Source organism: Equus caballus, chromosome 7 (assembly GCF_041296265.1).
Source record: "Equus caballus isolate H_3958 breed thoroughbred chromosome 7, TB-T2T, whole genome shotgun sequence".
Taxonomy (NCBI): Eukaryota; Metazoa; Chordata; class Mammalia; order Perissodactyla; family Equidae; genus Equus; species Equus caballus.
Window position 1 is genome coordinate 31,413,147 of NC_091690.1, and position 288,358 is coordinate 31,701,504.

Here is a 288,358-nt window from a genome sequence, read left to right on the forward strand (position 1 = left end):
GCACCACCAGGCCAGCCGCTTCTTCAGGAAGAAACTTTGATCTTCCCCCTAATTGCCTAAAAGAATTTATGTTAGAAGACTTGTTCCAGGAAGGAGCTATCACCATAGATAACTATAGTGTGATATGAACCAGGTGGGGTAGACAGGGAGGAACCTATCAAGGCCCATTTGATCAAGGTCTTCTGCATGTCCCATTTCCTTTGCAAGGCATGGCAAACGTTTGTTATCAGACATTGGCTTTTCCATCTCCATGTGAATTGCTTTCCTCCTCTTTGAAGTCCCAAACCACCCTCCTCAACATTCTCTTTTGTCTTTAGCTGAAGGTGATATTTAAGGTGGTGACTTTGGCCATTTTGGGGAGTTACTCAGTTTTCCTGGGTTTCTCCCACGTATACATGTTATTAAACTTCGTTTGATTTTCTCCTATTACTCTGTCTCATGTCAACTTAATTCTTAGAGCAGCCAGAAGAACCTAAAAGGGTAAAGGAAAATTTCTTCCTTCCCTACACCTGAAAGGGGGAATCATGGCAGGGGGAGGTAGCCATTCAGCACCCCACTTTCTCTATGAGAGCAGGATTTCTGATTTCAAAGTTGCATAAACTGAGACCTGTAAAAAGAATGGGTGTAATATGATGCAAAAGAGGTAATTTGTATGCTGACTTTTACTTTCCAGGTAATAAAATTTTCTTGGACTTAATTTTAATTTTTTTCTCTTATATTGTAATCAGGTCATATATTTAAGGGGTGCATATTAATTAATATCTTCTTCATTTAAAGGATTTAAGAAAATTCAAGATGATTCATGGAATTTATCCCTTTATATGTGTTATGTTGAGAGGGCTGGAAAGGAGACATTCACATGTAAATGGAATATGTAAACCTCTATTCACTGTATTCTTTCTCTGTTTGTTCTCTCCAATCTTTTGAATGTCTTGCCTTTATTTACCTGTGATTAGCCCAAATAACTCACAAGTTCTTATGGTATTCCCAAATTGTCCTTAGATGATGGATAATCCTTTTTCTATTAACTTGCCTTCCTTATTTGTGTTTAGAACATTCCTTATCTGACAAAGTGGGGTCATAGTATGTGGGGGTAGCCATTTAGCATCCACTTACTCTACCAGAGAAATAGTTTTTTGTCTAGAATATTTTTATGTTGTTCATTTGGGATTATAGTTAGATAGTTAGAGCTGGAGTTCTTTTCTTTCTCTGCGTTTGTGATGTAGGATGTATGAAATTTGGTATGATATGTATATGCTGGATATTAGGGAAGACATATTTAAAAGCAGCATCCTTACCATCTAGATGTTATAAGCTCCCAGAGTCCTGTGGGCACTTTTTAGTGCTAATTGTCAGGTCTATTAGTCTGCTCAGGCTGCCATAACAGAACACCAGAGAATGGGTGGCTTAAATAACAGAAATTTCTCTCTCATAATTCTCGAAGCTAGAAGTCCAAGGTATTAGCAGGGTTGGTTTTGGTGAGGTCTTTTGCTGTGGCTTGTAGAGGGCCACCTTCTTCCTGTGCCTTTCCCGCATCACCTTTCCGCTGTGCACACACTCCTGGTGTCTCTTCCTCTTCTAAGGACACTTGTCATATTGGATTAGGCCCCTTATTGATGACTTCATTTAATCTTAATTAACTCTTTAAATGCCCCATCATCAAATATAGTCACATTGAAGGTTAGGGCCACAACCCATGAATTTTGAGGGGATGCAATTCAGTCCATAACAGCAGGTGGTATATATCATAAGCTGTCTGGAGCCCATGAGAGGGAAGGATCATCAGATGGGATTCTTGAAGAAAACCACTGAAAATTTACTCTTCCTTATCTCTTGGCTCCACTCCCTTTTCTAGGGTATGGGTTTTTGTATGTTGAGAGGGATTAGGAATAAGTGGAGAAGTGCTTCGAAAAGATGTTGCCATGGAGATTGGCTTAATCTATATAAACATCAGAAACTTCTGGTTTCTATCAACAGAGTGAAGCAACATGTGTTGCTGGCTCTCTCACAGAAAAACAATCTGGGAGAAACTAAAGAAGCAAGAGGGAAGTGTAATTTCAGGAATCTAACGACAATTACCATGAAACAATAACAACAAAGCATGAGAAACTCAAGGGAGACACAAGGTTGTCTTGTTTTCCTGGGATAAGGTGGATAGTTGCAACTTGCTCCTTAGAGCAGAAAGAAGAGGCACTGTGAATCTAGACTTGAAGAATGGTTTGTAAATTCTCTTTTGCTTTTCACCTGCAATGCTTTTAGACAATCATTGCCTGCTCTATCATGATAGAAATAAATAGTAATAGTCCAGCCATGAAATATCAGGGCAGTGCCAAAACCTGGACTGAATGAATTGTTGGAAACAGGTGTGAACTGACCAGCCACACGCGTGCCTTCATCACTTCCATGCAAACTATCAAGTCTTGTGTATCACAGCCTAGAGGAGCCACCTCAAAGGTGAAATCCATATCAGAGGTGCTGCCTGATGGAGCAGCAGTGATTAGAACTGATGACAAGTGTTCATGTGGTTGTCCTTCTCTACTCTCGGTTTTAATCCTCTCCACTTCTTAAATCAAAGGTTTGTTACCAAGGCCCAAGGGACTGGTGACCAGCAAGTGGGTCCTTTTGCCTGGAGCCACCCATGCCAATAGAATGAGACTGGGTTTGGAACAGTGAGCAGAAACATTATTCATTGATCAACGAATGGAGGAAGCAGAGATCATGCTCAAAAACACCTTCTCTCTGCAGGAAACGTGAGCAGCGTTCTTATGGGATGTGAAGGGGGTGGGAGTCTCCATGTCATTGCTCTGGGCAGGGCAGTTGGGGCATGTGCAGATCTTCCCTTCCTGTACACGGCACTTTTTGCATAGGTTTCCTTTCGTGCATGGCACCCCAACACCATCTTGAACCTTTCTGGTTTGGACTGGTTCATGCCATTTGGCCACCTAGCATTATTATGCCTTGGTCCCTATAAGCAAGCACAACTTAAACACAAAGCATTAGACATGGAAAATATTTTAGGGACTTCCCTGGGTTACAAGTTGACTAACTTTTTCTGTAAACTGCCAGATAGTAAATATTTTAGGCTTTATGAGCCATATGGTCAAATCTGCAACTACTTGACTCTGCCCTTGTTGTGCTAACACAGCCATAGCCAGTGTGTAAACAAATGAAGGTTTCTGTGATCCAATAAACTTTATTTACAAAAACAGGCAATGGGGGGCTGGCCCAATGGCCAAATGGTTAGGTTTACGGGCAATCCACTTTGGTGACCCAGGGTTCGCTGGTTTGGATCCTGGGCGTGGACCTATGCACCACTCATCAAGCCATGCTGTGGCAGCATCTCACATAGAACTAGAAGGACTTACAACTAGGACCTACAACTCCATACTGGGGCTTTGGGGAGGAAAAAAAAAGAGGAAGTTTGGCCACAGATGTTAGCTCACGGCCAATCTTTCTCACCAAAACAAACAAATAAACAGACAGACAAACAAAAACAGGCAATGAGTCTTATTTGGCCCATTGACCATAGTCTGCAGACTGCTGCCTTACATTAATCAGATTGATATAGACTAGTACATGGCCTTTGGCTTTTCACCAACATGCTGTACCAGAAAGAGCAGTTGGTGTTTCTAGGGGTACATGAGTCCACAGGCAAACAATAGATAAGGAGGAGTAAAGTTTATATTAAATAAAAAAACTAACTGAACACTATATACCAGGTGAAGTAGAATTACTGATATGAAAAAAAAATTTTAAATATGCAAAATAAGAATACTCAAGAAGAAAAGGGAAGCTACTAGAGAAATAAAAAAGAACAGGAAATCATAAACAAGCATCAAATAGGAAATATTAGTATGTAAAATATAATAATTAAAATAAAAAACACCATAAATTGTAGATGGATATATTGAGGACTCTCCAGAAGGCAACAGGAAAGGATGACAAGATAGAACATATTTAAAAGAAAGCTAAGAGATACAGGGGAGTCCCAGAGGGAGAGAAAAAAAATGAAGAGAGGTCATATTTAAGGCAATAATGGAGACACATTTCCTAGAATTAGAATAAAATAAAAGATCTCAAATTGAAAGGGCTTATCAAGCGTCAAACAGAAAAGAAACTTGAAACTATATTCGTATTAATTGTAACGAAAGACTCCAGATAAAGTCTCAATGTGAAAAAAAATAAAATAAACAAACTGTAAAGCTAATAGAAGAAAATGTAGGAGAATGACTTTGTAATCTGGGGTGGTGCTTTTGTTTTGATGTTAAAGTTCAAAATCATAAATCATAAGGCAAAGGATTGATAAATTTGGATTCCTTCAAAGTTAAGGATTTCTTTTCAATAATGTACACTGTGGAAAAGTTTAATAAACAACTAACCAATTGGGAGCAGATATTTGCAATTTTTACAAAAAACAAAGGATTAAAATCCAGAGTATTTATGAAACTTCTATAAATCAACAAGAATATGACAGGGATCCCAATAGAAAAATGAGCACAAAAATAGGAATAGGTAATTTACAAGAAACCTAGAGAACAACATGCATATAAAGATAATTGTCAAACTGATCAGTAATCAGAGAAATGCAAATGAGAATAGATAGGAAAATGGTGGTAAAGCAAACTGTAGATTATTAAGCCACAGTTTGAAGAAATAGATTAGATATACATTTAAAAACATGCTTATATCCATGACACAGAGTTCTCAGTTTACAAAAAGGCAAGAAGCACAATATGATATATAAAATAATGCCATTTATGTAAATTAAAAATATGCACACTGGGGGCCGGCCCAGTGGCACAGTGGTTAAGTTCGCATGTTCCACTTCTCTGCAGCTTGGGGTTCCCCGGTTTGGATCCCGGGTGCGGACATGGCGCCGCTTGGCAAAAGCCATGCTGTGGTAGGCGTCCCACGTATAAAGTAGAGGAAGATGGGCATGGATGTCGGCTCAGGGCCAGTCTTCCTCAGCAAAAAGAGGAGGATTGGCAGTAGTTAGCTCAGGGCTAATCTCCCTCCAAAAAAAAAAAGAGCACACTACAAAAGTAAAAATTCTACTGAACAAAGTTGAACAGGCAGGGAAGACTTTATTTAAGGCTATCGTAATAGGAGAGAGAGGCCAGTACCCAGTCTGAACTCAACTCTGCCGAAGTAAAGTGTGGAAGGGTTTTTAGCACTAGAGTGAGCCAGTGGAAAAGTACTAGGGAATGTTGGGGGAGGCTGATCAATGGTTACGCCAAGCCAAGCACGTTGAGTTACTGATGAGTCTGCAAATGTTTTCTCTGTGATTAAGCCATCTTTGTTTGCTGATTGGCCCCCATTGAGGTTGGGTTTCTACTCCTCCACTGAGACTGGGAGATAGGGAAGCTACGTTCCTGGATAACTTCAAAGGGATGGCTCCCAGGTCGTTGAAAAAGACATTCTTGGGTTGTAAAACTGGCAAGAGACTTCGTATAAAGATTTACATCTTAAAGGGAGCAGAGAAAGAATTTACAATGACAAGTTTTCTAAAGTAAACTTTAAGAAAGAGTTTCCTCTAAGAAAAGAGAAGTAAGGAACCTAGAGTTAGGAGGAAGTCCATGTAAAATTTAGTCAAGCTGAGGGGAATGTTAGGGACATCTTGATCAAGACCAAACAACAATAAATGTTGTAGAAGAACCCATACAAACGATTGTTGCTTGGGAGAGAGGTAAGGAGTGGTGGCGGGGAGCAGCAATAGAAGGGAATAAGACAGGTGAGGGCCTTACCTAGATCAATGCTCATAGTGTGTCTTGGTCTGAGGCATACGATTAACTGAATTTCTCCATCTGAGGGCCTAAAAAAAAAGAAGGAAGGAAGAAAAGAAGGAAGGAAGGAAGAGGGGAAAAAAAAGAAAAAAAAAAACAACCCAGAACTTCCTGATGACCCTGGATAGTTTCACTGATGCTCTGTTATGAGGTTATCTAGGAGGCTTAGGGCCATAATGATAAACTGGTTTTCCAATTTCTTAATCATTAGCAGCATAACCCATTTTACAAATAAGATTTTCCTAGGGCTGCTGCTCCTTACTGACTCAAATGTTCTCAGCAATGCTCATGTCTTTTGGTATTTGACATAACTTTGAATTTCTACTTGCACGGTAAAACACGGTTTTAAATCTTTTTAGTTTTAGGTTCTGTTTTAGTCCTTGTCAAATTTCCTGGCCTAATCTCTGTTCAAGTCACTCATCTCCTTCACCCCATCATTTAAAAGGGCCAATCAGACACCTCGCTGATCTCTTATTGATTGATCCTGCCTAGGAATGTTGAACCAGCAAATTCTAGTGCCTCACTACACAAGGTGTGATATGCAAATAAATAGCGTTACATCTCACAGAAACTTATTGGAAATGCAAAACATTGAGCTTCACTCAAGACCTAGTAAATTAGAATCTGCGTTTTTACCAGATTCTTTAGGTAATTTGTATTCATATTAAACTTTGAGAAGCACTGTTATTGGTTTGGATGAAGCCCCAACATCACAGAAAATGCAACGCTTTATTTTATAATTGAGGCAACTGAGAAACAAAAATTTAATGACTTGCATGAAGCTGCGAATCTAGTTTGTGGCTGGACCATGACTGGAACCAGGATTTCTTTTTCTTGTTTTTCTTACTTTTTCTTTTTTGAGGAAGATTAGCCCTGAGCTAACATCTGCCAATCCTCCTCTTTTTGCTGAGAAAGACTGGCCCTGAGCTAACATCCGTGCCCATCTTCCTCTAATTTATATGTGGGACACCTGCCACAGCAGGGCTTGATGAGCGGTGCGTAGGTCTGCATCCAGGATCTGAACAGGTGAACCCCGGCCCGCAAAAGTGGAACATGCGAACTTAACCACTGTGCAACTAGGCCTGCCTTGGAACCCAGAATTTCTGATTCTCATTCAGGGGTTATTTCTAAACCACAGTGTAGTCTGTCATTTCCAGGTTTCCCAGAGTTAATCTCTGGTCAGGTTTTTACTGCTCCAGTCTGTATCAGTTTGTCATCAGCCTCAGCTGTTCCTGTCAGCTGCCCTTGTTTCTGTCAATCACAGCTTTGGTCCACATGTAGGAGACAGCTGTGTGTTCTCCTGCCAGTGCCCTTTCTGGCATTGTGTAGTTGCAGTATGTTCTCACGTGTAGAACAGAGAGCACAATTAGACTTTCTATTAATATGCCATGTGACCCAGGCCTGAATTGAGAGTTTGCACCATCTCTGCCTTAGCAATATTCATGCAATGAGAATACTTTTATAAGTTTACAGAATTGGTTCATACATGACCTGTTTGTCACACTTGTTATAGGAGACTTCTGTTTCTCCCTTTCTCAAAAATCATTCTTTGTTAAATGAAATTTTAGTCACCCATTCTATGAATCTGATCCTGCTTCAAAACTGGGACCTTTCTAGTTTGGAAATTGGAAATAAATTGCTATCTGAATTATTGAATTTTTCAAATGCCAACTATTTTAAACTTTATCTCTAAAGTCGTCATCACTAAATTCTTATTATCCTGGAGACAATCTGTAGATAATAAAAACTTTAATTGCTCATCAACACACTTCTCTCAAAATTTTAAGATTTGTGTCTAAGGTGGAAATCAATAGAAAGACAGATGGCTGGGACCCATAATACCAAATTCTCAATTTGTGACCAGCTGTCTACAGCAGCTGCAGCCTCTCCCATGAGTTCCTAGATGATGAGGCCGAGAAAAGGAATGCTCTTTGTTACTGACCATGGAGCCCAATCTCAGTGTATTTCTTTGATGGGCTGGGTTGGATGATGTGAGACTCATGAAGACTCCTCTTGCCTGTAGAGGAGGTAGATCCATGACTAAAAGTCACTTACGTTCACACCTTGGGTTCACACTCTAATATTGGTCCTTGATATCTTACCACTCTGAAGACATAAAGAAGCATAGAAGGGAGTCAACATACAAAAATCAGTTGCATTTCTATTTATTAACAATGAACTAACCAAAAAGAAATGAAGTAAACAATTCCATTTATAATAACATGAAAAAAGAATACTTAGGAATAAACTTAACCAAGGAGGTGAAAGTCTTGTACACTGAAAACTATAAATCACTGATGAAAGAAATTAGACACAAATAAATGGAAATACATCCATGTTAATGGATTGGAAGGCTTAATATTGTTAAAAAGTCCATCCTACCCAAGGTGATCTACAGATTCAATGCAATCCTTGTCAAAATCCTCATAACATTTTTTACAGAAATAGAAAAAAAATCCTAAAATTCATATGGAACCACAGAAAGACTGCCAAATGGCCAAAGCAATCTTGAAAAAGAAGTAAAAGCTGGAGGAATCACATTTCTTGATTTCAAAATATATTACAAAACCACAGTAATCAAAACAGTGAACTGGCATAAAGACAGACATACAGATCAATGAAACAGAATAGAAAGCCCAGAAATAGACCCACGCCTATAGACTCAACTGATCTTTGATACGGGAGCCAAGGATACACAACAGGGAAAGGACAGTCTCTTCAGCAAATGGATATCCACATGCAAGAGAATGAAATTGGACGCTTACTTTAAACCATACACAAAAGTCAACTCAAAATGAATCCAAGATTTAAACATAAGACCTGAAGCTGTAAAACTTCTAGTGGAAAATATAGGGGAAAAGCTTCATGACCTGGACTCGGAAATGATTTCTTGCTCCTTCTTTTTCTGGAGGAGGAAGTAAATAGGGTGTTGGGGGCTGGAGGGAGGTGGGGGAAAGTGGGGAACAGCGACGTGTGTGTGTGTGTGTGTGTGTGTGTGTGTGTGTGTGTGTGTGTGTGTGTGTCTTGTACTCCCCCTTGTGGTTGCAGTGTGTTACTAATGAAACAATTTTCAAATTTAACCCCAAGAGGAACAATAACTTCCTTATGGTACTTAACCATGAAAACAAACAAAAAAGTGATTATGTATTTAAAAACCAGAGCATATAATCTCTAGCAGTAAGGTCTCAGCCTAGTAAATTACTATATTAGAGAATGGAATTTCAGTTTTCCACTAAGATGTATGTATTACTGAATCCTTTTTTTCCTATGTTTAATTGATTATATTGAAAAAGGGGCAGTTAAATTTCTAAATATAACAGTATTTAGAGAATTTTTCTAATAAATGTTAACTACTTCCAAACTTGTGAGGCATGCTTGAACATTCCATTTAGAAGAACTTTAAGGTCTTACTGTTCTTTCTCTCTGTGTTCTGTAGGGCAGGACCAAGCATGTACAACACTGTGCTAAAGGTTTCTTTAATTTACTCACAGAACAGCTGCATGAGCTGGAAGGGATGTGAGGGTTCTTCAGAGCACAAAGTCATCTCAGATATTCAAATGTGTTCAACTGAATCAATTGATGCTGCCTGAATTCTGTTAGGCTTGAATCCATCAGAGCACCCAAATGAAGTCTAAGAATACGTGACACACTAGTGGGCAAAGAAATTCGTCAATGTACGCGGGAGTTTTGGCTGGAGATGGTGGGTACCTGTGGGAAGCAGCAGGGTGACGAAGATACCATGGTGTCTGTTTCAGATATTGCTTGTCTACCCAAGCCATGCGATTCATTTTTAAATCCTATAAACAGAAGGGCCCTTTGAAGAAAGTGAAGGGCTCTCTGAGGCATGGGGTATGAGCCGCCTTATATCTGTGCCCAGCTGGTGAATTAAGAATAATGGAGATTCTCCTAATTTATGCTTGGGACACAGCTTAGCGTTCCAGAGAACAGAGTAGCATATCTACCATTTCCATACTTTACTGTTTTGGGATGATTGAAATATGGCTCCTTTGTCGTGGCCATCTGCTTTCTTACACAGTGAATAGACTGCAGTGACAATGAGAAAGCTATGCCTTCAAATGGCTTCAAAGGTGGTGTAAATCAGCAAAGGACAGCCAGAGTCAGAGAATCTTAAGTGACAGTTCGTAACCACACATGGAACATCCCTTGGGGGTGCCAAGAAACACGTGGGAGTAATTGCATAGGAGAGTGAGAGCCTGTGGTATGCATCTGGGTGAGAAGGGCAAGAGCCCATTACTGTGACCTCCACTGTGTCCACAGATTGGTGAGGTCAATAGGAATTTGGGTCCCGCCTCCTGTATATATTCCTGTGTGCAAGAGAAAGGATAGAAGGACTAATGAAAACTGTTTTTATGGGCGTTTTGTCTACAGATCATGCATATTGCATTTCAGGCAAAAAAATTTCCTACCAAGCTCTTTATCTAACACCTTGAGGATATGGTATCATCATGGCCAAGTATAATGTTTCATCTAAGTATAATGGTTGTCAGCAAAAAATAAAATAATACAAATAAACAAAGACTTTTAAAAGTCATGAAAGTTTAGAACAAAGAGAATGGATACGATGATGGTAATGATTATGATGGTGACTACCATGTGAGAGTTTTTATATAATAAATGCTTTTAATCACTTTAACAATTTAATCATTAAATCGCTTTACATTCTACATTCTCAGGCAAATGGAACATATCTATAATAGCTATTTAAATATTTGTTGCCTGATAATTCCCATCACTTCTGGGTTTATTCCTTTTGATGACTTTCCACCTGTCTATGTATCACAATATCCTGCTTCTTTGTATGCCTAAAAATTTTTATTTGGATGATGAATGTTGTGTATTTTACGTTGTTAAGTCATGGATTTGGTTGTGCTCTTTTAAGGAGTGTTAGACTTTGTTCTCCGAGGCACTTAAGTTACTTGTGGATCGGGTTGATCCTTTCAAGTCTTGTTTTAAAACTCTTTCAAGAAAAAGCGAGGTTTGCATTTGTTCCAGGATAATTTATCCCCATTACCGTGTCTAATGCCCCACATATTAAAAGGTCTCTCCACTCAGGCCGTTAGAAATAAAAACTGTTTCCATCCCTGTGTGGTCACTGGGAATTATTTGGCCTACTGATTTCTTGTGGATCCTTCCCACCTTCAGGTAATTCTTTAAATGTATGCCTAGATCTATATTCAGTCTGGAGTCTGCATACCTCCAGAGTTCTCTTTCTATGCAACTCTCTCATCTCTGGTCCTCTTTCCTGCAAATGCAAGTCACCTGGCCTCCCCAAACTCTGACCACTGTCTGCTCAATTGAGAGACACCGCCAGCCTCTGAATGCTCGGTGCCTGTGCTGTAGCCTAGAAACTGTGTTCAGCCTGCAAGCTGGGGCAGGTGTAGGGTTCACTTTGTTTCTCTTCTTTCAATGATCGCAATCCTGTGCTGCTTGTTGTCCAATGTCTGAAAACTGTTGCTTAATGTATTTTTGCCATTTTCCAGTTGCTGAAGTCAAAAGGTTAAATAAAATCTCTGTTATTCCACCATGTCCAAAATCAGAAGTACTAATTCCTTTATTTTTAGAATGTATCATTCATAATATTTCTTATGTATCATTTTCTCTCAAATTAAAATATGAATTACTTAGGAGTAGAGATCATGTCCTGCTTATCTTTGTGTCTTTGGCACCTCCCACAGCATTTTACACAGGGTCCTAAAAAGGACAGCTAATATTTATTCAGTGATACACTGAGAAAAGTGTTTTCAAGTTTATCTTCCAATAAGCCTATAGCATAGAAATTGTTATAAAATTCATTTTATAAATAAGGAAGCTGAGGTACAGAGAGATTAAGTAACTTGCCCAGGATCCTATTAGTAGTAAACGCCAGAATGAAGATATCAATTCAGCGACTGCCATACTGATTCAATAAGTGTACTCAACACATCGTGTGTGAATGACTACATGACCGAAGAATGAGTCTGAGGGAAAATCATCATGTACACAGTGGTAATTAAACCACATAACTGAACAAAAGCTTTTCTCTTTTTTTTTTCCAGATCCAGAAAAAACCAGAGAGAAGATTTAGATCACAAGTGAATTAGGTGACTGAGAAAAGGACCAACAAATCTGGCTTTTAATACAACTGTTGGGAACTCTGTTTTGAAAGTCCTCCTTATTTCATTGCCGGGTGCTCAAGGCTCATAAAAAGCAAAGCATGTAAACAGCTATCGCTAGTACTCCAGCAAAGTACTTCCCCATAGACAGGAACAAACTCAGTTTTGTAGCTAATTCAATCATTTGACACCAATAAATTAACAGATGTAATTAAGTACCTATGATAAGAATAATGATAACTATAATAATAGTGATCATATTAATAATATTGAGTTATATAACTTAAAAAAATCAGATATCAAGTACATTTTAAGGCAAGTTTCCTGGCAACATTTAATCACAGTTCTTTTTGAGCGATAGCAATGGTACGCGTGTCTGGGTAACTGGTGACCTGCCTGACTCTCCCTAAGCCCTTGGTTCTCAAATGTTTGCTCACTTCGGTGTTGTCTGGAAAGCTTGTTAAAACACAGATTTCTGGGCTTCACCTCTGGTGTTTCAGATACAAAGGGTCTGGGGAGATGCCCAGGAATTTTCGTTTCTAACGTGTTCTCAGGTGATGCTAATGCTGGCTGGGAACCAGATTTTGCGAACTAGTGTACTAAGCAACAAAATCATTTGGTCTGTCCCTGTTTCAGATGTTTCTTTTAAAATATGTGTATATATAAATTAGTCTTTAACTTCAAACTTATGAAAGGAATTCATCGAAAGAAATCAAAATAACACTATGGGTAAATCACGTATGGTTTTACTTAAGAATAAATTTTCTCTCTTGTAGTCAATATTTATTGCTTTAATGTGGCTGTGTTTAATTACCAAGTCCTTAGCAATACAGGATTAGTATAGTCTTCTACCCGTTTTGGTTTTCAGTTCTAGTGCATGTGCTGATGGACTCGGCTCCCATCTTGGTGCTCACGTTGGTCCTCGGAATCTGGAGCAGAGGTTCTCCAGTGGTCTCTGCTCTCAGTGACTGACTCCTACAGCACAACCTCTCACTCTTGCCGCAGCCTGGGGGTCTTTGTTCTCCTTTCCCAGACACCCACATGGCTCACACTCTCATATCCTTCACATCTTTATTCAGACATCACCTTCTCAGAAAAGAATTTCTTAGCCACCTTATTTAAAATTGACACCCCATCCCCAAAACTCCATATTCTCTTTCTTTGCTTTATTTTTCTCCATAACTTTTGTCACCTTGTAACTTTTCATAAAATTTCTCTCTATATTTTACTTATTGCATGTCTCCCCTTAGTATAATTTAAACTCATTAGGGGCAGAGATTTTGTCTGTTCTGTACATTGGTACATAGTGGGTGCTCAAGCAATATTTGGTAAATGGATGAATGAATGATTTCCTTTTACCTGTGTACATTAATACATTACATTACTCAATGATGGACTTAATTCTTTTGCTCTACTCTGAACACATCATTAAAGTTACAGTTTCTTTAGTAATTTCCTATCTGAAGTCAGGTGCTAGGCCTCCATGTTTTCTTAAGTTTTGTTTTGGGCCATTTATCGAAAAAGACTGTGACAATTTGCACCTTGTTGTTACTTGGCATGGTTCCACTTCTGGATTCATCCATTCCTAATTATCAGTAGGTAATACAAACTTCTGCCAACAACTATCCTCCCACTAATGCTCCTGATGTCATCACCTTGGACCAACTCAGGTTACCCATCATCTTGGTCATTCCTTGCTCTCCTGTAGCCTCAGTCTATCTCCACTACCGTGCTCCTTCGATCAATATTTTTAAAAAGCAAACACATCTCCTAGTAGAGAATAATATTTTCCAACCCATGTTTCTTTCATATCACAATACTCTTGTATTCTCAGCCAGTCTTCTTCAAAGTGTTGTCTGTATTTATATTCTCCATTTCTTTATATCTACATACTATTCTACCTGCTCTACTTTGGCTTTTATCCCACAAATTCTATTAAACATTTTGCGAAGTCATTCATGAGCTGCTGTTACCAAACGCAATAGATACTTTTACTTCTTCACCATGCTACTTGAAACATTTCCCCCTTGTTTTTTGTCCTATTTCATAGTATCATACTCTCCTGGTTTTTCTTCTCTTTGGTCACCCATCCTTAATCTAATTAGTGGGTTATCTCCTTTTGTTATCATCTTGGTGATCTCAGCCACTTCTATGGCTAGAATTATCATTAATATATTTGATGATTGCCTGAACTATATTTCTAGCTCATATATCTTTTCTAAACCTTAACTTATAATTAGATGTTCCACAGCAGTTTCCAATTCAATCGATCTACCACTAACCCACCCTTTTGATGTTCCTTTTCTCATCAAATATCTCCACCTTTCACTCAGGTTTATAGCCAGAGGCTTAATATCCTGAGTCATACCTCTTTTGCCCTCACTTCTCACATGATATTTATTTGATCTGGCTAATAGAGGTGAAAACTGAGTCTCTCGAAATATTTGAATGCCTACCAAGAAGTTAAAATTCTCTAACTTTATAGGTCTCACTACAAATAGTGATACTTTATTATCTATTATTTCATTTAGAGTTGGAGACATTGAGGCTCAGATAAGTTTGACGTGGTGACAGTTATCTGCAAAATAAACTGATTTAGCCAAGGCTAGATTTGGAGACCTCTGAATCCCAGTTAGGTAACTTTTCACTGCTTTAAGCTATGCATATACAAGATAGTTCATGGATTAGATTTTTTTTTCCAGGTTGGTGTGGCATTGCTCATCCTGTTGACACAGTCTCAGGCTTCTGATATGCTGACATGGCACAATATTCGTGCAGAATGAATGTGTTGAAGATAAGAAATGATGTGTGATATACTAAACGCTAACGTCTAGTTTTCCTTAGTATCAAGGACATGATTCTGTCCATTGCCTCTCTCAACACTTCTTTCACCTTTTCATTCCTCAAGCTATAAATAAAAGGGTTCAGAAGAGGGGTCACTACTGTAATGAGGATAGCAGCTATCTTGTCAAAATTCAGTGAATAGTTCTGATTGGGTCTCACATATACAAAGATGTTGCTCCCGTAAGCAATGGAGACGACAGTGATGTGAGAAGCGCAGGTAGAAAAAGCTTTTTCACGGCCTTGGGCAGACGGGATATGCAGAATGGTAGAAATGATGTAGGTGTAGGACCCAGTAGTGAACGCTAGGGAACTCAAGATGACAAGGGCAGATAGGAGAAAGTTCATCTTCTCAATGAGGTGAGTATCTACACAGGCCGCTTGTAGAAGAGGAGCAATGTCACAGAAAAAGTGATTGATTTCTTTGCTACAATAAGGTAGCCTTGTCACTACAATGATTGGTACCAACACAGACAGAAAGGCTCCCAGCCAGCAGCCCAGAACCAGCAGGAGGCAGGTCCTGCTGTTCATGATGATGGTGTAGCGCAGGGGGTTACAGATGGCCACGTAGCGGTCAAAGGACATCACTGCCAGGAGGATAAATTCCACTGTCCCCAGAAAGAAGTAGAAATAAACTTGGATGATGCAGCCAGCAAAAGGTATGGTTTTCTTCTCTTCTAACAGGCAAGCTAGTAACTTTGGGACAATAGTAGTTGTGAATAAAATGTCCAAAAATGACAAATTACTGAGAAAAAAATACATTGGAGTTTGAAGGCGGTTATCAGTCCATATTAGGGAGAGGATGATAATGTTTCCTGTTGCCGTTAAGGTGTAAGTCAACAGGAGAACCACAAAGAGGAGTATCCGAAGCTCCAGGAAAGCTGGGAAGGCAGTCAGGGTGAATTCGGTCACTGTGCTCCAATTTCCCATGGCTGTTACTATGTGGTGGGCATGATCTCTCTGAAGAAACAAGAAAAGGAAAATCAGCCTAGAAAGTAATTTTATAAATATCTGTTGAAAATTTATTGTGGGAACTGCCTTATTTTGGGAGATGACTCATGGGATATAGTCCTTCATCTGAAAGTCACTGTTGTGCAAGCTTGGGAAAGTCAAATGTCATTTAGACACAATTTTTTCTGTAAAATGAAGGGATAAGACTGGATTAAAAAAAACCTGTCAGCTTCCTTCTCATTAAATAAAATTTCTCTTCTTTTCAACTTGTTAAGCTTCATTTTCCCAGCTAAAAATGTGCTAATATACACACTCATACTTTAACTAGAACTCCTTCCTATTATTCTGAAGTTTACAATCACTGAAAGTTTGGCAGTTGACCTTAGTGACCTGCCACGAGTAAGAGATACAGGTTGATTTATTTTTTTCTGATATTTGGTGATCTCCAGAGTCTCCCAATTCTTAAATTCTTTTCCTGGCATATATAGATCTCTGGAAACAGATCAGGGATTTCTGAAAGGAACAATGACATATGGTTCCCACTAATAACTTAGATGACACATCAAAAGGGAATAATGGGTTTCTTCTCATTAGATTATGCCCTGTGTCCAAAACCTACTTCCTGCAAGTTCTATGAAGTGTGTGATATTTACATCATATATCTGCCTGATTATTTAAGAGAACATTATACAATGTGATAAAGTCAGAGAGGTACAAATTACACACAGGGAGGTAAAGTAGAGGTAATTCAGCTTACTCAATTTACTTGATCAGTTGAAATCATAAAACCTTTGTCTAGATTTCACTTAGCTCTCTCTTCCTTAATAAATAAGTTACAGCTGATGCCCTCATTTTCCTTTTCCCACCTTCTCTTCTACCCCTTCCCCAAGATAAAAAAGCTTTCCTTTCTATTTCATTTTTTATTTGAAAGTTTTCCTGTTACAAAAGTGCATTTTTCAGTGCAAAGAATTAGAAAATGCAAATGCAAAAAAGAAAATTATAAAATGTAATCAAACCTGTTAGAGATACAGTGACAACATTTTGGTGTACAGTCATGTGTTGTTTAATGACATGGATATGTTCTGAGAAACGTGTTGTTAGATGATTTGTTGTTGTGCAAACATCATAGAGTGCACTTACACAAACCTAGATGGTGTAGCCTACTACACACCTAGGCTATGTGGTGCTAATCTTATGGGACCACTGTCGTATATGTGGTCTGTTGTTGACTGAAACATCATTGTGCAGTGCATGACTGTATATATATTTCCAGTCCTTTTCAAATTACATACATATGTATCTAAAATAAATCATGCTAACATATTATTGTATAACCAGCTTTTTCTTATTTTTCTTTTTTATAATAATCTTTCCATGTCAATTATTAGAAATCTACACAATCATTTTTTAAAAACAGACTTTTTGAGGTATAATTGAAATACAAAGAAATGTATATATTTAAGGTCTACAATTTGACAAGTTTGGACATATACAAACACCCATGATACCAACATCACAACCAAGGTAACAGACACATCCAGCATCACCAAGAATTTCCTTTACAAAATCATTTTTAAGGGTCAAACAGTGTTTGATTCTATGGATGGGTCCATAATGTATTTAGCCAGTTGCTTAGTGTTGGTAATTTAGATGGTAAACATTTTTTCCTTATATAGATAATGATCAAATAAATATTCTTGCACAGTAGTCATCTTTGTGCAATTACCTTATTATTCCTTAGAATATGCTTACCTTCCAATAGGATATTTGTTCTGTTTCTATCACAACATAATAATCCAAGAAAGAGTTAGTTTTTTTGATCACTGAGGTAAAATTGGTATATAACATTATACAAGTTCCAGGTGTGCAGCAATATAATTTGACATTTGTATACACTACAAAGTGATCACCACCATAAGTCCAGTTACCATCCATCACCATATAACTGACCTCCTTCACCCATTTCACCCACCCCCTAACTCCCTTCCCCTCTGGTAACCACTATTCTGTTCTCTGTATCGTGAGTTTGTTTTTGTTTGATTGTTCATTTTTTTGTTTTTCGGATTCCACATATAAGTGAAATCATATGGTATTTGTCTTTCTTCATCTGACTTTTTTCACTTAATATAATACCCTCAAGGTCCGTCCATATTATTGCAACTGGCAAGAGTTCCTTCTTTTTTTATAGTGGAGTAGTATTCCATTGTATGTATATACTACAACTTCTTTATCTATTCGTCCATCGGTAGACACTTAGGTTGTTTCCATATCTTGGCTATTGTAAATAATCTTGCAATGAACATAGGGTGCATATATCTTTTTACATTAGTGTTTTCCTATTCTTTGGATTAATACTCAGAAGTGGAATAGCTAGATCATATGGAAGTTCTATTTTTAGTTTTTTGAGGAATCTCCATACTGTTATCCATAGCAGCCACATCGATTTACATTCCCACTAACAGTGTACAAGGATTCCTTTTTCTCTATGTCCTCTCCAACACTAGTTATTTCTTGTTTTTTTTGGTAATAGCCATTCTAACAGATGTGAAGTGATACCTCATTGTGGTTTTGATTTGCATTTCTCTGATAATTAGTAATGCCAAGCATTTTTTCACATGCCTGTTGATCATCAGTATGTCTTCTTTGGAAAAATGTCTATTCAGATCCTCTGCCCATTTTTTTAATCAAGTAATTTGTTTTTTCGTTCTTGAGTTGTATGAGTTCTTTATATATTTTGGATATTAACTCCTTATCAGGTATATAATTTGCAAATATCTCCTTCCAATCAGTAGACTGCCTTTTCATTTTGTTGATGGTTTCCTTCATTGTGCAGAAACTTTTTAGTTTGATGAAGTCCCACTTGTTTATTTTTGCTTTTGTTTCCCTTGCCTTTGGAGTCAGATCTGAAAAACGTGATGCTAACCACCTATGATTTCTTCTAGGAATTTTATGGTTTCAGGTCTTATATTCAATTGTTTAATCCACTTTGAGTTAATTTTGTGTGTGGTGTAAGATAGTGGTCTAGTTTCATTCTTTTGCATATGGCTATCTAGTTTTCCCAACAACATTTATTGAAGAGATATCCTTTCCCTACTGTATATTCTTGGCTCCTCTGTAGTTAATTAAATGTCCACATATGTGTGGGTTTTTTCTGGGCTTTCTGTTCTCTTCTATTGATTGATGTGTCTGTTTTTATGCCAATATCATACTGTTTTGATGACTATAGCTTTGTAATATAGTTTGAAATCAGGGGATGTGATGCCTCGAGCTATGTTCTTTCTCAGGATTTCTTTGGCTGTTTGGGGTCTTTGTGCTTCCACACAAATTTTAGAATTATTTGTCTAGTTCTGTGAAAAATGCCATTGGAATTTTGATAGGGATTGCATTGAATCTATAGATTGCTTTGGGTAGTATGGACATTTTAACAAAATTAATTCTTTCAATCCATGAGCATGAAATGTTCTTCCGTTTAATTGTGTCTTCTTCAATTTGTTTCCTCAGTGTTTTATAGTTTTCAGTGTAGCAGATATTTTACCTCCATGGTTAAATTTATTTCTAGGTATTTTATTCTTTTTTGACGCAATTATGAATGGAATTGTTTTCTTAATTTTTCTTTTTGATAGTTTATTAGTGTATAGAAATGCCACAGATTTCTGTACATTGATTTTGTATCCTGAAACTTTACTGAATTCATTTATTGGTTCTAACAGTTTTTTGGTGGTGTCTTTAGGGTTTTCTACATATTTTATCATGTCATCTGCAAATAGTGACAGTCTTACTTCTTTCTTTCTCATTTCGATGTCTTTTATTTCTTTTTTTCCCTAATTACTGTATGTTGAATAAAATTGGTGAGTGTGGACGTCCTTGTCTTGATCCTGACCTTAGAGGAAAAGCTTTCAGCTTTTCACCATTGAGTGTGATGTTAGCTGCAGGTTTTGTCACACATGGCCTTTATTGTGTTGAGGTATCTTCCCCCTATTCCAACTTTCTTAAGAGTTTTTATCACAAATGGATGTTGAAAGACTTGGTCTTATAATATTAACTTTTACCTTACTAAAGCAGCTGATAACATAAAATCACTTATAGATCGCTTTCCCAAGTACTTTTTCCGAAGTAATAGTTCTACGTCATACCTGAGGCTGGGCAGCTGATGGTTTAACAAGATTAAACCGCCATTTTTTAAAGTCTCCTTTTATATTCTAGACTTCAATTTTCTTGTCTGTAAAATTAGAATGTTGGACTACATATTTATAGGGTCCATTCAATGTCTTAGAGTCCTGCTACCAGTTTCTTTTTCAACTCTCTTCCCCACCTCAAGGATTCTAACGTTTTTTATTTCCTAGTAAACAATTTCCCAATGATTCTGTAAATTACTGCACAGAAGTGTCTAAACATGAATACATATACCAATATAATATCATAGGAAATCTCATGTGAACTTTCTGTATGAGGCATCCTGTTGTCTGTTTTGTGTGTATTTTGTATTATTATTTTTACAAGATTGTTCAACAGGCAAGTTACACTTCACATTTTAAGATTCAAGTATTAATTAGATTAATGTAGGAAGTTAGAAAAACTGGAATCCAGTCCCAGTTTTTACCACTTTTAGTTTTGTTAGATTAAATTCTTCAACTTTGTCATAGCTTCTTCATCTGAGAAATGAAGATAAGTATAACATTCAAGACGAGCTGCTGTGAAGTTTAAATTAAATCATACATGTGACAATGCCTAACAGATTCTTGCTAAAAAATATGACTCCATTCAGAAAGGATTGAGATGGACTTAAAGGAGATCAACAATTAAAGCTAGTTGTTTCATATCTGAATAAATAACAATAAATTATGAAAAATTTAATTTGTAACTGAGCAAGATTTTCAATGCATACATTATCTGAATTGCCCCAGATTGATATCTGACTGCACTAAGAATATTGACAGGTCAGAAAGACTATATGCAGAAAAATAAATTAAACAAAAGTGATGTCTTAATAGATAATACCTACATGAAAAAGTATACTTACATTTCACCAACTGTATAGATGATGTAAAATTCTGCCAACATGTTTTTCACGTGCAGACATAGTAAGAGGCTTAAACGTTATTATGTATGCATGAATCAATTCTAAGCATTACACTTTGAATTTTTACTTTACAATTCTATTCCTATTTCTAGTTCACGGAAATATCTCTCAAAGATAAAAGAAACCTTCCTAGATCACTGAACCACCTAACCCCAATATGGCTGCTTCTGATTAGCATCCTCATCACATATGCACCTAGCTGTTGCTTGGACGACTTCAGTGATTGGGAAATCACTATCTTGCTTTAGCACTGGCTAAACAGAAAGTTCCTATCCGGAATGGAAAATTCTGTTTTTGTAACTTCCAAATACACTCTCACATACTGACCTTACAGACCAAATATTGATCTTTTTTTATTTTTGCTATGACAGCCCTCAAAACCTCTAAGATCTAGATATTCTCCATGCCCCACATCATCCCAGTCAGGTGAGCACAACACAAATTCTGTTCTGTTTTTGCAGATAGAGAACAAAGCAGTTGTGTTAAGTGGTTTGAAATAGTTGCAGGAATAAATCAGTCATAACCAGATTAGAGTAAATCTTCTCTGGCTCCACCTAAAAAATTTATCCTACAAAATTACTGATTCTCAATTCTGAGGTGTTTTTCCCCATGCAAGAAAGCTATGTTTTGTCTCTTTGGTTAATTCTCAATCATTGTAATTTCTTAATAACTGGGCTGTTTTGGATATAGAATCTCCTACCACTAACTCATCTAGACGTGGGTGATGCAGAATCCTTCTTACAGCATCCTCATTAACTGATGGCTCAGAGGAGGAAACTCAGTATAGTTTTTGGGTTACGCTTTTCTTTTTCTCTATAAAATAAAGCTTCTTTTCTTGTACACATTTTTTTTCCTAAGTGGATGAACTATGTTTTTTGCCTTAGAGTTTTAGAGAAGAACAGCTCTTGGGAATACGGGTCAAAAGAAGTTCGTTAATAATATTGTTATAAAAGAATGTTGGTTCTGAACTACCTAATCACAATTATAAAGTTTTAGAAGGTGCCAAGTAGACCTGTTAGGGGCTCCTTGGGGATTTCCTCAGGTATTTTGCTTTATCCACTTAAAAGAAAAGGAATACTTACTAAAAAAACTACAAACAAAGTAAAAACAGAAAACTTTTCATTCTTCTTAAGTTATTGATACAATAGAAAATATTCTCCAACAATGAATATTCTAGCATCTCAGATATCATGTAGTACCTCTGTCTAAATCAGTGTAGAATTTTTTTTGAAAGTTTTTTTAAGGTTCCAGATAGCTATAGTAGATTCCATGTTTGTCATCCCTGTCCTGTCCCTGTTCCAAAGGAAAAGCCCTTGTACTGGTCTCAGCCAAGTTCAGCTTCGTTCTTCCATCCTTCTGACTTAGTTCCCACAGCTGCAGGCTGGCCATAGACTTCCACTATTCTCTAGGATATATAGAAATATTTGCAATAAACATTCCTTTAAACATTCTTCTCTTGCCCAAAAACACTGTGACTTTTTATCTTAGCGTAAATCTGACTTTCACTTGAGGACACTGATTGCGCTGAGGCTCTTTCAAGTGAGTCCAGCAGACTCAGAGAAAGCTTTTACCCTCTCCCATCCTCCTTTCCATGTGCCGGAGGGTAGGGGTGCACAGCTGGAGGGGTGGCTTATTATTACTTTTGCTGTTGTTGGTGGTGTTACTTTGCTCCCAATTTTTACTTTCAAATCACTATTCTTTGGATTTTTGGTAAAACTCCTTCAAGGCTCATATTATACAATCTTGTAAGTTTTTCTTGTTTCTGCCGTCTATTGCCTGAGTTTCAAGAAAGAGGTAAACATCAGCCATAGAGTGTTCAAATAAGACAATAATGGAGCAGTTTTGTATTGAATTTGAAAATATGAAAATCATTGGTGACACATTTAGTAAACACTTTTTCAGTGGTTCATGGTCTTCCACTTCATCCTAAGAATTGCTATCATTATGGGAAACCTTAATATTTATGTGAATAGCTCATAAAACACTAAAATTTGAATTTCTTAATTTCTCAATGAGTATTACCTGCATTCCTCTTAAATCATCAGCTCCATTATTATAACCTGGATTTTGCCATTACACAGACTTAATCTCTGAAATCTCAAACTCCAAGATTCAATCTCTCAACTTTACAGTTCTTCTATAGGGGTGAAAAACTTTCCCTTCCTCCCTTCTAGGGTCTTTGGCTGGTCTAATAATTAAATTAACATATGACAGATTAACAGGAGAAAAACAAATTTTGTACATGGAGGAGCCCCCTAAAAATATGGGGTAATTGATATTATATGTCATCTTGAGCTAAGAAGAAAGGGGTTGGGGCCTGGGGCTTCAAAGGGGAGGAAGACAATTCACAGGAAGATGGGAAACTCAAATATTTGGTTAAAAAACATTTGCTGTATCATGTAGGTAAGTCTTTCTGATATAAAAAGTTATCTCTGATAGTAGCTCTCTTCCTTGTACAGACTCCCTATCTAATCTAAATTCTTGTAGGCAGTAAAGGAGGAGGTAGAAAGCTTTTCCTGAGTCTGCTGGGCCCCAGTTGTCTTCAGCTCAAAATAATCCACATGCCAAAGTGACACATTCTAGGGTGGGGCATTCTGCTCCCCCTCAGTTCCTATACACTTCCTCCATGGCCTCATCCAGATCTCCAGTCTATGATTGATCCCATTTTCTCCCTATCAGCTTTTCTTCCTCATATATATATGTCAGGAAGATTCATATATATAAATATGAAAGTGCAAACCCCACCTGGTCCTCGTGGCATGTGATATCCCCCTCCCTCAGCTGTAAACATATGTGACTAATAAACTACTGTTAATCTTATCTGTCTAATAATGAGTATCATATGTTCGGCCATCCCCAGAACCCTAGGGCAGGACTCCCTCCTTCACCAATGGGGTGAAGAGGAGGCACATGAGACTGAGGAGTGCAACACTTCAGGTGCACGCCATGTGTGTGCGCGCGTGTTGTATCTGGGGTACCTATAAGTGCTGTTAAGTTGGGGAAGAGCTTAGAGGGAATTCTGTTGAGATAATATATAAGAAGTAATAAATGAGAATAGTGGTAAATTAGATAGAATCGCATCTCATGATTGCCTTTAAATAATAACTGCCATTTAAACAATTTTTCTACTCCATGCTCACTACTTTAAGTACCATAGATACCAAAACCTAAAACAAATTCCCTATTTACAACAACAAGACAATTTGTTTTTAAGGAGCCCCATATAATGGGGATAAAATGCAGGAGGGGTGGTCTAGGGTTCAGAGCAAACCTTTTTGTTTACTGACAAACCAAAAGTGTTATTTTGTAATGAATGCATTTGACTTGAACAAAAATTTTTATTAGTGTTTTCCCTCTCTCAATTCCACAAATAATCTTGTGTCTCATTACATGGAGTTTGTTATAATCTGTTATCTTCTATATTATATTTATAGAACTCTCTCCTAACATTTAATAAGTATTTAATAAATGTTGACTGAATGGGCAGCTCAATGCCATAGAGGAAATATGAATATTAATTAATTAATATTAAAATGGGCAAACAGAATGATAGGTTCTAGTTCTGGCTCTCTTACTACCTAGGATTTCGAAAATTCTACCTCCTATGGGCCTCAGTGTCCTCATCTGTGGAATGAAATGTTTGAGCAGGATGCTCTCTAAAGTCCTCTCACCTCATGTCTTTGATGTTATATCTGTGTCAGTGGGAGATACTCACCACAAATACCTTTATCGCAGTTTTTACAACAAAGGGAAACAGTATTGTGTAGGAATTAAGAGCATGGGTTTTAAAGTCAGTTCTTGGTTTGACTCCACTTACTAGCTGAGTGCCTTTGGGAGAGTTATTCAATCTCTCAACTCCTCAGTTAACTCACCTGTAAAATGGGGATAATATTATCGCTATAGGCTTATCTAAAAGCGAAATAAAATAAAGTAAAATGGGAGCCTTTAGCAGGTACCTGGGAAGTGCTCCACATTTTAGTTAATTATGACTGTGGTTAAAGCTCATCAACTCCCTGAGGGTTAGTGCTGGAAGAGGTAGCAATGCTTGCTATGTTTCCTAACCTATGATAGCTTTGTTCCTCAAACACTTGTCTGGGATGGACTGATGACGGATTCTGTAATTGGAGTTGTGATAGGCCTTTATGTACATAGATATGTGGAGAAATACATTTCTGTCTAGAATTAAGCTACTTAACCTGGGATTTGTAGACCTCTCATACATGTTAAAGGGGTCTGTGAACTGGTAATAAATGAACAAATTTAATTTATCATTCATTGATTCATTGATTCATTGCATAGATGGCTCCTGGCTTATGACAATTCAACTTAAGATTTTTTTCAACTTTAGGATGGTGTGAAAGGATACGCAGTCAGTAGAAGCTGTACTTCAAATTTTGAATTTTGATCTTTTCCCAGGCTAGTGATATGCAGTACGATACTCTTTTGTGATGCTGGGCATCACATTCTGTACCCAGACAACCATTGTTTTTCACTTTCAGTACAGTATCCAATAAATTCTATGAAATATTCAATACTTTATTGTAAAATAGGCCTTGCGTGAGATGATTTTGCCCAACTGTAGGCTAATGTATGTGTTCTGAGCTTGTGTAAAGTAGGCTAGGCTAAACTATGACGTTTGGTAGGTTAGGTGTATTAAATGCATTTTCAATATTTTTGACATACAATGGGGTTATTGGGACATAACCAATGTTATGGTAGGTTATGCTAAGACACTTGATTTTCTATGACTCTTTAGTTTAAATACATCACTATGCTTGAGTAGAATTTTCCTTCTGGCTTTCTGAGAGAGTAGGTAGATATAGATAGACAGACAGACAGATAGATTGAACATGTTTTTGGAAGGACTCGTTCACCAACAATGTTTTGATAAAATATAACATTTTAGGAACAGTCTCACAACTCTTTCTTAAGTTGTAGACAAGAACTAAGTTAAATTTAGGATGCCTCTTGCCCTGGGCCAGATAGACAACAATTCATCCGAAACAAGAGTGACTCTTGAAAAATTTAAAAGTTTCACATAACACGTGCTCGTAAATACATGAAGATAAATCTGTAACTACAAAGGGAAAAATATAATCCATCATAATCTTCGTACCAAGATAATCAATGTTAACACACTGGTATAAACGCTCTTTCTTTCTCTCCTGTGTGCACTACTCTTTGGGAAAATTCGCACTCAACTTTAAGTGTTTTTCAGGTGGATCATTGTGGACTGGTGTTGCTCTTGTCTACATGTACATAATACAGGTATTGCTACAGGAGTCAGTTCCCAAGATGGAGAAATACACTGGTAAATACATAGCTTGTGTTTTGACAGTGGGAATTCTTGTTCTTCCTGGGGGATCACCAGGTTCTTGAAAGCTATTGCTTTGACTTTTCAGCACCAGCCTTTGCATTCACTCTTTTAGCCAAAAGTTAAATGTTTCTGCTGCTGATCTCAAGTGTGCTAGGTGTCAACTATCCCAATGCATGAATGGCTTTTCTCAGTTTCCACCCTGGGGATGAACTCTTGGCCCTCTGTTATATCCTGTGCTCCTTCACTGTGAGCTGAGAATTTCTGGAAGTGCTTGGGTAAGGGAGGAAAATTTTCCCTCTCTCTTTCCAGGTTCTTTGGCTGGTCTAATAATTAAATTGACATAAGACAGATTAGCAGGAGAAAAATAAGTTTAATTTTGTATGTATAAGAGCCTCATAAAAATATGAGATTCAAAGAAATGGCCAAAGAAGAAAGCTTTTATACCTTTTAGACAAGGAAACAATAAATTTGTGAAGAATTGACAAGACAAAGGGGCTTGGAGTAGTAAATTAGTGAAGAAGTAATAAAAATCTTGTTATACAGGCCCTACATTTCCTATCTCTGGTGATAAGAATGCCTTCTATCCTTCTAGTACAGACAGGGTGCTTTTCACATAGGAGATTTATCTCCTCCTTTCAGGGGGACAAAGGAGGTTCAGAGTGTCCTTCTTGAACCAGCTTTTTCTTAACTAGCTTTAATTCAAAATAATCAATATACCAAAGTGACATATTTTGGGGTGGCATATTCTGCTCCCCCTTCACTAGCATCTTTACTTCAATTCCCCTGTTTGGAACTTAAGCAATTCTTTCCTTTGATCTTATTTTTCTCTCAGTCTGACCCAATATGCTTTCCTTCTATTATTTTAAAGATGATTTTTAGTTTTTATTTCATTTGTTTTTTTATTTATTGAGGTAACATTGGCTTATAACATTACATAAATTTCAGGTGTGCATTATTATATTTTGATTTCTGTGTAGATTAAATAATGTTCAACACCCAAAGACTAATTACAATCCATTACCACACACATGTGCCCAATCACCCTCTTAATTCTCCTCCCTTCCCCTTAGTCTCTGGTAACCACCAATCCAATCTCTGTCTCTATGTGTTTGTTTGTTGATGTTTTTATCTTCTATTTATTAGTGAGATCATACGGCTTTGACTTTCTCCCTCTGACTTATTTCACTTAGCGTAACTCCCTCAAAGTCCATCCATGTTTTTGCAAATGGTAAGATTGCATCTTTTTTTCTGGCTGAGTTGTATTCCATTGTGTATATATACCACACCTTTTTTATATTGAGTTAGTAATAGTTTACATGATTGTGAAATTTCAGTTGCACATTATTTCTTGTCTGTCACCACATAAGTGCTCCCCTTCACCTCCTGTGCCCACCCATCTCCCTTCTCCTGGTAACTGCTAAACTGTTTTCTTTGTCCATTATATCACATCTTCTTTATCCATTCCTCTCTTGATAGACACCTAGGTTGCTTCCAAGTCTTGGTTACCTGAATAATGCTGCAATGATCATAGGAGTGTATGTATCTTTATGCATTCGTGTTTTCATGTTCTTTGGATAAATACCCAGCAGTGGAATAGCTGGATCACATGGTAGTTCTCTTCTTAATTTTTTGAGGAATCTCCATACTGTTGTCCATAGTGGCTGCACCAGTTTGCACTCCCACCAGCAGTGTATGAGAGTTCCCTTTTCTCTACATCCTCTCTAACACTTGTTATTTCCTGTCTTGTTAATTATAGCCATTCTGATAGGCATGAGTTGATATCTCATTGTAGTTTTGATTTGCATTTCCCTGATAATTAGTGATGTTGAACATCTTTTCATTTGCCTGTTGCCCATCTGTATATCTTCTTTGGAGAAATGTCTGTTCAGATCCTTTGCTCATTTTTAAATTGGGCTGTTAGTGTTTTATATTGTCAAGATGTGTATATATATAATATAAAATATTATGTATTTTGGATATTAACCCCTTATCAGATATGTGGTTTGCAAATACCTTCTCCCAGTTGTTACATTGTCTTTTCATTTTGTTGATGATTTCTTTTGCTGTGCACAAACTTTTTAGTTTTATGTAGCCCCATTTACTTAGTCTTTCTATTGTTTCCCTTGCCTGGTCAGACATGGTACTTGAAAATATGCTACTAGGACCAAGGTCAAAGAGCATACTGCTTATGTTTTCTTTTAGAATTTTTATGGTTTCAGGTCTTACCTTCAAGTCTTTAATCCATTTTGAGGTAATGTTTGTGTATGGTATAATATAAACGTCTACTGTCATTCCTTTGCAAGTAGCTGTCCAGTTTTCCCAACACTATTTATTGAAGAGACTTTCCTTTCTCCACAGATGAGTGGGTTTATTTCGGGGCTTTCAGTTCTGTCCCATTGATCTGTGGGTCTGTTTTTGTGTCGGTACCATGGTGTTTTGATTACTATAGCTTTGTAGTGTATTTTGAAATCAGGGAGTGTGATGCGTCCAGTTTTGTTCTTTTTTCTCAGGATTCCTTTGGCTGTTCAGGGTCTTTTGTTGTTCCATGTAAATTTCAGGATTCTTTGTTCTATTTCTGTTAAACATGTGGTTGGAACTTTGATAGGGATTGCACTGAGTCTGTAGATTGCTCCAGGAAGTATGGACATTTTAACTATGTTAATTCTTCCAATCCAAGAGGAGGGAGTACCTTTCCATTTCTTTGTGTCTTTTTCAATTTCTTTCAACAATGTTTGATAGTTTTCAGTGTGTAGGTCTTTCAGCTCTTTGGTTAAATTTATTCCTAGATATTTTATTCTTTTTGTTGCAATCGCAAATGGGATTGTATCCTTAATTTTCCTTTCTGCTACTTCATTGTTAGCGTATAGAAACACAACTGAGTTTTGTATGTTGATTTTGGTGGATTCTTTAGGCTTCTCTATATGTAAAATCATGTCATCTGCAAATAGTGACAGTTTCACCTCTTCCTTTCCAATTTGGATACATTTTATTTCTTTTTCTTGCCTGATTGCCCTGGCGAGGTCTTCAAATACCATGTGAAATAAGAGTGGCAAAAGTGGTCTTCCTTGTCTGGCTCCTGTTGTTAGAGCAATAGCTTTCTGTTTTTCTCCATTGAGTATGATATTAGCTCTGGGTTTGTCAAATATGGCCTTTATTATGTTGAGGTACTTTCCTTCTGCACCTATTTTATTCAGAGTTTTTTATCATAAATGGATGCTGTATCTTGTCAAATGCTTTCTCTACATCTATTGAGATGATCATGTGGTTTTTTAGTTTATTTTTTAATTTTTTTGAGGAAGATTAGCCCTGAGCTAACATCTGCTGCCAATCCTCCCCTTTTTTTTTTCTGCTGAGGAAGACTGGCCCTGAGCTAACACCTGTGCCCATCTTCCTCTACTTTATTTGTGGGAAGCCTACCACAGCATGGCTTGCCAAGTGGTGCCATGTCTGCACCTGGGATCCGAAATGGTGAACCCCAGGCCACCGAAGTGGAATATGTGCACTTAACCACTGCCCCACTGGGCTGGTCACGATCATGTGGTTTTTTATTCTTCATTTTATTAATATAGTGTATCACATTGGTTGATTTGCAGATATTGAACCATCCCTGTATCCCTGGGATAAATCCCATTTGGTCATGGCATATGATCTTTTTAATGTGTTGTATTTGATTTGTCACTATTTTGTCAAGGACTTTTGTGTTGATGTTCATCAATGATTTTGGCCTCTAATTTTCTTTTTTTATTTTTTCCTTGTCTGGTTTTGGTATCAGAGTAATGTTGGTCTCATAGAATGAATTAGGAAGCTTCCCCTCCTCTTCAATTTTTTAGAAGAGTTTGAGAAGGATAGGTTTTTAGTCTTTGAATTTTTGGTAGAATTCACTGGGGAAGCTGTCTGGTTCTGGACTTTTATTTTTTGGGAAGTTTTTGAGTACTGTTTCAATCTCTGGACTGATGATTTATCTATTCAAATTCTCTATTTCTTCTTGATTCAGTTTTGGCAGGTTATATGATTCTAAGAATTTAACTATTTCTTCTAGATTATCTAATTTGTTGTTGCATAGCTTTTTGTAGTAGTCTCTCATAATCTTTTGTATTTCTGAGGTGTCCATTGTAATTTCCCATATTTCATTTCTAATTTTACTTATTTGAGCCTTCTCTCTTTGTTTTTTGGTTAGTCTAGCTAAAGGTTTGTCAATTTTGTTTATCTTTTCAAAGAACGACTTCTTTATTTCATTGATTTTTTCTATTGATTTTTTAGTCTCCATTTCATTTATTTCCAATCTGATTTTTATTATTTCCTTCCTTATATTGATCTTGGGCTTTGTTCTTCTTTTTCTGCCTCCTTTAGGAGCACTGTTAGAGCGTTTATTTGATATTTTTCTTGTTTTTTGAGGTAGGCTTGTATTGCTATAAACTTCCCTCTTAGAACTTCTTTTGCTATATTCCATAAATTTTGGCATGTTTTATTTTCATTTGTCTCCAGATATTTTTTGATTTCTTCATTGATCCAATCATTGTTCAGTAACATATTGTTTAATCTCCATGAATTTGTGGCTTTTCCAATTTTCTTCCTGTAGTTGATTTCTAGTTTCATACTGTTGTGGTCAGAAAAGATGCTTGGTATTGTTTCAATCTTCTTAGATTTATTGAGACATGTTTTGTGGCCTAATATGTGATCTATCCTGGAGAATGTTCCATGTGCATTTGGAAAGAATGTGTAGTCTGTGGTTTTTGGATGGAGTATTCTGTATATATCTCCTAAGTCCATCTGGCTTAATATGTCATTAAGGCCAATGTTTCCATGTTGATCTTCTGTTTGGATGACCTATCTATTGATGTAAGTGGAGTGTTGAAGTCCCCTACTATTATTGTATTACTATTTATTTCATCTTTGATGTCTGCTAATAGTTTCTTTGTATATTTAGGTGCTGTTATGTTGGGTGCATAGATATTTACAAGTGTTATATCCTCTTGTTGGATTGCTCCCTTTATCATTATGTAGTACGCTTCTTTGCCTCTTGTTACAGTTTTTGTTTTAAAGTCTATTTTGTCTGATCCAAGTATTGCTACCCCAGCTTTCTTTTCATTGCCATTTGCATGGAGTATCTTTTTCCATCCCTTCACTTTCAGTTTCTGAGTGTCTTTAGATCTGAAATGTGTTTTTTGTATTCAGCATATATATGGGGCTTGCTTTTTTTAAGTTCAGTCAGCCACACTATGTCTTTTGATTGGGGTATTTAGTCTATTGACATTTAAAGTAGCTATTGATAAGAATGTACTTATTGCCATTTTGTTACTTTTAGTAGTTTTTAAGTTACTTTTAGTAGTTCTTCTCTGTTCTTTTCTTCTTTACTTGCTCTTTTCCCATGTGGTTTGATGACTTTCTTTAGTATGGTGTTTGGGTTCCTTTCTCTTAATTTTTTGTGTATTTATTATAGGTTTCTGGTTTTGGAATACCATGAGGTTCATTTATATTAACTTATGTAAATAGCAGTCTATATTAAGTTTATGTTCTCTTAAGTTTGACTTCTTGCTAAAATCTCTAATCTTTTACTCTCCTCCTCCCACATTTTATGCTTTTGGTATCATATCTAACGTCTTTTTATGCATGTGTATCTGTTGTCCTCTTATCATGGAAGTAGATAATTTTAGTACTTTTGTCTTTGACTTTCATAATAGCTTCAAAGGTGGTTGATTTGCACCTTTACTACAGATTTGCTTTTACCAGTGATTTTGTGTTTTTTAAAAAATAATTTCTTATTCCTATTTGTGGTCTTTTCTTTTCCACTTAAATAAGGTCCTTTAGCATTTCTTGTAAGGCTAATTTCTTGGTGATAAACTGTTTTAGTTTTTCTTGTCTGGAAATCTCTTTATCTCTCCTTCCATTCTGAATGATAACCTTGACTGGTAGAGTATTCTTGGGTGTAAGTTTTCTCCTTTCAGCATTTTAAATATATTATGCCACTCTCTTCTAGCCTGTAAGGTTTCTCCTTAGAAGTCAGATGATAGCCTTATGGGATTTCCTTTGTATGTAACTTGTTGCCTTTCTCTGCAGCTTTTAGGATTCTCTTTTTATCTTTAACTCTTGATGTTTTAACTGAAATGTGTCTTGGTGTGGGCCTCTTTGGGTTTATCTTGTTTGATGCTTTCTGTTCTTTCTGCAACTTGATGTCTGTTTCCTTACTTAGGTTAGGAAAGTTTTCAACTATTATTTCTTCAGATAGATTCTCTGTCCCTTTGTCTCTCTCTCTTTCTCGGACACCTATAATACAGATGTTAGTGCACTTTTTGTTTCCCAGAGGTTCCTTAGACTGTCCTCATTCTTTTTTCTCTTATCTGTTTTGTTTGGATGATTTTCTTTAGTCTTTCATCCAGCTCACTGATCCATTCTTCTGTATCATCTACTCTGCTACTGAATCCCTCTAGTGAATTTTTAATTTCCACTATTGTATTCTTCATTTCTGATTGGTTCTTTTTTATATTTTCCAATTCTTTGTTGAAGTTCTCATTGAATTCATTCATTCTTCTCTGAAGATCAGTGAGCATCCTTATGACTATTAGTTTGTACTCTTCATCAGGTAGATTATCTCTATTTCATTTAGTTCTTTTTCTGAGGATTTATCCTGTTCCCTTATTTGGAACATATTCCTTTTGCCTCTTTCTCTGGGCTTATATCTATGTGTTAGGTCGATCAGCTACATCTCTTGATCTTGGAGAGGTGGGCTTATGTAAGAGATGCATTATGAGCCCCAGCAGTGTGCTTCCCTCTCATCACCACTTCCAACTGTTCCAGGAGGGTCCCCTCTGTAGGCAATGTGTGTCCTCTTATGGCAAAGTTGCTCTTGCTGCAGGTTCACGGGGAGGCTAGGCTGTCACCCTGGCCAGCTAGTTGTAATGCTCAGCTGCTGTTGAGTGGCACCAGTCCCAAGGAGGGGCTGCCAGTCCTGGCTGAGCAGTATTAAATTGGCGTTATACTTGGTGGGGCAGACCCCCGAGCTAACAGGACAGGGGGAGAACTCCAATGGTGTACTCCAGCATCTGTGTCAGCACACCTGTACTAGGTCACAATAATGGCTGTCACCAATGTCTCAGTCCATGGGGAGGTGGTCCCAGCCTGGGGAGGTCTCACCTCTTGCCAAGATGCACCCAGAGCCTATCAAGTGAGTCTTTTTTCAGCAAAGGACTGTACGCCTTTCTCATGGTTTTTGGCTGCTTTCCAAAATGAGTGAATTTGTGCATGTGCTCTTTAAGAGTAGGCTTTTCTTTCCCCTAATGTCTGATGTCTTTTCTGTGCGTATTCCCCTTGTTGTTAGTAGTCAGCAAAGTGAGATATTATGACACTCATCTCGGTTGTGCTGAATCCAAAAGCTGCTTATTGTGGCAAAACTCTCCTGCTTAGATTCCCCACTCCTCCAGGAAAAGCTTCATGTCTTAAGATTGCTCCTGGCCAAAGTGCAGTAGGTAAAATGTGGCTTTTTCCTCTCCTGAAAGGAATTTCTGCTTTTTCCACCTCAGTCAGCACTGTCCCTTGTTGTGGGTTTTTTTTTTTTTAAATACAGTTCTTAGTTGTCTCTCAGGGCCAATTTTTCCAAGAGTAGTTGTAAATTTGTTGTGTCCATGGGAGGAGGTGAGTTCAGAGTTCTCTTATACCACCATCATTCCAGAAATCTGGATTTTTATTTTTTAAACTAAATAGACACATAGTCAAAAGTGAATGAATACTAAAAGTTTTGTATAGAAAAAGAGAAATGACCTGCTCATTCTCCTCTCCTTTTTCTCATAGGTAGTTATTTTAAATACTTTTGGCCATTTCTTCTAATATTACCTTCATGTTTTAAAATAAATGCTTATACTATTCTTTCTTAATTTGTCAAATTTACACATTATCTATTAGATTCCTATTGTGAAACATGAGTTTTAAGTTCCTTGTGTTTTTTCTTCCTCCTATATTTGCTGTACAGTGATATAATTTTTGATTGAATAAACTATGACTTTTATGATATTATGTTATGTTAATATTGTTCACTGTTGATCCACGAAAGACATTATAATTATTTCTCTTTTTTTGAAAGATACTTTTTCTTAATATTAATTCTATAATTTTTAAGGACTTAATATTTTTAAAGCAGTTTTAGGTTCACAGCAAAATCGAGAGGAAGGCACAGAGATTTCCCATGTACCCCCTGCTCTCCCCATGCATAGCCTCCTTTGTTATCAACACTTCCCATTAAGGTGGTACGTTTGTTACAACTGATGAACCTATGTTGATGTATCATTATCACATAAATCCATAGTTTACTTTAGAATTCACTCTTGGCATTGTACATTCTGTGGGTTTGTACAAATGTATAATGATGTGTATCCACAATTATAGTGTCATACAAAGAATTTTCACTGCCCTAAAAATCCTTTGTGTTCTGCCTATTCATCCCTTCCCCCCACCCTAACCACTGATCTTTTTATTGATGCCATAGTTTTGCCTTTTCCAGAATGTCATATACTTGGAATCATACAGTATGTAGCCTTTTCAGAATGGTTCTTTCATTTGATAATATGCATTTAGCTTCCTCCATGTCTTTACATGGCTTGATAGCTCATTTCTTTTTAGTGCTGAGTAATATTTGTCTGGATATACTACAGTTTATTTATCCATTCACCTACTGAAGGACATCTTGGATGCTTCCAGGTTTTGGCAATTATGAATAAAACTTCCATAAACATCCATGTACAGGTTTGTGTGTGAACATAAATTTTCAGCTCCTTTGGATAAATACCAAGAAGTACCATTGCTGGACCATATCATAAAAGTATGTTTACTTTTGTAAGACACTGCTAGACTGTCCTCCAAAATGGCTGTATCAGTTTCATGATTTTTTTCATTCAAATTGATTTCTATGTATTGTTTGCTTATTTAGCCCACAAATTCTGTAGCAGATTTTATTGATTCATCCTTTGGTTGTATTCTTCCTTCTCCCTTCTCAAGAACTGTCTTCTTGTGATATTCTGGACTGGTTGATCTTGCTCCTGTCTGAAATGATTGATCTATATAAGTCATTTCACAGCTGTTGTTCACCATTATTCTTGGACTATTTTCTCACTTTATTTCTGATTAATCAATCAATTTCTAGGATTGTGTGGCTAGAAACTGTATAGCTGGAAGATTTCTTGTATGGCTGAAAGAAAACTCTCCAGGAACTTCTTAAAGTTGTATGAGAGGTAAAATCTGAGATTCTGCATTTCTGAAAAGGTCCTTAGTCTATTTTTAGACTTGGTAATAATTTACCTAGGTATAGAATTCTAAACTGAAAATAATTTTCCTGCAGAATTTTGAAGCAAAACTTTCACTGTATTTAGCACAATGCTGCTGTTATGGTAATGCCATTTTTATTCCCAATCCTTTATATATATATGAGTTCCTTCATATTTGAGTTTTCCTCTTTAGAAGCATTTAGCGCCTTATCTTTGCCAAGTTTTTGAAATTTCAGGATGCTATGCTTCTGTGGGCTCTCTTTGATTCACAGTGCTGAATATTCAGTGAATCCTTTAGTATTTTTACTTAGGGGATATTTTATTATGCTATTTCTTTGCTAATTTTCTCTACTTCATTTTCTCATTTTTCTTTTTCTGGAAATTCTATTATTTGGGTGCCTCTGCTATATTAAGACTAATATTGTTACATCTGTCTGTCTTGGTATCTGGTAATTTTGATCTGTATCATTTCATTGATCAATTTCTTCAATCAAATGGCAGTTGAGAATGTGGGCTGAGTAGTTACCTAAGTAGGGTGCCAGAGGAGATAAAATTTTTTAAAAGGAACTACTCCTTTTTTTTAGTTTCACAACTCATCACTATCCCCCATTGTACGTGGTGTTCTCATCTCTGGAGCTTCTCTTCTTCAAATTTTCCAGTGACTAAACTTCTGGTCTCCTGTTACAGGAGATAGAGTGGCAGAGAAGAGAAGGGTAGTCTCCCAGCTATCTGGGTGGGGTGGGGACCTAGAATGCCAATTACTCCATTAATAATACTTTCATCCAATTTTCCTAATACCAGTCATTCTTTTTAATCACCTTCTCCTTAATCATTTGAATGATGTTTGTTTTATACTTTGAGGTTTTCTGAGTTAATAAGGGTGGATTGGCTTGCTTCTCACAGGGGTCTCCCTCTGTAGGCACTTACACTTTAGTTTAGTTTTGGTTAGATCTGTGACATTAGTCTTCTATTCTCTAAATATTGTTATAATCTTCTATCACTTTAAAAAAGTCATTCTATCATTCTCTGGCCTCCATTATTTTTGATGAAAAGTTAGGCATGATATTTTTTGTTGTTTATTTTTAATATTGCCTCTTTGTCTTTCAGAAATTTCTTGTGATTTTACTTTATTTTATGTTTTGGTATTTATCCTGATTGGGTTTCCTGAGCTTCCTGGACACTTGGGTTGATATGTTTCATCAAATTTGGAAAATATTTCCCATTATCTCTTCCAACAGTCTTCTGCCCTATTCTTTCTCTGTTTTCTTCTGGGAATCCAGTTTCACATGTGTTAGACCTTTTGCTATTACCTCACGGATCTTGGATACATTTTAAAATTTTTATTTTTGTGTTTTAGTTTGAATAATTTATATGAAATGCTCTTTGCGTTTACTGATCCTTTCTTCTGATAAGGTCATTGAATGGATTTTTAATTTTTGAGTGTTTTTTTTTGTTTCTAGCATTCCATTAGCTTCATTTTAATACTGCCTATCTCTCTGAGGAAATTTTGCATCTTTTCGTGAATGCTTTTTACCCTTTTTCACAAGACTCTTCAACAGATATATGATAGTTTGAAGTTCTTGTTTACAAATTCCAGCATCTGGGTTATCTGTGAATGTGGGATTTGTAATAATTTGGGATTATTTTCTTGCTTATTTGCATGTCTCATACTTTTTAATTTACATTCAACATTATAGTAAAAGATCATTAGAGACCAAAGCAGATAAGATAATGGGTATCCAAAAAAGCCATTTCTCTTTCTCTGCCAGGCCACCAGGGTAGGCTTTTGGTTTCTTGATTTTCTTTATGATTTTTCTCTATTTAATTTTATTGATTCTTCATCTTTGCTATTTCCTTCCTTTTGGATAAATTTATTCTTCCTTTCCTAGATTATTAGGGTGCAAGCTTAAATCATTGATATGAGACTTCTTCTCCAATATAAACTTTCAATGCTATACTGTTGTCTCTAAACTTTCCCTTAGCTGTGTTCTACTAATTTTGTGTATTGTGTTTTTATTTTTTGGGGGGAGATTAGTCCTGAGCTAACATCTGCCACGAATCCTTCTCTTTTTGCTGAGGAAGATTGGCCCTGAGCTAACATCTGTTCCCATCTTCCTCTGTTTTATACGTGGGATGCCTGCCACAGCATGGCTTGATGAGTGGTCCTAGGTCCACACCTAGGATTTGAACTGGCGAACCCTGGGCCACCAAACAGTGCATGTGAATTTAACTGGTACACCACTGGGCCGGCCCAATGTTTTTATTTTCATTAAAAATATTTTCTAATTTCTCATCTGTCTTGCTCTTTGACCTCTAGATTATTTTAAGAGTTTGTTTTCTAATTTCCAGATATTTTGTGATTTCATGCATACATTTTTTATTAATTAGTTTAATTCTATTTTGGTCAAAGACTATACTTTGTATAATTTCAAATCCATATCATTTTTCTTTTTTAGTATTATAATTGCTATCTTTTTCTTTTCTTTTGTTGTGGGAACATTGGTTTATAACATTATATAAATTTTAGGTGTACATCATTATATTTTGATTTCTGTGTAGATTACATTATGTTCACCACCCAAAGACTAATTATAATCCATCACCACACACGTGCCTAATCACCCCTTTCACCCTCCTCCCTTCTCCCGTCCCCTCTGGTAACCACCAATCTCATCTCTGTCTCTATGTATTTGTTGTTGCTTTTATCTTCTGAGTGAGATAATATGGTATTTGACTTTCTCCATCTGACTTATTTCGCTTAGCATAACACCCTCAAGGTCCATCCATGTTGTTGCAAATGGCCAGATTTCATTTTTTATGGCCAAATAGTATTCCATTGTGTATATATACCACATCTTCTTTATCCATTTGTCCCTTGACTGGCCACCTAGGTTGGTTCCAAGTCTTGGCTATCGTGAATAATGCTGTAATGAACATAGGGGTGCATATAACTTTACAAGTTTCTGTTTTCCTGTTCTTTGGATAAATACCCAGCAGTGGAATAGCTGGATTCTATCATAGCTCTATCCTTAATTTTTTTTGAGGAATCTCCATACTGTTTTCCATATGGCTTCATGAGTTTGTACTCACAGAAGCTGTGTGTACGCTCGCTTTTGTCCACATCCTTTCCAACACTTGTTACTTCCTGTCTTGTTTATTATAGCCATTCTGATGGGCATGAGGTGATATCTCATTGTAGTTTTGATTTGCATTTCCTTGATAATTGGTGATGCTGAATATCTTTTCACGTGCCTGTTGGCCATCTGTGCATCTATATAATTGCTATTTTAAATAGAATATATTGCTGCCTGAGTAAAAGACTATTTTCTTAACCTTCTTTTCATCTAGGTGAGACTATGTGACTAATTCTGGCCAAAGAAGTGAAAGTAGGATTTTTCAATGGGTCTTCCAGTAAGACTTCTTAAAAGGGAGGGAATTATCCTTTCTTCCTTCTTTTCTTTCCCTGTTAGAAACGTCTTTATTAAATGTGTTCTTAACAAATTTACTGCATACATTACAGAGTAGATATTACTTTCATTAACTGAAAAATCACTGAGCTGAGTGCATCTTGCAAGTAGCTTGTTAGGAATATCCTTATGAGAGGAGGGTTTTTAATTTTTGTTTATTTTATCTTTTTATTGAAGTAACATTGATTTGAAACATTATATAAATTTCAAATGTGCATTATTGTATTTCAATGTCTGCATAGACTACCTTGTGTTCACCACCCAAAGTCTAATTGCCATCCACCACCGTACACGTGTGCCCTTTTACGCCTCTCACCCTCCCCTTTCCCCTCTTTCCCTCTGGTAATCTATTCTCTGTGTCTATGTGTTTGTTTGTTCTTTCTTTTTTTTTTTTACCTTCCACATATGAGTGAAATCATATGACATCTCTCTGACTTATTTCACTTAGCATAGTACCCTCAATGCCCATCTAAGTTGTTGCAAATGGGAAGATTTCATCCTTTTCTATAGCTAAGTAGAATTCCATTGTATGTATGCATACATATATAGAATATACATAGTGGCTGAACCAATTTACATTCCCACCATCAGTGTATGAGAGTTCTCTTTTCCCTACCACCTCTCCAACATTTGTTATTTCTTATCTTTTTAATGATAGCCATTCTGATGAGTGTGAGGTGATATCTCATTGTGGTTTTGATTTTCATTTTCCTAATAATTACCGATTTTGAACACCTTTTCTTTGGAAAAATGTCTGTTCAGATCTTCTGCCCATTTTTTAACTGGGTTGTTTGTGTTTTTGTTCTTGAGTTGTATGAGCTATTTATAAATTTTTGGTATTGACTACTTATTGGATATATGATTTGTAAGTTTCTTCTCCCAGTTGGCAGGGTGTGCTTTCATTTTGTTGAGGGCTTCCTTTGCTGTGAGGAAACTTGTTAGTTTGATGTAGCCCCATTTGTTTATTTTTTTATTTTGTTTCCTTTACCTGAGGAGGCATAGTCTAAAAGATACTGCTAAGACTGATGTCAAAGAGAGTACTGCCTATGTTTTCTTATAAGACTTTTGCGGTTTTAGATCTTGCATTGAAGTCTTTAATCCACTTTGAGTTAATTTTGGTGTATGGTGTATGGTGTATGGTGTAAGATAATGGTCTACTTTCATTCTTTTGCTTGTGGCTGTCCAGTTTTCCCAACACCATTTATTGAAGAGACTTTCCCTTCTCCATTGTATGTTCTTGGCTCCTTTGTGGAAAATCAGCTGTCCGTAAATGTGTGGGTTTATTTCTGGGCTTTCAATTCTATTCCATTGATCTGTGTATCTTTTTTTGTGTCAGTATCGTGGTATTTTGATTACTGTAGCTTTGTAGTATATTTTGAAATCAGGGAGTGTGATACCTCCAGCTTTGTTCTTTTTTCTCAGGATTGCTTTGGCTATTTGGGGTCTTTTGTTGTTCCATACACATTTTAGGATTCTTTGTTCTATTTTCACAAAAATGTCATTGAGATTTTGATAGAGATTGCGTTGAATCTGTAGATTCCTTTAGGTAATACTGGCATTTCAACTATTTTAATTCTTCCAATCCATGAATATGGAATATCTTCCCATTTCTTTTGTCTCCTTAGATTTCTTTCAACGATGTCTTATAGTTTTCAGTGTATAGGTTTTTCATCTCCTTGGTTAAGTTTATTCCTAGGTATTTTATTCTTTTTATTGTGATTGTAAATGCTATTGTATTCTTGATTTCTCTTTCCACTAGTATGTTATCAGTGTATAAAAACACAACTGACTTTTGTATGTTGATTCCTTTCTTCCTTCTTAATGCTTGAGAGTTATGTGTAACAGCTGGAGTTCCAACAACCATTTTGGACTACAAGTTGACCTTAAGGGTGGTAGTGACTTGTGAAGATGATAGAGCAAAAAGATAAAGGTTTTCCACTCACTTTATCCATGAGTAGAGACAGTTTTTTTTTTTTTCATTCTCTGTGTCTTTTAATTCTTTTTCTTCTCTTACTCCATAGGCTGGGCACTAATATATAATATGTAATAGAAATGGTGACACGGGCACTATTCTTTCATCATTACTTTAAGGGGAATATGTGTCACTATTAAGAATGATGATTTTGAGTGTGTTAGATACTGTTTATCAGATTAAGAAAATTTCCTCTAGTCCTTGTTTGCTGGTAAGTTTTATAATTAATGCAGGTTAAAGTTTATCAACTGACTTCTGATTCTATTAAGATGAAAAAATAGTTTGTTTTGATGAGGTAAATTATAATTCTTGATTTTTTTAATGTCAAACTATTTTTTCATTCTTGAGATACACCCAACTCTTTTACATATTGCTGGATTCTGTTTACTAGTATTTTCTTGAGGATTTTTTCATCTATTTTCATGAGGGAAATTAGCCTATATTTTTTCTTTCTCATAATATTTGGTGTTGAAATCTAAGTTAAAGTAGCCCTTAGAATTAGTAAGAGAATATTTTACATTTAAAAAATTCTCTTGGTGAGTTATAAGATTGGAATTATCTGTTCTTTGAGTATTTGGTAGAATTCACCTGTAAATTTATTTGAGCCTGAGTTTTCCTTATGTGAGAATTTAAGAAAATTGTTTATTGAGGTATAATTTATACATAAAAAGTACCATAATTTACAATTTAGTTCAAAAAGTTTTGATGATTGTATATGACTGCAAACCACCAATCCAAACAAGATATAGAAATTATCCCAAATTATCCTAGAAATTTCCCTCATGTTCTTTCCAGTCATTAGTGTACATATCTCCCACTTCCTGCAATTGCTTTCTGGTTTCTATTAGCATAGATTAGATTTGCCTGTTCTTAGACTTCATATGAATGTAATCAAATGGTTCTCTTGCATATGGCTTATTTTGCTTGACATAATGTTTTAAAAAATTCATCCTGGTTATTGTATTTAGCAGTAGGTCCTTCCATTGTAATGTTGAATAATATTCTCCTGTAAGAACATACCACATTTCTTTGATAGACATTTCGGTTATTTTCAGTTTTTGGATATTACAAATAAAGCTCTTTTGTACATTTAAGTGCAGATTTTTTCATAGATGTATGTTTTTACTTCTCTTGGTTAAATATATTGAAGTCACATCATAGGGTAGAGATGTATGTTTAACTTTACTGGAAACTGTCAAATAACTTCCAAAAGTGATTGTACTATTTTATACTTTTGCCAGCATTTTATGAAATTTCAGTTCTTCCTTGCTAGCCCTTAATATTGTCTGCTTTTAAAAAATGATTTTTAGCTATTTTAGTAGATGTAAAATAGTTTCTCAATATGAACTTAATATACGTTTTCCTAATGAGTAATGATGTTGAGAATCTTTTCATGTTACTATTGGTCATCAATAAATCCTTTGTTCAGTGCCTATTCAACTTTTTGGGTATTTAAAAAAATTTTTTTATTGTTGATTTGTAGGAGTTCTCTGTATTAGAAACAAAATTGGTTTTTAAAAACAGTGCTTTTATTTTTGATTTGTAGGACTTTTCATATAATCAAGATACAAAATCTTTAGTAAACATGCATACTCCAAATATTTTTCTAAGTCTTTAGCTTGCCAATTCATTTACTTAATTGTGTATTTGGATGAGAAGTAAATTTTAATTTTGATGGGACTCTATTTTATAAATTGTTTTCTTTGAAGGTTAGTATTGTTGCTTTTTTTTCCTTTTACTAAGAAGTCTCTTATTCCAAAGTTGCAAAGATTTTTGTGTGTGTGTCTTTTCCTAGAAGATTTATGGTTTTAGCTTTTTCATTTAGTTTATGTATTGAGTAATATAATTGTGTTTTTTAATATAGATATTTGGTTGTTATAGCAGCATTTCTTGGACAGGCTTAAAGTTTTTAAGTAGGCTTAACATCTTTGCAAGAATATCTGTAGATTTATCTCTCAATTTTCTATTTTGTTCCATTGATCTTTGCCTATTCTTATTACAATACCATACACTCAACTGTCTATAAGTTTTGAAATCTTGAAAACAGTAGTAAATGTCCTCCAAATCTGTTCTTTCTTTTTAAGAATATTTTGTCAATTCTGGATTTTTTTACTTCTATTATCAGGCATGTATAAGACAGGAATTATCTGCTTACTCAAAATTTGTTAGAAATCATCTGCATAATATTCTACTCGTCGTTTGCTTGGAGTTTTAAATGCTTATTTTGATATATGTAATGCTTATTTGCTTATTTATATTTTCTGTTTCTTTTTTGCGCAACTTTTGAAATTTTGTATTTTTCTGAGAATTCATGCATTCAATCTCAGGTTTTAATATATTTATATAAAATTCATTTGTATTTTCTTATTTATTCCACTGTTGTTTTATCTGTAATTATTTTCTACTTATATTATATGTTTTGCGTATTTTTTGTCTTTTATTTCTTTTTTCTCTCTTCTGTTGATAAATCTTGTCAGTGGTCTGCATATCTTAGAAAACTTTTCTCAGAACTGGGCTTTGGTTTGTGTTTATTTTTTGCTGTTTATTTCTAGTCCTATTTCATTTATATCTGAGATTATCTTTATCATTTCTACTTTTCTTTTTGGTTGTTGTTTGTGTGTTCTATCCCTCTTCTCCTGTTGAGTTTAATGCTTAGATTATTTGTTTTTAAGTTTTAAAAAAATTTATTGACAAATTTAAATGTGTAAATTATTCCACAGGTACTAATTATCTGTGTTATGTTTTCACTGTTACTCAATTATAATTATTTCATAGTTTTCTTTGAAATACCATTTTTAAAAAAGTGATTATTTAACATTATGTTATTTACTGACCAGATCAATGAGATTTGGTTTAGCTGTCTTTTATTATTGATTTACAATTTTGTTCCTGCCTGATAAGATGGTGTATACTAAATTGTATCAGTCATTGAGAGTTTATTTTGACTTCGTTTGTCACCAAGTATATGACCAAGTTTTGTCATGTCTGCTTGAAAATAATGAGACATCTGTTTTCTTTTGCATGTGGAATTCTCTGTGTATTTCACAGTTTGAACTTATTAATTTTATTTCTAATATGCCTGCTTATTTTTGTCATTTTTTAAGTTTCTGAGACAAATATGTTAAAATATTATACTATGGTTTCTGATATATTTACATTTGGTATTCCAAAAATGTATGACTAACTGATTTTGGACAAAAGTGCCAAGACAATTCCATGGAGAAAGTGTAGTCTTTTCAACAAATGCAGTTGGAAGAATTGGACATCCATATGCAAAAATAAATTAAAAGTAAGACAAAATGTGTAATAGACTTAAATGTAAAATATAAAACTATCAAAGTTCTAGAAGAAAACATAGGAGAAAGTTTTTGTTATCTTGGGTCTTAGAAAGGACACTAATATTATCAATCATTAAAAAATTTCTAATTTGGACTTCATCAAAATAACAAATGTCTGTTTTTTTTGAACGCACTGTTAAGAAAATGAAAAGACAAGCCACATACTGGGAGAAATGTGTTCAGAATAAATGCATGATAAAGGACTCAACCAGAATATAAAGAACTCTTATAACTCAGTAATAAGGAAGCAAATAAAAAATGGGAAAATGGGGACTGGCCAGGTGGTTAGCAGTTAAGTTTGCACTCTCCATTTTGGTGGCCCGGGGTTGGCCAGTTTGGCTCCTGGACACAGACCTGTGCACTGCTTATCAAGCCATGCTGTCGCAGGCATCTCACACATAAAGTAGAGGAAGGTGGGCACAGATGTTAGCTCAGGGCCAATCTTATTTAAAAAAAAAAAGGAAAATGATTTGAACATATACTTTACCAAAAAAGATCTAGAAATGGCAAACAAGTAGATGAAAAAATACTCAACATCACTAGGAATTAGGAAAATTCATATAAAAATCACAGTGAAATACCACTACACCCCTATGAGAATGGCTGAAAGAAATTTTTTCTGTATAAGGACCATGCACTAAATGATTGTGCCACTGGAGCTCCAGAAATTTTTTTCCTGAATGAGATTATCAAGCACTGGTGAGGATGTTGAGGAACTAGAGACCAACCCCTAGTCTTGTTGTTGATCCTTTGTAGGTAATGTGATATTTTTGTCTATCTGCTAGTATAATTTACTCTTAACTTTGATGTTCAATAATTTTACTATGATGTGCATAGGAGTGATTTTTCTTGAATTTATTTATTTTGAAGTTCACTGAGCTTCTTGAACCTGTGGAGTGATATCTTTCAACAATTTGGGGAAAATTATTGGCCAGTATCCCTTTAAGGATTGCGTCTACCCTTTTCCCTTCTATCTTCTCTCTTTCTGGATTTTCAATTACATATGTGCCAGTTATCAATTCATTGCCTCCTAGCTCCATCTGTACCATTTATCACTTGATCTGTGGTAATGTCAGGAATCACTAAGAATTTTTCCTTTATGGAAACTTGGAGTAGAGACATTTGGTGTATCTCCATGAAACTGACAATCTTGAACCCCCTAGGTCACTCAGATCCTCCCTTATAAGAGGGAATAATGTGCAGTCTGATGTCTGAGGAGAAAAGCCTTCCTCAGTGCCCTCTTGAAACCCTATGATAACCTAACCTAGGAAGATTCTTTGAAAAGTGATATTCATTCTCTCCAAGACCCTCTAAAATGAACCCCTGTTGCTACTAGATCCATAAGTAAGATCAAATTTCAGTGTGCTCAAGGGGCCAAGTACATGCTATGACCCGGGAAGCAATAGCACACAAACAAAAATTAATACAAGCCTTTGCTAATATATTTTGTCAAAAACCTGGATAATGTGTATGGGAATGGAATATAAGCATTCCCAAGGAGGGTAGAATGTAACACTAGATTGTACTGAATTTATCTATGTGGTTGCACTTACTAGAGTTTCCAGATTTAATTAACTTATACAGTTTCTGAGGGTTCAGTGGTCTGAAGTATGTTGAGATCTTCCCTTCAGGTAGAAACAAGTTGCTGAAACTTGTGCCACTTAACTCAACGAAAAGAGGCACAGCACTTGGTGAACTATTTTGGAATTTGGAGTCAGGTTATACCACATTTGAATTTGCTGCTGAGACCTTCCTCAGAGTCACTCATAATGCTGCCAGCTTTGTATGAAGTATAGAACTATAGAAATCTTTGCAGCAAGTTCAGATTGTAGCACAAACCATTCTACCACACTTGCTACTTATGATCCAACAGATACAATGATGACTCAAAGTGTCCATGGCAAATAAGAATGCTGCATGTAATCTCTGGCATGCAAAAATAGAAAACTCTCAATGCTGGCTTCTAGGATTTAGGAAACAATCTATTCCCTCTTCTGCATGTAACTATTCTCCTTTTGAGAAATATTTTTAGCTTGTTATTGGGCCTTCATAGATACTGACTGTCTAGATATTGGACATCAGCTGACCATGCATCCTAAGCTACCTATCATGAACTGGGTGCTGTCTGACCTAACTAGCCATAACACTGGTTACGCATAGCTGCAATATGTCATAAAATGGAAATAGTACTGGATGGTATGAGCAAGCTGCATGAGCAGGTGGCTCAGCCTCCTTCAATGCACACTTCTGTCGCATTGCCTCCTTTCCAGCAATCTATGCCTATGTCTTCTGGACCATTTGACTGAGAAGAAAAATCTCAAGCCTGTTTTACAGATGAATCTGAACAATATGATGGTACTACACAAAAGTGAACAGCTGAAGCACTACACCACCGGTCAGGGTGACCCTGAAAGACAATGGTAAAGAAAATCCTTCTAGTGGGAAGAGTTTTGAGTGGTACTTTTGTTTGTCCCTTATGACTAGAGTAAGAGATGGACAGAAGTAAAAATCGACACTGATTTCTGAGCACTTGTTAATGAATTGGTGAAACGGTCAGGGACTAGAAGGGACAGGATTGCAAGATTTATGATAAGGAAGTCTGGGTAAGAAGTATGTGAATGGAATTCTGTGAATGAACACAGACTGTGAAGATATTTGTGTCCCATGTGTATGTCCACCAAAGGTGTCTTCTGAAGAGGAAGTTCCAAATAATCAGGTGGCTAAAAGAACATGCTATACGGATATCAGTTAGCCTCTTTCCTCAGTTACTCCAGTGCTTGTTTGATTGGCCCATGAGCAAAGTGACACGGTGACAGGCATGGCGTGTATGCATGCACTCAATATAGACCTCCCTTTCTAAGACTGACCTGACTATTGCTGTTGCTGAGTACTTAATTTGTGAACGAAAGAGACCAACACTGAGTCCTAATAGCAGAGACAGCCATCTCCTAGGGGCCAGCCAGTCACCTGGTGGAAGGTGGATTACACTTGACCTTTACTATTACAGAGATGAAAGAGATTTGTCTTCTCTGGAGTAGACACATATTTGGCATATGGATTTGCTTTTCCTGCCCATAATGCTTCTGCCAGTGCCACCATCATGGGCTTACAGAATATCTTATTTATCATCATCCCACAATATCATGTCTGATCAAGAAACTCATTTTACAGCATAGAAGTATAATGATAGACTCATGCTCATGTAATTAACTGGTCTTACCACATATCCCATCACCTAGAAATGGTTGGTCTAATTGGAAAGTGTGTGGTTTATTGAAAGCTTACTTACAGCACTTCTTGGTAGACAACAACCTGAAATGTTGAGATTCTGTCTTAGAAAATGAAATATAATCTTTGAACTAACCATTGTGTGATATTGTCTCCCCCAAAGCCAGGATACATGGGGCTGGTAATCAAGGGGTCGGAGTGGTACTGGTCATCTCACTTTACATCTAATAATACATGCACAAAATTCTTGTTTCTCATCTTGGAAACTCTGAGCTCTGCTTGTTAGGAGTTCTTAGACCCCAAGGAGGGAATATTTCCAACAGGAACACAATACTGGTTCCACTGAATCGGAAGATGAAAATGCCACCTGGCCATTTTGGACTCATTATGCTCTTGAGCAAATGGGTAAAATAAAGGTGGACTACTGGCTGGAGTGATTGGCCCCAATTACCAAGGGCAAGTTGGGTTGCTAGTATGCAATGGAGGCAAAGGAATATGTCTGGAACCCAGAGGATTCTCAGGATGCCTTTAGCTTCTTTCATGTCCAATAGTAAACATTACTTGAAAACTATAGTAAAAATTCCTACCTTAAATCCGTATTTTTATAGTTACATCACTATATCCCCCAATTTATTGTCCTTTACCTTTTCATTATTACATTTATGTATGAGACTACTTTGTGAAGCAGTGTCCAACAATCCCAGTAAACTTTCTTCACCAGGCTATTTCACCTAGTCCAATGCAAACTGGCTCCGGTCTTCTGCTATTATTTTGTGTGTGTGAGGAGGATTGGCCCTGAGCTAACATCTGTTGCCAGTTTTCCTCTTCTTTGCCTGAGGAAGATTGTTGCTGAGCTAACATCTGTGCCAATCTTCCTCTATTTTGTATGTGGTATGCCACCACAGCATGGCTTGACGAGTGGTGTATAGGTCCAGGCCCAGGATCTGAATCCATGAACACTGGGCCACTGAAGCAGAGCATGCAAACTCAACCACTATGCCACTGGACCCAACCCTTCTGCTGTGTTTTTGTGCCAACAGACCCTGGGCTTCCTGGCTCTTAGATTCATAATCCTCTCCTTTGCCTCACACCATTTTAATCAGCATTGGTGATGAAGCAATTCTTCCTTTTAATAATTATCAGGTTTTAGAAACTCATCAAAGCTAATATACATTGAGTGAATCCACTGTGGTCCTTTTACAGTTTGAAGAGTTGCTGGAGCATCAGGATCACCTAATCTCTTACAGGGATACATTAAAATTTTAGTAGATATTTCATCTGTCTTTGCCCTTTTCAATATTTAATTAACTAGGCTCTAGGCAGTCCTCTCTTGATGGCTGTATAATTTCATTTCTAATATTATTTGTGAAGCTAATTTCTTCCCGAAGGGGGAACTCTTCCAGGCTGTTTATTGGAAATGCAGTCCTATATTACTTTTTGAATTTTTAAATATATATCAACACTAATAACTTTGCCCATATTTTCTGCAATACAAAGGAGGGAATGTGACCATTAAAAGAATACTCCATTCGGTTTTTCTCAGAACACCTCCCTCAGGTTCCATTTTCAAATTCATACTTTTAAGAATTAAAAAATTCCTTAGGGCATTTAATTACATTAATAATTAAAAACAACTGGGTTCTTAAGATGAAGGAATTTTCAAGGATTTGTGTCTATCTTTATGGAGGGATCTCAATTCAAGAAAGTATTCTTTATGAATCTATTCTTAAAATAAACTCAGAAGTTTTTTCACTTGAATTGTAAAATAAAAGGAAAAGTTATTAAATATATCTCCTGCTTCAGGCAACACCTGAATTTTTCTATCCTTCTAATATATGTTTTATTTGTGTAAAAATTATTAATTTATTTGTTTATTGAAAATTAACACATGGTTCCAAAACTTTAAAAGCTCCAACATGTAGAAAAAAGAAAAATATCTGTATTAAGATTCTGCAGAGAAATAGAACCAATAGTATTTATTTATTGATTCATTATGAAGAATTGGCTCATATGATTATGGAGGCTGCAAAGTCCCTTGGTCTGTCATCTGCAGGCTGGAGATCCAGGAAAACGAGTGGTCTAGTCCAAGTCTGAAGCCCTGAGAATCTGGGCAGTGGATGGTCTAAATCCCAGTTCAAGGACAGAAGAAGACTGATGTTCCAGCTCAAATAAGCAGTCAGGAAGGTGACAAATTCTTCCTCACTCTGCTTTTTGCTCTATTAGACCCACAATGAATTGATGATACCCAACCACATTGGGGAGGGCAATATACTTTACTGAGTCCACCGATTCAAATGCTAATCTTATCTGGTAACCCTCTCACAGACACACCCAGAAATAATGTTGAATGGGCACCCCTGTGGCCCAGTCAACTTCACACGTAAAATTAACTATGACAATACCCACAATCTCACTCTTCAACATACAATTACTTAACTATGTTGTACAATGTATTTTCTTCCAGTGTTGTCTAGTGTATTTTCTTCTTAAAATGACTTTTTAAGTGTCCATGATCATGGTTAAGCTTTTTTTCTTGAAAGTACTGCTACTAGAGATTAAAATGTATATTTCAATATTAAAGGTCTTTTTCATCATTTTATCTCCACTACTTAATTCAATGCTATAGCTATAGCAGAATAAACATTCTTGAGTTTAATAAATGGGCAAAATAAATTTCCAGGATCATCCAGAGTATAGTCTTGCCTAATTCAGTTGTATCACTTGCTGCATAAACAAGATGAGACGTGTTTTCCCAAACAAGTAAAATGACATACTGCATTTTTTATATATTCTTCTAAAACCAGGTGATGACTCTGAATTCTATTTTACATCAGGAGGACATATAACATATATTTCTGCACATGAAGAAACTATATAATTACTAATAGAGAGAGAATAACATTTTATTTGTGGGTCATATATAGTATTCTCTTATTTAACGTATTGTTTCAAGCTCCTATCTTTTACATTGATTGTATGGTTATATGATGGCCATTTTTTATTTTTACAAGATCTGTACTTGGAATGGCTAAAGAAACCTAAAACAGGTTAAGAGTAAAAAATTATTAATTACTTAAAATTTTATAACTGGAAAAAGCTTATATGTTGTCATTTTCAACATCACCATCTTAACAAAGGGAGAGGAGGCTTATTTGCTGCCAAATGCTGAAAAAGAGAAAGCATGATAATGAATGGATCCCTAGCTAACTTTAAACAACATCCTTAGTGTTGGCCAGTAATCCTAGAAAATAAGGATTTTTTTTTAATAAAGGATTTTTAAAGTTCACAGAAAAAACATGCACCTCTGAAATGTACACCACACGTGCACACACACAAACACAGCTACTTTTTAGTACATTTCAAGAATGAAGCAAATAGTCAAATATGGTTGTACCGCCCTGTTATGAATTTGTCACGTTCACTTTATTAAGCGGAGTTCAGGGTGCCAGATGGTGAGCTGTGGTTCAACAACAGGCCACAAGAAGAACTGAAATAGAGAAATTTATTGCTCACAGATCCTGGAGGAAGTACCTGGCATGCCTTGAGGAGACACATGGGAGGTCAAGGCAGAGTACAGACAGAGAGAGGCAGGACCTGGGATACATGCCTTCATTAAGGTCCATTGGTGGAGTGTTTTGGGATTCCAGATTGGTCAATTCAAACAAAAAGACTGAGGGTTTTTTAAGTTACATGGAGGCCTTATCTAAGGGGTGCATAAGAGGAAGGCGCTGTGAAGTGGGGGAAACATGAGTACTAAGGCTGTTGGGGAAGTCATATCAGGAATTCACATTTGATTCTGCAGGTTGCTATCTAGAGCACGTGTTTGAAGGACTAGTGTCAGTTTAAGGCCCCTGCAGACTGCTTGGCCAAATAAAATGGAAGTCATGGCAGGAATACTATGGAGCAGCTTACCTAAATTCTTGACACACTCAAAATGACGGAAAAAAAGACACACAGATCAATGGAATAGAATTGAAAGCCCAGAAATAAAACCACACATGTATGGCCAGCTAATCTTTGACAAATGAGCCAAGAATATACAGTGGAGAAAGGAAAGTCTCTTTAAAAAATGGTGTTGGGAAAACTGGACAGCCATGTGTAAAAGAATGAAAGTGGACTGTTATCTTATACCATAAGCAAAAGTTAACTCAAAATGGGTTGAAGAATTGAATGTAAGACCTGAAACCATAAAACTCCTAGAAGAAAATATAGGCAGTGCCCTCTTTGACATCAATCTTTGCAGCATCTATTTGAATACCATGTCTAGTCATGGAAGGGAAACAAAGGAAAAAATAAACAAATAGGACTACATCAGACTAAAGAGCTTCTGCCAGGCAAAGGAAACCATGGACAAAACGAAAAGACAACCCACCAACTGGGAGAAAATATTGGCAAATCGAGTGTCTGACAAGCAGTTAATTTCCAAAATATATAAAGAACTCATACAATTCAACAACAAAAAAATGAACAACTTGATCAAAAAATGGGCAGAGAGTATGAACATTTTTCCAGAAAAGATACACAGATGGGCAGCAGGCACATGAAAAGAAGTTCAATATCACTAGTTATTAGAGAAATGCAAATCAAAACTACAATGAGATATCACCTCACACTCATCAGAATGGCTGTAATTAGCAAGCCAAGAAATAACAAATGTTGGAGAGGATATGGAGAAAAGGGAACCTTCATACACTACTGGTGGGGATGCAAACTGGTGCAACCACTATGGAAAGCAGTATGAAGATTTCTCAGAAAATTAAAAATATAAATACCATACAATCTAGTTATCTCACTACTGGGTATTTATCCGAACAACATGAAATCAACAATTCAAAGTCATAGCATTATTCACAATAGCCAAGATGTAGAAGCAACCCAAGTGCCCATCAGCAGAAGAACGAACAAAGAAGATGTGGTACATATACATACAGTGGAATAATAATTGGCCATAAAAAAGACAAAACTGTGCCATTTGTGACAACACGGATGGACTTTGAGGGTATTATGCTAAGAGAAATAAGTGAAATAAGCCAGACAGAGAAAGATGAACACCATATGATTTCACTTACATATGGAAGATAAACAAACACATGGACAAAGAGAACACATTAGTGGCTAGCAGAGTGGAATGGGGTGGGGAGACAGTGAAACAGATAAAGGAGCACCTTTGTGTGATAATAGGTAGAAACCAGCATATTAATGGTGAACACAATGCAGTCTATACAAAAACTGAAATATGATAACATACATCTGAAATTTACACAATGTTATAAGCCAATATGATCTCAATAAAAATAAATAAATAAATAAATAATTTGGTATATTTCGTTGCAGTCCTCGAGAGCTTGTGATGCAATTGGGATGTATGTTTATAGTTGTTTCTACTGAATAATTTATTACAACTGAAGGAGAAAGAAGGAATATGTGAGAATTAGCTGGTAAGTGGAAGGATCAATGAACTCATTACATAAAACAGTGGTTCCCTGGTTGGGATAGCCTTCATCCATAGTTGGAAGGATATAACTTATCTAGCAAGTGTATATTGTTCAAAATTTCTACACGCTATTTTGAAATGCTCCCCCTTTCCATCCCCCATATTGAAAAACAGTAGTTTAAAACATCTAGTCATAGTTGAGTACAGGAAAAGTAAAAAGTAAAGGATTTTCCAGGTGTCCCATAATTTGTGACAAGTAGTTCCCATTTTCCAAGTAACTCAATTAATTAGAATCAATGTAGAAACAAACGTTATGATCTGCTATTATGACAATGTTGAACAGAATAATAATAACAATCAATTTCAAAGTAAAACCTTATATTTACATTATTTTTCAGAGTTTATGAAGTCTTTTTATATTTTCAGTTTCAAGACTGGTTCAGCCTGGGGCCACCCCTACTTGAGTACCCAAATCATGTTTAAGTTATTTGTTTAGGAATTTTTTTTCTGTATTAATGATACCAGAATGGGGCTTTTGAGTAACATGAGAATTCATTAAAAAATTAAAACAGCAGAAAGTGACAGCTATATTCATCTTTACCTAATAAGGATTTAAATGAAAACAATAATAACTAATTAAAATATATATTTCCCAAATATTTTGCTGCTTTTCATCAGTCCTTCATATTCCAGGACTTACAAATTCTTCTAATTGCAAATGATGAAAGATAGAGTTTAGGATTTAGTATTGGCTTTAAAAAAAACCTACTGTGTCCTGTTCTTTATTTTTACTTTCTTGGATCATTAACTCCACCAATGTAGCTTTGTTAAGCACAACAATGGGACTGAAAGATGTCCACATCCTAATTCCCAGAATCTGTGAATATGTTACTTTACTTGGCAAAAGGGACTTTGCAGATGTAATTCAGGATATTGACCCAAGTTGATGATATTATCCTAGATTATTTGGACAGGCCCAATCCAACCAAATGAGTGTTCCTTAAAAGGGAAGAACTTTTTCCAGTTGAGTCAGAGAGGAGATGAAAGGAGAAGGAGGAGAGATTTGAAACACAGAGAGACTTGCCCACTGTTGTTAGCTTTGAAGGCGGAGGAAGGGTGGCCAAGAGCCAAGGACAGCAGCACCTTCTAGAAACTGGAACCGGCCTTTGGCTGATAGCCAGCAATAAAATAGGACCTTGGTCATACAACTTCAAGGAAGTGAACTCTGTCAACAACCCTAATGAGCAGGAAGTGGATTTTCCCCTAGAGTCTCTAAAAAGGAAAGCAGCCTGATGATTTTAGCCTGCTAAGACCTGTGTTGGGTTTCTGACCTAAAGATCTATAAAATAATAAGTTTATATTGTTTTAAGATGCTAAATTTGCTATGGTAGAATAGGGAACTTGTAACTTTCCACCTTAATTAGTGTCTGATGATGAGTACAGAGCGGAAAATTACATGACCGATTCATCCCTGCTGATATTCTTCTATCTTATTTTGACCTTTAAACATTTGTCCACTGCATTATCTTATGATGGACTATGCCTTTATATAATATTCTGAATCTATTCTTAAGATAGCGCTTTCTCTACCTGCTCTCCCACAATAGATTCCATGCCTGTTCTTAAGGTCTCCATCTTTGTCCATGTAACTAGAAGGTCATTGACCACATTAACAATACATTTTTTTGATCTCAGAGATGCCTATTGTCTTCTCTCTGTTCCTACGCTCTCTTTTTAGAGTGCTTTTCTTTACAGCACCTGCTCAGTAGCTGTTTACCTTTTTTTGTTTTATTTGCTTTATTGCTCAGAGGGCAATTTACCTCCTTGCCAAACTTTTCCTCTTACAAATAAGTGAATCAGAAGAGGAATCTCACTCCAGTCGGACAAATCAGAGCCTCCTTCCAGGAATTTGGATTTTGAACTCAGATAATTTTAAATATATATCTATATAAATTTCATATATATCAGTATATTTAAATATTGAATATATATCTATGATTGAATACATATATATATATATATATATAGTGACTGATTGAAGCAGCCATTATCTTCCATGTGCACTGAGAAGTGGAGAGAAATAACCTGCAGAGAAAGAAACACGAATCAGGTATCTATTAGTTTGCTGTGGCTGTTATAACAAATTACCACAAACTTGATGGTTTAAAATGACACTAATGTATTCTATTACAGTTCTGGAGGCCAGAAATCCAAAATCAGTTCCACTGGGCCTAACCCTAGGTGTCAACCAGGCTGTGCCAGAGGCTTTAGGGGAGAAAGAATCCATTTTCTTGCCTTTTCAAGCTTTTAGAGGTGCATTCCTTGGCTTATGGCCCCTTCTTCTATTTTCAAAGCTAGCAGCACAGCATCTTCAATCCTTCTCTGCTTCCATCATCACATTATCTTCCTTTGTATGGTAAAATCTCCCTCTACCTCTCTCAAATAATGACACTTGGGTTTACAATTAGGACTCACTTGGATAATCCAAGATAATCTTCCTATCCCAAGATCTTTAACTTAATCACACCTGCAAAATCCCTTTCCCATATTATGTTACTTACATTCATAGGTTTCAGGGATTAGGACCTGGATGTCTTTGGGGGTCATAATTCAGCCTAACACAAGATATATGGATAAAAAGAGTAATGCAGAGACTGTATGACCCTAGAGAGAGCTGGAGAGAGATGAGATTCAGAAGGAAGACAGTGCATGCCTTGATTCCTTAAGAATTTCTCCTTCTTGATTCTAGTTCCTCTGAAGATCTTGTTGTTTCTTATTTTCTGGCATTCCATGTAGCACTCTTGATTATTATTATAATAAGTACTCATTTTACATAAGCTAGCTTGATTAGTTTTCTGCTTTTATTTTCCTCCAACCAAATAAATCCTAGGATACTTATTCTTCTGTATGTGATGGTCACATTGGCCAGTTGCCACAGATGATCAGTCTAGACTCATGGTCAGTTATGGCCTCTGAATAATTGGTTTTCCTTTCAAACCAATTGCCTCTCACAGTCTATTCTGAGTGCATCCCAGTCTGCCCTGATCTGCAGGTCTTCCAGAATGTTAGGGCAGGCATGGAACACTTCTGGTTTCAGAAAAAGTAGATAACTTTCAGGTTAACTTCTGTTTCCCCTCTTAAGTTTTTTCCCATTCTACACTTCATGATAAAGTGAGGTGCTAAAATAGACTAGAGTTCACCTATTCTAAATTTCTGCCACTCACCAGTGGTGTAGTTTGGGGTAAGATGCTTAACTTCTGTGAATCTCCATTTTCTCATCTGTAAAATGGAGATATCATCAGCTAATCAAGCTTGTCAAGAGGATTAAGTGAGATATATATGTAAATATTTAAGTACATTGTACAAACTCTGAATATGTTACTCCTCTTCCCTGTTTTTCTTCTTCTTCTCCTCCTCTTCCTTCCTCTTCTTCTTTTTCTTCCTCTCCTCCTTTTACTTCTTCCTCTCCTCCTCCTCCTCCTTATTCTTCTTATCCACAATATTTAGCTGTCAGGAATGAAGCCAGTCATCTTGCAACAACTAAAAAGACCCAGTAAGATGTGTTCACTCTTAATTACATGTGGTTGCATTTCTTAGATTATCTTGGTTAAGCCTACAAAAACAAAAAGAAAAAAAGAAAGCACAAACTATATTCCCCATTTTACCAATGAGAAAACTAGCATTCAGATAGGCTAAGTGTAACCTGATAAGAAAGAAAGTGATAGAGCCAGGATTAAAATTCAAGTTTTCTGGCTTTAGTATTTTTCATTTATCTATGATATTTTTTTTGTGTGAGACAGTCTAGTAATAGAGTTCAGAACATGTCGTTTTTACTATGGCTGAATTGTCTCCTCTGGACCTTGACTAGAAAGGTCTGAAGTGGCATGAAGCCTTTCATATCTTCCTACATATCTTTGATTTTTGATCTTCAAGCGTGCCTTTCTCCACATTGAATCCAAGAGTGGAAAATAATCATTCTTAGAAACAAACTTTCAAGTTCTCTTGTGCAATAAGGACACAATTTTGTTGACTGCGTCTCTCAAAACTTCCTTTACCTTTTCATTCCTGAGACTATAAATGAAGGGGTTCAGAAGAGGGGTCACCATTATGGTGAGTACAGCCGTTACTTTGTCAAAATCCAGGGAATGACTCTGACTGGGCCTCACATACATGAAGATGTTGCTCCCATAGGCAATGGAGACAACAGTGATGTGAGAAGCACAGGTGGAAAAGGCCTTCTGACGTCCTTGGACTGAAGGGATGCTCAAGATGGTAGAAACGATGTAGGTGTAGGATACGGTAGTGAACACCAGTGAACTCAGGAGGATGAAGGAAGACAAGAGGAAGCTTATCATCTCAATGAAATGAGTGTCTATGCAGGCTACGTGAAGCAGAGGGGCGAGGTCACAGAAGAAGTGACTAATTTCCTTATAACAGAAAGGCAATCTGGACACCACAATAACTGGGCAGATCACTGACAGGAAGGCCCCCACCCAGCAGCCCAGAACCAGCAGGAGACAGACCCTGCTGTTCATGATGATGGTGTAGCGGAGGGGGTTACAGATGGCCACGTAGCGGTCAAAGGACATCACTGCCAAGAGGATAAACTCTACTGTCCCCAGGAAAAAAAAGAAGGATATTTGGGTGATGCAGCCAGCAAAAGATATGGTCTTCTTCTCCTCTAGGAGACAGGCTAACAGTTTTGGGGTAACTGAGGTAGTGTATAAAATGTCCAAAAATGACAAATTGCTGAGGAAGAAGTACATGGGGGTTTGGAGGCGATTATCAGCCCATATTAGGGAAATGATGACAATATTTCCTGTTAGAGTAAGCATGTAAGTAAACAAGAGGACCACAAAGAGGGAAATCTGAAGCTTCTGGAGAACTGGGAAGGCAGTCAGGGTAAATTCAGTCACTGTGGTCTGATTTTGCATATTCATTGCATGCAATGTCTAGTGGGCAGCACGTGTCTGAAAAAATAGAGATGAAAATCAGCCTATAAGTTTTCAACTGTCAATATCAGTGATAAAAACAAGTAGGAAAAGCTTTGAATGAAGAGACAAGAGTGATTTGTTTTCACCCTGTCTCTGACCCTAATAAATGTAGGACCTTGCATAAATTACATGACTTCGTCTAATCTCAGTATTCTCAGACTGTATTTAAAATTTTCGGTTGACTGAAATTATCTTCATGGTTCCATGGAACTGTAATCTTTGTGATTTTATTCTCTTTTACCCCATGCTCCTTCCTTTCTCTCTTTCACTCTTCCTGATCTACTATTTTCCCAGCTAAGTTCTGTGCCTAAGAAGAGAGACACACTTAACTGAGAATCCAATAAATCAATTTGGAAAATAGAGAAACGGAATGATAATGAAAGCTGAGTTATTTTCTCAAAATTATTTCAAATATTCAAGTATCATCTAAATCATAGAGCAAAATTATGAAAAGTGGACACTAACACGAAAGGGAAACAGTATTTGTTTCTACTCACTTTTGTTATTGGTATTATGTGTCGAGTATCAATGTAACATCTAGTTGGACACATTATTTTAAGGTAACAGTGATTGATCTTTCCATAAGTTTGCATGATTTTTTTGGGTTTATTTTCTATAATGATATAATTTTTTTGTTATCTACACTGCTATAGAGAAGTGCGTTGATGATATATGGTTCAAAATTTGCATAAACTATTTTATATATTTTGAAAAAAGCTTTTGGGAAAATGATTGTCGTGTTTCCTTTTTGTTCCTTGCAATGTTATGTCTATGGCAGAATCTGGAAGAATAGCAAACCTTTCTTCTCCCATTACTCAACTGATTCCTATAGACTCTCAAATGGATCTCTTACACCTATATTCTTTCAGCCATTTGAAGGTCAAGTCATTAATAGTAATGAAAAAGTCAGAAGCAGATAGGTGGTGTTTGAAATCCTTAGCTTAATCTTGGAATACTACTCAAGTTAGTTGAAAATCTATTGCACGTCTATAAAATTCAGTGGAAGCACTGTCCTTCGGTGTATTTTTTTTGGTGGTTAATCCTTCATTTTTAAGTTAAAATGATGAAATTATGAACCCTGAGCTAGGCTTGGAGCCCACCCAGTTCCTCCTTAAAGGAGGTCATTTTCTTCAGGCTCTCCCTCTGGATAAGTAACTTCTAGCAGCTTTTTTTTGCCTTGAAGACTTTTTTTTCCCGATGAGATTTCCATCTGAAAAGTTGGCTGTGACTTTTTACGCCCCTGCAGTTGCCTTTTCATTTTCAGTCAACACTAATTTATCCCACAAATCAATTTATCCTTATTATTTTAATAACAAAGATTGTGTCTTCATCTTCTCTGTTCTAGATAAGGAAATATTTGTTTCTTAGAATTATTGACATTTCTAGGTTGTTGGTAAGTAAACTTATTTACAAATGCACAATGGTCCCCCATCTAAGAGTAATTTTCAAATGTAATTGGAGCTGAATAACCTGACTTGCTGCTGAGTTTAGTAGAGGAGCTCTCTTTACTTTTTCTTAAATCCCTGGCCCCAGTTTTTACAACTATAAAAGAAGAGTATTGATCATCTACATATTCCTTTCCAGTCTAAATATTTCTTTTGTTTTCCATGAAGGAAGTCACCTTATATATTTAACTCACCATTCTGTGAGCACAAACAGTGCTCGTTTATTTACCGTAAGTAAATCAGAATTGAGGGAACTCCTCCCTTAAACATGAGATTCCAGTTGCCCATGACTAAGCAATGGTAGTTTGCATATTCACATGTCAAATACAGACTTTTATCACAACCTGTACCTTCCTGAGGTGTGTCATCTTTTCTCTAGTTGTTAGTTTGGGATACACGTTGTTCTGGATAACTGATTGCTGCAATATTAATGCGGGGCATGAGGAAAGAATCCAAACACCAATGTGTCTAATAAATCAGATCTTTCAGGGTTTAGAGGTGGGAAGGGTCAAAAGAAGGGGAAAGCCCGGGATTAAAAAACAGCAATTTACAATAGCAAGATGATTTATTACTTTTCTTCTAATAATCTTCCAAATTGTTACATGTCAGTTTGTTTAATCTTCTTTCAAGTTATCAAAGGTCTCCAAAGGGTCTCATCTATTGAAATAAGGTGTTGGTACCAGTAGGAATTCTTTTCACCGTAAATAATTTAATACTCACTCCCCCTACCACTCATCCTGAACCCAGATAATAAACTTCCAAAATGATTACTACTGTACGAAAAAAGCATAGCCACATCTGGGTGGACAAATATTAATGTTAACAAGGTCTAATATAAAAATAGAATAGAGCACACTCTGTAGAAAAATAGAAATGCTTTAATATTCCCTTTCATTTCTCTCTCTCCACTTTCATCACTGACAATGCTGATAGGTATCTTAAGGCAGAATAATGTGGATTCTCACGCAGCTGCCTATCATCTATTCCATTGTTCTTTCCATTTATCTTGTTAATTGTTTCACAATCTGCATAACATCCTCCATTTTCCTTCTTGCCTACACACTGTTTGATGGCCCTGATAGGAGCTTGATTCCCCTCTAGTATTGTAAAAGTTAGACAATTTGGGGTCTTCAAAAGCATTATGCCGTTTTTTAACAACAAAAACCTGAGATGGTTAAAGACAAATAGATTGCTGTTTGCCATGGTTGTCACAGGGTTATGTAACTATGGAAAAAATGGCATTGCGAGCTTTCTATTCTGCTATGCTTGGGTCAAATATGCTTCTCTGAGAAGAACTACAGAAGTAGCATTGCTTTCCTTTGGAGAGGCTCTTAACTTCATGATGATAAAAAACACCTGGATCTGTGTTAGCATCTTCCAGATGATCCCTGGGCCCTCAGGAGCCCATCATGTCTAGGAGGAAAGGTTCTGGACCATGACAATCTGTGTACAATAATTTAATTGTAATCTTTTCAAATTAAGGCTTTCGTTTTTTTGGCGGGTATTTTTCCTCATTACCATTTCTGTGGATCATTAAAAAATTGCACATTTCAAGATTCCAGATTTAGTCAGAAAAATGTAGAATAATAGAAAAAGTATAGTGAGTTTTGGAATCAGGGAACCTGTGTTGTATTTCTTGTTTGGCCACTTGTGGCTTCAAGATCTTTAATAATACTCTTAAGGATCCTGAGTCTTATCTTCTTCATCTGTAAAATGAGGATAGTCATAATGCCAGATTCAAGGTCTTACAATAGGGCCTACCACAGTGATGTATATCTACTTGGTGTTCGGTAAACGTTTGTTGAGAATGTAACCACGGGCCCATTTAGAGCCACTTTGAACAGACCCCATCTCTTATCAACAAAGTGATTAAGGATTATCTTTCAGAAAAACTGCAAAGTCACAAAGCTAGAGCATGTGTAAAAGAAGAAATCATGACCTGAAATGGACTTAGACCTAAAGATCCTTCTCTCCACAGAACCCAAGGACCAGCACACAACTAGAACTTGAAAGTTGGAACCTTATCAGAAGGGAGGGGTCCCTCATTCAGGAAGATCTGGTGTTAAAATTCCTTCCCCACCTCATCAAAAATGTTTAGAACCCCATCATAAATGTTTAGAACCCCATCATAAATGTCTAGAACCCCATCATAAATGTTTAGAACCCTGTCATAAATGTATAAACCTTACCATAGATGCTTAAAGCCCACCAATCAAAGCCTGACCCACCATTATTTTCACATGCCAATCTGTTCTTTACCTCTTAAATTTTGCCCCACATCCTGAATTGGGGAAACAGCTCTGAGGGCACATGCCCCCTGTCTCTTTGCAGATCAGTCTCACAGAATAAAAGCTAATTTCTCCCCCAAAAGGCTGATGCCATAATTAATTGGCTTGTTTATGCACATTGGGCAAGAGAACCCAAGTTTTATATGGTAACGAGAACACAGGGTTGAGGAAGCATGAACAGAAAATACCTAAGATGTGGCAGAGAGTAGGGGTTAGCAATAATTAGAGATTTTTGCTGCTATCAGTAAAATGTGTAAAAGTTAAATTGTAATTAAAGAACATTAAAAACTTTCATTTACATACTTATAGGAAAGCTATTACACAACATCTGCCATCGCTAAAACTTCTGCAGAGCAGTAATCTCATATTAATCATAAAATATACAAGAAAACAAACTTAGCAAGACATACAGTTTAACATATAAATGTGGATAATTGCATAATAGGGTATACTTACATCATACTGGTTGTGGAACAGTTGACATTTTCTTCATTCAAATATGTCGAGAATCTTGACATTGGGTATTTTTTTCCTACTGCATTCCATCTATTCTTTAAATTCTTTTGTTGCTTCAATTTTGAATGCCCCATAAATCTCTGTCAGTCTTGGTTTGAGACTCTTCCCATGTGGTAGTTAACCCCTTTGTCAAAAACACACCAAAGGTTACTCAATTTTTGCTTAAGTACTCTCTCCTTCTTCCTTTGAATGCAAAATTGTCTTTTTATAACCTATGATAACATTTTTCAGTTCTTTTTCTTATGCCCACGGAAAAAGTCTAAATCTTGACTTAAACTAAGAACAAGTTCAAGTATTACATTATTATTTAATCTTTTTACACACTAGTGTGTCTCAATCTCAGAATATTCCTCTGAGTTTTAAGTCATATGTATTCTGGATCACATATTTGCCAAGGGGGGCAGAATGGTTAGGTTTGGTGATGAATCAGGAAGTCAAACGCAGGTGAATTAAGAGCAGGTCCTTTGCCTTCCAATCTCGATCTTGGCAAAAATGACTGAAAGCTTCCCAAAACTCAGATTTTTTTTTTTCAGTTGTAGGAATGTACTTTCCTGTCTATTCAATGAATTTCTATTTCTTCTGTAGATCCACCTAGAAACCTCGAATGTCAGATTAGAAGGGAATTTAAAGGGCCTATGAGTCAGGCTGGTTCTAAAATATTCTGCAATGTCTCCACCAAATTGCTGTCCAGTAACGTTAAGCAAACAATTTTTTGAGGTATCTCATTCTTCTTTAATGGCCCTGATTATTAGAAAAATTTATATTTGCATTCACTGAAATATCTCTCTACACTTGCATCTTATTGGTAAGTCACTCCTGTTCATTTGTCAGGCATATTATGACTTGATTTGAGATATATCCAACTTATCCACTTTCTACAGAAAATAATGTTATCTTATCTGTATTAAAGTGATTACCATTGGACGAGCTGTGACATTTAATGATTTTTTTGTTCACCTTTAGAGATTTGGTTTGGAATGGCTCTTGGGACCATGGCATGAAAAAAGGTTAATTATTATTATTGCAATCACAGAATGTCAGAATTGAAATAACTAGTCACAGTTACAAAGTTAAGGTCTCCTTGGAAACTCTTTTGGGTGTTTATCTTATTTAGTTAAAGAAAAACTTAGAGAACTTTAAAGCCTCGGGGAACTAGAAAGTTGGAAAAAGTAAAAAATATTTTTTCTGAAATGTTCACAATGTATTGAAATAAGCTTTAGACTGCTTTTTCAGAGATTACGTACATAGAAATATGTCTATGTACTTTTTTTTTTTGAGGAAGATTAGCCCTGAGCTAACTGCTGACAATCCTTCTCTTTTTGCTGAGGAAGACTGGCCCTGAGTTAACATCCATGTCCATCTTCCTCTACTTTATATGTGAGATGCCTACTACAGCATGGCTTGCCAAGTGGTGCCATGTCTGCACCCAGGACAGAACCGATGAACCCTGGGCCCCAAAGCAGAATGTGTGCACTTAACAGCTGTGCCACTGGGCTGGCCCCTATGTACATATTTAAAAATCCATTTTATTGAGATACGATTTACACACAATAGACAATTTTAAGTGTATAATTTGTTGAATTTTGACAAGTATATACAGTCATGCAGCCACCAACATCATTACAACAATGGTTCAGAATACGTATGTTATCTTAAAAAGTTTCCTTGTGCCGTTTTGCAGTAAATGCTCTCTCTTCCCACCTCAGCCCCTGACAACCACTGATGTGGTTTTTTTCAGTGCAATTTTGAATTTTCTGGAATTTTATATAAATGCAATCTTATAGCATGTAGTCTTTTGTGTTTGTTTTCTTTCACTTAATCTGACACTTTGAGATTAATCCAAGTGTTTCAGGTATCAGTAGTTTCTTCCTGCGTATCACTGAGGATTATCTATCATACGGATTGCATAGATATATCACAGTATGTTTATCTGTTCACCAGATGTTGGACACCAGAGTTGTTTTCACTTTGGGGCTATTATGAATAAAGCTGTGAACACTTGAGTTCATGTTTTTATGTTAATATTTATTTTCGTTTCTCTTGGATACATTCCTAGGAGTGAAATGACTATGTATTATTATATGTTTGTATAAGAAAGTGTCAAGGTTTCTCCAAAGTCATTGTATCATTTTCATCCATTTGTACTAGCAATGTATGAGAGTCCCATAGTTCCTCTTCCTTGCTAATACTTGGCAAGGTGATGGCAGTCTTTTAAAATTTGAGCCATTCTACTGCATGGATAGTGGAATTGTCTAATTTATTTTCTTTAAATTTTTTTAGCTGTATTGGGGTATAAGTGACAAATAAAATGTATATAGTTGAAGTGCACAGTGTAGTGAATTGACACATACATTTTGTGAAAAGGTTATTAGACTAAGGTTAGTTAACACATCCTTCCCTTCGCATAGTTATTTTGTGTGTGTGTGAGAATGTTTAAGTTCTAGTTTTTTAGCAAATTTCAAGCACACAGTACAATATTATTTACTATAGTCACCAGGCTATACATTAGATACCTAGAGCTTATTCATCTCATAACTGAAGGTTTGTATCCTTTGACAAACACCTCCCCATCTTCTCCATTCCCCAGTCCATGATGAACGCCATTCTACCCTCTATTTCCATAAGTTTGACTTTTTTTTGGATTTCACATATAAGTGAGATCACACAGTATTTTTCTTTTTCTTTCAGGCTAATTTCACTTAGCTAATGTCTTCTAGATTCATCCATGTTCTTTAAATGGTAGGATTTCCTTATTTTTTAAGGCAGAATAATATTCCTTGGTATATATACTACATCTTCTTTATTCATTCATCCATCAATGGACACAGGTTGTTTCCATATCTTGGCTACTATGAATAACAATGCAATGAACATGGGAGTGCAGATATCTCTTTGAGAACCTGATTTTGTTTCTTTTGGATATATACCCAGAAGTGAAACTGATGGATCTCATGCTAGTTCTATTTTTATGTTTTTGAGGAGTCTCCATAGTGTTTTTCATAGTGCCTGAACCAGTTTACATTCTGATTAATAATGGTGAAATTTTCTCTTTTTTTTATATCCTCGCCTGCACTTGTTATCTGTTGTCTTTTTGATAATAGCCATCCTAACAGGTGTGAGGTGATATCTCACTGTGGTTTTGATTTGCATTTCCTTGATGATTAGTGATGTTAAACATCTTTCATGTACTTATTGGCCATTTGTAGTCTTCTTTGTAGAAATGTCTATTCAAGTACTTTGTCCATTTTTCAGTCTGGTTATACTTCCTTTTTTTTTTTTTGCTATTGAGTTGTATAAGTTCCTTATATATTTTGGATATAACCCCTTATCAAATATATGATTTGCAAATATTTTCTCTCATTCCGTAGGTTGCCTTTTTGTTTTGTTGTTTCCTTTGCTGTGCAGACACTTTTTAGTTTGATGTAGTCTCATTTGTTTAATTTTGCTTTTATTGCCTGTGCTTTTGGTGTCATATTCAAAAAATTAGTGCCAAAACCATAGTCAAGGAGCTTTTCCCCTGTTTTCTTCTAGGAATTTTATGGTTTCTAGTTCTACTTTTCACTCTTTAATCCATTTTCAGTTAATTTTTGTGAGTGGTGTAACATTGGAGTCCAGTTTCATTCTTTTGCATGTGGATATCCGGTTTTCCAATTATCATTCATTGAAGAGACAATCCTTTCCATATTGTGTGTTCTTGGCATCCTTGTAAAGGATTAGTTGACTTCATTTGTGTAGGTTTATACCTGGGCTTGAATTCTGTTTCACTGGTCTATGTCTGTCCTTATGCTGGTACTATACTACTTTGATTACTATAGCTTTGTAAGATAGCTTGAAATCAGGAAATGTGATGCCTTCAGCTTTGTTCTTCTTTCTCAGGATTGCTTTGGCTATTTGGGGTTTTTCATGGTTCCATATGAATGTTAGGATTGTTTTTCTATTTTTGTGAAAAATGCCGATTGAATTTTGATAAGGATTGCATCAAATCTGTAGATTGCTTTGGTTAGTATGAACATGTTAACAATACAAATTTTTCTAAGTCATGAACATGGGGTATCTATTATTTGCGTGTTCCTCAATTTTTTAAACCAATATCTTATAGTTTTCAGTGTATGAGTCTTTCACCTCCTTGGTTAAATTTATTCCTAAGTATTTTATTCTTTTTGGCTTTATTGTAAATGAGATTGTTTTGTTTTTTAAATTTCTCTTTCCAATAGTTTGTTGGTAGTGTTTAGAAATACAACTGATTTTTGTATATTGATTTTTTATTATGCAACTTTACTGAGTTAGTTTATTACTTCTCACAGTTTTTTGGTGGAGTCTGTAGGAGTTTTTATATGTAAGATCATGTCATCTGCAAACAAAGACAATTTTACTTCTTCCTTTCTGATTTTGATGCCTTTTATTTCTTCTTCTTGTCTAATTGCTCTGGCTAAGACTTCCAGTATTACATTGAATAGAAATGGCAGAATTGGACACCCTTGTCTTATTCCTGATTGTAGAGGAAAAGTCCTCAGTGTTTCGCCATTGAGCATGACGTTAGCTGTGAGCTTGTCATATATAGCCTGTATTATGCTGAGTTACATTCCTTCTATACTTAATTTATTGAGAGTTTTTATCATGAAAGGATATTGAATGCTTTTAATTGCTTTTTCTGCATCCACTGAGATGATCATATGATTTCTATTCTTCATCAGTTAATGTGGTATATCGCATTTATTGATTTGTGTGTGTTGAGCCATCCTTACATCCCGGGATAAATCCAATTTGTTCATGATGTATGATTCTTTTAATGTGCTGTTGAATTCTATTTGCTAGTATTTTGTTGAGGATTTTTGCATCATTAAGGATATTGGCCCATAATTTTCTTTTCTTGTAGTGTCTAGCATTGGTACCAGGGTAATGCTGGCCTTGTAAAATGATTTGGGAGGATTCTCTCCTCTTCAATTTTTTGGAAGAGTTTGAGAAGTATCAGTATTAATAATTCTTTATATGTTTGGTAGAATTCACCAGTAAAGCCATCAGGTCTTGGGCTTTGCTTTGTTGAGAGGTTTTTGATTACTAATTCAATATCCTCAGTTGTGTTTGGTCTGTTCAGATTTTCTATTTCTTCATGATTAAGTCTTGGCAGGTTGTATGTTTCTAGAAATTTATCCATCTTTTTTAGGTTGTTTTTTGTTTTTAGGTTAGTTTTGTTTTTTGGTGTATAATTGTTCACAGTAGTGTGTTATGATCCTTTGTATTTCTGTAGTATCTGTTGCAATGTCTCCTCTTTAATTTCTGATTTTATTTATTTGAATTTTCTCTATTTTTTTCCTAGTTAGTCTAGATAAAGTTTGTCAATTTTATCTTTTCAAAAAACCAACTCTAGCTTTGTTGATATTTTCTATTGTTTTTCTAGTCTCTATATCATATTTTTATTCTCTGAGTTTTGTTGTCTACTTCCTTTGGCTTCCTTTGGCCTTATTTTGCTCCTCTTTTTCTAGCTCCTTGAGGTGTATAGTCAGGTTATTTATTTAAGATCCTTCTTTTTTCGAAGTGGAGGTATTTATCACTTTCACTTCCCTCATAGAATTGCTTTTGCTGCCTCTTGCAAATTTTGGTATGCTGTGTTTCCAATTTCATTTGTTATGAAGATATTTTTTTATTTTCTTTTTGATTTCATCTTTCCTCCATTGTTGTTCAAGAATGTGTTGTTTAATTTCCACATATTTGAGAATTTTCAAGTTTTTCTCTTGTTACTGATTTCCAGTTTCATCACTTTGTGGTTGGCCTAATATATGCTCTACCCTGGAGACTGTTCTATGTGTGCAAGTCCCATATTCTCTTACTGATTTTCTGTCTAAATGATCTATCCGTTGTTGAAAGTGTGGTATTGAAACCCCCTACTATTATTGTATTGTTGTCTACTTCTCCCTTCAGATCTGTTGGTATTTTCTTAATATATTTAGGTGCTCTGATATTGGACGTGCATATGTTTACAATTGTTATATCCTCTTGATGAATTGGCCCCTTTATCATAATATGATGATCTTCTTTGTCACTTCTTATAGTTTAAAGTTTATTTTGCCTGATATAAGTGTAACTACCCCTGCTCTCTTTTGTTTTGCATTTGCATGGAATATCTTTTTCCCATCCCTTCACTTTGAGTTATGTGTGTCATTAAACCTGAACTGACTCTGTTACAGTCAGCATACGGTTGAGTAAGTTTTTATTTTTCTATTTATTCAGCCACTCTATACCTTTTGATTGGAGACTTTAATCCATGTACATTTAAGGCAACTATTGACCGGTAAGGATTTACTAATGCTATCTTATTAATTGTTTTGGCTGTTTTATAGTTCCCTTGTTCCTTTCTTCCTTTTTTGTTGTCTTTGTGAATCAATGATTTTGCATAGTAATGTTTTGATTCCCTTCTCTTTACTGCTTGGACATCTACTGTAGGTTATTGCTTTGTGGTTGCCACAAGGCTTGCATAAAACATCTTTCAGTTAGAACAACCTATTTTAAGCTGATAACAGTTCAACTTTGCTCACATACAAAAACTCTATTCTTTTACTCTCCCTGTCACATTTTATGTCTCTGATGTCATAGTGTATATTCATTTTTATTGTGTATCTATTAAAAAGTTATTGTAGCTATTATTAGTTGTAATATTTTTAACCTTTATACTCAAGTTAAGTGATTAACAAACCACCATATTTTAGTATTAAAATTTTCTGATTTGACTATATTCTTAACTTTACTAATACATTTTCTACTCTCATATGCTTTCGTGTAACTAATTAGCATCCTTTCATTTCAGCTTGAAGAGCTCCTTTCAATATTTCTTACAAGGCAGATCTAGTGCTGAGAACTCCCCCAGCCTTTATTTGTCTGGGAAAGTCTTTATCTCTTCTTCATTTCTGAAGGACTGTGTTGCTGATTAAAGTGATCTTGGTTGGCAGTTTTTTCATTCAGTACTTTGAATATATCCTCCCACTTTTTATTGGCCTGTAAGGTTTCTACTGGGAAACCTCCTGGTAGCCTTCTGGTATTCCTTGGACATGAGAACTTTTTTTCCTTGCTGCTTTTAAAATTCTCTCTTTGTCTTTGGTTTTAGACAGTTTTATTATAATGTGTCTTGGAGAAAATATTTTGGGGTTGAATCTTTTTGGGGAACTATGAGCGTCATGAAGTTGGATGTCCAAATCTTTTCTCTGATTTGGGCAGTTCTCAGCCATATGTCTTGAAATAAGGTCTCTTCACCTTTCTCCTACTCTCCTCTTCTGGGATTCTAATAATGTGTAGGTTATTTCTTTTAAGGGTATCCTATAATTCACATAGGACTTCTTCACTCTTTTTCATCGTTTTTTATTTGTTCTCTTCTGACTGGATAATTTCAAATGACTTGTCTTTGACTTCACACATTCTTTCTTTTGCTTGATCAATTCTTCTGTTGATGCTCTCCATTGCATTTTCCATTTCATTCATTGTGTTCTTCAGCTCCAGAATTTCTGTTTAGTTCTTTTTTATAATTTCTATTTCTCCGTTAAACTTCTCATTTTGTTTGTGGTGTTTTCCTGTTTTCCTTGAATTGTCTTTTTGTGTTTTCTTGTAGCTCACTGAGATTCCTTAAAACAACTATTTTGAATTTTTTATCTGGCAAATCACAGATCTCCCTTCTTTGTGGACAGTTACTGGAAAATTATTGTGTTCATTTGGTGGTATCAGGTTTTCCTGATTTTTCATGTTCTTTGAAGTCTTGCACTGCAGTTTCAGTATTTGAGGAAGTAGTCAACTCCTCTAGTCTTTACTAATAGCATCAAGAGAGAAATTCCAACTGCCAGCTCTGCTAAGGATTCTGAGGCTTTCTCAGACCTTTTCTATGGACATGTCTACTTCACACTTCTTGTTACCTATTGTTGGGGGTGGGGGTGATAGATTCTTAAGATTGTATGCTTTTTCTCGATCCTGAAAAGTCAGGTTTGGTGCTGGCAGTCTCCTGTTTGCTTTCCCTAAGGAGGTGCTGAATGTTCAAGATTGTGTTTTTTCCAAGTCCCAGCGAGTAGCTTTCTGAGTACGCTTACAAGCCATTTGTAAAGGCTCACACTCACTGCCCTTGGGAGTACACTTAGGGAGCCAGCCATGAGATGTGGGGGTGTATGGGTACACAGATCATTGACGGTGCTGATGGTCCAGTTGGGGAGATCCATAGGTGAAGCATCCCCAGCAGTTCCTGGCCAGGCTTCCTGATGGAGTCCACAAATCAGTTAGTAGAATCCACGTCCCTCCAAGAGCCCTGGCTGCTGTTCTCTCATCCTCTCTGTGCTCCTATCCTGCAGCATACCTCAGTGTTCTGGATGGGGCAAGAAAGAAGTGGGCCTCTTTGGCAGCATCCTGCATAGGTGAAGAAAAGCTTACTTACATAGTCTCAGTTTCTTCCATGGGAGAAATTGCCAGCCGAGAAGGTTCTTCATAACACTAAAGTGTCCTGCCTTAGGGGAAGGGTTATGGGATAAAGTGAAACTGTTCCTCTTATCGTCTTCAATGCATCTGACCTTGGATTTTTCTCTCCAACACTGTGCTGGAACTTCTCTACTGGACTCCCAGACTTCTACAAAGGCACTCTCATCCATGGACCATTATGAAAATTGGTGTTCTTTGGGGGAATATGGTGGAAAACTCCCATGTGCTATTTTATTGGCATATTGCCTGGAATCTCATAATTTTGTTTTAGTTTGCAGTTCTTTAATCATTAATAGTGCTGAGGATCTTTTCATGTATTTATTTTCTTTTTGTACATTATCATTTTTAAACTGTCTGTTCAAATCTTTTGGCCAATTCAAAAAAAATCAGATTGTTTTTATTCTTATTAAGCAGTAAAAGTTTAAAAATATATTTCAGATACAGGTAATTTATCAGATATATATTTTGAAAACATTTTCTCCCAATATGTGGCTTGTCTTATCATTTTCTGGCATTCTTTTATGTGATTCAATCAAAATGTATTATTATTTCATTATATTGATAACATAATCATGATATCTCAATCTGAAGATTAAATAAATCATAAATTCTTTTTAAATATATGACTAAGGGGTGGCTGATTAACATGACTGAAGTACAGGGCCTAGCAAAAATCATAGAAGTCTTCATAATTGCTTGGGCTGGAGCCACTAGAGATATTCTTCAAAAAACTGTTAAATAAGTAATCATTTTTGCTAGCTCCAGAATCAAAACAGGAGGCAAAAAGATTTTTGGGTTGCTTGGTTTTTGGAGAAATCATGCTTTATCCAAGAATATTTTTAGTTTATATTAACAAAATTAGCAGGAAAAAAGCTGAATTTAAGTGGGGCTGTAAATAGTAGCCATTTATATAGTAGCTTAATTTAAAGAGCTGTTTGCTGCCTTTGGCACTGTACAACTCTGGCGATTTGGAGTTACTCCCCACTTTACCATTGAGAAAACTAAAATTTAGAAGGCTAAGTGTAACCTGATAGAAAAGTGATAGAGCCAGGCTTAAAATTCAGATTTTGTGACTTCAGTTCAGTACTTTTCATTAATCTGTGATATTCCATGTGTGAGACAGTCAAATAATAGAGTTCAGCACATGTTATTTTCTCCATGACTGAATTTCCTCCTCTGGACCTTGACTACAATACTTTTCACCTGATGTGGCATGAAGTCTTGTCCTATGTTCCCACATATCTTTGATTTTTGGTCTTCAAGCATGCCTTTCTCCACATTGAGTCCAAATTTTTGAAAATAGCCATTTTTAGCAAACAAAGTTTCAATTTCTTCTGTGCAATGTTTTCAAGTTTTCCTTTGCAATAAGGACATACTTTTGCAGACTGCTTCTCTCAAAACTTCCTTTACCTTTTCATTCCTGAAACTATAAATGAAGGGGTTCAGAAGAGGGGTCACCATTGTGGTGAGGACAGCTGTGACTTTGTCAAAATCCAGGGAATGACTCTGACTGGGCCTCACATACATGAAGATGTTGCTCCCATAGGCAATGGAGACAACAGTGATGTGAGAAGCACAGGTGGAAAAGGCCTTCTGACGTCCTTGGGCTGAAGGGATGCTCAAGATGGTAGAAATGATGTAAGTGTAGGACACAGTGGTGAGCACCAGTGAGCTCAGGAGGACGAGGGAAGATAAGAGAAAGTTTATCATCTCAATAAAATAAGTGTCTATGCAGGCTACATGAAGCAGAGGGGCAATGTCACAGAAGAAGTGACTAATTTCCTTATAACAGAAAGGCAATCTGGATACTATAATAGTCGGGCAGAGAACTGACAGGAAGGCCCCCATCCAGCAGCCCAGAACCAGCAGGAGACAGACCCTGCTGTTCATGATGATGGTGTAGTGGAGGGGGTTACAGATGGCCACGTAGCGGTCAAAGGACATCACTGCCAAGAGGATAAACTCTACTGTCCCCAGGAAAAAAAAGAAGTATGTTTGGGTGATGCAGCCAGCAAAAGATATGATCTTTCTGTCCTCTAGGAGACAGGCTAACAGTTTTGGGGTAACTGAGGTAGTGTATAAAATGTCCAAAAATGACAAATTGCTGAGGAAGAAGTACATGGGGGTTTGGAGGCGATTATCAGCCCATATTAGGGAAATGATGACAATATTTCCTGTTAGAGTAAGCATGTAAGTAAACAAGAGGACCACAAAGAGGGAAATCTGAAGCTTCTGGAGAACAGGGAAGGCAGTCAGGGTAAATTCAGTCACTGTGGTCTGATTTTGCATATCTGTTGCATGCAGTGTTTGGTGGGCAGCACGTGTCTGAAAAAATAGAGACGAAAATCAGCCTATACGTTTTTGACTGTCAATATCAGTGATAAGAAGAAGTAGAAAAGCTTTGAATGAAGAGTCAAGAGTGATTTGTTTTCATCCTGTCTCTGACCCTAATAAATGTAGGACCTTGCATAAATTACATGACTTCATCTAATCTCAGTATTCTCAGACTGTATTTAAAATTTTCGGTTGACTGAAATTATCTTCATGGCTCCATGGAACTGTAATCTTTGTGATTTTATTCTCTTTTACCCCATGCTCCTTTCTTTCTCTCTTTCACTCTTCCTGATGTATTATTTTCTCAGCTAAGTTTTGTGCCTAAGAAGAGAGACACACTTAACTGAGAATCCAATCAATCAGTTTGGAAAATGGAGAAACGGAATGGTAGTGAAAGTTGAGTTATTTTCTCAAAATTATTTCAATATTCGAGTATCGTCTAAATGACGGAGCAAAAACTATGAAAACTGGACACTCACATGACTGGGAACCTGTATTTGTCTCTACTCACTTTTGTTGTTGGTATTATGTATTGAGTATCAATGAATATCTAGTTGGACCCAAGTCATTTTGAGGTAATTATAATTGATCTCTGTATAATTAGCACGATTTTTTGGGTTTATTTTCTATAATGACATAACTTTTTTGTTATCTACACTGTTATATAACAAGTAGGTAGATGATGTATGGTTGATAATTTGCATAAACTATTATATATTTTGAAAAAAGTTTTTGAGAAAATGATTGGTGTGTTTCTTTTTTGTTCCTTGCAATGTGTGCATATGGCAGCATCTAGAAGAATAACAATTTCCCCTCCCATTCTCCAACTGATTCTTATAGGTTCTCTCAACTAGATCTCTTACACTTTATATTCTTTTCAGCCATTTGAAGATCCGGTTATTAATAGTAGCGCAAAAAAGTGGATGCAGATAAATGGTTTTTGAAATATTGAGCTTAATCTTTGAAAACTGCTCAACTTTGCTGGACCTCTTATTGCATGTCTATAAAATTCAGTTGAAGCCTAGTCTTTTGGTCTATTATTTGTGGCTAATCCTTTAGTTTCAAATTTAAACAACCAATCTATGAACCTGAGCTACATTGTTTCTAGGCCAGGAGCCCATCCAATTTCTTTTTAAGAAAATCATTTTCTCCAGGCTCTCTATCTGGAATAAGTAACTTCTAGCAGCTATTTTTTGCCTTAACTACTTTTTTTTTCTGAGCGGATTTACATCTGAAAAGTTGACTGTGACTTTTTCCTGCAGTTCCCTCTTTATTTTCATTCAACACTCATTTATCCCACAAATCAACTTATCCTTATTGTTTTAATATTAAGGGTTTGTCCTCAGCTTCTCTGTTCTATTTAGGGAAATATTGGTTTCTTAGAATTATTTGATGTTTCTAGGTTGTTGTGAGTAAGCTCCTTTACAAATGCATAGTGGTTTTTGCCCATCTAAGAGTAATTTTCAAAGATAATTGGAGCTGAATAACTTGACTTGCTTTTGAATTTAGTAGATGAGTTCTTTTTACTTTCTCTTAGATTCCTGCCCCAAGTTTCTACATCTATAAAAGAATATTGATCATCTACATATTCCTCTCCAATCTAAGTATTTCTTTTGTTTCCCATGAGGGCAGGTACCATATCTATTTAATCTCTCATTCTTTGGGTACAAAAGTTGCTATTTTAATTATTAAATAAATAAATCAAAATATATGGAGCTCCTCCCTTAAGCATGGGATTCCAGCTGCCCAAGATTAAGTAATGGTAAGCTCTGTAGTTTGCATTTTAATATGATTTTTATCATTTTATGCATTTAATGCATTTTACGGATTTTTATCATAACCTGTACCTTCCTCATGTGTGTTACCTTTTTTCTAGTTGTTAGTTTGGGATATATGTTGTTCTGGATAACTGATTGCTGCAATATTAATGCTGGGCATGAGGAAAGAACCCAAACACCAATGTGTCTAATAAATCAGATCTTTCAGGGTTTAGAGGTGGGGAGGGTCACAAGAAGGGGGAAAGTCTAGGATAAAAACCCGCAGTTTACAATAGCAAGGTGCATCATTCCTTTTCTTCTAGGATTCTTTTGAACTGTTACATGTCAGTATGTTTAATCTTCTTTTAAGTTATCAAAGGACTCCAAAGGGTCTCATCTATTGAAATAGAGTCTTGATACCAGTAGGAATTCTTTCCACCATAAATATTCTAATATTCACTCCTCCTACCACTGCTTCTGCAGCCAGATAATAAACTTCCAAAATGATTACTACTGCACAAAAAGGCATAACCACATCTGGGTAGATAAATATTAATATTACTAAAGTATAATATAAAAGTAGAATAGATCACACTCTGTAGAAAAGTAGAAGTGCTTTAAAATTCCCTTTCATTTCTCCCTTTCCACCTTCATCACTGACAACACTGGAGATTGATAGGTATCTTAAGGCAGAATAATGTGGATTCTCACGCAGCTGCCTATCATCTATTCCATTGTTCCTTCCATTTATGTAGTTAATTGTTTCACAATCTGCATAACATCCTCCATTTTCTTTCTTGCCTACACAGTGTTTAATGGCCCTGATAGAAGCTTGATTCCCCTCTAGTGTTGTAAAATTAGACAATTTGGGATCTTCAAAAGCATTATGCCATTTTTAAAGAACAGAAATCCGGGAGAGGTAAAGACAAATAGATTGCTGTTTGCCATGGTTGTCATAGGGTTACACAGCTATAGAAAAAATGGCATTGAAAACTTTCTATTCTGCTGTGTTTGGGTCAAATACGCTTCTCTAGAAAGAACAAAAGATGTAGCATTTCTCCCCTCTGGGCAGTCTCTTAACTTCATGATAGTGAAAAAAACCCTGGCGTTGTGTTAGCCTTTTCTAGATGATCCCTGGGCTCTCAAGACTGGTCATGTCTAGGAGTAAATGCTCTGGACCGTGACAATCTGTATATAATAATTTAATTGTACCCTTGCCAAATTAAGGCTTTTATTTTTTGGGTGTATTTTTATTCCTTACAATTTCAGTGTATCATCAAAAAATTGTATAAAATTGCATGTTTGCACATTTCAAGATTCCAGATTTAGTCAGGAAAGTGTGGAATAATGGAAAAAGTGTAGCAGGTTTTGGAATCAGAGAACCTGTGTTCTATTTCTTGTTTGGCCACGTGTACCTTCAAGATCTTTAATAGGACTCTTAAGCATCTGAATCTTATCTTTTTCATCTCTAAAATGAGGATAGTTATAATGCCAGACTCAAGGTTCCATGATAGGCACTACGACGGTGATGTATACTTACCTGTTGTGCAAAAAATGTTTGTTAAGAACATAAAGTTGGGGAAGGATGAACAGAAAAGGACTAATATGAGTGGGAGGGTGAGGGTTAGTGATAATTTGAGATCTTTGCTGCTATCAGTAAAATGTGAAAAAGTTAAATTGTAATTGAAGAACATTAAAAACGTTCACATACATACTTATGGTAAAGCTATTACACATCTTCAGTCAATAAAACTTGTGCAGAACAGTAATTACATTCTAACTTATAAAATATACATGTAAACAAATCTAGCAAGACATACTGTTAACACATATATATGGATAATCACATAATAAAGTGTACTTACATCATACAGATTGTGGAGCAGTTGGTATTTTCTTCATTCAAAGATGAGAACCTCTAACACTGGTTTTTTTTTTTTCCCTACTGCATTTCATCCATTATTCTTTAAATTTCTTTATTGCTTCAATTTTGAATTCTGCATAAGTCTCTCTCAGTCTTAGTCGGAGACTCTTCCCATAGGATAGCTAACTCTTTTGTCAAACTCACACCGAATGATTATTCAATTTTTGCTTAAGTACTCTTTCCTCCTTTGAATGCACAACTGTCTTTTTGTAACCTCTGATTACTTTTCCCAGTTCCTTTTCTTATTCCCACAGCAAAAGTCTAAGTCTTGACTTAAACTAAACAAGTCCAAGTGTTATATTATTGTTTAATCTTTTTACACACCAGTGCATCTCAATCTCAGAATATTCCTCTGAGTTTTAAGTCATATGTATTCTGGATCACATATTTGCCAAGTAGCGCAGAATGGTTAGGTTTGGTGAAGAATCAGGAAGTCAAACACAGCTGAATTGAGAGCAGGTCCTTTGACTTCTGTTCTCCATCTTGGCAAAAGTGACTGAAAGCTTCCCAAAACTCAGATTTTTTTCAGTTGTAGGGATGAAATTTCCTATCTATTCAGTGAATTTCTATTTCTTCTTGGGATCTATCTAGAAACCTGGAATTATTCAAAACTATATAATGTCAGATTAGAAGAGAACTTGAAGGGCATATGAGCTAGGCTGGTCCTAAAATATTCTGCAATGTCTCTACCAAGTTACTGTCCACTGATGTTGAACTCACAATTTCTTGAGGCATCTCATTCTTCTTGAATAGCCCTGATTGTTAGCGAAATTTATATTTGCATTCTCTGAAATCTCTCTCGACACTTGCATCTTATTGGTAAGTCACTCCTGTTCATTCGTCAGGCATATTATGACTTGATTTGAGATATATCCAACTTATTCACTTTCTACAGGCATATTATGACTTGATTTGAGATATATCCAACTTATTCACTTTCTACAGAAAATAATGTTATCTGTATTAAAGTGATTACCATTGGACGAGCTGTGACATTTAATGATTTTTTTGTTCACCTTTAGAGATTTGGTTTGGAATGGCTCTTGGGACCATGGCATGAAAAAAGGTTAATTATTATTATTGCAATCACAGAATGTCAGAATTGAAATAACTAGTCACAGTTACAAAGTTAAGGTCTCCTGGGAGATTCTTTTGGGTATTTATCTTATTTAGTTAAAGAAAAACTTAGAGAACTTTAAAGCCTCGGGGAACTCGAAAGTTGGAAAAAGTAAAAAATATTTTTTCTGAAATGTTCACAATGTATTGAAATAAGCTTTAGACTGCTTTTTCAGAGATTATTTACATAGAAATACGTCTATGTACATATTTTAAAATCTATTTTATTGAGATATGATTTATACACAATAGGCAATTTTAAGTGCATAATTTGTTGAGTTTTGACAAGTGTATGCAGTCATGCAGCCATCACCATCATTACAACAATGGTTCAGAATACATGCGTTATCTTAAAAAGTTTCCCTGTGCCCTTTTACAGTTAATGCTCTCTCCTCCCCACCTCAGCCAGACAGCCACGGATGTGTTTTCTTTCAGTGCCATTTTGAATTTTCTGGAATTTTATATAAATGCAATCTTATAGCATGTAGTCTTTTGTGTTTGTTTTCTTTCACTTAATCTGACACCTTGAGATTAATCCAAGTGTTTCAGCTATCAGTAGTTTCTTCCTGCGTATCACTGAGGATTATCTATCATACGGATTGCATAGATATATCACAGTATGTTTATCTATTCATCAGATGTTGGACACCAGAGTTGTTTTCAATTTGGGGCTATTATGAATAAAGATTCTATGAACATTTGAGTTCTTGTGTGACTATTTGTTTTCATTTCTCTTGGTTACATTCCTAAGAGTGGAATGACTGTTTTAAGTACATGTTTAACTATATAAGAAATTGTCAAGGTGTTCTCCAAAGTCGTTGTATCACTGTCATTTGTACTAGCAAGTTACAAGAATCCTATAGTTCCACATCCTTGCCAACACTTGGTGATGGTAGCCTTTTTAAGATTTAGCCATTCTACTGCATGTATAGTGGAATCATCTAATTTATTTTATTCAATTTTTTTTGCTTTAGTGAGGTATAATTGGCAAATTCACTTGTAAATGGTTAACATATACAGTGATGATTTGACACATAAGAAGCCCCCTGTTATTATTGTACTGTTGTCTCTTTCTCCCTTCAGATCTGCAAGTATTTGCTTACATTTCTAACTTCAGATCTGCAAGTATTTGCTTAATATGTTTTGGTGTTCTGATAGTGGGTGTGTATATATTTATAATATTATGTCCTCTTGATGAATTGACCCCTTTATCATTATGAAGTGACCTTCTTTGTCGCTTGTTATAGTTTAGTTTATAAATCTATTTTTCCTGATATAAATGTAGCTACCCTTGCTCTCTTTTGGTTTCCATTAGCATGTGTATCTTTTTCCATCCTTTCCCTTTGAGCTACCTGTGTCATTAAACCTGAAGTGAGTATCTTATAGTCAACATATAGTTGAGTCTTGTGTTTTAACCCATTTAGCCACTCTATACCTTTTTATTTGAGAGTTTAATTCTTTTACTTTTAAGTTAATTATTGATTACTTTAAGTAAGGTAAGAACTTACTTATGCTATCTTATTGTTTTTGGCTGTTTTGTAGTTCCTGTGTTTCTTTCTTTCTCTCTTGCTGTCTTAATTTGTGAACTGATGATTTTACATAGTGTTATGCTTTGATTCCCTGCTCTTCACCTTTTGGATATCTGCTATAAGTTTTTGCTTTGTGGTTATCATGAAGCTTACATAAAACATCTTTTAGGCAAAACAGTCTATTTTAAGGTGATAGCTTAACTTTGATCACATACAAAAACTCTCCTCTTTTTCTCCCCTCCTCATATTTTATGTTTTTGATGTCACAATGTATACCTTTTTTGTCATATGTTAATGTATATCCATTAGCAAATTATTATAGCTGCAGCTATTTTAATGCATTTTTCCTTTAACCTTTATACTATAGTTAAGTGATTATCGAAATACCATATTTTAGTAATTGAGTATTCTGAATCTGATTGTAGTCTTACCTTTACCAATATGTTTTGTATTTTCATGTTCTTAATGGCATCCTTTTATTTCAGCTTTCAGAACTCCTTTCAGCATTTCTTGTGAGACAGGCCTAGTGGTGGAGACCCTCCCAGTTTTTGTTTGTCTAGGAAAGTCTTTATCTCTCCCTTATTTCTGAAGAACAGCTTTGCAGGATAAAGTAATTTTGGTTGGCAGTTTTTTTCTTTTAGTACTTTGAATATATCACCCCACTCTCTCCTGGCCTGCAAGATTTTTGTTGAGAAATCTGATAGCATTATGGTTTCCCTATTGCATGAGAATCTTTTTTCCCCTGCTGCTTCTAAAATTCTTTCTTTGTCTTTCATTTTAGACAGTCATATAGTCATGCTCTGCATAACGATATTTTGGTCAATAACAGAACACATATACGATGGTGGTTGCCTAAACTTAGTATCATATAGCCTAGCTGTGTGGTAGACTATACCACATAGGTTTGTAAGTACACTCTATGATGTTGGCACAATGGTGAAATTGCCTAATGACACATTTCTCAGAACACGTCTTCTTCATTTAGTGACACATGACTGTATTATAATGTGTCTTGGAGAAGATCTTTTGGAGTCGAATCTTTTTGGGAAACTATGACCTCTGTGAACTTGGATGTCCAAATCTCTCCTTTGATTTGAGGAGTTCTCAGCCATATTTCTTAAAATAATCTGTCTGTATCTTTCTCCCACTCCTCTTCTCTGGGACTTTAATAATGTGTAGATTATTTCTTTTAATGGAATTCCATAATTCACATAGGCTTTCTTTTCTCTTTTTCATTGTTTTTCCCTCTGACTGGATAATTCAGGTGACCTCTTCGACTTCACAGATTATTTTGTCTCGTTTATCAAGTTTGCTGTTGATGCTCTCCATTGCATTTTTTCATTCCATTCATTGTGTTCTTCAGCTCCAGAATTTCTGTTTAGTTCTTTTTTTGTAATTTCTATTTCTCTGTTAAACTTCTCATTTTGTTTGTGTTGTTTTCCTGAATTGTCTTCTTGTGTTTTCTTGTAGCTCACTGAGGTTCCTTAAAACAGCTATTTTGAATTCTTACCTGGCAAACCACAGATCTTGCTTTCTTTGGAGAGAGTTACTGGAAAATTATTGTGTTCATTTGGTGGTATCATGTTTTCCTGATTTCTCATGTTTCTTGAAGTCTTGCACTGCTGTTTTAGCTTTTCAGGAAGTAGTCACCTCCTCCCATCAGTACTTACCGGCTTCAGAAGAGAAGTACCTTCTGTCAGCTCTACTAAGGAATCTGAGGCTTTCTCAGACCTTTTCTCTTTTTAATATGTTTTACTAGATGTTTTAGATTGTCATTTGGTTTTGTTGATCCTATTTGTTATTTCTGCTCTACCATTAATTCCTTTACCCTACAAAATTTTTATTTTAATAATGTTTTGTTTTGGATGCTTAGCTTAATTTTATCTTTCTTTTCTTGTTAATAAATGTACCTGAATTTAATTCTACATAAAACTTTAGCTGAAATCCTCAAGTTCTCTTCTGTTGTCTTTTAGTTCTAAATATTTATAATGTCCTTTATGAATTCCTCTTTAACTCATGAGTTTTGGGAAATCCTACACACATTTTCAAACAAATGGGTTTCAAAAGCTACTTGTTTAATTGGTGGTCTCTAACTTAGTTGCTTTTTTCTAAGAAGAAGGTTTAATTATTTTTTTGAATTTATTTATTTCTTTGTGATATATCATATGCTAATTTTTGTAAATGTTCCAAACGAACTTGAATTGGATATATTTTCTAGATTTCTAGATTGTTGGATAATGAGTTCTATATAAATCTATATTATGTATATAAAGCTGCATTGTATTGCTCTTGTTAATTTTACTGTTCCAAATTTCTTGTCTGCTAGATCTATCGGCCCAGATAGAACTGTGGTAAAACCAAATATTATAGTTATCTTCTGTGGAAGTTTAGTCCAAAGTACCTAGTATACTATCTATGGAAGTGAAAATCCTTCCTTGGTTTTTCATACTAAAAGTAGAGCTCTTTTCTCTTGGCTACCAACCACTAGTTAATGTAATACGATGAGCTTATTTCCAGGCTTTTTATGTCTTTCTCAGATTGTAGTGTAGCCAACCACCACTTTGAGTCTGAGAGAGATTCAGATGTAGTCAGGTGTATATGTTATACTATTCTATCATCAAAATATATTCCAAATTCTACCATCTCCCTCCTCCTTCATTGCAACAAGTCTAGTCCAACTCATGGCCATCCCTAGTTTGGACTTCTGTTTTGCCTCTTATTAGCTCTCTCAGCTTTTCTATTCTCTTCTTCGTATGCCCTATTCTCCACATGCAGCCATTAGAATGTTCTTCTACATATATAAATGAGATTAAAATCCTCCCATGATTCCACATGACATTTAGAATGAAATCTAAACTCCTTACTCAATTTTATAAATCACTACATGCTGACCTCTCTGGTCTTATTTTGTGTCACTGTCAAGCTCTCTTATCTATTATTCTCAGTCACATTGCTTACTTTTTCCTCCTTGAACATACCAAACTCATGTCATTATAAGGACTTCAGCTATAGCTATTGCCTCATTTGGAATGTCTTGGATGGCTGTTTCTCTTGAGCTTCCCGTGGCTGACCTCTTATCATTAAATCTCAACATAAATGTTACCATCTCAGAGATGCTTTCTCTAACCATCTACTCTAAAGCAACCATCGCTCACTTTCAATCACTTGACTCTAGTTCAAGTCTCTGTGTAGCACTAATTACTACTTGATGTTTTCTAATGTGTTTATTTAAGTCATCCCTCTCATCACTAGAACATAAGCCCGTTGAGAACAGAGACTCTTTCTTGTATTCGTTGCTGAACCCCAATGCCTGGAGAGTGCCTGGAATGTTTAATTATTAAATAAACATTTATTAAGAGATAATTAAATACATATTTATTAAATGTAGTTAATTGATGCTCAGAACTAATGATACAGCAATAACTTAGCAGAAATATTTGCCTTCGTGGAGTTCATGGGTGGAAGATGAGAAAAATCAAGGCCTACTGTGGGACTGATAGACTGAGGCCAGCAATACTGTGGAAACAGCAAGGAAAGCTTTACTCTTCCTCGTGTGTATGTGTTTGGGTGGGGGGAGTGTTAGACAAGAATGCCATCACAGAGAACACAATGACTCTTAAACGATAAGGAATATGTTTTTAATGAGTTTAGTGGCAATAGTGTTGGGGGAAGCATTTATGTCAAAATAAGTAGAATTTTATAAGATAAAAGACTTTGAAGGGCATGGAGCATCCTGGGATCTTGAAGTTATTTGGTGAGGCAGGCACTTCGGAAGAAGAACAGTTGGTGAGGTTGACACAAGTGAAGGACAGATATGATGGTCTTATATGACATATTGTGAAAGGTCATTAGGAACTATTGAGAGATGCTATTTGATCATATTTGTATTTTAGAAAGTTACTCTTGCTAACATATGGATGTTTAATAAGGTGGAGATAAGGCTAGACTTAGGCCATTCCAACAATCCTATAAAGCGTAATAAAAACCCTAACTTCTGAAATGGTAAGGATGAAGAGGAGAAAACAGACTCAAAGAATAGGAAGCAGAATAAAGGATCCGACCAATCATTTTGGGCCTGAGGAAGGTGTCTGATTTACACCAGTTTCTATCTGGATGACCAGATAGCTTTTGGTGGCTTTTAAAATTATTTAGAAGTTCTTGGTTAAAGACACAGAGTATCATATAGCTACTTTGCACATAACACTAAAGTATATCAGGTTGTGCTTCATAAATAATCGCAGATAATACATTTTTTCAAAAGTTTACAGAATTGTCACTTGAGCTGGGACCTTATATATCATGATGATTATCCTTTGGTGGTGGGTTAGTTTATGGCTTTTATATTACTTTCAATTCTACCCTGAAGCTATGATTTATTTATATCGGATATGGGATCTAGAGTCCCAGATTAATTACTGTATTCTTTAGTTACTATGACCACTTAAGAACTTCACAGCTAACTTGCTACAGGTGGAGATATTCTGAAAATAATAAACGTTGCAATCAGTTCACTCTGGCTCAATACATTTCCCTCAAGATTAATTTTCAAACTTGAACTCAAGGAAAAAGGAATTCCTTAGGGCATTTAACTATAAGAATAAAGTAAAAATTAATTAAGTTTTTTTAAAAAATGTAAGTTTTAGATATCTATTCTTACTCCTAAAATGGACATCAAATTTAAGGGGTTGAACTATGAGAGTTTAAAACAGATTGAATAAAATAATTTCCTATTTATATACCAAATAAGAGATTCACTTCTTAGATAGATACCTGTGTATCAGCATAGAAATGAATTTAACCTCATAAAAAATTCCCATTCCATTTTTTAAAATTAAAATTTATGCATTTGCGCACAGAACATGTGGGAAATATAGAAAAGCAGAGTGTTAAAGAAAATGTTACATAAAGTATCATCCAAATTAACCAGTGTTTATTATTTGGAGTATTTCCTTTCAGCCTTTAAAAAGTTTTCAAGTGTAAGATAACTATGAATGAATTAAGAAGTTTTAAAAATCCTTTTTCTAAATACTTAGTTTCATGTTTATCCTTGTAGGCTTTCAAAGGTTTGTACACAAGTGAAAGCACCGTCCAGTTCTCATTTGAACATTTTTCCCTTCTTCTAGGCCTCCACTGTACAAGCTGAATAGGACGGAGGTCTTCTCAAAGCAAATAAGCCCATCCTGGACATTTAAAAATGCTTAAGTGAATCAGGTACTGCTGCTTGAGTCCAGTCTTTACCAGGATGTCAAAACCATGTGCACGAATAGAAAAAAACCTATTAACATAAACAATTTCAACTCAGCCTTTTAGTGTATAGAATAGAAATTTGTGTTTAAAGAACTGTCCCCTGAGAGATTTGGGGTGATCATCCATGGATCAGCTCTCTCTTAGGCCTATGGTGAGAGCGGTGAAAAGTGGGGGGAAATCATAGAAGGAAAAGATGTTCAAGAAGTCGGTCATTGATTTGATAACTGTCAAGGACTTAGATAACTTAACATTTTCCAACTATCACAAAATTGAATGAGAAAAATCTAGTAAATGAGAACAATTTAATAAGTTGGATTCATAAATGAATTCAAACAGATCTCTTTTGGTGTGAGGTCTGGATCTGTGAGCAAAAGACAATAGAACTTAAAAGGTGGGTAATACCAAAGGAAAAATAAAAATCAAAATAGGATTTGAGGAAGAAGTAATCAAAATAAGGCTTTTCTGATTACAAAATATTACACGGACAGATTTATCTGCAATTCCTGATCGGGGCCATTCTCTTTTCCTACCAGCTGGGTTACAAGCGTTTCCATAACTGGTGCCCTCACAGGCCTTTGGCACCAAAGTCATAAACAAATATTGGCCATGCCCACTTATGTTTAGATGTTTTGCATGAACAACACCTGAATGGAGTTCTTTAACACAGGGAATTTATAACATAGATATTATAGATAACTGAGATAAGAAAACCAATTTTATGGGTAAACAAAACACAGCTTTATATAACCTTTATTTAGGCATGCAAAGACATAATTAATATAATCTGTATTTTATGGTGTAGTCTTATTTAATCATCAATTCCTCCTCATTAGGGATCATTAGACTCATCAGGTGATGAAGAGCCCAAGAAGATTCTTGGTCCTTTTTACATCATTCTGTGTTTTTGTCTACTTTTTCTTATTTTTGGGTTTCTCAGGTATCCTGTGAACTGGATTCAGGGGCTCTAAGGCTTGTTCTGCCTTTTATCAGGGCCTTATGTCCTGCTATGGGTCATTGCCTTTATGCCAAAGGCTACTAGGATCAAATCTATAGTGGGAAAACCTGGGTTTATTATTCATTGCAGTGAGGGAGAATCCATATATAGAGAACATGGAATGTCTTAGGAAGACAGTGTAGCTATTACAGGATTTAGGCTTTGGTTGGGTATTTTTGGGGAGGATCCAAAGAAGTGGGGGCTTGCTCTGGCTTGGGTGCTCACAGAAAGATGTGGTAATTCTATGATTGAGTATCTCAGTACATCTTATTTACAGCAAGTGTAGACAGAGTGAGATAAAGCTGTAATTGGTAAAGACGTAGCAGCCATCCAATTCTGCAAGAAAGGAGGATGTGTGGTATTTTGTATTGCACAGTGACCTTGTCTGAAACGGATGTTCTGCAAAACACTCTGTGGCCAACAGGAGAAAAGTACGACTTATCTAGGAGCATCATATCAGTTTGTAATAACACTGAAACCTATCTGTGAACATCAGATCAGTTCTGGATGTCAGGAGTTGTTTTTTCTTATATGTTATTACAATTCCCCTTATGGTGGTATAGGGGAGGTGGACATTTCCTCTCCCCAAATGGGGGTTCGTCTGGCTGGAGAACGAATTAAATTCACATGAGACAGAATAGCAAGAGAAAATTAAACAAAGCTTTATGAGGAACCATGGCCCGGGGCCTTTCTTCCCGAAGGAAGAAAGGGCACCAAAGAAGTGGGGTGCACAGAGTGGTTATATAGCCCCAAACAGGGTGTTTCACATGTGATTGAAATGTCCCTCCCACAATAGTCACAAGATTGCCCTGTCGGCACAGTGCTTGATGGACACAGCAGGTAATGGTCTGCTATCTCGGTGGGCGTAGCAGGAGGCAAGTCTATGTCTGGAGCTGGGCGGTCACAGGTGAGCGCAGCAGCAATCGGTTCCTAGCCTAAGGAAAGATGCTTAATTCTTAAGGAATGCCAACGTTGGGAGGGGGAGGGAAGTCAGTTACAGGAGGTTACCAGACTAGCACAATAAAATGCAGATTTTAAGTCCTTGCTTTTGGTATTGATTAAGAGTTTTTAGAGAGTAGGTCATTGCCTTTCTTCTTCCTGGTACAGAGAGGGAGGCACCTTTTACAGATAGAGATTTACCTTACAAATGTAAACGTGTCCTAACAAGGGGCAAGTTCCATTCCTCAGAGCCTCCTTCCCTGTCCCAGTTTATCAAAAGCAATCAGCCTCAAATAATCCTGATGCCAAAGAGACATATCTTGGGGTGGCCAACCTCAGGTCCCCACAGTGGCAATGTGATGCTACCCATATTTGGGCGGAATCCCACATCAGTGCTTAAGATTATATTTAGCTGTTGAACACCTCAGGCTTTCTTATCCTCTAAGGTACTCAGCAACAGGGTCAGAACTGGTTCCATGGTTACGTTTCTCTTTTTAATCTTGCTTCCTAATAGTCTCTCCTTCCTGTCCCTTCCTCGCTACACTAGGTACACTGTCCAGTTGTCCTTTCTGACCAATAAAGACTCAGCAGAATACAAAAGTTTTGAGAAAAGAGCTATGCATATAGTTATGGGAAATGAAAATAACATTAAAAGACAATCCTGCTTTCTAGATATTCTTTAGAGGGTTGTATTATGTTGATAAATTCATCACATTTCCATTTGCATCACACTGACTCAGAGATCAGATTCAAATTAATCAAAATATAATTGTAATTAGTTTACAACAACAAAGACAGTACTAGATGGCTAGATAACCTTTGCTTTGGCCAGAATATTTTCTCCCAATCAGCAAGCTGTATAGGAAGGCGAAAGTAGGTATAAAAGTGCCTGGTGAACCTAGAGTCAGAGCAAGGAAAGTTAGTAACTCAAATGAAATATTTAATGGAACCGGGTAAAGATAAAGATAACCTAAGGCTCTGAGTGCCACAGCAGGCATGTACCTGATTTGAGTACAGATAGGTCTTTTTCCTAGGAGCAGAATTTGAGAGTCTTTTCATTTGTCAGTCTCTTAAACTTGTTTCTTTTCCATATTGCTTAGCAGAATTAAAAATATTGCCTCTTAATATAGTCAAGATCATCAAAAGGGAAGCATCTCAGGGCTGATGAAAGCTTCTTACTTTCCACTCTAACAATCACCAAATATGATGACAATGTTACTTTTGTACAAAGGATTTCATTTTATGGCAACAAGTGCCCTGTATGACAAACAGAGTGGAAATTCCTACCACCGTTTTATAGATGATCAAGTAGAAGCTTTGAGAAGTAACATAATGAATCTAAGTCCATTGAAGTTAGTGCCTGAACAAACATTAGACATTAGCTCTTATGACTCAAGGTCTGGAGTGTTTCCGTCATCCTATATTACTATATGCAAATATTTCAAGGACTGAAGGGCCATAGAATCCTTATTATTTTCTGGTTTTCCATACGAAGGTTATAACACTTGACTATTGATGAGGTGTGATGCTTATTCATCCTACCTACAGATTGTTAGACTTCAGTCACACTTCTGTGTTACTCCCCACACAGAGCAAGGTGTCATATAGAGGCAGTATAGCTTAGATGTGCTGAAATTACTTAGTATCATGTTCCTTTGGAATGTGGTGGAACTATTCTATTAAGTGAATCTCTCAAGACTTTCTTTACCTTTTCATTCCTCAAGCTGTAAATGAAGGGGTTAAGAAGAGGGGTCACTACTGTAGTGAGGACAGCTGTCACTTTGTCAAAGTCCAGTGAATAGCTCTGGTTGGGCCTCACGTACATGAAGATGGAGCTGCCGTAGGCAATGGATATGACAGTGATGTGAGAAGCACAGGTGGAAAAGGCTTTCTGACGTCCTTGGGCTGAGGGGATGCGGAGGATGGTAGAAATGATGTAGGTGTAGGACATGATGGTGAGCACCAGTGAACTCAGGACCACAAGGGAAGATAAGAGGAAATTTATCATCTCAATGAAATGAGTATCAATACAGGCCACCTGCAGTAAAGGAGCAATGTCACAGAAGAAATGACTAATTTCTTCAGTGCAGTATGGCAATCTGGACACGACAATAGTCGGGCAGAGAACTGACAGGAAGGCCCCCACCCAGCAGCCCAGAACCAGCAGGAGACAGACCCTGCTGTTCATGATGATGGTGTAGCGGAGGGGGTTACAGATGGCCACGTAGCGGTCAAAGGACATCACTGCCAAGAGGATAAACTCCACTGTCCCCAGAAAGAAGTAGAAATAAATTTGGATGATGCAGCCGGCAAAAGATATGGTTTTCTTCTCTTCTAACAGGCAAGCTAGTAACTTTGGGGCAATAGTAGTTGTGAATAAAATGTCCAAAAATGACAAATTACTGAGGAAGAAGTACATTGGTGTTTGGAGATGGTTATCGGTCCATATTAAGGAAATGATGACAATGTTTCCTGTTATGGTGAGCATATAAACTAGCAGAAGAATGACAAATAGCAGGATCTGAAGCTCCTGGACAACAGGAAAGGAGACCAAGATGAATTCAGCCACTGTGCTCTGGTTTCTTATGGCCATTTTTACTTGGGGAGCAAAGAAATAAGCAAAGGAAATTGGAACAATTTAAGATATTTTTCAAATTTCCTATGATCTTGCTAAATATAGAATAGAGAGAACGTTCAAGAGGGAGGGTTTCTAGTCCTGTCTGTGACTCTATTATGTGGCCTTAAGTGATCTCATGTGGCCTCAGTTCTCATCTATATAATTGATAGACTGGAAAAGAAATCTCCATGATCCTTTAAACTTTAACTTTTTGATTTCTATTAAATTTATATATTTCTCCTCTTTTTATTTCTTTCCTGAAATGCAAATAAATTCAAATTAACTGAAGTACATAAGTAACTGAAAATTATTCAAGTTAGTTTATCACATATTTCAAGCCTTAATAATATGGATATCCTAGCTGGTAATCTCACATCATACTTTATTGAGGGAAGAGAAGCCATCAGACAAAAGTTCTATTTTCATTCCTGTATCAAGATTGACTAGCATATCATAATCTGAAGGATCTTTTCAACCTACAACAAGAACTGGATATGACACACTCTGAGACATTGCTGGTTGCATCAAAAGTTGGGAGAGGTGCCTGGATCCACTTCCTAAATAGCAAATAAACAAATACTAGTTGAGCTCAGAGTGCTAGGGACCGAGGCCAAGGCAATCAGGTGTCAGAGCTTCAGTGACTGGTATTGAAGCATGGAGATCTGGTAGCCAAGGGCAGGATGACTGGGACTGAATCAGCTGAGACATAGAATCCGTGAGGGAATCACACAGAATTGAAGGAGAAGGGAACCAAAGCAGAAGATCTGACTTATGCTAACAGGCATCTGTGAGGAACAGGCTTGCCCTGTGGTCATATTGCTACAGAGACAATTCTATGGGACATCCACACTGGAACATCAGCAAACTAGGAAGCAAATCCTGAGGGTTTCTCTCTGAACTGAAATCTTTGGGAGGGTGAAGTGTCCCTGGGTGAGGCACGCCTCTTGGCAAGCAGCAGAAGGAGAAGCAAATCCCTTCCAGAGGAAAAGTTCCCCAAGTTAGGCCCCAAGAACCACCAGATATTAAGAAGGAGCAAAAGACTTTCAGAGAAAGATTTCCAAACACGCTAGCAAGTACACAACTATAAATGAGAGTTAACAGAAAAAAGAAAGAACAAGAGATTTAACACAAGGACAACAGACTTTGGAATTGTCAGATATAGGATATAGTGTAATCAGGTATGAAATATTTAAATAAATAAAGGATGCAATTTTAAAAGTGAGAATGCCACAAAAAAAATCTGAACTTTTTAAAACTACCAAATTGACTTTTAAAAAGACCCAATGGAACTTATAGAATGATAAAAAAAAGATTATTGTTGAAGTAACAACTCAGTTATCTTGAATGAGTTGAGATGGGATAAACAATGGATTAGATATAATTTAAAACAGAATTGGTAAATAGGAAGACAGATCAAATGAATTTATCTTTAATGAAGCAGAGAGAGATAGACATTGCAAATATGAAAGAGTGTTCAAACAAATGGAAAACAGAATGGGAATATTTATGTATATACCTTGTGTCCTGAAGGAGAGAACAGAGGGAGTGAGGGTGGCACAGTATTTAAAGACAAACAGAGTCAGAACATCAAAGGTTCTGAAAAACCGCTCGAGAGAAAGGGTAGATCACTCATACAGTCAGGGTAGTTGAAATGACTATCGCTTCTCAACAGCAGCAAAGGAAGCCAAAAATTAGTTAAGCAATATCTTTAAAGTGTGGCAGGAAAATAACTGCCAGCTCAGAATTGTAGATCCAATAAGATTATCTTCCATGATAAAACAAATATACTACAGATAAAAACTTCAGGAATTTACTACCAAGAGACAAATTGCAAAGTGATTTGTAAATAATGTAATTCAAGAATAAAGAAAATAATCTTGAGATAATTTAAAATGTAAAAGGAATAATAAAATAGTAAATATGTACATAAATCTAAATAAAAATCCTTTGTAAAAAGTAGTAACAGTGTTGAATTTGTAAAGTTAAGTTGGAATTAGCATATGGATAATAGGATGTAAGTGTGGAGACGAAAAACTAGAGCTAAAGTCTTCTTGTATCATTTGTGAGGGGATGAAATATTGTTTCACTTTAGATTTCAAGTTAAATAAGCCTGATAAAATTTTCTAGGGTACTCACTGAAGGAATAGAAATAGAGTATAATTTCCAAACTTGTGGAAAGGAGAAAGTGATATAAGAAAATCAAAACTCAACCATAACAGAAGTATAAATAAGCAACGACAATCAAAACAATCAGTTAGTTACAAAAAAAAAGAAAAAAATATGGAAAAAGAAACAGAAAATTGGGACAAATGAAAATAAAAAGTAAGATGTAGAAGCCAGTTAGAATATATCAATTTTTATAAAGAAAAATGGACTAAATTCCTAATTAGAAGACAGATGTTGTAATATATTAAAAAAATAATTCCAGGTGTATTATATTTACAAGAGATATATATAAAAGGTGAGAACATGAAAAACTTGAAAATAAAGAGAGAAAAAAGATAATTCAAACACATACTAACTCTAAAGAAAGTTAATCTGGCTATATTAATAACTGGCAAAATAGATATTAAAACAAAAAGCACCATTAGGGATTGACAGGGCCACAGTATGATAAAAACATTTTCAATTTCTCATGAACTTATTACAATTCTAAACATGTATATGGTTATGTGGCACATAGTGACGTTTCAGTCACTGATGACACAAACAGCATATACAACATGGCCCCATAAGGTTAGTACCATATAGCCTAGGTGTGTTGTAGCTATGCCACCTAAGTTTGTGTAAGTGCACTCTATGATGTCTCCCAATGACGAAATTGCCCAATGATGCATTTCTCAGAACGTATCCCCACTGTTAAGCGAGGCATGACTGTATACCTAATAAGCAGCTTCAACACATATAAAGAAAAATTTATAGAACTATAAGATGAATATCATCAAAGTGGAAGATTTCAATAAAACTCTCAAGAAGTCAGGAAACATGCAGATAATATGAAGAGCACAGTAAAGAAGCAATATAATGGGCTTTCATGAAATTCTGTATTCAAATAGTAGAGAATATACATCCTTGTCAAACACCCATGAAAGGGTTAAAAACATTAACACATATTTTGTCATAAAGCACGCCTCAAAGATTTTCAAGAACTAGGTATCAGAGAACATGTTCTCAGAACCCAACACAATTAACTAATTAATAATAAAATTATTTATTAAAATATCCATATGTTTGGAAATTAAAGAATTCCCTCCCAGATAATTCGTGGATCAAAAAGGAAATCACAGGGGGCTAGCCCGGTGGTGCAGTGGTTAAGTTCCCACATTTCACTTCAGCAGCCTGGGGTTTGCAAGTTCGCATCCTGGGTACGGACCTACACACTGCTTATCAAGCCATGCTGTCGCAGGCGTCCCACATATAAAATAGAGGAAGATGGGCACAGATATTAGCTCAGGGCCAGTCTTCCTCAGCAAAAAGAGGAGGATTGAAGGCAGGTGTTAGCTCAAGGCTAATCTTCCTCAAAAAAAACAGAGTAAATCACAATGGAAATGAAAAACAGAACTGAGCAGTACATATCAAAGCTTGTGGGTTATGACAAAGTGATTCTATGAGTGACTTTTATAGACTTATAAGTTCATTTCTAAAAGAAGAAATGTTAGAAAAGTTTAGAAAAAAATTTAAAAATATAAAGAAAAAATGTAGACCAAAGCAGACATAGATTAAATTAGAAATCAATAACAGGGGAAACAGAGATAAAACACAGACAATTAATAAAGCCAAAATTCTTTTTTTGAAAAGACTAATTTCTAGAGGGATTCATCAAGGGATGAAAAAAGAAGAGATAGAAGGCACAATTATAATATTTTAAAAATGAATAAAAGAATAAGGCGAACATTAAACAGTTAATGAGCCTATATCACCAACTGTATGCCATCTCATTTGAAAGCTGAGAAAAAATGGACAAATTACGTTTTTATCACAGCAGACTGAAGGCAATAAAAAGATGTGAACAGTCTTAAAACTATTAAAGAAGTTGAAGAAGTAGTTAAAATCTTCTCATAAAGGCAACACAAGGGCCACATGATGTCACAGGTGAGTTCTACTGAACTTTTATGGAACAAATCACACAAACTCTGAGAAAGTTGAAAAAAAGAGGAGAAACTCTCTAACTCATTCAATGAAGTCAGTAATAACATTAACACTAACATCAGATAAATATGAAAAAAAGGGAAATTACAGACCCACTTTATTCACAAAAATGTGAAATATCCTCCATGAAAAATTAGTGAACCCAAATCAACAGTGGTATGCTTTTATCCCAGGGATGCAGGGATGGTTTAAAATTAAAATTTCTATAAATACTTTGTCACATTGACAGATTCAAGGACAAACCACAATACCATCTCAGTTGACATATAAAGTACTGGTAAATTTTAACATATATTCATGATAAAAATAGGTAGAAAGAAATAGAAATTAACTTATTTAGCCTGCTATAAAGTATCTACCAAAAAATTCTTTTCTAAATGAGGAAACACTTGAAGTATTGAAAATCAGGAATAAAGTAAGGATAGTCACTATCACCACTTTAATTAACAGTGTATTGGAGAGAGGATTTATACCATGGCACATCAACAATAAAGGGATTGTAATTAAGAATGTATGTTATTTGTGCAGGGATAGGCAAATTGAACAGAGAATATAAAGCTCATAAACAGACCCATGGAAAGTAGAGGACTTTGATATATGACTGATGTGCGTAGAAAATCAGTGGAGAAAGAAGTATTGAAAAAAGTGAAGGTAAAAAATGGATATAGATAGGGGTCAGCCCCATGGCCTAGTGATTAAGTTTAGCAGCCAGGTTCAGTTCCTGGGTGCGGACCTACATTACTCAGTGGTGGCCATGCTGTGGCAGTAACCCACATACAAAATAGATGACGATTGGCACAGATGTTAGCTCAGGGCGAATCTTCCTCAGTAAAAAAAAAGGGATATATATATATGTATATATACATATACATAATAAATCTTGGGTTATTACCCATATAAATAACTCCAGTTGAACTATAAATTTAAAAATAAAGGAAAACTTAAACACTTAGAAAGGCATCTAAATAAATATATTTCTGAAATTCTGTAGGGATGGTTTCTTATTAACATGAAAGAAGTGTTAACCACGAGAACTAATATTAATAAATTCAGATATTTTAAAATTAAGAAATCTTACTATTCAAAGGCACCTGATAGAAAACAAAAAGACAAGCCTCTAATTGGGTAAGATAGTCACAATACCTTGTGTAAAACAGGGAGTAAACTCCAGACATCTAAAGCGTCTTTTAGATCAGTAACAGAAATACAAACAACCCAATGGAAAAATCAGCAAAAATTATTAATAGAAACTCACAGAAACACATATAACAGTAAACGTATGAAGAGATGTTCAATCCTATTAGTTAACAGGGAAACCCATATCAAGATCACTATGAGATGCCAATTCAAATCCACTCAATTGTGTAAAAATAGGAATTTTGAAAACACCAAGTGTCATAGAATATGTGTATCAACAGAATCTTAGATATTGCTGGTGAGTGTGTAAAATGAAACCACCACTTTGGAAAACAATTCATCATTATTTTGTAAACTTGAACACTGGCCTACTCTACAACCCACCACTACATTCAAGAGAAATTGTACATCTGCACTAGGAAACACATGCAGAATTACTCAGAACGTTAGTGATTGTGAGAGCAAAAAATTGAAAGCAATTTAAATGTCCTTTGACAGAGAAAGGATGAAGATGAATATAGTCACAATGAGATATAATCATGGTGAAAAATGAATGTGCTACAGCCACGAGTGAAAGAATGGATGACTTCCAGTAACCTAAGGTCGAATAAGAAAACCAAGTCCCTGTCCTCCACACCCTTGCCAATACTTCTTATCTTTTGACTTTTTGAAGGGAACGCTGTTGGTGGGAGTGTAAATTGGGAGAGCCATTATGGAAAATAGTGTGGAGGCTCCTCAGAAAATTAAAACTGTCCTATGATCCAGCAATCCCACTTCTGGATATTTATTCAAAGGAAATGAAATCATTATCTAGAAGAGATACCTGCACTCCCATGTTCATTATAGCATTATTCAAAGTAGCCAAGATATAGAAAGAAGCTGTGTCCATAAACGGATGAATAGATAAAAAAATGGGTACATAATTATGTATATATATATATATCACACACACATATACATACCATGAAATATTATACAGCCTTAAAAAAGAGAAGGAAATCTTGCCATTTGCAACAATATGAATGAACCTGGAGGACATTATGCCAAGTGAAATAAGCCACACAGAAGAACAAATACTGCACTATCTCCTTTAGATGTGGAATCTAAAAAAAAGTCAAACTCATAGTAATAGAAGGTAGAAAGACAATTACCAGAGGCTGGGGGTTGGAGGAAAGGAGAGATAATGATCAGTTATAAGATGAATAAGTTCTGGAGATCTAATGTACAGCGTGATGACTACAGTTAATAATAATGTATTATATTCTTGAAATTTCCTAAGAGAGTAGATCTCAAGTGTTCTCATCACACACACGTACACACATCCAAAGGTAACTATGTGAGGTGATAGATATGTTAATTAACTTGATTGTGGTAATCATTTCATAGTGTATATATATATCAAAACATCACATTGTACACCTTAAATTAAACAAATTTTTATTTATTAATCATACCTCAATAAAGCTTGGGAGAAAAAAAGCAAGTTCTGGAAGACCATACATAGCAGCATTACAACTAAACCTAAACCATATATTGTTTAGAATATGTGTATTTATGATAAAACTATATATAAACAGGATGATAAAGTTTTTTGCGGTTATGTGGAGGGGCAGAGGGATGAGATGGAGGAGGAGCACATAGGTAGCTGTAATTTATTGATACAGTTCTAATTCTTGGGTTGGGTGTAGAATAATAGATGTTTATTTCATTATTAAAAACAAACAAACAAACAGTAAAATAAAAGAGAGTCATAAATGGACCAAAGGCCAAAGTGCATTATGAATGAAAGATTATAACTGTTCCAATCCTGTGGGTAAGAGGTTATAAAAATGAAACATAGTAACAGCAGCAGCAAAGTCAATAGTGATAATTTAGTGAAGATTTAAAGATTGTATTGGAATATTGGACTAAATGGCCTTTAAGTTTCTGAAAGTTTGTGATTCTACGAAAACTGTTCAGGGCGTTCTTCAAAATTTTCGCATTATACCACATATAGAAATAGAAGAGTTCCCCTCGTTAGACTCTTTGCTTGGGGCTTTAGACCATCAGTCCATCGCCCCAAGTAAATCATTTACAGCAAAAAGCTGGCTTACTCTTTTAGGAGAAAATCTTGGAGCACAAACTATGTAAGAATGGGTAATTAGAAATGCAAAACTTATCAATTGCATTCAACATTACCTAATTAAATGCAGAAAACTGCAAACGCAGGCGATTCAGTTTATCTGTTACCCAACATTCAAAATGATTGTTCCTTTCCATATGACCAACTATTTCGTTTTAGTTCGGAACTAGCATTTTCTGCATCCTGACTTAGGTTCAAGTGTTTCCTGGAATCCACCAAACATCTTACCTATTTATTATGTAGCTTTTCTTGTGCCTATTTATTATGTAGCTTTTCTTGAGAATACCTCCACTGCTTTCTTCTTGTTTTTTTCCCCAGTGCATGCCTGTATCCTCAAATGAGATTAAATTTTCATTTTTTCTTTTTTCTGAACAGAGTTTATTTTTTTTTACTTTGTTTTAACCATCTCTAACCTCCAGCTAGAAATGATTTAAAAGCAAAAAAATAACTCATGTATAATATTTTAAATTCTAAAACATTTTGTGTGAGTATGTGTAAAGAGCTGAACAAGACATTGTTTACATGAACAATTCGTTAGATATAAATAGCTTAATTTCATGTGATTTTTCTTGGTAGTTACTAAGGTATACCTCTTTCAAAGCACTTCCATGGTTCCTGTTCATATTATCAGTATGTTTTGTAGCCAAATAAACTTGTTCCCTGCTGATTGGACTGTAGATGGAACATGTGAGTGAACTTATAGTGAGTAAAATCAGAAAATAATAAACATTTTCTTTGTTAATAATCTCTTTTACATTCCAGGTCTCAGTATCCTTACTGAATTGTAGCACATGATGTTTACATTTCCCTCCATTTCCAAGGGTCAATTCATGTAAATACAAATTACTCTGAACTCCTCTCACACGCTATTACCTTAAATATCTGAAATTGTGGATGCATCTTTAAAAAGCCAAATAATTTCTCACTTCAAGTTTTATGAATAAACTGAGCAATGCAGTAAAGTGGTAAGAGTATCTGAATTTGGAAGGCTGAGTTCTATTTCTGTGATTTCTAGACGTGACTAATTTTCTCACTTGCAAAGGGAAATGCCATAAATATCTTATGCTTAGGATGGTAGGGAGGGTTGAAATGAGATAAGATTTGTACAAGCGAGCAACTAACGCAGCACCTGGCACAAGGTAGCTGTTTAATAAATGTTTTGCTAAATAAATAAGTAAATAAGACTGGGAGCAGGGCAGATGGAAGTAAAGGATGTACCTATAAGGATAAAACATGGGAAAAAAAAACATACTGTCAACTCCATCTCTACGAGTAATAAAAATGTGAAAATATTAATACGCGGTGGAGACGTAATAACACAGATCTCTACTGAAACTGCTTGACTTCTGTCCACAATAAAACCTTTGGTAATGTAAATATCCTAAAACTATTTGACCATGTAAGCCACACCGCCTTCTGCATATGTGTACGTTTTCAGCGTATACTTCTCTATACAATAAAATGGAAGATATTCTTATATCCCGCAGACAATTCAAAACTGACCACTCAATTCTCAGCATGTATTTTGTATATTTAAACATAATAAGAACATTAATTTTTCAGAATTGTATTTGATTTCTTCTAAATGTTGTATGATGAATTATTTTCTTGTTCTGACTTGAATTTCTTGGAAAACTTCACAGTACTGGGAGTCCAGTGTCATCTGTTCAAACATGCCATATCTTCCTCACTAAAAAGTCAAACTGTCTGTGCTTAGAATCTTTCAGTTGTGGCAAACTCATTGCTTATTCATGTATTTTATTTCATATTTGATCACCTCTGACCCTTAGAAAATCCTTTTTTAATGAGATAAAACATTTTTTCCTAGTAATTTCCACCAATTGATCCCCATAATGGCCTAAAGCTTGTACAGATGAAGTCACTATTCTCATCTTCTCAATAGGCCTTGATTTCTATTTTTAGATTTCAGGTAATGGCTGTGGTACTAGCTGACGCGTGTTGAATTCTTGGTTATTATGTGCCAGACACTTTGTCACATGCTTTAGAAATTTGAATGGGTTTAGAAAAGAATGTGTATCGTCTCTTTCTTAGATGCAAAATTTTCTTGCTAATTTTCAGATTTGCAGCTTTTGTTTCCATACTGCCTTTTAGTTTTGAGCTATTGGTTTCGGACAGAGGTACATTAAATCATCCCTGTGATTGATTTTTGAATTTGTCATATTCTACTTGCAGTTTTGTCAGTAGTTTATTAACCTATTTCAAGGTTCTGCTATTTCATACATGTAAGTTCAACAAACTTTTGAAGTAGGAAGTAGGATTGTGATCTACACTTTGCACATGAAAAAACTGAAATTTGCGCATGTTAACCAACTTACCTAAAGTCACATAGCTAATGTGTGGCAAAGACAGATTCTGGCTGATTCCAAACACTTGCTTTCTTTAGGGATGGGCGAGATACGGACTCTTATCCCCACTTTTGTGGAGAGGAAAACAGGGCCAGAGAGGCTCTGGTTTTGGTCTAAATGAGTGATAAGTCATGTAAGGATGAATCAGAACTCAGCTCTCTAGTCAACTGTCACCTTCATGGCCCACATTTGGAAATGCTAGTCTTACTACTTTCAGTAACTGAGTAACAAGAACACTTTAGATTCAGAAAAATCTCAGGATTGGAAGGAGAATTTAGAATCACATAGTTCCATTGAGGACTAAATATCAATATCCTTCCCAAATATTTTTATAGCCTGAGAGACTTACTGTGGATGGCCTGTTATATCTTTTACAGCTCTGTCACAAAGTCCATCATTACATTGAATTGGAATCTGCTTACCAGTTGTTTTCATGTATTTATTCTGAAAATTCCAAATTCTTTATAAGATAAACGGAACTTTGAATTTCTGCCACTTTTTTCTGTATCTACGAGGTGATGTGTTCTTTCCTCTATGAAAATACGCCATGAATAAACAGTGATATTTGAGGCTTTTGCTTGTTCTTAAGGATTTAATTGAGAATGGCTCTTGGGAATATGACCTAAAAGAGGTTAATTATTATTGTAATCAAAGAATTTTAATCTTGAAAAACCAATCACAATTACAAAGTTTAGTTAGAGTTACCAAATAGACATGTTCAGGACTCTAAGGGAATTATCCCAGGTGTTTTGTTTTATTCAATTACTGAAAGCTTGTTGGCCTGCTTTAGACTTTTAGGTAAACTGAAACAGAAAACTTTTGATATGACCAAATAATTGACAAAAGTATGTCAGATTTTCCTTTCCCAGTGATACTGGCAAAAATGATCTTTCTAGTGCTCTGAAAATGCTACTTTTTTTCTTTTTCTGTTAAAATGGAGAAAAATTCTTCCATTCTTGCCAAAAGCTGTAAATGATGACTTTTTCTCCATTTACTGTATTAATGTATACTTAATCCTTATATTAGCCTAAAAATCCTTAGGAATTGGAGTGATGGTTAGGTGCCAATAAGTGAGCACAGACATTTTCTAGATTGATCAAATGTAGTCTCCAAAAGGTATGAGGTATAGATTTTCCAAACTAGCCAGATGTGGAATGGAGGTGTCCAATTGGCATTACTCTCTGACAGTGTACTCCTGTACGTGTGCTTTGCATTGTGGCTCTTGTCTATTCCATTTAGTTCAACATCACAACTAGTTTCTGAGACTCATCAGCTTACTCTTAGCGAAGCCTTGAAACTTTGACATTTCTATCTATTAAAAGTCAGAAATTGTTGGATTAGGTTAAAAACCTAATTATATTTGGTTACTGGAGACACATCCAAAACTGAAGCAGAAAAAATGATGGAAAAATAAAGGAATAGAAAAGGGATATATGAGACAAAAAGTAACCAACTTTGGTGGATTGCATTATTGCTCCCAATCATTATGTACTCCTTTTCTTTATAAGACGATTGTATATCTCTACTTACACATCCCATTGTCACACTGGCCATGTGACATGCTTTAGGTAATGACCTGTGAGTGGACCTGAAGAGCTCAATGTCTGAGGTAAAGTTTGAGCCATTGCTCTATTTCTTCTGTCACAGGAATGGCATGTCTCTGGTAGAGGCTGCGGCTTTAGCAGAATGAGAATTTGTGTAGATGTGGGACAGAGCAGATAGTGAGCCACCAACACGCAGTGTGGGCTCCACTCTGGGAGCATGGGCTACCATCTTCAAGTCCACCACTGAGCCAAGAAGGGAGATGGAGCAAAGGCAAGTAAAAATGTCACAAAAGTTTATTATTATTTCTAAATTGTCTCTTTCTTGATTCAGCATTCACTTGGTTGTTGCAAACCTTTGACTGTTTAGCAGAGTTCTGACAAAATTGATTCTGATGGTTTTGCTGATTTTTCAATGTTTCTGTGGAGAGATGAGTTCTTGGAGCTAACTACTATTTTCGTTGATGTCATTCCCATTTTGGGTCCTTTTATCATCCTTTATTTTTCTTTTAACATCTATTTTTTTCCTTTACATATTTTTATGAGTTGTTTTAAAGATCTTTTCTGCTAATTCTAACATCTCTGTTATTTCTGTCTGTTTCTATTAACTCCTTTTTCTCTTGCTTTCGACACACAATGTGCTGCTCCTTGTGAGTCTAGTAATTTTCTATTTTATGCAAATATTGCTAATACTACATTATTGCATATTTCGGTTATATTATCTTAATTTAATAAGTGTTTATATTTATTTTGTGAGACAATTTAGTTGTTTGTTGATCAAGTCTAGCCTTTTTAGGCTTTATTTTACATCCTTTTAAAAAAGGCAGGTCCAGGATAGCTGTTACTCCAGGGAAAATTTAGCGTTATTATTAAATCATGACACTTTTGATTCTTCTAATTGTTCAAAAAGATCCCCCTTTGGCTGGATGTGTTTGGAACATCTACCAGATCTCTGTGAGCTCAGAGATGTGTTCACCTTATAGCGTATAGCAATTATTATTTCTTGGCCTTGTCAAGTTTCTCCCTGCACCCTGGCCGTCAGTCAAACACTCAAGGTAATTCCTGTGAAGATTTACGGAGCCCTTTCAGTCTGCGTAATATCCCTCCTCTCTGGTGCTGTGTATCAAATATTCTAAGGGCCTTTATCTCCTCAAAGTCTGCTATCTCCTCAACACAGTAAGACTACTGAGCTCTGCTCAGGATTCTCCTTTGTGAATTATGGTCTGAAAAGTGCCCACAGATAGAAAGTCAAGGTGATTATAAGGCTCACCTCATTTGTTTCTCTTCTATCAGGGATTATACTCCTGGGATATCTATTGTTCAAAGTCTCAAAACAGTCTTTAAAAATATTTTCTGTTTTTCTAGTTGTTTATGGCAGGAACTTAACTCTGATCCCAGTTATTCTATCGTAGGCACTGTGAAAGCTTCTCATTTATTAGAGTTATGTATTCTTTTGACTCAGTAACTATTTAGAGGAATTTGGTATTTAAAATGTCTAAAATGTAAGGTTTGTCGTACTTGAACTGCACTTAATAATTTCAGTTTTATTGTTTTGTATTTACTAATACTTCTGCTGTTTTGGATTTACGGACTTTTTCCTCTAGAAAATTATATAATCAGTTTTTATATATCATGGATAGAAACAAAGAGGTATTCTTAGGAGAGTAGAAATTTTAAAATATATATATTAATTACATTTAAATTTATTAATTGTACTTTTGCAAAAAAGATAGAGATGATTATAATTCTGAAACTCTGATTTGCTCAGCAGATGTCTCTCAATGTCTTCCAAGTTTAAACTGAGATGTATGCAAAGAAAACATCCAAGATACAAATGTTCTTGAGCCCTAGCTGGGATGTTGTCCCCAAATCACTATGTAGGCTCTCAACCTGAGGAACTGTTCCATTCTACCTATCAGTTACAAATAAAATTAGTAAAAATTAGTAAAAACTGCAAGGAAATTGTGTTTGTTTCTATTTGCCGTTACTGCTCAAATAATAGTGGCAGCCTGAAGCACTGGGTTTAAAAGATTTTGAGGCTACATCTGAATATGTTGGAGTACCACGATACAAAAGTGATTTCTTCTATAGGTATGCATAAGAAAGGAAATGTATGAATGCCACCTATGTATCATCCCTGACTCAGCCTGTTTCTTGCCTCCTCTCTCTTAGTTTTCTGAATTGATCTTCTAAACAAGGGTAAAGAATATCTCTCTTTCTTTCTTTTTGAGGAAGATTAGCCCTGAGCTAACATCTGCTGCCAAACCTCCTCTTTTTGCTGAAGAAGACTGCCCCTGAGCCAACATCCGTGCCCATCTTCCTCTACTTTATTTGTGGGTTGCCTGCCACAACGTGGCTTTATAAGCAGTGCATAGGTCCACGTCCAGGATCCGGGCTGGCAAACCCTGGGCCACCAAAGTGGAGCATGTGAACTTAACTGCTATGCTACTGGGCTGGCCCCAAGAACATCTTTTTTTTTTTTTTAAGTAGGAAAAGATTCCAAACCTAACTTAACTCATCAGTAACATAGGAGAGGCATTCCATGAGGGAGACATCACCCAAAGAGGTATAAATATATAAAAACACAACTTTCTTCTTTCTTTCAATAGTGCTACCCTGCAGGATCTTCTAGTAACATCTATAAAAATTCTATGTAAATTGTTGTTGCTTCTTTGGTGGAGGAGAAAGGAATTAGAGGTGATTTTTTTACAACTTAAGAAAATTTTTCTTACCATGAATACTTGGAATGATTCTTTTTTTCTAATAATGAAATTATATAACTATGTCTACTACCATATTTATCTTTGTTTTGGCTACTTGGAAACACGGATGTGAAGCTCAAACATTGCAACTATTCAGGCTTTTATGGTTCATTTCTGTTTTTTCTTTTGAATGGTCACTTTTATTATTTATAATTTCCTAATCTAAACTTTTTATTTTAATCTTATCAAAATTTGTCATCTTCAGGCATCACACTTTGAATTCAGCAGCAAATCTTGTTGACTCAATGTGAGAAATGTGTCTTTACTCTATCCGCTTTTTTCCATCTCTATTGCTTTACTCTAATTAAAATTACATCTTTTCTTGCCAAGATAATTTCAATAGACTCAAAGTGTTCCCTGAGTGTCCACTCTGGCCAATCAGCCTCCCTTTCCCTATCAAACCCTCCCCCAAATACACACTCACACACACACACACCCCTGTATCTTTTCTTATCACACACACACACCTGTATCTTTTCTTATCAATAACTAGAAGACATTTTTCACATGTATAACAGATTACATCATTGCTTTTAAAGCATACCAGTGGCTTCTCTTTGTACTGAGAATAAGATTCCAAGTCCTTACATGACCTGGCATTTGCCTACTTATCTATCCTCTTTTGGTACCTCTTTCCCATCCTTCACTATTCTTCTGACATACTGCCTTCTCTGTTTTTTTAATATGGCCAAGTTTGTTTCAGCCTTGGTACTTTGTGTTTGCTTCTGCCCTTCTGCTTTTGCATAACTGTACTCTTTTCATTTAGGTTTCATTCAAATGTCTCTTCTTCAAGGAGCTCTACTGAGAGTTGCCTTTATCCCATTGACAATTGTATGCCTCACTTTTTTCAAACCATTTATCTCCATCTATAATTATCCTGTTTGTTCATTTAATTACTTCTATACTATCTGCCACTCCGCCACCCATCAAAAGTAAGTAGAGACCTTGTCTATTATATTTACCATATAGTATTCCAGCACTTAGAACATTGCCTGGAACATAGTGTCCATGATAAACATATGCTAAGTAAATGAATTAATTAACATATTGCATTCACTGCACAATGCGTTATCTTGGTGGATTGTGTAAGAATTTATTTTTGAAAATCACAAACGTTTTCATTATGTTTAATTCAAAACATTTTATAAGGAGGAAAATAAAGACACTTTAAGGCCTAGAGAGAAAACACCAACTCAAAAGAATTAAGTAGAAAGTTGTAAAATACTGCACATATACTGGTCACACAGAAAAAAACAAGATATCTAGATTAGTCTGTATAAATATCATCTCCTTATTAGATATTCTAAGTCTTACCCTTAGATCACCAAAGGCCAAATACTGGGACCATATTTGCTTAACCCTTTGCTGGATCTTCTTCATTGAATTCCACTTTGATATAACATTGGCCTTTAAATACACCCTTTAAAAGAAACAATGGAAAAATTCTTTCACATTTATTGCAAATTTGTCATGATTTCCAGATCACTGCTCAATATTTTCTATGGAAATTTTCATAAGAGAAATCTCTTTTTGATTAAGATAAATAAGAGGAAAAACTTTGTCTTACCGAATAATTTGGTGTTTTTTTTTCTGACTATAGAATGCATCATGATTTTGTTTTCTTTTTGCTCAGATTCAGGAAACTAAAGGTAAAAATCGATGTTCAATTCCAACAATGGCATTAAACTTTAAATATTTGCTACTTCTCACTTTCATAGTTGACGTTTTACATTCTATTAATCTTATTACATGTAAATATATTTGGCAATCTGAATATTTATATTTGTATATATGTTTAGAATTATATATGTATAATTTCACTTCACTTCATGTTACTTTTAAACAGTTAAGATATAAACACATATATATTAACATATGATTGCGAACATACAAATAAATCTTATAAAGAGTATATTCATTATGAAGATATTTTTCTTCTTATGAGTTTCATCAGTGCATTTTTCACTTCCTTGTTCCTCAGGCTGTATATCAGGGGATTCAACATGGGAATCACGGTGGTGTAAAATACTGAGGACACTTTCTCCTGGGTGAGGGAACTGCTGGAAGCAGGTTTTAGATACATGGACATGAGAGACCCATAAAATATAAGAACAGCTGTCAAGTGGGAGCTGCAGGTGCTGAAGGCTTTGGATCTGCCTTCCTTAGAATGGATGTGGAGGATGCCGGACAGGATAAAAGCATATGAAATGATGATTGTCAAGCTGGTGGCTACCATGTTAAATCCACCAATGACAAAAATCAAGATCTCATCAATATAAGTGTTGGAACAGGAGAGTTTAATAAGAGGGATGATGTCACAGAAGTAATGTTTAATGACGTTTGTTCCACAGAATGTCAACCTTAATATACAACCTCCGTGAATCACAGCATCAGTAACACCTACTGAGAAGACAGCAGCCACCAGCAGGGAACAGACTCTAGGGGACATGATGACATTGTAGAAGAGAGGGCTGCAGATGGCCACATAGCGATCATAGGCCATTGCTGCCAACATGTAGCACTCAGAAATGACAAAAATACAGAAAAAAAACAGCTGAGTCATGCATCCAGAATAGGAGATAGTTTTATCTCTGCATAAAAACCCTGCCAGCATTTTGGGGGTAATGACAGAAGAATAGCAGAAATCTACAAAAGACAAACTGCTGAGGAAATAGTACATTGGGGTGTGAAGTTGAGAACTCAACCCAATTATGGAGATCATGCCAAGATTTTCCACCATGGTAACTATATAAATGCCTAAGAAGAGGCAGAAAAGGGGCAACTGAAGCTCTGGTTGGTCAGTTAATCCTGAAAGAAGAAACTCAGTCAGTCTGGAGTGATTTCTTATACCCATTCTCCTCTGAGAAATCTGTGGAGATGAGAGGACAGAGTCAGACCAGACTGGCAGAATCCCAGCTTGTCTCCAATTCCCCATAGCCCAGGTATTTCTACCTGTGAAAACACTGAATCTAGGTTATCTCATCCCCTTGTCACTAAGCCTGTGCCTCCATTAATGTGCAGGGACTTTGACCCACCAAAAGTCAGCACTCAGATAAAACAGTGAGTAAACATCCATCTACCTATAGATTCCAGGAACCATAAATAATCTTTCACATTCCCTCCAGTGTGTCACATTTTTTTTAACAAAATATAAAACCTTTAACTCCAGAGTTAGAGATAAATTCACTGCTAAAGACCTTGGGTAAAATTTTTCTAAAGCAAATCAGTTGAAGAGGTGCATAAAGAAGAGGCTGTCCTGAGAAAATACTTTTGTTAATGACACATATTCCTAGGGCTGAGCCTGCATCCAGGATTTCCTACAGAGAAGTTGTCTATTGTTAAAGACAATTGTGGTTTCCATGTCAAGGTTTCCAAGGGTATTCGGCAGAATACTAATTTCAGAGATGTGTTAATAGATGTATATGAAATAAGTACCCCAGGATCGTATGATTTGAGACATGCAGAGTTACATAAAGTTAAATAGATTTCTTAACTGAAAGATATTTCAGAATCTCCTAGACAGTTATATATCACATAATATTTTCCAAAATTATTTGATGATAGATTCCCCCTCCCGTTTTTAGAAAAACATGTTGTAGCACTATGTGGCTCAGAACATTTTAGAAAACTGTTTTGATTTGTGCGTTCGTTCTAATTTAATCTAATCATAAGCTAATTTCCAGGTGGGAATCTTATTCTTCTTACACTTCAGTAAAGCTGGAGGATGGAAGAACTGCTGACCTCCCAAAACTTTCTGCCGTCTGAATCTCTGGCTGTCCTCTGGGCTAAGCCTCCCTCTCTCATCAAGGCCGTTCAGCAGGACTTAATGCACTGATGCTAGTGCTGCCTCTTTTGGCAATGCAAGCCACCGAATACCTGTTTCCCCAGGAGGATCCCATGCAGTGCTTCTGTCTTCCACCTACACTTCTCCCAGGAGGGGGCAAAGGTGGCATATGTTTTGGACTTGCCTGTTCTGGGGTCAACCAAGGTCTTATCTCTGAAAAATCCAACTATTTTCCCTTTGTGTTGGGCTGCTCATAGAGACCTCTCTAAACTTTCATATTTACCCAGAGATTATACAGAGCACCTATCAGACATCTGGTTTGGCATTTTCTCAATCTGCCCAGCTCAGGATCTACCTTTCTCCCCGGCTCATCAAGAAACTGTCCATGTATTCTTACTTCCAGTCTATCACTGCCATATTAAGACAAGGCCAACTTCCTTTGGCCACTTACATTCTCAACTGTGCAGGTGCCTCCTCCTGATTTCCCAAATCAGTTTAAAACAAAGGAGCTTTGTAACACTGAACAGCTATTCTCTCAGCAAGTTTCCAAACTCTACAGAACACATGACTTTTGTATCTGCTCTTCTCTCATCCTGGAGGATGGAGATAGGGAGATGATGTGCAAAAGAGAGATGGTCCAATTGCCCTTACCCTGTTGCTGAAATACCTTGGAGTCTTCCTTTCCCTTCATTCCTTAACAATTAGGACGCACAAGTACAGTCTGGTCACAGAGACTGCACAGAGGCAAATAGCAAAGGAATGTTCAAGAAGACTCATATTCTCAGTTTTTTGCTTTTAATCTTTTTTCATGCATGCCTTCAAACTGTCCTGAGTGTTATAAACAGAATAATCAGTCTCATCACATGTTGAATTCTCCCCCATTTCTCCTAATTCCTAGTGGTCTTTCTATCCAAATAAAATGTCTTCTATCCTGCCCAGGTTCCTTGTTCTGTTTCAGTGCCCTCCACCCTTCTGCCCTCTATTCGAGCCGATTAGGTTTCTCTCTCCTATTTTTCCCATTTCCCAAATATTTCTGTGTTTTAAGTCTTTGTCACTCAACGTGTAGTCCACAGACCCAGCACCAGCATCATTTGGGAATTTGTTAAAATGCACAATCTCAGAACCTAACCCACACCAATTAAATCAGGATCTACAATTTAGCAAGATCCCCACACGATGTGTGTGCACGTTAAAGTTTGAGAAGCACTATTTTAGATCGTTCTCTCCCAGAGCTGAAATCATCTTTCTTTGTTCTTTTTTTCTCCTCTTAACCAGTCTTTCTGCTTCTTCTCTGTGCCAGAAAGCATTACCTGATCATATAAAAGTCCATCTTTGAAAACATCTTCTCAAGAACAGCCTTTGTGAGTGAAGGATAGAACTGTACAATTTCACATTTCTGTACTTTGCCACCTATATGTAGCCTCAGAGTTTCCATGACAGTGTAATGTGCATGCCCAATAGCTTATTACAACACACTGTATTATGCTCTGCATTGTAGGGAGAAACATTATACAAATTACAATTTAATCCACATAAAATTGGTCATGCTAACCAGTAACTACTTTAATTATCTACTAAACAGTAAATTCCACTAGGTTAGGGCTAAATTTTTTTATGTTGCATGTTTGACCATTCTTGAAATAATCTACTACACTGGTTCAGACCTGATTCAGGCCTCATGTAATTTTAGCAAATCAAAAGCAATTTTGCAATTTTAAAGGTGTTTTTAAACATTTCAATGCACCACACACTACTGTTAAAACTATGACTATTGAAAGTATTTTATAAACGTGGAGTCTAGATCAGCATTGCCCAATAGAAATATAACACAGTCACATGGGTGATTTAAAATGTTCTTGAAGCTCATTTTTTAAAAGGTAAAAACAAGCAGTTGAAGTCAATTTTAATAGTATAGTTTATTTAACTAGGTATATCTAAAATATTATCATTTAAGGCGTAAAGATACAAAAATTCTAACGAAGTATTTTATGCTCTTTTTTTGTACAAATCTTTGAAATTCATAATGCATTTTATATTTACAGCACTTCTCAAATCAAACTAGCTACATGTCAAGTGCTCAGTACTCACATGTGGCAAGTGACTACGGTATTGGACAGCACAGGTCTAGAATTAAATTTTTTTTCTAAATCTGACTGAATTGTCAAATCTCAATTGCACCTTTTTAAAGAAGGAAACCATTAACACAGAAGTGGCAGAAAAAGCAATGAACTGTGAGTCATAAGATTTAGTTTCAACCCCAGCTCTAACCCTTGAAATATAACATTTAACTCATCATAGAGTCTGAGATTTATGCTTCAGTCTGTGAAAAATAATAAATACTTCAAAGGATTCTTGTGCAAATTCAATAAGACAATAAATGTGAACACATTTTGTGCATTGTAAGGTCTCTATAAATATATTTGTAGTACTATAATTCCTATTTTAGAAGCTGGTGACTTCACAGATTAATTCAGAGATTAGACTCTAAGGTACTTAGATAAGGTGAGTGGGCAATGCACAATGGAGTCTCAGATGGATGCCCGTGGCCTCTTCCCTCTACTCCTGTAGCTTAGGGACCTGCAAACATCAAAAACTCTAGACCTCGTGTGGACAATCAGGAGTTGGTTTTAGAATGTGTTTTTATACTTATATGATACGAACATCATAACTCTGAAACTTACTTTCTCCTCTGAAATGCTAGCTGAGTGTCTCTTCTCCTATCCTTGTCACTTTAGGAGTAGAGGTGGGTTAATTGTACCTTTTCATCCTTAAGCTAACGAGAGCCAGGTCTAAATGAATCTGTGACTTCTAGTCTCAGTTCAAGTATTTTACGTCTGGAAATATAAAGATGAGTAGTCCCCAAGGGTTTCTTGTCTCTGAGGTTTAGCAGCCTGTATATTTGTAAGAACTCTCCCTGAGCTGGCCTATCAAACTTTTCTTACATAAGGAAGTCTAACCATGTAATGTGGTCATATTTCCAGAGTAATGCAATTAGTATAGCCCAACATTAGGAATATATTTAGAAGACAATGATAAGGAAGTAGAGTGGATGAGAAAAAGAATATAATTTTCTCACAGAAAGTATTTTAAACTGTAGAGGTAGATTTCCAGTTGTATACTTTTAAATGACAAATGATGGACTCTTATTTATTTCCATATTAAGTACATCTGGCCATCTACCACAGATTGGGCACACTGAAAGAAGACTCACCATTAGTTCCTTCAGAACCTTGCAATCTAGTGAGAGTATTACCCAACCCACGCCTTGCTCTGACAAACTGTTGAATGAATGAAACATCATATACATTGCTCTATGTAACAAGCAGTAGGTATCGTTTGAGCTCAGAGATGGAAGAGATCACTACTGTCTATAGTGATAAAGATCGTCTTTATGGAAGGGTAGATTTTAAACTGTGCCTTCAAAAGTGGGGAGAATTTACTTAAGCTGAGGGTATACAAAAGGATATTCAATATATAGATGAACTCATCCCCACCAGGCATGTAGTTCAATCAGAATACTTTGTTCTCTCCTAGACAGAAAATCATGACCTGAAAACCAGGTGAAAATAAGCTAACTTATAGAGGAGGATGTTCATTTACTAGAAAAATCACAAAATAAGATCAGCTTTTTTCCCAGCTATAGAAGTATAATTGAAAAATATTGTACATATTTAAAGTGTACAATGTAATGATTTGATATACATATACATTGTAAAAGGATTATCACAATCAAGCTAATTAACATATCCATCACCTCATAGTTACCATGTTCTTAAACTTTCAGTTATAAGATAAACAAATTCTAGGGATCTAATGTATGGCATTGTTAATCTAGTTCGTAAAACTGTAGTGTATACTTGAAATTTGCTAAGAGGTCAACTCTTAACCAAATCAGTCATAACTGATGAACTTTATGTTATTAAAAGAGTAGATATTTATGGTGGAATATTCTTGCTATTCTTAAAGTCCACTATTATAGAGAATCATCTATTCTACTTCTATGTGTCCTAACAAGGTTGTTGCATAGAGGTCTACTGGAGTTAAGTATTTTAAAACAAAACTTCAAGTTTAGTCAAGATACTTATTACCAGCCCATGAATCATATATATTCTGAATAGTGTTTGGTAAAATAAATCTCAGTTCAGCCTGTTATGATCGCTGTGTGTGGGTGTGTTGTGTCACTGCCTCATCACCACAGCAATAGTTTGTTTTGGAACGAAACATATTTATAATTTGTTATACAAATATCATGTGTGTGGGGGGTCTGATTAGAAAATACAAATGAATTTACATAACCCAAAGGCAAAGAGAAATGTTCAGACTGTCTGGTATTCTTCTGTGTAATGTGGATGAGTCAAAGTTGAGTAAAGTAAAACAATGGCTTCCTGGCTATGACAGGAGTTCCTCCCGATCTGGAAGATGATGATCTGGGTGATTCACTCTGTTCTAACTTTATCATTGCTGAGTGGTGAGCTGAGACCCTATACACAAGCGTTAACATGTCATCTGACTTAGAATAATCCTTCCTAATATATCAAACCCTTTCTCTAGGGGCCCAGCAAGTCATTGATGCTCATTTCCACGCATATACATTATTTATTTTGCACCATTGACATGGAATAATTATCTGAAAAAATGCTATCAGGTACACGTATGCGTAGGAGGGAGTTCTCTTTAATTCTTAGGCAAAAAAGGATACAGAATTTGGGGTATTGGGGTCAAGTAAAACCACCAAAGTGAAAATAAACCCAGATACTGCTTTTGGGATAAAACTACAGAAGATTTTTCTGACTCTATGGCCATCACTCTCCCTTGCTTCCTCTGGGAAAGTTTCTACAATGAAACAAGACATAGAGACTAAGGAGTCACACAGAGATGTAAGCGTTTAGAGTAAAGACAGAGAATGATTTGAGTGCAATTTTCTCCTTCCTCTTCTCACTTTCCTACTTTCGAATGTCAAGATTCAGGATGCTGCCACAAGGTAGAGGAAATAAGAAAATTATAAATACAGCTAGGACAGTTACAGAGATGTTTTTGTGACTTTGGGATTTTTTTTTTGTTTTTTTTCTTTTTCTTTTTAATCCTTTTCAAGCTAGAGTTTTCTGAGGCTTTAGTTGGGGCATTTAGGTTTGGGAAGGAACTCAGGATCCATACACTGCCTCCTCCCAATCCTGCTCTCACTACCATAAGTAATGGAAAATAACGCACTAGGAAGAGTCACTGCTCCACCACCATCCAGCTGTGGGAGGCAACCTTCACCAGAGAGCTCTGGTATCTGTTCCTGCTCCACCAGACTCTGCTACTTTAGGCCCTAAGGGAGCCCAAGGCCAGTGGGGTGTGGAGTAAAGACACATTGCCTACATAGGGCCTTCCAGTTGTAGTTTGCTAGATGTTTATCCTAGAAATGCTAATGGTGCAGCAACATGTTACAGAGATTTCTACCGGAGTTACATTTTTGATTTTAGTTTCCTTGAATATCATGAAAATGCAGAGGGAGGGAGCACAGAGTCAAATATCAGAGAGAGCTTCATACTGTTCTCAGATTTCACAGCTCTCTGAATGTCGACATAACTTACTTTACTGGGTCAAACTCATCAAATCAAGTTCCCACTTTCTCTCCATTTGAATTCTTCAAGAATTCCTGGTCTTGATAAAAACAGAAACTTGAAGATGGCCGCATTATATCACCTGATGTGTCCAGATGTGTCTGCTCTGCCTACCTGCCCACAGACACACCCATGCAAACACACACACATGCACACACAAAAGGAAGAAAAAGTAAAATGAATTGATCTTTGTTGAGCATTTCTCCAGACATTTTATGAACATCATCCCAATTGCTAACAGTTACTACTCAATGAGGTACACATTTAGCTCCATTTTATCCTTCAGACTACCAGAGTTCAGAGTGGTTGTGAAATTTGCTCAAGGCCACAAAGCTGGTAAGTAACAGAGCCAAGAAGCAAATCCAGGATTGCCTCACACCAGAGCTGATGCTGTGCTGCCCCAAGAGGAGAGCAAGCAGGAAGACAGCTGCTTATATTTGGAGAGAGAGAAAGAGAACATTTAGTGTCCTCCTTGGTGATTTAGCACACATCGCTAACTTTGAAGAGCAAACATAGATTTGGGGCCAAGATTTACCCAGTAATAAAGCAGGTTCACATGGCTAGGAAAATATCCACTAATCTTTTGCTCGCTGACCTCTCTACAACATAATGCACCAGACTCAAAATTTGGTGTGGATATAAGGGAGATTTGTGAAAAGAAGCTCCAGAAGTAAAGAATCCCTAGATGCAGAATCCTGGGCAAGTAGGGTCCTTGTACTTCATCTTGAAGGGCCTTCACATGGTGGAAAGGGGATGAGAGAACAGGAACACGTCCAAAGACTGAGTACACAACACTCCTAGGTGTCAGTGCTGTCGCAGTAAGATATTCTCAAATGTCAGTGTGCTGAAAAATCCCTCAAGGCACCTGCTGAAAGTGGGCCACCCACCAAAGTTCTGATTCTGTAAATCTGAAGTTGGAAAAAGGAATCCTCATTGTCAATAAGCATTCCAGAGAAGTAAATAATCAAGAAGTCCTGGGCTGACTGTAGCAAAATGCCATCACCCTTCTGTACATCAGGGGAGCCTGTCCTGAAGGCCCAGGTCCACACCTCAGGAGATATGCTCATGAAGAAGGTCACAGGGAAACCAAGTGACAAGAAATAGCATCTGAAAGGAGGTGTAGACTGTAAACATACACTGGGTAGATACCATCTGCCCATAAAACCACAATCGACACCTTCACTAAGGCCCTACAGGCAGAAAGGGAACTTCCTCTTCTATGTGTGCACCAGGTTTCATGTTGACCTTCAATGCCTTCCCTTCAGGAAGGTGTCAGGAATGTCTGTTTCAGCACAGGGAATGTGATATATTATTCCTTGAATACGTGGCCCTCGGGCAGGATACAGACTACCCAGGTCTCAGGATGTTAGCACCTGGTCTCTAATCTCAAGCTGAAATATATCTGTATATCTGATGGAGTAAAGGGAGGGAGCCACCATCCTTTCACTTTAAAGCAAAGAAAAACAAGTATTCAGGTGAAAGTCCCAGAAACAATAATAATAGACTTGCCCCTGAAATTCCATGCTTGGGAGACAGAGGATCAGAAGACTTTGTTCTTGAAATTATTGTTCAGATCACAGAGGTAGATACCTAATCAAGTTGATAAATGAGGTATACACTGATTTAGATGAATAATTATTCCATGTCATTTATGGTCTCCAGAGCTCATGGTCTTTAGGAAAAATTTTAATTGCCCCAGGTGGGACTATGTTCAATTATTTACAAATGAATCTTGCAATCATGAATACTACCATCTCACAGTCTGTCCTCTCCAAGATACCTTCAGGTAGAAAAACATTTGCACTTCTGTACACAGTCTCAAGCGGATTCCAATTTTTATAATTACAACTGGAATTTTCATAGTTATCTGTCATAAGACTGACATGATTTGTGATTCTTGTTGTGCATTCTCTTGTGACCATGCTAATTTAATGGCTAGATATCTGCATGGAACAGATATTTAGAGAAAGAGATTGGGGGTGTGAGCGAGAGTGCACACGCAAGAGAGCGCATGCATGCATGGCTTTCATTTGAAGATATGTTAGGACCCATATCTGTTGCTTCTCAGCTGTTGTGTGGCCTTTGGGCAAGTTATGTCACCTCTCTAAGCCAAGGTTTCCTTATTGTTAAGAGAGATATATTTCTAAGAGTTGTTCCATCTGAATTTTAAAGGTTTTCTGACAGTCAAATAAATATACAGAAAAGCATTTTATAAAATATAAAGGGCTTCATATTAATGTGTCTATTGGATACCTTGGGAGGGGTTGGGGGGCAGGAAAGATACAGTGAGAGAATCAGCCATGTAACCACCTAACTCCTCTGATTCCATCCCACCGTTCAAGAGAGTGCCAGTGCATCAGTGAAACAACCTAAATATTACAGGAGAATGTTTTCACACAGTTTTGTGTATCAACAGAATGGACTGTTGTGCATTCATTAAAATTATCATTTTGAAGACTTTCTAATTGCTCATGCTACTATCTATGTATAGCACAAACATTTTGATTACAATCGTGTAGATCCATGTATAAGACAGGTGCATGTAATCAGAAACTGGAAGGTAACATGCAAAAGGAAATTAGTTGTTGTGGTAGGATAGTATGATTTATGGATTTTTTTCTAAATATTCTTTTATGTATTGTTTTCTTTTCTTCTTTTTTGATTTTCATTTTTTCTTTTCTTTTTAATAATAATTTTAAGCCCTTTCAGTTTCTCACAATTTAGATCTATCTGCCTTTTTCAATAGAGGTATTTTGTTATCTTTGTCAGTTTTTAACTCATTGGAGAATAATTAAATTTGCCTTTTTGAGATCTCTATCTTCAGTTCCTGCAGTTAGAGAGGTAAGAGGCAATCAATATTCATTGTAATAAAAGTCTGTGATTAGTGATGATTAATGCAAGTCTGTAGTTAGAGATGATTTTATCAGCACTTGGTCCTCATCTACATTTTGTCTGGGGCAATAGCCTGAGAAAGAAAGCCCAGAGTTTCTCAACCCTCGAGAGAACCAAATGACAGGGTAGGAAATCACTCTTTTATAATTAAAGGGGTTGGTAGCTGGTAGAGAGGACCAAGTAGATGAAATAAAGCAGGCATTTGTGTTAATAACTGAGGGGAGGAATTACCAAATTGAGTAAAACATAAATTGCTCTGGTGACTATTTAAGTACTAAATTCATTATATCTAGGGGTGGAGATGAAGAACACAAATAACTAAGCCCTCCTTGCTACTTTTCTAACACCATACATCAGATGTTTGAGGCACTGCTTCAATTAACTCACAAGTGTACCCCCTATTGCTTGGTGGGGGTTGATAAATGTGGACTAAAGGTGGACACAAAGACTTCTAGTAAGGGCAGTGGAAATTCATCTACTCAAACATATCATGTCTAATGCATGACAGGTACTATTTTAGGCACTGAGGAGAAAATTATTGGGAAAAAAATGTCTTCAAGGAGCTTATGGTCTAGGAGAAATGCACATAGAAACAAAATATTTTAACATTTGTGACAAATAATTTCAGAAAGTATGCACAGGGTAGAGCAGAAGAATACAAAAGGGACATTTATTGCCAAGTAAGATATTTACTGAGATGCCGGTCTCCTTAAAAATATGTGACCTGAATGTGAATGATTGAATGCATGAATGATTAGATTCCTTCTCCAGCAGCAAAAACACACAGACGTTGTCTTGTCTTAGCGAGAAAGAAGTTACTGACCCAGTCTTTGGCCTGATTACAGCCATGCAAACCCTAACCTCTGAATTTAAACTCAGACCATCCCATTTCTTTTTCTACAGAGATTTAATATCCTACACAATGTCAAATAATAATAGCATTGAACGTTACTACTAGAGACAATGAGAGAGATCAAATAAAACCATCTTATTTTAATTTAAGGCTCAAAAGAATGAAGTCACTTGCCCACTAATAAAAATGACTAGTTAGTGGCACATTGGAACCTAGAATCTAAGTATTTTTTTTACTACTTTATGGCATTCTTTGTATTTCTTCCTACAGGCTTTTAAAGAGGTTCCTCTTGAATTCTTCTGACAATTTGACTGTTGTAACAAACTAATTCTATAGTGTGATACAATGGGAAACTGGTAGAATTCCTAAAGGACAGTAACCAATTTTATCTGAAGAGAACAAAGGGAAGATATGCATGGAAATGGTTTACATTCTTTACAGCTGTTCATTAATATATCTTAGAGCATATTATATGTCTAACAGCCCTAAAACTGCTCTGAGAATTTAGTAGTTGCTTAAGTAATGCAGGTAGTAATAAATCAAGTATTTGTTCTATAATTTTTCATCTTGAATCTATTTCTCACTGCGTTGCCCAGCATTTTTGCGGTAACTTCAATTTCTTGATGACAAATGAGGTTGGGTACCTTTTCATATGTTTATTGACCATTTGGATACCCTCTTTATGATGTATCTGGTTAATGTGTTTTGTCCATTCTTCTACTAGGCAACCTTTCTTTCTCACACTTATATATAGAAGTTCTTTATATATTCTGGATACTGCTCCCATGTCAGAGATATGTATTTCAAATATCTCCTCCTTCTTGAGCCATAGGATTTTCTGTGACAGAAATACAACCAAGGTCTCTCTAAGGAGCAAAAGCGTACATTTTTCTGAAAATCACAAAGGGATCTTCTTACTATAAAGTCAATGTGGGACCTGAACCCTGGTGTGATCTTATCAGAAGGAAAAGACAAAATGCATGAAGGAGTAGTCTAACAAAAAGCTGAATTTATTACTAGGCTGGCAAGAAAAACTCTATCACTCAAGTTTGAGTTCTTAGATCTCTCTGAGCAGAAATTGAAAGGATTGTATAAGGGTCAAAAGGAAGAAATATACCAAATGAGGCGAAATTTCGATTTCTGATCTCTGATTGCTACATGAAGTGGATTATAAACTCATTTTGTAAATGTTTGCCTTCAATTTTTTCTCCCGCATTCTGAGAAGCCTTGTGTCAGGTCTAGAATGGGTTACATAGGTTCTGGTGAACCTGGAGTCATTCAATGGATATACTTATATATGAGTGTTTAAATTTTGGTAATTATTTTTTTAATTACTTTTTTAGATCATATTGCAACTTACTACACCAGTGGTGAAAAATATTGTTTCATGATGCTCGGTGTTCTTCCTCAGCAATCAATCCTCTTGGTGGAACACAGATGACAGCAGCTAGGGTTCCCCATCGGAAGGTAAGTAGCTACTTCTGAGTAGATGATAGTAAGAAAAGCTCTGATATCTAACAGATAACAGGGCTGGCTACTAAAAAGATGAAGGAAGTTGCTTGTAAATTTCTTGGGACTAGAGCCCCCAAACACCTTTACTGGTGAAAATGTAGGCACCTAAGAAGTTGGATGAGCCACATGGAGTCTGGGATATGAAAAGAAAGAAGAAAGCAGCTGAAGACAAATGTTCTTTTGAAACAAGATAGGATCAAAGAGGCAGAAAAAAACTAAACCTCACACAGAAAATTTACCAAAACAAACAAACAAAATTCTCATGAATTGAGATCTTGGGAAGCCACACAAACCTCTTTCACCTCCTCCAGTAGTTTGCTTCCACTGTTGTCAGAATAATAATCATCTAAGTTTCCACTTTAGGAAACTAGAAAAAGAAGAACAAATCAAACCCAAAGTTAGTAAAAGGAAAGAAAAAAAGAAGTGGGTTAGAAATCAAGGAAATTAAAAATAAGAAATCAATAGAGAAAATCAACAAAATCAAAAGTTTGTTCTTTGAAAAGAGTAATAAAATTGATAAACTTTTAGCCAGGCTAACTAAAAAAGAAAGAGAGAGAACACAAGTTACTAATATCAGAAATGAATGAAATGACATTGCCATAAATTGCATGAAATTGAAGACAATAATAGAAGGAATACTATTAATAACTCTATGCTTACAAATTTTATAACTTCAGTGAAATGAGTTGATTCCTTGAATGTACAAACTGGAAAAATTCACTCAAAAAGAAATAAACAATCTGAATAGGGCTTTATCAATAATTAATATCATTCCAAAATCAAAAGCACCAGGCTCAGTTGGGTTCACTGGTGAAGTCTACCAAACATTTAAGGAAGAAATTATACCAATTTTCTACAATCTCTTTCAAAGGGTGAAGCAGAGGGAATTCTTCCTAATTCATTCTATGAGGCCAACATTACCTTAGTACCAAAACCAGACAAAGACATTACAAGAAAAGAAAACCACAGATGGCTATCCCTCATGGACGTAGATGCAAAAATCCTCAACAAAATATTAGCAAATCATATCCAACAATGCATAAAATGAGTTACACCCTATGACCAATTGCCATTTATCCCAGGTATGCAAATCTTGGTTCCACATTCAAACATAATTAATGTAATCCATCACGTTAACACTAAAAAAGAAAAACCACACAATCATATCAATAGATGCAGAAAAAGCATTTGACAAAATCCAACCCCATTCATGATAAAAGCTCTCAGCAACCTAGGAATAGAGGGAGTCTTCCTCAACTTGAAAAAGAACATCTAGAAAAAATTTAAAGCTAACATCATACTTAATAGTGAGAAACTAGAAGCTTTCAGAAACAAGGCAAGGATGTCTCCTGTTCCACTCCCTCTCAATGCTATACTGGAAGTGCTAGATAAGGCAATAAGAGATAAAAATAAATAAATGGTATAAGAAGGAAATAAAACTCTGTTTGCAGATGACAAGATTGTCTACATAAAAAATCCAAAAGAATTGACCAAAAATTGGGACTAATAAGTGATTATAGCAAGGTTGCAGGATATAAAGTTAATATACGAAAATCAATCACTTTTATATCTACTAGCTATAAACAAGTGGAATATAAAGCTGCAAACATTATACTATTTTATATCAGCATTCCCCAAATGAAGTATTAGAAATCCATCAAAATATGAACAAGATCTATATTAGGAAAACTAAAAACCTCAGATGAAAGAAATAAAAAACTAAATAAACAGAGAGATATTCCATGTTGATGGATAAGAAGACAACAGTGTCAAAAATTTAGTTCTTGCTGGCTTGATCTACAGATTCTACACAATCTCAATTGGAATTCCAGGAAATTTTTGGGGGTATATCGTCACACTGATTGTAAAATTTGTGTGGAGATGCAAATGATGCAAAATAGCCAACAGAATATTTAGGGAGAAGAAAAACGTCAGAGGACTGACTTATTATAAAGTTTGAGTAACCAAAACAGTGTGGTATTGGCAAAAGAATAGACAGATAGATAATCGAACAGAAAAGAGAGCCTAGAAATAGACCACACAAATATAAACATCTAATCTTTGACAAAGGCGCAAAGTCAATACAATACATTCAAAGGTAATCTTAAAAAAATGCTGAAACAACTGAACATCCACATACAAAATAGATGAATCTAGGAACAGACTTTACACACTTCACAAAAATTAACTAAAAACAGAACATAGACCTACATGTAAAGTGCAAAACTATAAAACTCCTAGAAGACAACATAGGAGGAAATCTAGATGATCTTGGGTTTAGTGATGACTTTCAGGTACAACAGCAAAGGCATCGTCCATGAAATAAATAATTGATAAGCTGGACTTCATTAAAATGAAAAACTTCTGCTCTTCAAAAGACACTGCCAAGAGAATGAGAAGACAAGCCACAGATTCGGAGAAAATATTTGCAAAAACGTGCTTGATAAAGGACCGTTACCCAAAATATGCAAAGAACTCCTGAGACTCAAAAATAAGAAAATGGACAACCTGATTAGAAAGTAGTGAAAAGGTCAGAACCAAAAGACAGACGCCTCACCAAAGAATATATACAGATGGAAAATAAGGATATGCAAAGATACTCAGTATCATATGTCATTAGGAAATTGTAAATTAAAACAACAATTAAACACCACTACCTACTTATTAGAAAGGGCCAAAGTTCAAAACACTGACAATACCAAATGCTGGTGAGGATATGGATATGGAGCAGCAGAAACTCTCATTTATTGCTGGGGGGCATGCAAAATGGAACAGCCACTTTGGAAGACAGTTTGGCAGTTTCTTACAAAAATAAACATACCCTTACCATGCAATCCAGCAATTTTCCTCCTTGTTATTTATCGAAAGAAGTTGAAAACTTATGTCCACACAAAAACCTGCACAAGGATGTTTAAAGAAATTTTATTCATAATTGCCAAAGCTCAATAATAATCAAGATGCCCTTCAGTAGGTGAGTGGATAAATAAACTATAGTACATCCAGAGAATGGAATATTACTCAGCACTAAAAGGAAATGGGCCATCAAGCCATGAAAGGACATAGAGGAAACTTAGCTGTGTATTGATAAGTGATAGAAGCCAATATGAAATGGCTACATACTGTATGATTCCAAGTAAATGACATTCCAGAAAAGGCAAAACTATGGAGACAGTAAAAAGGTCAGTGGATGCCAGTGGCTAGAGGGGAGGAAGGGATGAATAGGAAGAGAACAGAGGATTTTTACGGCAGTGAAACTATTCTGCATTATACTATAGTGGTGGAGACATGTCATTATATATTTGTTCAAACTCATAGAATGTACACCACCAAGAGTGAACCCTAATGTAAACTGTGAACTTTCGGTGATAATGACATGTCAATATAGGTTCCTCAGTTGTAACAAATGTATCACCCTGGTGTTGAATGTTGATAGCTAAGTTGATAGGTGTTGAGTGTGTGGGGATATGTGGGAATTCTCTGTATTTTCTGCTCAATTTTGCTTTGACATAACACTTCTCTAAAATATCAAGTGTATTTTTTAGAAGGCAATTTTTGGTTATCATTAAAATGTTTCTGCCAATATATTTTACTATTTATATGAAATACACAATTTATACATTCTTTTAATAAAACATAGCTTATCAAGTATAACACAATAAGTAAGAAACAGTCTCACACCAATTAAATAAATTGAAGTCATTTTTAGAAGACTTCCCCCAATGACAACTCTAGGCCAGAAAATTTCCACAGTGAATTCTTTTAAACATTTACAAGAGAAATAACACTTATTTTACACGAATTCTTCCAGGCAATTTAAAAAAATAAGTCCATACTCATTTTATGAGGCTAGCATGTCTTGGATAACATAAATTTAAAAGGACTTTGTAGAAGTGGAAAATTAACAGAGTAATCCCTGTTGTGTACACAGATGCAGAACTCCTTAACATTTATTAACAAAGCACATAGAACGCATACATTCCTAAAAGAAAGTGGGGTTTGTTCTAGAAATGCACCGCTAGGTTAATCTTGAAAAATCAGTTTAACCCATTAACCAAACAAACTAGAAAAATTATATGATTTTCTTACTGGATACAGAAAAAGACATTTGAAATATTTATTGTTTATTCATGACAGGACAAAAAACAACCGCTGGAAAACAGAAAGATTTCCCTAGAAATAGAAGGGAACTTGCTTAATCTGATACAGAGAATTCACAAAAACATTATTGGCAAACAGCATATTAATGATGAACTATGAAAAGTATTTTCCTAGAGATAAGGAACAAGACTTAGATGCTCAATAGAACACTGATATTCTGCATTGTACTCATGGCCTAACCAGTGTAAGTAAATGAAGTAAAAAGCAAGTAAATGACATAAGCATTATAAAGAGACAAAAATATTATTGTTTGATATATAATTTTGTATATAGAAAATAAAATAATCTATTGGATATGTGAATTTAGAAGTTCATTGTAAACAAATAATTGTACTTCTACAAAATAGCAATAAAGAGAAAAAAACGAATTTCCAAAATGATACTATTACCAGCAGAGTAAAAAAACAAACAATACATGCATCTAACCAAAAACGTGGAAAGCCTCTACACTGAAAACGAAACCAGGACTTAGAAATATTAAACATGATCTGATCTACATAACGGAAGGGATATTCATCTTCATTGACATGGAAATTCAATATTGTAAAGATATCATTTCTCTCCAAATGGATCTATAGTTTTAGTACAATCCCAGTCCTAACAAATTTTCTTGTGTAATTTGATAAACTAACTCTAAAATGTATATGGAAATTCAAAGTTTCAAAAATAGTCAAAGGAGTTTTGAAGAAGAAAGCTGGAGGATTTACCTTACCAGAAATCAAGTACAAAGCTTTAGAAACTAAGGCAGTGAACTGTTGGCATTAGGATAGACTCCTCTCCCCTGCAAAAAAGAGATAGACCAAAAACAGATTTATGCAAATATATTCACCTGATTTTTGATCAATGTGATGCTGCAGTGCGATAGGGAAAATATTTTTTCACTAAATATTATTGGATGAATTGGTTATCCTTTTAAGAAAAATAAATCTTGACTTCCTATCTTATAGTACGCATAAAAATCGATTCTAGATAAATTGAAGATCTAAACTTGAAAGGTGGAACAACAAAGCTTTTTATAAGAGAACATAGGAGAATATCTTCACGACTTTGATGTAGGAAAAGATTTTTTAAATAGGGTGCAAAAAGTTCTATCCATAAAGGAAACAATTGATAAATTGGGTTACAGCAAAATAAGAAAATCTGTTCATCAAAGGCTTCCTTATGAGCATAGAATGGCAAGCTATTGAGTAGGAGAATATATTTGCAATCTACATATATTTATTATATCTAAAATATAATAAAAAGATAATAGATAATTGGGAAAATATTTGAATAGATACTTGTAGGAGGATATCCAAGAGCCCAATACACAAATGAAAATTATTCAAGTTTGTTAGTTATAGGGAAATACAAATTAAAACCACAACTTTTATTTTCATGTTTGCCATATGCTACCCACGAGAGTGGCTTGGTTAAAATGAAAAAGATAGACAACATGAAGTGCTGTCAAGGATGTGGGGCAATTAGAGCTCTCACACACTGCTGATGGGAGTGTGAAATTGGTACAACCACTATGAATGATCATTTGGTGGTATCCTAAGTTTGAATGTGAACATAGATAAACTATAACTCAGAAATTCTCTCCTTGGGGTTTGCCTGGTGGCATAGTGGTTAAGTTCGTGAGCTCTGCTTTGGCGACCCAGAGTTTGCAGGTTATGATCCTGGGCATGGACCTATGCACTGCTCATCAAGCCATGCTGTGGCAGGGTCCCACATACAAAATAGACAAAGAATGGCACAGATGTTAGTTCAAAGACAATCTTCCTCAAGCAAAAAGAGGAATATTGGCAATTATGGATGTTAGCTCAAGGCCAATGTTCCTCACTAAAAAAAAAAAATTCTCTCTTAGGTGAATGACCAACAAAACTGTTTATGTATGTCCATGAAAATATATAAACAAGTGTGTTCATAGTCCCAAACTGGAAACAACCTAATGTCCATAACAGTAAAATGGATAAATATATCGTAGTATAGTCATAGAAGAGCATTCTGCACAGCAATGACAATGAATGAACTGCCACCACACATCACACACTATATCACTGATCATTTCACACTCATGATATTTCATAAAGAAAGCCAGGCACAAAGAACATGCACTAAGTGACTCCATTTCTATAAAATTGAAAATCAGGTAAAGTCATTCTATAGACTTTGAAATCATATAGTTAAAGCCTCTGTGCTCAAATGGCGTGAAGGAGACTTCTAGGGTGCTGTTAATATTCTGTTTCCTTATTTGAGTGCTGGTTGCAGGGGTGTGCTCTCTTTGTGAATATTCAAAGAGCTGTGCTCATTTGTCAACTTTTTTGTATGCATGTTATATTTCAAGAAAGTTTACTCAAACTTTCTTCCAAAACAAAACAAATCCATAAAAAAATAAAATGGACAAGGAGAGTGCAAGAAGAGAAATTATAGCCAAATTTTACTTATAAAGATAGAATCAAGAATTCTAAAACAAGTAGAAACTTTGTCTCAGCAGTTTATTAAAACGACTACAACCTAACTAAATAGGATGTTCCCAGGTATGCAAAGGGTTTAGTGATAAGAAACAAGGGAGGAAAATGACATTGGGAAATTTGTACAGGAACATCAGATGAGGCTGCAAATTTAAAACAGTTTAAGAACAAATAAGGCATAACTTTAAGATTTTATAAGATTAGGAAGTGAGTACACTGATGGTTATCATATTATTTTCTCTTTTTTCTGTATATTTGAAATATTCCACAATAAAATACAGAAAAATCTCCATAAATTATATTTTATGAGATACATCCTATTATTGGAATAGGTGAAAAAATCAATTGATGTTTCAATAGATGCATACAAATATTTAATAAAAGTAAGCATTTACTTTTGGTAAATATACTCTGCAAAGCAGATGTGTAAGGGGAAGTCCTTGAATTTGATGAGGCAAAAACGCCAAATTCTACAGTGTATATAGTATTAACTATTAGGATTATAGAGGCATTCTCATTAAAATAAAGAGCAAGAAAAGGATGCTTATTATCTTTTTTCCCTTTTCAACCTTATCCAGGACGTCTGAACCAATGAATAAGAAAACACAATAAAAAAGAAGTAAGTGATATAAGTATTGGAAGGATATAAACATTTTCTTTCTTCAGGCAATGTTTTCCTCCAAGGATAACCTAAGATAATCTGTAGAAAAATTATTATAACTAAAATAAGAGTTAGGTAAAGTTTCTAGATAAAAAAATCAACACCTTTATATCAGCAACAAGCAACTAGAAAATATTATAAAATCTTCCAATTCACAAAAGCACAAAACTGCAAGTCACCTATGAATCAGCCTAACAAAAGACCTCTCTGGGAAAAAAATCACAAAACATTATTGAAGAACATGAAAGAAGATGCAAATAAATATTATATTTTTGGATTGGATAAATAAATATTATTAGCATTGTCAGTTCTCCCAAAATTAGTTAATAAATTAATACGATTCTGAATGGAATCATAGCTAGGATTTTTGTGGAAACATACAAGCTAATTGTGCTATTTATATAGATACCAAGAGGTTAAGAACACGTCAAGATAGTTTTGAACAAGAATAAGGACTTGGAGGTATTCAGTATCAACACTTTCTTTTACAACGTAGTAATTAAGATTGTGGTACAGTACAGGGATATAAAAATAGACCAATGGAATATACTAGAGAGATCAAAAACAGATTCACATGTATGTATATTTGATATATGATGGAGGTTATGTACAAATCAATCAGATAAAGAATTAAGTCATAAAATGTTCTGGATAAATAATTATCCACATGAAAAGCAGATAAAATCAGATCGATACCTTATATAATTCACAAAGATTATTCCCAGTTGGAGTAAAGAGTAGGGAAAGATTTCTTGAACAAGATACAAAAAAGCACCGACTAAAAGGAAAAGGTTGATACTGTTATTACGTTTAATATAAATATCCCTGTAAAAAAAAAAAAGACATCATAAAGTTAAAAGCCAAGCACAACCACTTAGCATTAGTTTCCAAAATTTAAGAACTACTAATCAGTAAGAAATAGGCAAATAATTCATTAGGAAAGTGGTCAAGCAGTAATTCACAGAAGTGGAAATCTAAAAGCTCAATTATGAAATGAAAAGGTGTGCAAACTCAGTGATAGTCTAAATAGAGATTAAAAACACTGATCACACTAGTGCTGGTGGGGCACAAAGAAACTAGAACTCTCATACACTGCCAGCAGAAGTGTAAATTTCTACAACCATTTTTTGAGATCATTTTGTCAATATTTAGGTAACTTCAATATGAATATACTCTTTGATTGAGCTATTCCAGTCCTAGGTAGATACCCTAGAGAAACTCTAGCTTATGGACAGAAGGAACTGTGCATAAGAATGTTCATAGCAGCATTGTAGAACAAAACTTATCAATAAATCAAAAGACTATAGAGTTGAGTGGACAAAGCAAGTTCCACAAAAGGATCTGTATAGTGTGACATTTAATAATCTTTGAACACTTGGAAAGCTAATCTATACAATATTATAGATGCATAAAGTTGCAGTAAAAATGAGAGTATGAGTGTAAAATGACCAGGATTGCATAATTAAAAGTGTTTTGTTATGAGAGACAAGGGAGGGAAATGAGATTAGGGAAAATTTTAGAGAAACAGCAGATATGTCTATAAATTTAATTTAAAAACATATAACACAAATAGGGCATAATGTTAAAATTTCATAAAGTTGAGTGATGTGTACACAAGTATTTATTATATTGATTTGTGTGCTTTCTGATTGATTGAAACATTTCACAAAAAAGAAACAAAATGTAGTATATATTGTCCTAAATCTTTGTGATATATAGAGTTAACAATACACCAAGTATTAGTTATATACCATTTATTAGATTAAATACACATGTTATTAAATGGTGAGAACAAATAGAAGAAAGCTTGTTCAGCAGGTCAGGATTAAAAAAATAAGCCGTCTTCTGGATCTTCTTACCGACTGCAATTCACTCGCAGTTATTTTCATAATGCCAAACACGGACAACACAGTTGGAGATAGACACAGCACATACAGACAAAGCTGTTTCCATTAAGATGAGCATATACTGAAATGTAGATTGTCAAATCATAGAGCCCAGGTTACACGACGTGTCTGGATTTGTGATTTGTTTGGAGAATCTTCGCCGGTATGTGTGGAGTGCACACGTACAATACTACGAGGCATTGCAGTGCGTGCTGGTAATGAAGTAACTCTGACAGAACTCTCAGATTGCTGTATATCCTGAATTTCTCTCTCAGATTCATGAAGGATGGTCAGTGAGCCACAACAATTGATGGACTGCTTGTGTTGTAGGACAGAGAGGATTCCTGGGGAAAAGAGAAGCCAGAAGAGGGTGATGAAACAATGGAGAGTCATGGAAGAATTTCTCTCCCTGTTGGAAGAACTTCTCTCCCTGTTCTTTCCCTGTGTGCCAGAAGCCCAGTGGGCCCCTTTGAACTGCACTTTGGTATGGAGATGCTTTAGGGGAAGAGACTGGAAGTGTATAAAGAATAGCTCAAATGCTGCTCAGCTCAACAAAATTGAGGATTCTTTCTGAAAGAGGACATGCTTCTGAGTTAGGAAGTACAATTCCAAATGAAATTTTAAAGACTTCTTAGGACAAGAGGGTCTCCAGTGTTGGTGGGTGGCAGTTTAGCATCAGATATTGCTTCTCTCTGACCTCACATTGCCTTGGCACTACACTGTACACCCAGGGTCACTGCCCCTCTCCACATAAGTGAACATTCTGTATCAGCCGCTCTACTTAGTCATGACTTTGATGGTTATTGCTGCCCTAAAGGGGCGCAGTGTGAAAGACAGTAGAAAAGGTGGAAATGAGGAGCTGCCCTCTGAAGCAAGCGTATTGAACATGTCACATAGCCCTAATCTCCAACTTTATCCTTGTAGGAACTGTCCTTGGAGAATGAGTCCACTTCAACTTTAGCCTTTTAAAATGCAAGGGTTGGCATTTTTTCCCCCATTCCCTTTTCTTACCTTTTCATTCTCCCCTCTGTCAGGGGTGAATTGCTTCTTATCACCCATCAAAGGCCCTGAAGACACTCACCAGAGACAATAAAGAAGAAAACATTTAAGTAGGCAGTGAAAATGATCCAGGTGATCCTGTAACTAGCATAGTACACGGATTGACCTTGCCTTAGATTTCGGCGATAACGTAGAAGTGCACAGAGCAGAAGGATACCTAATGTCCAGGCAAAAGGAGAAAAAGTCCCTTCTGAGGAAATTTGGTTCTTTTATTCAAGTCTTAATCCCAGATATGCCTGACTTCCAAGCCTCCACCCTATACAGCTGCACCTTGTTCAAAGACCAATCCCACCTCAGTGATGGATCCAATTCAGAAGCTGCATTTCTGACCCAAAGAACTGGGAAAGCCCAATTAGTCAGACCCATAGCCTGGACCCACAAACCACGTATACCTCCAAGCCTGTGTTAGGGAACCAGGAAGTTACCTGAGAGGAAACTGAGGAAGACATTGACGAAGAGGACAAGTTTACTTTGAGGAAGCAGATAGGTAAATTCCAAACCCAGGAACATGTTATGGAAGAAGGAAAGGGACAGGACCCAAATCATCAGAATCCTGACCACTTTCAGGTTATCTGTTGGAAAGCAGAAGCTGTATTGAGAGAAGGACAGATATTTCTTCTAGGCTCATTTCCACCTGGGGGCCACAGATCTCTAGGTAAAAATGGGACTAGGGTGAAAAATTTGACTAAGTAATACACAGGGAAGGGAGGAAAGTAAAAAGAGACAGGGAGCTTTAAGCTGAATGCGAGAGAGTAGGAGAAGAAACAGTTTTCTATGTTGGTGTCTCTGGAAGTTTCTTTCTCTTCTACTCTTTTTTCATAACTCATTTCTTATGAAATACTGCAGTCAGTCAAGTCCACCTCTAGGGGCACTATGACCTACTTTCCTTGCTACCAGTTACCTTTTTGTATACCTTCATGTCCTAGATGAGCTGACCCCTCTGCTGCTACTGGCAAAGCGTCTCAACTGTCCAGCAGTTAAGTCTGTGAGCCTCTAAACTTTTCTCTGAAACAGGCAAATGGTGAGATTTTGGAGTCGGCCTTGACTATGTTGATTACGAAAGTGGGCACACAGCAGGGGTAAGTTGCACCAGAGAATAATGGGTAATCTGGTGAGATGAATGGAGGGCAAGCAAAAATGAACCCTCCCTCTCTACCTATCTGTTTCCATAGTATAGTTCTGACCTTCTGGCCAAACAGAAGTGCAACATATCCATGGACTGTGGCTTATCGTATCGTTTTTTGTTTCGAATTTCAGTTCAACCCATTCTTCTATGATGATTCCTACTGCCAAGAAGACTAAGGCCCAGGAGGAGAACAACATGTTGGTGGCCTGGACATTTCTAGTTGATACATGCACCATCGCGAGTGGGGATTTCAAACTGAGACCACCACCAATGTCTCACACGTGTCTTCTCTGATCTGATGAGTCACAGGAAGAAGGGCAAAATGCAGACTTCTAGTGATTGCTGAGGCATTGACAGAGGCAGAAGCTGAAGTAGCCTATGGAACAGAGAAGATAAATCCCACTCTTCACCACTCCTATATCTGGGCTGGCCTGTAAACAGGGCTGCTAACTGCCATGGAATCATCTATTGGTTTGACCCTTGACCCTGAGGCCTAGTGCAGTGGAAGGACCAAAGGGCTCAGAGGTCCTGAGAAAGCTGTCAGATAGAGAGGGAGATATGACATCACATAGAGAGAGAGCTAGCAGATATAGGGATAACTAGAGGCCTTGAAAGAAGTTAAACAGGTATGACTAAAGAGGGCCAACTTTATTATTTTTTTCTTAAAATATAGAAAGCCTATTAATATAAATGAAGTGCTATTTGTCGACATGAAGAAGACCTGCAGCCAAGTCTGCCCTCTCGCTGGACATGAGAGCTTCTTTGATGTCAACTTCTGTAAACCAGTCCTAGCTATTCTCTGCCTCCACTTCTGAGCCCCAAGTTATCTAAGAATGCCATTTTTGCCTTGGTGGGTCCCGAGGTAGCTCTGGGACCTGCAGGAAATGATAGAGGAGGACAGAATGATAGTGGCTATTCTGCTGTGTGAGTCAGTGGTCTTTTTGCCAATTTTAGAGTTAGAATTCTATGTTCCAAGATTAGTTGATATTAGGTAGGGATCACTGGAGAGCAGAAAGAATTAAAGGTCATTGAAATGAGCAGTCAGCTACCTTGCATCGTAAAAGGGAATGACCATTCAAAATTTAGGATGTTTTGGAAAAACTTGTGTCTTCATTTCGAGAGCCTAAAGAAGTTTAGTTAGGCAAGCATCTAAGAAATAGACCAGCAGCTTGAAATCAAAAGAACTGACCTGATACACTGAACCATTGCAGTCCAATATCATTTATAAGGCATAGACAATTATTTCCTGTCAAAATTCCCTTTGTAACTGCAGAGAAAACATTTTTGGATTCCTTGAATGGGCAACCATGGTATGCACTAAGCTCAGAGTCAGAGGACTTGTACTGAATTTCAAAAAGGAACTTTACTAAACTGAGATAAAACTAATCTCAAAAGTCCTCTGTATGCCTGTTTTTTTTTAATTTTTATTTTTTTCGGATGTACATCATATTTCGAATTCTATGTACATTACATCATGTTCACCGCCCGAACACTAATTATAGTGCATCCTCTCACATGTGAGCCTAATCACCCCTTGTGCCCTGGCCCCCCCTTCCCCTATGGTAACCACCAGTCCAATCTCCAATGCTGTGGTTTTTTTTTTTTTTTTTGGCGCTTTTATCTTCTACTTATGAGTGAGATCATATGGTACTTGACTTTCTCCCTCTGACTTATTTCACTCAGCATAATACCCTCAAGGTCCATCCAAGTTGTCACAAATGGCCGGATTTTGTCATTTCTTATGGCTGAGTAGTAGTCCATCGTGTATAAATACCACATCTTCTGTATGCCTATTTCTTTGACCTTATTGCAGGCCCCGAGATTGCTGTTTTCTTTCATTGCCTCCAACATGCTATGCTGTCTCTCTTCCAGACCTCTGTACACATTCTGTTATATTTTATCTTTTTGATTTTTTAAAACAATGCTCAAGTATTTAATCTTACAAGGGAGACTTTGTGGTTAAGAAAATGGACTCTGGATCCCAGCTTTAAATCCTGGCTCTACCACTGAGCAGCTTTGTGGTCTTAGAAACAATAATGCTTCCTATGGCATAAGGATTTTGTAAAGATTAAATGAGTTTAGAGACGTAAAGCACTTAAAAGAGTTCCTAGCACATAGCACATGATATATAAGCAATTGCCTTGGTATTAATTTGGAGTCTCTGGAAGGAGACTCTGAGGCAGAGATTTGTGTGTGGCAGTTTATTGGGGAGTACACCCAGGAGCCACACCTGTTAAGTGTTTGAGGGAAGCAGGCTTTGAGCAGAAGTTGAACTGAGATGTAGTTGCAACAGAATAAGTGTTGGCCAACCCTACCAGGATCCCTGGATCTGGGGTGGTCCTTCAGAGTCATCTTGAATGGAGCAAGAGAGCTCAGTTTGTCATGGAATGTAGGCTGCCCCTGGAGTGGTATCTCCCTTCTGTGTCAAGGGAAATTCTTGTATCTCTCAGGAACTGTAAACCTCACAGTCAACATTTCTGGTAGCTATGGGAATGAACTCCCATCGTTTATCACTCGTATATCAGGGCCACCTTGCTGTTAGAGCTGCCAACTGCCATGGAATCATCTATCGGTTTGACTCTTGACCCTTGCGTTCTAGTGTAATGGAAAGACCAAGAGCGTAACAGGCAGCATGCCATGACAACTTATATTATTACATTCTTACATATTGATGCTTTTATTTCTATGCAATAGATCCTTAGGAATAGGATTCCTGGGCTGAAAGATTTATGTCTCTTTTAAATTTTAATAGATAATAGCAAAGATATAAAGATGTATCCAGATTAGATAAACTTATAGGATGTGAGGGATTTGTCTGATACAGATCAAAGAAGAAATCCTGTTTCCAGCTAAGGAGAGTAGTAGTCAATGATGCCATTAACTAAAACGTAAAATATGAGAGGAAGCATAAGCCTGGTAAGGAAGAAGTAAGTACTGGTTTGGGTTAAGCTTTGCCTACAGGACATATGATAGACAGAATTTAGCTCTGGAACTTGACAACAGATTAGAGGTTTTCAGCCTAAGGATGGCAATTGAAACAGGTGTGCATGTCACCATGTAAGGATATCGCACAGGATGTAACAAGAGGTAGAGGAGGAAATTCTGGAGAACATCTGTACTTATGAGAAAGAGGAAGAAGAATTAGGGAGAAGGTAGAGAAATAGAAATGCTGCTGAGGAATTACAAAGAGAATAGAGTTTTAAGGAGAGATTGGGCAATGGTATCTAATGCTGCAGAGAAATCAAATTAGGTGGGAGCTGAACATATGTCAATTTGACAATTAGAATGTTGATGATTTCGGTCACAGTACTTTCAGGAGAATGATGGGACAAGAAGTAGAAGAGAGAGATTTATTTTTTTTTTAGACAGGCAACTAGATTAAATAAATAACAAACAAGGGAAAAGGAAAAGTAGAATTGCAGCTTTGAGGGGTAAATGTGCAATTTTGAAAAAGTAGAGAATAGTGGAATGATTCCCATGTATCCTTCATCCAACTTCAGTGATCATCCCCTGAATTATTCTGAAACTGTCCCAGAAAATTTCATCATCTTTAAATATTTGTTTGTATTACTAAAAAATAAGACTTGATTCCCCCCCACCTCCATTGCTTTGCTTGGTCTCTTTCTCTCTTTTTCTTCTTAATCTGGTTTATTAGAGGGTTACCAGTTTTGCTAATCTTTTCGAGATCTCTTCACGTATTTAGCCATTTGAAAATATTATTTTTAATGTATTTCACTACTTTAAGCTTTTACCTCATTATTTCTCTTTTCCTACTAATTTTTTTTTGGTTTTATCCCCTGATTTTCTTAAGATAGTTTAAAATTCTTCTTTAATATGCCAGGATTTAGAGCTGTATCTTTTTCTCTGTGCACTGTTTGCTATGTCTCATACATTTTTTTTCTACACTTTAAAAAATAGATTTTTTAAGAGCACTTTTAGGTTCATAGCAAAAGTGAGCAGAAGGTCCAGAGATTTCCCATATACCCCCTGTCCCCACACATGCATAGCCTTCCCCATCACCAACATCCCCTACCACAGGGGTACATTTGTTACAATTGGTGAACCCACATTGACACAGTTCACATTAGGTTCACTCTTGGTTATGTCTCATGCATTTTCACATGACTTTTTCTCCATCTTGTTTCTTGTTAAACAATTTCTGATTTTAGTTTTTATTTCACCATTGATTCAGGGATTATATGGGAGGGATTCTCTTAATTACCAAGCAGCTATGAATTTTAAGTCGCCATTTTTCTAATTTTTTCTTTGTTAAAAAAATGAATTACAATAGGAATATAGTCTGAAAAAAATTAATCTTTGAATTTGTTAAGGTTTTCTTTGTGGCCAAGCACATGATTAATTTAGAATATTCCATAGACAAACAAAAAATAAATGTCTTATACAAAGAATTGACTTTATATATGATGTAAAGTTGTATAAACCAGTTGCTTATTGATTTGCTCAATTCTTCTTTGTCATTATTATGTTTTGATCTGCTGGAATAAGTCTGATTTTGAAAGAAGTATGTTGGCATCTCTTTCTATGGCTGTAGCTTAAATAGATTGTCTCTTCTACTTCATTTTTGTATTGGTTATAGTTTGTATATAGAAAGTCTCTTGATTATAGTATGTTAATTTTATATCTCTGTCTCCTACTGAATTCTCTTATTGTAAATTATTTTGGCTGTTTTCCTAGGTTTTCAAGTTCTGTTTCATATGTTCTTAACATAGATATAGCTTTACTTCTTTCTTTATAATTCGTGTGTCTTTGTTTCTGCTTGATTCTTTGATTTGGCAGAGACCTGCATTACAAGGTTAAGTAGTAGTGGCAATAGCAGGTTGCTTTGCCCTTTTCCTGACTTAAATTGGAGCAGTGTTTCTGTATTCTGATAATATACACTCCATTTTGTAAAGGAAGTAGCCATTGATTCTTAGGTCATTGATTTTTTAAAAATCAGATTGGATGTTGAATTTTGTCAAATGAATTTTTGGTATCTATGGAGATGAACACATAATATCTTTTCTTCTTAGATCTATTAATATGATTAATTATATAACTGGATTTCCTTATATTGTGCAATTATTCCATTCCTGTAGTAAACCTCATTTGGATATAACATTATTCTTTAATGTTCAATTACATTTTGTTTTTAGTATTTTTGCATTGGTAGGTGTAAGTGAGGGGAGATACAGTGAATATCAAGTTCTAAATCAATGTCATATTCATTTCAACACAGGAATACAGAAGTATTCTTTCCTTTTCCAAGCTCAGGAACAGTTTCTAACATTGAGATTGTCAGGTCTTAAAGTTGTCGTAGAACTCTGCAAAATCATCTGTGCCAGTTGCTTTTATGAGCGGTAGCTTATTGACAAGTTTCTCTATTTTTTTTTAAATAGAAAATAACCTGCTTAAACCGTCTATATCTATAGGGGTTAATTTTTTATAAAAAATATTTTCCTAGAAAGCTACTCATTTACTATTGATTATCAGCATTTTCTCCCCAAAGTTGTGCAAAATACTTTGTTGTGATTTTTTAAAATTTCTACTCCTTCAATGTTTATTTTCTCTTAGTTATGTATTTTCTTTTAGATCTTTTAAATTTTTTCCTTTTTTCTTGACTAAGTTAGTGGTTTGTCCATTTTGCTGATTTTTTTCCCCAAAGAATTACTTTTTAAAAACTTATTGGTCAGTTTATTTTCTAACTCCTTTATTTTGTTCTTTTAATTTAGATTACAGTTAACTCTCTGAAATAGATGTTTAATTATTATTTCTTTTTTCTTTTTTTTAAATTTTTATTTTTTTCGGGTGTACATCATATTTCAAATTCTGGATACATTACATCATGTTCACCAACCGAACACTAATTATAGTGCATCCCTTCACATGTGACCCTAATCGCCCCTTTTGCCCTCCCCCCACCTTCCCCAATGGTAACCACCAGTCCAATCTCCAATGCTATGCGTTTTTTTTTTTTTTTTTTGTCGTTTTTATCTTCTACTTATGATATGGAGAGGGTGTGGAGAGAAGGGAACCCTTGTTCACTGCTGGTGGCAGTGCAAACTGGTGCAGCCACTATGGAAAGCAGTTTGGAGTATCCTCAGAAAATTAAGGATAGATCTACTATATGATCCAGCTATTCCACTGCTGGGTATTTACCCTAAGAACTTGAAAACACAAAGGCATAAAGATACTTGCACCCCTATGTTCACTGCGGCATTATACACAATAGCCAAGTCTTGGAAGCAACCTAGGTGCCCATCAAGGGACGAATGGATAAAGAAGATGTGGTATTTATACACGATGGACTACTACTCAGCCATAAGAAATGACGAAATCCGGCTATTTGTGACAACAAGGATGGACCTTGAGGGTATTTTTTCACTTATCAATATATTTATGGCTTTTCCCTATGTCTTTAGCTATACAGATAATGGATTTTGATATATATTTTAAAATATTCCTATTTTCTAGAATTTTTGCAATTTTACTTTGTGTTTCATCTTTGATCAAGGTCATTTAAAAAATATATATATATATATTCCTTAATTTTCAGGAGGATATTTTTATAATTTCTCATTTTATTGAACTTTGTTCAAGAATGTTATTTGAATTATATCTACTTTTTAAAAATTATGAGGGTTGTTTTTTGATTAGTGAACAGTCACAGTCAAGTTTTGTGAATATATACTCTTGGAAAGAAAATGTTCTCTATTTCGTTTTATGGATATTCCATATACACTTGAAAAGAAGATGTTTTCTATTATTGGGGTTAAAGTTTGGTATATTTTGTTTAGGCCTTCTGTATCGTAATTTTTTTTATGTCCACCTGATCTTGAATTGAGAAAGTAGCATCAAAGTTACCCCTTAATTTTATTACCGTATTTATCTTTTTCTTTGTACACCCTGTAATGTGTGCTATATGAAAATTGCGGCTGTGCTAGTTGCTACCTAGGTATTTTTACATGTTTCATATTTTCATCGTGAATTAGAACCTTTATCATTATATGTCTTTCTTTGCCTCATTTAAATATTTCTTGGACAGATTCTACTTTGTTTGACATTAAGATTGTGACTATTGATTTCTTTTTACCTGCCTTTTTCTTAAATATTTGCTCATTCTTTTTTAGCTTTTCTGGATCAATATATTTTTGTACATACCTTATATATAGCACAGACTTGAGTTTTGCTTGAGAAGCCAGTCTAAAAACATTCTTTTTGTGTGTATGTGTGGAAGATTCACCCTCAGCTAACATCTGTTGCCAATCCTCCTCTTTTTTTTGCTTGAGGAAGATTAGCCCTGAGCTAACATCCGTGTCAGTCTTCCTTCACTTTGTATGTGGGATGACTCCACAGCATGGCTGATGAGTGGGGTAGGTCAGTACCCGGGATCCAAACCCGCAAAACCTGGCCGCCTAAGCAGAGCATGTGGAACTTTAACCACTGAGACACCAGGCCAGCCTCTGAGAACACTTTGTTAAATATACAACTGAAGCCCATTTACATTCAATGTTTGGATTCAATTTATGTCACTTTATATTCATTTTACTTGGTGTGTGTGTGTCTGAGTGTGTGTTTGATGAATGTATATAATAGTCATTTATTATATGATCTCCATGCCATTTATTTTTAAATATTTTTAGTGTTTAGGGAGAATTGTAGGTTTGATCTAGGCTTACTATTACTCGTTTATTTAATATTCTTGGTCTCGTTTTTCACTTCAGACAATGTGTACTGGTTTTCAACTATGAGCTACAATAAAATTAGCTTGTAATTACTTCCTCTTTTTCCTCTCTCTCTTTTTTGCCATCTAGTTTTCATTAAATGTATAATCTTTTTACGTGATTATTTTTGTACTCGTAGATATATTTAGGTTTTTACTATTTTGTTTGAAAGCTTTAAATGGTTTTCTTTGATCCCCTACTTTTGCCTATAACCTAGCCAGTGAGTTTCAGTGTTGCTTACTCTCTTCCACATCTCTTCGAATACTTGGGATTTTATTATTTCTAATTTGTGAGAGCACATATTCTACTTCTGTCTTTCCACTTATCTTTTGTTTTAGTTGTAAATCCACATTTAAATATATTCAATCCTTACAGCCTCTCTTCTTACTCAAATTTCCTCATTGCAACATATACACGCTGAGTCATGTTTCATTGAATAAAATTTATCCACTAGTAAATATAAAAAATACCCAATGGTAATTGGTTTTTTATTCATGTGATAATTTTGCTCTTTACTTCAATTTTTTATATGAGTTCTCTCATATACCTAATGCTTATCCATTTTTTTAAACGACTTAATTTTTTTAGAGTAGTTTTAGGTTCTAGGCAAAATTGAGAGGAAAGTACAAAGAATGCCCTGTCCGCCCCCCCAAGTCTCCTCCACATCAGCATAAAACACCAGAGAGACACATTTGTTTCGTTGCCCCAAAAATCTTCTATACACTCTTTATTGATCTATTCCACCTATGCCCTCACTGCAACCACTGGTCTTCTTACTGACCCCATAGTTTTGCCTTTTGCAGAATGTAATATATTTGGAATTATACAGTTTGTATCCATTTCAGTTTACCTTCATTCACTTAGCAATATGAATTCAAGATTTCTCCGTAGCATGTCATGGCTTGATAGCTCATTTCTTTTTAGTGTGGAATAATATTCCATTCTCTGGATGTGCAACAGTTTATCTGTCCATTCAGCTATTGAAGGACATATTGGTTGCTTCCAAGTTTTGGAAATTATGAATAAAGCTACTATAAACATCCTTGTGCAGATTTTTGTGTGGATGTAAGTTTTCAAATCCCTTGGCTAAATACCAAGAAGTGCGATTGCTGGGTCTTTTAATATGAATATGTTTAGTTTTTTAAAAACAATCACCATATCGGGCTGGCCTGGTGGCACAGCGATATAGTTTGCATGTTTCACTTTGGCAGCCCAGAGTTTGCAGGTTTGGATCCTGGGTGCAGGGCTACGCACCGCTTGTCCAGCCATGCTGTGGCAGGCATCCCACATATAAAGTAGAGGAAGATGGGCACAGATGTTAGCTCAGAGCCAGTCTTCCTCAGCGAAAAGAGGAGGATTGGCAGCAGATGTTAGCTCAAGGCTAATCTTCCTCAAAGAAAAACAAAAAAAGAAAAAAATCACCATATAGTCTTCAAAATTGCCTGTACCATTTTGCATTTCCACCAGCAATGAATGAGAGTTCCTGCTGCTCCACATCCTCATCAGCATTTGATATTATAAGTGTTTTGAATTGTGACTGTTTTTAATAGGTGTGTAGTGGTATCTAACTGTTGTTTTAATTTGCAATTTCCTAATGACATGATATTGAACGTCTTTTCATATGCTTAATATCTTCTTTAGTGAAGTGTCTGTTCCAGTCTTTTCACCACTTTTCAATGAGATTATTCATTTTTTAATTGTTGAGTCATAAGAGTTCTTTGTATATTTTGGGTAACAGTCCATTATCAGCTATGTCTTTTGCAAATATTTTCTCCCAGTCTGTAGCTTGTCTTCTCATTCTACTGACAGTGTCTTTTTCAGAACAAAAGTGTTTTATTTTAATGAAGTCCAGCTTATCAATTATTTCTTTCATGAATCATGTCTTTGATGTTGTACCAAAAAGTCATCACCAAATTCAAGGAAATGTAGATTTTCTCCTATGGTATCTTCTGAGAGTTTTATGGTATTATATTTTACATTTAGGTCAATGCTCCACTTTGAGTTACTTTTTATGAAGGATGTAAGATCTATGTCTAGATTCTTTTTTATGCATGTGGAGATGTGGTTGTTTTAGCATCATTTTTTGAAAAGAATATCTTTGCTTCATTGTATTGCCTTTGATCCTTTGCCAAAATCAGTTATCTGTATTTGTGTGAGTCTATTTCTGGGCTCTCTATTCTGTTCCATTGATCTATTTGTCTATTCTTTGGCCAGTACCACATTGTCTTGATTAATGTAGGTTTAAAGAAAGACCTCAGTCAGGTAGTTTCAGTCCTCTAACTTTGTTCTTCATCTTAAATATTGTGTTGGCTATTCTGCATCTTTTTGCCTCTCCATATAAACTTTAGAATCAGTGTGTCAATATCCACAAAATGGCATTCCTGGGTTTTTGATTGAGATTGTGTGGAATCTGTAGATCAAGTTGGAAGAACTAAATTTTTGACAATATTGAGTCTTCTTATTCATGTCCATGGAATGTCTCTCCATTTGTTTAGTTACTTCTTTCATCTGAGTTTTGCTCATTTAGCTCGTGTACGTATTTTGCTGGATTTCTACCTAAAGATTTCATTTTGGGGATGCTAATATAAATAATACTATGTTTTAACTTCAGATTTTATTTCTTCATTGCTTGTGTATAGGAAAACAATTGACTTCTGTATATTAACCTTTTATCCTGCAACCTTGCTGTAGTCACTTACTAATTTCACAAAGGTTTGTAGGTTTTTTCATTTTTTTCAGTTTGTCTATATAGACAATCATGTCATCTGTGAACAAAGGCAGTTTTATTTCCTTCTTTTTAATGTATACCTTTCATTTCCTTTTTGTCTCTTGCTGCCTTATCTAGCACTTCCAATACAATATTGAAAAGGAGTGTAACAGGAGACATTCTTGCCTTGTTCCTGAAAGCTTCTAGTTTCTCACTGTTAAGTATAATGTTAGCATTAGGCTTTTTCTAGATGTTCTTCTTCAAATTAGAAAGAGTCCCTCTATTCCTAGTTTCCTGAGAGTGTTTTTCATGAATGGGAGTTGGATTTAGTCAAATGACTTTTCTGTATCTATTGATATGATTATGTGGTTTTTCTTTTTTAGTGTTCATGTGATGGATTACATTAATTATTTTTGAATGTGGAACCAGGATTGCATACCTGGGATAAATGCCAGTTGGTCATGGTGTGTAATTCATTTTATATGTTGTTGGATACGATTTGCTAATATTTTCTTGTAACGTCTTTGTTTGGTTTTGGTTCTAAGGTAATGTTGGCCTCATAGAATGAATAAGGAAGAATTCCCTCTGCTTCATCCTCTGAAAAAGATTGTAGAAAATTGGTATATTGGGGCCGGCTCCGTGGCCGAGTGGTTAAGTTCGCGCACTCCGCTGCGGTGGCCCACGGTTCGGATCCTGGGCGCGGACATGGCACTGCTCATCAGGCCACGTTGAGGCGGCGTCCCACATCCCATAGCTAGAAGGACATGCAACTAAGATATACTACTGTGTACACGGGGGGTTTGGGGAGATAAAGCAGAAAAAAAAATACTAACTTTAAAAAAAAAAAAGAAAAAGAAAATTGGTGTAATTTCCTCCTTAAACATTTGGTAGAATTCACCAGTGAACCCATCTGGGCCTGGTTCTTTCAATTTTGGAATAATATTAACTGTTGTCTCAATTTCTTCCCAGATAAAAGCCTATTCAGATTATCTTTTTCTTTCTGAGTGAGTTTTGGCAGTCTGTACTTTCAAGGAATCAATGTGTTTTACCTAGGTTATCAAATTTGTGGACGTAGAGTCATTAATAGTATTCCTTTATGATTGTCTTAACTTGCGTGGAATTTGTAGTGATGTCCTCTCTTTCATTTCTCATATTAGTAATTTATGTTCTATCTCTTTTTTATTTATTAGTCTTGCTAGAGGCTTATTAATTTTATTAATCTTTTCAAAGAACCAGGTTTTGGTTTTGTTGACTTTTCCTACCAATGTTCTATTTTCATTTTCATTGATTTCTCCTCTACTTCTTGTTATATTTTTTATTTTACTAAGTTTGGGTTTGATTTATTCTTCTTTTTCTAGTTTCCTTAGGTGGAAACAGATGATTATTATTCTAACAACGATGAAGGTAAACCAAAGGAGGAAGTGGGAGAGAGTTTTGTATGGCTTCCCAAGTTCTCAGTTCAAGAGAACTTTAAAAAATTTTTTTCTCTTGGGTGCCTTTTTCTGTGTGAGATCTAGTTTAAATTCTGGTTCTTTGATACTATCTTGTTTCAATAGGACATTTATCTTCCACTTTCTTCTTTCCCTTCATATCCTATACTCCATGTGGCACATCCAACTTCCTAGGTGCCTATCTTTTCACCAGTAAAGGTGCCTTATTGGGACTCAAGTCTCACGGACTTTACAAGCAACTTCCTCTTGTTTTTCTAGTAGCCAGCACTATGACCTGTCAGATATCAGACTTTTTCTTACTATTGCCTATTCAGAAGAAGATCCTTACTTTCTTAGGGGGAACCATAGCTGTTGTCATCTGTGTTCCATAAAGAGGACTGATTGCTGAGGAAGAAGACTCAGCCTCAAGAGGCTATGTTTCACTATTGGTGTAGTAAGATGCAACATCGTCCAAACAAGTTATTTGAAAAAATTATCAGACTTTAAAAGTTCATATGTAAGCATATCCATTGACTGACTCCTGGTCTATTGGAATCTATGTAACCCACTCCAGACCTGACACAAGGCTTTTCAGAATTGGGGAGAAAAAATTGAAGGCATTGTTTACAGAATGAGTTCACAATCTACTTCATGTGACAATCAGAGATTAGGATTTAGAATTTTGCCTCATTTGATATACTTCTTCCTTTTGACCCTTATATGGCTCTTTAATTTCTGCTCAGAGGGATCTAAGAACACAAACCTGAGTGATACAGCATTTTCTTACCAGCCTAGCAATAAATTCAGCTTTCTGTTAGACTACTGTTTGGTGCATTTTGTTATTTCTTTCTGACAATATGACAGAAGATTTCAGCTCCCCCATCAGTGGACTGTATAGTAAAGAGGTCCTTCATGACCTCCAGGAAAATTCATGCTTTCTCTCCCTAGAGAGCCATTGGTTGTATTCTTGCCACAGAAAGGCCTATGGGTGAATAAGCAGGCAATATTTGAAATACACATCTCTGACAAGGGAGTAGTATATAGAATATAAAAAGAAGATCTATAAATAAGTGTGAGAAAGAAAGGTTGCCTGGTAGAAAAATGGATAAAATGCATGAACTAGGCATGTCACAAAGCAAATATCCAAATGGTCAATAAACATGTGAAAAGGCACTCAACCTCACGTGTCATGAGGAAATTGAAGATTGTGCAGAAATGCTGAAGAATGCAGTGGGAAATAAACTCAAGATAAAAAAATCATGGCACAAACACTGTATTTATTGCTATCTGTATTATTTAAGCAACTCCTAAATGCTCAGAGAAGTTTTAGGGCAATTAAAAATATAATATCCTCTAAGATACATTTCTGAATAGTTATGAAGAATGTAAAACATTTCAATGCATATCTTTCTTTTGTTCTTTTCAAATAAAATAGAACTCTGCCTTTTAGAAATTCTACTTGGTTTGCCTTTGTATCAGTAAGGAATTAGCTCTTTGCAAGGGTTAAATGATCAGAAGAATGGAAGAGGAATCCCTTTATAGTCTTTGTGGATCAAGAAAAGGTGATAATGAGGTACTAAAATAGACCTAAATTCAGTTCCCATTCTGCCGCTAACTGACCATTTTTGTTAGGGGGCAAGTAACTGCATTCTTTAGAGCCTTAAGTTAAAATAAGATGGTTTTGTTTGATCTCTCTCATTGTCTCTAGCAGTAACTTTTAATGCTATTATTATTTGACCTTGTGTAGGATGTTAAATCACTGTAGAAAAAGAAATGGGGTGGTCTGAGTGTAAATTCAAAGTTTAAGGTTTGCATGGCTGAAATCAGGCCAAAGAGTGGGTCAGTAACTTCTTCCTGCTAAGATAGGACAATGTCTGTGTATTTTTGGTACTGGAGAAGGAATCTAATCACTCATTCATTCAATCATTCACATTCAGGTCACATATTTTCAAGGAGACCAGTGTCGAAGTAAATATAGTACTTAACAATAAACGTTTCTTTTGTGTTCTTCTTCTCTACCCTGTGTATGTTTTTTAAAATTATTTGTCACAAATGTTAAAATAGTTTGTTTCTATACGTATTTTTCCTAGACCATAAGCTCCTTGAAAACATTTTTTTCTGGTAATTTTCTCCTCAGTGCCTAAAATAGTACCTGTCATGCATTAGATAAGATATGTTGACTAGATGAATTTCCACTGCCCTGACATTGACTAAATGCCCTTGTGTCCACGTTTAATCCACCTTTATTAGCTCCCATATGCAGTAGGAGGGTACACCTGTGAGTCAATTGAAGCAGTGCCTCAAACATCTGATGTATGGTGTTGGAAAAGTAGCAAGGAGGGCTTAGTTATTTGTGTTCTTCATCTCCACCCCTAGATATAATGGATTTAGTACTTAAATAGTCACCAGAGCAATTTACGTTTTACTCAGTTTGATAATCCCTCCCCTCAGTTATTAATACAAATGCTTGCTTTATTTCATCTACTTGGTCCTCTCTCCCAGCTACTAACCCCTTTAATCATAAAGGTGTGATTTTCTACCCTGTTGTTTGGTTCTCTCGAGGGTTGAGAAACTCTGGGCTTTCTTTCTCAGGCTATTGCCCCAGACAAAATGTAGATGAGGACCCATTGGTGACAAAATCATCTCCAACCACAGACTTGTATTAATCATCTCTAATCACAGACTTTTATTACAATGAAGATCGATTCCCTCTTACCTCTCTAACGGCAGGAACTGAAGATAGAAATATTTATTCTCTGTTGAGTTAAAAACTGAAAAAGATAAGAAAAAGGTAGATGGATCCAAATGGTGAGGAACTGAAAGGACTTAAAATTATTATGGAAGAGAAAAGAAAAAATAAAAATCAAAAAGGAAGGAAAGAAACAGCAACACATGAAAGAATATTTAGAAAAATGTCCATAATCATACTATCCTACCACAACAACTAATTTCCTTTTGCATGTTAGCTTCCAGTTTCTGATTACATGCACCTGTCTTATACGTGGATCTACACCACTGTAATCAAAATGTTTGTCCTATACACAGATAGTAGCATGAGCAGTTAGAAAGTCTTCAAAACGATAATTTTAATGAATGCACAACAGTCCATTGTGTTGATACACAAAACTGTGTGAAAACATTCTCTTGTAATATTTAGCTTGTTTCACTGAAGTACTGGCACCCTCTTGAACGGTGGGATGGAATCAGAGGAGTTAGGTGGTTACATGGCTGATTCTCTCACTGTATCTTTCCTGCCCCCCAACCTCTCCCAAGCTATCCAATAGACAAATTAATATGAAGCCCTTTATATTTTATAAAATATTTTTCTGTATATATATTTGACTTTCAGAAAACCTTTAAAATTCAGATAGAACAACTCTTAGAATTATATCTTTCTTAACCATAAGGAAACCTTGGCTTAGAGAGGTGAGATAACTTGCTCAAAAATCCACACAACAGCTGGGAAGTAACAGATATGGGTCCTAAGATATCTTCAAATGAAAGCCATGCATGCATGCACTCTCTTGCGTGTGCACTCTCGCTCACACTCCCAATCTCTTTCTCTGAATATCTGTTCCAGGCAGATATCTAGCCATTAAATTAGCATGGTCACAGAGAATGCACAACGAGAATAATGAACCATGTAAGTCTTATTTCAGATAACTATGAAAGGTTCAGAATAATTATAAAAATTGGAATCCACTTGGGACCGTGTACACAATTACAAATGGTTTTACACCTGAAGGTATCTGGGAGAGCAGAGACTGTGATATTGTTATATTCATGATTATAAGATTCACATGTAAATAATTGAACAAAGTCCCATGTGGGGCAATTGAAATTTTTCCTAAACATCGTAAGCTCTGGAGACCATAAATGACATGGAATAATTATTCATCTAAATCAGTGTCCACCTCACTTATCAGCTTGATTAGGTATCTACCTCTGTGATCTGAACAATAATTTCAGGAACAAGAAAGCCTTCTGATCCTCTGTCTCCCAGGCCTGGGATTTGAGGGGCAAGTCTGTTATTATTGTTTTGAGGACTCTCACCTGAATACTTGCTTTTCTTTGCTTTAAAGTGAAAGGATGGTGGCTCCCTCCCTTCACTCCACCAGATATACAGATATATTTCAGCTTGAGATTAGAGACCAGACGCTAACTTCCTGAGACCTGGGTAGTCTGTATCCTGCCCAAGAGACACGGATTCAAGGAATAATATATCACATTCCCTGTGCTGAAACAGACGTTCCTGACACCTTCCTGAAGGGAAAGGAATAGAAGGTCAATAGGAAACCTGGGGCACATATAGAAGCGGAAGTTCCCCTTCTGCCTGTAGGGCCTTAGTGAAGGTGGCGATTGTGGTTTTGTGGACAGATGGTACCTATGTAGCATATGCTTATGGTCTATACCTCCTCTCAGATGCTGTTTCCTGTCACTTGGCTTCCCTGTGCCCTTTTTCATCAGCGTATCTCCTGAAGTGTGGGCCTGGGCCTTCAGGACAGGCTTCCCTGATGTGCAGAATGGGTGATGGCATTTTGCTACACTCAGCCCAGGATTTCTAGACTATGTACTTTTCTGGAATGCTTATTGACACTAATGATTCTTTTGTCCAACTTCAGATTTACAGAATCAGAACTTCAGTGAGTGGTCAACTTCTGGCAGGTGACTTGAGGGATTTTTTTCAGCACACTGACATTTTAGAATCTCTTGCTGCGACGGCACTGACACCTAGGAATCTTTGGACGTGTGCCTGTTCTCTCATCCCCTTTCCACCATGTGAAGGTCCTTCAAGATGGAGTACAAGGACCCTATTTGCCCAGGATCCTGCATCTAGGGATTCTTTACTTCTGGAGCTTCTTTTCACAAATCTCCTTTATATCTATGCCAAATTTTGAGTCTGGTGCATTATTTTGTGGAGAGGTCAGCGAGCAAAAGATTAGTGGATATTTTACTAGCCATGTGAACCTGCTTTATTACTGGGTAGATCTTGGCCCCAAATCTATGTTTGCTCTTCAAAGTTAGTGATGTGTGCTAAATCACCTAGGAGGAAACTAAACGTTCTCTTTCTCTCTCTCCAAATATAAGCAGCTGTCTTCCTGCTTGCTCTCCTCTTAGGGCAACAAGGCATCAGCTCTGGTGTGAGGCAATCCTGGATTTGCTTCTTGGCTCTGTCACTTGCCAGCTTTGTGGCCTTGAGCAAATTTCACAATCACTCTGAACTCTGGTATGCTGAAGGGTAAAATGGAGCTAAATGTTGAATAGTAACTGTTAGTTATTGGTATGATGTTTATAAAATGTCTGGAGAAATGCTCAACAGAGATCAATCCCTTTTGCTATTTCTTCCCTTTGTGTGTATGTGTGTGTGTGTATGTGTTTGCGTGGGTGTGTCTGTGGGCAGGCAGGCAGAGCAGACACATCTGGACAGGTCAGGTGGTATAATGGTGTCATCTTCAAGGTTCTGTTTTCACCAAGACCAGGAATTCTTGAAGAATTCACATGGAGAGGAAGTGGGAACTTGATTTGATGAGTTTGACCCAGTAACATAAGCTATATCCACATTCAGAGAGGTGTGAAATCTGAGAACAGTATGGAGCTTTCCCTGATATTTGGTTCTGAGCCCCCACCCTTTGCATTTTCATGATATCGAGGGAACTACAATAAAAAATGTAATTCTAGTAGAAATCTCTGTAAGATGTTGCTGCACCATTAACATTTCTTGGATAAATATCTAGCAAACTACAACTCGAAGGCCATATGTAGGCAATGTGTCTTTACTCCACACCCCACTGGCTGTGGGCTCCATTAGGGCTAAAGTAGCAGAGTCTGGTGGAGGAGGAACGAATACCAGAGCTCTCTGGTGGAGGCTGCCTCCCACTGCTGCATGGTGGTGGAGCAGTGACTCTTCCTAGTTGGGTATTTTCCATTATTTATGGTAGTGAGAGCAGGATTGGGAGGAGGTGGTGTGTGGATCCTGAGTTGCTTCCCAAACCCAAATGCCCCAACTAAAGCCTCAGAAAGTTCTAGCTTGAAAAGGATTAAAAAGCAAACAAACAAACAAAAAAACCCCAAGTCAAAAAAAAAACTAAAGAAACAAAACTGTCTCTGTAACTGTCCTAGCTGTATTTATAATTTTCTTATTTCCTCTACCTTGCAACAGCATCCTGAATCTTGACATTCAAAAGTAGGAAAGTGAGAACAGGGAGAGAATTGCACTCAAATTATTCTGTCTTTATTCTGAACACTTACATCTCTGGGTGACTTCTTGATCTGTATGTCTTATTTCATTATAGAAACTCTCCCAGAGGAAGCAAGTGATGGATATAGAGTCAGCAAAATCTTCTGTAGTTTTATCCCCAAAGCAGTATCTGAGTTTGTTTTCACATCGGTGATTTCACTTTATCCCAATACCCCAAAGTCTGTATCCTTTTTTTGTCTAAGAATTAAAGAGAACTCCTGTTTAGGGGTACATGTACCTGATAACATTTTTTTCAGATGATTTTCCCATGCCAATGATGGAAAATAAATAATGTATATGTGTGGAAATGAGGATCAATGACTTGCTGGGCCCCTCAGAGAAAGGGTTTGATATATTAGGAAGGATTATTCTAAGTCAGATGACATGTTAACACTTGTGTATAGGGTCTCAGCTCATCTTTCAGCAATGATAAAGTTAGAACAGAGTGAATCAACTAGATTATCATCTTCCAGATTGAGAGGAACTCTTGTTATAAATAGAAAACTATTGCTGTAGCTTAGTCAACTTTGACTTATCCACATTACACAGAAGAATACCAGGCAATCTGCACATTTCTCTTTACCTTTGCATTATATTTGTTCATTTGTATTTTGCAATCAGCCCGCCCCATATGATATTTGCATAAAACATTACAAATGTTGTGAGTTCCAAAACAAACTACTTGTGTGGTGATGGGGCAGTGACAAAACACACACACCGCAATCAAAATAGGCTGAAGTGAGATTTATTTTACTAAACACTATTCAGAATATACATGATTCATGGGTTGGTAATAGGTGTCTTGACTAAACTTGAGGTTTTTTGTTTAAAATACTTGACTCCAGTAGACCTCTATGCAATAACCTTGCTAGGACACATAGAAGTAGAATAGATGATTATCTATAATAGCTGACTTTAAGGATAAGCAAGAATATTGCACCGTAAGTATCTACTCTTCTAATAACTTAAACTTCGTCATTCATGACTGATTTGGTTAAAAATTGACCTCTTAGCACATTTCAAGTACACAATACAATTTTACAAACTAGATTAACAATGCTGTAGATCCCTAGAATTTATTTATCTTATAACTGAAAGTTTATGAACATGGTAACTATGAGGTGATGGATATATTAATTAGCTTGATGGGTTAATCATTTTACAATGTGTATGCATATCAAACCATTACATCGTACACTTGAAATATGTACAATATTTATTTGTCAATTGTACTTCTATAGCTGGGAAAAAAGCTGATCTTATTTTGCAATTTTTCTAGTAAATGAACATCCTTCTCTATAAGTTAGCTTATTTTCACCTGGTTTTCAGGTCATGATTTTCTATCTATGGGAGAACAAAGTATTCTGATTGAACTAGATGCCTGGTGGGGATGAGTTCATCTATATGTTGAATATCCCTTTGTATCCTCTCAGCTTAAGTAAATTCTCCCCACTTTTGAAGACACAGTTTAAAATCTACCCTTCCATAAAGACGATCTTTATCACTATAGACTGTAGTGATCTGTTCCATCTCTGAGCTCAAATGATACCTACTGCTTATTACATAGAGCAATGTATATGGTGTTTCATTCATTCAACAGTTTGTCAGGGCAAAGCGTGGGTTGGGTAATACTCTCACTAGATTGCAAGGTTCTGAAGGAACTAATGGTGAGTCTTCTTTCAGTGTGCCCAATCTGTGGTAGATGGCCAGATGTACTTAATATGGAAATAAACAAGATTCCATCATTTGTCATTTAAAAATATACAACTGGAAATCTACCTCTACAGTTTAAAATACTTTCTGTGAGAAAATTATATTCTTTTTCTCATCCACTCTACTTCTTTATCATTGACTTCTAAATATATTCCTAATGTTGGGCTATACTAATTGCATTACTCTGGACATATGACTACATTTCGTGCTTAGACTTCCTTATGTAAGAAGAATTTGATAGGCCAGCTCAGGGAGAGTTCTTACAAATATACAGGCTGCTAAACCTCAGAGACAAGAAACCCTTGGGGACTACTCATCTTTATATTTCTAGACGTAAAATACTTGAACTGAGACTAGAAGTCACAGATTCATTTAGACCTGGCTCTCGTTAGCTTAAGGATGAAAAGGTACAATTAACCCATCTTTACTGCTAAAGTGATGAGGATAGGTGAAGAAACACTCAGCTAGCATTTCAGAGGAGATGGTAAGTTTCAGAGTTATGATGTTAGTATCTTACAGGTATAAAAACATGTTCTAAAATCAACTCCTGATTGTCCACACGAGCTCTAGAGTTTTTGACGTTTGCAGGTCCCTGAGCTACAGGAGTAGAGGGAAGAGGCCATGGGCATCCATCTGAGACTCCATTGTGCATTGCCCACTCGCCTTATCTAAGTACCTTAGAGTCTAATCTGTGAATTAATCTGTGAAGTCACAAGCTTCTAAAATAGGAATTATAATACTATAAATATATTTATAGAGACCTTACAATGCACAAAATGTGTTCACACTTATTGTCTTATTGAATTTGCATAAGAATACTTTAAAGCGTTTATTATTTTTTGCAGGATAAAATGTGAAGCTCAGAGACAAATGTTTCACTGTATATCTTAGAGTTGGTATTGAAAGTAAATATTATGAATCTTAGTTCATTGCTTTTTCTGCCACTTCTGTGGTAATGCTTTCCTTTTTAAAAAAGAGGCAACCATGATATGACAATTAAGTCATATTTAGAAAAACATATTCTAGACCTGTGCTGTCCAATACTGTAGCCACTGGCCACATGTGAGTACTGAGTCTTTGAAATGTGGCTAGTCTGATTTTAGATGTGCTGTAAACATAAAATACATATGAATTTTAAAGATTTGTACCAAAAAAAGAATTTAAAATACCTTATTAGAATTTTTAAATCATTACATGTTGAAATGATAATTACATATACCAAGTTATAATTACATAACACCAAGTTAAGCTATAATATGAAAAATTGACTCCAACTGTTTGCTTTTACTTTCTAAAAAATGGGCTTATAGGACATTTTATTTTATTTAAAAAATTTTTTTAATTGTAGTAACATTGGTTATAACATTATATAGCTTTCAGATGTGCATCATAATATATTTTGAATTCTGTGTAGATTACATCATGTTCACCACCCAAAAACTAATTATAGTGCATCCCCTCACATGTGAGCCTAATCACCCCTTTTGCCCTACCCCCCTTCCCCTATGGTAACCACCAATCCAATATCCATTGCTATGCGTTTGTTTGTTGTTGTTGTTATCTTCTACTTATGAGTGAGATCATATGGTATTTGACTTTCTCCCTCTGACTAATTTCACTAAGCATAATACCCCCAAGGACCATCCATGTTGTCACAAATGGCCAGATTTCATCATTTCTTATGGCTGAGCAGTATTCCATAGTGTATAAATACCACATCTTCTTTATCCATTTGTCCCTTGATGGGCACCTAGGTTGCTTCCAAGCCTTGGCTATTGAGTATAATGCTGCAATGAACATAGAGGTGCAAGTATCTCTATGCCTTTGTGTTTTCAAGTTCTTTGGATAAACAGCCAGCAGTGGGATAGCTGGATCATATGGTAGATCTATTCTTAATTTTCTGAGGATACTCCATACTGCCTTCCATAGTGGCTGCACCAGTTTGCACTCCCATCAGCAGTGTACAAGTGTTCCCTTCTCTCCACATCCTCTCCAACATTTTTTGTTTCCTGTCTTGTTAATTATAGCCATTCTGACTGGAGTGAGGCGATACCTCATTGTAGTTTTGATTTGCCTTTCCCTGATAGCTAATGATGTTGAGCATCTTTTCATATGCCTGTTGGCCATCCGTATATCTTCTTTGGAGAAATCTCTGTTCAGATCTTTTGCCCATTTTTTAATTGGGTTGTTGGTTTTTTTGTTGTTGAGCTGTATGAGTTCTTTGTATGTTTTGGATATTAACCCCTTATCTGATGTATGGTTTACAAATATCTTCTCCCAATTGTTAGGTTGTCTTTTCCTTTTGTTGATGGTTTCCTTTGCTGTGCAGAATCTTTTTAGTTTGACGTAGTCCCATTTATTCATTTTTCTTTTGTTTCCTTGCCTGGTCAGACATGGTACTTGAAAATATGCTGCAAAGCTGGAGGTATCACACTCCATGATTTAAAAATATACTACAAAGCCATAGTAACCAAAACAGCATGGTGCTGGCACAAAAACAGATACACAGATCAATGGAACAGAATCGAGAGCCCAGAAATAAACCCACACATTTATGGACAGCTAATATTCGACAAGGGAGCCAAGAGCATACAATGGAGAAAGGAGACCCTCTTCAATAATTGCTGTTGGGAAAACTGGACAGCCACATGCAAAAGAATGAAAGTAGACCATTACCTTTCACCATCACAAAAATCAACTCAAAATGGATTAAAGACTTGAATTAAGACCTGAAACCACGAAACTTCTAGAAGAAAACATAGGCAGTACACTCTTTGACATCGGTTTTAGCAGCATGTTTTCAAGTACCATGTCTGACCAGGCAAGGGAAACAATAGGACATTTTAAGTTACCCATGTATCTATATTATATTTCTATTGTGCAATTCAGATTTAGACTCCAGCACTGTAAAATACTTTCGGTTACCATGGTTTTAATAGTACTGTGTGGTGCATTGAAATGTTTAAAAACACCTTTTAAAATGACAAATTGCTTTTGAATTCCAAAACTTATATGACTTGAATCAGGTGAGTCAGTGTAGTAGATTATTTTGGAAGGCGGTCAGACAGACGAGATAAAAAAATTTAGCTCTAGCCTAGTGGTACTTAATGTTTAGTAAATGGCTAAGTAAAGTAGTTGCCGGTTAGAATTGCTCATTTATATGTGGACTAAGATGTAATTTGTTTAACAATTCTTCCTACAAAGACAAAAGCACGATACAATGTGGTATTATAAACTATTGGACATATATATTACACTGTCATGGAAGCTTTGAGTCTACATTATAGGTGGAAACATACAGAAATGTGAAATTGTACAGTTCTATCCTTCACCCAAAAAGGCCCTTCTTGAGAAGATGTTTTCAAAGATGGGCTTTGCATGCTCATGTAATGCTTTCTGGCACAGAGAAGAAGCAGAGAGAGGGGCTCAGAGGAGAACACAAGAAGGAAGAAAGATGGTTTCAGCTTTAGGAGAGAATAAACTAAAATAGTGTCTCTTAAACTTTAATGTGCATACCCGTCATGTGGGGATCTTGCTAAAATGTAGATCCTGATTTAATTGGTGTGGGTTAGGTTCTGAGATTGTGCATTTTAACAAATTCCCAAATGATGCTGGTGCTGGGTCTGTGGACTACACATTGAGTGGCAAGGACATAAGGTATAGAAATGTTTGGGAAGTAGGAAGTATAGGAGAGAAAAACCTACCTGACTTGAATAGAAAGCAGATGGGTGCAGAGCACTGAAACAGAACAAGGAACACGGGCAGGATGGAAGATATTTCACTTTGATAGAGAGCCCAGCAGGAATTAGCTGAAATGACTGAAAATTGGATATGTGATGAGAGTGGTTATTCTGTTTGTGACACTCAGGAATATTTGAAGGCATGCATGAAAAGAGATTAAAAGTAAAAAACTGAGAATATGACTCTTCTTGAACATTCCTTTGCTATTTGCCTCTGTGTAGTCTCTGTGACTAGACTATACTTGTGCATCCTAATTGGTGAGGGATGAAGGGAAAGGAAGACTCCAAGGTATTTCAGCCACACGGTAAGGGCAATTGGACCATCCCTCTTTTGCACATGACCCCCCTATCTCCATCTCCCAGGATGAGAGAAGAGCAGATACAAAAGTCATGTGTTCTCTAGAATTTGGAAACCTGCTCAGAGAACATAAGGCTCTGTTGAGCAGCCCAACAGTAAAAGAAAAATGGTGAGATTCTTCAGAGATAAGGCCTTGGTTGACCCCAGAAGAGGCAACTCCAAATTGTGTCATCTTTGCTCCTTCCTAGAGGAATTCTGGGTGGAAGACAGGAAGCACTGCATGGGAGTCTCTTATGGAAACACCAATATCTGCGTTGTTTGCATTGCCAAAAGTGGCAGCACTAGCAGTAGTGCATTAAGTTGTGCTCAATGGCCTTGATGGGATAGGTAGGCTTAGCCCAGAGGACAGACAGAGATTCAGAAGGCAGAAACAGTTTTGGGAGGTCTCTTTACTGAAGTGTAAGAAGAATAAGCTTCCCACTTGGGAATCAACTTATAATTAGATTAAAATAAAACAAACACACAAACGCAAACACAATTTCCTAAAACATGTTCTGAGCCACATTGTGCTACAATATGCATTTTTAAGTTTGTATGTTATGTAGCCCTCTAGGATATCCTGAAATATCCTTCAGTTAAGAAATCTGTTTAACTTTGTGTAACTCTGCCTGTCTGAAGTCGTGATTCTGGGCTACTTATTTCATGTAACACCTTGGAACGAGTCCCTAGAATTTATAATATTCTCCTGAACATCCTGGAAAACCTTAAAGTGGAAATCACAATCGACCTTAACAATAGACATCTGCTCTGTAGGAATTCCTGGAGGCAGAACCGGCCCTAGGCAAATGTGTCATTAACAAAAGTATTTTCTCAGCGTGTAGTCACTTCTTCTTTTTTAAATTTTTATTGAAGTGACATTGATTTTTAACATTATGTAAATTTCAGGTGTACCTCTTCAACTGATTTGCCTCAGAAAACCTCCCCCTTGGTCTTTAGCATTAGATCTATCTCTTACTCTGTAGTTAAACGCTGCATATTTTCCTGAAAGAATTTGAGACACTGGCAGGGATGGGAAAGTGTATTTATGGTTCCTATAGATTATGGATGTTTCTTACTCTGTTTTGTCTGAGTGCTGACTTTTGGTGGGCCAAAGTCCCTGCATATCAATGGAGGCACAGGCTTAGTGACAAGGGGATAAGATAACCTAAATTCAGTGTTTTCACAGGTAGAAATACCTGGGCTATGGGGAATTGGAGACAAGCTGGGATTCTCCCTGTCTGATTTGATTCTTTTCTCTCATCTCTACAGATTTCTCAGAGGAGAATGGGTATAAGAAATCACTCCAGACTGACTGAGTTTCTTCTTTCAGGATTAACTGACCAACCAGAGCTTCAGCTGCCCCTTTTCTGCCTCTTCTTAGGGATTTATATAGTTACCATGGTGGGAAATCTTGGCATGATCTCCATAATTGGGTTGAGTTCTCAACTTCACACCCCAATGTACTATTTCCTCAGTAGTTTGTCTTTTTTAGATTTCTGCTATTCTTCTGTCATTACTCCCAAAATGTTGGCAGGGTTTTCTTGCAGAGATAAACCTATTTCCTATTCCGGATGCATGACTCAGCTGTTTTTTTTTTCTGTATTTTTGTCATTTCTGAGTGCTGCATGTTGGCAGCAATGGCCTATGATCGCTATGCGGCCATCTGTAGCCCCCTGCTCTACAACCTCATCATGTCCCCTAGAGTCTGTTCCCTGCTGGTGGCTGCTGTCTTCTCAGTAGGTGCTACTGATGCTGTGATTCATGGAGGTTGTATATTAAGATTGACTTTCTGTGGACCAAATGTCATTAAACATTACTTCTGTGACATTGTCCCTCTTATTAAACTCTCTTGTTCCAGCACTTATATTGATGAGATCTTGATTTTTGTCATTGGTGGATTTAACATGGTAGCCACCAGCTTGACAATCATCATTTCATATGCTTTTAGCCTGTCCACCATCCTCCGCATCCATTCTAAGGAAGGCAGATCCAAAGCCTTCAGCACCTGCAGCTCCCACTTGACAGCTGTTTTTATATTTTATGGGTCTCTCATGTTCACGTATCTAAAACCTGCTTCCAGCAGTTCCCTCACCCAGGAGAAAGTGTCCTCAGTATTTTACACCACCGTGATTCCCATGTTGAATCCCCTGATATACAGCCTGAGGAACAAGGAAGTGAAAAATGCACTGATGAAACTCTTAAGAAGGAAAACATCATAATGAATATACTCTTTACTAAGATCTATTTATGTTTCCAGAATCATATGTCTGTCTGTCTGTCTGTATGTATGTGTTTATGCACTGAGTCTTTAAAGATAATTTGAAGTGAGTTGAAATTAGATATACATGATTAGGAATATATATATCTGAAATTACATATATTCAGATTACTAAATATATTCACACATAATAAGATTAATAAAATGTAAGACAACTTTGAAAGTGAGAAGCAGCTAATATAATAAATTTAAACATTTATATCATTGCCTGTATTGAACATCAATTTTTACCTTTACTTTCCTGAATCTAAGCCAAAAAAGAAAACAAAATCATGCTGGACTGTATAGGCATAACAGAAAAAAAACCACACTAAATTCTTCGGTGAGACAGTGTTTCTTCTTATTTATCTCACTCAAAAAGAGATGTCTCTTATGGATATTTACATAAAAAATATTGAGTAGAGTGATGAAATCATGACAACAATTTTACAATAATATGGAAGAATTTTTCTTGTTTGTTTCTTGTAAAGGGCTTAAGGCCAATGTTCTATCAAAGTGGAATTCGGTGAAGAAGATGAATTCAGCACTGGGTTTAGCTAATATGATTTCAGTATTTGGCATCTGGTCATCTGAGGATAAGATAGCACATCTAGATGAAAAGACGATACTTATAAGTCTTATCTAAATATCATTTTTTTCAGCTTGATCAGTATAGGTGCAGTATTTTACAACTTTCTGTTTATTATTTTTTGAGTGTTAGTTTCTCTCTAGGCTGCAAATTAGGTGTCTTTAATTTCTTCCTTATAATACATTTTGAATTAAACACAATCAAAACGTTTATGGTTTTCAATAATAAACTCTTACACAATCAACCAACATGCACTGTGTGGAGAATGCAATGTGCTGACTAATTCATTTATTCAGCATAAGTTTATGATGGACACTATATGCCATGACACTTTTAAGTGCTGGAATATTGTGGGGAATATGATAGACAAGGTCTTTACTTAATTTTGGTGGGTGGTGAGTGGCAGATAATACAGAAGTAATTCCTTAAACACACATGATAATTACAGATAGAGGTAAATGCTTTGAAAAAAATGAGGCATGTAAAGGTTAATGGGATAAGAACAATTCTCAATAGATCTCCTTGAGGAAGAGAAATTTGAATGAAACCTAAAAGAAGAGAAGAACACAGATATGCAAAAACAGAAGGGCACAAGCAAATACAAAGTACCAAGGCTGAAACAAACCTGGCCATACTCAAGAAACAAAGAAGGCAGTATGTCTGAAGAATAGTGAAGGATGGGAAAGAGGTACCAAAGGAGGTTAGCTAAGTGAGCAAATGCCGGGTTACGTAAGGAGTTGGAATCTTATTCTCAGGACAAAGAGAAGCCATTGGTATGTTTGTAAGCACAGTGATGTAATCTGTTATACGTTTAAAAATATCTTCTAGTTTTTGATAAGAAAAGACATAGAATGTGTGTGTGTGTGTGTGTGTGTGTGTGTGTGTGTTTGTGTGTATGTTTAGGGGGAAGTTTTGATAGGGAAAGGGGGGACTATTGGCCAGAGTGGACACTCGGAAAACACTTTGGGTCCATTACAGTTATCTTGGTAAGAGCAGATGTTATTTTAATTACAGTAATGGCAGTAGAGATGGAAAAAAATGGATGGATTCAGTCACAATTCTGATTTTAAATTAATAAGGTTTGCTGTTGAATTCAAAGATTGACGCCTGGGAATGATAAATACTGATAAAATTAAAATAGAACTTAGGAAAACATAACTAATAAAATGCACCAAGATCAGTCAAAAGAAAATAACAGAAACAGATTATAAAAGCCTAAATAGTTGCAATGTTTGGGCTTCATAACTGAGTTTCAAAGAAGCCAAAAGAAAGATATTTTTTGATATTAGAGTTGGTTATACAATTCTCATTACTGGAAAAAAGGAAGCATTCCAATTATTCTTGGCTATCAAAGTTTTCTTATAAAGTTGTAAAAAATCACCTCCAATTTCTTCCCTCTCCCTCAAAGAAACAAAAATAATTTACATAGAATTTATATATGCGTTACTCAAAAATGTTGGTAGGTAGAGCTTTTGAAAGAAGGAAAGTTGTATTTTTACCTCTTTGCAGTGTTTCTACCTCATGGAATGCCTCTCCCATGCTACTGACAAGTTAGTTGAGCTTGGAATATTTTTCTAGTTAAAAGAAGATATTCCTCACCCATGTTTACAAAGTCAGTTGAGAAAAATAAGAAAGAGGAGGCAAGAAAACAGGCTGAGCCAGGGATATATATGCCAGGGATATCAATCCACAATATACACTGGTTAAAGAAGAAAAATCATGTAATAATCTTAACTGATGCAGAAAAAGCATTTGTCCAAACCCAACAACCATTCATGTTTATCAGCAAACTTGAAATAGAGGGGAAATGCTTAGTCGAAATTTAGGTATACATTTAAGTACAGTTGCTTCATGCTAAAAATTACAAAATGTTGATGAAAAAAGTCAAAGAAGATCTAAATAAATGAGGAGTCATATCATACTTATGGATTGGATGACTCAATAGTAAAGATAATAATTCTCCCAAAATAGGTTTAATAGAATTCCCATAAAACCTCAGCAAAGTTCTTTTTTGTACACATTGATTTGGTTTTTCTAAAATTAATTTGGACAAGCGCAAATGCTAGAATAGGCAAAACAATTTCATAAAAGAGGAATAAAATGAGAGGAATCACTTTACACATTATTGAGTCCACTGTATAGCTATAGTGTAATCAAGACAATGTATTATTAAGAAAGGGAAGGCAAACAGATACATAAAACAAAGTAAAAAACTCAGAAATAGATCCACACAAATAAGGCCAACTGTTTTTTGACAAAGGTGCAAAATCAATCACAGAGGATAGACTTTTCAACAAATGGTGCTGAAGCAAATGGACAGCCATAATCAAAAAAAAAAGAAAAAAAAAAGAGAACCTTAACCTAATCTTCACACCTGAAAAGTTAACTCAAAAGACAAGCTATGGAGTGAGAGAAAATACTTTCAAATCACACATAAGAAAAATAACTAGTATTTAGAATATATAAACAACTTTCAAAATTTAACAGTAAGCTTGGGCCTGGCCTGGTGGCATAATGGTTAAGCTTGTGCACTCTGCTTCAGGGGCCCAGGGTTCGCAGGTTCGGATCCTGGGCATGAACATTACACACTGCTCATCAAGTCTGGCTGAGGCAGCATCCCGCCTTCACACGACAGAGGGAGATTGGCACAGAAGTTAGCTCAGGGACAATCTTCCTCACCAAAAATCCCCGAAAAACCAAACTAGTACACAAACAAGTAATCCAATCAGCAAATGGGCAAAATACATGAACAGACATTACCATGAAGAAAGTATTCAAATGGCAAATAAGCCATGAAACAATGTTAAACATCATTAGTCATTAGGGATATGCAAATTAAAACTCAGAGGAGATAGCAATACATACCTATCAGGAAGACAAAAAAAAAAAAATAATAATAATAATGACAACACCAAATACTGGCAAGGATGCGAAATCTGGGTAACAGATTGCTGGTGGAAATGGAAAATTTTATAGCCACTCTGGAAAGAAGTTGGGCAATTTCTTATAAAATCATGTGGCCACCATAAGACCCAAGAATTCCATTTGTGGGTGTTTAGCCTAGAGAAATGAACTTATATTCACACAAAAATCTGTATGCAGGGGGCTGGCCCCGTGGCAGAGTGGTTAAGTTCGCGCGCTCTGCTGCAGGCGGCCCAGTGTTTCGTTGGTTCGAATCCTGGGCGCGGACATGACACTGCTCGTCGAACCACGCTGAGGCAGCGTCCCACATGCCACAACTAGAAGAATCCACAACAAAGAATATACAACTATGTACCGGGGGGCTTTGGGGAGAAAAAGGAAAAAATAAAATATTAAAAAAAAAAATCTGTATGCAAAGGTTAATAGCAGCTTTATTTGTAATGGCCCCAAACTGGAAGCAACGTAGATCTTTCGTGGGTGAATGGTCAAGCAATCTGTGGAACACTCATACTGTGAAATAGTATTCAGCAATAAAAAGGAATCAACTATTGATACATAAAACAAGTTTCTAGAAAATTATGCTGAAAGGAAAAGCTACTCTCAAAAGCTTACACTCTGTTACTCCATTTATATAACATTATTGAAATGGCACACATAATAATGGAAAACAAATTAGTAGTTGCTAGGGATCATGGATGGGGGAGAAAAGGGTGGTAGGTGTGACAATGAAAGGACAACATAAGGGATCCTTGTGGGGTTGGGACTGCTCTGCATCTTGAAAGAATCAATAATAATACCTTGGCGGTGATACTTTATATAGTTTATTAAGATGTTATCATGCTGGAAAGCTTGATAAATGATACATGTAATCCCCTGTATCATTCTTGCAACTGTATATGGATCTACAACTGTTTTAAATTTAAAAGTATAATTAAACTAAGATTGTGGTTGCTTAAAATTCTAATCAAAATGTAATAAATAATATGCTTCATAAAAAATGTTTATAATTAAGGGTATTCTGGTTAGTTGAGGTAATGCAAGCCACACAAATCTAAAACTCCCATCATTTCCTCCAGAAAACCAATGAAACATGACAAGAAGACCAAACAAAGCCACACAAAGCCATAGAACTATAATAAGATTTAGAATGCTCAAAGTACATTTAAGCAAAGACATATACACCAGATTTGAGATTGCTATATCCTGTGCTTCTGTCACGTGCCTTTGCAGAGAGCAGGAGCAGTTAGGAAAACGTTGCATGAAAGAGTAGAGATGAGCACTAGAAGCAGGACTAAAATTGATCTAGAACAACCAGAAAAAGAAAGTCCACCTTATCTGTGAAATGCTAAAAATGCGTACCTGTAGGTTAGAGCACCGATGATAGTAAAGGAGTTTAACAGTGTGTGGGGGATGTGAGGAGGCAGTCTTGGGAAAGCAATACTCTGGAGAAAGCAGCTGTTAAAAGGAACAGAAAGAGTCCTTTTGGAAACTCTAGGGTGAATGGAAATACAAAGTAGGAGATAATTTATGATTGTATAAGCCAAAAAATGGAAGATCATAATCTTTCCATGTCCTCTTCTACCTTTCCTCCTGCCCCAAAGCCAGCCAGTGAAGAACTGTGCTTTGATACACTGACGGAAGAGGATTCTTTTGAACTAGGAAACTTGTTCAAACCCCAGATCACCAGACCTGTTTATGGTAATGCACAGGCACCAACCGTTTTTATCTATGTAACAACTACTAAACAAGAAAGCAGAAAATGAGTCCAGACAATTTAGATAGTAATAAGTCCCTCCCCCGTTCCAAAATCCAATGGCAAAGCAGAGAAAAACTGCAATGCGACACTTCAAATTAAGCTAAATTTCCTCAAACAAGGGTCTGGGTATAGGAGAAACTACCTTAAATCAGAAATTCCATATTAAACATAGAAATGGATTTAAAAAAACTAAAATGAGAAGAAAACTCAGGAAAGAAATAAAAGAGATGACAAAATTGTATCAGAAATGAAGACTAAATAAAGGTGGTCAAGGAAGAATAGATTCAAATAAAAGTGTAATAATGGGATTGAAGAGGAGCAGGAAATCAACTAAGAGAATGAAAATTAGATAAATAAATATCTAGAAAGGGCCAGTGAGAAAGTGGTTGGAATGAAAGACAGGTGAAGGATATCCAACATCCATATAATGGCAGTCACTGAAAAAGATATACAAAACAATGGCCAGAACTAATATTTAAAGCCATAATCTCAAAAAAATCTTTCCAAGGGGCTGGCCCCGTGGCCGAGTGGTTAAGTTCGCGCGCTCCGCTGCAGGCGGCCCAGTGTTTCGTTGGTTCGAATCCTGGGCGCGGACATGGCACTGCTCATCAGACCACGCTGAGGCAGCGTCCCACATGCCACAACTAGAAGGACCCACAACGAAGAATATACAACTATGTACTGGGGGGCTTTGGGGAGAAAAAGGAAAAATAAAATCTTTAAAAAAAAAAAATCTTTCCAAAACTAAAAGAAGACCTATATCTATGTATTGAAAGGGCTCAATGCTTATCGGGGAAGATTAACTTTCAATGATTCTCTTCCAGTAATATCTTGATACAGTTATAAGATTTTAAATATAAAGAAAAATCCTAGGTTCCTTAAGGCAAAGGAGAGAAATAACCTAAAAAGGAAAGAGAATTAGGCTGACATGAGACTTCTCAAAAACAACTTATACATCAAGACATGAAGTAGCATTTCAAGAGACTAATAAAAAAGCTGGAATGATGATTCTCTATTCAATTAAGCATTCCTTCAAATATCAATGCTATTGAAAAACAGTTTCAAGCATGTAAAGAGTTCAAGGAATCCTATATCTATGAACTCTTCTTGAGGAATATACTAGATGATGAACATCACCCCATTGAGTGATCACCATAGAAACTTTATTATAAATACTGATGGTAAGTCTTTAATATATTTTATTGTAGACATAGGATAAAAACAAAGTTTAGGATGATGATAAAATAATAATTTGTAATATGAATATAACATATGTTATGTGTTTGTTCTGAAAAATCAGAAACAATACCCTAAAACAGAGGAGAAAACGAGAAAGGGGAAGAGGAATGTTGAATAAGCTCATTAATTGTTGTGTAGGCAATAGGTGATATTTAAGGAGTACCATTAAAAATTGACCATAGTTCAAAATTAAAGAAGAAACAAAGGAATAAGTACTTTAAAACAGTATAAGCAGAAAAAAAAAATACAGGAGGGGAAACTTGCCTCACCAAATATCAAAACATAGCTAAGCGTCTGTATTTAAAAAGTGTGGTACTGGGGCCGGCCCAGTGGCTCAGTGGTTAAGTTCGCATGTTCTGCTTCTCAGGGCCCTGGGGTTTGCCAGTTTGGATCCCGGGTGTGGACATGGCACCACTTGGCAAAAGCCATGCTGTGGTAGGCGGCCCACGTATAAAAAAGTAGAGTAAGATGGGCATGGATGTTAGCTCAAGGCCAGTCTTCCTCAGCAAAAAAGAGGAGGATTGGCAGTAGTTAGCTCAGAGCTAATCTTCCTCAAAAAAAAAAAAAGTGTGGTACTGACTTGAACAAGAAATCAGACTAGTGGAATAGAGTAGAAAGTCTAGAAATAGGCCAAATTACATATAAAGATTAATTTATGATAAAGATAGAATTTTAAATTGGTGGAGGAAAGATGGAATTTTTAATTGTATTGGGACAACTAGGTTTGCATTTGGAAAAAAATAAAATTAGATCTAAAATTAGACCTCACAATATATATAAGGATATTTAAACAAAAGAAATAAAATGTGCAAGCATCAGAAGAAAACAGGTGATTTTTCTTTAAAATGAATTTATGGAATTTTTTAAAACTATGATTCAAAGTTTAGATACAACAAAAGAGTAGACTGATAACATGGCTCTCTAAAAATAAAAAGCACTTTTGCATTGGAAAAACACCATAAACAAAACATAAAATATTTATAACATATATCATAGAAAAAGTGATAATATCCCTGAGTTATAAAGAACTCTTAAAATTCAAGAAAAATGTTCGAAAACATGGTAGAGAAATGGACAAACAATTCACAAAGAAAAGAGAGGCAAAAATGGTTCTTGATGTTCAATCTCACTAATGATAGCGGAAATGAATATTAAAACTACAATGAAATACCATTTCTCATATATAATATTGGAAAAAATCAAAACATATAACCACACAGTCTATGGTGAGGTTGTAAGGAAGCAGACTTTCTAATATATTGCTATTGGGAATGCAAATTAGTATAATCCTGTGGAGAGAAGATTGGTAATATCTAACAAAATTACCTATGCATTTACTTTTTGACCCAGTGATCCCAGTTTAAGGAATTTACCCTGAAGATGCACTCCAATAATGTGAAATTATATGAGATTATTCATTACAGCATTATTTGCAATTGCAAATATTGGAAATAATATAAATGTGAATACATGGGAAAGTAGTTGAATAAACTATGGTAATCCCACACAATGGAGTACCATATAGCTGTAAAAAAGAACAAAGGAAATCCTAACTGATGTGGAATTGCTATTCATTGGGTTCCTTGTAATAAACTTTATTTTTAATTTTTTAACTTTTTATTGAGATTATGATAGTTTACAACCTTGTGGAATTTCAGGTGTACATTATTGTTTGTTGGTCATGTTGTAGGTGCACCACTTCACCCTTTGTGCCCACCCCCAAACCCCCTTTCCCCTGATAACCACTAATCTGTTCTCTTTGTCTACATGTTTAACTTCCACATATGATTGGAGTCATACAGAGATTGTCTTTCTGTATCTGGCTTATTTCACTTAACATGATACCCTCCAGGTCCACCCACGTTGTTGTGAATGGGACAATTTTATCCTTTTTTATGGCTGAGTAGTGTTCCATTGTATATATATACACCATATCTTCTTTATCCAACCATCAGTTGATGGGAACTTAGGCTGCTTTCCCATCTTAGATATTACAAATAATGCTTCAATGAACATAGGGGTGCATGGTTCCTTTGGAATTTCTGATTTCAAGTTCTTTGGATAGATACCCTGTAGTAGGATGGCTGGATCATACGGTATTTCTATTTTTAATTTTTTGAGAAATTTCGGTACGGTTTTCCATAGTGGCTGCACCAGTTTGCATTCCCACCAGCAGATACACTGAGGGTTCCTACAGAGGGTTCCTTTTTCTCCAAAACCTCTCCAACATTTGTTACTTTTTGTTTTGGTTATTTTTGCCATTCTAACGGGTATAAGGTGCTATCTTAGTGTAGTTTTGATTTGCATTTCCCTGATGATCAGTGATGATGAATATCTTTTCATGTGCCTATTGGCCATCTGTATACCTTCTTTGGAGAAATGTCTGTTCATGTCCCCTGCCCGTTTTTTTTTTATCAGGTTGTTAGATTTTTCGTTGTTGAGTTGTGTGAGTTCTTTATATATTGTGGAGATTAACCCTTTGTCTGATATACGATTTGCAAATATTTTTTCCCAATTGGTGTGTTGTTTTTTTCTTTCAATCTTGTTTTCCCTTGCCTTGAAGAAGCTCTCTAGCCTGATGAAGTCCCATTTGTTTATTCTTTCTATTGTTTCCCTTGTCTGAGAAGACATGGTGTCTGAAAAGATCCTTTTAAGACTGATGTCAAAGAGTGTACTGCCTATATTTTCTTCCAGAAGCCTTATAGTTTCAGGTCTTACCTTTTGGTCTTTGATCCATTTTGAGTTTATTTTTGTGAATGGTGTAAAACAGTGGTCAATTTTCATTCTTTTACATGTGGCTGTCCGGTTTTCCCAAAAGTATTTGTTGAAGAGACTTTCTTTTCTCCCTTGTATGTTGTCAGCTCCTTTGTCAAAGATTAGCTATCCATAAATGTGTGATTTTATTTCTGGGCTTTCAATTCTGTTCCATTGATCTGTGTGCCTGTTTTTGTACCAGTACCATGCTGTTTTGATTACTGTATCTTTGTAGTATGTTTTGAAGTGAGGGATTGTGATGCCTCCAGCTTTGTTCTTTTTTTCTCAGGATTGCTTTAGCAATTCAGGATCTTCTGTTGCCCCATATGAATTTTAGGATTCTTTGTTCTATTTCTGTAAAGAATGTCATTGGGATTTTGATTGAGATTGCGTTGAATCTATAGATTGCTTTAAGTAGTATGGACATTTTAACTATGTTAATTCTTGCAATCCACGTACATGGAATGTCTTTTCATCTCTTTATGTCATCATCAATTTCTTTCAGGAAGGTCTTGTAGTTTTCACTGTATAGGTCTTTCACTTCCTTGGTTAAATTTACCCCAAGGTATTTTATTCTTTTTGTAGCAGTTGTGAATGGGTTTGTGTTCTTGAGTTCTCTTTCTGTTAGTTCGTTATTAGAGTATAGAAATGCTACTGATTTATGTAAATTGATTTTATACCCTCCAACTTTGCTATAGTTGTTGGTTATTTCTGATAGTTTTCCAATGGATTCTTTGGGGTTATCTATATATAAGATCATGTCGTCTGCAAACAGTGAGAGTTTCACTTCTTTATTGCCTATTTGGATCCCTTTTATTGTTTTCCTTGCCTAATTTCTCTGGTCCAAATCTCCAATACTATGTTGAATAAGAGTGGTCCCACCCTTGTCTTGTTCCTATTCTCAGATGGATGGCTTTCAGTTTTTGCCCATTGAGTATGATGTTGTCTGTGGCTTTGTCATATATGGCCTTTATTATGTTGAGGTACTTTCCCTTTATACCAATTTTATTGAGAGTTTTTATCATAAATGGATGTTGAATCTTGTCGAATGCTTTCTTTGCTTCTATTGAGATGATCATGTGTTTTTTGTTTCTCATTTTGTTAATGTGGTGTATCACGTTGATTGACTTGCTGATGTTGAACCATCCCTGTGTCCCTGGTATAAATCCCACTTGATCATCATGTGTGATCTTTTCAATGTATTGCTGTATTTGGTTTGCCAAAATTTTGTTGAGGATTTTTCCATCTATGTTCATCAGTGATATTGGCCTGTAGTTTTCCTTCTTTGTGTTGTCCTTATCTGGTTTTGGGATCAGGGTGATGTTGGCTTCATAGAATGTGTTAGGAAGTGCTCCATCTTCCTTGATTTTCTGGAATAGTTTTAGAAGGATAGGTATTAAATCTTTTTTGAATGTTTGGTAGAATTCTCCAGAGAAGCCATCCGGCCCTGGATTTTTATTTTGGGGGAGGTTTTTGATTACTGTTTCAATTTCTTTACTTGTGATTCATTTATTCAGATTCTCTATTTCCTCCTGATACAGTTTGTGGAGGTTGTAAGAGTCTAACCATTTCTTCTAGGTTGCCTAATTTCATAGTATTTCATAATATTCTCTTATAATCTTTTGTATTTCTGTGGTATCCATTGTGATTTCTCCTCTTTCATTTCTAATTTTATTTATTTGAGTCTTCTCTCTTTTTTTCTTAGTGAGCCTGGCTAAGAGTTTGTCAATGTTGTTAATTTTCTCAAAGAACCAGCTGTTTGTTTCATTGATCCTTTCTACTGTCTTTTTTTGTTTCAATTTCATTTATTTCTGCTCTAATTTTTATTATTTCCCTCCTTCTACTGACTTTGGGCTTTGTCTTTCTGTTCTAATTCTGTTAAGTGTAGTTTGATATTGCTTATCTGAGATTTTTCTTTTTTATTGAGGTGAGCCTGTATCACGATGAATTTCCCTCTTAGGACTGCTTTTGCTGCATCCCAAATGAGTTGGTATGGTGTGTTTTCATTTTCATTTGTCTCCAGATAATATTTGATTTCTCCTTTAATTTCTTCAATGACCCACTGGTTGTTCAGTAGCATATTGTTTAATCTCCACATTTTTTCCCCTTTTCCAGCTTTTTTCTTGTAGTTGATTTCTAGTTTCATAGCATTATGGTTGGAAAAGATGCTTGGCATTATTTCATCCTCTTGAATTTGTTGATGCTTGCTTTGTTTCCCAACATATGGTCTACCCTTGAGAATGTTCCATGTGTCTTGAGAAGAATGTGACCTGCTGTTTTTGGATGGAGTGTTCTGTATATAGCTATTAAGTCTATCTGGTCTAGTTTTTCATTTAATTCTACAATTTTCTTGTTGACTTTCAGTCTGGCTAATCTATCCATTGGTGTTAGTGGTCCCCTACTATTGAGTGTTGAGGTCCCCTACTATTATTATTATGTTGTTGATATCTCCTTTTAGTTTTCTTAATAGTTGCTTTACCTACTTTGGTGCTCCTGTGTTGGGTGCATATATATTTATAAGTGTTATGTCTTCTTGGTAGAGTGTCCCTTTTATTATTATAAATTGCCCCTCTTTGTCTCTCTTTACTTGTTTTACCTTGAAGTCTACTTTGTCTGATATAAATGTGGGGACACTTGCTTTCTTTTATTCACTATTATCTTGGAGTATTGTCTTCTATCCCTTCACTCTGAATGTGTTTGTCTTTGTGGCTGAGGTGTGTTTCCTGGAAGCAGCATATTGTTGGGTCTTGTTCTTTAATCCATCCTGCCACTCTGTGTCTTTTGTTTGGAGAGTTCAATCCATTTACATTTAGAGTGATTATTGAAATGTGGGGGCCTAATGCTGCCATTTTATCGCTCGTTTTCAGGTTCTCCTGCATTTCCTTTGTTTCTCATTCCATGAATTTTGGACTACCAATTCAGGTACGTAGTTTTCTATAAAGGCTTTCTTCTTATTTGTAATTTGTGTCTCTATTCTTGTTATTTGTTTAGTGATTACCATGTGGTTTGTATAAAACATATCATAGATGAGATAGCCCATTTTCTGATAGCCTATTATTTCCTTAGATTAAGCTGTTCCATCCCTTTCCTCTTTTCCTCCTAGGTTGTTATTGTCAGATCTTTTTTTTCTTCTTGTGTTGTGAGTTTGTGGTTAAAATGACAAGATTATATTTATTCTTGGTGTTTTCCTTCCTATTATCTTTAATGTTATTCTTAAGCATTTGCTAACCTGTTCTGATGGAGAGCTGCAATTTTCTGATTTTGTCTTTCTACATATCTCCATTGCTTGGGGTTTTGTAACCCCTTTCCTTTTTTTTTTTTTTTTTTCCCAGGTATGAGGGTCTTCCTGAGCATTTCTTGTAGGGTGAGTCTTGTGGCAATGAAATCCCTCAACTTTTGTTTATCTGGGAAAGTTTTTATTTCTCCGTCATATTTGAAGGATATTTTCACTGCATAGAGTATTCTCGGCTGCAAATTTTTGTCCTTCAGAGTTTTGAATATATCATTCCACTCTCTCCTAGCCTGAAAGGTATCTGCTGAGAAATATGCTGACAGCCTGATGGGCGTTCCTTTGTAGGTTATTTTCTTCTCTCTTGCTGCCCTTAATATTTTCTCTTTGTCATTGACTTTTGCAAGCTTCACTACTATATGCCTCGGGCTTGGTCTTTTTACATTGATAAAGTTTGAAGATCTATTAGCTTCTGTCACATGGATTTCCAGCTCTCTCCCCAAGTTTGGAAAGTTCTCAGCCATTATTTCTTTGAACAGGCTTTCTGCCCCCTTCTCCTTCTCTTCTCCTTCTGTGATACCTATAATCCTTATGTCGCATTTCCTAATTGAGTAGATATTTCTTGGAGAGTTTCTTCATTTCTTTTTAGTCTTAGTTCTCTCTCCTCCTCTATCTGAAGCATTTCTATATTCCTATCCTCCAAATTGCTAATTCTATCCTCCATATTATCAGCCCTACTGTTCAGAGAGTCCAGATTTTTCTTAATCTCCTCCATTGTGTTTCTCATCTCCAACATTTCTGATTGATTCTTCTTTACAGTATCAAGCTCTTTTGTGACGCAGCTCCTGAACTCGTTAAGTTGTCTATCTGTATTCTCTTTTAACTCATTGAGTTTTTAAATGATAGCTATTTTGAATTTGTTGTCATTTAGGTTATAGATTTCAGTATCTTTGGGATTGTTTTCTGGGTACTTGTCATTCTCCTTCTCTTTTGGAGATTTAACATAGTTTTTCATACTGAATGATGCATGGATTTGTGCCTCTGTATAGAGATAGAGTTTGTTTACTGCTTCCGCTTGCTTCTACTGGTGGGGAGGGGGCAGCAGCTGTGTAATCTGCACTTACCAGGATCCCTGTCAGCTGTTCCTGAACAAACCTGGGCCCCTCCTTGGGGTTGCAGTGGCCCTGTGGGGTCTCCTGTCAGCTGTAGGGACAATCACAAGGGGGCTTTGAGTTACTGGTGCCTGTTCTCACAGACCGCCTAGACAGGCTCCCTCCTTAGGGTCTGCAGCAGTGTTATGGGCTTTCACAGCAGCTGGGAGCTGGTTCACCTAGATGTGCAGCTCTGCCTCCGTCAGGTCCCACAGGATCTCACTTGTCCACTCTGTGCCACAGCAGAGCTATGAGTATCTAATGCAGCCAGTGGTTAGCTCACCCAGCCACCCCACTTCTGCCCCATGGCCTTCCAACGTTTGTGTTTGGTGGGCAGGGCCTCTCCACTAGGGCCAACCAGAGACTTTCACTACAGCCACTGTGGGACCATAGATTATCCCCCTGGACCAAGGGGCAGTCATACTGGGGCTCTGGATTGTCATCATCTGTTTGTGCAATCCTGCTGGGTCTCCCTTTCCACCTCAGGGCCACAGCAGGGCTGAGTGTGTTTAATGCAGCCAGCAGGTTGCTCAGCCAGCTGAGCCCCTTCTGCCCCAGGGGCTCCCAGCCTTTGTGTTTGGAAGGCAGAGCCTCTCCACTAAGGCCGAGTAGAGGCTTTCCCTGTGGCTGTTGTGGGACTGTGGATTTTCCCCTGGACCAAGGAACAGTGATGCTGGGGCTCCAGATTGTCACCACTCACTCGTGCATTCCCACTGGGTCTCCCTTGCCCCCTCAGTGTTGCAGCAGCACTGTGTGTGTTTAATGCACCCAGTGGGTTATTTAGACTGCTGAGCCCCTTCTGCCCCAGGGCCTCCCAGCCTTTCTGTTTGCTGGGTGGGGCCTCTCCCCTAGTGTTGACCAGAGACTTTCCCCGTGGCCACTGTGGGACCATGGATTTCCTCACTGGACTAAGGATCAATCACAGGGGGCCTTAGGGCTGTAGTCACCTGTTTCCACAGTTGCGCTGCTGATGAGCACACCCAATCTTAGTGCCATGGTGGTGCTATGAGTGTGTCAGCTGGGAGATAGTCGCTTGCAGGTACTAGACTGTCTGGGGGTCAGCGAGTTTTCACCTATCTCCACCTGCTCGCTGGGGGTGGTCCATTCATCTTGCAATGTATATCTGCACAGGTCTCTCAGGCATCCTGAGGTGCTGTGTGGCTACCCTTTGTTGATCTATGAATGTACAATTAGTTGTAGTTCGAAGGAGGAGAGACAAAGAAAACTGCTCACTCTGCCATGTTGCTGACATCCTAAACTGTATTTTTAAAAAGTCTTATATATAGAAGAATTGAGAAGATAGCTCAGAGAGTTCTCACACTCAGTTTCCCTATTATTAACATCTTACATTAGTATGGCATATTTGTTACAACTAGTGAACCACCGTTGATAGGTTATTGTTACATGGAGTCTACACTTTATTCAGATTTCCTTAATTTTTACCTACTATTCTTTTAATGTTCCAGAATTCCATACAAAATACCATATTACCTTATTGTCTGATGACAATATTGGGAGATTGCAATCAACAGTATTAGGGAATACTGGTCAGGTATTTGGTAGCATGTCCCTCAATCTGTATTTGTGTAATGTTTTTCTCATGATTAGACTGGGATAATGGGTTATTGGAAGGCAGACCACAAAGGTAAACAGTCATTTTTATCACATCATAGCAAGCATAAATACTATCAGCATGATTTGTGAGTGTTAATGATGACCTTGACCACTCAGCTGAGGTGGTGTTTGTCAGGTTTCTCCAAAGTAAAATTACTGCATTTCCCTCTTTCCATACTGTACACTTTGGAAAAAAGTTACTTTGTGCAGTCCAAAACCAAAGAGTGGGGAGTTATGCCCCCCATCCTTGAGGTTGGAGTATTTACATAAATTATTTGGAATTCTTCTGCAAGAGAGATTTGTCTCTATTTATTCATTCATCATTCATTCATTCGTTCACTTATTCGTTTATTTAATTATTCAATCATTTATTTATATCAGTATTGACTCACAGATATTTCTTTTGTACTTTGGGTTGTAACCCAATGTTACTTTACTTTTTACTCCAGTTATTCCAGGCTTGGTTTGGCCATTCAGTTTGTTCCTGTGCTTCCCCGCCAATTTTGGTTACCCCATCAAAATTGATGCTCCCAATTTGACATGCCCACATCAATCTTTTTTGGTCACTTTCTTACTTTCTGTCCCTACAAGATGCACCAGGCTAATCTTGTACATTTTCCTTCCCAATCCTAGAGTCCTCCAAGGAGATCTGTTTCCTTTTATTGGAGAATGTATTAGAAACCAAGGTCTGGGCACCAGGCATGCTCATTGCTACTCAGTGTAGTATCGTTCAGACCCTTTCAGGTGACATATGAAAAAATGTGTTTTTATTCTAACCTATGTATATATTCGTATCTATAAATATTTCCATATATAACCATCTGTATCTATGAGTTAAACATAGGTTTATCTTGTTTCCAACTCTCATCCATTCTCATATGGATCTTTTTGACTTTCTCCTCTTGTTTATCTGTAAACTCACATTCAAACAGTGAAAAATTGGTTCCAATCATCTATTTCCATAATTGCTCTTTTCCAGTATACGTGTACTGAAGTATCAGAATTGCTAACCTATACCCCATAGAATACAATGTTCTAGAGTACAGAACGAGAGTTTAGTGCTTGTGTGCAGTTCATTTGCTGTTAGACTTAGAGACTCTACTCATTTCCAAAAATACTTAGGTCAGCACCTTTGCCCCCATATTCTTCAGTGAAGTGGTTTCATACATTTGTAATTGTTAGATTCTATTGTCTGTCACAGTCTTCATCCTAAACTCCTAAATGATTTTTAAAAATTTGCATACATTAAGGTTCACTCTTTGTGCTGTATCTATGGATTTTGACAAATGCATAATGTTTTTTATCCATCATTTCACTATCATGCAGAATAAAAATGCCCTGTGCTCCACCCGTTCATCCCTTCCCCCTCTTCCTGAGTCCCTGACAACCATTGATTATTTTACTATCTACAGTCTTGCATTTTCCAGAATATCATATAATTGAAATTATACAAGATTTAGTCTTTTTATTTTGGTTTCTTTCACTTAGAAATATGCATTTAAGATCCCTCCTCCCTGTTGTGGCTTAATAGCTCATTTCTTTTAATTCCTGAATAATATTCCAGTCTATGAATGCAGTGCAGTTTATCCACTTAGCTATTGAAAGACACTGGTTCCTTCCAATTCTTGGCAATTGTGAATAAAGTTGCTATAAACGTTAGCATGCAAGTTTTTTGTGTGAACATGGTATTTCAAATCAATTGGGTAAATACCCAGAAGTGCAATTGCAAGATAGTATGGTAATTTTATATTTAGAGTTCTTGCTGCTCTGCATGCTTGCCAGCAGTTAGTATTGTTATTTTTTTTTAATTCTACCTATTGTAATAGTCATGTGGTGGTAATTTTTTTTTTTTAATTTGCAATTCCCTGATGTCAAATGATGATGAGCATCAGCTTATATCCTTATTTGATATCTATATATATTCTTTGGTGAGACATCTTTTCAGATATTTTGACCATTTTTGCTTAGATTGTTTGTTTTCTAATTGTTGAATTTTAAGAGTTCTTTGTATATTTTGAATATGAATTCTTTTGTCAGATATATGTTTTTCAAACATTTAATCCTAGTTTGAGCTTTGTCTTTGGACTCTCTTAGCAGTGACTTTCACAGAGCAAATATTTTTAATTTTAGAAAAGCATACCTTGTAATTTTTTTCCTTTCATAGGTCATGTTTTGTATTGTATCCTAAAACACATTTTCAAACTCAAGGTAGTGTAGATGTTTTCCTATTTCTAGAAGTTTTATAGTATTTTTTTAATAATTAAATCTATGATTTATTTTTGTGCAGTGTAAGATCTGTGTCTAGATTTATCTGTTTCTCCATGTTGACATCTAATTGTTCCAGCACCATTTGGTGAAAAGATTATCCTTTCTCTATTAAATTGCCTTACTCTTTTATCAAGGATCTGTTAGGTATATTTGTGTGGGTCTATTGCTGGGGTCTCTATTCTGTCTCATTGGTCTATTTGTCTATTGTTGACCAATACCATGCTGTCTTCTAGCTTTATACATTCTAAGTCTTAATCCTCCCCCTTTGTTCTTCTTTCCAGGATATATTGCTAAGTGAAGAGAACAAAGAGTAAGACAGTATCTATGATATTCTTTCTTTGGTATAAAAAGGAATTGGAAATAGGGAAAAATGTATGGACTCTGATCTACTCAAAAATAAAAACTGGAAGAATAACTCAGAGAATGAATGGTTATGAGTATGAATTAGGTAGAAAGAACAGAGGAAATGGGCAGGAGTTTTAGTGCTCCCTGAATATACATATTGTACATCATAAAGTTCTGATTGGGAAAATATCTAATGTTTCATAGATTCACAAAAGGAAACGAAATCAATAAATAAAGTTGGAGGGGAAAATACAAAATTCAATACAAACACAAATAAATAAACAAAACCATATTTTAAATGAAAGACCTCTAGACAACAAAGCAGGAATGCTAGTAACCCAAGTAAACTTTGAATACAGTACACGGTACTTGGACTATATGTTCTCAGGTTAAAGAAAAAAACAGTTCTAAACAAATATTGAATCCTAGTTAGTAGGCTTCTTTTATATCAGAGTCATTTGTTACCAATTCTCAAACTACTCTGTACACTCTAGTATTGAATAGTAAGTAAATACATTGTGAATAATGGGAACCAAGTTTTCACTGTTGGAAGGGAGTTTTAAATATTAAAAAGCGGAAGCATAAAATGAACAATATCATAATAGATTGAAATTGAAAATAGTGCAGACATGAATGTATACATATATATGAGCAGAAATAGACATAAACGTGTTTGCATGTACATGGATGTGCATGTATAAGTATAGGCAGGTACATATATCTATTTTGTAACCCCGTCTGCTTAGAGGGCTTAAAGCAATGGCACTCCAAAGCAGTGAGTATACCCAGAGCCCAGATTTTACTTTTAAAATATCATTCCCAAATTAAAAGAATCAGAGTTCTTTAGAGAAATAGCTGATTCCAGGTTTGGGGCAAAGAAGCACAAGATGAACCTGTAATCTCGTTTTGTCCTACAAAATGATGACTACTTGCAAAAGGACACAGGATACTACTTGAAGGGGCTTCCATTGGTCAAATCTGGGAAAACTTGAGAATTAATATATGTTATTTGTGAAGATATGTTCAATAAAGTCACCACAAACAGTGAATTAGTGAATTCTGAACTAACAGCACTAGAACTTGTGTCAACACAGCCAACAGCACTGTAACTCATACCTTAACAGAGTTTATCTAATGCATGAGTTTTCTCCATAAGGCACATCACAGCATTTTTTGCACTTAGAAACACTAGACAGCACTTAGCTCTATGCTAGGGAACATTTTAAACAGTGAAATAACCAACAAAAAGCAAAAAAATGTGTCAAGGATAGCACTAAACATACCATGAAAATAGCATGTGTTTATATTATGAGATCTGAACCAAGAAAACACCATTGCCTTGTTTGACCTTAGCTAGTAATGTGTGTCGGGTGACCCAGGTTTTTTGCCACTCTGTGCATGTCTGAGATTGACCACAGAAGCACTAGGAGTATTGATTTGTGGCTTAAAAATAAAGTTTAGTCAGTAGAAGAATTTGCAAATATGTAATCCACAAATAATGAGGATTAACTGTAATGACAGACAATAAAGGATTTTAATCGTTTGAATAAAATAATAGTTCAAGTGTTTGCAATAATATAAATAGATAAATAATATGTAAACAAATAAACATGTAAATAAATGAACACTCTTTCTTACAGTAGGAAGCCAATTAATAAATGTTGAAGGAATATCAGAATTAGAAAATCATCATTTGGTAATCATCATCATAATAATTAATTTATATAAGAATTGTCAAAGACTGTTAAAACTAGGGAGTGAAATTTTAAGATTAGTTGCAGTGTATCTTTCTAGAAGATTCTTCTCAATTAGAAAGAGTAAAATAGTAGCTTTACAATGGAGAAACGTGGTGGTCCTCACATCAAACAAATGATGATAGTTAATATCCCTGGTAAGGGGCAAATCGACAACGTGTGCCCCTGATACAATTCACTGAGAACAGGAAATTGCTTCTATTCTATTCCTACCAAAGGTGTATAACCTGACTCCAACCCTGAAAAAATACCAAATGACTACAAATTGAGAGATAAACTATAAAATTACTGCCCAGTACTCTTCAAAAATGTCAATTGTCTGAAATTCAAAGAAAGTCTAAGGAGCTGTTCTTGAGAAAAGGATACTAAAAACATATGGTGACTGCATACAATAGACGATCTTAGATTTTCTTTTGCTATAAAGGACTTTTTGGGATAATTGACAATGTCTAAGAAAGGTCTGAGATTAGACAATGTATTTTTTTGGTATTAACTCCTTAATTTTGAGAATTGTTCTTTGTTTATGTAAAAGAATGTCCTTGTTTTAGGAAATACAAATGAAGTATGTAGAGGCAAAGGGCCATAAATTGTTTCAGAAAAATACAATATGATAGATAAAGACAGAAACAGAAATGATAAATTTAGTAAAACATAAATCCTTGGAGAATCTGTATGAATATATAAGCAAATTTGCTGGGACTGAAATTATATCAAAATAAAAATTAAAATAATTAAAAAATAATCATTTCAATAAAAATACTAGCAATGTGTATAATGTAGTTATTATCATGTTTAGATATAAAATGTATGACAACACTAATATAGAGGAAAAGAGAGAAAAGATATGTATATAGCTGTAAGGCTGTTACATTACACAAGAAGTGGTAGAATATTTCAAGGTAGAGTATGATGAATTAAAGATTAATACAGCATACATCAAAGCAGCCACTAAAAATTAAAAAAAAAAACAGGAATATCTAGTAAGTAAAAATGGAAGACTAAAAGAAATTCAATTAATCTAAAAAGTGAAGAAGGAAAAGAGGGGACAAGAGAATAACAAAAATGATGGGACAAAGAAAACAAGCAACAAATACCAGATTTAAACCTATTACATCAATAATTAAATTAAATGTTAATGATCTAAAAACATTTGAAAGGCAGAGATTGTCAGTCGAGATGAGAGAAACAAGACCCACCTATACTGTCTAAAGCAGTGCTGTCCCAGAGATTTAATGTGAGTCACAGGTGTAATTTTAAATTTTCTAGTAGCCACAATTAAAAAAGAAAAAATAAAGTGTTGAAAATGATTTTAATAAAATATTTTATTTAATCCAAAATACCTGAAATATTTCAATATGTAACTCATTAAAATATTAATGTTATTAATATTAATTAAAATATAATGTTATTAATCATATGTTCTTTTTTCAGTATTTGAAGAAATACTAAATTTGAAGATTTTTTCAGTTTTTGAAGAAAACTTCAAAATACAACATGTATTTTAGACTTAGATCTTTTCTCAATTAGAATGCTAAATTTTCATCAGAAATTCTTAATCTGCATTGAGATTTCATAAAATTTACAGTTGAAAAGTAGATTAATATACCCAAGATGTTCCAAACATACTTTAAAGTTTCCTCTTGAGATGATGGAAATATCCTATATCTTGATTGTGGTCACGGTTATGTGGGTGTATATATTTTTAAACAAGCTAACAAACTCATTGAATGGTATGTTTCAAATTGATGCATTTTTTGGTCATTTAAATTTACCACAGTAAATGTCTAAAAAATAAAAAATATCAAATTTCTGACTCTAGGTAGGACATAGAAAGTTATAGCAAACCATCATTCTTGCTGAAACAATTAGAAAATGGAAAACAGTTGTAAAAATTATATTAAAGACATCTAGGAGCATAATAAAATTAATAATATTTCTAATAGAGGTTTACTTATTAAGTAACAACAATGCTAACATTTTAAATGAACCTTATGAGATGTATCTAAATACTCATAAGAAAAGTGATAGCCTAATTTTTTCAAATAAAACTACAAATAAATGAACTAAGCAAGAAAATTTATGATACTAAAGAAGAAAGATAATACCCCAAGCAAAGAAGAAAGAGAATAATAAATATAAAGCCTGAAATTAATTCATCAGAAAATAGAAAATCAAAGAATTGATAATCACACTAAAGAGCCAATTATTTAAATGAATATAACAAGAAAACTGAAAATAAGAACGAAGGAAACAATAAACACACAAAACGGAAACAGGGAATGGATGATAAAAGACAGATTTTTAAAATAAGTAAAAAAAAAACTTGTACCTACCTCTCTACAATAACTTGAAAGTCTTAGTGAAGTGGACGAATTTTAAGAAAAATTTTACATTGATTCAAAGAGGAATTTAAAGCCTAAGCAAATTAAAAAAAAAAAAATTGAAGTTACGAAGAATTTCTTCCAAAGCAGGATCCAAGCTTAGTAAATATTATTGGATAGTTCTATAAAAAGCATCAAGAAGTAAATTTTCCAGAATGTAGAGAAACTTGAGATGGTCCCCAATTCTTTGGGTATAAGCCTGATGTCAAAGTCTGCCAAGACAGCATGAAGGTAAATTCTAAACGATGATTTTACCAATGAATACAGATGTAAAAGTCCTAAAACTAATACTAAAACAAAAACAACAGCACATTAAAATTGCGCCCAGAAATTTTAGAATCTCTTTATATTAAGGAATGCGTTCAGATGTATTTCGTATGAATTGATAAAATTAGAAAATATCGATAATCTCAATAAAACAAAGCAACAACCAAAAAAACCTTCAAAATATTTAATAATCTAGTAATAAAGTGATTTTACCTCAACAGATTAGAAAAGATATATAAAAAATTAAAATGTGAGAAAGATGTTTTCTATCACCATTATCTAATATTTTTCTGAGTTTATGGCTAATTTCAAAGAGGTGAAATATATATGAATGTATTATTTAAAAAACAAGTAAAGCTAGGTCATACTGGTAAGAGAATTGACATAATTTTTAATGGAATGAAATCAATATTCTTGAAACGAATCTTGATATATATAGAAAAATAATATATTATAGAAATAATACAAACCAATGGCAAAGGGTAAGTTACACAATAAACAGAGTTTGAAAATTTAGCTCCTTAGCAAAATGTTAGCTCTTCACCTGAGAAACTTCCAGATGCTTTGTAGATTTAAATGGAAAAGAAATAAAAGGACACAAACAAGAATAAAATCTAGGTAATATAGGATGAATATTGGAACTTGGGAAGACTTTCTAAACATACAAAGCAAACTAAGAAACCATGGAATAGTATTCAAAAGACAAAAAAAGTTGTCTTGACCACTAAACAGTTAAGAACGTAACAGTTTATAGAAATTATAAATACACATATCAACAGAAATATATATATATATACACACACACATATATATATATATATATATATATATATATATATTGGGTGAGGAAGATTGGCCCTGAGCTAACATCTGTGCCAATCTTCCTCTATTTCATGTGGAATGCTGCCACAGTGTGGCCTGACAAGTGGTGCTAGGTCTGTGCCCAGGATCCAAACCTGTGAACCCTGGGCCACTGAAGTGGAGTGCGTGAACTAACCACTACGCCACCAGGCTGGCCTGATACATAAACATGTTTTAAAAAATATATACCTATTTACATATACATGCACATACATATGTGCGTGTAAGTATGTGCTTATTTATATGTAAATAGAGCTTCTATTCTTAATAAATAACTCACAAAGAAGATAAACAAGGACTACAAAACAAATAATGCAAAATCTGGGCAAAGAACAGAGACACCCCTATCAAAATTAAAGTCATGAAAGAATTTTTAAAAGACAAAATAATTATTTATCCTCAATAATAGTTAGAAATGCATATTAAAATTAGATTTTTAGAAAATTCAATTGAAAAATGATGTAAAGATTGATGATACCTACTGGTGGCTAGAGCGTGGTGAGACTGGACATACCTAAATTGGAATAAATTTTATGAAAATCAATACATAACAAGCACTAAGTAAAATTTTCTTATCTTTCAGGGCTATGTTCTAATAATTTACCTCATTAATATGCATAAAATATTATCAAATACGTAAGTGACCTTTAAAATCTTTAACAAGAATAATTTCCCAAAAGCAATAGTAAAGAACAATAAAGTCAGATTAAAGAGCAGGTTTGAGGTGGTTGGCTGAACTCTTACTTTCTCAGGGAACTGTTTTATTGATTTACTTTATACATTTAAACCTTTGATCTATATAGTAATTTAGCATAGTTATAAATTAGGATGCAAAAGAAAGATACAAAAAGAGAATTTTGGAGACAAATAATTGCAAATTTAATCTTTGAATTGTAAGCTGTGGTATGGTGATGCAAAAAAATCTCCAAGTTAGAAGGAGAGCAGATAATTTATCCTACAGGGATGGTTTACTTGAGTCATTGCCCCTCTATGTATGTGTGTTTCCTTTCTGGTTTTGTTCAAACTTGCCATATGTTTTTCTTTTTTAGAAGATTAGCCCTGAGCTAACATCTGCTGCCAATCCTCCTCTTTTTGCTGAGGAAGACTGGCCCTGAGCTAACATCCGTGCCCATCTTCTTCTACTTTATGTGTGGGATGCCTACCACAGCATGTCTTGCCAATCTGTGCCATGTTTGCACCTGGGATCTGAACTGGGGATCCCCGGGCCGTGGAAGTGGAACGTGGGAGCTTAACCGCTGCGCCACCAGACTGGCCCCCAGACTTGCCATATCTTGTATTTAGATTATTATTTTATTGAAAGAAAGAGCTTTTTGTTTTGATGATTATGCCCATAGTTTTCTTTTGGGGTGGTGCTGAAGTGGGAGGGGGGTTTTGCTCTTTTGACTCTCCATATTTTTCCTTGTTATAGTGTCTTTTGTTGGATTCTTAATTCACATATTTTCAAATATAGAAAATTATGATTATATTTTTCTTCTTCTTACTGCTTTGCTGACTGCCTGAAATTTTTTGATATATAGTACGCTCACTATTATTTTCTAAATATGTTTAAAGTTTACATTTGAATTCTTCTTAAACCAAAGAGTTAGTTAAAAGATATTTTTAAATTTCTTAGTGGATGGTTGGTTTTGCCTATTTACTCACTGCTAATTTCTAATAATATAGCATAAATTCTTCCATTTAGAATTTGTAGAATTTTTCTCTGTGATATTATACATGGGCAATTTTTAGAAAAAAACCATGTCTATTTGAAAAGAATATCACTTTCTGTTTTTGAGACAACACTGTTTTATATATTTATTAGTTTAAGCTGGTTAACTGTGTCATTCAAATTCTCTATAGCTTTACATATTTTTTGTTTACATGATTTGGTAGTATCCAACATCTGTATTTACCATTTATTTTTTCTTGTAATTTTAATCTGTTTTTCTTTATGTATTTTGAAACTAAATTGCTAGGTGTATAAATCTCCAAGACTGTTAGATCTTCTTGTCACATGGCACTTTTTTCAATATCTATTGATAAAATGTATGCTATTAATCTTATTCCATCTGTCATTAATATTATCAAAATTGCTTCTTCTCAGAGAATTGGCCTGGTTTATATTTTTCTAGCATTTTCACTAATTAATTAATTATTCCATTTTGATTTACTATTTTTATTTAAATGGATGAATATATAAGTTATGAGAAACTTGTCTCTCCAACTCAGCTCACTCTCTTTATCGGTCAAGAGAAATATTAGCCCTAATAGATGGACCAACTCATTTTTCCTTAACATTTCTGGCTCAACAAACAAAATGCTGCAGACATTAAAAGAATAATAAAAGTGTATTATGTGCAACTTTATGTCAATAAATGTGACAATTTAGATGACATGGGAAAATTCCTTGAACTGATACAGAATTTTAAAGTCTTGATTTATTGTTCATGGTAGAGTCAACTGTGGGTGGAGTATTCCAGAGCCCCTTGAGATTAGAAGATGTTCAAGTGCTTAAGAAACCTACTTCCCAGCTGAAATTTCAGCGTGATAGACTGTCAGGAAACAGTATGTTAACTGCTACTGTTTAAAGAATTGCTGGCAATTTTATAGGTGAAAGTAGTCTTTTGAACATTGACCTTTGACAGACTCATCATGCTCTGTATATTATGTAATGTGTTTTAAAGGCAAGTAACCTGAGAAAAATGTCTCAGTCAGTATAACATAGGTGGTTTCCATAACTTAGCAAAGGTGTGGCAATGTGGTAAAGAGTATATTTTCAAGGATAAGTTTTATAATTCATTACTAACCATGTATTCCACTACTTAGCATGAGGGAGAGACAACATTCTCTCCTAAGAGTGAAGCTGGCCTTTGGGTTACTTTACCGGAACTGATGTTAACCATTGGTAGTCATTCTGCCTGCTCTCCGTACCCCCATCCAGAGAATGTAGCAGGGAAGATTACAGTCTGAGTGAGGACCTTCAGACTATGGTTTCTTAAGAGAAAGTGCTTTTGGTAGATTCTGTGCCCCTTCTTGTACTCCTTAAATAGGCCTATGTTAGTTGAGTTGTAATTATATTCCTTTCTTCATTCTCTTGTTTCTAACAATTAGTTTTCTTTGACCATCATTGATACAGTCCAGGAGACTTTGGTGGTCAGATGCACTTACACAATCAAACATACATCTGGTTTTACTTGCCAGTTTGGGACTTTGAGGATACTGAGAAATCTAAATTTTCTGATGAGGTACCACCTTTTACAAGGACAACTCTAGGTTTCTGATGAGTCATTTGTGCTACATTTGAAAATATACTGGACTCCTCTATTTGGTGAAAATTTTTGTCTACGTTTTTGAGCAACACTCAGGTGTGCTTCTGGGTCATCAAGGCCTACACAGCTGATGCTCTTCGGTTGGAGTCACTTTCTTGTATACTGTTTTCCTCTTTCTTGGCTTACTCCATTTTACTGGAACATATCCATCAGTAGGTTCTTAAAAACTTTTCTGAGACCTTGAGTTCAGTCGTGCACCACATAAGGACACTTAGGTCAATGATGGACCGCATATACAATGGTAGGCCCTAAGATTAGTACATATAGCCTAAGTGTGTAGTAGGCTATACCATCTAGGTTTGTGTAAGTACACTTTATGATGGTCACACAATGATGAAATTGCCCAATGATGCATTTCTTAGAACGTAGTCCCCTCATTGAGCAATGCACATCTCTATCTGAAATGTCTTTTTCCCACCCTTCCTTTTGAATAATATTCTGACCAATTTTAGAATTTCAGGATAAAAATCATTTTCTATTGGAATATTGAAGATATTTCTCCATTGACCTAGCATCCAGTGTTGCTGTTAAGAAGTTCAAAGCTTTCTGATTCTTATTACTGTTTTTTTGGTGTTTTTTAGCCCCTGGAAATCTTAAGTAACTTTACTTTAACTCAAGTATTTCAAGCTTTTATGAAGATATGACTTAGTGGGTCTTTCTCCATTTGTTGTACTAAATATTTAGAGGGCCGTTTCAATCTGAAGATTTTTAGTTCAGTTTTTCCTTTTACCCCGTAAAAATAATTTCTTTCTCCCAATTTTATCTCTTCTCAGCTATTTTCTGGAACTCCCATTAATCAGGTATTGGGCTTCCTAAATTGATTCTGTGATTTTTGTACGTTTTCTCTCATATCTTTCCTTTCATTATTTTCCACAAGTTTCTGGGATATTTTCTTTACTTTATTTTTCAAACTTCCAAGTAAAATTTTTAATTTTGGCTATCAATTTTAGTGTTTGGGTCCTTTGTTGTTAGCTGATTGGTGTTTTTTTTTTAATATTCTATTCTTGATTTTTAGTTATTTCTGAATTATAGGATGATGATCCAGCCTTTCGTGACCCCCCAAGATATCAGTAAATAGAAATCTTCTTTCCCTTGAGTCTTCAGTTTCTTCTGTGAAAATTCAAGGGGGAAACACACTTTAAGTAATTTAAGGCCTCTCTTGATCACTTAAGGCTACAAAGATCTCAGATCTGCCATGTGTACCTTCCATACTTCTGGACAGTCATGGTAAAACAAACCTGAACAAGCCCAGGTGCCTCACATGTAATTCCTGTGGACTGCTTTTAGTCGTCTACTACAGGACTATCTACTTTAGATTTGTTTTAAGTAATAATATCCTTAAACTCACAGGTTTAATATACTAGCTAATATTTCCAAATATACAAGAATATAAGTAGATACTCAAAAAAAATAATTTGTATGTAGCATTTAAAAGATCCACTAGTGATTCTTGTGCCTTGCCTTTAGAAACACTGCCCCAGGGCAGAGTGACTAAAATAGCTCCAGATTTATGTCTGCTGGGCCAGATTCTAAGCCAAGTTGCTCTGATTCTCTATGTCTCATTTTTGTTATCCATAAAATTTGCATAAAAAGAGTGTCTATCTCATGAGTTATCATGAAGAATAAGTGAGTTAATATATGTAAAGCTCTTAGTAAGTGCCTGGCACAATATATAAGTTCAATACTTGGTAACCATCATTATTATTTATTAATAAGTCTAACCTTAAAAAATCGATATCACCTTTCCATTTATTTAGGTATCCTTTAATTTTTTCCAGCAATATTTTGTAGTTTTCATTGTAGTGGGTTTTCAAGTCTTTTGTTAAATTCATTCTTGAATATTGTTAAGTGAAAAAATTTAAATTTCATTTTCCAAATGTTTTCTCAACATTCAAATGCATTTTTTATATTGACCATGTATTCTATGGCCTTGCTAAATTTATTAGTTCTAATAGTGTTTTTTATTCCTTATAATTTTCTCCATGAACAGTTGTGTTGTTTGACTTTTTTCCTTCCAATCTTTATATCTTTTATTTCCTTTATATGGGTAAGAATGGCTATCAATTCTTTGTCCTTGACCTCAGGGAAAGTATTTAATATTTCACTGTTAAGTGTAAGGTAGGCTATAGTAGATTGTTCACAGGTACCTCTCATTAGATTGAGAATATGCCTTTCTATTCTTAATTATTATGAGTGGATGCGGAATTTTGCCAAATGCTTTTCCATACCAATTGAAATGATCATACAATTTTCTCTTTTATTCTATTAATATGGTAATTTACATTGTCTGCATTTTTAATGTTAAACTATCCTTGCTTCTCTGAGATAAATCCTACTTTGTCACGATATTCTGTCATATAATTGTCACATACATCAAGGATGCATACTGTCAACATGACCTCACAGTTGATGTTACTGTAATCACCTGGCTGAGCTACTGTTTTTCAGATTTCTTCACTTGAAACTTCCCCACTTTCCATACTTTGGTAGAAACCCCGTATGTGCAGTTTATACTGAGTGGGAGTTTGCTTCACTTCCTTAAGGATAGAGTATTTACCTAAATTATTTGGTATTCTTCTTCAAGAGAGATGTACCTATTTTCCTCCATTATTTATTTTTCAGTCATTTATTTATATCATGTATGTTTATTTTGTGCTTTGGGTTATAATCCAACTCTACTTTATTGTGTTGCACAAATTGTTTCAGTTTGGCCATTGGGAACTTGTTCAGTTGGCTCCTGTGTCTTTTTGACATACCTCATCAATTTTTTTTGAGCACTTCCTTACTTTCTGTTACTACAAGATGCTCCAGGCTCATCTTGTATATTCCTACCCCAGTCCTGGAATCAGCTATTTCTCAAAGGAACCCTGGTTCCTTTTGTTGGAGAATGTATTTGAAACCAAGATTTGACTGCTAGGTGTGCTTTTTGCTACTGGAATATCATTGCTTCTAGGCACTTTCAGCTGACAGAGCAAGAAAATATATGAGTGTATACTTACCCATGTGTATACACGTCTATAAATATTTCTTTATGTAACCATCTGTATCTTTATTGAGATAAATGTGAGGTCATACTAATGTCTCCAACTCAAGTCCATTACAGCATGAATCATTCTAGCCTTTTCCCCTTGTTTATCTGTAAACTTACCCTCCAACAGTGAGAAACCTGGTTCTCACCATCTGCAATTCACTTAGGTAATAGTTCACTTCTAGTATATACGTAATGTGGTACCAGTAGCATTATCCTATACCTCTGTGAAACTACTTTATCACCTAGAGTACAGTGCCTTCATATAGTTGTTTGCTTTTAGTCTTATAGACTGCACTAATTTCCGTAATTACTCAGGTCAGCACCTTTTCCTTTGCCCTCTGCAGTGAGGTTGTTTCCTACATTCGTAATACAATTAGGTTGTTTTGTTACATTCTGCATTTCATCTTGGAATCCCGTGACCTCCTAAATAACTTTTTAAAATATTTGCATACATTAAGGTTCACGCTTTAATGCAAAAGTCCATGAGTTTCAGCAAATGCACAGTGTCCTGTATCCACCATTACAGTATCAAACAGTAGTTTTACAGCCCTAAAAAGCCCCCTGTGTTTAGTCTATTCAAGACTCTTTCTCAGTAAATACATAATAACCACTGAGTATTTTACGTAAACATCTGTATAATTTTGCCTTTTCCAGAATATCATATAGTTGGAATCATACACTACTTAGTTTTTTCAAACTCGCTTTTTTTCACTTAGCAGTATGCACTTCAGATTCATTGGTGTCATTTTGTGACTTGATAGCTCAAGTCATTTTATCACTGAATAGTCTTCCATCATATGGATGTACTATAGTTTGTTTATCTCATCACCATATGAAGGAGATCTCCTTTGCTTCCATATTTTGGTGATCATGAATATAGCTGCTCTAGACATTCATATGAAAGTTTTTGTGTGGACATATGTTTTCTAATCAGTTGGATAAACACCTAGGAGTGTGACTTGAATTGTATGTCAAGACAATGTTTAGCTTTGGAAGAAAATGCCAAACGGTCTTCCAAAGTGACTGTGTTATTTTGCATTCCCAGCAGCAGTGAATCATAGTTCCTGTTACTCTGCATCATAACCAGCAATTGATATTGTCAGCTTTTTGGTTTTTTAACTTTAGTCATTCTAATTGGTGTGTAGTGATATCTTTGTTGTTTTACTTTGTAATTTCCTAATGACAAATGATGTATAACATCTTCTAATATGCTTATTTGCCACCTGTATACCTCCTTTGGTGAGATATCTGTTCAGATCTTTTATTCATTTAATTGGATTGTTCGCTTTCTTGTTGAGTTTTAAGAATTCTTTGTGTATTTTGGATACAAATCTTTTATTAGATATGTGTTTTGCAAGTATTTTAGCACAGCTGTAGTTTGCCTTTTGATTTTCTTCACAATGTCTTTTGCAGAGTAGAATTTGTTAATTTTAAGAAAGTGAAACTTATCCATTATTTTTCATGGATTATGCTTTTAGTGCTGCATTTAAAAACTCATCACCAAACCCAAAGTCCCATACATTTTCTTTTTCTAGAAATTTTATAGCTTGTATTTTACATCTATGTTTCATTTTGAGTTAAATTTTATGAAAGGTATAAAATCAGTGTACAATTTCTTTTTGCATATGGACATCCAATTGTTCCAGCACCATTTGTTAAAAAGACAATTTTTTTCTCCATTGAATTTCCTTTGCTTCTTTGTCAAATATCAGTTGTCTATCTTTGTTTTTATCCCCCCTGGAATATTTATTATATTCCATTGCTTTATGTTTCTATTTTTCTCTAATATCATGCTGCCATGATTATGGTAATTTTATAGTAAGTATTGAATGAGTCACCCAACTTTGTTTTTCTTGAGTATTGTGTTGGCTATTCTAGGCTTTTTGCCTTTCTGTGTTAATTTCAGCTAGACAGTGGGATAGTGCCTCAACCGCTCCCCCTTTCCTGTCTTAGCAAGGGCTGGAGGGTGCTGTGTGTTGTGGTAGCAGGTTAGGTGGACCGTGTAATAATGGCATCTGCCAGCGCCTCTGTCTCTGGAGAGTTTCAACTGTCCCCTGTCCCTCCAATAGATGATTTTAGATTAACAACTGAACCTTCTTCGCATATGGTGTAGGCACTTTTCAAACTGCTGCTTTTGCACTGGATCCCAGGGCAAATGAGACCTCGCATGAGCCCCTTAAAAGTAGAATCTGTTTCCTATAGCACTTTGGGTTACTTGGATGTCAGCCCTGTTGGTATTCTGAGCCAGACGTTTTGGGGGCTCTTCTTTCAGTGCAGATCCCAAGGGATAGGGTACCTGGTGTGAAGCACTAATACCTCGCTCCTCGGTGAGAAGCTCTAGGATGGTGAGATCCCTCTCTTTGTGGGTCCCTGTGCCAGGGGAGTAAGGTTTTTGGTGAGACCCTGTCACTGCCTTTCTTAACCATCTCAGTGTGGTCCTTTCATCCTTTGTTGTAGAGGAACAGTTCATTTAGCATCTAGTTTTCAGATCTTTTCAGAGGGAAATGATCCTTATGTAGCTGTATATTTGGTGTGTTCATGGAAGGAGGTTAAGTTCAGGATCTTCCGGTGCTGCTATCTTTGACCCTCTAATACTCTTATTATTATTATTATTGTTATTATTTTGAGGAGATTAGCCCTGAGCTAACATCTGTGCCCATCTTCCTCTATTTTATATGCGGGATGCCTGCCACAGCATGGCTTGATAAGTGGTGATAGGTCTGTGCCTGGGATCCCAACCAGCAAACCCCTGGGCTTCGGAAGTGAAGTCGGAGAACTTAACTGCTATGCCACTGGTCAGGCCCTTCTAATATTCATTTTTTAATTGGGTTATTTGTCTTTTTATTGTTGAGTTGTACATGTTTGTTGTATATCTTAGATACAAGTCCCTCGTCACATAAATAATTTGTAAATATTTTATTCCATTACATGGGTTTTCTTTTCACTTTTTTGATGGTAGGTTTTGAAACAGAGAAGTTTTTAATTTTTATGACATTCAATTTGCATGTTTTTTCTTTTGTTGCTTATGCTGTTGGTGCTATATCTAAGATGCCACTACCTAATGCAAGTTCATGAAAATTTATGCCTGAGTTTTCTTCTAAAATTTTACTCTTCTAGGTTTTACATTTAGGTCTTTGATCCATTTTGAGGTTTTTTTTTTTTTTTGTATGTGTATGTATTGTGTAAGGTAAGGTTCTTCATTGTCTTGCACGTGGATATCCAGTTGTGCCAGCACTGTGTTTTCCAAAAGAATATTCTTTCCCTTTGAATTGTCTTGCACTTTTGTTGAAAATCAATTGACCATTCCTGTGAGGGTTGATTTCTAAACTTTCAATTGCATTCTAATGATCTATAGGTCTATCTTATGACAGTACCACTCAGTCTTGATTCCTGTAGCTTTGTAGTAAATTTTGAAATCAAAATGCGTAAGTCCTCCTACTTTGTCCTTCTATTTGATGATTGTTTTAGCTATTCTGAGTATCTTGAATTTCCACATGAATTTTAGAATCAACTCTCAATTTCTGCAAGGAAGCCTGGTGGAATTTTGATGGGGATTGTGTTAAACTGTAGATCAATTTGAGGAATTTATTCTGCTTTTTAAAAGATTTTCGCAGTTACTCTAGGGTTTCCAACATACGTTTTTAACAAATCTAAGTCCACCTTCAAATAACACTATGCCACTTCACCTGTAGGTACCCTATAACAGAGTATTCCCAATTCTTTTCTCCTCATATGGATTGAATTTTGTCCCCCCCAAATTCATACGTTGAAGTTCTAACTCCTAATGCCTCATAGTCTGATCATAATTTTAGAGTCTTTACAAAAGTAATCAAGTTAAAATGAGGTCATTGGGGTGAGCTTTAATGCAGTATGACTGGTGTCCTTGTAGAAGGGGAAATTTGAAGACTGGCACACATACAGAGAATGCCATGTGAAGATGAAGGCAGAGATCTAGGTGATGCTGCTACATGCCAAGGATTGCCAAAGAGTGTCAGCAAACCCCCAGAAGCTAGGTGAGAGGCAAGGAACAGATTCTCCTTTACAGCGCTCTGAAGGAGCCAACCCTGCCAACACCTTGATCTTGAATGTTTACCCTCTAGAACAGTGAGAAAAACTTTTGTTTTTTAAGCCACGTTGTTTGTGGCACTTTGTCCACATTATGACTGGATTCCCATCCCTTATGACATTGCCATCATTCATTTTACTTATCCATAACTCATTCATTTACTTATCCATAACCCAATGTATTGTTATTTTTCTTAAACAGTTATTGATCAATTAGGAATAAGAAAAATTTTAAAAGTTATTTAATCTTCATTTATTCTTTCTCCCGTACTCTTCCATATTTTAATCTTCCCAAATTTCTAATCTATGTCATTTTCTTTATCCTCACAGAGCTTCTTCTAGCATTCTTGCAGGGCAGGTCTGCTAGTAATGAATTCTTTCAGTTGCTATTTGTGTGAGAAAGTCTTTATTTCTCTTTAACTTTTAAAGAATAATTTTGCTGGGTTTAGAATTCTAGGTTGGTGATTTTTCTTTCTTTCAACACTTTAAATATATCATCCACTTTGTTCTTGCTTGCCTGGATTCTGATAAGACCTGCACGGTAATTCTCATCTTTGTTCCTCTAGAGTTGAGAAATTTTTTCCTCTGGCTTCTTTCAAGATTTTTCTCTTTGTTTTTGGTTTTCTCCTGTTGGATATGATGTACCTAGGTACGGCTTTTTTGGGTGTTTATCCTGTTTTGTGTGCTTTGACTTTCCTGGATCTGTGGTTTCATGTCTATCATTATTTTTGGAAAATTCTAAGCCATTATTACTTTGGATATTTCTTTTAGTCCATTCTATTATTCCTTCTGATATTCCAATTGTGTATATGTTGGACCTTTTAAAATTATTCCAGTGTTCTTGGATGCTCTATTCTATTTCTCTTTTCCAATTGTACTCTCCACATTTCAGTTTGGGAACATTCTATTGAAAGCTTACTTTCAAGCTTACTTATTCTTTCCTTGGCTGTGTCCACCCTACTGATGAGCCTATCAAAGACATTCTTTTTTTTTTTTTTAAGATTGACACCTGAGCTAACAACTGTTCCAATCTTTTTTGTTGTTGTTGCTTTTTCTCCTCAAATCCCTCCAGTACATAGTTGGATGTTTTAGTTGTGGGTCCTTCTAGTTGTGGCATGTGGGATGCTGCCTCAATATGGCCTGATGAGTGATGCCATGTCCACTGCCAGGATCCAAAGCGACGAAACTCTGGGCCGCTGAAGTGGAGCATGTGACCTTAACCACTTGCCCATGGGGCCAGCCCCAAACACAAAGTGGGCCATAGTTTGCTGACCCCAGGTTTTTTTTTTTTCCTGTGGAAGATTCAACCTGAGCTAACATCTGTTGCTAATCTTCCTCTATTTTGTATGTAGGTTGCTGCCAGAGCATGGCCGCCAACAAGTGGTGAAGGTCTGTGCTTGGAACCTGGGCACCGAAGTGGAGCATACTGAACTTAACCACTAGGCCACAAGGCTGGCCGCTCAAAGACATTCTTGATTTCTGTTTCAGTGTTTTGGATTTCTAGTGTTTCATTTAGACTCTTTTATAGAATTTCCGTTTCTCTCCTTACATTACCAATCTGTTCTTGCAGGTTGTCTACTTTTTCCATTAGAGCCCTTAACATATTAATCATAGCTATTTTAAATTTCTTGCTTGATAGCTCCAATATCTGTGTGATATATGAGTCTGGTATCTGGTTCTGTTGCTTAGTTTTTCTCTTCAGACTGTGTTTTTGCTCACCTTTTAGCATGCCTTGTAATTTTTTGTTTGAAACTAGACATGATATACCAGGTAATAGGAACTGAGGTAAAGAAACTATAGGGTAAGAATTTATTTTAACTGGTCAGTAGTAGCACTGTATTTGATATTTGCTGTAGCTGTGGGTGTCAGAGGGTTCAAATTATTCTATTGTTTCCCCCGTTGACTTTAGGCTTCCTTTAGTATTTATTCTTAGAGAGTCTGTGTCTGGCTGCTGTTTAGCTATAATTCATTATTACCATACTGGAACCCTGTTGAGGTGGAGGTAAGATTCACGAGGAAGGGGAAGCATTCTACAACTTTGTGACTAAATCTCAGTCTTTTAGTGGGTCTGTGTCCCTATACTCACCCCTTTAGGTGATCCACCAGGGCTATAGGGGACTGGAGTGGGAGAAATGCCCTTTACCAAGGTGGGATATGACCCTAGTAATGTATTTTATCCTGGAGAATGCGTATCTTTTTTGGGGAATTGTCTGGGCCAATTTCACAATTGTTACTCCTGCCCTCCCCCTGCTAGTGCCAGGAGAGTGTGTTTTTTGACTCTCCACTATGAGAAACTAGTAGGGTTCTTGGGGAGTAAACACACTAAAGTGTGGGGCCTCCCTAAGCCTGAGGCCCTCAGGCGTGTCCCGCTCTCAGGTTTCAGCAATTCACTAAAATTGCCATTTAAGTTCTCCTCCCACTTTGTGATTCCAGAGGCTTCTGCTCCTGGTAAACAGCTCTCCACTATGATCCTCTCTGCTTCACTTGTCTCTCCAGGTTTTGAGGTGGTGTTTCTCCGTGTGAACTCAGTTCCCTGATGGATCCAAGAAGTCATTGACATTCAGTTTGTTTAGTTTGTTCTTGTTTTAAGGATAGGTGTATCAAATTCGAAGCTCTTCCTTTGTTGAAGCTAAAACTGATATACAACTTTGTGTATTTGAAATATTTCATTAAAATTAAAACAAAATAAATACATAGATGTTAACAAAGAAAATCAAGGAAGCATGTGTCAAGCATGGCAAGTTCAAGAAACTTCAAGTGGTTTGGTGTGCAGATCATAGTGTATGTGTGAGAGGCCTGTGTATGAAATAATGAACCTGGAGAGGTGGGCAGGTGTCAGAAGGTGCAGGTCCTCTGCAGAGCATGACACATTGGAGTTGCATTAAATCATTTGTGTCTTATTCTGTTAAAATCCTTAGTGTTTAGCATAGTGCCTAGTAAATGGAAAGTGCTTCTTAAATGCTTATTGAATGAAGAAAGAACAAAGGAAAGAAAAAATAATTGAATAAGTCATACATAAAATTAAGTTAAATTTGGGATGATACTTTACATTTCTATTAGGGGAGATGAAGAGATTCATTCTAGGGATCTTATAAGTAGCCAGCTTTTTCAATGTCTTTTAAAATAAATACATAGAAATATCCCTTTTATTTTTAAGGTTTTCAAATGTTGAGGCAGCTTTGCATTTAGGTAGTGCTTTTTTTTTTTTTTTTGGTGAGGAAGATTGTCCCTGGGCTAACATCTTTTGCCAATCTTCCTCTATTTTGTATGTGGGATGCCACCATGGCATGGCTTGATGAACAGTATGTAGGTCCATGCCTGAGATCTGAACCTGCGAACCCTGGGCTGCTGAAGTGAAGCATGCAAACAACAACTACATCACTGGGTTGGGCCCTAGATAGTAATTTTTAAACTTCGATTAATATCTATGGCATCCTCTTGCTGCTTCTCATATGAATGAGAAGTTATTCTTTGGATAATGTCCCTGAAATTAAGACTGATGATCAAACTCTTCGGGGTGGTTTGATATTCTAGTTGCCCTTCCTTATATTTCCCTGGAGACTGTAGTTTCTCTGGGCTTCCCAGAGCCATGGACAGGAAATTTTTCTTCCATATATTTTCTCATCTAACTTTACAGAAACAGTAGTTCTTTACTACCCTTCTAAAGTGCAGGAACAGCGTTTTCTATTTGCTTCCCTTGCCCATGACTTTAGCATCTTCCTAGGGCTGAAAATTTATATGCAAAGTAGATCTATCTCTCTGAAGCAGGTGAATATTTTTCCAGGGAGTGAGGGGAAACTTGCCCCTTTTGTTGTTTGGGGTTATAAATGAGAAATCTGTCACTTCCTGGAAACTATGTCTAAATACCTGGCATGTGGGAATCTATCAGATTTTCTAAATAAAAGCCACATAAAGCTGGAAAATATTAAACACAGCAAATTTTGCAGACATTTTGGCTAATCTGTGCCATAGATGAGGGAAGTGAGGATTAGAGAATTTCAGAAGATTGTTCCTGTTTATGCAACTAGTTACTGGGAGAATTGAATTAGCAATATTTCCTCTACATACCACTTTTCAGTTTTTGAGAGTGATTATTTTTGATTTTCATAAACCGTAAATAGTGTCAGTGCTATCCTGAGTTTTATTCTCCTGGTGTTTGATTACATCAATATATGATGATCAAATGCTTGGTGTCCTATAGAACCACTTAAAACATTCTTCTTATAGTAAATGAAATAGGGGAGAATTCCCCAGAGACACAGAGGCAATTATTTCAGAGAAGCTTGTGGATCCTGTGATGAATATGTCCATTTTCCCTAGCAGGTTCTCTTGCCACGTCATATCAAGCAGATGAATCCAGCAAATTATTCCCAGGTGACAGGTTTTGTCCTCCTGGGGCTCTCTCAGGTATGGGAACTTCGGTTCCTCTTCTTCATTGTCTTCTCTGTTGTGTATCTTATGACCACAACTGGAAATCTCCTTATTGTGGCCATAGTGACCTCTGATCCACGCCTGCACACAACCATGTACTTTCTCTTAGGAAATCTTTCCTTCTTGGACTTTTGCTACTCTTCCATCACAGCACCTAGGATGCTGGTTGACTTGCTCTCAGACAGCCCCATCATTTCCTTTGGTGGCTGCCTGACTCAGCTCTTCTTCTTCCACTTCATTGGCGGCATCAAGGTCTTTCTGCTGACTGTCATGGCATATGATTGCTATGTCGCCATTTCCCAGCCCCTGCGCTACATGCTTATTATGAATCAGACAGTTTGTGGGCTTCTCATGGCAGCCTCCTGGGTGGGGGGCTTCATCCACTCCATTGTACAGGTTAGACTGATTATCCAGCCGCCATTCTGTGGGCCTGACAAGCTGGACAACTTTTACTGTGATGTGCCCCAGCTGATCAAATTGGCTTGCACAGATACTTCTGTCTTAGAGCTTCTGATGGTGTCTAACAATGGCCTGATTGTGTTTTCTGGCCCTGATGTGTTTTCTGGCGCTCCTAGGATCCTACATAGCACTGCTAGTCATGCTCCAAAGCCATTCTCAGGAGGGCAGCAGCAAGGCCTGTCCACTTGTGCCTCTCATATTGCTGTGGTGACCTTAATCTTTGTGCCTTGCATCTACATCTATGCAAGGCCATTTCAGACATTCCCCATGGATAAGCTGGTGTCTGTGCTGTACACAATGGTCACTCCTATGCTGAATCCTGCATTCTATACTCTGAGAAACAAAGAAGTGATCATGGCCATGAAGAAGCTGTGGAGGAGGCAAAAGGACCTTCTTGGTCCCCTGAAGCACTGACCCCCAGATTAGCAGAGGCAGGAACCTGAGAATCTGAGAGATGCTTCAATGTACCAATCTTCCTGAGAAGACTCACAACATAGCTAAAACTATTTGTCTACATCTTCACTATTGTTCTTAGTTTCAGTCAAGTTCTTGTAATCTGAACTTTTAACCAAGCCAGAAAGTGGAATGAGTTCGAACTTCTCCCAAGTGTCTTTTAGAGAAAAAGCCTCAAGTGCTATGCAGAAATGATGTTTGGCTCAAATGGCACTTTCCCAGATGAACATGATGTTGGTCCTGCTGAGAAAGTTCCAACTGCAATATACATGCAGGTGGTAAATCTGGTGTTTCTTTTCTGATACTGCTTTTTAAACACAAAATACATTTGTAGAGCTCAAAAACAATTACAAAGTTCCTGGAGACAGGAGGAACCTGGAGGTAAAAATAAATGTTGGGTGCTGAGTTTTTATTTCAGGAGGCTGATTGAATTTAATGTCAATGAAGGGAAAGAGAATTATCTTGGGCAAATTACTTTTTCCTTTACAGTTTCTTAAGGTTATCATCATCATCATCATCATCATCTAAATAATATTATTAATAGCTTACTATGCATCAGGCATTGTACCAAATGATTTACGTTTATTATTTATTTTAGTTCTTTCAGTATTCTTGTGAAGTAAGTATCTTCATTTTAAAAACAAATCAATTGCAGCTTAGGGACATTAAATAATTTATTTAAGGCCCCAGAGCTTGTTTCTGGAATCCAACACTGATCTATTTAACTTTGGAGCCCAAGTTCTTGATAATATCTAAAATTCCTTGTAGCTACTAAGGGTCATTATCTCTTTCTGAGTTTGTGCCAGTCAAATTGGTATCATGGTAGATATGATACTTTAAATTGATCTTAGCCTAGTATGATTGGGAGAGTCAGATAGACTAGATATTGGAATATGGGGACTTGGAGTAAAATACCATTTGTGGACAACAACTGAAGCCAATGAAGAATGCAGAATTGGGTTATAATGTGGGAAGGTGGATTATCCTCTAGTCCCTAAATAAGAGTGGTATCAGATAATACATAAGTACCCTTAGCATCTCTACTTCAATTTAAGAGGGTATGGAGAAATGGTCATGGCCCTCTCTTCCATACTCTCTCTATTCCTCCACAACACATTAACTCCCTGATCCAGATTCCTGCATCTTCTATCACCAAATTAATCAGTTGTCTTCTTACCTGCATCAGAGGATTTTTATCTGAAATGTACTGAAGAAATCAGTATACATTTATCCTCACTTCTGTACCTAGGAGTTAATTTTAAAATAAAACAAAGCAAGGTTTTTTTTAACTTGTTGAATGCTATTTAATCAATCAGATTTAATCAATCAGTGATACTCTCCATGGATGTGTGATGTGAAGAGGATGACGCTTTACAAATATATCTGCAATTAAGTTATTACCCATAATTTATATTTTAGTAAGTAAATTAGTATAAGCAAAATTCCTTTCAACAATAAAATCCAGCTGAGAGGGAATGTCTAGTATACGGGGCCTAGAGCATGGGTCAAACTCCAAAGAAGACAGGCATAGGACTAGAGAAAAGGGAGTTGGTATATTGAAAGAGAAGATATGACAGCATAGAACAAACACTTGAGCTATTTAAAGAGAATATACTTTAATGGGAAGAGAATTTTGGAATCAGAAGATTCAAGTCAGAGTTCTCTTTCTGTGCAGTTTAATTTAGGAACAAGAGTCTAATTCTCTCCAGTATACCCTGAATTTGTAGCAGAGTCACATGTTTACTTATACAAGTCACATGTGCAAATAAAATGTAGCTTCTTTATTTTCAATAACTGGTATGAAATTCTGCACAAGTACCATCCTGCTGAATAGTAGGGAAAAAGAGCTAAAATTTAAGCAAGTCTAATACACTTACTTCTATGCCTAAAATGAAATAATTTCTTTTAGTAAATGGTCATTCTCTTCAAAAAATAACTCAGTCCATTAGGATTCTTCCTTCTTCTTCTTTCCAACTTTGTCCTCTTTTAAAGTGGTGTCGAAATGTATACAGTAGGAGTGCGGTTTACTTGACTCCAAGGTGATCCACACAGTGTCTTCTGGGTGCTTGGTGGTCTCTGTTGCAGTGTGGCTCACCTGGGCTGCTTTCTGCACTCATGACTGGATGTGGGAGTAATTCTGTTTCTGAGTGCTCTTCTGACCCCTGATGATAAAGTCTGTCAGTGATATGCTCAAGGTCTGGTTTCTCTTTTTTCTCAGGGCTGAGTGATGCTCCCATTCTAGCTTAGTCTCTTGTACTTTCTACCGTTCCTCAACCAAGTCCTTCACCCCAAATATTGGCCCCTCAAAATGTTAAAAACCACCTAATGCAATCTCTTTATTTTACACATGAGGAAGTTAAGTAAAAATGAGAAAACCATTTGTTCAAGTGCACAGGGCAAGCAAGTTGGAACAAGAATTTGTTTTGATATCTAGTTCCATACTGTATTTACCAAACAGTGCATCTTAAAGTATTAAGAACAGAGCTGCACTGACTAGCTCAGGCTCATTTTTCCAATCTCATGTCTTCCTTCTCTTTGCCCCACAATCTATCATATTGTGTTTCTTTCAGTTTCCTGATTATGCTCAGGGCACCTCTGAGCTTCGTACCTGCAGAAGTGCTATAGAAAACACTCAGCACCCTTCTAAACCTGGTTTAACTCCTGTGATCTTAGGTGAGATAACACTTCTTCTGGGAAGCTTTCACTGTCCCCTTCCTTGTGTATTAAGTACCCTTCTCTGTGTCCCATAGAATTCTTGCTTTCCAAATTGTAGTACTTTATTAACCTGGTTCTACTGTAGACTGTAAGATCTATAGGAAAGAAGAGTATTTATCTCATCAACTCTGCTTCCAAATTATATTTGCATTGTCCATTTTTCTCAACCACCCCTGCGATTCTAAAGTCACAACTAGCCACATCTGTCATCTAGGCTATGCAATAACTGCCTAGATGATTTTCTAACATCCGCTTTTGCCTCTTTCTAATCAACTGTCCCAGCAACAACTGATTGATCTTTTAAAATATGATTTGATCACCCTCTTGCTTAAAACTTTTCAAAGGCTTTTACATTGCCTTTAAAAAGGAAGAAAGATCCACATAAACCTGCCTGAACTGATTGCAGCCACCTCTCCAGTTCTGCTCCTCATTTACATTTGTTTCTCTGAGTCCCTCTTTTCTTACTGGGAGTCTTCGCAAATACTACTCCCTCTTCCTCCAGAATCCTCCTATCCTACTTTTTGTCTGGCTAGCTCCTGCTCAATCTCAGGTCTCATTTTAAAGGTCACATCAGAGATGTGTTCCCTGATCCTAAATTCAAATTATTTGCCCTTATTAGTCCCTCTAACAAAACTCTACTCTTTTCTCAAAAGCATTTATCAGAAATTACAACTACCTACTGACTTATGCATTTAGGGTTTTTTTTTTTTTTTGCCAGCCATCACAGCTACACTATAAATTCCATAAAAGTGAGAGTTATTGCCACCTTGTTTACTACTGTAGACCCAGGGCCTAGCTCCACAGCCTAGATTTAGGAGCAGCAGAGGAACCTCAGGCGCTGCATTGAGGAGGCATTTACTCTCAGGTTTGTGCACAGTCTGACCCTGCACTTGCACGACCAAGTAAGAGAGTGTATCTCTTTAAAATTTATACACTAAAAATCTTCCTTGGCTCACTCTAACCCAATCCCAGCCTAGCCCAGTGCCTAAATATATTAAATATTTAATAATATTTCTTAAAGGAATAATTGAATGATTGTTCCCTTATTAGTGTCTATTAGGTAGAATTTGACTTGAGAACTTGGGATATTTAAATATTTCGTTGATCTCAGCACTCCTCCTTTATGAGACTCCTGCCGGAGCTGCTAGTCACATAAAGAACAGCAGCCAATGAGGATCAAGAAACCATTTATTACTGCAGCCAGAATTTGATTTCCCAATATGGAGGTTCTAGGTAATCTTGTTTGTCACACTCAGTCTAGATGGAAGGCCTCAGAAGGCCTCTTACTCCTCTCTTGTCTCCATACCTGAATCTCCAGATTTTAGCATTCCCTGATTGGCTTCGTGATACAGGATGTTGAAGCAGTAGTAAGTGTGCTTAAGAGAACACATGACAAAGAAGAGGAGCAGCCTTCCTGCACAGAGGCCCATGCTCACCCATCCCAAAGGAAATGTGTCCTAACCAGCATTAGGAATTCAACCAGCTGGTGCAGCATTCTCTGTGGGGAGGTGGAAGCATAAGGAAGATTGGAGGGAGGAAAATGAAGGCTAACTTTCATATTTCATGTTGTATATTTATGAAAACTATTCTCTTATCTGAGAAAAGTGCAGGGTACTGTCTGAGTGATTTGTTTTTCAAATACATTTAAAAAATTGAATAAATTGTTAATCTCCCAATCTAATAGGACTATTTTCTTTTACTTGTGACCCTTATAGTCTCTTGCAGCCATGTGTCTGTGCCACCTCAGGGCATCTCTCAGGGCTTGCTTCACCTTATCATTGCGGAGACTGAAGATGAATGGGTTCAGTAGGGGTGTGATGATACAGCTCAGGACTGAGGCACCTTTGTTGAGCAGCATGGACTGAGCCTCTGAGAGACGGATGTAGAGGAAAATGGAGCTGCCATAGACGATGATCACCACTGTAAGATGTGAGGCACAAGTGGAGAATGCTTTCTTTTGCTTGGCAGCTGTGGGGGCCCTGAGAACAGTGGCAAGAATGCAGGCATAAGAGACTGAGGTCAGTGCCAGTGAGCCCAGTAACACTGATGTGGAAAGCACAAAAGCCACCAGCTCCAGCAGGCGAGTGTCCCCACAAGAGAGTCTCAGCAAGGGCCAACTGTCACAAAAGAAGTGGTCAATACCATTGGGGCCACAGAAAGGGAGGCTGGCCATGAGGATGGTGGGGCAAAGGACCCAAAGGAATCCAGCTAACCAGGAGGCCAGCACTAGCTGGGAACAGATCGGACCACTCATCAGCGTCTCATAGTGTAGTGGTTGGCAGATTGCCAGGTAACGATCTAGAGCCATGACAGCTAAGAGGAAGAAGTCGGTGGTGCCTAGGAGGAAGTAGAGGTAGGACTGGATGATGCAGCTGGCAAAGGAGATGGAGTGATCCCCTGTGAGGATGATGACAAGCATCTTGGGAACCACAACAGACACGAGCAACAGCTCCAGGAAGGACAGGTTCCACAGAAAGAAGTACATCTGTGTGTGCAGGCGTCGGTCCACCCAGCTGAGCCCAATAATTAGCAGGTTGCCTGTGGCTGTTACAACGTAGGTCACCATCAACCCCAGGAACAGCAAGAACTGCAGGATGTGGCTACTGGGGAAACCCAGAAGGACAAATTCTGTTACCTGAGTCCAGTTTTCAGGGCTCATCTCCAGTCAACTGCAGGAGAAGTGAAACAGACCTTTGTAAGTGGGTCCTTAGCCACCAATCCTCATTTAATCAATCAGTAACACAGTATTGAGTACCTAGCATTTCCTTACATTCTGAGAATACATAAATCTATCTTTGTGTCTGCAAGTGACTTACAAGGACAGAAACAATTATGATATCAGGCAGCATATCGATAATAACATGGATGATTTTGAACACTAATTGTGTATTAGGAAATTTATATGTGTATCTCCTCTTGCAGCATTCCTTAAAGATAGGTATTACTGTTCTCATAAATAAGGAAAAGATGACTGAAGAAGCTTAAGGAATTCTTCTATGATCAAATAGGAAGCAGATGGTAGAGGCAGGACTTCATGCCAACTTCTGTGGCTGCAACGCAAAAAAATACTTCTGTTTCACTTATGCTGGATACCACATGAGCAGTGTGGCTTTAGAAGAATTCAGAAGAGTGGAGGGGTCAGAGAAGACCTGACTGAATAAATGCACCATGAACACAATCTTATCAGTTTCAAGAACTCTTCTTTTAGTGTTGGTGGTCTTCTGTGTATTGGCTTAACATAAAATGAGAGAATAAAAATCTGGGCTTTCAGTACCTTTAGAGATTTCATTTTCCTTAACCAGTCAGAGAACTACATGGAATTGAACTGTGCAAAGCCCCAGTGCTGTCATAAGGTGTTTCTTGTGTTTTTTTGTTGTCGGTTTTACCAACACTTCCTTCTATAGGTTACAAGAAATCTCTCTTCCTAATGTAACATTTATTAGCCCTCTCTCAACTTCAGGTCTGCCAACATTCTAATGGAGTAAGATGAACAGGAAGAGGGAATGCTATCAAAGGAAGAAGGATGTATCAACTTGCCTCTTCAAGTTTTGCTTGAATTTGGAGATATGTTCATCTCGCCCTGGGAGCTTTTGCCATCTTGTAAAGTTCATCCATACGTTTTGAAAGATGGATTTCACTAGACATCTTGGTTCCAGGTTTCTTTTCTCACATCCAGCACCAAATACTCAGAATTACATAGATCCTACCTGTCAATTAGGGAAAATGTTGGAAAATATTCTAAGACAAAAAGAATGTAAATTACCATCAAGTTGCTTTGTTTAATTGACAAGGAATGAAATTTTGAGAGCTGTGGCAAAATTTAATCCAGGATCATCTATTATTCCAGACTTCCTGCATTAAAGATGGGGAGCACAAATATTTTCTCAATTCTGTCTGAATCCACCTTAATGAAGATTATGAGCTGAGGCAAGGGATCCTGGTTCCAAGGCTGAAGGAGAGAGGTACCCAGGACATGTTCTGTTTAAGTCCATTTTGGTAGGAATAAGTCCTGGGATTTAAGTGGCTAGATAATAATAAAGCTTCATTCTGCTAGCCTAGAGCTTGTATCTCCAAAAATCAAAGAGATACCTCAATAAAACCCAGAAAAGGATGCTAGAGCACTATTTTAGGATAACACAATCGTTTCAGATAAGAAATATGTGTCAACTGTGGCTCTTTCCAAAGTGTCAGGTAAATATTATGATTAAAAACAGCTTATAAAGTCTAGCTGTCAAAAATTTAATGTTAGCTTTTAGCTACTGTTATAAATATAGACACTAAAGTCTTTATTACACATTATTCTATTGAGTGTTAACCTGAATGACTACATATAAGTTCCTGAATAACTTCATCAGTTGGCTGGCTGTCTCTTTTTACTTCAGATAACAACAATATAATCCCAGCATACATATGGTTAAAATTTTATCATTTCGAAGTTCAAAATAATCTTGTTGGTTGACCTAATCAATGTCTAGGAAGACTTGCTTAAAGTCACGCAGTGAGAAATTGTGTTATTGTTGGAAATGGTTTCTTGTTCTCATGCGCTTTGCACTAAAAACACTGCTTGGCAAGATGAGAATCAAGAAGGGAATTAGAGCTATGAGGGACACACACACATACACACATTTTTATTCAATCTACACAATGACTTAATTTACATAATCAAATAGCTATTATTATTATTCTTTTTACAATTGAGCAAACTGGAACACCACAGGTTTAAGAGACCTCAGAGGTAGAACTAAGACACACATTTAAACTTGTCAGACCTTGATGTCGAACCACAGCACTAGTAAACATGGCTATTTGAACAAGAAACTTGAAGCTGACAGGGGGAAAAAGGACAATGATTTGGAATGCAACAATCTAATAACGCCTCATAATAATAACAGCTTGCACTTAGTGTGTAGTTACTATGTGTCAGGAACTTTCTACTCATTTCTTGTTAAATTTCTCAGCAACTACACCAAGGTAACACTACCTTCATCCTACAGGCAAAGGAAGTAGAGTTAGAGAGATTAAGGACCCATATCAGGTGAGAGGTAGCATTAGGGATTAGAATTTAGAAAGTCCGACTTCAGAGCCTGCAGTTTTAATTGCTAAGCCATAATGTCTTAGATGAGAAAGAGTTTGTGACTATAAATTTGATTTGATATCAACTTCCAATTGTTGCCTTGCTTCATTTGTTGGCTAATGATAGGAATTCTGCATGTGGAAATTAATTATTGTAGTTTAAAACTTTGATCCTGAAAAAATGAAAATATCCCTCAAGATGTGTGCTACACTGGGCCTTATCCCACAGGTTTTCAACTCTTCCTCCAGAGCAATGGAAGGTAGGTGTTCTGACCCCAGTCATCACTCTCCATACCCAGAAGATGGCCTCCCTTCCCTGAATACATCATAGAAACTTGTCCTCCTTGTCCTTCAAGTTCTATCACAGGCTGTGCTGGATCTACATTGTGTAGAAAGTGACATAGTACTTTTTATACACAAGTACTTTCCTATTTTATCAATCCCAATAAGAACTCCCTCATGGCATTATACATTTGGTGTATTATCCTAAATCTGGATGGAATCGTCAAAACCCTCCTATTTCCTTTCTGGAAGATGAGACCATCATGCCAAGGCATATCATAAACTTGTACTTATCAGATCCTTCCTCAATCCCTTCATCCACATGGGTCATTTGGTCTTGGAAATTTCTCCTGGGCCAACTGATGTATGTCCATGTGTATGTTTAGTCCTCCAAGCCCTGTTAACCTCTCATTCAGTGCTCTTCTCATGCTTCCCTGGGCCAAAGCCTTCTTAGCCTACTGGCAACATATTTGCTTGGTTTGTTTCTCTTTTCTCCTCTTTAGATATACTACTAGCATCTCGAGGTTTGAATAAATTTTGCTCCTTATTAATCAAGGGTAAACCCAGGCTTAAGTAATTATTTCCAAAGAGCATGGAAAACCTGCATCAGAATCATCTAGTTTGTTTCTTTAAAATACTGATTTCTAGACTCTACCTGTAAAACTGCAATCATTCTCTGGGATTATGGCCCAGGAACATAGATTTTTAACAATTTCTCTGGGTTATTCTTAATAACATTAAAGTTTGAGAAATACTGGATTTAAGGAGTAAGAAGAGTGTTAGACAGGTTTGAATGTGATTAAGGAAAAAGTCAGAAGTGTAAGTTAGGGGTAAGTTGTAGGTAGGATATAGAAGAGCCTAGAAATGGGAGGCTTAGTTTTCTAAACTAAAAACATTGCCAACTTTCTAAGGTGGTGGTAGAGCTAACTTTACAGATGACCCAGGGCAGCAATAAATCTAGGCTTCTGAATTCTCACAACATTCCGATGGCTCTCTCATGCTCCAATATGAGCATGGATGTGGAGAGATTATTCTTTTCAGATGTGGGCTAAGTACCCCCATACAGGAGAGATTAGATATAATCATGAACACTTTGTACCGAGTATTCTACCAGGTGCTGGAGATACAGTGTTGAATAAGCTGATGAAGAGCACATAGTGTAGTAGGGGTTAGATATATGCAATTCATAAATTCTGCTAGAATTCACTTAAGGCCATGATAAAAGTAAAATCAAAGTCTTATGGGGGCAGAGAAGAGAAAGGTACAAATTTTGTTTGGGGGCAGCATGGAACATTTTCATAAATTTATTAACATTTAACTGAGCATTTAAGGATAATTTTGTCCAGATCGAGAATGAATATGAGTCTTTTAAATTTAAAGTGACCTAAAGTACCAAAGCTTTTGAGTTTTTCAATAGGAAATCATTTTTATTTATTATATTATAAAGATTAAAGATTAATAACATTATTCAGTCTTGATTATCAAACTACTCTTTAAAATGCACTCATAGTTATTATAAAGGCATATTCCACTTTAAAGATTGAAAGACCAGAGCATACTATTTGTTGAGTGAAAGAATGATTTGAACTTAATGGGCTTAAAGGTTCATAGGAGTATAGGCTGAGTTGGCTCTGGAGAGAGAAGAAATTTAAACGTTATCTTTGGATCCTTCCCATCTCTGCTAGTAGTGCCATAATACACCTATTATATGGTATTCTTGTCACATAATGGTATTAATTGTCACATAATCTTATTAATGTTAATTTTACAAGAGAAGTGAATATTTTTTAGTTATTTTCTTCTTAATAGAAGTAATTTGGTTCTTAAAGACTTTAAGATATAATAGCTAGCACAGTAATTGTGGAATGAACATTGTCCTGAAATTGTGCTATTTGGGGCAGAGTACTTTGTCTTGTGCTCTCCCAAATACAAGAGGTTAACAATACTCCTCTATATACAAAACTTGATCTTTATATGAAACTTCAGTGAGAATTATAAGGATAAAGTTTCCCAAAAGCTGGGGGCTTAGTATTTCAGGCTTTAATAAAGGAGGAAGTTGTTAGTTTCATTATCTGAGTATCCAAAACACAAAAATCAGAGCTTCCTATAGTGCAGTACCATATTTTGTTGGTTCAAATGTTGATCTATGTATATGGAATTAAACAGGAGGAATGAGAACACTCTCTTCCTATCTTCCCTCAGAAAAACAGAAATTGCGTTGGTGTCTACAGTGAAATGTACCATATTTTTCAGTACTCCAAATCTATATGCCTTAAAACATCTATAAACAAAATTAACTTCAACAAGTCTAGTTCTAAGTCAGGAGTAAGAATAAATTTTGAATATACAAAGTTGTCTGAGATAGGAGACTGATATAAGTTGGCTCTTGTACCTGTTCCAATACTGCATTTCTTCAGCTTCTTCCCCTGCCCAGTTTGAAGAACGTCCCTCAGAGGACCAATCTGGCTCCTGTTTATGGTCAATGGAGCACACAGAAGGCTTCTTGCATCAACAGGTCTTTTGCTTCAAGTAATACCAAGCAAAACCCCTTTGCAGTGTTGAAAAAGACGTTCCTATAACTTTGCTTGATTATTTCTTCCCACACCCAAACAATTAAATTTACTTTAACTTATTTTGAACCTTCTTTGAAATCCCAAAAGGGAACAACTTTCATCCAACTTTACTAAAAATAAGCAATGTAATTAGTCCTTTGAGGCTACAGGGGGTGAGTTGTTTGAGATTTGTCAGAAAATGGCAGCCATAGTTCTTTACCCAAAAGATAGAGCTATCTCTTGAGTACAGGGTACAGGGTAATGTGCTACTGCATCGAAACTTTGGGAAATTCTTTGAAACTATGTAATGACTCAGTGAGACCTAGGGTATCTTGACAAAGTAATTAAATTATAAATTTAAATATATATTTATATGTATGTAATCAGCACTAGTAACAAAACAAGCCCTATTTTTGATAAATACTGGATGTTGAGTCCCACAGCAGTTATGGCGTATATTAGTTACACGAACTTGAATATGTTTGTTAAATTCTCTGAGCTTCAGTTTCATCATCTGCAAAATGGATGTCACAGGGCCTTCAAGAGAATGGATTGTGTATAATTTGCACCAAGGTGGTCAATGGAGATTAGAAAAATCATTTGAATCTTGCTCATCATCCAGTAGATAAAAATTCTATTCTCATTTACATCAATTCTATAAGTTCAAGTATCTATTTTTCTCTGTCTATTCCACCCTTCATCCCCCCAATAAATGATGAACTTGAAGCTCATCAAAACAATACTGTGACCTGATAAAAGCCTGCATCTTTCTAGGTGCAGTTCTACTGAAAGATTTTGCACATTCTGGAGCATGAAGTGAGTTGTGACTAGTATTGGCTTAACAGAGATTCAATAAAAAATCTAAAGGACATATTTAAAAGTTCTATTGATGGTTGTCTCATCTTGGTTAGAATTCAGAAATATAAAGTCATGTTAAACTATGTATTAGTGATTTTTATTTGTAGTAAATTGTGTCTTTCCTCTCTCCTTGAAAACAGGAAGTATTATTCTATGATATTCTTAGGGGTTCACATGCTAAAGAAACCATGGTTTAAAATATACAATAGAAAAGAAATAATTTTTCACTGACCAGAATTATCTGTCTAGAGAAAAATTTTCAGATTCTACGATTCTCAAATCTTGTCTTGTTAACTTAGACAGAATGATGAGGTCAATAAAAGCTATTCACTTTTAATAGGGGAAAGTGAGGAGCAAGCCTTGTCTGATTTTCAGGAATTAGAGGAAGTGTGCACCAAGAATGTTGGATACTGTGGTGGTTACTGTGGATGAGCTCTTTCCACCTTTATTCATGCTTTCCAGTGGGCAAGATCCACAGAGTCCTGGGAGTCAATCTTGGAGCCCCAGTCTAGAATCCATTTCCTAAGCACATTGGTGATTTTATAAACACTTAATTCCTTGTAATTCTCCTTGCCTAAAAGTTGTAGAATTATTTCTGTTTCTGATTGATCTAAATTCCAATTAGAGCGGGACTGCTGTGACCTAGGGAAGATCAGCGGTTCATCTGGAGGATGTTTTTTTGACTAACTGGACCGCAAAGGCTTCCCTCAAAGGAACAGTACAAGAAAAAAAATGGGTCCAAATGGGTTGCTGAATAATACACTTGATGATATCTACCTTCATTCTAAGAAAAATGACCTCATGTGACCATATTTCTTCTTTGAATTGGGATGGGATATCAGTCTGAAGGGAGAAAATTGATATAATTGCTATCTTTTCCAAAAAATTGATTTCTTTTCCTTTTCTTTCTTTCTTTCTTTTTTTACATGGCTGTTTACTTTGGTTAATCCATGCAAATAAGTCAGGGAAACCAGAAATGTCTATTGACTAGCTGAGTTAGATCAGAAACTACTGTATAATATTAAATTATCCTATAGGATGTTGCACAAATTGAGAATATATGTTGAAGTATGTGAAGATTTTCTTTGACAACTTCAAGATCCTTTTCTGGAATCTTATCATCTTCCTCCTAAATAAGATAATTCATTGACTTTTTAAATACTCTAGTGAAGCTCTTCTTATCCTTTCCCTTTTATGAAAATTTACCCTCATTTGTTATCTGAGCAAGGTTTATGCAAAAAAGGGTGGATTACAGGCTGTGCCATATCACTTTCAGAGTTACTAGCACCTAAAAAGAAAAATCAGAGGTTAACCTAAATGACTGCCAGATTGGTAAAATTTCAGTCAGCTTTAAAAATGAATGAAAGGATACCTTACAGTGTTGGGACATTTGCATGGTGGCAGGATTGTGCATCAAAACCAACAACTCAGATAATATATATGTTATCTGAAATTATTAATAAAGTTTCAATTTGATTGCTATTAGAAACTGAGAGAGACTAGATTTGAATTTATGTAGAATATGTCATCTAGAGATGAATTATTGAATTGCGCTTTTAGATTTTGAGGAAAACACAAATGTAATACATATATTAATAATACTTTAATAACAACAGCCATATTAGGAATATTAATACTAACACTAATAATAGTAACATTATTATTATGACAGCATAAATTTATTTCACTATTTGCTAAGTTTCAGTAAATATCCTAAGTTTTTTACATCATTACCATATGGGAAAAATGATATTTGAAGAGTGCTTTGCGAGTAGAATCTTATTTAATCCTCACAACAATGCTATGAGGTATAAATTACTTTGTGCCTAATTTATAGATTAGGAAAGTGAGTTTTAGACAGAGTAAGTAACTTTCATATGGTCAGGCAGCTATCAAGAGAGTGACATGAAATTTAAATCTGGTCATTTGATTCTAAGGGCAAAGCTCTTAACCACTTTATTACACTGTCTTCTTTCAGTGCTCACCCATTTCATAAATATCAGACATAGATATAACCAGACTACAACAGCTGCCATTGAAAAACATCTATTGAGCACCCAGTCTGTGCTAGATCCTGTTTCCCAGTACTACAGAAATGCTTATTCTTTCTTCTCACATCTTCTGGAGGAAAAGCCTTTCTTTCTTCTCCACATTCTGGGAGTCTTGGATTTTTCCACTCTTTCCTTGTTTTCCTAATTGAGGAGAAATAGCTAATCTGAAGGGTCAGAGTCTAAAATTCATTGAGCCAATCATTTACCAGTAGGTGGACTACCGTGCTTCAAAAGCAAGAAGGCAACTCCATCCTTTTCTTAGGACCAGTTCATTTATCAATAGAAAAATGATACTTTTTGGCATTATCTCATCACTGTTACTCCCACAAGTTAATAGAATAGAACATGGAATCCTTTTCTCCCTTTGGGGGATGTCCACAATTTTCTTTTCATTTACAGTGGATCAGGCAAGAGGGAATAAGTTTGAGGCCTCATTTGGCCTTAAGACAAAGATGCATTTTTCCAATGTAATATTTGCTAGAGAGTTCTGTTTTCTGCAGATAATGGTTCCTTTGCCCCTTACTATACCTGATGCATTCATCTTATTTGACGAGTGGCCTCTATGTATATTCTCCATTGATTAGAACTTACAGGAGAAGAGTGAACCTTAGGATGAGCTAACTTCTGAAAAAATTTCTTATGAATTCAAACAAGATATAGAATCACAAAATTGTGATATGTTGTTTGATAAGTTATATAAACAGGTAAATAAAGAGTAATTTAAGTAGACATAGGTGAATGATTATTTCTCCTAGTGGGTTTAGGTGAGACTTTCCAAAGTTGTTATTTTGTGCTGTGTTTTGAAAGACAGTTATGAGCCTGTCAGGTAGAAAGAGCTATTGGAGGTTGGAATGGGCATTGATGAGGGTGGGAATATTACTGGCCTTCCATATATGAGAAAATTGACTGAGGTCTCAGAAATGCTAGTGACTGTCTTATGGTAATGCAGCTAATTCACAGTCAAAATAATAATATCAATTTTTTGAATTTGAGTTCAGCGTTTATTACACATTTCTAGATTGAGCCCCTTTTCAATAAAGATTAAGGTTTACCTTGTGTTATGGACTGAATATTTGTGGTTTCCCCAAATTCATATGTTAAGTCCTAACTCCCAATGTGATGGTATTTGGAGGTGGAGCCTTTGGGTGGTAATTATATTTAATGAAGTCATGAGGGTAGTGCCCAGAGGATGGGATTAGTTGCCTTATAAGAAGAGGTAGAGTCATAAGAGCTCACTCTCTGTGCACAGAAAGAAGAGGTCCTGTGAACACACAGCAAGCTGGTGGCTGTCTCCAAGCCAGGAATAGGGCCCTTACAAGGAACTGAATCTTCTGGCCCCTTGATTAAACTTCCCAGTCTCCAGAACTGTGAGAAATAAATGTCTTCTGTTAAAGCCAACCAGTCTTTGGCATTTTGTTATAGTAGCCTAAGCTGACTTACACAACTTGGATATTGCTTCTGTATTTAAAAATATGAAAGGCAATCACTACATAGAAAGGCTATGTAGGGCCTAGAAAACACCTCAGAGTTTCAATTTCAGCCCCTGAAGGGCTTCATTTTAAGAGTAATGCCCACATTATGAAGGGATTTTTACTAGGATTAAAGAGAAAAAGAGAGTCTCAACCTAGTAAAACTTAAATCTAAACCTACACAAAATTGAAGAGATATACCAACATCTTAACCAACTGCTACAACAAAACTCAATGCTCTTTAGAGAAAGGTAACAGAATCCAGGATCTCTATAACATGTTAATAACAATGTACAGTACACAATAAAAAATTACTAGATACGCAAAGAAGCAGAAAAACGTGCTCAATATTAAAAAAAATCAATAGATACACACTTACAGATCACCCAGATATTGAAATAAGCAGAAAATATATTAAAATAACTATGATAAATATGGTTTGTTTTGATATCTTATTTTTAAAATCGTTTTTTAAATTATTTTTTTGTTGCAGGAATGTTGGATTATAACATTATATAACTTTCAAGTGTACATCATAATATATTTTGAATTATGTGTAGATTACATCAGGTTCACTGCCCAAAGACTAATTACAATCCATCCCCAAACACATATGCCTAATCAGCTCTTTCATCCTCCTCCCTCCCCCTGCCCTTCTGATAATCACCAATCCAATATCTGTTGCTATATGTTTATTTGTTGTTTTTATCTTCTACTTATGAGTGATATCAAATGGTATTTGACTTTCTCCCTCCGACTTGTTTCACTTAGCATAGTACTCTCAAGGCCCATCCATGTTGTCACAAGTGGCTGGATTTTGTCATTTCTTATGGCTGAGTAGCAGTCAATTGTGTACGTATACTACGTCTTCTTTATCCATTCGTCCCTTGGTGGGAACCTAGGTTGCTTCCAAGTCTTGGCTATTATGAATAAGGCTGAGATGAACATAGAAGTATCTTTATGCATTTGTGTTTTCAAGTTCTTTGGATAAATACCCAGCAGTGGAATAGCTGGATCATATGGTAGATGTATTCTTAATTTTCTGAGCAAACTCCATACTGTTTTCCCTAGTGGCTGCACTAGTTTGCACTCCTACCAGCAGTGTAGAGCGTTCCCTTCTCTCCACATCCTCTCCAACACTTGTTTCCTCTCTTGTTAATTATAGTCATTCTGACGAGGAGAGTGAGGTGATACATCATTGTAGTTTTGATTTGCATTTCCCTGATAGTTAATGATGTTGAACATCTTTCATGTGCCTGTTGGCCATCGATATATCTTCTTTGGAGAAATCTCTGTTCAGATCTTTTGCCCATTTTTTAAATTGGGTTGTTAGTTTTTTTTTGTTGTTGAGCTGTACGAGTTCTTTGTATATTTTGGATATTAACCCCTTATCTGATATATGGTTTGCAAATATCTTCTCCTAATTGTTAGGTTGTCTTTTAATTTTTTTCATGGTTTCCTTTCCTGTTCAGAAGCTTTTTAGTTTGATGTAGTCCCATTTGTTCATTTCTTTTATTCTTTCCCTTGCCCAGTCAGACATGGTGTTTGAAAAAATGCTGCTAAGACCAATGTTGAAGAGCATACTGCCTATGTTTTCTTCTAGAAGTTTCATGGTTTCAGATCTTACATTCAAGTCTTTAATCCATTTTGAGTTGATTTTTGTGCATGGTGTAAGATAATGGTCTACTTCCATTCTTTTGCATGTGGCTGTCCAGTTTTCTCAACTCCGTTTATTGAAGAGACTCTCCTTTCTCCATTGTATGTTCTTGGCTCCCTTGTCGAAAATTAGCTCTCCATAGACGTGTGGATTTATTTCTGGGCTCTCGATTCTGTTCCATTGATCTGTGTGTCTGTTTTTGTGTCAGTACCATGCTGTTTTGGTTACTACAGCTTTGTAGTATATTTTGAAATCAGGGAGTGTGATACCTCCAGCGTCGTTCTTTTTTCTAAGGATTCCTTTGGCTTTTTGGGGTCTTTTGTTATTCCATATAAATTTAGGTTTCTTTATTGTATTTCTGTGAAAAATGTTGTGGGAACTTTGATAGAGACTGCACTGAATCTATAGAGTGCTTTAGGAAGTACGAACATTTTAACTATGTTAATTCTTTGAATCCAACATCAGGGAGTATCTTTCCATTTCTTTGTGCCTTTTTCAATTTCCCTCAATAATTCACAACTACAAGTCTTTCACCTCTTTGGTTAAACTTATTCCTAGGTATTTTATTCTTTTTATTGCAATTGTAAATAGGATTGTATTCTTAATTTCTCTTTCTGTTCCTTTGTTTTAAGTGTAAGGAAACACAACTGGGTTTTGTGTGATTTTGTATCCTGCAACTTGACTGTATTCATGTATTATTTCTAAAAGATTTTTAGTGGATTATGTAGGGTTTTCTATATATAAAATCATGTCATCTGTAATAGTGACAGTTTCACTTCTTCTTTTCCAATGTGGATCCCTTTTATTTCTTTTTCTTGCCTGATTTCTCTAGCTAGGACTTCCAATACTATGCTAAATAAGATTGATTAAAGTGGGCATTCTGTCTGATTCCTGTTCTTACTGAGATAGCTTACAGTTTTTCTCCACTGAGCATTATATTAGCTGTGGGTTTGTCATATATAGCCTTTATTATGTTGAGGTATTTTCTTTCTATGCCCATTTTATTTAGAGTTTTTATCATAAATGTATGTTGTATCTTGTCAAATGCTTTCTGTGCATCTATTGAGATGATCATGTGATTTTTATTTTTCATTTTGTTAATGTGATGTATAACGCTGATTGACTTGCAGATGTTGAACCACCCCTGTATCCCTGGAATAAATCCCACTTGATCATGGCATATACTCTTTTTGATGTATTGTTGTATTCGATTAGCTGGTATTTTCTTGAGGATATTTGCATCAATGTTCATCAGTGGTATTGGCCTGTAATTTTATTTTTTTGTGCTCTCCTTGTCTAGTTTTGGTATCAGGATAACGTTGGCTTCATAGAATAAGTTAGGAAGCTTATCCTCCTCTTCAATTTTTTGGAAGAATTTGAGAAGAATGAGTATTAAGTCTTCTTTGAGTGTTTGGTAGAATTCATCAGGGAAGATGTCTGGTGCTGGAATTTTATTTTTTGGGAGGTTTTTGATTACTGTTTTGATCTCCTTACTGGTGATTGCTCTATTCACATTCTCGACTTCTTCTTGATCCACTTGTGGAAGGTCGTATGATTCTAAGAATTTATCCATTTCTTCTAGATTATCCAATTTGTTGGCATATAGCTTTTCATAGTATTCTCTTATAATCTTTTGTGTTTCTGAGGTGTCCATTGTAATTTCTCCTCTTTAATTTCTGATTTTATTTATTTGAGCCTTCTCTCTTTTTTTCTTGGTGAGTCTAGCTGAAGGTTTATCAATTTTCTTTATCTTTTCAACGAACCAGCTCTTGATTTCATTGATTTTTTCTATTTTTTTTTTTTTTTAGTCTCTACTTTGTTTATTTCTGCTTTGGTTTTTATTATTTCCTTCCTTCTGCTGATTCTGGGCTTTGTTTGTTCTTCTTTTTCCAGTTCCTTTAGATGCACTGTTAGATTATTTATTTGGGATTTTTCTTGTTTGTTCAGGTAGGCCTGAATTGCTATAAACTTCCCTCTTAGAACCTCTTTGCTGTAGCTCATAGATTTTGGCATGTTGTATTTTAATTTGTCTCCAGGTATTTTTTTATTTCTCCTTTGATTTATTCATTGACCCAATCATTGCTCAGTAGCATTTTGTTTGAGCTCCACAGTTATGTTGTTTTTCTGATTTTCTTCCAGTAGTTGATTTCTAGTTTCATATTTTTATGCTCAGAAAAGATGCTTGACATTATTTCGATGTTCTTAAATTTATTGAGACTTGTTTTTTGGCCTAATATGTGATCAATCTTGGAGAATGTTCCATGAGCATTTGAAAAGAATGTGTGTTCCGTGGTTTTTGGATGGAATGTTTTATATATATCTACTAAGTCCATCTGGTCTAATGTGTCATTTAAGACCAATGTTTCCTTATTGATCTTCTGTTTGGGTGATCTGTCCATTGGAGTAAATGGAGTGTTAAAGCCTCCTACTATTATTGTGTTACTGTCTGCTTCTCCTTTTGTGTCTGTTAATAATTGCTTTATATATTTAGGTGCTCCTATTTTGGGGTGCATAGACATTTACAAGTGTTATGTCCTCTTGTTGGATTGTTCTCTTTATCATTACGTAGTGCCCGTCTTTGTCTCTTGTTACAGTTTTTGTTTTGAAGTCTATTTTTTTCTGATATAAATATTGCTACCCCAGCTTTCTTTTCTTTCACATTTGCATGGAGTATCATTTACCATCCTTTCTTTCAGTTTGTGAGTGTCTTTAGGTCTGAAGTGTGTCTCTTGTATGCAGCATATATATGGGTCTTGCTTTTTTATCCAATTGGCCACCTTATGCCTTTTTATTGGAGCATTTAGTCCATTGACATTTAAAGCAGCTATCGATAAATATGTATTTATTGCCATTTTTGTTACTTTTTTTCTGGGTGTTTTAGTGGGTCTTCTTTGTTCCTTTCTTCTTCTCCTGCTCTCTTCCTTTGTGGTTTGATTGTTTTTCTTTAGTAATATGTTTATGTCTTTTCTCTTACTTATTTGCTTATTTATTGTAAGTTTCTGGTTTGTGATTACCATGAGGTTCATACATAATGTTCTATATAAGCAGCAATCTATATTGAGTTAATAGTCTTTTTAGTTTGACCTCTTTCTAAAAGATCTACTCTTTTACTCCTTTCCTCCCACATTGTATGTTTTTGAAATAATATCTAGACTCTTATTTTGTGTGTGTCTATCCACTACCATCTTATCATTGAAATAGATAATTTTGGTATTTTTGTCTTTTAACCTTCATATTTTGTGCATAGGTGGTTGATTTGTTACCTTACTGTACTTTTGCCTTTACCAGTGATTTTATTGCATTTTTGGGGGATAATTTTCTTATTCCTATTTGTGGCCTTCTCTTTCCTACTTAAATAAGCCCTTTCAGCATTTCTTGTAGAATTGTCTTCTTGGTGATAAACTTTAATTTTTGCTTGTCTGGGAAGCTATTTGTCTGTCCTTCCATTCTGAATAACCTTGCCAAATAGAATATCCTTGGCTGTAGTTTTTTTCCTTTCAGCTCTTTAAATATGTTGTGCCACTCTCTTCTAGCCTGTAGGGGTTCAGATGAGAAGTCCACTAATAGCCTTATGGGCTTTCCTTTGTATGTCACTTGTGTTGCCTTTCTCTTTCCATTCTTAGGCTTTTAGCTGACTTTCTCTTGCAGCTCTGTTTATTTTTAATTTTGGACATTTTAATTATAATGTATCTTGGTGTGAGTCTTTTTGGGTTTAGCTTGTTTGGTGCCGTCTATGCCTCCTGTACTTGAATGTCTGTTTCCTTCCTTAGCTTAGGAAGGTTTTCAGCTATCATTTCTTCAAATAGATTCTCTGCTCCTTTGTCTGTCTCTCCTCCTTCTGGGACACCTATAATATGAATGTTAGTGTGCTTGTTATTGTCCCAGACTTCCCTTAGACAGTTCTCATTCTTTTTTAATTCTTTTTTCTTTTTTCTGTTCATCTTGGGTGATTTCCTCTTGTCTTTAGTCCAGCTCACTGATCCGTTTTTCTGTATCATCTACTCTGCTATTGAGTCCTTATAGTGAATTTTTCCTTTCCAATGTTCTATTATTCATTTCGAATTGGCTCTTTTTCATATTTTCCAATTCTTTGTTGACATTCTCACTGTGTTCATCCAGTTTTCTCCCAAGATCAGTGAGTGTCCTCATGAGTTTTTGTTTGAACTCTTTGTCAGGTAGATTGTTTATTTCTGTTTCATTTAGTTCTTTTTCTGGGGTTTTGTCCTATTCCCTTGCTTGGAACACATTCTTTTTCCTCTTCATTATGCCTCTTTCTCTAAGCTTATATCTATGTATTAGGTGAGTCAGCTATGTCTCCTTATCTTGGAGAAGTGGCCTTATGTAAGAGATGCCTTTTGAGGCCTAGCAGCGTGCTTCTCTCTCATCACCTATCCAACTGTTCCAGGAGTGACTTCTGTGTGGGCTACATGTGTCCTTCTGCGACAGGGCTGCTCTTACTGCATGTACCCAGGGAGTCTAGGTTTTCTCTCCCTGGCCCGCTCTTTGTAAATCAGGTTTGGGGAGCCTGCAAAGTCTAATAGCACTCTCCCTTGGCAGTTTTTCTGTTGTGAGTAGGCATCCGGTGTGGCTGGTTGCTAGGCTCAGGGGCTTACAACTGCTGTAGGCCTCACTCTTGAAAGGCAGTTGTCAACTCTCTCAGGATTGCAGCTGGGTGGGACTGGCCCCAGGCATGGGAGCACCCAGTTGTTTCAGGCTTTGGAAGCTGGGGCTGACACCCTTTGTGACTGTTGGTGAAGCACAGGTCTTCTGCCACTGATAAGCCCCACCCCACAGGTCCACATACACTATCAACAGAGTCCTGGCCCACGCACACATCGTGACCCCCTGGACATACCCAGTTGCCCCACTGCTGAGGCCCCCACACTCTTCACCAACATCCCCCACAGTTCACCTGCTTCTCACAAAGGCCCTTCCCACAGAGGTGGACACACTCACCTGCCTGTAGAGGTTGGAGGCACCTAGTCTATGCAGGCTGACAAATAGCCTGAGGGCTTGCTATTTGGTGGGGCCAGTCCCTCAGGCTGCCTGCCCTGGCTGAGCTGTATTAAATCTGTGCTCTAGTGGGAGTGGCACACACCTGGGCTTTCAGGCCAGGGGAAGAACTCCAATGGCGTCTGCCAGCATCTGTGTCAGTACACCTGTACTAGGTCACGACAGTGGCTGCCACTAATGTCTCAGTCTCTAGAGAGGTCTCACCTTTCACCAAGATGCACCCAGAGCCTATCTGCTGTGTCTTTTTTCGTCAAAGGACTGCGCACCTTTCTAGTGATTTTAGGCTGTTCTCTGAGATGGTGAATGTGTATGTGGACCCTTTAAGAGCCAGCTTTTTATGGCTTATGTCTGATAGCTTTTCTGGGGGTATTCCCCTTTGTAGTTAATAGCCAGCAAAGCCAGATACTATGATACTTGTCTCAGTTGTGCTGAATGTGAAGGATGTTTATAGCGGTAATGCACCCCTGCTCAGGTCCCCACTTCTCCAGGGAAGGGTGAGTAACTTAGTGTGGCTCCTGCTCAGCTGTGAAGCTCCTTGGCTCATGAAGGTGGCTGTTTTTTCTCCAGAAAGAATTTCTGCCTCTTCTGCCTCAGTTAGGACTGTCCCTTTATGTGGGGGTTCTTTTTGTCCAGTTTTCAGTTCTCTCTCTGGGGTAATTTTTCTAAGAATAGTTGTAACCTCATTATCTTCATGGGAGGAGATGAGTTCAGAGTCCACGTACGCCACCATCTTGACCAATATCTTATTGATAAATATGTTATAGTAACCAGAGCAAAAGATTGACAAAATAGAGGAAGAGGTAGAAAAATTCAGGACAAGAAATTGGGTTTAAAAAAACAAATAGAAATCCGAGAATGAAAAACGCGATATATTTAATGAGAATATTCATTAGCATGACTAAAAGCAGTTTGAGCATAGAAAAAAAAATTGGTTTATTACAAATCAAACACAATAAATGTGCAAAGAAAGATAAATTGAAAAAAGAACACAAGAACTCAATGTCTGTCATGTGCCAAGTGATACAGCATACTTGTAACTAAAGTTCTAAAAAGATACTAAAAAGTGAATAGAAAAGACACCTATTTGAAAGAATAGTGGCAATTTCTACCCAAATCTGACAAAAAAAATTGTAACACATAGATCCAGAAAACTCAACGAACCCAAAGTAGAATAGGTACAAGGCAAATTATAGTCAAACTGATGAAAACCAAAGGTCAAGTTAAAATCTTAAAAGCACTTGGATAATAAAAAATGCATTATTTTCAGAGGAACAATGATATGAATGACAGTGAACCCTCGTCAGAAAGAGTGGGGGTCAGAAGACAGTGGAATGACATCTTAAAGTGCTCAAAAGATGTGAATGAGGGCTTTAACCCAGAATTCTACACCCAGTGAAAATGCTGCAAAAGTAGAGGACAAATAAAACCATTTTCAAATAAATTGAAATTGAAAGACATTGTCACTTGTGGTTCTACACTACAAGAATCAAAAAAGGAAGCTCTTCTAGCTAAAAGAGAAATAACAGAAAGATTTTTTAGCTTAAAGAAGGAATGAAAAGTGCTGGAAATTGAGAAATGTGAGAAAATATACAATGCTATTTTACTTTCTTATATTTTAAAAAATTTAATTGACTAAGGCACTAATATAACTATTGCATTTTAGTGTTACTAGCACACGTAGGACAAAAATACATGAAAGCAGTGGTGTAATGGAAAAGAATGGGTTAAGTTGAACCATGCTGTTTAAAGTGTTTACATTATACATAATACAGTAAAATATTAATTCAATGTAGATTATGATAAGTTGAGCTTAAAATTTTTGTCCCTTAAGCAACCAATGAAAGATACAAAAAAGAATAGTTAAAAAGGCAGTAAAGGTCATAGAATGGAATCTTAAACAACTACTCAAGTGACTTAAGTAACAGAAGGACAAAATAACAAAACATAGATGGGACAAGCAGGAAAAAAGTAGCAAAATAGGAAGTTTATACCTAACCATAATAATAACTATATTACAAGTATATATTCTAAAAACTCCAATTCATAGGCAGCAATTCTTATACTGGATAAAAAGGCAAGACAGAACTAGACGCCATTTAGCAAAAACCTGGAGGGTATTATGCTAAGTGAAATAAGCACCACAAAGAAAGACAAACCCCATATGATTTCACTTACCTGTGGAAGATAAATAAACCCATGGATAAGGAAAACAGATTAGTAGTTGTGTGACCAGAAACCAGGCAAGAAAAGGGTTACTGAGAATCTGATCCATAAGTAGCATTGTCTGTAAAATCTTTTCCAGACAAGGAGAAAACTAAATGTGCTTTTTCAGAGGTTGACATCCCCATTTTTGCAGATGTTGCCATCCTACAGTGGAACTTATATGATTACAGCAAGACTCCTGCAAATTGTTCCAGCTCTAAGTGTCCAAAAGTTACCATGGACCTGTTATGTGATGGTGTGTTCCTTGAACTTGTTATGTAATGGCATGTTGCATGGAACTCATTATGTAACGGTACCTTGACCTCGTTATGTGTTGGTGCCTTGAACTCATTATGTAACGGCCAGCACAGGCACCCAGATTGGGCCTAGTTGTTACACAGTTGTAGCACATCCTCTGCACTCTGATGCATAAAGTTTCCACCAGCACTAAGCTCAGGGAGACACTGCTTTGGGGGCATCCCAGGTGTTCTCCATTGCTTGTGCAAGCAATAAACCTTTTCTTCATCCACTTCAGCGTTGGTTGTGGTTTTTGGCTCTGCACTCACCAAGAGATGGACCCACTGAGTTCTGTTACAGTTACCAGAGGGGAAGGGAGTGAAGGGAGGGCAGAAAGGGTAAAGGGCGCATATGTATGGGGACGGATAAAAACTAGACTATTGGTGGTGAACATGATGCAGTCTATACAGAAACTGCTAATATAATAATCTACATCTGAAATTACACAATGTTATAAGCCAATATGACCTCAATAAAATAATTTTAAAAAAAGAAAAATCATATTTTGCAGTTAAAGGCATGGACAAGGTGAAAATTAAAAAATAAAAATGACTAACATAAGAAAACTGGTACGCCTGTTTTGATAATAAAGAAAGTAGATTTCAAGACAATGAGTATTACTAAATACAAAGAGAGGCATTTCATAAGAACATGATCAATCCACCAAGAAGACACAACAATCCTAGTCGTATACACATCCCTAACAAGCAATGAAAATACATGAAGCAACATTGACTAAATAAAGGGAGATACAAAAAATTCACAAATATAATGAATAGAACATTGGTGAACTGTGAGACAACTTCAATTTCCCAGATATGTGTGTAATTGGAGTCCCAAAGGAGGGAGGAGGCAAGGAGTAATGGCCAAAAATTTCCAAATTTGATAGAAATTATAAGCCCACAGATCTAAGAAAGGTAACAAACTCTAAGCTTAAGAAACATGGAGAAAGCTACACAAAGGCACATCAAAATCCAATTTTTAAAAACCAGTGATAGATAGAAAACCTTAAAAACAGCCAGAGAAAAGATGCATTATGTGAGAGCAAAATCAAGGATGACATCAGCTTTCTCTTTAGAAACAATACAAGCCAGAAAACGAAGCAATGTCTAAAATAAATAAAGATAGTAAAAGTAAAAAACCTTTTTGACCTAAGATTCTCTATCTGGAAAAAGTAGCTTTTAAAATGAATATAAATTTATGTTTCTGGAAGATGGAGTAAGTATTTTTGTCCCTATTCCTCCCACGAAGTATAACTAAAAACCCTGGTCACATGTAAAACAAACAGAAGAGAACTCTGAAGGGTATAGAAAGGAAGGAAGACTAGCTAGGAACCTTGGGACCTGAGGAATGACACAGTCGTGAGTTCTCTCCTCACATATCCCAGAATTGGAGATGAAGAGGCCAGAAACCAAGAAATACCAACAAGCATGGACCAAAAAAGAAAACCCACGAAAGCCTGCCCTTTTGGATTCCTTTGAGTTAAGTCAGCTAGATGGAGGAATAGGAGGTTCCCTACGTTCACCTACAAAAACAATGATCTGGCAGCTATCCATAGACGAAAATGCCTTTGTGGAAGCTTTGGGATCCAGGTAGGAAGTTGTGAAACCCCAGCAAAGCCCAAGACTAAGGAGAGAAGCTTTGAGAAAGCAGGCCTGTGCTAGGGACTGCATGTGTTTCTGCTGCAGACTAAAAGTAGTTGCATCTCCCTATGGATTCAGCTCCAGCCCCACTTGGCCGCAGTCCTACAACCAGCTCTAAACTGCCAAGGGGTCTAGGAGGAGCCTTGACTACCCACACCCCTGGTAATAAGCTTGTTGATTTTGGACTTTACTGCAGATCCTGAAGTGACCTTGTGAACTGGCTCCTGTCCCACTCTACTGTTATCTAGAGTCAGACATGCTGGCCCAGGGATGCAATAATGCCCATCCTTGCCCATGATGGCATATCCACTGACTTCATCCTGACTGTGGACCCAGAAGTGGCCCTGTGGTTCAGTTCCAGCTCGACTGTGCCATAGTCTGGGTACAATCCTGCCCACTCAGGGAACTACTCTGTGATCCAGCAATCCCACTTCTGAGTACATATCCAAAGGAAATGAATGTGTATCTTGAAGAGATGTTTGCACCTCCAAGTTCACTGCAGCATTATTCACAATAGCCAAGATATGGAAACTACCTGAGAAACTGTCAATGGATGAATGGATAAAGATAATGTAGTATATGTACACAATGGGATATTATTCAGCCTTAAAAAGGAAGGAAATTCCACATTTGTGACAACATGGAAGGATGTGGAGGCTATTATGCTAAGTGAGGTAAGCCACCCATGAAAAGACAAGCACTGCATGCTCTTACTTATATACAAAATCTAAAAATGATGAACTCATAAAAACAGAGACTGGAATGGTGGTTGCCAGTGGCTGGGAGGGTGGACGAAATGGGGAGATCTTGGCCAAAGGGTCCAAAGGTTCAGTTATGCAAGACGGATAATTTATGGAGATCTAATGCACAACATTGCGACTCGAGTTAATAATACTGCATTATGTACTTGAGATTTGCTAAGAAAGTTGACCTTAAGTGTTCTTATCACAAAAAGATCATAACTATGTGAGGTGATGGATGGATGTGTTAAATAACTTGAGTGTGGTAATTATTTCACTGTATATACACATATCAAAACATCATGTTCTAAACCTTAAATACGTACAATTTCTGTTTGTCAAGTATACCAATAAAGCTGGGGAAAAACGCCTGTTCTTTTTAGCCAAAGGATCAGGAAAGGGACAGCCTAGTAAGACAGAAAACTTTAGTACAATAATCTCTCTAGTGAAGCCAAATACCACGGAAGAAAGTTTAGCCCCATCTCCATGACAGCTAAGTCCAAATGGAAATCCCAGACTCCCACTCTCACAGGATGTAATGAGATGCCCCAACACTCTCACTGGAGCAGAGTCAGAGAATGCTATGTAGAGAGCTGGGATTTTCATCAATGCTGGGTGATAGGAGTTCATCTTCATGGTGTCAGTGGAGACCGTGTGGGGGAGCCTGGCCTTCTATCACTACCCACCAGTAATGAGGCATCCCTTCTCCTCCACTGGGCTCATGTAAGAAGAGAATTTGAGGAGAATCAGGGCTTTTACCATTGTCCTCTTGCAATGATGACATCCCACTGCAGTGTCAGCTGAGAACATGTGGGAAGGCATAACTACAACCCCCATTCATCAGTAAGGATGTGGGGAGCCTGGATTTCTTCGCCACCTGGCAGTAATGATGTGGTGTCCCCATCTTTACTGGCCAGAATGGTGTCAAAGAAAGTCAGCTAAACAAAAGGTTTAAATAAAATCTAGAGTCTCATAACATAATACAAAAATGCCCAAGTTTCAAAATAAAGAAATTACTTGTTAGACCAAGAATGAAGATCTCAAGTTCAAAGCAAAAATGACAAGCAGTACATACCGTCACCAACATGACAGACATGCTAGAATTGCCTGACAAATATTTTAAAGCAGCCAGTATAGAAATACTGCAATGAGCAATTACAAATGTGAAAAAAATTTTTAAAAAAGAAAATCTTAGAAAAGAAATAGAAAGTTTCATCAAAGAAATGGAAGATATACAGTTACATCTTGTATGTTTCCATTTATATAACATTCTAGAAATGATAAATTTATAAAATAGAGAACACATTTAGTGGTTGCCAGGGGTCAAGGGAGGATGCTGGGCAGGAGAAAGCGAACATGACTATAAAGTGGCAACATGAGGAATCCTTATGGCCATGGAAATATTCTGTATTTTGAATCACTGTGAATGACACAGTTGTGATTAAAAAAAATTAGCAGTCCTCATCTGTATAAAATGAGTAGCTGATAATTTGTTTTATTTTACTTAAGAAAACACTTTATAATATATAACCTTAGTTGTGTGCTTACATTTAAAAAGATATCAGCCAATGCTTCTGGGTGTTTGTAGCAGGTTAGTATAGTCTCACAAAGTCTTGCAAAAAGCCTCTTAGTTAAAATACGCGGTTTCCTTTTCTGCATGAATATGATAATACGGTATAGCATAAAGCTTAAATTACCACTGACTTTGGCAAGTTAGAACATATTGGGCTTGAGTTACTTAAAAAAGTCAAGAATGAGCAAAAGATGCTGTGAATATATCTCAGTGAAATGATGACCATGTGACATTGTTATAACTGAATGCTAAGTGAGATAAGCCACCCATGAAAAGACAAACACTGCGTGCTCTTACTTACTAAGGTGACCATATGTAGATGGAAGAAAGGAAGAGAAGTAGAGCTTTGCAATGTAAGAATAAGCTCAGAATCTTTCTATATTCAGTTCATGTTTACCCATACTTACTCTGGTTGTATTAAAGTCAGAATCTTTCTATATTCAGTTCATGTTTACCCATACTTACTCTGGTTGTATTAAAGGTGAAAGAATGACTTTCAGCTTTACTTTAGAACCCTTGCATAAAATTCTTCTCCCAATGTGATTTGATACAACATAAATTTAGAGAGAGCATTTCTGGGTCTTGTATCATCTAAACAAGAGCCCTTAACTTTCCATAGAAAACATGTTTTAATGAATCTCCAAGGTCCTCATCACTGCTGCAGCCCAAGGAATGTCTATCTTTTGGGGCACATTTCAAGTTTACCCTGAGGAATTTTTGGTCCCATGGTAATTTTGAGGGGTTTGAGAATAATAATTGGGACTCATTTTAGTAATGGTTAGGGTTTAAATCATTCCAAAGTATAAAACCCAAAATTGAGGGATTTTATAAACTTTTTTCTTATCCTCTACTTATTCTCTTTACTTTCTCTCATTGAATTCACCTAATCCCATAAGCTTTAACCTCTATGGAAATGATCCCCAAATCTTTTTCTCATGTTCTGACCTTTCCCCTCACCTTTATTTAGCCTTAGTTAGGTGTTTGCCTAATGAACGCTTCTACTTGGATGTCCTGCTGGCAGCTCAAGTCCTCCATGTTCAAAGTTAATGTATGATTTTTGTGAATATTTCCACTCTTGTTGAGTTCTTTCTGTTTGTAGTAACACCATAGTTTATTCAAACACCTAGGTTAGTATCTTTTGGAAATTTTTTTGCATATTTTTATCCCCTTTATGAGAAGTCCTGACGAATTTTTCCTTAGAACATTTCTTGCATATGTTTGTTTCTTGGAATTACTCACAGTAGCACTGTTAATTCAGGGCATTTTTATCATTCATTGACTATAATAATTGCCTGCCAAAGCTGACCCTGCCTCTAGTCTTTCTTACTGAAGTACATCCTGCCAGCACCCACTGTGTTAATCTTTCTAAGTGTGCACTTTGATTACTTAAATGCTGTTCCAAAAAAGAAATCAAATCTTGAATGTTTCCTAACGGCCTCCTGTAGTGAGCCTACCTTGAACTTGGCATTTGAGAGCTTCCTATACTGATCCAAAGTCTATGCTGCAGTCCAGTGGGGAGAGATATTGGGGTCTCTCTGAGAGCCTGTGGAAGTCCCCTGGGTGACATACAGGGAGGATGGAAATTATATTCTTTCTCTGAGCTCAGTAACTTTGATCTGGAGAGCTCCTAGAAGGCCACTAAGAGTTTAGTAGTGGCCTTCACATACTTTACCAATGTTTTTTCTGTTTCACACTCGGGTCCATGAAAAAAAATTGACACTACATAGGACTTTGTCTGTGGGGCAAAAATTCTATTGTAGTTTCCAGTATAAGTCCCAGGAAAGATAAGAAAAAGGGATTCTAAATCATTCATTTTTTTTATTAAACAAATATTTATACAATACCTACTATATATGCCCAGTATTGCTCTAAGGTGCTGCAGAAATAGCTCTGAAGGAAACAGATAAAATCCCTGCCCTTTTGGAACTTAGTTTCAAATGTATGAGAGTACATGATCTATGTGTATAACAAACAAACAAATAAATGTACAGTATTCCATACAGGGATAGACGCTGTGGATACAGGAAAGGTCATGTACTTTTCCTTTTGTGAAAGCGCCCTATTTGGCAACAAACAAAATGGTATACTTCCAATCAATCAATGTTATTATAATGAACTGGGCTATAAATGCAGCATAGATAATTTTTTTTTGCTCCAAAGCCTGATGTCTGGGGAAAACACCGCAGAAACATATGTCTTCTAATTTTTAATCAGGTCCCAGCTCCTGAAAATCCCTTGGGTCATATTAGCTAGTTGCTCTTTGGCACGAACAGATTCTATTTACTACCCTCTAGTCTGGAGAGGATACTCTGGGCAAAGCCACCATCAGAAATCATGATCTCATGGCTTCTCAGAGCCTGGGGTACTGAGGTCTGTGTTCTATCTTCCTTAGTCCAAAATGCAAGAAGAAGAAGAATCTCCATTTTGGGCTGTTCATTTCTGAAATTCATCAGTGCCACTTTCCCCTCCTTAAGAGTAGGGGAGAAGTGTTGAAGAGAACATTGAAGTCCTGATGCAGAAGGGTGGCTGTTGAATTTTATCTATCCTATATTATTCTTTCAAATCTCCTCTATGGAAGCCAAGGACTCCTTGAAATGCTATATCTCCTGTCTACTGAGATGACCATTGTTCATTAGGTGGGCCCAGTGGACTGTCAAAGCAGAAGTGGAACAGAGATGCTGTAGAGTCATGGTTGGTCACAAGGTTCCTGAATCTTATTCCTAGAGAACTTGCCCATTAGTGTTTTTGATATACATCTTTAACAGTTCTCTCAGCTTTTATACAATGGAGAAAACAAAGACACACAGAGGGCTGGGCTTGCGTCCATTCTTCCATTCTGGGTCTCAATCCCATTATACTGGCATTGGGTGGAGAGAGCTGGGTACTCATTTTAATGTTATCTTTTTGTCCTGTTCCCACAGATATGTCCTAGGGAAGAATGGCTTCAGGAAATGACTCTTCAGTGACTCAGTTTATCTTGCTGGGTTTAACACAGCGGCCAGAACTCCAGCTGCCCCTGTTCTTCTTTTTCTTAGGAATCTATGTTATCACCTTGGTGGGGAATATTGGCTTGCTTTTTCTGATTGGTCTGAACTCTCACCTGCACACTCCCATGTACTACTTTCTCTTTAACCTTTCCTTCATTGATCTCTGCTACTCCTCTGTCATAACCCCCAAAATGCTGATGAGTTTTGTAAAAGAGAGCATCATCTCTTATTCAGAGTGCATGGCTCAGCTCTATTTCTTCTCCTTCTTTGTTATTGATGAGTGCTATATTTTGACATCAATGGCCTACAACCGATATGTGGCCATCTGTAAGCCCTTGCTTTACAAGGTCATCATGTCCCATCAGATCTGCCTCATGCTGATGGTGGGTGCATATGTGATGGGGTTTGTAGATGCCACGGCCCACGCTGTATGCATGATGAGACTCACCTTCTGTGATGGCAACATCATCAATCACTACATGTGTGACATACCTCCTCTCCTCCAGCTCTCCTGCACAAGCACCTACATCAATGAGCTGGTAGTTTTCCTTGTTGTGGGCATCAATGTAATCATGCCCAGTCTCACCATCTCCATTTCTTACATGTTGATCCTCTCCAACATCCTCCAAATCCATTCTAAAGGGGGCAGGTCCAAAGCCTTCAGTACCTGCAGCTCCCACATAATTACTGTTTCTCTTTTCTTTGGATCATCAGCATTCATGTATCTTAAGTCTTCCCCTGCTGGGTCTCTGGATCAAGACAAACTATCCACGGTTTTTTATACCATTGTGGAGCCAATGATGAATCCCTTCATCTACAGTTTGAGGAATAAAGATGTCAGAATTGCACTGAGTAAGACTTTAAATAAAAGGGTGTTGCCCTGAACAGAAACTGTGTTAGTTATTGATGCCAAATCCTAGTAAAGGCACACAATGTATAAAAATATGGAGAAAGTAGAAAGAAACCAAAATAGAAATTCAGATGATTTAAATAATAAGGAAAATTAAGTTTATTATGTAAATCACTTCACAGGAAAAGATACTGTCAGGAAGAGGAGGAGAAGTCCCTTGTCCTTTCATAGAAAGTAAGGAAAGTAGTTCATTTTGTCATTCTCCACTTTATTCTTAGAGATTATAAGGTTTTAAGTAGAAAAGGTTGAATGATGATAAATTCAGAAATGGTAAGGTTGTGAGATTTTTGACTCAGGCATGTCTGGAATTCCTGTAAAATTTTGTCATGGAGATGTAGACTTTGGTGGACTTTGGATGCAGCCATTTATTCATTAATTTACAGATTTCCCCCACTATCTAAAGTAGAGTGTTCCTATGAAAACTTTTTAAACCAATTACCATCAATTTATATGGTAGAAACTTTTTTTTTTTTTTTGCCATTCCCAGACCTCCCAAAATAACCTACGAAATTATACCAAACAACATATAAAACCCAAAATAATACTAACATATAGTAAAATCAAGAATGATATTATAAATATACAGCCTGTATAAAGTAGGAATAATGTATGTGCAGTGTAATTTCACTTAGTAGAACTGGGAAAACAGCAAGCACATTCAAAGGCTGAGAGGAGATAGTGGTGGTTGTGGTGTCAGGCTGAGTTAGAGGTTAGGGTGATGGGATGTACAGGATACTGGGATAGGAGAGAGAGGAAGAGGTCATCTGTTAACATCTCATCATTATCTGATCCCTCAGGGCAGGCAGGTCACTAACGTCTACACCTTCTTCTGTGTCTGCTTACCTCGATGTTGAAGGTAGAGGTCGTTGTCTTCTGTGGCTGATGTGGCCAATGTGAAAGGCTTGAAACATGACTATAACACTGAACGCTGTTTTCACTTTTTGCCCTTTTTTGTAAAAGTGAAAATTCCCTTTGGATTTCTTGTGGCTACCAAAAACAGGTACTAATGTAAGTCTATCTTAAAAGCAAAGTGGCATAAAGCCACCTTTCTGTTAGCAAGGAAACCTGTAATAAACCTCTAATGAAAGGCTATTGAGTTTTCAGAAATGTGAGTGGTCCATATGAGTGAAATAGGGCATTTTGAATAGGAAGATTCATTTCCTTAAGGGAGATGCTCTTCTCACTCTGGTCTCTTCTCAAGTTAGTCACAAGGGAGTGTGGTAAATAGAGATTTCCTTCTGATCCCTGTTCCTAAGGACAAGAAACTGAGATAACCATTTACAGCAGTCAGAAATAAAGGGAACCTGCATTGGATTTTACCTCTTGTGACTTCAGGGCAGCAAATGTGGGTAATAGGACATGCTATACTAATCTTACTACAAATATTTATCATTTTCTCTTCTGTCTTAGAGGTTTAATGGCACAAATGATGTAGTTATTTAATCAACAAATAGAAACTGAGCATCTATCCTGTACCAGGCTTTGTTTTTAAACACCATAGATACAGTGGTGAATAAGATGAAAAGTCTGTGCTCTCATAGGGCACATAGGGTTGTTTGTTTTCTTGTTCTTGAGTTTTGAGATTTCTTTATGTATTCTGAATACAAATTATGTCAGACGTATGATTTACAAATATTTCTTCTAGTCTATATTTTCATTCTCTTAATAGTGTCTTTCAAAGAACAGAAAATCTTAAATTTGATAAATTCTAATATCTGTTTTTTAAATTATGGATTGAACTTTTAGTGTCACATTTAAGAGATCTTTTGCTAATCCCAAAGTCCAACAATTTTTCTATTACGTTTTTTTCTCTAAGTATTATGGAATTTAAGTTTATGATCTATTTTAAATTAATTTTCCTATATCGTATGGGCTGTTGATCTAAGCAGATTTTTTTTGCACATGGATATCTTATTATTCCAACACTTTGTTGAAAAGTACTTCAGGCTCAAGATAAGTCAACAAAGATATCTCGATGCAGAGTAGTGGTGGGGGGAGGAGAGAAGATATGTGGATCTGGCACTGTTGGGGAATGAATGCCCTTGTACTTCTGAGTAGAGTGAGTTAAATGAAAGTGTAGGGAGTGGAGTTGCAGGGTGAAATGGAAAGTTTACGGTTTTTTATGAAACTGTTTTCAAAAGAGGCTCTACTATTTTATATTCCCATGAGTTTTTCCACAAACTTATCAACACTTGGCATTGTCTGTGTTTTTAATCACGGCCATTCTAGTGGGTGTGCAGTAGTATCTCATTTTGGTTTTAATTTGCACATCCTTAATGAGTGATGATACTGAATATCTTTCATAAACTTATTAGCAATTTGTATATCTTCTTTGGTGAAATATCTGTTTAAATATTGTGTGTATTTTCTGATCTGGTTATTTCTTTCCTCAATATTGTAAGATACAATGAAGATTGTAAGAATTTAATTACAGTTAAATTGTAAGACACAATTTAGAAAATAAAAAGCCAAGTCATAACCAAGAAAATACATTTTCAAAATATATATCTGATAATGGACTCGTATTAAGAAAATATAAACAACTCCTAACTTACTATGTTTGTATGGTTTATTATTTTCCATTCTTTTACTTTTAACCTACCTATATCATATTTGAAGCAAGGTTCTTGTGGACAGCATGCAGTCGGATCATTTTTAAATTCACTTTGATAATCTCTGTCTTTTAATTGGACTCTTAATTTAATTTATTTAGACCATTATTGACCTATTGATGTCTGAGGGCTTACTCTACTTTGTATCATTTTCTATTTGTTCCCACTGTTTCTTGTTCCTCTGTTTCACCTTTTATTGACTTTCTATGGATTAGATGATCTTTCTCAGAATTTAATTTTGATTTATCTATAGTGATTTGAAGTGTATGTCTCTCTATAACTTTTTAGTGGTTACTCTAGGTATCACGATATACAAAGTAACTTGCATAGTCTCCTGGTATTGACATTTTATAATGTGGAGTAAAGTGTAGAAAATTTTCTTCTAGTTCTTCCCTTTATCCTTTTCCATTTTTAAAAATTGTCTTAAGTATTTTCTCTGCATAGATTGAGTGCCATATCAGATGGTGTTATTACTTTTATTTCAAATGTGAAAAATAATTTTAAAAAATGATGAGGATAGTCTATTACATTTAGCTCTATTTTTAGACATTCCATAGTTCTTCCTTCCAGATGTTCCAAGCCTACTTCTGTTATTCTTTTCTTTCTGTTTGGTATACTTCTTTTAGCCATTCGTCAAGGGTCGGTATGTTGATGACAAATTATCTTAGACTTCCTTCACCTGGGAATTATTTATTTCCCCTTTATTCCTGAAGGATATTGCCAGTGGATATAGAATTCAAAACTGGTAATTTTTCCTTTTTAAAGCTTGAAAATGTTGAGTTCCTTTCTTTTTCTTCATTATTTCAGATGAGGAATCTGGTGTCATCCTAATCATTGTATCTCTCCAGATTATTTATCACTTCTCTCCACTTTCATTTAAGATTTTGTTTTGTTTTGTTTCCAGTTTTCAAAAGTTTAACTATGATCAGTCATGGCATGGATTTCTTTGGATTTATTGTTTGAAGCTTGCACAGCTCTTGAATCTGTAGGTTTGTCTTCAGTTGAATTTGAGAAATTTTCAGCCACTGTGTTTTGGAATATTGTTTTCAGCCTTAGAACTCTTCCTCTTTGCCTTCTGTGACTCAAAAAGCATAAATATTACATGTTTTGTTATTGTTCTTAAGGTTTCTGAGGCTCTGTTTATTTTTTTCTAGTCTATTTTTATCTGTTATTCACATTATATAATTTCTTCTGATTCATCCTTCAGTTCACTATTTTTTTCCTCTGTTGTCTCCAATCTACTCTGAAGTCCATTCTGTGAATTTTTTGCTTTACCTATTGTAAATTTTAATTGTAGAATTCCTTTTTTGTTCTTAAAATTTAATTTGTTTTTAAAGAGAAACTTACATATATTAAGTTCAAAACATCAGTGACATGAGCTAAAGTTGGTTACGTTAACATATTCAATCAACTGTTTTAACTATGCTATCGATACATTGCTAAAGTTATGTAGTCCTTTTTTGCTCTTTCTTTTTTTTCTTTTAGATTTTTCATTATTTATTTATTTATTTAATTTTTATTTTTACTTTTTCTCCCCAAAGCCCCCGGTACATAGTTGTGTATTTTTAGTTGTGGGTCCCTCCAGTTGTGGCATGTGGGATGCCGCCCCAACATGGCCTGATGAGCAGTGCCATGTCCGCACCCAGGATCCGAACCAGCGAAACCCTGGGCGGCCACAGCAGAGCGTGCAAACTTAACCACTCGGCCACGGGGCCGACCCCTTTTGCTGCCTTTTTTTGATTAAAGTTTTTATTTTGATAAAATTAAAGATTGAACTGTATGCAAATGTAAAAAGTAATAGAGATCCTGTGTACCCTCTACCAAGTTTCCTCCCCACGGTCACGTTTTGCACAGCAGCAGTAAATATCACAACTTTAACATAACCCTTTTATAGTCATACCAATTTCTCTCTCAACCCCACCTTCTTCTTGACACCCAGCAACCACTAATTTGTTCACCATTTCTACAATTTTGTCATTTCAATAATGTATAAATGGAATCATATGGTATATAACATTTTGACATTTGTTTTGTCGCTGTATAATTATCTGAATATTTATCCGAATTGTTGTATGTGTCAATAGTTTGTTTCTTTTTACTGATGAATAGTATACCATGGTATGAAGTACAGAAGTTTGTTTAACCATTCACACTTGGAAGGAAAACTGTTATTTCCAGTTTTTGGCTATTATGGATAAAACTTCTGTAACATATGTGTTTAGGTTTTTGTGTGAACTTAAGTTTTCATTTTACTGGGATAAATGCCTGGGAGTGCAATTGCTGGGTTGAATGGTAATTGCATGTTTAGTGTGTCAAGAAAGAAGAAAATTCTGCCATTTTTGATAACATGGATGGACTTTGCGGACATTATGCTAAATGAGATGTCAGAGAAGATGACTACCATGTGATATCAACTATATGTGGAATCTAAAAACGTGAAACTCATAAAAACAGAGTAGAATAGCAGTTACCAGAGGCTGAGAGGTGGAGAAATTGGGGAGATGTTTAAGGGTACAAAATTGCAACTAGTAGGTAAGTAAATCAGGAGATCTAATGCACAGCATAGTGATTATAGTCAGCAGTATTGTATTATAAACTTCAAAGTTGCTAAGAGACTAGATTTTAATTGTTCTCACCACACACACACAAATATTAATTATGTGACAAGATAGATGTGTTAGCTAATGCTATGGTGATAATCACATAGCAATATATAAATATATCAAATTAACACATTGTACGCCTTAAACTTTCACAATGTTGTATGTCAATTGTATCTCAAAATAAAGGAAGAGCAAAAGAAAATGAATTTGGATTGAGAAAAAAAAGAGAGAAACTGACAAAATGCTTTCCAGAGTGGCTATGGTATCGTTTTACATTCCCTCCAGTAGTATACGAGTGATCCAGTTTCTCCATATCTATGCCATGATTTAGCGTTGTCACTATATTTTATTTTAGCCATTCTGATAGGTGCAAAATGATATTTCATTGTAGGTTTATTTTTTATTACCGTAATTCCTGATAATATTGAACATAATTTCATATGCTTATTTGCCAGGTATATATATTCTTCAGTGACCTGTCTCTTCATATCTTTTGTTAGTTTTGTAATAGGACTATTTTTTTTTAAGCATTGAGTTTTGATATTTAAAAAAAATGCATTTTAGATACATTCCAGGAAGTCCTTTGGTCAATAGCTGGATTACAAATATTGTATGTACCTTGTCTTTTCATCCTTTAAAAGAGGTTTCATAAAGACGAAGTTTTTAATTCTAATGAAGTACAATTTATCAGTTTTTCCTTCTATGGATCACGCTTTTGGTATCAACTCTAAGAACTCTTTGCCTAGCCTTACATCCTAAAGATTTTCCCCCTACTTTTTCCCTAAAAGTTTTATAGGCTTTGTTTTAATACATGTCTGTGATCCATTTTGAATTAATTTTTTAATAAGATGTGAGACTTAGATTGAGGTTATTTATTTATTTTTGACTGTGAATGTCCAATTGCTCCAGCAGCATTTATTGAAAAGATTGTCTTTCTTCTATTGAACAACTTTTGTACTTTTTCAAAACTCATTTGGGCATATTTGTGTGGGTCTATTTTAGGGTTCCTTATTGTCTTTTGTTGAGCATTGTATTTATCAGTTCACCAATACCACACAGGTTTGCTTATTGCAGCCACAGCTATATAAGTTTTGAAATCAGCTAGGGTGATATTTTTTAATTTTATTCTTTCTTTACAAATTTTTTTGTATTGTAGTTTCTTTGCTCTTCTATATAAAGTTTAGAACAAACTTGTTTATATCTATAAAAAAGTATTGCTGAGATTTTGATGGGAATTGCTTTTAATCTGTATACTCACTTGGAGAGAATTAACAGCTTTACTATGTTGTCTTCCAATCCATGAACACAATAGGTCTCTCCATTTATTTTCTTGTATTTCTTTCATCAGCATTGTGTAGTTTGCAGCACAGAAATCCTGTACATGTTTTGTTAGGTTTACATGTAAGTATTTAATTTTTTTAACAATTGTAAGTGATATCACTTTAATTTCAGCGTTCATGTGTTTATTGGTAATATATAGAATTACAACTGATTTTGATCCTGTGACCTTGCTAAACTCATTTATGTCTTCTAGGAGTTTTAAAGTAGATTCCTTGGGATTTTCTATGCAGAAAATTAGTTCATCTGCAATTAGGGACATTACTATTTCTTTGTTTCTTTTCTGTATCCTCTCATTTCCTTTTCTTTATTGCACTGAGCAATGCTTTCTGTACATTGCTCAATAAAAATGATGGTAGTGGACATCTCTGTCTTATTTCCAATCACAGGGAAAGCATTCAGTCTTTCACCATCAAGTATAATGTTAGGTGAAGGTTTTTTGTAGCTGTTCTTTCTCAACTTGAGGAAGTTTTACTCTATTCCTGCTTTCTGAGTTTTTTTAAATCATAAGTGGTTTTTGAATTTAGTCAAATGTTTATTTTTTTGTGACTTGATTGGTATGATTATGTGCTTTTTCTTCTTTAGCTTGTTCATATAGTGGATTACACTTCTTGATTTTTCCAATATGGAACTATTCTTGCGTCCTTTGAATAAACTCTACTTGGTTGTAGTGTATAATTCCGTTTAAATATTGCTGAATTTTGTCTGCTAATATGATGTTAAAGATTTCTTAAAAGGGATATTAATATGTACGTTTCTTTTTTGTACTATCTTTGTCTGATTTTTGCATCAGCGTAATACTGACAACATGAAGTGAATTGGGAATTGTTCTCTTTACTTCTATTTCCTGGAAGAGATTATGCAGAATTGGTGTTAATTTTAAAACGTTTGGTAGCATTTCTCAGTGAAAACATCTAGACCTGGAAATTTCTTCTTGGGAACTTTTTAAGTTACAAATTTAATTTCCTTAATCGTTATAGGACTATTCAACTTTTCTGTTTCATTTGGGTGAGTTGTGGTAGCTTGTGTTTTTTAAGGCATTGATTCATTTCATTTCTGTTGTCAAGTTTACGTGTGAAATTTTTTCTTACTGTGTTCTTATTATCATTTTGATGTTTGCAGTGATATTTGCTGTTTTTCCCCCTTCATGTTGGTAATTTGTGTCAATTGTCTTTTTCCTTTGTCACTATTTCTAGTATTGTCAATTTTATTGATCTTTTCAAATAGCTAAATATATGTTTCATTGTTTTTCTCTATTGTTTTTCTGTTTTTGGTTTCACTGATTTTTGCTCTTATCTTTATTATTGCTTTTCTTCTGTTTTCTTTGGTCTTCTGCAAGAGGGATTTGTCCATTTTCCTTATGTATATACTCAATCATTTATTTATGTCACTATGGACACATGAATATTTATTTTATACTTTAGACTATAATCCAAAGATACTTCATTTATTTTGTTGTTCAAATTGTTCCCGTTTGGGCCATTGAGAACACTTTCAATTGGCTCCTGTGTCTCTTTGACATAACACCATCTTTATGTCTGTGTGAGTGTGTGTGTGTGTGTGTGTGTGTATGTATGTCTGTTCAGGTCAGCACTTCTTTACTTTCTAACACTACAAGATGCTCTAGGCTTATCTTTTATATTTTCTGCCCCAGTTCCTGAGCTAGGTTCTTTTATTAGAGAACATAATTAGAAACCATTATCTGGGCACTAGATGTGGTTGCTGCTATAGGGTATCATTGCTTCTAGGCCCTCTAAGCTGACTGAATGAGGAAATATATGTATGTACACATATCTATAAATATGTCTATATGTGATCATTTGTAGCTATATTAAGTTAAACGTGAGTTCATGCCCATGACTCCAACTCTAATCCATTACCACATGCTTTCTCCCCTTGCTTGTTTTTAAGCTGCCATTCTCACAGTAAGGCACCTGACTCCCATGTCCTGCCATTGATTTACCTAATTTTTCAATCCCAGTATGCCTGTATAGTCGTCTCAGAATTGTTAACCTCTACCCTTGTGGGAAATCACTTTGTCAACTAGAATACAGTGCTGATGTTTCTTTAATTTTTGCCTTTAATCTTTCAGACTACAGTTATATCCAAAGTTACCTAGGTCAGCACCTTTTCCCATTGTCCCCTTCAGTGAAGTTGCAATATACCTGCAATAGAGTTAGATTGTTTTGTCACATTCTCCGTTCCTTCCTGGAATCCCCAACATCCTAAACTAGTTTTTATATTGCATGCATTAATTTTTCACTCTTTGTCTGTAAAACATTATGGGTTTTGACAAATGCATAGTGTAATGAATTTACCAGATCTTAGCAGGAAAGTATCTGTTCTCTCACCATTAAGTATGATGTTAACTTTAGGTTTTTTGTAGATGTTCTTTACCAAGTATGGCAAGGTAGGCCCTCTCTATTCCTAGTTTGCTGAGAGTTTTTATCAAGAATGAGTTTTGGATTTCGTTAAATGCTTTTTCAGTATTACTTGATACAATCATATAATTTTTCTTCTTTATCCTCTCACATTGATTTTTGAATGCTGGGTCAGCCTTGCATATCTGGAATTAATCCCACTTGATCATGGTTTATAGTTATTTTTATGTATGTTGGATTTGATTTCCTATGTTTTGTTAAGGATTTTCATATCTATATCCATGAGAGATATTGGTCTGCAGGGTTTTTTTTCTTCTAATGTCTTTATCTGTTTTGGGTAGTAGGGCAATGCTGGCCTCACTGAAATCTTTAAGAAGTGTCTCTTCTGCTTCTATTTTTTTGTAAGAGACTGAAGAGAATTGGTATTTTTCTTCCTTAAATGTTTTGGTAGAATTCAACAATTAAACCATCTGGGCATGTGGTGTTTTTTGGAAGTTTATTATTTATGGATTCACTTTTTAAAATAGATATAGGGGACTTCAGGCTATCCACGTATCCTGTATGAGTTTTCGTAGTTTGTGTCTTTTTGTGAAGTACTCCATTTCATTTATCACCTAAGTGGGAAAAGTGTTCTATATAGTATTCTTTTGTTATCTTTTTAATGTTCATAGCATCAGTAGTGACAATCCCTTCTTCATTTCTGATATTGGCAATTTCTGTCTTCTTTATATCTTGGTTATCCTGGTTGGTGGTTTGTCAATTTTATTTATTTTTCCAAAGAACTAACTTTTGGTTTTTTCAATTTTTTCTCCATTGTTTTTAATTTCACTGATTTTTGAACTAACTTTTGTTGTTGATTATCTTGTGCTTGCTTTAGGCTTAGATTGCTTGCCTTCCTCTGGTTTCTTATTTTTTTTTTTCTAACACATACGTTTAATGTTGCAAGTTTCACTTTAACTTTTGTTTTTGCTGCATCCCACACATTTTTATCAGTTGTGTTTTCATTTAGTTCAGAATATTTTTTATGATTTTTATTTTTTAACTTTATTGAGGAAGAATTGACAAATTTAATTGTATATACTTAAATTGTACAATGTGATGATTTGATACACATATATATTGTTGTATGATTACCAAGATCAAGAAAATTAACACATCTATCACCTCACCAAGTTAACACCTTGTGTGTGTGTGTGTATGTGTGTATGTGGTGACAATACTTAAGATATACTCTCACCAACTTTCAAGTATATAGTAACGTATTATTAACTATAGTCACAACACTGCACATCTGATCTTCAGAACTTTTTCTCCCTATAATTGAAAATTTGTAGCCTTTGAGCTACATCACCCCATTTCCCTGCCTCCCAGCTCTAGCAAACACTATTCTATTCTCTGTTTCTATGAAACTGGCTTTTGTTTTTTTCTTACATTCTACATGTAAGTGATATCATATATTATTTCTCTTTCTCTGCCTGGCTTATTTCACTTTGCCCTCCAGATTCATCCTTGTTATCACAAGTGGCAAGATATTTTTCTTTACTAAGGCTGAATAATATTCCATTTACATATCTATTTATCTATCTCATATGTTCTTTATCCATTTGTTTGCCAGTATTTTGTCCCAATCCAAAGGTTGCCTTTTCACTCTGTTGATTGTTTCCTTTGCTGTGCAGATTTTTAGTTTGATGTAGTCCTTTTGTCTATTTTTGCCCTTGTTGCACATGTTTTTGGTGTCCTAACCAAAAAATCATTGCCAAGACCAATGTCATGAAACTTTTCCCTATATGTTTTCCTATAAGAGTTTTATGGATTCAGGTCTTAGGCTAAGTCTTTAATATATTTTGAGGTAATTTTTGTGTATAGTATAAAAGATAAGGGTCATATTTGTTCTTTTGCATAACAATATCCAGTTTCCCAACACCTTTATTGAAGAGACTGTACTTTCTCCATTGTGTATTCCTGGCACCTCTGTTGAAGATCAGCTGACAATATACACATGGATTTATTTCTGGGCTCTCTATTCTGTCCCATTGATTTAGATGTCTGTGTTTATGCCAGTACCATATTATTTTGATTACTGTAGCTTTGTAATATATATATATATATATATATTTACTGAGGAACATTAGCCCTGAGCTAACATCTGTTGCCAGTCCTTTTCTTTTATTGCCAGAGGACGATTATCACTGAGCTAACATTGATGTCAATCTTCCTCCACTTTATATGTACGTTGCTGCCACAGCATAGCTGATGAATGATGTAGGTCTGCACCCAGGATCTGAACCTGTGAACCCAGGTTGCTGTAGTGGAGTGCACCAAACTTAACTACAATGCCATGGGGTTGGCCCCTGTAATATATTTTGAAGTCAGGAAGTATTATGCCTCCAGCTTTGTTCTTCTTGTTCAAAATTACTTCGGCTATTTGGGCCTTTTGTGGTTACCTATGAATTTTACAATTGTTTTTTCTATATTTGTAAAGTATTCCATTGGGATTTTGACAGGAGTTTCACTGGGTCTGCAGCTTGCTTGGGTGGTATGGACACTTCGGCAGTATTAAGTTTTCCGATCCATAAACACAGGATATCTTTCCGTTTATTTATGTCGACTATATTTCATTGGTGTTTCCTAGTGTTCCATGTACAGATCATTCACCTCCTTGCTTAAGTTTATTGCTAAGCGTCTTATTCTTTTTGATGCTATTGTAAATGAGATTGTTTCCTTAATTTCATTTTTGAATAATTCATTGTTTATGTATAGAAGCACAACTGATTTTTTTATGTTGATTTTGTATCCTGGAACTTTACTGAATGCATTTATTTGCTCTAACAGTTTTTTAGTAGAGTCTAGAGTTTTCTACCTATATGATAATGTCATCCACAAACAGTGATAATTTTACTTTTTTCTTTCTGATTTGGATGATTTTATTTATTTTTCTTGTCTAACTGCTCTGGCTTGGATTTCCAGTACTGTGTTAAATAGAAGTGGCAAGAGTGGGCATCCTAGTCTTATTCTAGACCTTAAAGGAAAAAAGTCCACCTTTGAGTTATTCATCATTGAGTGTGATATTATTTGTGGGCTTTTCATATATGATCTTTATTGATTTGAGATAAGTTTCTTCCATATCTAATTTGTTGAGAGTATTTTTTAATCATGAAATAGTGTTGAATATTGTCATATATTTTTTCTGTATCTATTGAGATGATCGTGTGATATTTATCCTTCATTCTATGAAAACAGTGTATCACATTGATTGATCTGTGTATATTGAACCATCCTTGTATCCTAGGGATAAATCCTACTTATTCATGTTTTTTTCTTTCTTTCAGTACTTTGAATATATCATCCTACTCTCTCTTGACTTGCAAGGTTTCTACTGAGAAATCTGCTTATAGTCTTATGAGGATTCCCTTTTCTGTGACTAGCAGCTTTTCTCTTGTTGCTTTCAAAATTCTCTTTGTCTTTGACTTTTGACAGGTTAATTATAGTATGTCTCAGTGTAGACCTTTTTAGGTTCAACATATTTGGAATTGTTTGATCTTCATGAATCTAAATTTCCATTTTCCTCCCAGATTTGAAAAGTTTTCAGTCATTATTTCTTTAATCTTTCTTCCTTTTCTTCTTTTTCTGCTCCTTTTTGGACTTCTCTGATGCATATATTTATTCACTTGATATTATGCTGTAGGTCACATAAGCTTTATTTACTGTTTTCATTCCTTTTTTTTTTTTTCATTTTGCTTCTTTGGATACTTTTAAATTATCTGTCTTTGAGTTGTCCAGTTGTTTCTTCTGCTTGATTAAGTCTGCTCTTGAAGCTCTTTGTTAAGTTTTTCAGTGCATTTGTTGTATTCATGATTTCCAGAATTTCTGTTTGGTTCTTTTCTTTGGTTTCTATCTCTTTGTAGGACTTCTCATTTTGTCTATGTATTGTTTTCCTGTTTTCATTTGTCTATCTGTGTTCTCTTTTAGCTCACTAAGCTTCAAGTCCATTATTTTAAACTCTTTGTTAGGTAATTTATACATCTCCATTTCTTTGGGATTGGTTACTGGAGCTTTATTTTGTTCCTTTGGTGGTGGCATGTTTCTCTGACTCTTCATGTTTCTTGCAGCTTTGCATTAGTTTCTGTGCATTTGAAGAAGCAGTTACCTCTTCAAATCTTTATGGACTGGCTTTGAAAGGGAAAATCCTTCACCATTCAGCTCTGCTAGAGACTCTGGGCATCTTTCAAATCTTTTCTATAGATGCACTTGTTCCACTCCTCCCTCTCCCTCTTGGGGAGTCTTAGCACTGTGTGTCTCTTTTTGATCCTGCAAAGCCATGTTGGATGCTGATATTTGCCTGCTTTTTCCCCATAGGGCAGTGCATTGAGATGCTGAGATGATGGACACAAGTTCCACTACTCTGTTTTCTTCCTGAAGAAGCAGCATCATGTTGTGTGCCTTCTTTTAACGCTGCAGAGTTGAGCCAACTGCTGAGATCTATGCTGGCTGCTGAGATCCACATCCCATCTGCAGTGTTGCATGGGGCACTGGCTGCAAGGGCATATTTAGGCCACTGGCAGTGTCCATGGGCAGGCTGGTGGTGGTCGTGGGCTGACTATTGTGAGCCTCACTTTTTCCCTATGTTTTTAGCTGCTCCCAGATGATCCAGCTGTGCTGATTCCCTTATTGCTCTGCATGGGGTAAGATGAAACCTGCTTCTTGGGCAGTGCCTTGAAAGACTTGGGAAGCCTGACACTTACTTTGTTCTTTCTTTCCCCTCTGGGGCAAATTATGGGCCTAGGAGATTTCTCTCAGAACTGAGCTCTGGCAGCTTGGGGGAGAGGTGATGTAGGTAAACTGAAACTGTTCTTATTACTCATTTCAATGTGGCTGTTGTTGGTTATCATGCTCCATGAGGGTGCTGGAATCTCTCAGTTGGACCACAGAGCTCTCATAAAGGTATTTTCACCCATAGATAGTTGTAAATTTTGTGTTTCTGTGGGTACATGAAGGCTGGGACTTCTGATTCTACCATCTCGCTGACATCACTCCGTGGTTGCGATGCTATAGTTTTGCAAGATGTTACCCTTGGAAAAACTGAGAAGAGAGTATTTGGTATCTGTCTTAGTCAGTTCAGGTTGCTATAACAGAATACTGTAGACTGACTGGCTTACATAACAGAAATTTATTTCTCACAGTTTTGGATGCTAAAACGTTTGATATCAGAGTGCAAGCATGGTCAAGTTCTTGTAAGGTTCTCAGATTTCAGGTGGCCATCTTCTTGCTGTATTTTCACATGGCAGAAAGAGGAAGCAAGGTCTCTCATGTCTCTTTTATAAGGGCACTAATCCTATCATGAGATCTCCATCCAAATGACCTAATTAGCTCCCATAGGCTTCTTCTCTAAATACCCTCATATTGGTGATTAGGGTTTCAATATATGAATTTGGGGGCACATACAAATTCAGTTCATTGTGGTATCTCTTTGTATTATTTCCTACAGCTGCATATGAATCTACATTTATCAAAAAAATTAAAAATGAATGTAAAATTAGGACATTTTCAGACATTAAAAAAATAAAATAAATCATCTGCAGCAAGTTTTCAGGACAAGAAGTGTTACAGAAGGCCCTTCAAGACTTTGGAAAATAATACCTACCACATGGAAATCTGGATCTACCAAAGCAATAAAGGGTACCAGAAAAAGTAACTAGATGGGTAAATATAAAATCATTTCTGTATTATTTTATCTTTAAAAATAATGACCTATTCAGATCAAAAAATAATAATAATGTATTTTGGAGTTTATTTCAGATGTAGAAGTAGCAGTAAAGTGTATGACAGCAATCACAATAGTAATTTTTATCAACTATTTAAGAGAAGAAATAATGTCAATTACATAAAATTGAAGGGTTTTAGAATACTTACCAGCTCAGTTTTTGAGGCCAGTATTATTCTGATACCAAAATTAGACAAAAAAGTGTTTTAATAATTGAAATATACAAACCGATATCCCTCAAGAACATGTATTTAAAAACCCTGAAAAAGTTTTAGCATATTAGATCTAACAATATCTAAAAGAATAATACATAATGACTAATTGGAGTGTGTTCCAGGAATGAAGATAGACTTAACGTTGGAAATGGAATATTATAACACACCATATTCAGAGACTTAAAAAAATATGATCATCTCAGTAGATGCAGCAAAAGCCTTGAACGATGTACAACATTCTTTCCTGATTAAAACATTCTTTCCTGATTAAAACAGTTAACAAATTAGGAACAGAAGGGAATTTCTTCAATGTGATAAAGAACATCTATTAAAAATCCCACAGCTAACATCATGAAAGCCTAAGTGCTTTCCCATAAGATCAAGAACAAGACATAGATGTTAGCTTGCTCCACTTATATTTAACATTTTACTGGAAGTTTTATCCAGTGCAATAAGATGATAAAGAGAAATAAAACACATCAAGACAATAAAGGAAATAGTAAAACTGTCTTTATTTGCAGATGGTGGTTGTCCACACAAAAAATCATATAGAATATACAAAAATGCTACTAAAACTAATAAATGAGTTTAACAAATTTTTTCATGTAAAGTCAATATACAAAATAATGTTGGTAGCAACAAATCACAGATTGAAACAAAAAAGATTATTTACATAGCATCAAAATATGAAATATTTAGAGATAAATTTGACAAAATATGTTCAAGCTCTGCACGCTAAATTCTACATAGCTTTACCGAGACAAATTAAAGAAGACCTACTAAATCAAGGTATATACTGTATTTGTGAATTAGAAGACTCATTGTCAAGTTGTCAGTTTTTTCTGTATTGATCTATACATTCAAGACAATCCCAAGCAAAACCCAAGTAGATGTTATTATATAAATTGACAAGATGGCTTTAGGATTCATAAAGAAGTGTAGAGGACTTAGAATACCCTAAACAACTTTAAACAGGAAAGATAAAGATGGAATACTTACAACTGATTTTAAGACTTAAAGACCTGCAACAATCAAGACAATGTCATATTGGCACCAAGGAATAATAAAATATAATGCACAGAAATAAATCCATGCATAAATGGTCAATACATTTTTGCAAATGTGCAAAGCAAACTCAATAAAGGATAATCTTTGCAACAAATGTTTCTGAAACAATTGGACATTCCTATGCAAAAGACATAAAAAGCAAAAATTTGCTTTATACCATGCATCATATACAAAATTTAACTTAAAATACATCATAAACTTACATGTAAGATCTAAAATGAGTTAGCTGATGACTGGACAGAGATGTTCTTACATGCCTTGAACCACAAAGTCTCCAAGTCTTCATATGGAGCTATATTTGTGTTGGGTATATTTTCTATGTCCTAGCAGGCAATTTAAAACTCTACCAGCTTTCACTTCCCACGTGCACATAACCTCAAGGTCAACCAGAGTGAGAAATTAGGGCTTTTTCAGGTCTTTCTTGGGCATGCACACAACCCTTCATATATATGTGGCCTTTTAGATTCTCAGGAATATATCAGAGATTTTCAAAGCTCCCTATGTACCTCCTCATTCCACAATTTTTCCTATTAAGATTTTGGTCAGCTTCTTGTTTGCCCCAACTCTTACCACCAGCTCAGGCAGCTGCAATGTTGAACAGTTGCCACTGATTTTGTCAAATGTCCTGGGGAAATGCTGCTCCCAGTGACAAAGCTCTGAGTCATTCAACTAAAGATGAGCCCTGCTAACAGGGGTTCCCAGTTAGCTGCCAGATAGGTCAAACAGTGACAATTCTCTAAGAATGAGCTTCTGGAGGAGTTCCAAATCCATTCTGCCCCTGCAGTGGTTGTTAGGCTTCTATTTTTCATGGCTACCATGGTTACAAGTTTGTTGACTTTCAAAGCTACCATAGAGCTGGGGAGAGAGGGTGGGAATGGAAGAAGTTAATGCCGCAAAGTTCTGTGTTCTTACTGAGATGTAACTGTTTTTCTTAAACACTCCTCAGATTGTTGCACAATCTTGGCTCACATCCAGAGTTATGAAAAAATAGATTTTGATAATTTTTACCAGTGTTCTCATTAGTTTTATGGAGGAATAGATTTTCGGAGGTCCTGCTCTGCCATTCCGGAAGTGCTTCAGTCATTATAAGATGTATATGGGATCAGAGTATAGAGAACAATAGGTAAATTATTTGTAAGTATGACCAACGTTACCTTAGGGATACCTGGGAATGACACTGCACCTATGTCTGTGTGTCTATGTTAGTGGCAGTGACCACATACGCTAGAGGATTGTGTGTTTCCCATTAATTTTTTGCTGTGTAACAAAATATCCCAAAACTTAGTGCCTTAAAACAACAACAAGTATTTGTTTAGTCACAAATCCACAATTTGTGCTGGGTGTGGTAAGGAAGATTCACCTCTTCTTCACTTGATATTCACTGGGGCAGCCTGACTGAGGTTAGATGGCTCAACCACATACTTGGTAAGTCTTTTGTCTGAAAACTTAGCTGCTGGGGGCCAAGGCCTCAGTATCTCTTTAAGTCGGCTTCTCTTCACGGGTATTTTCATGTGGTCCATGGATGTTTGCCCTTCCTCAGAGCATGGTGACTAGTTCCAAGAGTAAGTGCCTTAGAGAACCAGTAAGAAACTACGTTGCCTTTAATGATCTAGCCTCAGAAGTCACATGACATCTTCCAAATTCAGAAGGGGAAGATATGGACCCCCCTCTACCTCTTGATGGGAAAGTGTCATAGTTTTGTTTCATGAAGAATATTTAAGATGGGAGATATTGCTGTGGTCATCTTTGGAAAATATAATTTGCCCTAATATCTTAGAATTTAGTAAAATTTTGAGAATGTGTGTGTATGTGTAATGGAGGATGATATAAGTTCAAGAACTCTTATTCAAAGTTGGGGAATCCTTATCTCAGTGAGAAGCTCCCTTGATTGAAGAGTGGTAAAACTTGCTCTTGAACATCTCTCTCTGAAGCTTATATATATCTACAACATTCTGAACAAACATTACCTCATCATAGCTTCTCTAAATTCTGTGCTCTTTGGGTTTTAATGTTTTCACGTATTTATCCTGACTTAAATAGGAAAATTGTGAGTAATAATTAAAATAGGAAGTGGATATAAACTTGCCAATAAAAACTCTAAGTAACAGAATATTTTTAAAGAAATGTCATTTTATTAAATTCTAACATTTCCAGTGACGGGGGACACAACTATATGTTTTAAAGATCTTCATATTATTTAGACAATAGCCTGAAATCATAAATCACTTGCATATTCATTATTTGAATGCCGCTGCTACTGTGTAAGTCCTTCATTTTATGAGGATATTTAGTCTACCTGATTACACGCATCATAATTTCCTTGGTATACCCTACCTTCAGGAATACTGGTGAACTTCTCCCTCAGAAGCTCCATGCTATAGGATGACCTAGGCTTAGTGAAGAATAGTCAGAATGCTTAGTTAGTCACTCTTGTAGTATGTCCTTCCCTGCGAATTATCTTGTCTAAATAATGCTTTTGTTTCCTGTTCATTGACATATTCATCATAAAGAAAATATCAACTTGTGTCCTATTTGCATTGTAGGGAGGCTGGAAAAATGATAGTCTAATGTAGTTGTCCTCCTTTTGTCAAGTATTTTTTTTCATCTAATTAAAACCCTACAATGTAGTTATTTTTAACCTTATTTTTGAAAGAGGACACTGAAAAATAAAGTAATATAAAATTTCACAAGATTCTACATCTAGTGACTGGTGGAATCAGAATTAAAATACTAGTATGTCCAACTGAGTTCAAAATCCACATTATTTCTACCACTTAGCTATATACTATCTTGAGTGGGAGAATAAAGATACTGACACTTTCTAAATGAACCTGGGCAAGTCACTTTTTTCCTTATAGTTGTATTTTACATCCTAAAAATGTGATTTGTTCTCTTAACCTAGGTGATACAAAGTTTCATTTATTGTTTGTGCATTATATTTTTATCATAATTCTTTAATATGTATTATATACTCAATAAAATTATTCATAAAGAACAAAAAAAAAGAATCATTTACTAAAATAAATGAAGATATAAATAGCATTTCACATACCTCTGAGTGATAGAAATTAGATCTTGGAGATTCTCTAGATCTCACCTAATCCAATCCTTTCACTTTACTGACGAGGAGTTTGTGAATGTCCACTTGAATGATTTACCCTCTCCATTTTATATTATTCTATTCTTTCTTTCTTTCTTGTTTTTTTTTGCTGAAGAAGATTGTCCCTGAGCTAACATCTGTTTCCAATCTTCCTCTTTTTGCTTGAAGAAGACTGTTGCTGAGCTGACATCTGTGCCACTCTTCCTCTACTTTGGATGTGGGACACAGCCGCAGCATGGCTTGATGAGAGGTGTGTAGGTTTGTGCTGGGATCTGGCCCACAACCTGGGGCCAGGCCGCCAAAGCTGAGCATGTGAATTTAACCACTATACCATCAGCCAGCCCCACCTCTCTCCATTTTAATACGGGAATAGCCGATTTCCTGGCAGGCAAATTAAGTCACACACAGATTAGGGGGGTGGACTACCTTCTGGAGTCTCTTGGGAGCCTTTGCACAGAAGTCTTTGTAGAGCCCGCTTCACTTCCTTGTTCCGCAGAGTGTAAATGAAAGGGTTGAGCATGGGAGTGACTATTGTGTAGAAGACAGCAGGGGCCCCAGCTCCTGCCCCACTGGAGCGAGGTTGCAGGTAGATACAGACAGGTGGCATGTAGTACAGGAGCACCACTGTGAGGTGGGAGGTACAAGTGGAGAAGGCACGCTGCCGGCCCTTGGTTGTGCGGATCCGCAACACTGCTGCCACGATGAAGACATAGGATGTAACAATGAGAATTAGACAACCTGCAGCCACAATGCCAATGTTGGCAAGCATGACAAGCTCATTAACTGTAGTGTCTGCACAGGCCAGCTTCAGCACAGGGGGGATGTCACAGAAGAAGTAGGCAATGTGGTGAGGCCCACAGTAGTGCAGGCAGAAGGTGAGGGAGGTATGGACTGCAGAGTGCACAGCACCTATGGCCCAAGTAATCCCAGCAAGCCCTGAGTACATGTGCCTGTTCATGACAACTGGGTAGTGTAGGGGTTGACAGATAGCCAGGTAGCGGTCATAGGCCATGACAGTGTACAGGAAGCACTCAGTGCTGGCCAGGAAGTGGAAGCAGTAAAGTTGTACAGCACAGCCCTCAAAGGAAATCACCTTCCCATCCAGAGTCAGGAGGCCTGCCATGACCTTGGGCACTGTCACTGTAGACAAGCATGCATCCAGGAATGAGAGGTGCCCCAGGAAGTGGTACATAGGGGAGCAGAGGTGGGTGTCAGAGCCCACAGTTATGAGAATGAGGAGATTTCCGGTCAAGGTGATACTATAGATGAGGAGGAAGAGGAGAAAGAAGAGGCTAGGATGTTCAGCTGTGTACATCAGACCCTCCAGGAAGAAGTGGCTCACCACAGTCTGGTTGGGGTCTTCTGTCTCCATGGTCATCCTCTCACACACAGAGTGGTTACTTATCCCCTTTGCAACAAAACTGACGTCAACAGACTGATAAATAGCCATTCTCCTTTCCTGGAATGTCATTAGCCATTGGGCTATGCCTTCTTGGTCTTGCCCCATAAATGAGAAAAAGATACACAGGTTCCATTCACTCTTTTGACCTGTTCTAATATTTTTCTTGCTGCACTTTCAAAATGAATCTTTCTGTATGGGATCTACAACTGATTTGAGGCATATAAAGGACTGTAAGAATTATTTTTAGAAATGTACTCCCTAAATAATGGCAGTATAAATATGGTTATAAATCTTACTCTCATGGAGCATACGGTTTTTGCAAATATTTCAGAACTCTGATGCCACTGCTCTCCTGATTTACTCTGCCATACTGCAGATGTGATAAGCAGATTCTTATTGTTGTGTGTCACCAGGGAGTTTCATCTCATCTTTTCGGGAGATTTGCCCAGAGTTTTTACGTCAGCCAGAGACACAGCAGTTCCATCCACTCCTCACCCAGAGGGAATTCTTTGGAATTTCAGTCAACTCTCAAGTGTGTGACAATGAAGCCTTAGAGAACTGATTGAATAATTATCAGGACAAATTGTTCAGTACATTTCATGCTCTTCCTGTAAAGCTTTGTTTCAATCTTTTGGGAAATGTTTTCCTAGGCCTTTATTGTTGAGCCTGAATTGAAATTTAAGAGTTTTCTTTAATTCTTTCCATCCTTTACCTCCTAAGCCTAATTAAATGTTGCTTCTGTTTTTATGAAATGTTCTGTAAAGATATACTTATAAAAAGAGAAAGTAGATTTATGGATGCTGGGACTGGAGTGAGAACAATGAATGACTACAAATGGTCAGGAGGGATCTTTCTGAAGTAACAGAACTGTTCTAAATTTGGATTGTAGTTATAGTTGCACATATAGTTGTGAATTTACTAACAATTGTTGAATTGTATATTTAAACAGGTGAATTTTATGATATGCAAAATATACCTCAATAGGCTGTTAAAAAAAAGAAATCAAAAGAAGGTGTCTGCCAAGTGACACAAAACATGTTTTAAGGAAATGGAAAGATATTGCTTGCTCAAGGATGAGTATAATAAAATCTTTAAATTTCTTCCAATTTTTAAAACTTTTTATTTTGAAATGTTAAAGTTACTGAAAAATAAAAAGAAATTGAATATAGTTCAAAAATACTTTGAGCCAACTTCCCCTAATGTTAAACATTTATAAGCCATAGTAAAATTATAAAAATCAGGAATTAACATTATTACCAAACTCAACTGTGGACCGTATTGAAATTTCACCAGTTTTTCTCTGGTGTCTTTTTTCTATGCCAAGATCCAGCAGGAGAACTTAGTCTTCTCCAGCCTGTGACAGTCTCTCAGTCTTTGTTGTAGTTAATGACCTTTATCATTTTGATTAGTACTGGTCAATTATTTTGTACAATGTCTCTCAATTTGGGTTTGTATGTTTTCTCCTGAGTAGATTGAGATTATGCATTTTTGGCAATAACACCACAGAAGTGATGTTGTATCCTTTTCAGGGCATCATTTCAGGGTATACGTGATGTCAGTATCTCATATTATTGGTTATGTTAAATGTTTTAGGGGGAGATACTTTGAGACTGGCTTATATTTTGTGTCTCCTCAAACTTTGACTCACTGATTATAGAATACCTTGTGTATTTGGCTTGAAAATATTATTACTAATGTTAATTTAAAAAAATTTTCCCTCAATCCCCTACATTATTAATCTAAATTCTTCTATAAGGAAGAATTGTTTCTTTTTCCCCACTTATTATTTATTAAATTATTTATATCAATAGGGATTCATGAGTATATATTTTATTCTGCAGTTAAATATAATCCAACATGATAATTATTTATTTTGTTATTCAAATTATACTAACTTTGGCTATTTGGAGCTCCCTCAGTTTGTCACCTGTATCTTGTTGACTTGCTCTATCTTTTTCACATACTTCCTTATTTCCAGCACATGAGATGTTCCACGCTCTTCTTGTATTTTCCCCGCCTCAGTCATAGACTTCATGACTCCCCTAAGGACCCCTTTTATTGGAGAATTGTATTTAGAAACCAAAATCTCTTTCTAGGTACACTCAATGCTATTGGGGTATCTTTACTCCTAGGCCCTCTCAACAAACAGGAAATATATGTACGAATACTAATTCATCCATATACATACATCTATATCTATTTCTATATTTATTGTACAAGTTTTAAAAGCCATTAGTTTATACTGATATTTCCAAATTCCAATCCAATGCCACTTTTGCTCTCTTTGTTTGTAATTTTTTTCTCCAACAGTGAGAAAACTGCTTTGCATTACCTAAATATAGCCACTTACCAATTTAATTATTTTCTTTGATTACTTTTGGATTTTGAGTCATAGTTCAAAAGTATTTCCCTATACTATGGCTAAAGAGTAATTCATCCATGTTTTCTTCCAGTACTTGTATGGTTTTTTGTTTTACATTTAGATCCCTAATCCATCTGCAGTTTAATCTTTTCTACAGTGGATGAGATATGGACCAAATTTCATCTTTTTTCCAAATGGCTACCCAGTTATCCCAGCACCATTTGTCAAGAAGTCTGTCTTTAGCACAGAGCTTAAGATGCCAGAATTACCATATGATAAATTTCTATTAGTACTTGGAATTATTTCCTGACTTATTCTATTCCACATGTCTATTGGTCTAGTCAGGTTATCAGTACCAAACTGCTGTAAATATACAGGTTTTATCATATATTTTCATGCCTGGTAGAGCTAGTCCCTCTCATACTTTTCTAGCATTTTATTGTACATTCTTGCCTGATTGTGTTTCCATATGAACTTTAGTATCAACTTATCAAACTCCATAAATGTATTATTTTCATTGAGATTGTGTCAGATTTATGAATTAATTCAGGGATAGCAGTTATTTCTATCTTTCTGATTCATATTATCCAAGAACAGAGGATGACTACATTTGTTCACATATACTTTTGTGTTTTTCAGGAATGTGTTAAAATTTTTCCCATATAGGTTTTGCACATTTCTTATTAAATTTATTCTTACACATCTAATCTTCTTTTGCTTTTGTAAGTGGAATTTTCACTACCAACATATCTTCTAAGTCTTTATTGTTTATGTGTATGAATACTTTGATTTCTATATATTAAATTCTTCTTTATTACTGGATTTTTTTATTGCTTGAGTTAGTTTTATTGTTTATTCTCTGGGATTTTCCAGGTATACTCTCATAATATTTATATATGGAGATATTTCTACTTAGTCTTTATCCATTCGTATTCACCTAATTTATTTCTCTTGCCTAACTGTATTAACTAACACTTCTAACATAGTGCTAAATATTAGCAGAGACAATGGGCAGTCTTACTTTGTTCCTGTTTTTATTTGAAATGCCTGTAGTGTTTTCCAATTAGGTAAAATACAACTTGCTGTAATATATACAGGCCTGCCTCAGTATTCATGGATGATTGGTTCCAGGATGCCTGCAAATACCAAAATCTATGATGCTCGAGTCCCTTATATGAGTGGTGTAGTATTTGCATATAACCTATGCACATCCTCCTGTATGCTTCAAATAATCTCTGGATTACTTATAATACCAAAGAAAACATAAACACTGGGTGAATAGTTATAATGTTGTTAAAGGAATAACGACAAGAGAAAAAGAGGGTACATATTCAGTACTGACACAACCATTGTAGGACTTTCTATGCATGTTGGTGGAATCTCCATGCATTTGAGGGGGCAACTATAAACATATATATACTATATATGTAAAGTGTGTGTGTGTGTGTATATATATATATATATATATATATAGTACAGGAATATCTCATTTTATTGTGCTTTGCTTTATTGTGCTTTACTTTATTACACTTTGTAGATACTGTGTTTCTAACAAGTTGAAGGTTTGTTGCAACCCTGAGTTGAGCAAGTCTATCAGTGCCATTTTTCAATAGTGTTTGCTCATTTTGTGTCTCTGTGTCACAGTTTGGTAATTCCTGCAATATTTCAAACTTTTGCACTATTATTATGTTTGTTATGGTGATCTGTGATCGGTGATCTTTGATGTTACTATTGCAATTGTTTTGGCACCATGAACTGCACCCATATAAGATGGCAAACTTAAGTGATATATGTTGTGTGTGTTCTGACTGCTCCACCGTCCCTCCATTCCCCCATCTCTTTCTCTCTTCTCAGGCCTCCCTATTCCCTGAGACACAACAATATTTAAGTTAGGCCCATTAATAATCCTACAGTGGCCTCTAAGTGTTCAAGTGAAAGGAAGAGTTGCATCTATCTCACCTTAAATCAAATGCTAGAAATGATTAAGCTTGGTGAGAAATGCATGTCAAAAGCTGAGACAAGCTGAAAGCTAGGCCTCTTTTGCCAAACAGTTAGCCAAGTTGTGAATGCAAAGAAGAATTTCTTGAATGAAATTAAAACTGCTACTCCAGTGGACACATGAATGATAAGAAAGTGAAACAGACTATTGCTGATATGGAAAAAGTTTTAGTGGTCTGGCCAGAAGATAAAACAAGCCACAACATTCCCTCAAGCTAAAGCCCAATCCTGAGCAAGGCCCTAACTCTCTTCAATTCTTGAAGGCTGAGAGAGATTAGGAAGTTGCAGAAGAAAAGTTTAAAACTAGCAGAGGTGGGTTCACGAGGTCGAAGGAAAGAGGCCTTCTCCATAACATAAAAGTGCAAGGTAAAGCAGTAAGTGCTGATGTAGAAGTTACAACATGTTATTCAAAAGATCTAGCTAAGATAATTAATGAATGTGGTTACACCAAACAACGTTTTTTCATTGTAGATGAAACAGCCTTATATTATAAGAGGATGCCATCTAGGACATAGATAGAGAGAAGTTAACACCTGGGTTCAGAGCTTCAAAGGACAGGCTGACTCTTTGGCTAGGGCCTAATGCTGCTGGTGACCCTAAGTTGAAGCCAGTGCTCATTTACCATTCCCAAAACCCTAGGGCTCTTAAGAATTATGCTGAATCTACTCTGCATGTGCTCTATAAATTGAGCAACAAAGCCTGGATGACAGCACATCTGTTTCCAAAATAGTTTACTGAATAGCTTAAGGCCACTGTTGAGACCTACTGCTCAGAAAAAAAGATTTTCTTCAAAATATTACTGCTCATTGACAAATCACCTGGTCACCCAAGAGCTCTGATGGGGATGTACAATGAGATTAATGTCATTTTCATGCCTGCTAACACAACATCCATTCTGCAGCCCAAGGATCAAGGAATAATTGTGACCTTCAAGTCTTATTAATTAAGAAATTCATTTCAAAAGGGTATCACTGCCATAGATAGTGATTCCTTTCATGGATCTGGACAAAGTAAATTGAAAACCTTCTGGAAAGTATTCACCATTGTAGATGCCATTAAGAACATTCCTGATTCAGAGGAAGAGGTCAAAATATCAACATTAACAGGAATTTGGAAGAAGTTGATTCCAGCCTTCATGGATGACTTTGAGGAGTTCAAGACTTCAGGAGAGTAAATAGCTGCAGATATAGTAGAAATAGCAAGAGAGCTAGAATTAGATGTGGAGCCTGAAAGTGTGACTAAATTTCTGCAATCTCATGATCAGACTTTAACTGATGAGGAGTTGCTTCTTATGGATAAGCAAAGAAATGATCTCTTGAGATAGAATCTACTCCTGGTGAAGATGCTGTAAAGATTGTCGAAGTGGCAACAAAAGATTTAGAATATTACATAAGCTTAGTTGATAAAGCAGCATCAGAGTTTGAGAGAATTGATCTCAATTTTGAAAGAAGTTCTACTGTGGGTAAAATGCTATGAAACAGCATCACACACTACAGAGAAATCGTGAAAGGAAGAGTCAATCGATATGGCAAACTTCATTGTCTTATTTTAAGAAATGCCACAGCCACTTAAGCCTTCAGTATCACCACTCTGATCAGTCAGTAGCCATCAGGCAAGACTTTCCACTACCAAAAAGATTATGACTCACTGAAGGCTCAGATGATGGTTAGCATTTTTTAGCAATAAAGTATTTTTAAATTAAGTTATGTACAGTATAGTGTAAAATATACATATACATTTTATACGAACTGGGAAACCAAAAAAATTGTGGGACTTATTTTATTGCATATTAACTTTATTTCAGTGGTCTGGAACCAAACCTGAAATATCTTCATTGTCTACCTGTATTGTATATATAAAATATTACCATGTTATCATGTTAAGTAATTCCCATTTCCTCATGTCCTATTTTCTTGAATATTTTGATCAGAATGGGTATTGAATTTTGTCAAAGACTTTTTAAGTATCTGTAAAGATAGCCATATGACTTTTTTCTGATATGTATTAATACGGCATATGTTATTAATGGATTAACATTAAAACAGCTTTGTTTCCCTACAATATACTCCACTTGATTGTGATGTATTATTTTCTTAATGTGGTGTTGGATTCTGTTCTCTTATCTCCCTGCTGCCTTGACATCTCAGTCCTCATTCACTTTTATAATTTTTTGTCCTCTCTGCACAGAAATAATCATTTTTTTCCTCTGGGAAAACATAAAAATACCCCTAGCTTACCCTTTAACAAGTAAAACTGTTCCAGTTACATGGTGTATGCAATTTAGTCAGTACCACATAATTTCATCAACGTAGTCTTGGGGAAAAGAATATTAGTATGCAAATACTAGCTTTATCGGGCCACTTCAAACTCTGTATGAACTAAACTAGGCTTAAAGTAGATCCTGAAACTCATCTGGGTCAGAAAACTCTGGGAGGTAAGTTGGCCTTTGGTGGGCAGACTACAAAGGTCTTCCCCTCCCCAACCACTTATTTGTAATGCATGATGCTATTATGAGGTCTTGGCTGTCTTCTCTGTTCCCAACGTCCCTAATGTACTTTTAATAAATATGTATCCTAGAAGAATTTCCTTACTACACCTCCTCCTCCCTTCTGGAGTCTTCTCTGCTGATGGTCACTACCTGGATGTGAACCTGCCAAAAGGTCACAGCCTGCTGCTTGCCTCAGCTTCTTCTTGCTCTTTGGTGTTTCTTGTGGAGGCCCCTTTTTGAGCTCAACAGGTTCCCTGGTCTTGTCTTCTGACATGCCCCTTCTTGATTTTGTCACTGTCTCTTTCTGTACGCGTGTCTGAGCTCACTTCTTCTCTTTTTAGCCTTTTCGAAAATGTTGGCAGTATTGTGCCTAGGCTTAGAATTCTAGAGTCTTGCTTCCTGGCAAGTAGCTCTTCCTTCTTTCAGTCCTCATGGGATGGGGGCAGGGGGCTGACATCACTTCTGCTTTACCCTTCAGGGGCAATTAACTTTCATGGAATAAGGTGCACTGGGCTTTGTTAACAGGGAAACATGAACTACGGCTGTTCCAGGAAGCTTACTTAGTTGCTAGTGGTGTCCCTGTAGCACAGGATCCTGCTAAGAACATACACTGATCAGGAGTCAGGAAGGATCACTCCTTCCATTTCTCTGGGTTTTAGTTTTCTCATCTATAAATTGAAGATAATGTTGCCTTATCTACTTATCCTGTACAGCTATGGGGATAGAATTTGAAAGAACTTTAAAGCCAAAGATGCTACAGAAATGCTATATAGTAATTACTTTAAAAGTGCCCTTTGACTTTAACTCAGAGTAAATTACTAGGGCATTGCAATAGGATAGGCAACATTATCTTGGGCAGAACTGTCTAGATCAACCAATATGCAAATAGGAGACTAATCTGGATGGAGTATGAAAAACCTGACAATCCCTTAGAAGTCAAACACACTTAGATTAGAGCTGGAAGGCCCTTTAGACAAATGATCTAGAGCACATCCCATGTTACACTTAAAAAAACGGAATTCTGAAGAGAATAAGAACTTTTCCAAAGGTGAAAAGTTGTACTGTTTAGTTAGTGGATAGAATCTCACAGGAGTGTATGCAGATATATGGTATGGAATCACTCAACTATGAGAATAGAGGAACTTGTAGTTCTGAAATAGTGCTGGGCAAACATATCAATACATATTTGTTAAAATACTTCTAGTCTTTTAATATGTTTTAATTATTTACTTTGAATCATTGTTTGTATGCAATTTTTAAGTAACATACTGTGAGAAACAACATTGCACGTGGTCTACTTTTTGAAGGAGCCATTCTCCACTTAAGGAATCAAAGTCAGCATCAAGTATTTCAGTTTGTATTTATTAGTACATTTTCCTATTACCAGGACATGATTTCCTAGTTTTTCTCTATTTCCTCATGATACTGAGTTTAAGTCAGACTTAGGGTTCTGCTCAGAAATAATTTTACACATAGAAAGAGAGATGGAAGGAATTCAAGACTCCAAACACCTAATCTTCCCTGTCAGTTCTGTGATATCCCTGATGGGAACATATATTTACATAGAATAATATGAGGCAAAGGAACACTTGATTGCAAATTGGAGCTTTGGTTCCAAAGTTCAATGTGGATTCTTGGCCTTGAAAAGTTAAGAAAGACCTTTATTTATATGAAGGAGCCTAAGTAGTTGTTTTTTTACTCTAGACCTCTCTTTGCTTTCCACTTGATTTTCTATGTGGACGGGGCCATGGAATGTCTTTGGGAGAGGGATGGCAATTCCTAGTGCAAGTAACAACTTACAGGGAGGGTCTGAGAATCTCAAATCTGCACATTTTCAAAGAAAGGACATACTGAAGCTCAGAGATTTTCCATGATTGTGATAAAATGTCTTATTTTGTTGTGGCAACCACTGAAATAGCAAGAAACAAACCACGTATTTTTAATGTGGGTTATTAATTACAGTATCAAATGGACTTCTTATTTTGTCAGGGTTCTTATGTAAAATTAGAGAATGACTAGAAAAAACAAGGTTCTAAGAAATGGAATTTGGACTAGTGGCAGGATTTGGATGATATGGTGCCTGAATCCTCAATCCTGCACTGAATCTCTGTACCCAGAAAAAGCATCCCCTTCAGCCATCTCTGATGAGGCTGTTCTTGCTTTTCTTGGAGATCCAAAAGGCCTCTCCAAATAGAAAGATGGTTTTCCTTAGTCAAACACCTCAAGTGTCCTTCGCCCCTCCCCAGTCCAGCCCCCTCCCCACATTAGGTCCCATCAGATGAACGTCATTTCTGAAAGAGTTGACCAAGGAAATAAGAATTCATCAAAGATTTGCATAAATTATCAATATCAGTTATCCAGAAGTTCTGTACTCAGTGTGCTAACTTGGTCAGAAGATAGTAGCCTTACACTATTTACTTACTGATTGGTTGACTAACACTTAGACTCAATGGTGGTTTATGCTAAATAAAAATATTGGGAAAGGAATCCAGTGACTTGAGAAACTGGAAGTGTGGAAGTGGCTTTATCATTTACAACCTGTCCACTCATGCACAAAACTTGGCCTTAAAGGGCCAAGAAGTTACTCCTTTTACCAAGGCTCTAAGGATTGCACTGAGAAGGGATACTATCAGGAGCCCAGGATACTGGTTGAAATTGATGCAGTTGAAATGAGCTTTTAACTTTTACAATCTTTTAAGAATCATGAGTAATGGGCTTTAACTATTAGACAAGAGGTGCGGAAAGGTATCAGAATGAGTAGTCTAAATGGACCAACCAGCAAAGAATTTTGCCAAACCGGAAAGTCCTTCCTTCTTGATTAATGTAACAAAATTCTATCATGTCTTATAAGCAGAGGCCAAAATTGAGCTACCATGAGTGTCATCACTCCTACCCAATTTCCTGGTTGAGTCAGTTCACTGATTCAGCATCATTTTAGCGAAGGAAAGGCCAGGTATGCCCTACAGTAACATTATAAACATCTACTGTGCATATTCTTCCCAGATTTCCCCAAATAGACCTGTGTTCCTTTCATGGAATAGCTAGTTAAGGAAAATATCCAGACCACTTTTGATGTCTTGAACTCTGGCTTTGTTTGGTGATAAATGGAGCTTTGAACCAAGTCCATCTTAGCAAAATGTCAAAGTACACTGCAATTATTTCCTAGTTCATCAATGTGGGTTGGAATTGATGTTCTTGCAACTGAGAGAATCTGCACATTGGCCTGTCAACCCTGGGGTAAGTAGAGACTATTTTGGTGGAGAGAGCCATGTGGAAGCCCTGGGTCTCTCCACTTTCAATAAAAGAGTCGTAAAAACTTTCGTGTCTTTGGGGAGGCTCATGGAGATCGATACCACTCTCAAAGATGAAAGATTCAGGATGGAAATTTAAATGACATCTCCATTTAACTCTGCAGTATGACAGACGCAGAATGACAGAGAATTGTAAGTTTAATGGAGTAGTTACTAACATCATAGCTCCTGATCTAGACATGGTCTTGTTAGAGTACATCAGTAGAACCATTAGCGTGGTGATCCCCAACTGATAAATGCTTTTAACTTGTAAAAGTTTCCAAATACAAACTGTTAAACATAAAAAATTTCCACATACAAAATACATATGTACACATATATAATACTAAACAAAATACATGCAGTCATGATCCAATTTAAGAATGAGGTGTCGTAAGACCCACTGCAATGTCCTCTGTGCTTTTCTCCCATGACATCCTCTTCTCTCCCATTGAGAAATAGTGACTATCCTGAAATTTCTAATTTCTAAATTTCTAATTTATTAATCTTGAAAATATGAAATTATATCTTGTAGTTCTAATATGCATTTCCATGATTACTAATGAAGTCAAAATGCTTTCCTTGATTTTTAGCCATTCCTGTTTTTCATTCTCTGAAAAGTTTGTATGGGCACACTGCACGATGAGAAATATCTGGCTGGCAATATGAACACAAAATTGTAGAATTACTGGCTCTTATCCCTCTACCGAACAAAATATTGGTCCTAACACATAAGGCAATGATTTTGTTGCTTTGCCCTCTTCCTTATCCCAACACTGAGTCTAGCTAATTCCATGGGATGCCTCTGCATATAACTATATCCAGAGGTAAAAAGCAATAGCAAATGACTGCAAATTAATTTGATAATATCAAAATGTGTTCATGTCCTGCATGAATAGTGGTTTGATTCACCCTGTTTGGCAACATCATCATGTTGAGTTTCCTGATAAGAAAAATTATTGAAACAACCAGAATTCATTAATGTGAGCTATTACCTCATAACCATTTGCAAAATAAGTATTGTACTTCCTACACGTGTTTTCTATATGGCTTTGACATGTATGTATTTATAAGTTTTAGTTTTCTCCCCTCCATTCACTCTCTTATATTATATCTAAGATGTGTTCATGGTAACTATATTAGTTTGTTCTTAGGTCACACAATGTTGAGTTAGAATTACTCAGAACCAGAAATTCAATTGTCAACACTCAGAGATTCCAGATTTGAGTCTGGATGAAATGAATGGTGATATATTGGAGTGGCTCTCTCTGTGAAGGGAGTGACACAAGGAAGAAAGTTGCCTTGTATTTGGTGCTGACGTGTGTGTGTAAATATGAGGGGAAGGATATATACAAATGGTGTGTCATCAATGTAGTGAACTGGCATGAATCTTTATTGGTTTATTTATTTTCAAATGTTTTGGCTGCATTTCTTTTAAACTCCCGTCCTGTAGGTGGGACTGCCTTCTGCTATAGAAATATCAGATGATTTCCCGTTCACTCTAGCAAATGGGAAACATGGACATGGGATCTAGGCTTGGCCAATAAGAGATATCATCCCAGGCTTTGGTTCAGAAGCAAGCGGCAATAAAATGTAATACAAGACATACATACATACATACACACAAGACAAAATGAATTCAGATGGTGACGATGCCTACATTACCAACACAGTTTTGAAAGGTAGGGCTGACAATACACCACCAGTGCTTTAAGGGGTTTATGCCTGTGGTGATCATGGGCACTTGGTAGATCTGAGAAGTGCATGAAAACAGCAGTGGGACCCCACCAGATGTTTATTAGGCATGATTTTGCAATAATTCTACCTGGCTTTCATGTTTCCTGTTCCTTTTACAAGTTTGATCTTTTGACTTTACTGGTTTGTTTGTTACATGGGTGTGTATGTATGTGAGGGGGGTTGTGTTTTAACTGAAATATAAATTTTTGTTTAGCTTGTTTTTTTCACTTAAATTATATATTGTGGACATCCCTATAGGTCACTAGATCAATATCCAATTCTTTTATTTTCTGGTTTCTTTATGCATACAATAATTTTAAGGTAATTATACTATAACATGTATGCTGCATTATTATTTTTGTCTTTTAATTTTTTTTCTTTTCATTACCTCCACCCCTCAATCTCAGATTAGCAACCTCATTTATATCCTTCTGCTCCTCTCTCTATACTCCTATAATATACAAGTTGTCATTGATTGATTTACAAAAATGGCACAAAGCTAACCACACTTTTGTGCATCATGTTCCCCCTACCACCATCCACTGAAAATATTTTATGAAAACGCTTCAAAGTTGGCTGATGTGATTATAATTTAATCCTTTTCAAAGCTTAATATTTCATGATGTAACAACACCATGATTGATTCGACCATTCTTCTTTAGGAATATTCATTTGGTTTTCAGTTGTTTTGTCAGTATAAACCATGTATCAACACACATGCTTGAATAAATATACTATGTCCTGGTGCTTTTATTTTTCTTTAAGTTAACTTTTATTGAGTTTATGATATTTTACAATCTTGTGAAATTTCAGTTGTACATTATTGTTAGTCATGTTGTAGGTGTACCCCTTCACCCTTTGTGCCCACCCCCCAGCCCCCACCCCCTCTTTCCCCTGGAAATCTGTTCTCTTTGTCTACATGTTTAGATTCCTCATATGAGTGAAGTCGTACAGAGATTGTCCTTCTCTATCTGGCTTATTTCACTTAACATAATTCCCTCAAGGTCCATCCACGTTGTTGTGAATGGGACGATTTTATTCTTCTTTATGGCTGAGGAGTATTGCATTGTATATATATATATCATATCTTCTTTATCCAATCATCAGTTGATGGGCACTTGGGTTGCTTTCACGTCTTGGCTATTGTAAATGATGCTGCAATGAACATAGGGGTGCATGGAACTTTTGGAATTGCTGACTTAAAACTCTTTGGATAGATACCTAGTAGTGGGGTGGCTGGGTCATACGGTATTTTTATTTTTAATTTTTTGAGGAATCTCCATACTGTTTGCCATAGTGGCTGCACCAGTATGCAGTCCCACTAGCAGTGTATGAGGGATCCTTTTTCTCCACAACCTCTCCAACATTTGTTACTTTTTGTTTTGGTTATTTTTGCCATTCTAATGGGTGTAAGGTGATATCTTAGTGTAGTTTTGATTAGCATTTCCCTGATGCTTAGTGATCTTTTCATGTGCCTATTGGCCATCCGTATATCTTCTTTGGAGAAATGTCTGTTCATGTCTCCTGTCCACTTTTTGAATGGATTGTTTTATTTTTTGTTGTTGAGTTGTGTGAGTTCTTTGTATATTATGGAGATTAACCCTTTGTCTGATATATGACTTGCAAATATTTTTTCCCAATTAGTGGGTTGTTGTTTTGTTTCAATCCTGTTTTCCCTTGCCTTTAAGAAGCTCTTTAGTCAGATGAAGTTCCATTTGTTTATTCTTTCTATTGTTTCCCTTTTCTGAGAAGACATGGTGTCCAAAAAGATCCTTTTAATATTAATGTCAAAGAGTGTACTGCCTATATTTTCTTCTAGAAGCCTTATGGTTTCAGGTCTTACCTTTAGGTCTTTGACCCATTTTGAGTTTATTTTTGTGAATGGTGAAAAAAAATGGTCAATTTTCATTCTTTTACATGTGGCTGTCCAGTTTTCCCAGCACCATTTGTTGAAAAGACTTTCTTTTCTCCTTGTGTGCCCTCAGCTCCTTTGTCGAAGATTAGCTGTCCATAGATGTGTGGTTTTACTTCTGGGATTTGAATTCTGTTCCATTGATCTGTGTGCCTGTTTTTGTACCAGTACCATGCTGCTTTGATTACTGTAGCTTTGTAGTATGTTTTGAAGTCAGGTATTGTGATGCCTCCAACTTTGTTCTTTTTTCTCAGGATTGCTTTAGCAATTCAGCATCTTTTGTTGCCCCATATGAATTTTAGGATTCTTTGTTCTATTTCTGTAAAGAACGTCATTGTGTTTCTGATTGGGATAGCATTGAATCTGTAGACTGCTTTAGGTAGTATGGACATTTTAACTATGTTTGTTCTTACAATCCATGTACATGGAATGTCTTTCCATCTCTTTATGTCGTCATCCATTTCTTTCAGGAAAGCCCTGTAGTTTTCATTGTACAGGTCTTTCGCTTCCTTAGTTAAATTTACCCCAAGGTATTTTATTCTTTGTGTAGCAATTGTGAATGGTATTGTTTTCTCAAGTTCTTTTTCTGTTAGTTCGTTATTAGAGTATAGAAATGCTACTGATTTATGTAAGTTGATTTTATACCCTGCAACTTTGCTGTTGTTGATTATTTCTAAAAGTTTTCCAATGGATTCTTTGGGGTTTTCTATATATAAGATCATGTCATCTTCAAACAGTGAGAGTTTCACTTCTTCCCTCCCTATTTGGTTTCCTTTTATTCTTTTCTCTTGCCTAATTGCTCTAGCCAAAACCTCCAGTACTATGTTGAATAAGAGTGGTGATAGAGGGCATACTTGTCTCATTCCTATTTTCCGGGGGATGGTGCTCAGTTTTTGCCCATTGAGTATGATGTTGGCTGTGGGTTTGTCATATATGGCCTTTATTATGTTGAGCTAATTTCCTTCTATATCCATTTTTTTCAAAGTTTTTATCATAAATTTCTGTTGGATCTTGTCAAATGCTTTCTCTGCATCTATTGAGATGTTCATGTGGTTTTTATTCCTCAATTTGTTGATGTGGTGTGTCACGTTGATTGATGTTGAACCATCCCTGTGTCCCTGGTATGAATCCCACTTGATCATGATGTATGATCCTTTTGATGTATTGCTGAATTCGAGTTGCCAAAATTTTGTTGAGGATATTTGTATCTATGTTCATTAGCGATATTGGCCTGTAGTTCTCCTTTTTCGTGCTGTCCTTGTCAGGCTTTGGTATCAGCGTGATGTTGGCCTTGTAGAATGTGTTAGGAAGTGTTCTATCCTCCCTAATCTTTTGGAATAGCTTGAAAAGTATAGGTATTAAATCTTCTTTGAAAGTTTGGTAGAATTCCCCAGGAAAGTCATCTGGTCCGGGGTTTTATTCTTTGGGATGCTTTTGACTGCTGTTTCAATCTCTTTCCTTGTGATTGGTCTGTTCAGATTGTCTGTTTCTTCTTAATTCAGCTTTGGGAGATTGTAAGAGTCTAAGAATTTATCCATTTCCTCTAGGTTATCCATTTTGTTGGCATATAGTTTTTCATAGTATTCTCTTATAATCCGTTGTATTTCAGCAGAGTCTATTGTTACTTCTCCTCTTTCATTTCTGATTTTGTTTATTTGAGATTTCTTTCTTTTTTTCTTTGTAAGTCTGGCTATGGGTTTGTCAATTTTATTTGTCTTCTCAAAGAACCAGCTCTTTGTTTCATCGATCCTTTCTACTGCCTTTTTTCTTTCAGTAGCATTTATTTCTGCTCTGATTTTTATCATTGCTCTCCTTTTACTGACGGAGCTTTGTTTGTTCTTCTTTCTCTAATTCAGTTAGGTGTAATTTGAGATTGCTTATTTGGGATTTTTCTTGTTTGTTAAGGTGTGCCTGTATTGAGATAGATAGAATGATCTATGTGCACTTGAGAAGAATGTGCATTCTGCTGTTTTTGGATAGAGTGTTCTATATATGTCTATTAAGCCCAACTGTTTTAGCTTTTCATTTAACTTCACCGTTTCCTTGCTGATTTTCTGACTAGATGATCTGTCCAATGATGTGAGTGGGGTGTTGAGGTCCCCTACTATTATTGTGTTATTTTTGATATCTTCTTTTAGTTTTGTTAATAGTTGCTTTATGAACTTTGGTGCTCCTGTGTTGGGTGCATAGATATTTATAAGCATTATTTCTTCTTGATGTAGTGTCCCTTTGATCATTATATACTGACCCTCTATGTCTCTCTTTACCTGCCTTATCTTGAAATCAACTTTGTCTGATATAAGTATTGCGGTACCTGCTTTTTTTGGTTGCCATTAGCTTGGATTATCATCTTCCACCCCTTCACTCTGAGCCTGTATTTGTTATTGGAGATCAGATGTGTTTCCTGGAGCAACAGATTTTTGGATCTTGTTCTTTAATACATCTTGCCACTCTGTGTCTTTTTATTGGAGAGTTCAGTTGGTTTACATTAAGGGTGATTATTGATGCACAAGGGCTTATCAATGCTGTCATTCTCTCACTCATTTTCTGGTTTTCCTGCATTTCCTTAGTTTCTCGTCCTGTGTGCTTTTGCCTACCCATTGACTTCTGCAGTTTCTTCTTCTGGGTTTCTTAGCTTTTTCCTTATTTGTTTTTTGTGTCTCTCTTCTGTTTTTTAGTTTAATGGCTACCCTGAAGTTTGTATTCAGAATCTCGTGCATAACAGAGTCCATTTTCTGGCGGCCTCTTATTTCCTTAGCCTAAACTGATTCAGTCCCTTTTCTCCTCCCATCCTAAGTTATTATGGTCATCTCTTATTCCAACTTGTGTTGTGAGTTTGTGGTTAAAGTGACAAGATTGGCTTTGCTTTTGGTGATTTCCTTCCCTTTATCCTGATGCTATAGTTGAACATTTGCTATCCTATTCTGGTTCTGTCGATTTGTCTCCTTACTCTGTGTTTTGTGACCCCTTTCTCCATTTTTTTCTTTTTTCAGGGATGAGGGCCTTCTTGAGGATTTCTTGTGGGGGGGGGGGCCTCATGGCTACAAAGTCCCTTACCTTTTGCTTGTCTGAGAAGGATTTAATTTCTCCCTCATATCTGAAGGATATTTTTGCTGGATAGAGTATTCTTGGCTGAAAATTTTTATCTTTTAAAGTTTTGACTATGTCATTCCAATCTCTCCTAACTTGCAAGGTTTCTGCAGAGAAATCCACTGAAAGTCTGATAGGCATTCCTTTGTAGGTTATTTTCTTCTGCCTTGCTGCCCTGAGTATTCTTTCTTTGTCACTCACTTTTGCCAGTTTTGCTACTATATGCCTTGCAGTCAGTCTTTTTACATTGACATATCTAGGAAATCTGAAAGCTTCCTCCACACACATTTCTCTCTCATTCCCTAGATTTGGGAAGTTCTCTGCTATTATTTCTTTAAGCACGCTTTCTGCTCCATTCTCCTTTTCTTTGCCCTCGGGGATACCTATAATTCTTATGTTGCATTTCCTCATTGAGTCAGCTATTTTTCAGAGATTTTCTTTATTTCGTTTTATTCTTAGTTCTCTCTCTACCTCTGTTTGGAGCCATTCAACCTGTCTATCTTTGGTTATGCTGATTTTCTCCTCTATGGGATCCACACAGGCATTCATGGAATCTGCATTATGTTTTATTTCTTCCATTGTATTTTTCCTCTCCAGTATTTCTGATTGATTCATTTTTATAGTTTCAGTCTCTTTTGTGAAGTAACTCCAGAACTCGTTTACTTGTTTCTCTATATTTTCCTTTACCTCATTGATTTTTTTTGATGATAGCTATTCTGAATTCATTGTCATTTAGTTTACTTATTTCTAAGTCCTCAGGACATAATACTGGGTGCTTGTTTTCCCTCTGGTCTGGAGCTTTTATGAACTGCTGGATGCTGGAACTATGGGTCTTGCCCATTGTGATATTGTTCGATTGTAGTTACAGCCTGTTGCCACTAGATGGGGGTCAATAGCTGAGTATTCTGAGCCCTCTGCCTTCAGCCAAGATGGCACGGCACAGCTGGGTTGGGGGGAGCACTTTCTCTTGCATGCAGACCCAGGTTTTCAACCAGCTCTCACTATCTGGTCTCTTGGGGTCTTGGCTTGATAAGGTCACTCCAGTGAAAGCTTTCGCCTTGTTAGAGGGCTTCCATCTGGGCTGGAAGGGCCCTAGGGAGTCTTGGGTGATCCTGCTGATGTGTGGCCCCTCCCCCACTCCTTCCCTCACTGAACGTCCTGTGCAGTGATCCCAGTATTTAAGGGAAGGAGCAAAGTTCTCTCTTACCCCATTCCAGCTCCTCGGAGGGAGGCTCCAGCCTCTCTGCCCTCCGTCCTTTGGCTGCTGTGGGTCTCAGAGGATTATTGTGCTATTAGGATATTTTTTTGTTGGAGGGGAGAGAGTCCCAAGCAAGTTCACTCTGCCATAGCACTGACATCACTCCTGGTGCTTTTATTTTTATGAGACAGATTCCTGGAGTGGAACAACTGCCTTTCAGAGTACATTTATTTAATTTAATTAATTAATTAATTTATTTTAAGATTTTGTTTTTCATTTTTCTCCCCAAAGGCCCCCAGTACATAGTTGTATACTTTCATTTGTGGGTCCTTCTAATTGTGGCATGTAGGATGCCACCTCAGCATGGCTTGATGAGTGGTGCCATGTCTGCACCCAGGATCTGAACTGGCAAAACCCTGGGCCACTGAAGTGGAGCACACGAATTTAACCACTCAGCCACTGGCTGGCCCCCAGAGTACATTTATTTTTAAAATTCAATAAATTTTGTAGTATTGCTTTCTCAAAGAAGGCAGTGTAACTATGCACATTTATACCAACAATATGGGAGACGAAGCTTTTCCCTTCATCCAAGCAGCAACGGATGTTTATATTAATAACTTGAATAATTATCTCAATTTGTAAAAGTTCAGACAAATCAATAAGAAAAAGACTACTACCTTAAAAGAAATTAGTAAAGTTAATGAAAGCCTAATTTACAAAATAAGATATACTTATGAAATATCATGTTTTTACTCATGCTTGCAAAAGCAATGAAAGTTATAACAGCAATAGATTCTAATTATTACTTATACAACTTGGAAATAATTATGTCTTTAGGTATTTCATTAGGAAAAGTCACTCTAAAACTCTAAGCAACAAAAAAAGTTTGGAAACTTAGATGTTTTAAACCACCTTAAAAAGATGGTGAAAAAGAGAGTGCTGTTGAGATGGAGAGTGCAAACAGGTGATGACCACTTATGGATTCTGGACAATTTTAAGTTGAGAGTAAGCAGTTGTGAATCTATCTGCGTTACCAGGCAGGGAGAGGGTAATTGAGTCCTCCTTTCCTCTTAGGTATAAATATTAGTTTCAGAAAGACATGAACACTTCTCAGGAGGGCTCAAATAACAAACATGTGGGGAAATATATGCATGATTGTTAAAAACCTGTCATTACTCTCTTCCTGTTGTTTTTCTCCTCATCAGGGTCCTGAAGACCCAAGATTAATCCTATCCCCTGAGACGCTAAATCAAGTTAGGCTCCTACCCATCCAGCCATGTTAGTTTCCATTCCCTGTACTTCAACTAGCTGGGTACTTGAGGAGGCATGAACCACTCTTTCTCACCAAGGAATCACAGTCATGTCTGTTCCTTGAGTAATGATTTGCAAACTAGTGCCTCCTTATAGCATGTAGAAACTTAAAAATTTGGGGAGAAAAACACCACAGATGAGTTTTATACTGAAATGAATCACAAATGTAAGATGAGTTCTTAGAAAGGTAGATTTCCCTTATTTCTCTCTGTTTTCCTTCTTAAACTTCCATTCAGAACCAAGATACTTGGGGATTGTTAGACTTCCTTCTAAATTTGGTTATCCAGTCTCTCTCTCCTTCCCTATATATGTATAATTAGTAATTGAAGGCCTACAAATAGAGAATAAGTCACTACAGCATGGACAAATGAGTCAAACATTGATACCTGTGATTATTAATCTTGCCTAAATCTCAGGCTACATTGTAATGCACATGATGAAAGTTTTAGTATCTCATCTAATATGAATGTGAGATTATCCTGGTAATGGGATCCTACTGGTAAAAGAGAGATTTTAGAAATATGTCTGTTCCACTCTTGTTTTTTCTTTTTTGCTGAGGAAGATTAACCCTGAGCTAACATCTGTGCCAATCTTCCTCCACTTTATATGTGCGTTGCCAGCACAACATGGCTGAGGAGTGGTATACATCCATGCCCAGGATCCAAACCTGCTAACCTGGGCCACTGAAGCAGAGTGCACTGAACTCAACCACTATGCCACAGGGGCAATCCCCTGTTTGTTCTACTTTGTGAGTTCTGATATCCATGTAGGTGATTATGATAATTCTGTCTCTGCTATTTATTCTTTTATTTGAAAAAACATAGCTTTAATATAGCTTAAGCCACATTACCTGGAAATAGGATGCATTTTGTCTGGGCTTTGCTAAGAGCAGAGACTCTCATTTGTCTCACATTGATGAGCCAGTTTCAGTCTTCTCTCATAGAACAATTAATATGAATCTTGAACGTGACAGTATTTAGATTAAATCAATAACATCATTTCTGCCTCACTTTTCATTGTACGGAATCCCAAATTTTGTTGACATCAAGCTGACATAGGTCCTTTCCTTTTGCATTGGTTCCATTTTTCCTGTCTCAGGTAGTAGGTTTTACATAAGAACCATATACTTGATGTAATTGTCTTCTCTTATGAAAGCATTGCCTGGCTTTATAAGCATGACAAGTAGAAAATGAGGCGAGAGATATTCTAACATAACCAATTTTAGAAAATATTTAGATATCTAGGATAGAAGGATTTATGTTAGAAAACTGCCTACACCATGGATTGTGGTTGGGAGAACACATAGAAACTATATGTTCTTAAGGCCTCATAAAAGATGGTCAAATGCAAGAGAAGCATGAGGCTAGCATTGTATTAAGCTTGGTATTTTCTGGATAACATAGCAGATTGCAAGGATCCTGTTATAGAGTTGAGTTTCTTAACCTCGTCTGAGAGAAGTCTCTTTATAAGCAGATGGTGGTGGCAGTGAGACACGAGTATCAATACCAGTGATGAAATTTTCCTGAGACATCTAGCTTTGAAATTGAGAAGTATTTACAGCACAAAGAGAATTTATTTATTCTTCATCCTTCCTTCCTTTCCCCACTTCTTCTTTCTCTAAATATATTTGTATTTTTTGTATTACAGAATTCTTATTACAGAATTGACTTTTTTATATATCTATCTATAGATAGATAGATAAGGATGGAGATAGAGATGATACAGATATAGATATATCAGATGGCCAGGTGGCCAGGACTTGAAGGTGGCCTCTAAAGCTGAGAGCGATGCTCCCTGCCAACAGCCAGCAAGGATACAGAGACATCAGTCTTAAAGCTTCAAGGAAACAAATTTTACTAACCTCAATAAGCTTGGAAGCGGATCCTGAGCCTCAAATGACAATATATTCTCTGATGAGATTACAGACGCAGCTGACTCCTTGATTTCAACTTGAAAAACTGTAAGATATTAATTTGAATTATTTTATGACACTAGGTTTGTGATAATTTATGATACATCATTAAAAATTAATACAACTGGTTTCTCTTACTTTCTTTTGCACATATCTATGTGCCTCTATTGGTCTGTGTGTGTGAGAGAGAGAGAGAGACATGCACACAGAGAGATGATGATGGTGAAATCATTCGATCATCTTTATAAAAGAAGTTTTGTAATAAGCAAAGTTGAGTATAACTCTAGAATTATCTACCATAGATGATGCAGTAGCTACATAGAGAATGAGTCCTCAGTTCCCAACTAAATAATGGATGTTCTTTATATTCCCAGAGGGAGAGGGACCATAGGTGTGGAGAAATGACAAATGTGAGTATCATGACAATGTTCATCCTCATGGGACTTCCCAATGCGCCAGCACTGGAAACCCTGCTCTTTGGGATCTTCTTGGTGATTTACATACTCACTGTGGTGGGGAACCTCCTCATCCTGCTGGTGATCCTGGTAGATTCCCACCTCCACACCCCCATGTACTACTTCCTGACCAATCTGTCTTTCGTTGACATGTGGTTCTCCACAGTCACTGTGCCCAAAATGCTGATGTCCTTGGTCTCCACAGGAGGCAAGTCTATCTGCTTTCAGAGCTGTGTGGCCCAGCTCTACTCCTTCCACTTCCTGGGGAGCACCGAGTGTTTCCTCTACACGGTCATGTCCTATGACCACTACCTGGCCATCTGTTATCCACTCAGGTACACCAGCAGGATGAGTGGGAGAATATGTGCCTTCCTGGCTACAAGCACGTGGCTCAGCGCCTCTCTGCACCCTGCTATCCAGACCACACTGACATTCCATTTGCCCTACTCTGGGCCCAATCAGATCCAGAATTACTTCTGTGATGTACCTCCCATCTTCAAACTGGCCTGTGCAGACACCTCTGCCAATGAGATGGTGATCTGTGTCAACATTGGGGTAGTGGCCTTGGGCTGTTTTCTCCTGATAGTGTTGTCCTGTGTTTCCATTGTCTGTCCCATCTTGAAGATCCACACCTCAAGGGGAGACACAGAGCCTTTTAGATCTGCACTTCCCACTGCATTGTGGTCCTTTGTTTCTTTGTTCCCTGTGTTTTCATTTACATGAGGCCAGGCTCCAAGGATGCTGTGGATGGGGTTGTGGCAGTTTTCTACACTGTGCTGACACCCCTTCTAAACCCTGTGGTGCACACCCTGAGGACCAAGGACGTGATGAAAACTCTGTTGAAGCTGAAAAACAAAGTAGCATATTCTCAGAGCAAATAAACACTTGACGTAGATATGCTCATTAAAAAAAAGTTATATGATTTAATAATCAACATGTAATTTATTGCATGTATAGTTCTCAGTGTTAACATTATCCAAAACCACCTACTCAGGACTATTTGTTTCACTAATTTTTCTGAGGAAATTAAAAAGTCACATTAAATTTTTAATCATGAGATTCCATTTTATTTAGCACAATCAAAAATTATATGTCATAATATATTTTGTAAAGTGGTGTGCAATAAAATTTAGTTTGATTTTTTATTGAGGTATAATTGACATAAAACATTCTATTAGTTTCAGCCATACAACATAATAATGGAGATTTGTATATATTGCAAAGTGCTAAGCACAATAATTCTAATTAACATCCCTCTCCGTACACAGTTACAAAAAATTTTCTTTTCTTGTGATGAAAACTTTTAAGATCTATTCTTTAGCTACTTTCAAATATGCAATAAAGTGGCCAGCCCCATGGCGTAGTGGTTAAGTTCAGTGTATTCCACATTGGCAGCTCAAGTTCATGGGTTTGGATCCCTGGTAGGACCTACACCACTCATCAGCCATGCTGTGGTGGAAACCTACGTATAAAGTGAGGAAGATTGTCATGAATGTTAGCTCAGGCCTAACTTTCCTCAGGTAAAAAAAGAGATTGACAACAGACATTAGCTCAGCACTGATCTTCCTCAGGAAAAAAAAAAAACGCAGCAGAGTATTATTAACTATGGTCATAATGCCACTAGCAACTACCCATCTGTTCTCTGTATCTACGAGCTCAATTTTTGTTTTTGTTGTTGTTTTAGATTCCACATACAAATCCGATCATAAGGTATTTGGCTTTCTCTGTCTGACATATTTTACATAGCATAATGCCTTCTAGGTCCATCCATATTGTTTCAAATGGCAAGATTTACCCATTCTTCATCACATTCTCTTTATCCAGTCATCCGTCAATAAGCACTTACATTATTTCTATATCTTGGCTATTGTATATAATACCTCAATGAGCATAGAGGTGCAAATATCTTATTGAGTTAGTGTTTTCGTTTTCTTCAGATAAGTACACAGAAGTAGAATTGCTGGATCATAGGGTAGTTCTATTTTCAATTTACTGAGGAAACTTCATACTGTTGTCCACAGTGGCTGCACCAATTTGCATTCCCACCAGTACTGCACAAGAGTTCCCTTTTCTTCACATCCTCACCAACATTTGTTCTCTCTTGTCCTTTTGATAATAATCTAAGAGATGTGAAGTGGTATCTCATTGTGGTTTTCATTTGCATTTCCCTGATGATTAGTGATGTTGAGCACCTTTTCATGTACCTGTTGTCCATCTGTATGTCTCCTTTAGAAAAGTGTCTATTCACATCTTCTGCTCATTTTTAAATTGGATTATTTGATTTTTTGCTATTGAGTTGTATAAGTTTCTTATAAATTTTGGATATTAAGCCTCTGATTTACAAATTTTTCCTCCCATTTTGTAGGTTGCCTTTTCATTTCATTGACAGTTTTCCAATGTTCTGCAGAAGCTTTTTAATTTGGCGTAGTCTCACTTTTTTATTTTTGCTTTTGTTGCCTTTGCTTTTGATGTCAAATTAAAAAAAACATACTTTGAAAGTGGATTATAATTACAATATCAGATGAACTTTTAATTTTTCCAGGGTTCTCGTGTAAAATTAGGGAATGATTAGAAAAGAACAGGATTCTAAGACATGGAATGGGGACTAGTGGCACGATTTAGATGATGAGGTGCCTGAATTCCCAACCCCACACTGAATCTCCCTGCCCAGAAAGATTAGCTGCTCCTGCTCTGTCTGATGAGGCTGTTCTTGCTTTGCTTGGAGATTCAAAAGGCCTCTCCTTCAAAGAGGAAGGCAGTTTTCCTCAGTGATATAGCTCAAGAGTCCTTCCTCCCTCCCCAGTCTACTTCCTTCCCACATTACTTTTAGACAGATGAACATAATTTCTGAAAGAGTTTGACCAAGGAGAAAAGAATGTCATTAAATATTTGAATTAATTATCAATATGAACATGCTTTCCAGAAGCTCTGCACTCATTGTGCTAACTTGATCAGATAATAGTAGTCTTATACTATTTACTTACTGATGGTTGGCTGATGCTTGGACTCAACAGTGACTTATGCTAAATAAAGATATAGGGAAGGGGATGTAATGATTTGAGAAATCGGAATGTGGAAGTGGATTTCCCATGTAGAACCTACCCCCTCATGCGCAAATCCTGTGGCCTGAAAGGATGGAGAATTTATTCTTTTTACCAATGCTCTAAGAATTACACTGAGGAAGGGAAATATCAGGTGCCAGAATATTGATTGGAATTGATGTGGCTGAAATGAGCTTTTTTTTAATTATTACAATATTTAAGAATTATAAGTAGTGGGCTCAAACTATCAGACAAGAGGTGGGGAAAGTTATCAGAATGGGTAGTAAGAGCAATATGGTAGTAAACAGGGCAACTAGTAAAGAATTTTTCCAAACCGGAAAGTCTATCCTTCTTGATTAATATAACAAAATTCTACCAGGTCTAATAAAAGAGGCCAAAATTGAGTCACCGTCAGGGTCATTGCCCTTACCCACTTCCCTGGTTGAGTCAGTTCATTGATTCAATGCCACTTTGGAAAAGGAAAGGCCAAGTATTCTCTACAGTAAGAATATAAGCATGTACTGTGCATAATCTTCCTAACTTTCCCCCAAATGGACCTCTGTTTCTTCCATGGAATAATTAGTCAAGGGAAATAGCCAGGCTGTTTTTAATGTATTTAACTCTGGCTTTGTCAGGTAATAAATGGAGCTCTGAACCAAGTCCACCTTATAGAACATCAAATTACCCTAACATTGTTTCCTACTTCATGAGTGTAGAATTGGTATTTATGTTCTCAGCAACTGAGGCAATCTCCACGTTGGCTTTCTGACCCTAAAGTAACTAGGGACTATTTTTATAGAGAGGGTCATGTGGAAGCCCGAGGTCTCCAACTTTCAATAAAAGAGTCATAAAAACTTTGTGTCTTTTGGGATGCTCATGGAGATCAATACTACTAAAAGAATTAGGATAGAAATTTCTATCACATGCCCATTAACTCTGCAGTATGACAGGTGCAGAATGACAGAGAATTGTAAGTTTAAGGAAGTAGTGACATATCATAGCTCCTGATTTAGATGTGGTCTTATTAGATTATGTCAGTAGAACCATTAGCACAGTGATCCCCAGCTGATAAATGCTTTTAATTTGTAAGAGTTACCAAATACAAAGTGTCATTCATAGAAAATTTCCTCATACATGATACATATACACATATACATGCACTCAGACATAAATATGTTCATATATACATACACATATATAATAATGAGAAAAAATTGCATGTAACCACAATCCTATTTTTTTCACCACCAATAGTCACATAGCTATGTGCCCCTTTAACTTTTCACCCTCTCCCCAACTCTTTGTCCTCTAGTACCCACTAATCTGTTCTCCTTATCTATGTGTTTGTTTATCTTCCACATAGTAGTGAAATCGTATGGTATTTGTTTTTCTATTTCTGACCTATTTGTTCAGGATAATCCCCTTAAAGCCTATCCATGTTGTTGCAAATGGGATGATTTTGTCTTTTTTATGGTTGAGTAGTATTCAATTCTGTATGTATACCACATCTTCTTTATCCCTACTTCCATTGGGCATTTCGTTTGCTTCCATGTCTTTGCTATTGTGAATAATGCTGCTATGAATATAGGGGTGCATAAATCTATTTGAATTATTGATTGCATGTTCTTTGGACAAATATCTAGTAATGGAGTGGCTGGATCCTATGGTATTTCTATTTTTAATTGTTTGAGAAATCTCCATACTCTTCCACAGTGGCTGCACCAGTCTGCATTTCTACCAGCAGTGTGTGAGTGTTTCTTTTCCTCCACATCCTCTCCAACATTTGTTATTTCTTGTCTTGTTAATTGTAGCCATTCTGATGGGTGTAAGGTGATATCTATTGTAGTTTATATTTGCATTTGCCTAATAATTAATGATGTTGAATATCTCTTCATGTGCCTGTTGGCCATCTGTATATCTTGTTTGGAAAAATATCTGTTCATATTTTCTGCCCAATTTTTGATTGAGTTGTTTGTGTTTCTGTTGTTGAGATGTATGAGTTCTTTATATATTTTAGAAATTAACCTCTTATCAGATATATGATCTGCTAATATTTTCTCCTAGTTAATGGATTGTCTTTTTGTTTTGTTCATGGTTTCCTTTGCCTTGAAAAACAAAGCTGAGGCAACACAACCCCTGACGCAAAAATACACTGCAAAGCTATAGTATTCAAAACAGCATGGTACTGGTACAAAGACAGACACACAGATCAAGGGAACAGAATCCAGAGCCCAGAAATAAAACCACATATGTATGGACAGCTAATATTTGACAAAGGAGCCAAGAACATACAATGGAGAAAGGAGAGTCTCTTCAATAAATGGTGCTGGGAAAACTGGACAGCCACGTGAAAAAGGACGAAAGTAGATGATTATGTTACATCATACACTAAAACTAGCTCAAAATGGATTAAAAATTTGAATGTAAGACCTGAAACCACAAAACTTATAGAACAAAGTATAGGCAGTATACTCTTTGGCATCAGTCTTAGGAGTATCTTTTAGAATATCATGTATACTCAGGCAAGGGAAACAAAAGAAAAAGTAAACAAAGAAGACTACCTCAGACCACAATCCTGTTGGAGTAAAATATTATAAGAACCACAGCAGTATCCTCTGTGCTTTCTTCCCATGACATCTTCTTCTCTCCCTATGAAAGAAAATAACTATCCTGCAATTTCTGTTAACTTTTCCCTTGACTGTCTTTTAAATGTTTATCAATTATGTATTCATTCCTCTTTTGAACTTATATAAATGGAATCATACAGTATTATTCTTACCTAAGATTTATTTTTTTGGAACATTGATTTTGATCACTGTGGTTTACTCCCCCTTTTTTTACTTCCTTATCTATTTTATGAATAGGACACATTTTTCTCTCCCTTCCCTTCCTCTCTTTCCCCTCTCTTCTTTCACATTGAACAATGTGAAAACAACAAACAACATTTTCCAAACAACAGTTGAGCTGTTAAATGTTTTTTCTATATTTAGGCACAGTTGCTAAGCATATTTTTATACATGGTAGAAGCTCTGTATGTGCAAAATTTATGTAGGTTCCTGGAAAGGAAGTACTGGACCACAGAATATGCATATCTGTAATTGTATTGATGATGTAGTGTTTGTACCAATTTTCACACTAACTAGCAGCTAAGAGAGCTCTTTGGTCCACATCTTTGCTAGTACTCAGTATATTCGGATTTTGCAGTTTTTTCTTGAAAGTATGAAAGTTATATTTTATTGTAGATTTAATATGCATTTCTATGATTAACTAATGAAGTTGAGCATGCTTTCTTTGGTTTTCTACCTTTCTTGTTTTCTCTTCTCTGAAAAGTCTGTATGTGACTTTTGCTTACTATTTTCATTTGTTTTTATTTTACTTTGTGATGTATATCGTATTTTCTACATTGCAAATACTAATACTTTTATTTTCTCTTTAGGTTAAGTGTGATAAATATCTTCTCTCAGTGTGTAACTTACCTTTTGTCTTTATAATGGTTTTTGATAATTCAACCTTATTAAAATTAAGAAATTCTATTTAATTCTTTTGGTGGCTTTTAAAGAAAAATCCTCCCCTACATCTTCATTCATATACTCAAAGCTAACTTTGTATCACCTATGTGCGAGCTACTGATTTGGTTCATGTTTTCCTCTTATAGTTTTTATGTAACAATTATTCTGTAGTGATTTGTCCACTCATGAACTCACAAGATATTATGTTAGTTGACTATATTGGTAACATCATATTAGTAGGACCTGGTGAGTGGGAAATAGAAGATATCCCACATGCCTTGAAAATTCATATTTCCATATCATGTGAGAAAAACCTATGGAAACAAACTGTCACCTCAGTGACATTTCTTGTAATCTAGTTGCCTTGGGGTGTGTTAAAACCTATGGAAACAAACTGTCACCTCAGTGACATTTCTTGTAATCTAGTTGCCTTGGGATGTGTTAGGCTAGTCCACAAAATCTTGATTTTTGATAATGTTCAAGAATGTCACCTTGTACTGTGCTGAAGGTTCTTTTACTTCATTTTACTCCTGAAGCAAATAAGTAGCTCAAAGCATCTATTTGAGGTACTAATATAGAAGGAAGGACATGACTTCCCATTGTGTTCCTATTTTCACATGAAGGGGCTCTCTAAAGTTTCATTTTCTGGGCACACTACACAATGAGAGATATCTGGCCTGTAATATGAATACAAATTGTAGAATTACTGGCTTTTATCCCTCTACTGAAGAAGAAATATTTGTACAACATAAAAGGCTATAATTTTGCTACTTTTCCTTTTTCCTTATCCAGACAGTGAATCTAGGTAATTCCATAGGATACCTCTGCATTTAACGATACCCAGAGGTAAAAAGTAATAGTAAATGACTGAAGCCTAATTTGGCAATATCAAAATGTGTTTGTGTCTTGCAGAAATAATGATTTGATCAACCCTATTTGGCAACACTAACATGCTGAGTTTCCTGATAAGAAAAAGTGTTTAAAAAAAGTAGAAATCATTAACGGGAGCTGTGATCTGATAACCATTTGCAAAATCAGTATTGTACCTTCTCCATGCATTTTCTACATGGCTTTGACGTACATGTATTTACATATGTTTTAGTTTTCTCCCCTCCATTCACTCCCTTAATATATATAAGACGGTAACTTTATTATTTTGTCTTTAGGTCACACAATAGTGAGTTAGAATTACTCATAACCAGAGATAAAATTGTCATCACTCAGAGATTCCAGATTTGAATCTGGATGAAACAAATGGTGATATATTGGAGTGGCTTCCTCTGTGAAGGGAGAGACATGAGGAATAAAGTCGCATTGTACTTGGCGTTGACATTTTGTGTGTGTAAATATGATGGGAAGGATGTATACAAATGATGTGTGATCAGTATGGCAGATTGTCATGAATCTTTATTGGAGTAATTGTTTATTCATATATTTTAGAAGCATATCTTTTAAAACGCCTTCCTGTAGGTGGGACTGCCTTCTGCTGTAGAAATACCAGATGCTTTCCCATTCACTCTAGCAAATAGGGAACATGGACATGGGATCTAGGCTTGGCTAATAAAATAGATCAACCTAGACTTTGATCTGAAGGAAAGGGCAATAAAAGGCACACACAGGAGAGTTAACTCAGATGATGGCAGTGACAGCATTAGCAACATAGAGTTTTGAAAAGCAGGGCTGGTGGCATACCATCAGTCCTTTTAGGGTTTTGTGCCTGTGTTGATGGTGGGCACTCTGTGGAGCTGAGTAGTGCACGGAAACAACAGTTGAACCCTCACCAGATATTTCTTAGGCATTACTTTGCAATATTTCTGGCTGGTCATCATGTTTCCTGTTCCTGTTAAGGTTTGATGTTTTGGCTTTTCTGAGTTGCTTGTTACATGGTGTGTATATGTGAGGGATATGTTGTAACGGAAAAGTACATTTTTGTTTAGCTTGCTTTTTTCTCCTTAAATATATATCACCGACCTCCCTGGAGGTCAGTAGATCAATATTTAATTCTTTTACTTTCTAGTTTCTTTACGTATACACTAATGGATATAATTGTGAATTAATTAGATTGTATCATATATGCCATATTATTTTAGTCTTTAAAAAATTTTTTGTCTTTTTTTCATTGCCATCACCTTCTCAATCCTAGATTAATAACCTGGTTTATTTCTTCTACTTATTTTTCTATGCTTGTATAATGTAAAAATTTTCTTTGCTTATGAAAATGGCAAAATTCTAACCAAACTACTGTGCATTATGCTCCTGCCCACTCCTCCACAGAAAATATTTCGTGAAAATTCCTCAAGGTTAACTAGTGTGGTTATAATTCAGTCTTACAGTAACTGCTTAGTGTTTCATGATGTAGCAGTACCATGATTTATTCAACCATTCCTCTTTAGGAATATTCACTTGATTTTCAGTTGTTTTGCAACTATAAATCATGTATCAACACATGTGTTTGAATAAATACTTATGTGGTGGTGCTTTTATTTTTTGAGATAGATTCCTGGAGTGGAATTGTTGAATTTAAGGACATATATTTAAATTCAATACTATCTTCACATTGCTTTCCCAAAGAAGACATTATAACTACTCAGATTTATACCAACAATAACATTATTTTGCATTTCACTGACTAGGAATGAGCTTAAGCATCTTTTCAAATAATTTAAATTTACTCTGCTGTGAATTTCTGACCCACATTCTTTGCCGTTTTCCAATTTGAGAGGGGCTCTCCATTTTTTTATGGATTTCTAGGCAAGATTTGTTTTGGATCTAAGTTCTTTGTCAAATATATGTATTGCAAATATTATCTCCCACTCTGCAGCTTGCCTTTTACTTCTTAATATTGCTTTGTAATAACAGAAATGATAACTTTAAGAATGGAAAATAGGAATGAAAATTTAAAAAGATACCATTCTACATAGCACTCAAAAAGTCAAATAATTAAAAGATATTCAAGTTGATTTTTCATAAGGAAACTACAACTTACATACGATAAGATACCACCTTACACCTATTAAAAGAGCTAAAGTAAAAAAGACAGATGATGCCCAATGATGATCACATGCAGAAAACTAGAACTTTCAACCACTGCTACTAGGAAAATAAATTGGCACTATAAAACTGTGTGGCAAAAACAATTTCCAACTGTTTTTTTCTCTACTTATAATCTGATTATGAGGCTCTAGCTTTATTAAACATGATCAAAGAAAATCAGCTGCAAAATTCGTAGTGTACAATGCAATCAATTTAGTTCATGTGTTATTTTTTATAATTATCTTTTGTTTGTTTGTTTTAAAATATATTTACCTAAACCAATGTCATAAAGTCTACCACAGTTATATCTACAATTCAGCTGTAAAATAATTTTGAAAATTTAAGTGCTTTAAACCATTTTAAAAGATGGTGAAAAAGAGAATGCTATTGAGATGGAGAGTGCAAACAGGTGATGACCATTTATGGATTCTGGACAATTTTAAGTTGAGAGTAAGCAGTTGTGAGCCTATCTCCATCACAGGTGAGGGAAAAGCATAACTGAGTCCTCCCTTCCTCTTAGTTATAATTATTAGCTCCAGAAAGACATGAACTCTTCTCAGGAGGGTTCAAATAACAAACACATAGGGAAATATAGGCATTATTACTAAAAACTTTCATTAGACTCTTCTTATTGTTTTTCTGCTCATCAAGGGTCCTGAAGACCCAAGAGTAATCCTATCTCCTGAGACACTAAATCAAGTCAGGCTCCTACCCATCCAGCCATGTTAGTTTCCATTCCCTGTACTTCAACTAGCTGGGTCCTTGAGTAGGAATAAACTACTTTTTCTCACCAAGGAATCACAGACGTATCTCTTCCTTGAGTAATAACGTGCAAATTAGTGCCTTGTCATAGCATGTAGAAAGTGAAAAATTTGGGGAAAAAAACACCACAGATGAACTTTACACTGAAATGAATCAAATACTGTAAGGTGAGTTCTTAGAAAGGTAGATTTCTCTTACTTCCTTTTGCTTTCCTTCTTAAACTTCCATTCAGAGTTAAGATACTTGTGGATCATTAGACTTCCTTCTAAATTTGGTTATCTAGTCTCTCTCTTTCTCTGTATAGATACAATTCTCTTTCTATATATACAATAAAATTGGTAATTAAGGATCTACAAATAGGGACTACGTTGCTACAGCAAGGACAAACAATTCAAACGTTGACACCTCTGATTGATACTCCTGCTTAAGTCTCAGGCTACCTTGTAATTCACCTGATGGAAATTTTCATATTTCATTTAGTCTGAATGTGAGATTATTCTGGTGACAGAATCTCACTGGTAGAGGGGAATTTCAGAGATACATTTGTTCTATTTCTTAAGTTCTGATATCCATGTAGGTGATTAGGATAATTCTGTCTCTGTTATTCATTTTCTCAGTTGAAAAAATGTACCTTTAATATAGCTTAAGCCACATTGCCTGGAAATAGGATAAATTTTGTTTGGTCTTTGCTAAGAGCAGAGATCCTTGTTTGTCTCATATTGGTGAGCCAGTTTCAGAGTCTTCTCTCATAAACAATTAATACCAACCCTGAACTCGACAGTATTTTGGATTAAATCAATAACAGCATTTCTGTCTCACTTTTCATTGTACAGAATCTCAACTTTTCTTGACATCGACCCAACATAGGTTCTTTCCTCTTGCATTGGTTCCATTTTTCCTGTGCCAGGTAGTAGGTTTTAAATATGAACCATATACTTGATGGAATTGTCTTCTTTTATGAGAACCATGCCTGGATTTATGAGTATGAGGAATAGAAGATGGGGGAGGGATATCTTCTCTAACATAGCCAATATTAGGAAACATTTAGATATCTAGCAGAGAAGGATGTATGTTAGAAAATTGGTCTGTACCCAATGGACTGTGGTTGGGAGAACACATTCAAACTTTATTTTCTTAGAGCCTCATAAAGGATAATCTAGTGTAAGAGAAGAGTGAGGCTAGCAGTGCATGAGGCTTGGTATTTTCTGGATCGTATGGGAGCTTGCAGGTAGCCTATTATGGAGTTGAGGTTCTAATCTGCTCTAGTTGAAGTGACAGAAATCGTTTTATAAGTAGTGAGACGTTAGTACCAGTACCAGAGATGAAATTTGCCTCAAAGATATAAATTTGAAATTGAGAAGTCCCTATACAACAAAGAGATTTTATTTGTTATCCATCTCTCTCTCTCTCTTTCCCTCTCTCTCTCTCTCTCTATATATGGAAATTCTGTAATACAAAGCAAAGTGTTATATGATTCACTATCATTTATTGAGCAGCTTTTACATCCTAGGCACTGTAGTAAGTACTTTACACGTAGTATCTTACTTAATACTTATAACTTCTCAGTGAGGTAGGTGAGGTGAGTACTGCTGACTTATATATGAGGACACAAGAGAATGATTTAGATATACTGTAGACTTTTGAAATGCTCATTGCTATCAACAATTAAATTCTTGATTCTTTAAGTTTCTTCATGAACGTTTGATAGAAAATAGAGTTCCAATTAGACTCAAAGATTCCTGACCTCTGGTGTACACTCCCTGTTGAATCACCTCCCCTTCAGCATGGGTAGGGCCAGTGAATATGGTAGGATATCTCTTGGTGACATCACAGTACATTACACTTTGTCACAGCAAACTGGAGAGAGTCTCTTGCTGGCTTTGAAGAATGAAGCTGCCATGTTACCAGATAGTCTGGTTAGGTGGTTAGGACTTAAAGGTGGCTTCTGGAAGTGGAGAGCAATGCTCCCTGTCAACAGCAAACAAGAAAACAGGGCCCCCAGTCCTGAAGCTGCAAGGAAATGGATTTAGACAACAATCTCAATAAACTTGGAGGAGGATCCTGAGCCTCTCATGAGATTATAGTCTCAGATGAGTTTACAGACCCAGCTGACACCTTGATGTAAACTTGGTAAGACTTGAGCAGAGGACTCAGGTGACCTGACTCAAAAAATTGTATAATAGTGATTTTAAATTGCTTCCTGCTGCTAAATTTGTGGTAATGTATGATACACCAATGGAAATTAATGCCATGGATTTCTCCTACTTTCTTTTGCATATATAAGTCTGTGCTTCTATTTGTCTGTGTGTCTGTGTGAGAGAGAGAAACAGATGCTGAAATCATTCTATCCACTTTTACTAAAGAGGCTTTATAATAAGCAAAGTTGAGTATAACTCTAGAATTATCTACCATGATGATGCAGTTGCTACATAGAGAATGGATTCTCAGTTCTCAATTAAATGCTATGTGTTTTTTATATTCTTAGATGGAGAAGGACCAAAGATGCGTAGAAATGGCAAATGTGAGCCTCGTGACAACATTCATCCTCATGGGTCTTCCCCATGCATCAGCGTTGGACACCCCGCTCTTTGGAATCTTCTTGGTGATTTATGTACTCACTGTGGTGGGGAACCTCCTCATCCTGCTGGTGATCTCGGTGGATTCCCACCTCCACACCCCCATGTACTACTTCCTGACCAATCTGTCCTTCATTGACATGTGGTTCTCCACAGTCACTGTGCCCAAAATGCTGATGACCTTCATCTCTACAGGAGGCAGGACTATTTCCTTTCGCAGCTGTGTGGCCCAGCTCTACTCTTTCCACTTCCTGGGGAGCACTGAGTGTTTCCTGTACACAATCATGTCCTATGACCGCTACCTGGCCATCTGTTACCCACTCAGGTACACCAGCATGATGAGTGGGCGAACATGTGTCCTCCTGGCTGCAAGCACATGGCTCAGTGGCTCTCTGCACTCTGCCATCCAGACCACACTGACGTTCCGTTTGCCCTACTGTGGGCCCAACCAGATCCAGCATTACTTCTGTGATGCACCGCCTATCCTCAAACTGGCCTGTGCAGACACCTCTGCCATCGAGATGGTGATCTTTGTCAGCATCGGAGTAGTGGCCTCGGGCTGCTTTCTCCTGATAGCGCTTTCCTATATTTCCATTGTCTGTTCCATCCTGAAGATCCGCACCTCAGAGGGGAGACACAGAGCATTTCAGACCTGCGCCTCCCACTGCATTGTGGTCCTTTGTTTCTTTGTTCCCTGCGTTTTCATTTACCTGAGGCCAGGCTCCAAGAATGCTGTGGATGGGGTTGTGGCAGTTTTCTACACTGTGCTGACACCCCTTCTAAACCCTGTGGTATACACCCTAAGGAACAAGGAAGTGAAGAAAGCTCTACTGAAGCTGAAAGACAAAGTACCATATTCTTCGAGCAAATAAATGCTCGAGGTAGATACGCTAATTTTAAAAATAGAGTAATATAATTTAGTCATCAACATATAATTTATTGCATATATTGTTCTCAGTGTTAAACATTATCCAAAATCATCTTGCCAGGGATATTTGTTTCACATAATTTTCTGATGCATTGAAAAAATCATGATTCTTTTTTTATTTACAATGAACATGTTTAAATTTTGGTCTCTCAACTCATTTCTCAGTAATAGGTTTATTTCACCTTTTTTACAGTTTTATTTACATAGAATTGACATATAACATTATTTTTATCTCTTTAGAGAATAAATATTTTGATAGGATCTCAGATACAGAGGATTGAGTTTTTCATACATCTAAGTTGGTAATTTGTGGGTTTTTTTTGTTTATGTCTTATGTACACACAGTCATTGGGAATTTACAGCCATGGGGATACTATTCAAAGAGAGCAACAAATATCAGAGGCCATTTATTTGTGGTCACAGCTATGCAACTGCCTTCTCAACTCTCTTAGTGACTCTGCATGTGTTTGTGTGTATATGGCTGTGTGTTTTTGTGGGTCCCAAGTTGACTACCCCTCTTTCCTAGCACATCTTGACCCTGTTAATTGTTCCCATATAGAAAGAGTTCTAAACTTCTTCCAACAGCTTGCTATGTCTCTGGGTAGGTCTGCCAGGACAAGCTGTGGCACTGACACACTCCTATCAGCACTGGGAACAATCCCCACCTTACAAGAGCCCTGCAGTTTCTCAGGTTCAGTGAGTCCAATCAGGAGAAAGTTATCAGCAGATACTGCTAGTCTGCATCATGAATTCTGACCTTGAATTCCTGTGCTATCTGACCATATACCCATGTTTAGCAGAGAACCATTCTATGCTACATCCTTTTACTACAGGTGGTGATGGTGGTCATGTTGCCCAGGCAGCTCCTTATCCCTCCATCTTAGAGTCTTGGAAATTCAGCTACACCAAACACAAGACAGGGGCACCCCGTATTGCAGGCTGGGGCCATGGGTGTTGCCTACTTAGAAAGTAAGAAAATGAAAATATAATTAAGTAACTAGTTATCATGGGATTTCAACGTATTTCTTTTACAAATTAGAAAATTAAGACCTGGTAAAGACAGAACACCCTAAAATAACTTAATGCATAGCTACATAACCCATACTTGTGGCCATACACATGCAATGGAAGAAATTCTGTAATTGCATGTAAACAAAAACAAATGTTGGCTCAAATAAGCTTAGAAATTATTTTACGTCCTCCACCTCAATTTCTCATCTGTAGAAGACCCATTTTCAAATATTGTTACAAGGTGAAATGAGTTAATAGAAGTAAAAATGTTTGCGTGACACTGATTCATAATAATTTCTTAATTAAAGTTTTAAAATTCAAACCTTGGACCACCAGTCAGGCAGTCTGATTCTCAGAATCATACTCTTTACCAATTAATTCAATGATTCCCTAGCTACTGACCTAGTATATTTGACGATGCATGATGTAGCTTTCTTTAAAGCACTGATCGTACATTACTGTCATGATTAACACCATTATTGGTAATGTAGTCATTCTGATTAATTAACTATTTTTATAAATTTTGTAGTCCCACATTTACTAGTTTTCAAGGAATTTAACTATAAAAAATAGATAAACACTAAATTTACCAAATTGAATTATTCTAGAATAATTCAGAGGCAAAAACAGTAACATTATTGAGCTTGGGATATGCTAGACATTTCGTAAGTTAATCATTATCAGAATCCTATGAGACAGGTAATGTTATATAACATGAGAAAACTGAAAAATGTTAGTTTACTTACTTAAATTCACACAGTTAGTAGGAATGTCTTCAAGGTTTAATCCCAGCCCATGTGGCATCAAAGGCCATGGTGTTAAATTCTACCTTATATTGCTATCACTGAATTTCAAGAACTTTCCATATCTTTTGGGAGCTGGACTGTATCAGTTAACACCAATAATCAATGAAACGACAAAGTGCAAATTTTTGTATAATTGTGTATATTTGATATATCAAATGTAGGATATGTTTTAAAACTACATCTGTTTTACACAGACTATGAAAAGCACCTTATCTACTCTACCTCTGCCTGATTTAGATTCTAAACACTTCATCACCCTGCATCATCTCATCTGTTTACTTATGTCCTCCTCATTAAGCAATGGATTCCTCAAAGAAAAATATCGTCTTAGCCCTTCAGTAATCCACCTATACAAATCTTGGTCTGATTTCTTTAGAATGTTCTCCCTGCTACAGGTACTTTCCATTTCCAAATATGTTTACTTTCTTTTTGAGAGCTCAGTTTCTGATCCTTACTAATTAGATCTCATTCTTGAAAAGACACATTCTTTTTCTATCTATGCGATTCCTACCTTCTTTGTTTAAGTCTCTAATAACTTTAGTTTGTTAAATATTTTCATTTGGAGATGAAATTATTACATTAAACTTTTTTCCCTCTTCTTTAGCATTTGTCTCTTATATTATGATTGGCCCAATACAAACCATCCTGAAACTTGGAAGTTCTGCCATAATCCTTCCTCACACATTTCTTCTTCAGGCGATCGAAAAAGTGGTATGAGAAGAGATAAATAGGGAAAGATGAGAGAGGTAGGATGGCATGAAAAAGCTCTGGAAAATAAAGAAAAATGGTGGAAGCTTTTAACACTTCAATAGTGAATCCTTTATATTATGAAATAATAGTTGGGGCAAGATTATTTTGTAAACACTTAATTGTGTCATTATGCCCTAAGAGTTATCAGTACTGTTTTCAAGAGGGGAAAATTAAAAAAGAACTAAATAATTCGACACTGCTGTTTGCATTCCACCTAGGGAACGATGAAATCTGCATAAATCTTTCATCACATGATGCCACATTTTGATGTATTCTCGTGGGTTTCTCTGTGAAATAGCAGCTCTGGAGTACTGAACTTGTACACTGAGGTTCATTATTAGTGCTATCATTCCCCCGTTGACCTGAACTTTTAAAATATTATTTGGTAATGGTATGATGTGTTTGATTGATTCATTGAAGCTATTTTTTCTGACTTAACTAGTAGTTGAAAAGGGTCTTAACTTATAGAAGTAAATGGCTAAATTATAAGAAGTAAATAACTAACATGGAAAGAATCTGGCTCAAATCTAGAATAAAGAGAGAACTTTTATAATGATCTCAATGCTGATACCTTTTCATCACTTCAGTCCTGTTTTCTCAATTAGTTAATCAATGCAATAATTTCTTCAACAATTTAAGTTGAAGGACTACTTTACTTAAGGCACAGGAGATACAGAACATGAAGGCAGTATTTGTGTTTCAGAACTTCAGAGTCCAATGGGAAACACATAAGCAAACAAACGAATTTTAGAGGGTCATTTAGTATATATGAGGTGCCATGGTAAAGCGTATGTAGTCTAACACAGATTAGATCGTGGAGTGAATCAGTATCTGAAAATAAAGAAAATTGCATATACAAGTAGCAAAAGTTTGCTCCAACCACATAACTCACAATAATTACCATGTAGTGTGTGAATAATAGAAAGATTATTTCAATTTATGTGTTTTGAAGTCTGCGCCAAATTCACAGAACTTCTGTTCTCCAGGCCAAATCACAATGCAGTTCGAGTATTTTAGTTCTAATGAGGAGATAACTTGGACACAAGAGAATAAATCTGAAGCATTCTGCATTTCTTGTTATTCTCTGATAATCTCAATATCCAGACCATGCATTCATATTGGCCAAAACCTGCCCCTCCCCAACCACTAGAAGGCCAGAAGGTGCAAGGCTACCATTTCCCTTGGAGATGAGGTGGACTGCGCTAAGTGTTAACTCCAATGTTTACAGTATGACTATTTTTCTCACTGCGGGCAAAAGTAAGACAAAACATATTTCCTCCTCCTTGACAGAGTGGGAAGATATTTTCGAAATGGGTATTATCATATCCTTATTCAAAGTTATCATCAGCAAAATATTTCCAAGGGAGTTTCTTGTCCTATAGTCATGCACTGTTTAATGACAGGGATATGTTCTGAGAAATGTGTCAGGCGATTTTGTTGTTGTGTGAACATCATAGAGTGCACTTACAAACCTAGGCCGTATAGCCTAATACACACGTAGGCTCTATGATTATAATCTGCCATATGCACGGTCTGTCACTGACTGAAACATCATTATGCACCCATGACTGTATTTTGGATAGTCATACTATCAAAAGTGACTAGAGGGCATGCATATTAGCTCAAAAGGTACACTTGTGAAATCTTAAAGATTCAGTGTCACCCTATCCATCTAATTCACCCACAGTTAGCAGGGATGGTAGAAGCCATAATAGAATTTTGAAAATATAATAGAAATTTGTGCAGCCACAAGTCTGAAGTGGTCATATGTCCTAAGGATAGCATTTAGGATCATTAGTTATAAATAGAAGACAAAGACTCTCCTGGAGTGGAATATGAATGGATAAGACATATGATAATTTCTATTACTCCTCTAAAGGCTACCACTGGCTGTATATTCACATATTTGATGATGTGGTATTATAGTATTTGAAATCATTAATGAAGTATGCCAAGCCATTCACAGGGAGGAAAAACTCTAAAAATCAACACAGAGAGCAATAACATACTAAGCAGCCTGCTGTATATTCATTAGACATCACTGTCAGAGGCCACACTAACTTCTACTCAGCAACGAGTACAACACAAGGATTATTGATGTACTTTCCCTTATGACAAAATCGTGGTCTACAACAATTCTTTTCCATTACAAGTCCACTTCTACCAAGCTAGCATGACTTGCAACTTCCCCAAGACTTATTGACAAGAGGGATAAATCTTGAATCCATAAAGACATTCATTTCCATTACAACATTTTTTATTTTTATCATATCCTTTTGATTCTATATTAGAGTTTCCATCTCTCTGCTTACATTACCCATTTGTTCTTTTATCTTGTCTACTTTTTCCATTGAGAACTCTTAACATATTAACCATAGTTTTTAAAAATTCTCTGATAATTCCAACATGTGTGTCATATCTGGGAATGGTTCTGATGAGTACTTTATCTCTTCAGACTGTTTTTTCCTTGCCTTTTAGTGTGCCTTATAATTTTTTGTTGAAAGCTGGGCATGTTGTATCATGTAGTAGAAAGCGAGGTAAATATGCTTTTAGTGCGAGGATTTATAGTCTGGCTAGCAGTTGGACTGTGTTTACTGCTTGTAGTAGCTGTAACTGCCAGAGGCTTCAAATTCCTCTAGTGTCCTGTTTTTCCCAGCCTGTTTACTCTAAGCATCCTTAAGTATTCTTCCTCAAAGAGAGTCAGTGTCTTGCAACTCTTTCAGCTTTAAATTACTATCATAATGGAGCTTTTTTGGTGTGATAGGAAGGTTGGAGAAGGGGAGATTATTCTATAGTATTCTGATTCAGTGTTACTGCTTTTTAGTGGTTCTGTGTCTATGGGGCTGTGACCTTCACAATTGTTTCTCCAGACCTTATTCCATTTCCCCTACTACCTTCCTTAGCTACAGCATTCCCAGTTTAATTTCTTGTAGCTCTACTTCTGTTGACCATACTTTTCCCCCTTTAGGTAAGTCACACCCTGGAGTGGAAGAAGTGCCCTTCTCTCAGTTGGGATAAGACTCTGGAAAAGTCTTTTCCCCTAGAGAAGCCTTTGTGATGGAGAAGGCTCTGGGTATGTTTTACAATGGGTTTCTTTTCCTCTAACACTACCAGAGCCAAGAAGAGAACTTTCTGGGTTCATCACTATGAGAAACCGATGGGGTTCCTAGAGGCAAAGCTCATGAAAGTGTGGGTGCAACCCTAAAGACTGCAGTCCTAGGGTCTCCCTCACTGTCATGTTAGTCCACACTCAGCCTCCACTAATTGTCAAAATTATCATTTAAGTGTTTCCATTAGTTTATGGTTCCAATGGCTTCCGCTCTAGATAAGCAAATCTCAGCTCTATCTCTGGTGGACTCTTTCTTTTCAGCTTTCGGGGTGGCAATTTGTCCTGTGACGTCAGTTTTCTGACGGGTCCAAGAAAAGTATTTTCAATTTGTCTCGACTTTTCCTGTTAAAAGAATGCAAGTGGCAACTTCCAACCTCTTTACATGTTGGGACTGAAACCAGAAGTCAAAAATCATGACTTTTTAAGCTCAACAGTTGAACATTATTTTTAATGATACTGTTTATTCAGATTTACTTATATGTTTGATTTTTTTTTAACTTTCCATTTTTTTCTTGTATCTCAAATATTCCTTCCAGGATAAATTTTA

The 288,358-nt window shown here is 36.2% G+C and overlaps 11 protein-coding genes, 1 long non-coding RNA gene and 2 pseudogenes across 16 annotated transcripts; 6 read left to right on the forward strand and 8 right to left on the reverse strand.

Moving 5' to 3' along the window:
- Positions 1 to 13,938: 13,938 nt before the first annotated feature.
- OR6M1 (olfactory receptor family 6 subfamily M member 1) lies at positions 13,939 to 99,129 on the reverse strand. Of its 3 annotated transcripts, XM_001501603.4 has the most exons (5): positions 99,044 to 99,129; positions 61,959 to 62,142; positions 56,133 to 56,388; positions 56,000 to 56,054; positions 13,939 to 15,697 (listed from the first exon to the last, which is right to left on the reverse strand). In XM_001501603.4, the coding sequence occupies exon 5, from the start codon at positions 15,665 to 15,667 to the stop codon at positions 14,720 to 14,722; it is 948 nt and encodes a 315-aa protein (XP_001501653.2). In that variant the 5' UTR covers positions 15,668 to 15,697; positions 56,000 to 56,054; positions 56,133 to 56,388; positions 61,959 to 62,142; positions 99,044 to 99,129; the 3' UTR covers positions 13,939 to 14,719. The 3 variants fall into 3 exon arrangements, with proteins under 3 accessions (XP_001501653.2, XP_070128288.1, NP_001378421.1); XM_070272187.1 differs by lacking the exon at positions 56,000 to 56,054 and having other exon boundaries at positions 14,383 to 15,697; NM_001391492.1 differs by lacking the exons at positions 56,000 to 56,054; positions 56,133 to 56,388; positions 61,959 to 62,142; positions 99,044 to 99,129 and having other exon boundaries at positions 14,720 to 15,667.
- On the reverse strand, positions 56,768 to 57,715 carry OR6M2 (olfactory receptor family 6 subfamily M member 2). Its single transcript, NM_001391493.1, has one exon. The coding sequence runs from the start codon at positions 57,713 to 57,715 to the stop codon at positions 56,768 to 56,770; it is 948 nt and encodes a 315-aa protein (NP_001378422.1).
- On the reverse strand, positions 71,811 to 72,752 carry OR6M8 (olfactory receptor family 6 subfamily M member 8). The gene has a single exon (NM_001391494.1). The coding sequence runs from the start codon at positions 72,750 to 72,752 to the stop codon at positions 71,811 to 71,813; it is 942 nt and encodes a 313-aa protein (NP_001378423.1).
- Positions 87,949 to 88,896, reverse strand: OR6M9 (olfactory receptor family 6 subfamily M member 9). Its single transcript, NM_001391495.1, has one exon. The coding sequence runs from the start codon at positions 88,894 to 88,896 to the stop codon at positions 87,949 to 87,951; it is 948 nt and encodes a 315-aa protein (NP_001378424.1).
- Positions 99,130 to 104,915: 5,786 nt separating the features above from the next.
- Positions 104,916 to 105,857, reverse strand: OR8D4B (olfactory receptor family 8 subfamily D member 4B). The gene has a single exon (XM_001501622.6). The coding sequence runs from the start codon at positions 105,849 to 105,851 to the stop codon at positions 104,916 to 104,918; it is 936 nt and encodes a 311-aa protein (XP_001501672.5). The 5' UTR covers positions 105,852 to 105,857.
- An 11,617-nt stretch (positions 105,858 to 117,474) lies between these two features.
- On the forward strand, positions 117,475 to 130,387 carry LOC138924985 (uncharacterized). Its single transcript, XR_011440500.1, has 2 exons — positions 117,475 to 117,599; positions 129,122 to 130,387. It is a non-coding gene; the product is annotated as an uncharacterized lncRNA (long non-coding RNA).
- TMEM225 (transmembrane protein 225) lies at positions 126,635 to 131,566 on the reverse strand. 2 transcript variants are annotated; one of them, XM_001501632.5, is made up of 4 exons: positions 129,049 to 129,472; positions 128,290 to 128,436; positions 127,887 to 128,021; positions 126,635 to 127,149 (listed from the first exon to the last, which is right to left on the reverse strand). In XM_001501632.5, exons 1-4 carry the CDS (start codon positions 129,224 to 129,226, stop codon positions 126,908 to 126,910), a joined length of 702 nt encoding a protein of 233 aa, XP_001501682.2. In that variant the 5' UTR covers positions 129,227 to 129,472; the 3' UTR covers positions 126,635 to 126,907. The 2 variants fall into 2 exon arrangements, with proteins under 2 accessions (XP_001501682.2, XP_070128997.1); XM_070272896.1 differs by lacking the exon at positions 129,049 to 129,472 and adding an exon at positions 131,306 to 131,566 and having other exon boundaries at positions 126,659 to 127,149.
- OR8D4CP (olfactory receptor family 8 subfamily D member 4C, pseudogene) lies at positions 154,161 to 155,095 on the forward strand (annotated as a pseudogene).
- On the forward strand, positions 193,039 to 193,992 carry OR4D5B (olfactory receptor family 4 subfamily D member 5B). Its single transcript, XM_005611816.2, is given in 3 exon segments — positions 193,039 to 193,656; positions 193,658 to 193,751; positions 193,754 to 193,992. Coding segments are annotated over 3 exon segments (951 nt in total).
- Positions 193,993 to 198,442: 4,450 nt separating this feature from the next.
- Positions 198,443 to 199,405, reverse strand: OR6T1 (olfactory receptor family 6 subfamily T member 1). Its single transcript, NM_001391498.1, has one exon. It carries the CDS (start codon positions 199,403 to 199,405, stop codon positions 198,443 to 198,445), a length of 963 nt encoding a protein of 320 aa, NP_001378427.1.
- Positions 199,406 to 225,079: 25,674 nt separating this feature from the next.
- Positions 225,080 to 226,027, forward strand: OR8B88 (olfactory receptor family 8 subfamily B member 88). The gene is given in 1 exon segment (XM_001501664.3): positions 225,080 to 226,027. A coding segment is annotated over 1 exon segment (948 nt).
- A 19,513-nt stretch (positions 226,028 to 245,540) lies between these two features.
- OR10S1 (olfactory receptor family 10 subfamily S member 1) lies at positions 245,541 to 246,530 on the reverse strand. Its single transcript, XM_001501673.4, has one exon. The coding sequence runs from the start codon at positions 246,507 to 246,509 to the stop codon at positions 245,541 to 245,543; it is 969 nt and encodes a 322-aa protein (XP_001501723.4). The 5' UTR covers positions 246,510 to 246,530.
- Positions 268,233 to 269,167, forward strand: OR10G9MP (olfactory receptor family 10 subfamily G member 9M, pseudogene; annotated as a pseudogene).
- OR10G9K (olfactory receptor family 10 subfamily G member 9K) lies at positions 280,514 to 282,401 on the forward strand. Of its 2 annotated transcripts, XM_014741152.3 has the most exons (2): positions 280,514 to 280,761; positions 281,117 to 282,401. In XM_014741152.3, the coding sequence occupies exon 2, from the start codon at positions 281,117 to 281,119 to the stop codon at positions 282,077 to 282,079; it is 963 nt and encodes a 320-aa protein (XP_014596638.2). In that variant the 5' UTR covers positions 280,514 to 280,761; the 3' UTR covers positions 282,080 to 282,401. The 2 variants fall into 2 exon arrangements, with proteins under 2 accessions (XP_014596638.2, NP_001378430.1); NM_001391501.1 differs by lacking the exon at positions 280,514 to 280,761 and having other exon boundaries at positions 281,117 to 282,079.
- Positions 282,402 to 288,358: the final 5,957 nt, after the last annotated feature.

Coding starts and splice junctions, on each gene's coding strand:
- OR8D4B (XM_001501622.6), bottom strand. CDS start 105,851: ATGGGTATAAGAAATCACTCCAGACTGACTGAGTTTCTTCTTTCAGGA.
- OR6M8 (NM_001391494.1), bottom strand. CDS start 72,752: ATGCAAAATCAGACCACAGTGACTGAATTTACCCTGACTGCCTTCCCT.
- OR10S1 (XM_001501673.4), bottom strand. CDS start 246,509: ATGACCATGGAGACAGAAGACCCCAACCAGACTGTGGTGAGCCACTTC.
- OR10G9K (XM_014741152.3), top strand. CDS start 281,117: ATGGAGAAGGACCAAAGATGCGTAGAAATGGCAAATGTGAGCCTCGTG.
- OR6M1 (XM_001501603.4), bottom strand. CDS start 15,667: ATGGGAAATTGGAGCACAGTGACCGAATTCACCCTGACTGCCTTCCCA.
- OR6M2 (NM_001391493.1), bottom strand. CDS start 57,715: ATGAATATGCAAAATCAGACCACAGTGACTGAATTTACCCTGACTGCC.
- OR6T1 (NM_001391498.1), bottom strand. CDS start 199,405: ATGAGCCCTGAAAACTGGACTCAGGTAACAGAATTTGTCCTTCTGGGT.
- TMEM225 (XM_001501632.5), bottom strand. CDS start 129,226: ATGGTGCATGTATCAACTAGAAATGTCCAGGCCACCAACATGTTGTTC. Junction 128,437..129,048: donor CACTTCTGTTTGGCCAGAAG/GTCAGAACTATA, acceptor GCTTTCCAACAG/ATAACCTGAAAGTGGTCAGG. Junction 127,150..127,886: donor TTTCTTCTTTATTGTCTCTG/GTGAGTGTCTTC, acceptor TCTTTTCCCCAG/GAATCCTCTCTGTCCTACAA.
- OR6M9 (NM_001391495.1), bottom strand. CDS start 88,896: ATGGCCATAAGAAACCAGAGCACAGTGGCTGAATTCATCTTGGTCTCC.